General features: G+C 39.8%; 2 protein-coding genes across 3 annotated transcripts; both read right to left on the bottom strand.

Moving 5' to 3' along the window:
* Positions 1–11,005: 11,005 nt before the first annotated feature.
* Positions 11,006–24,340, bottom strand: haus7 (HAUS augmin-like complex, subunit 7). The gene is made up of 10 exons (XM_041265124.1): positions 24,261–24,340; positions 22,923–23,038; positions 22,764–22,831; positions 22,506–22,567; positions 22,339–22,418; positions 16,722–16,895; positions 16,206–16,305; positions 12,186–12,410; positions 11,911–12,022; positions 11,006–11,536 (listed from the first exon to the last, which is right to left on the bottom strand). The coding sequence occupies exons 1-10, from the start codon at positions 24,315–24,317 to the stop codon at positions 11,385–11,387; spliced, it is 1,146 nt and encodes a 381-aa protein (XP_041121058.1). The 5' UTR covers positions 24,318–24,340; the 3' UTR covers positions 11,006–11,384.
* A 24,916-nt stretch (positions 24,341–49,256) lies between these two features.
* On the bottom strand, positions 49,257–271,864 carry LOC121324257 (A disintegrin and metalloproteinase with thrombospondin motifs 2-like). 2 transcript variants are annotated; one of them, XM_041265944.1, is made up of 22 exons: positions 271,394–271,844; positions 264,510–264,874; positions 188,039–188,201; positions 103,661–103,860; positions 83,699–83,782; positions 78,091–78,247; positions 72,444–72,549; positions 70,814–70,957; positions 68,989–69,121; positions 67,022–67,135; positions 66,491–66,636; positions 65,191–65,366; positions 63,605–63,738; positions 62,336–62,459; positions 61,156–61,236; positions 60,598–60,761; positions 59,426–59,585; positions 59,007–59,139; positions 58,409–58,616; positions 57,472–57,601; positions 57,066–57,158; positions 49,257–51,972 (listed from the first exon to the last, which is right to left on the bottom strand). In XM_041265944.1, the coding sequence occupies exons 1-22, from the start codon at positions 271,476–271,478 to the stop codon at positions 51,530–51,532; spliced, it is 3,543 nt and encodes a 1,180-aa protein (XP_041121878.1). In that variant the 5' UTR covers positions 271,479–271,844; the 3' UTR covers positions 49,257–51,529. The 2 variants fall into 2 exon arrangements, with proteins under 2 accessions (XP_041121878.1, XP_041121879.1); XM_041265945.1 differs by lacking the exons at positions 49,257–51,972; positions 57,066–57,158 and having other exon boundaries at positions 59,007–59,156; positions 271,394–271,864.
* Between the last annotated feature and the right edge of the window lie 16,494 nt (positions 271,865–288,358).

Here is a 288,358-nt window from a genome sequence, read left to right as displayed (position 1 = left end):
TTCTGCCATCTTGGAATCCACAGTAACAACTGACCTGCTACCTTCCAATATTTATAGTTAAGGATAAGCACGCTCATTAACATTTACATGTCAAATGCGGGTTTACATGCGAAGCAGGAGTAAATGAGATTTACCCTGTCCCTCTCTTTGGCCGTTCTTTTTGGCCACAAACCTGATTTAGTAATTCTCCCAAACGTGCAAGCGCATCACCATTTCCCCATGTAAAGTGACCCACATGGAAAGCCCATGAATGATTACAAGCATAGACAATAATGTACTTAACACAGACATTTTGCACACTGGTAGTTCACCTCCGCCATTTTGACAAACCCACAGATCAACTCCTGAGAGTTTTAGTTAATGTTACAGAGCTATCGTTACGGAACATTCTGTAGCGCTCTGGCTATTGAACGCATCACAGATTTACCCCCTTAAGGTATTAGATTAAACACATTTCTTTTGTTTTGCAGAATATCATTCACCAGTTTTTTTGCCCGTTCAGCTTTTGCAAATCCACATCAACTGCGACATATCTACAAATAAGGCCTTCCATGTTTGCCTGTATGGAATACTTTGCATGTCGTTTCTAGCTCTATATTCATCGATTTGGAATGGTTTTCAATGCTTTCCAGTTTTGCACTGGCTATTATCTTTTCAATTGTCACGTGAGCCGATTAAAGTGTATGCTCATTCATTTTCTTTGTTAATGAGGCCTGTCGCTTTGATTTGTCAGATCTTTCATTTTGAAATCATAATCTAGCTTGGAATGTATTTTTGAAAATGTTTGAAAATGAAAAGTTTTAATTTTTTATTGACAAATCTACCAATGCGCCGAGTAGGTTGCCTGCTGGCAGACTCAACTCAACAGCAGGGCGCAGCAGAGCTGGGTCCCAGTGGAGGAATCACGCTTCTATTTTATCTATTTATAAAACTGCAAGACAGTATAAAAAATAAAACACACACACACACACACCATACATACACACATAACAGCAAAGCTGTGAGGGTAAAATTATCAGTCACCATGGCAACACAGGTAATTTTTTGTTTGTTTGTTTTACCAGCCCGCTGAGTAGGTAGGCTGAAGCAAGCCGGCGGATTCAACTCAAAAGCGGGGAGCGGCAGAGCATCATTTTTTATTTATTTTTTTTAGCTGCAATAGCAGAAGAAAAACACAAAACAGCGAGCGCTGTAAAGGTTAGAAAAGCAGACAGCACCATGTGCACTGAGACATCGAAGTACCAAAGGCTAAGTATAGGCTGAGGTACCAAAACACTGGGACAGTTAATACAGCGGTACCTACCCTGACTGCCTACCTGGTCAGCACGCAGCTCACCAGAGACACACAGGCAGAAGCTGCGGCGGGCAAGAGTAAAGGAGATGGGAGAACACACTTTTTTTTGAAGGCCCAAAGCACCAAAGTGGGTGAGCTGAGTCAGCCGACGAGGTCTACTCGACAGCGGGGCAGACGAAGCACGGCCCCGATGGAGACACAGCTGATTCCTTTTTTTTTTTTAATCAAGCTGCGCGAACGACGGAGGAGCAAGCCAAGCCCTGGTGGAGGAACGGTGTTCTCCCTGAGGTGTGGTTTGAAAGACAACACACGCACACACCAATACAACACAGACAGTCACACTCATACAACAGACAGCCAAGAAAAGCATAAGAAGGAAAAAGACACTCAAAATGGAGCCGCTGATTCCATGAGAGTGGCAAGCGGGCCCTCAGCACGACTGCAAGGGAATTGCAGTTGACTCAGAACTCTTAAAAAAACACTCTGGTTAGTGTCACGGAAACTCACCTTACCATCGGTGAGAGCCAAAAAAAAAAAAAAAAAAAAAAGGAAGAGCGTGCTGCAGAAAGACTGCGTTTGCCTTAGCAGACGGGACCAAGGACGTCACTCCACAGAAGGGCCTATCAGCAGCTCTGACATAAAATGCTCAAGCGAATACCTGCTGTCCTTACAAAGGTAACATGAAATTCTCCTGTCAGAACACTGCACTATGATTGGCTATCATTTTATTGTTACTAAAGCAATAAATAATTTTTTCCCTACACTGAAACACTAACCTTCAAGTCCTATACTGATACTTTAAAAAAGTGACCGGAGGTGCTGACTTCCTCAGTTGTCCTGACAGGAACATTTTGTGGTACCTTTATAAGCACTGCGTGAATACCTACCTAAGGCAGGCATATCCCAAAAGTATTGGTTGGTGGGTTGTCTTCAAATTGTGAAACGACATTGAAGCTTTCCCTGAGTTTTTCCAGGGAAATGGCAAGCCCCTTTTCCAGCAAACGAAAATTGTTGTTTTAACTTCCCCTTGAGTTCTGTCTCACAAAGTGTTGTCCGAACAGCAACGTTGACAACCTGTTTCCCCGCGCAGATCGGACCTGATGCACGTCAGTGTGTTGGAGTCACCGCTGACTGAGGTCACGCTGTGGGCGGTTTAAAAATTTTAGAAGTAACCAGCCAAAAAGTAGCCAAGTTGTGTTTTAATGGTCTGGTTGTTGGACAACCTGTAATTTAAATTTTACAACATTTATATATTATAATATATATATATATATATATATATACTATATATAATATATATAAAAGCATACATGCATGTATGTTATACGTATTTATTTAAAATAAAAAAAATAACACAGGTAAGTATGTTATAAATATATATATATATATATATATATATATATATATATATATATATATATATATATATATATATATATATAGGCTTTGCTTTTTTTTTTTTTTATATGTTTAGTACAAGCACTGTTGTTTCTTATAAGAACATAACAAAGTTTACAAAGGACAGGCCATTCAGCACACCATGTTCATTTGGTTGTTAGTAGCTTATTGATCCCAGAATTTCATCAAGCAGCTTCTTAAAGGATCCCATGTTGTCAGCTTCAACAACATTACTGGGGAGTTGGTTCCAGACCCTCACAATTCTCTGTGTAAAAAAGTGCCTCCTATTTTCTGATCTGAATGCCCCTTTGTCTAATCTCCATTTGTGACTCCTGGTCCTTGTTTCTTTTTTAAGGTCAAAAAAATCCCTAGTGTCAACATTGTCAATACCTTTTAGAATTTTGAAAGCTTGAATCAGGTCACCACGTACTCTTATTTGTTCAAGACTGAATAGATTCAATTATTTTAGCCTGTCTGCATATGATATGCCTTTTACACCCCGAATAATTCTGGTCGCTCTTCTTTGCACTTTCTACAGCAGCAATATCCTTTTTGTAGAGAGGTGACCAGAACTGAACACAATATTCTAGATGAGGTCTTACTAATGTATTGTACAGTTTTAACATTACTTCCCTTGATTTAAATTCAACACTTTTCAGAATATATCCGAGCATCTTGTTGGCCTTTTTTATAGCTTCCCCACGTTGTCTAGATGAAGATATAAACCCAACATAGTGGCTTGCGAAAGTATTGACCCCTTGGCATTTTTCCTATTTTGTTGCCTTACAACCTGGAATTAAAATGGATTTTTATTTGGATTTGGATTACATGTAATGGACATACACAAAATAGTCCAAATTGGTGAAGTGAAATGAAAAAAATAATTGTTTAAAAAAATTCTAAAAAATAAATAACGGAAAAGTGGTGCGTCCATATGTATTCACCCCCTTTGCTATTAAGCCTCTAAATAAGATCTGGTGCAACCAATTACCTTCAGAAGTCACATAATTAGTTAAATAAAGTCCACCTGTGTGCAATCTAAGTGTCACATGATCTCAGTAGCTATACACCTGTTCTGAAAGGCCCCAGAGTCACTACACCACTAAGTAAGAGGCACCACCAAGCAAGCGGCACCATGAAGACCAAGGAGCTCTCCAAACAGGTCAGGGATAAAGTTGTGGAGAAGTACAGATCAGGGTTGGGTTATAAAAATATCCAAAACTTTGAACATCCCACGGAGCATCATTAAAGCCATTATTAAAAAATGGAAAGAATATGGCACCACGACAAACCTGGCAAGAGAGGGCTACCCACCAAAACTCACGGACCAGGCAAGGAGGGCATTTATCAGAGAGGCAACAAAGAGACCAAAGATAACCCCAAAGGAGCTGCAAAGCTCCACAGTGGAGATTGGAGTATCTTTCCATAGGACCACTTTAAGCAGTACACTCCACAGAGCTGGGCTTTATGGTAGAGTGGCCAGAAAAATGCCATTGCTTAAAGAAAAAAATAAGCAAACGTTTGGTGTTCGCCAAAAGGCATGTGGGAGACTCCCCAAACATATGGAAAAAGGTACTCTGGTCAGATGAGACTAAAATTGAGCTTTTTGGCCATCAAGGAAAACGCTATGTCTGGCACAAACCCAACACCTCTCATCACCCCGAGAACACCATCCCCACAGTGAGGCATGGTGGTGGCAGCATCATGTTAACCAGTCCTTAATCCGTGTACATGCATTTCCTTGAATACGCTCTGCATTCAGTTTGAGAATTAATCTTTTATGCAGGACTTTGTCAAAAGCTTTCTGGAAATCTAAATAAACCATGTCATATGCTTTGCAATTATCCATTGTCGATGTTGCATCCTCAAAATGTTCTCTTACCTTTTAGTATTGGAAAAACATTTTGGAATTGGTTTTAGTACCCTTAGCAATGTTCATTTTTATCTCTCTCTTGGCCTTTCTAACTTCCTTTTTGACTTGCGTTTGCAGTTCCAAGTACTCTTTCTGTGTACGTTGTTTTTGGTCCCTTTTAAACACTCTGTAAAGAGCCTTTTTTCACTGAATATTTTTTAATTGATCTTTTAAACCATTTTGGCAATTTAGTTTTAGATTTAGATTTGTCTACTTCCAGGATGTAATTGTTTTGTGCCTCTACTATGACATTTTTAAAAAACAATCCTTTTTCTGTGGATGTTTTCTCTATTTTACTCCAATCTATTTCTGTTAGTCTCTGTTTCATACCTTTGTAGTTTGCGTTTCTAAAATTGTAAACCTTAGCTTTAGTCATTACTTTTTGGGTTTTAAAAAGCACTTCAATTGAGACCATGTTGTGGTCTGAGTTTGCAAGTGGTACTCTGACCTGTTTGAGTTATTCTGTCTTCGTTATTTGAAAAGACTAAATTAAGGCATCCCTCCCCTCTAGTCGGTGCCTTAACAAATTGAGTTAAGAAGCAGTCATTTGTCATTGCCACCATTTCAATTTCGTCCGTCATGCTCCCCACCGGGTTTTCCCATTGTATATGGGGAAGCTGAAATCCACCATTAGTATGACTTCTCCTTTGCTACACGCATTTCTAATGTCATTGTACAACAGATTATTTTGCTCGCTGTCTGAATCTGGCGGTCTATAGCATGCTCCTATTATTATGCCCTTTGAATTTTTGTCCGTTATTCTGTCCCATGTTGATTCGCCGTTGTTTTCTTTAGCCAGATTTAACACCTGGGCTTTAAGACTGTTTCTTATGTATAGCGCTACCCCTCCACCTCTTCTGTTGTGCTTGTCTTTCCTATACAGTGTATACCCACAAATAACATATTCGTCTCCATCACTCTGACAACCAAGTTTCTATAACACCTGTCACATCATAGTTACTAGTTAGTGCAGTAGTTGTGATGAGATCAAATACGATCCATGATTTTTATTTTATTCAGAGTAAAATTAAATTGTTGACATATAGTCTATAAAACAATAAATAAAATAAGTTCTAATTATATTTGTACTGATATAGTTCTTAATTTGTTTACAATTTAAATTATATATATATATATATATATATATATATATATATATAATATATATATTATTACAGAGGAATAATTATTTTACAATTAAATAAGATCCCCAGTCAAATGCATACGAGTGTCAATCATCTGTAAAAATCCCCATATTAACCAGTCCTGAGGAAGTAGGTGGGTTCACCATTTTCTTCAGCCGGATTTGCTGAATGCAAGTGTGGGCATTTGTGTGATCTGTCATTTTATTAGATACTTAGTTTTAGAATAAAGTCATGCCCCAGAGGGAGGGTGTGGTAGAGTATGCAGGGCTGTGGTGATTGAAGTCCTGCACTGATGACAACCTCATAATCAAAAGGAATAGGGAAAAAAAACACACGCTAAAAATAGCCAAACCGCCAAAGACAATATTTAGATGTTTACGCTACATGTTCTACAAACAAGCCAAATCTGGCAGCCCTGCCGTCTACATGCAGAGGGCATCGAGGCACCGTGTGCACCGAACACCGAGGGTGCTATGCCCACCAAGGAACTAGACACCGTGCATACAGAGTATCATACACACTGAATTACCAAGGGCTGAGCGTGCACGGAGGTACTGGGGAGCAGCTAATGCAATGGTGCCTACCCTAGCCATGTGTAGACACACACCTGGTCAGCATGCAGCACACACCGGGGGGGGGGGGGGGGGCGACACAGGCTGAACAAGAAGAAAAAGTGGAGAGCACACTTTGTTTTGAGACCTGACACACCGCGGTGGGTGGGCCAAGGCAGCCGGTGAGGTATTCTCAACAGCAGGGCAGGTAGAAACAGCCCTGTTGGAGGAAGTACACGGCTGACTGGCTGTTGGCTTTTTTTCATACTGCAACTCAGCAAATTTCACAGTACAAACACAGGGAAAGCGAGGTTGTGCGACAGGGTTGACACACAACAACACACAAATAATACCTATTTTTATTTCGCCCAAGTGCGCAAGCAGCAGCTGGCAGAGTCAGTCAACGACGGGTATATGGCAAAGCCGAGCCCCAGGGGAGGAAAGGTGATCTCCCTGAGAGTGTACACTGAAAAAACAAACAACACACACAAACTTTAATCAAATACTGCACACTCGCCACTCGAATAGCCTGTGACGCAAGCGAAGCAGGCTGTAAAAGAAAAAAGCAGAAACAGACTCAGATAGAGCCATTGATTCCACAAAAGCAGCAAGCCAGCTCTCAGCACAAAGGAACTGCAGTTGACCCAGAGGAGCTCTTTCAAAACTACTCAGTTCAGTAACACAGGAGCTTACCTTACTGTAGGTGAGAGGCAAAAAAGGAAATGGCCTCCGCGGGCTGACGGTTTAATCCGTCGGTAGGCGGGACCGAGGACGTCACCCCAAGGCGGGGTCTATCGGCAGCTCTGACAAAAAATGCTCAGCGAGTACCTGACCTGGTAATTTTATTCCAGAGGCGTGGAGAATGGAGACAGGAGAGATGATGAGAAAAAACATGGGTTAACTGCATTGTACCAAAGTTAGTCCAATTGATAGGTGAATTGGAATGTTCTATTTAAACCAGTTTAATTGAGATTTAAATCTGAAAACAAGTCTTCAAAAAGGGTTTTTCAATTTCAACGTGCCAGCAGTGGTTTATGTTGCAGTCTATTGTAGTCCACCAGCAGGTTTAACTGCAGTTTTTCCAAACACAGGTAAAATGTTCATTCATCCATTATCAATCACCACTTAATCCTTTACAGGGTTGTGGTGAGCCAGAGCCTAACCTGTCACAGGATGCAAGGCAGAACTACAGCCTGGATGGGATGCTAGTCCATTGGAGGGCACCACATATGCACACTGAGGGCAATTTAGAGTGACCAATCAACCTAACCAGCATGTCTTTGGACTGTGGGAGGAAACTGGAGTACCTGGAGAAAACCCACATTAACACAGCAAGAACATGCAAACTCCACACAGACAGAACCCTAGGCTGGAACTGAACTCAGGACCCTGGTGCTGTGAGGCAGCAGTGCTAACCACTACGCCACCATGCTGCCCATATAAAAGAAAACGTGGCGATATAAATAACTTTTGCAAACAATAGATACTGCAGCTCATGCTGTGCCTTATATCATGCACACATTTTTACTTTCATGAATATGATTTATATTTATTTTCTGTTGAATTTGATATTTTAACATGTTTCCTGGAACTTGTATCAATTGTTCAATGATTTACAGTATTTTTTTTAATAAAATACATGGAGTAAAATAGTTTGCATATGCAGAACACCTCCAAAAATGTAAAATGTTTTTACTTTAACAATTCCATGATGCATTCTATATATATATATATATATATATATATATATATATATATATATATATATATATATATATATACTGCAACTCCTTAGAAAAGGTGTTTTAATAGCTATAATAGACTATTGTAATGCAACATTGTTCAAATAGTAGTCGAGTTGTGGTTTGCTGCAGCAGAGGGTGCCCGAAGGATACTATCTATACATGCAACGTTGCATAAATCAAAATAACATTGTTTTTGTTAAATCTAAACGTCATCTGTCCAATGCATATTGTTCTGTCTTCATTTTACCTATTTCAATACTGCAAAATTATCAGTTTTACTATTTATAGGTATGTGTTTGGGTAAAATGAACATTTTTGTTTTATTATATAAACTACTGACAACATTTCTCCCAAATTCGTAATAGTTATTTTTTGATTCCAATTACTTTTGAGGTACTACTAGCACTGTTTTGCCATCCAGCTGGTCCTATTGCAAGAGGATAGTGATGACCACAGGAGTGGTTTTTATACTTTTCCTCGTTAAATAAGATTTGATTCAGGCGATCCCCTAATCAGTACCTCATTCAGTAGAATGAGGTGTGCCTGTGTTGGAATTCAACAGACACTGGAATGGAATGGCTGCCATACATGTAGAGATGCCAATTTAAGAAAAATTTGCAGTGGTCTCAATTTTTTCCAGAGCTGTATATCTATCTATCTATATATGCATACAATGAAACTGATACAAAGGACTGACTGTTAAAACTGTATGTTATAACTGAGGTTATGTAATAACCAGATACATGCACATACCCGCCAAATCAGTGCAAAAATCAAAAACTAGTACAGTACTAATTGTTTAGTGTACATATACAATGTATGTAGAATAAAGCGTTATTACAGAAGAAACAATATAAAACAATGTAACTATTACTGTACATTACTATACAGTATGCAACACTAATACAGTAATTATATGTTGCCTTGGATAAAGATGGTCAGCTAAATGAATTATAAAAACAAAAAAATGTAATTAATGTACTGAATACTGTACTGTAATTAGTAAAACTAATACAGTAACAATTATTAATAATAATATACAAGTCAATAAATATTACCATACAAAAACTGTCAGTTCAGGTACAGTAATCATTGCATTTATTTTAAGTAGTCTTTAGGCCCTGGCCACATTAGCGTTTTGGAACAGAGTTAAGGGTTCAAAGCCTGTTTAAAAGTGCTTAAATTGATTTGCATCCAAACTAAACACGGTTCATAACCGAGTTCAGCAACCGAGTTTGATACCTACTCAGGAGGTAGTCTCGAACTTGGTTGTCGGCATAACTTGGTTAGATAAACTGGTTTAACTGTAATCTGGAAGCGAATCGTGTTCCAGGCTGGTTACACAGTATCCTCCGATATCCCCTAGTGCTTTGCAGTAGTAAGTTGCCATAATCCCCCTGGTTACATGAGACGAGAATAAAGAAAAGACAAGCCTGAATTAAAATACAGGATTTATTTTTGTCATATTCCATCGTTACAGTCAGATATGCCAATGTACTGTAGTACACAGAACTTCAAATGTGTCCAATTATCTTAGCTCACATCACACATTAGCAAGTTAAAGGTCTTTATTTAAACATTTATTAAAGAACGTCTTATCCGCTCCAGATTTGTGCAAATGTCCATCTCATTGACTTATTATGGCGTGGGCATTTTTTCCCCTTTTGATTACTTAGGCCCTTTCTCAAAGCTCCTCCGTTCTGCTCCCGTGTTCAATGAAAATAAACAACATTTACAAGGGGTTAAAAAAAGAAATAACGTGTATACATTACAGTGGTTCCTGGGATACAGTCATCCAGCAAAGTGTTTTTCTCTCAGTAGCTTGTTCCCCTCAGCAGCCACCTTCGTATCCCCGTGTCCAGGTGCACCAGCCACCAATCTCAAGCATGCACGGTTTCCTGCTCTCGATCCCTTGATTGTTGCAACATCTTGTCTCCTGACAACAATGCAACAACTGGGTCCTGCTGGAGCGGCAAACCGAGCTTCCAATTGGTGGCGATTCTCCCGTCTCTGATGTCCCTGAACACCCGCTGTCATTCAACCTTTGACCCCTCAAAGGTTACTTTTATTTTTGTATGTGCAAAAACATTTTAGTATTCCACGATAAAAATAAAAAAAAAATACCCCCCTCCCAATTTTTGGGGCATTTCTACAAACCATAGGAATGGGAGGGGCCATTTTGACAAAACTTTTCCGCACACTTCCAAATCAGGAAACAAATTGGAACAGCTCACAAACTAGATGCTGATAAAACCCCAGGTGATTAAAACAAAATAAGTTTAAAAAAAAAAAAAACTAAAATAACGTGAAGATATAAAGACAAACGCACGATTAAAGAGCGCTAAAAAATGCACCTCCAAAGAAATGAACGCTTTAATCACAGAAGTTAACTGATATACATACAATTTAAAAGTTAAGCATTTATACATCTCAAAACAATAAGGTACGTAACAAACATTTCCAACATACAGGTACAGCAGCATCTTTAATTCAGCTTACATTGTACTCAACTTAGGCCACTGCAGTTCAAAAGACTGAACGAACTTCTGTCAAACATTTAACCAACAATCAAATAAGGGCTATAGGTGGACATTTTGCCAAAATTTGATAACCAAAAATTAAATATTTACTATGGAAGTCGTTTCACCTTTACAGAAATAACCATGTGTATTTGCAGAAAAGAACCTGACTGCACCCACATTGTTATTTTCTCCGTGTGGACAAGTTCTACGTTTACCCAATCGTTCTCATTTTAAGGTAATTAAATCTTTTTGTAAGATTAATCTTAACAAAATCATCTTTTAATATGTATTACATCTCACAATGCTGGAAACTGAATTTTGGCAAGAGAATTAAAAAAGGAAACAATACCTTAAAATAAAGCAAATGTGCTTTAAATGCACGTTGGGTCTACACAACACTGATTTCCATAGTAAATACTTCACTTGTAGACACCCCCCCCAATCCTATACAGAGCCCTGTCCTTTCAGATTGAAGAGTGAAATAAATACAAAGTTAAACAGACTCCTCAGTATTTAAATATCTGGGTTTTTGTTTTGTCCTGGAAAAACTCGATAACACATGATTTCAGATGTACCTCATTTTATTTTATTTTACAATAATTTGTTTGTTTTTAAAAGAAGCAATGATATGTTATCTAAAGGAGATTTAAATTGTGGGTTATCAAGTTTTTCAAAATGTAAGCGTGATTTCTCTTTGATGATGTACCTGAACATCAACCTGTGACCGAGGTGACAAACTGCATCCTCTCCTCTTCCACACTTGGAATCCTCAAGCACCCCCCTAGACTCTCTCTCCTCTCCCGCACTTGGAATCCTGTCATGGACTCCCCCCTGCACACTCTCCTCTTCCCATTACTCCCTCCTGTAGCATCTTCTCCCCGGCACTCTCCTCTCTCACATGCTCTCTGCTTCGCTGATATATGCACAGGAAATCCTTGTATCTCCTCTTCAGCTCATCAATTTTAGCAGCTGAAAGAGAAAGGGAGATATGACTGCATACTTCATTGCACGCATGTGTTTCTGTAATGTTAGTCTTTAGAAATACTAAAAGTATTTTTCATTGTCTTCATCCTAGAATAATTTAATCAAACTTCCAAAGGTAGATGAAAGCACTTGAGTTCAGTAGTCTGAAGTTAACACAGATCTTGCCACTCAATAATTCGTCTCTCTTATAATGAAAATGTAGCTCAGATGAAATACAGATTTACAAAATTATGATTGGTGACTGGGGTGTGGATCACTGAAACCCATTGTACCAGGATTAAGTACGGTATTGGGGATCACTACCCTGTCTGAAGGACCCAAGGAAGAGGGAGAAAAAAAGGTGCATGCGAGCAACTCACGCAGAGAGTGCATGTGTCCTCTACTCCAGAACTGTTTGCACTGCTGCTGTCCTTCTACTGTGCTCGTCAGTGCCAGGGAGGTGAGAGAGAGCTGATTCAGGGCCTGGAGCTCCTAGAGACACAAACACAGACACAGAGCTTGTCACAACTATAAAACCAATAGCCAGTATTTGTAACTCCTTGATGCAGGCTGTGTCCAGTATTGAAGGCCTGTGCACTCTCCTTCAGTCTCTCTCTCTCTGTGTGTACCCTTCAGTCTCTCTTCCCCTCAGTACCTTGGTGCAGGCAGCAAGCAGGCTGTGTGCAGTACTGAAGGCCTGTGCACTCTCATTCAGTTGAGGAGCAGCTCTTTTACAGTACTCTCTAAAGTCACTGTCATAGAGCTGGCTAAAGGCAGTCATGAGCTGGGAGAGGTCGACAATGGCCAGACGGAGAGCAGGGGAAGAGAGGGGGGTACTGCTGCTGCCGCTGCTCTGGGGGTCCGAGTGCAGGAACACACACTGAAATGAGAGGAATACACTGGCGGTCACACACGGTTTCATTTAAACTTTAATGGTTGCAACAACTCAGATAACATTCCAATAGATTTTATGATAAAAAAAACCTCCAGTATTAATGTATATGAGACTTCATGTGTACAACACTGATGTTTAAGTGGAATATGAATAATTACTAAATATTAAAGTAAATGTTGATAAGTATGAAATGTACTTTGTTTTGTGCACGTTTTCACTTTTCACAGATGTATTGTTTAGTTTCCTTTAGTTTGAACATTAAAATAATGATATAACATCAGGTTATTATCATAACCATTACAGCATGGGTATTTACCTCATAAAAAGACCAGGAAACCTGAATCATTTAATCAAAGCTGCTCAACGAGCCTGTGACTCAGTCCTGGTCCGCCCCCAGGACATAAATTTACTGCGCTCACAGACCGGAATGTCATTATTCCTTCAAGCCTGCTGCAATCATGGACACAACAACCTTGAAGGTTATTTCGGGGAACCAGGGTTATAACAACATTCCCTTTCAAATATCCTGGAATAAAGCCCACAAAGTTGCCATGCCCTGGTGGAATGGGCAGTGAGCTTCTCTGGACGGGGCAAGTTGGCCAGCTCATAGGCAATCCTGACTGTGTGTGCTATCTGTTTGGATAGTCTCTGCTTAGACAGGGCTTGATTGTACTTCGCCCCATAGCAGACATAAAAATGTTTGGACTACCTCCAATCTTTCGCCCTGTCAACGTAGTAAACCAGGGTCTGCACTGGGAAAAGTATATGGAGCCATCTCGCCGTCAGACTGGAAAGGAGGTGGCCCGCCACCACGGGCAGATGTACTGCCCACAGTGAGAGGAGCCCTGGTGGTTGATGTAAGCCACCACTATTGTGTTGTCTGTACGGATAAGCACATGTCTCCCTCGAAAATCCTGCAAGGTCAGGTAAACTGCCTGCAACTCCAAAACATCGATATGGAGACCCTGCCATAGGGGTTCCAGACACCTTGTGCCCCTCTGCCATTCCACACAGTGACCCAGCCCAGGCTGGACGCGTCTGTGCCGACGACCTCTCTTCTGGTGCCACTACCCAGCTCTACGCCGATGTGTAGATGGGTCGGCTGTTTCCACAAAGAGAGTGCCTTTAGACAGTGACAAGACACTGTCAATAGGTGGTCGCGGTTCAACGCAGGCTTAAAAAATCCTGCTGTTGAACCAGCTGGATTTTTGCATGACTCACCATAAGGCCCAATCGCTGAATGTGGCTGGTGACAAGTTCTGTGTGCTGGAGTCTGGGCACAAATGAGCGATAATTGAGTACCCCTGATGACTTTGAGTCTCAACAAGGCCAGGAAAGCTTCCAAGCACTTCGAGAAGGCATCTTTAAAAGGTCCGTCGCGGTGAACCAGTCACCTGGCCTGACTGACTGCAACAACTGTTGCGTCGTCAACCTTTTGAACCTCCTTAGACTCAGATATAGGTTTACCTGTCTGAGGTCGAGGATTGGTCTGACGCCACCATCCCGCTTGGGCAGTAGCAGTAAAACCCTTCCTCCAACTGGAGGGGGTCTATCATGCGAACAGCCTGTTTTTGCAGCAGAGCTGCTTCCTCCTGAGACACCACCGCAGCCTCCTGTGTGTCTGTGGCAAATGTTACAGTCACGCCTCGAAAGGGAGGGGGTCCGAGCTTGGACTGCAGTGAGTAGCTTGTCTGAACGGTAGTAAGGACCCAGATGAGCAGCCATGGGCCAGTTCTGAATACCACCTCTGGCAGCAGGCACAGTCTGCTGTAAGGTTGCTGAAGCATGGTGTGCCAGTTTGCACAATGGGGGTGGCTGCTTGTTTAGAAGCAGACGCACCAGCTCCTTCGTGGAATCCCGCGCACTGTGAGAGCGCTGCAGTATCTCGTCCACCGCAGGACCAAAGGTATGTCCTCATGTAATAGGGGCATCCAACAGCGGTGCTTTATCCCCGTCGGGCACGTGTGCCTGGGAATGCCAAAGATGCCTGTGTGCAGCTATCGGCTCTGCCAGGTTCCTGCCTACAAAGCATGTTCTTATTAACCAGACGCAGCTCATTCAGCTGTTGTGGTGAGGACCTGTGACCGTCAGGTGGGTAACGGTTTGGTGACTTTAGCACAGAGTCGGTACGGTACACTGGTGCTTTAACCTCGGGCCCGGTTCAGTACCAGGTCGGGAACAGAGCAGGTTGTGACCTCAGTACAATACAGTATGGCTCCACCGGTTCGCAGTTACCATGGGTAGCAATGTTCTGCCCTTGTAATGGTGATGCAAAAGCTGTCACCAAAACAGCATCAAGATACTGTGGAAGAGATAACATGCAACACAACCAAAGCAAGGATCTTGGTCCCGCGCAGCGCTACTGTTGTTGCTACACGTGTGCTGTAGCACCACATTGCTGACAGGCCTGCGCCTAGACTCCGTGAAAACAAAAACAGAATGAAAAAAAAAGAATTCTCTCAACAAAATATAGTAACAACAATTACTTAAAATACACAAACCATCTTGTAATTTTTCAGGTCAGGCTAGAAAGGAAAAATGTACAGCGAGTGCAGTAAATGTATGTCCCAGGCTCGTCGAGTAGCTTTGATATAAATGATTCAGGTTTCTGGGTCTTTAGGGCTAAATACCCATACAGTAACGGTTACATTTTGTACTTAAAAGGTTGTTTAATTTTAAAAACTGTGTTAACCTGTGACGCAATTTCCAGGTGTACCAAAAGGGTCCCCTGAAGAAAGTGTTTTTGTAAAAGAAAAGTGCGTTCTGCACCACACAAAGAAATTCAAGCACTGGTTAATCACAATGTAAAATCATTTGTTAAGTTTTATTTTAAATAGCACTTCAATGTAGTTATTTTTCCCTTGCAGAGTTTAATTTTAAGGTTATTAACATAGCAATTATTAGCTATGCATGCAGGTCTATTTTATTTGTAGATTCCTTGCACACCAGCTAAAAGTGGTGCAATTTGTTTATAAACTTACCATAGAGTGTGTTCTATAATTTTATGTAGCCTACACAAATGGCTTATTGTTTTGTGTGAATGTTTTCTTTTATAAGAAATTAGCAGGTTACAAAACCATAAGAATGTTATACCTTTTGTTGTTTGTTTATTGGCTACCTGTAGTAGGCTATTGATATTTTACTGTATATTGGTTACTTTAAGGAGGTTCAAAAGGTTGACGATGCTTCAGGCATCATTGTCAACTAACTGCACAGCAAATGGTACTCTTGTGGCATCAGTGATGTTGATTAAGTTATCCTGTAAGTTAACATGTCCAGCTCCTGTCCTCAACGAATAAAGCTATTTGCGGCCACCGCTACTTGTAACCTTTCAAATACTTGTCTGGCCTGCCCAGTAATTTATATAGCAGGGATGGGATGATATTTTTATTAACACATAATGAGTCATAAATCATCTGGAAAAATATACTTCTCGAAATTGTAAGCTGTGAGACATCATCTCAGTTCAGTCTGGGCTTGTGCTCTAGACCTAGTTTTCATCAGGATAACCTCAGCTTGTGTGACTATTGCTTTATTTTGTCAATAAGAGTGTCTTAACTGCGCCTGTCGCTAGCGTTTACCAATTCCATTACTGACCGTCCAGCTACCCTTCCACAAATGCTTCAAACGTATTTAGATCACATACGATGTGCAGGAAATCACTTCACGTCTGCCAAGTTGCTACATTGTTGTAAAACATGTATATTAAAAAAAAAAAAAAAAGGCATCCAGCCTCTTCTCTGCTCTCCTCTCTCCCCCTCTGTACCCCAGTGGTCTCACCTCTTTGTGGATTTCCTCTAGCGCAGTGTTGGTTTTCTGCAGGCTCTCAGTCACCTCCTTCAGGGAATCTTCCCTCTGTTTGCTGGGGAGGTTGCGGCTTCTGAAAAGAAACAAATATATAACAATTATTTAAAAGTAAACAATGACAAGGACGACTGACTAAGTTTCAAGAGACTCCATCAGGATTCAGAGACGCACTAGCTACTACAGGTTACTGATTACAACAGATTTGTTTAAACATTTATACAGCACTCCCAATATAACTATGAATATGTAATTCAGGGTGACCCACGTTCAGTTCAGTAAAAATGCTCAAACTGGTCAAATTAGTATAGACCAGACAATTGTTCCAGCTAAATGTGTTAGCATAGTTATAATAACACATTCCCCTTTCCCTCTCTTACTTCTGCAGGATGCAGTGTTGCAGCTCTGCCCTGCAGCCTCCCTCTTGCTCAGCAGCTCTGATCTTCCAACCCCCTCCCCTTCCTCTCTCATTTCCCATTCCCTCTCTCTTACTTCTTGGATGCAGTGTTGCTGCCATGCCCTGCAGCCCCTCTCCTGCTCAACAGCTCTCTGATCTCCACTGGCCAGGGGTGGCATGTGGGCTGAAGCATCGTTTGGAGATGAGGGCTGGAGAAGAGCTCCTTTAGAAGCGCTTCATTCCTGCACACCTGCTCAATGAGAGGCTCCCTGAAACACACAACACAATATATGCCATACATCACACAACACAGCACAGGGTTCAGCTGGGGCTGTGACAAATTATTTTTGTGATCAAATATTCTATTAATATATTGAATAATTGATTACGTGGATAAAGTGCAGGACTTCTCTACCACCCCCCCCCAAGATAACAAGATACCGTTCTGTGTTTTAATCAAATAGCGGTTTCCCAATCGAGATTCCACTCACAGATCATCCTGGTAAAACATGTTTAGAGAGATCAATGTGTTTCATCAATAATGCTTGAGTGATTTCCGTGGTGACGTACACATTGCGTGCGACCAAATCCCGCGAGGATTGCCCCGTGTAACACCCCTGACAACTCAAGCATCACATCTAGTCAGCGCGCTGGTATGTCACGTAACCGTCTCTGCTCACTGAAACAAAGCGTAAAACTGACACTACGACAGCCAAAGTATATACTTTTATATTGAAGGCTATTACTTTTCAAACCAAGTTACAGACTGGAATTACAATCTACTGTACTCTGCTCACCATGATTAACATTGTTATGTTGTTGTTACCTTTATTAAATCGTTAACGTTATTTCCCAACCCAGGGGAAAATAAATAAATAAATCGAAATACCGCAGTTATTATCACCAACTCAGATTTAGCACGTAGCATGTTAACATCGTTTTTTTTTTTCATTTCTTTAAAGTAATTAATAAAATGTACCGGCAATTCTATTTTAAATGTATGGTGCGTGCTTGTAACTTATTGTACCGAGTGAATCAACAGTCTCACGTCCAAACCGTCAGCCAAGTGTACATATATACTTACATCCTTGATATATGGCCTAAATTATACGACTAAATAGTGATAAAAATAAATAAGTAAATAAATAAATAAATAAATAAACAACTGCTGCTGGTATTGGAACCAAGATTTCAATTTGCAACTGAAACTTTACTGATGCGCTTTTTATTTTTTTTTATAGTTTAGTTTAGCTAACGCCTTTATCCAAGATGACTTCCTTAACTTACGCCAGCAGCTTATATTGTTCGTTTTGGGTTGTCCTTTTACTATTGCAAACAAAAGGCTCTGGACCAAATAGGGTTGTTATAGCAAGGGTGTACTGTATTAAGTATTTGACTTATGTGCTTAATAGATAACACTTACACACTAATATATAATGTGTGCACATTTGTTATTTCATTTTTGTTATTTTCCACCACCCAGAGTTCAACATTTAACAGCGTGTGTAAAGAAGTTTGGATCAGATTCCAATATCATCCTTTACAAAAAAAAGTAACATACTGCAAGTATACTTGTGCCATAATTGTTTGGTTTTAGTATACTATTGGTACCATTATACTGTAGTATAATTATATTGCAGTATACAACTTTGTATATTCTTTTTGTAAATAGTGCAACGTAGTTCTCAAAAATTGTACATTTCTTAGATTGTATCTTATTTCTCCTTTGCATACCTGCATTGTCTCTTGCTAGATATTCACCTCCAGATTCTGACAAATACTTTTAGAAAACCAGGAGCAACTTCTGCTCTGGATCAAAAAGTTATAATGCTCTGCGGCCGACAGCCTGGTAAAAACAAATGGAAATCTGGAAAAAGTATGGAATTTTGATGTTGAAAAAGTATATAAGAACATAAGAAAGTTTACAAACGAGAGGAGGCCAACCGTCCTATCTTAGTAGTTTGGTTGTTAGTAACTTATTGATCCCAGAATCTCAAGCAGCTTCTTGAAGGATCCCAGGGTGTCAGCTTCAACAACATTACTGGGGAGTTGGTTCCAGAACCTCACAATTCTGTTTAAAAAAGTGCCTCCTATTTTCTGTTCTGAATGCCCCTTTGTCTAATCTCCACTTGTGACCCCTGGTCCTTGTTTCTTTTTTCAGGTCGAAAAAGTCCCTTGGGTCGACACTGTCAGTACCTTTTAGAATTTTGAATGCTTGAAATCAGGTCGCCACGTAGTCTTCTTTGTTCAAGACTGAACAGATTCAATTCTTTTAGCCTGTCTGCATATGACATGCCTTTTAAACCCGGAACAATAATTATTTCTAGAGCAGCAATATTCTTTTTGTAGCGAGGTGACCAGAACTCAATACAATTTTCAAGATGACGTTTTACTAATGCATTGTACAGTTTTAACATTACTTCTCTTGATTTAAATTCAACATTTTTCACTGTATATCCGAACATCTTGTTGGCCTTTTTTTTTTTTTTATAACTTCCCCACATTGTCTAGATAAAGACAATTCTGAGTCAACAAAAACTCCCAGGCCTTTTTCATAGATTCCTTCAATTTCAGGATCTCCCATGATATTTATAATGCACATTTGTATTGCCTGCATGCATTATTTTACACACTTCTCTATTAAATGTCATTTGCCATGTATCTGCCCAGTTCTAAATCTTGTCTAGATCATTTTGAATGACCTTTGCTGCTGCAACAGTGTTTGCCACTCCTCCTATTTTTGTGTCGCCTGCAAATTTAACAAGTTTGCTTACTATACCACAATCTGAATCATTAATGTAGATTAGGAATAGCAGAGGACCTAATACTGTGGTACTCCACTGGTTATCTAACTCCATTTTGAGGTTTCTCCACTAATCAGCACTTTCTGTTTTCTACATGTTAATCACTCCCTAATCCATGTACATGCATTTCCTTGGCATGAGATACCCTGAGATACTGTACCTATATTGAGTAGTGTACTTTGTACAAATCACTGTCCATAGGTCAATTATGGGCAACTTGTCGACATTTGGTTGTCCAAAAAAATGTCAATGGACTGCCCGAAGTACCATTACCAACATTTTGAGAGCCCTGCTAACAATAGATTCAAAAGTAAACCAACAATGTATGCTGATTATATAAACATCAACACAGATGTTTGCTCTTGGAACTTGTAAGTGCTACAGCAATGAAAAGTGCATAAATATAAATGCATACAAAAATGCATACATTCTTTAAAAATGTGTTCTAGGTAGAAGCTTTGGCAAAGATGTCTAATATCAAATTTACATTTTTACTACAGAACTAAAAAGTTGTTCAAAATAAGCGCCACAGGTGGTGTACATTTTTGGGGGGTAAGGCTACAGTAGCTCATTATCGATTACATGCAGCAAGTGCAGCTATGGCTCCACCAGTACCCTGCCTAAATCAGACCGTCCTGTCAAACTGGATGACCGAGCACTGAGGAGACTGATCAGGGGCTACAAACAGGCCAATGGCAACTTTGCAAGAGCTACAGACTTTTATGGCCAAGACTGGTCAAAGCATGTGATAACAATATCCCAAGCACTCCACAAATCTGGCCTGTTTGGTAGGGAGGAAAGAAAAAGAATTACTCAAGAAACCCAGCTTGAATCCCGTTTGAAGTATGCAAAAAAACACTAAGGAGATTCTGTAGCCACGTGGCAAAAAGTTTTGTGGTCTGACAAAACCAAAATGGGACTTTTTGGCCTAAATGCAAAGCGTTATGTTTGGTGCAAACCCAACACAGCAGGGGTGGCAGCATCATGTTATGGGAATGTTTCTCATCGGCAGGGACTGGGGCACTTGTCAGAATGGAACGGAAAATGAATGGAGCAAAGTACAGAGAAGTCCTTGAAGAAAACCTGCTGCTCTCTGCAAGAAAGCTGAAACTGTGACGGAAGTTCACCTTTTGTCATAATGACCCAAAGCTACACTGGAGTGGCAAAGGAACAAAAAGGTAAATGTCCTTGAGTAGCCCAGTCAGAGACATGACCTAAATCCAACTGAAAATTTGTGGCATGGAACTTGACAGAGCTTGAACAGTTTTGTAAAGAATGGTCAAATATTGGCAAATCTAGGTGTACAAAGTTGGTAGAGACTTATTCCAACAGACTCACAGCTGTAATTGCTGCCAAAGGTGCTTCCACCAAGTAAGGGGGTGGAGACTAATCCAGTTATGATCTTTCAATATTATATTTTTAATAAATGTTTTTATTGAGAAAAAAAAAATTTTCTCCCCTTAACACTGTGGAGTATGGTGTGTAGATAAGTGAAAAAAAAAAAAAAAAAAAAAAACCTCCTAAATCCATGAAACTTTGAGGCACTGGCACAACAAAATGTGAAAAGTTCAAGAGGGTGTAGACTTTCTATAGGCACTGTACTGGTATGCTGACAGACTTTTTCAGCTTTTACTTTACTCTCAATAGGATCATAATCTGAACCTAATTCAGCTTATGGATTTCCAAAGCGGTAAAGACAGCATTATTTGTCTGTGTGTAAAACAACCCCCCCCCCCCCTCCTCCTATAATGATCACTGTCAGTGTGCACAAAGCAGGTAGCTCTTAGCTTTACATATTTTTCATAGCATTACACCTACTATTGCAGCTCAAAATACATTCTATTTTATTACAAGTCCCCTAACACATACATATATTTACTATTTATATTGAAAAATACTTTTTTCTGACAAACAGAATTGTATTCTTCTAGAGCCCCTTTCACACCTACATGCTCTACACGGGTCATGACCCGATGTCATGCAGGTCGGCTATGCAATTTCACACTGCTTTCTGAAGAAGCAGGGTCGACCTGGGTGACAGAAGCAAGAATACAGTGTGCATGCCCAAATGTTGATTAGAGGAAATGTTTCTTCATCCCTGCTGCAATCTGGCTCATGGTGTTTTAAATCAACAGAAATATGGCTAAACAGAATAAACAGAAACGTTCCTTGTGGAAGTGAGACCTTCATGCAGACGTGGTTGCTTGTTACTTCATCCGTTTATGAACACCGTTCATGCATTTTATCTTGCTCGACCTGGGTCAGTGTGTTGACCCGCATACTGAGGTTAGTCGATGCCGACACGGGTACCTGGATTCACACTATGCGGGACTGTGACCCGGGTAGGCAAAACCCGGGTTGGGATCCGGGTAGGAGCGCCACTGCGAAAGGGGTTTAATACAAAGTACAAACAATTTGCAACAAATGTGCGTTGGAAAGGAAATGTGCGCTAACATTAGAAGATTCTTTCTCAACCAAAAGTAAAATATCATGAACTGTGACAAATTTAATTTTTGGTGGTTAGTTAATTCTTCTGGAAGGCCCCTTATTGAATTACTATCTTGTACTATAATGAAATGAAATAGAAATAAAAAAACAGCGTTTTACATGTTCATGCTTTTCATTTTCTATTGCATTCATAAACCGTACCACTCAGCCACGCTTTAAGAAAACAAATATAATTCTTACCACAATCACATTCAAACCCAATGGCACCCCACCAAATCTCCTATTAAATGGACTTCTTGAAAGTGTTATATTTCTATGATTATCTATAGTTAATACAAGATACTACCATTAATATATATAGATATATGATATATATATATATATATATATATATATATATTATATATATATATATATATTATATATATTGAAGACTGACATACTACCTCGTCTCTCTTACCCTGCCTCCCTCTCATCTCTCGGTATCACATCCACCAGCTGTTCCAGTAAGGCGAGCTGCCGCTGAGGACTGGAAATTCCCTGAAACCAGTAAATAAGACCAGTCACATCAGTATCAAGCCAACACACAAGAACAGTCAGGTTTGTTGGGCCCCCTTTGTGGCTCACCTTGATGAGGTCGAAATCATCCTGGCGACACAAAAGCATCTCATGGCAAAACTGCACTAGCTCTGTCAAATGGGATGGGGGAAGAGAAAGCAGCAAATAGATTAAAACAACTATTTAACTAGGCAATCAAGAATCTGTATTCTTTGCGTTTACAGTGCAATATTTCCTGCTCTGCACTAGAAAACTAGAAGCTTTCATTTCAAGATCTTCTGCTGTATTGGCAGTCCCTTCAGAAGCTGGGTTATTTTATTATTTCACCTTTTATCTGAGTGTCTGGTTGGGGTCCCTTCAACCCAGAGAAGTGCTTCGTCATGGGGGGGCAGATACTATAAGATAGAGAAGGGAAGCAAGCAAGTTTAAAATATGGCTTCATAGCACGCTTGATTTTTGTGCTTCTCAGTGTGCGTTTTACCTTACCTTGTGCAGATCCACTGCAGAATGTCAAGTCTGTGTATTGAGGGGGTGCACAGCAGCTCCTTCATGTCGTCAGCCTCCCTGAGAAACAGCCCTTCAACTGAAGGGCAACCCAGAGCCTAACGAGAGAAGGCAAGAATGAGTATATATATTTCCTTTCTTGTGTCATCTTAATAAAAGCTCAATTTCCACTTGTCTACCATTCAAGCACAGTACAGATTTGGGTTTTCTTACTAGTGCCAGGACCGTTAATAAAATGTTTTTTTTTTTTTTTTTTTTTTTTTTTTTGGGGGGGGGGCCCTTATACTAAACACCCTTTTTAACGGCAGCTGTGTCTACTCATTCCCCTTTAAATCTAAGCCCTGATGTGTAACAATAAAAACATTGGTTTCCCTAATGTTATCCTCATTACATTTATTATTTGGAATATAAATCTCGATCTAGTCTGTTTTTCACATGTACCAGAAAAATAACGTTACATCTGTACAGTTGCGCCGCTTTATCGGGAAGTAAAAAAAAAACAAATATATATTTTATATAATTTTTTTTTTTTTTTGACTACATCTTTCAGGGGTAGGATGAGCGAGATCCCCTCGGTGAGTGCAGATTTATCCTGTCGCACTGTGCTACACAGTCCTGGATCGGTTCAGGTGCCCGCAACAACCACAACACTGGTACATCTCGGCGAAAGCACAAGTTAGCTCCCTTTCAACTGGTGGTACGACAGGAATAGACAGATATTTTACAGTAAAGTAGACAGTTAATATGTTACAATGTTAAAATATACCCAGATCACTAGAAAAACCTACCACGTTGTATAACATATTAAACTCAACCTGTGTGTGAGTCAGCCGGCGCAGGCAAACGTGTGCGGGTCGGATCTAGAGTAAGACAGTGCTGTAGCGGGTTGGGGTCTGAAGCGGGTCGTAAAAAATATGACCGCAGAGGACTCTACACTATGCTACGCGTTCTTCGCTTGAAAATATTGTATGCCAATTAAACGACTTAAATAACATTGGGAAGAACCGTCTCCCATTTAAGCAGCAATCCCGATTAGGCTGCGCCGACTGTACAAAAAATACAAATATAACCAAACGATCCTTGCAGATGGTTAATGTGTGGTGTTTTTGTCAGTGATGATGGGCGGTAAAACCTTTTTTTTTTTTAAAAAAACTACAATATTTGCCAGTGTTTCTAAATTTGAGACCACACAGCCATAAATAATACCGACAGTACCGCGTCCAGTTGTGTACCGTTATCAATAATCTCGAAACGGACTGCTGTTCTGTTTCTCTCGTTTTAAAGAAATAAATATCCGCTAAATCAGTCTGTCTTGTTTACCTGTAACTTTTTGTAAATCTTGACAGAAAGTTCGCGTTCTTTCAAACTACCCGCCATCTTCCTTCTTAACTGAAACTGAAGAGAAATAACGTCACACTGCTATCGGGTCTATATCTCTCTTTCCCAGGCTAGTATTGGACAAGACCAGCTAGTTGCCTTTTTTATTGGTCACAGGGTGATCGATCAAACTGCAGTCCCGCCTGTCCACAACAGAGTACCGTATAACCGGGCAAATAGGAGTATGTACTTGGATACAAACTTTTTTATTGATATAATTCTGTTAATCCTTTGGTTTTCATTTTGAAACGTTTCATATATGACCACATTACACATACCGCTGCAAATTTGCGCACCACAAGGTGTCGGTTATCATATTAATTATTTTAATTCTCTTCCACTTTTTTGGGGTACTGGGAGACAGTCAACATGGTTTTAGGAAAGGGAGATCGTGCCTAACTAACTTGCTTGATTTTTTTGAGGATGCAACATCGATAATGGATAATTGCAAAGCATATGACATGGTTTATTTAGATTTCCAGAAAGCTTTTGACAAAGTCCCGCACAAAAGATTAATTCTCAAACTGAACGCAGTTGGGATTCAAGGAAACACATGTACATGGATTAGGGAGTGGTTAACATGTAGAAAACAGAAAGTATTGATTAGAGGAAAAACCTCAGAATGGAGTGTGGTAACCAGTGGTGTACCACAGGGATCAGTATTAGGTCCTCTGCTATTCCTAATCTACATTAATGATTTAGATTCTGGTATAGTAAGCAAACTTGTTAAATTTGCAGACGACACAAAAGTAGGAGGAGTGGCAAACACTGTTGCAGCAGCAAAGGTCATTCAAAATGATCTAGACAAGATTCAGAACTGGGCAGACACATGGCAAATGACATTTAATAGAGAAAAGTGTAAGGTACTGCACGCAGGAAATAAAAATGTACATTATAAATATCATATGGGAGATATTGAAATTGGAGAAGGAATCTATGAAAAAGACCTAGGAGTTTTTGTTGACTCAGAAATGTCTTCATCTAGGCAATGTGGGGAAGCTATAAAAAAGGCTAACAAGATGCTCGGATACATTGTGAAAAGTGTTGAATTTAAATCAAGGGAAGTAATGTTAAAACTGTACAATGCACTTGTAAGACCTCATCTTGAATATTGTGTGCAGTTCTGGTCACCTCGCTATAAAAAAGATATTGCTGCTCTAGAAAGAGTGCAAAGAAGAGCGACCAGAATTATTCCGGGCTTAAAAGGCATGTCATATGCAGACAGGCTAAAAGAATTGAATCTGTTCAGTCTTGAACAAAGAAGACTACGTGGCGACCTAATTCAAGCATTCAAAATTCTAAAAGGTATTGACAGTGTCGACCCAAGGGACTTTTTCAGCCTGAAAAAAGAAACAAGGACCAGGGGTCACAAATGGAGTTTAGAAAAAGGGGCATTCAGAACAGAAAATAGGAGACACTTTTTTACACAGAGAATTGTGAGGGTCTGGAATCAACTCCCCAGTAATGTTGTTGAAGCTGACACCCTGGGATCCTTCAAGAAGCTGCTTGATGAGATTTTGGGATCAATAAGCTACTAACAACCAAACGAGCAAGATGGGCCGAATGGCCTCCTCTCGTTTGTAAACTTTCTTATGTTCTTATGTTCTTATAATACTGTAGTCTCCCCTACAATTAATGCGCATATTTGTGTGATTATACGGTAAAAAGGCACACTGGCGTTTCTGTTGTGGCGAAGCGTAGCAACGAATCAGTAAAATAGGACAATCGATCCTATTGTTCAATCGTGCAGTCCCATGATTCAGTGTAATCGCTACATGCGCCATTATTGGAGCCCACTAGGAGGTGGAGAGTAATAGAAAGCATTAGACGCACAGCAGAAGAAACAGATCTTTATACGATTTCTAATTTTGTAAGATCATTTAAGAACCAGTCTATGTGACAGTTGAAATTGATTTTGTAATTCTATGCTAAAGTCACAGTTGTCTGATTCCTAAACAGATTATTTATCCACTTTGTGACCATAAGGATCTATGAAGAATTACAAATTGATTTTTATGCAATTTCGTATGCTTTTGTATAAATCTGTCTACCTGGGTCCATTTATAGCAGTTGTTATGTATTTGTTATGCAGTTGTATATATGTATCTGTATATTATATATATGTATATATATATATAATATATATAAATATATATATATATATATATATATATATGTGATTCTTGCTTATACTTTGGCACCCCGATGAAGGGGTGAATGCACTGAAACGTGTGTTTTGCCTTTTTTAAAATATGTAGAATAAAATAAAAATATAACAACTGAACTTAGTTTCATCCATATGGAGTTGCCAGTGTTTCTGTATATGTGAAATATTTGAGTGTGGATCATACATTTTACTTGACCACATGTTATGTTCTTTGTTTTGAAACATTTAAAAAGCTTTAAAAAATAAACTGGTTGTCATGTGTTTATTTGTTCTCCTCCAAAGGGAATATTAATTAATCAGTGTAACTCCAGCTTTTCTCTAGCTTGCCTGGACTCTAGTAGTCATTGCCACTATATTCCCAAATGCAATTTGAACTAAAGATGTGTGAACCAGTGTCGTGTTATTTTCAGGTACATGTTAAAAAGTGGTACTCTAGTTATACCTCAGCCGGTCAGCTTTTTTGACCCCACCTTTATATAACTCAACCTATATGTAACAGTAATTTATTTTGTACACATACAGCACAAACACAATCATAAAATCCATGTACAATGTTTCAAGCATAAAAGTATTTGAAAAAGCACTTTTACTTTGTAGAAAATGTTTAACACATTAACAAAAAAGTGTATCGCCCGGCCCTGAGCCAATATGCCTAACCTAAAAAGTTTCTGTTTATCAGGGAATTCATTTTACCAACTTTATAATATATATATGTTTTACAACCCAGAACATGTAAACTTTACGAGCACGTCGAGAACGTAGTCTTTCTAAAATGTATCCCTACACGGGTAGTTTAAAAACACAACATGGTTTAAACCAATTGTAGAAAATTTTAAAAACAACTTCTGCTAAGAAAGCAGGGATGTGCCCATTCAAATCTGTTATGTTATACACTATTTTTTAACATCTTTTAAAATTGAATTTATCACATTTTCCCACCATTAAGAAAATAGTATGCAAATATTTATCATATACAAAATATTGGGTCTTGTACATTTTTTTTTTTTACATCTGCAGCTTTGCATCAGACAGATTATTTTGTCTTGTTGTTAATTATTTCTTCTTTTTAGAGAAATTGATTGTTTTCAGTTTAAGTTTGCAAAAAAATGTATAATAATGGTAAATGTATCTCTGTTTTACAGTAGGAAAACACATCACATCGCAATTAATTGCACCTGTACCAAAATCTCACAGCATACCACTTTCTAACATTATACAGGTCCCGTTTTGGTATGTGTACCACATTGTGATGAAGTACCACTTTATAACACTGCACTGGTTCCTTTGAAACCAGGTACCTAGTTCTTGCTTTGGAACAGACAAACCGCATACAAATATCGAGGATCCGGTGTAGACCCAGAAAGTGGTGCATTATCAAAATGTGGTGCATGTGCCAAAACATAACCCGTGTAAGGTCAGAAAACAGTATGCTGTCAAAAAGTGGTATGAAGACTAATTTGAGATAAAAGTTTCCCTGAATTTTTGGGAGAAGACTCACCCGGATTTATCAAAGAAGCTAAGTCAATCTAATAAAGTGAAAGTAACAGCGTCCTATGGTAGTGAGATAAAACCTAGACAATCCGTTGAGCTACACATGAAAACAACAGTGTTCCTATCCTGTTAGCTTTGTAAGATTCATAGCGGTTTCTCTCAGGGATTCATCCGCTCAGGGATTGTTAAGGATCTCCAAGTTCAACAGGATCAGACTTTTGTTACTTCATTTTTCTTGTCCAAGTTGGGTCCAATATGATCAAGGCAAAGGTCAGTAATATAAGCAAGAATAATGCATATGAATTAAGTTAATGGTAGTTAGTAATAAAATATTTACTGTAAGAATAACAGGTAAGCTTACACATAATGCATCCAAATTACAGGAATCCCGATACTTTAAACCAGCTCTCTAAGCATCGGTATTATACTTTCAATCTTCAGTCGCAATCCCCTGTGCTTGCTTTATTCATGCATTTTGTTGCAATGATGCCATTCTTAAAGACCTATGATTTTTTTAGCATTGAAAAGATAGTTATTTCAGAACAGGAAAATACATGACGTTTAAACTATATATTTAAACTACATTTTCTTCAATATAATAAAGCTTGATATTTTACGTTACCCATGTGTTGACTCTCTTTGTTACCTTGAAAAAAACAAAACTTAAAAAAAAAATCAAACAAACATGACAATTATGTTGATTTTCTATTAATAGCCCTCTTGTGGGTCCTGAAATACTGTGATTTACATTGTGAGTTTGCATATGCTTGTGAAGTCTGAAAGGAGCACACTGATTGGCTGTACTAACAGTCACTTCGAACTCACATTTTAGGGCCCTCCTACTTTTTGTCCCATAATTCAAGTACTGAAGACAAAGGTCTCACTTTTTAAACACCAAGATATTCAGAGGTGATCTCGGGGGAAGATTGTGTGTTATGAGACGTTGCAAGAATTGTGTAGCTCTCCACCTTCTCTGATGCAACATCAAATCAAACAATTCCGCAAAATGAGAGAGCTGAAAACATAAACACAAGGGCAGCTTCCTAACATGTGGTCTAGTTGAGGAAACCCATCTTTTCTCGCAGTGAGAGAGACTGAGATGGAGTTTGTTTAAAGGAGTTAGGGAGAGAGTGTGTTGCCTGGAAGACAAGGAGGCACAGTTTCTTCAGGTGAACTGCCTTATACAGAGCCGCAGATATTACAGAATAGCTCCATCTACAGACCAATACTGGTACTAACCTTTAATTAAACAAAACTTGAACAATCTCTCATTTAAGAATTAAAATGAAAAACACATTAAATAGTTCCTTTACATTAAATTTAAATTCCATTTTTTTACATCTCTTAAATATTTGCAGATTGAATTCAATCAAAAAATAAAACAAACCCAACCAACTAAAACTCGTTATTACTGCTATATTTGAAAAATGATTCATTTTAATTTGTGTGTATCGATATTGCATTGCACTCTTTATAACTTCTCCTGGTATAGCACAGTTCTGCACACCCCATGATGTTACAGCACGTTAAAGTCTTATCAAGTGCAGGTGTAGTCATCTCGCACCAAGAGGAGTGCTTTCCAAAAGCTGATCTGCACAGAGGAGTGCTTTCCAAAAGCTGATCTGCACAGAGGAGTGCTTTCCAAAAGCTGATCTGCACCCACACTTGTTTCCCAAACCCAGTTTTTTCTTTTTTTCTAAAACAGACTCTGGAGTCTCTCCCATTGCTAATTGACTAATGTGGGATCAGCTAGCAATATAAATCGGATCCTTAGACCTTGTTTAGGTTTTTTTTTTTTTTTTTGTATCCCTGCTACAACCTATTATGCTTATGTCACAAAAAAGACTTTAAGATGTGATTTAGTGAGTTTGATTTCAAAGGTTTTTAGAGGAAGATGCACCATTTCTAAATAAATCCATCATTTCTGATAAAACTGGGATGTGCATAACAAACAGTAGTTTATATTCTAGTGATTACTCATGAAGTTAGTGGTGTTGTATAGTGGGTGTATTTTAAGCAGCTGCAGGGGGCTAGCGACATTTCTGTACACCTGTTTACTATCCTCTAAAATAATGCAACAGAGATAGAAACAGTTCAATTAGTTTTTTTCTTTTCCAAACTGAGTTTTTTTTAAAATATGATATACCCAGTTTCACCCTGCAATTGTGTTTAATGTGTTACAAATTAATGTTGGACTTTTTGGTCCCAAACGTGTTATTGCGTACTGATTTGTAATATTTCTGGATGTGTTTTAAATCAATTACTACATGGTCCAATTTGATGAACTAATGAACGAAACGTGGACCACTATTTTGGTGTATAAGCACTATGCTATTACAGAAATCCGAACCTTCCCATATAAAGTTTAACACAGTATTGTTGCATGTCATTTTTGCAGTTGTGCCATTATTTTCCTATAGTTATACTGTGCATATACCATAGCTTGTCTTGGTTTTCCAGTTGTATTAATATGCTTTTACCATACCTTGCTATTATTTACAATGCTTACTTTTGCATGCCATGCTTTCACTGTGCTTTATTAAACTTTGTTTTGTATTAAAAAAAAAAAAAAAAAAAAACTGCATATATTTTGTTATCTATAGCTGTATTGTTTACTGACCAATAATGGACAGAAGTACAGAGTATTAAAATATGTACATTTTTATCTCAATCACAATTTGCAGTTTTTTCTAACTTGCATTAACCTCTGACAAAAGGTCAGAATGTTTATAGGGTGACATTCTGATCCAAATAAGTGCATTCAATGATACAATATTGGAATTTAGGTTCTGCACAACAAGGTAAGAGACACATCTACTGTAGTGGAGCTCCGCCTAGCGGCTAGTCAGTATATAACACTCCCATCAGCATATAACATGTACTTACCTCTCAACTACAGAGCTTTGAACAGTATGGTTTGGGGTTCACGTCCAAGCCTTGCCTTTCCATTCATTCACTTCAATTGTCTGAGATGCCAATTCATTACACTAACCTGTAAATTATGGAATTCTGGGCCGGCCAGAAATTCCTCCAGGCTTAAAGTTGCATATATGAGAAATTTCAGTCTGGGTTTCTGCCTTATTATAGCACTGATACTAATTAGAGTGGTTAATGATGTGTTGTTGTCTTCTGACATGGGCACACCTTTGCTTCTTATTAGAGTGGTTAATGATGTGTGGTTATCCTCTTACATGGGCACACCTTCGCTTCTTATTAGAGTGGTTAATGATGTGTGGTTATCCTCTTACATGGGCACACCTTCGCTTCTTATTAGAGTGGTTAATGATGTGTGGTTATCCTCTTACATGGGCACACCTTCACTTCTTATTAGAGTGGTTAATGATGTGTTGTTATCCTCTGATATGGGCACACCTTCGCTTCTTATTAGAGTGGTTAATGATGTGTTGTTATCCTCTGATATGGGCACACCTTCGCTTCTTATTAGAGTGGTTAATGATGTGTGGTTATCCTCTTACATGGGCACACCTTCGCTTCTTATTAGAGTGGTTAATGACGTGTTGTTATCCTCTTATACTATTAGAAGGCATGGAACTTGATCGGCTGACTTGGTGCATCCCAGAAACCTCCTTCATGTAGCCGCCCAGGAGTGACGGCAAACCAGGTGGCCACCCACCTGATAGAGGTTGGCAAAGCACCTCTCGAGAAACAATGAAAGAGGCATGTAAGAGACGAGTGGCGCCAACTCCGCCGAAGGAATAGTGGTCAGGTCACAGTTAATCCAGTCACACCTGCTGAATTGGCAGAAGCTCTGAACAGAATGAAATCTGGAACCGCCATGGGCTATGACAACATCCCCACAGAATTCCTGAAGCACTTAGGAACACGGGTAAGGTCATGGCTGGCTGGGTTTCTAACACGTGTCCTGTCAGAGCACCATATGCCACGAGTTTGGCAATGCTCAAAAGTCATCGCTATCCTGAAACCGAGTAAGGACCCTGACGTCGCAGCAAGTTACAGACCTATATCATTACTTTCAGGTCCTGGAGCAGGTGATCCTTAAACGCATCACCCCAGACGTTGAGCAGATCCTCCCAATTGAACAAGCAGGTTTCAGAGCAGGAAGAAGTACATGTGATCAAGTCCTGGCTTTAGCTACCTTCATCGAGAACGGCTTCCAGCGGAAGTTTAAAACTGGCACCGTTTTTCTGGATTTAACACTAGCGTACGACACCATCTGGAGCACAGGCCTCTTGTTAAAGCTGGTGAAATCCTTGCCAGCTTGGGTTCCAGATGTCGTGGAGTTCCTGCTGTGAGACCAGAGGATATGAGTACACATGGGTGAAGAAGTGAGCAGGTGGCGGATTCAGCAGAACGGTCTCCCACAAGGATCATGTTCTCGCACCCACTCTCTTCAATGTGTATGTCTCGGACCTTCCTCGTACAAGATCCAACAAGTTCTTGTATGCAGACGACATCTGCTGTGCCACTCAAGCCCAAGCTTTCGAAGAACTCGAAGAACGTCTCAACATCGATATGGCAATCTTATCCAACTACTGCAAAAAGTAGCGACTCCAACCAAGTGGGTCCCACATAGCTCAATTCTTGGCCCAATTCTGTTTTCTTTGTATATGCTGCTGTAACAGGGCGAGCAGCCCTGTACAGTTATTTTTGGAACTGGGTCTCTCCCTCCACCCATGTGAGGGAGGCCGTATGTTTTGTTTTTGTTTTTGTTTTTGCAACATGGATGGGAAGCCCATCCACGTTAATAATTAAACCTTGTGCAGAAGGTGGCTATCTCCCGAATTAATAAGTGATAATTTGTTGTTAATCGGGAGATGGTCACCTATATAAATATCTGCAGCTCTCTGCACACAGGGGTGGGTATACGGATGAGAGTATGAGAGCGAGAGGAGAGACAAAAGTTAATTTAAAAGGATCAGTGAAGGCAACTGCCCAGCCTGATCTTAGGTTTATTTTGTATTTTGTGTTTGTTATTATTTTTGTTTAAACTTTTTATTTTTATGCTCTGTGAGCAGTGTCTTTTTGTTTAAATATTTAATTATTTTTTTTTGTTTTTGAAAATAAACGACACACCACACGTCTTTGAACTGCAGTTACCTGTGTTTTCAGTTCCTCATTCTGGCCTGGCGGGATCACCAGCGCCTCCTGGACTCAGGCTGGAAGAGGTACTGCAGAAGGGTATTGCAGTTTTTTGTTTTTTTATTTTATTATAATTTTTTTTTGGAGTGGGAAAGATGGGAGGAAGAAGAGGAAAGGCGGGAGGAAGAAGAGGAAAGGGGAAGGAGAAGCAGCAGAAGCAGCAGCTGCAGTAACTGCAGCAGCAGAAGAGGTGGTGGACCCGGGCTCCAACACGGTTTGGATCACTAGACTGGGCAGCCAAACAGGAAGAATGGAGGCTGAAGGGGCCCCCATGTGCGGCGCATGTGGTGAGTTTGGGCACATTTGGTAGGACTGCCCCTATGGCAACCCCCAATATGAGGAGGCCTGGAACCAGGCCCTGGTTGGGGAGGCGGCAGAGTGGTTCTGGGCGAGAGACCAGACCCAGCCAACACCCAAGAGGGAGAATCCCGAATAGGCACAGCCCAAGCCTGCCCCAGCAGAGGAACAGCCTCACCACAGCCATTGGAGGAGAGTAGCTGGGGAGCCTTCCTCCACACCATTGGGGTGACACAGGAGTACTACCTCTGTGGGGAGTGGGGGCACTTTTCACTCAACTGTCCCCTCCCACTAGAAGAACACCTGCTGGTTCTTCCACCTCCACCAAGAGGGGAGAAGCCCAAATGACCTGCGCCAGAGTGGGAGGAGCCTGAACGTCCTGCGCCTGAGTGGGAAGAGCCCGAACATCCTGTGCCTGAGTGGGAGGAGCCCGAATTCCCTGTGCCTGAGTGGGAGGAGCCCGAACGTCCACAGCCTGAAGGGGGAAGAGCCCGAATGCCCTGCACCGAGTGGGAGGAGCCCAAACGTCCACAACCTGAAGGGGGAGGAGCCTGAATGCCCTGCGCCTGAGTGGGAGGAGCCCGAATGTCCACAGCCTCAAGGGGAGGAGTTGGTGCATCCACAGCCCAAGACGGGGGAGTCGGTGCATCCACAGCCCAAGAGGGGGGAGGAGTCGGTGCATCCACAGCCCAAGAGGGGGGAGTCGGTGCATCCACAGTCCAAGAAGGGAGAGTCGTGCGTCCACAGCCCAGGTACCGACCAGCAGAGGGAGAATGCCTGCTGGTCCCACCTCCACCGCAGTGGGATGATTACCTGTCCCTCCCACCTCCACCAGCAGAGGGAGAATACCTGCTGGTTCCACCTCCACCACTATGGGAGGACTGCTTGTCACTCTCACCTCCACCAGCAGAGGGAGAATACCTGCTGATTCCACCTCCACCTCCGTGGGAGAACTGCGTGCCGCTCTCACCTCCATACAGCAGAGGGAGAGTACCAGTTGGTTCCTCCTCCACCACCGTGGGAGGACTACGTGCCATTCCCACCTCCACCAGCAGAGACAGCATGCCTGCTGGTTTCCCCATTGACGCCCAACAGGGAGGAGCCCCTGCCCCCTTCGCTGCCCGAAGGGGAGGAGCCCCTGCCCTCTTCGCCACCCGAAGGGGAGGAGCCCCTGGCCCCTTCGCCAGAAGCAGAAGCTGCCTCTGTCTCCACCACCACCACCCAAGGGAGAGAAGCAGGAGCTGTCTCTCCCGTCACGACAGGTCGTACCAGGACAAGAGGCTGCTGGGTGAGCTTGGAGCCAGCTCACCTCCTCAGTTACAAAGCACTGCGCGAGCTTGCTACACATTCCAGGGAACAGCTGATTGGGAGTGTCTTGGGTAGGTGACTTTCTGAACTGTGTAGTTGCCCATTTTTTGTAGCTCAGCTAGATTTACATTTCCGCGATGGCAGGGAGCATACAAGCTGTGACCCAGGCCTCTTTCCATGCACTTCTGCCGTCCGTTATCCAGTTATAAATCATGCCGTGCTTCTCCGGAAAGTCAGATTGCAAGTTGCACCGATTTTCCTCACTCACTACAACAGTGCTGCTTTTGGTTTTGAGCTCTTCTGGAATCTTGACAAGGCTGTGGTGTCTCCTGGAGTTGGTTTTACAGTTTCTATCTTTGAGATTGTTTTCTTTAGGAGGACAAGGCCAGACTTGACCTGGAAGATTAGCGCAGATGGTTTCTTTATTGCTTGGAGTTCCAGGAGCACATTGGGAATCCAGTTTAGTTTGTGCTTCTAGGTTAAGTTCAGGGCAGCTGCGTTTCCGGGGCATGGTTAGGACAGGTTCCCTTGGCATTTTGTTGAATGTGGATGGACCCTTTGAGTCTTTGAGATGAAACGTGTCTCTGTGTCCGTACAGCTGTTCCAGCAGGTCAGCTCTAAAAAGAGGGAAGACTTTCTTATTGAGAATGAGGCTGACCCCCTCTAGGAAGATGATATCAGAGAACAGGGTCCCCTGAAGGCAGCTCAAATAAGGATGCACGGGAGTCAGAGGTGGAGCTAGGAGGGGCAGTCTCAGGCAGGTGGGGAGCTTGTTTCTGGGAGTTGAGTCTGTTGGAGCTCTGGACTTCACAGTTGTTGTTCTCCAATATTGGGAAGTTGGGCTGAGCCAGCTGGCAGATGTATTGCAGGTAGTCTTCTGAGGACAAGGAATCAGAATGAATGTAAAACCCACTGGAGAACTTGTTACTGCCATTCATGTCCTGCAGGATCTCCTCATTGGCTTCACAAATTGTGGGGAGCTTCTTAGTAAGCAGTCAAGAACGGGGATGCATGTCTGTCAAAAAATATATATAATTTACTATAGTAGAAGCCAGATATCGAGTAAAGAGTAGTACAGAGGGTGCAATGAATGGAATATTAAAACATGTAAAGTGCAATTTTAATAAACATTTAAACTGTTGTATTTTAGTATCTTTTGAAAAGTAAGTTTTACTTTGACTGACATTTAATTTTTTATTTTTTTTGTATGACCCAAGCTGATTTTTTTCTGTCTACTCTAGTCTAAAGAAGCTTTATATTTAATGCAAATGTATGCAGAACTACCCCTCTTAATATGCTAAGTATAAATAATAAGAGAATGTACTTAAACATCAAGTACAGTGACACATTTAACCTCATTATTGCTGTCAATATGAAAATCAGTGTTGATTTCATCTGATTAAGTCTGTAAATAATTCCTGTCTAGAAAAATACCACAACACTTCAATACTTTAACATCAATTAATGACCTCTGAATTAGAAACTGGTGGCAAAGCCATGTGGGCAGCCACTTAAAACCAGTGCTATGCCTTTACTGGGCTATGCTTTGACATAACAATTATGTGTTTATGTTTTTTTTATTCTGGTATACTGCAGAACCCAATTCCATTTTGCTGGCATTGTCAAAATAATTACTTTATCAATTAAAAAACATAAAAAAGTTTAACACATAAAGAATGTCTTGAAAATAGACCAATATAGCTCAGCAGTCACTTCAAACAGAACTGTGTTTGCAAGTAATGATGCAAAAGTCAGTTTACAAGGTGATTTTAGCCCACATTTCAATTACAGACTTTGATTTAAAAGAGTGGTTTCTGCCCTTTTAAAATTGAGTTGCTTTGATTATTTTATTGAAATAAATATCACTGGGGTTGGCAGGAGATGAAAAGCTTTTGAAATGACACAATGACAGATTTCCCTTGTAAATGCTTGACACATGAGGAGCCAGCATGCTGTGCCGCTGCAGTTTCTAGTTGCTAAGTGCCACAGGATACTTGTTTAAGTATCTTACAGATGGTTTTTAAAAAACAATGGCAGTTTCATGCACTGTGGTGCATACACATTGTCTAACTCATTATAAAAGCATGTTTGACATGTTTCTGTCTGAGGGGACGCTGTGTTGATTGAAGAATTCAGTCATGAACCTGTCTGATATGTGAGGGTTCTGATTGAAAAATATTGGGTTAAAAACTGGTTTAATCTAAAAACGACATTTTTGTCACCAATTTAGTGTGAAACAGGTTTAACACTAATTAATACTCCATTGGTGTAGTCTCATATCTTGAAAATAATCTTCAACCTGTTCACTGCATTTCATCCAGTATAATGGACCATCAATACAGTCACAATCGGTCTGAAGTGTTGATAGCACTTGAATGCTTTTCATGCTGATAATATTTTAAACACAATTTATTTATTCTCAACCTGGATACGACTTTTGAGGGTATTGACCCATTTTGATCAGGTTTTCTGTTTTAGTTTTGAAATATTCAACAGGTTTAAGATATTTCACTGGTTCAGGTGCTGAGGTGGGTCTTCTCCTGCAGTACTACATATAATATATTCAATGCAACTGCACCACACAGGCAGTGCATAACGACAAAGGGTATAGTAACTCTGCCACACAGGCAGCGCATAACGACACAGGGAATAGTAAATGCACCACACAGGCAGTGCATAACGACAAAGGGTATAGACGTTCCACAGCAAGAAAACAAGCTGCAAACAAAATGATACATATTAAGTAAATGTACAGGAAAGTCCAAGCTTAAGAGCAAGCAGCTCCAGGATCCCCAAACCACTAAAAATAACAACACACAATGTATAGAACAATCAATTGAAAATAACAGCACGCAATGCACAGAACAATCAATTGAAAATATTTTTCATTTATTGCAGCTGCAGTAATTACTTTTGTATTACCTTGTTTATCAAACAACCTTGCTATAGTCTTTTTGTATGTGTTGCCGGCAAATGGCAAAATCTCAAAGGTTGTAAAATGGCATCATTACAAACATTAAAACCCAAGTAAACATTAGGAAGATGGCTTTAAACCTCATATAACTTTGTATGCTTATATCTTGTTAGATCAAATAAGCTTGCCAGGGTTGCTTCCCGTAAGATTTCAGCTGTTTAGAAAGAATTGCTTGGTGTGGCCGTTGTAGTGCTAAAAAGGGTTATCACATGATATTTTCACAGTCTCATAAGCATACAGCTTTCAAACTTAGTTTAGGCAATTTTTACTACTTTTAAGCCTGAAAGTTTCATGTTAACCAAGCTACTGAAGCAGTCAATGTCAAATATAAAATGTCTTGTCATAGTAAGAATAATTACAAATGCATTGGCAGTATTGAAACAATGCATACACTTTTTTTAACTGATAAAAACTAGAGCCAGTGGTGAAAATACTAGAGCAGTAGGTATTTATGGGAATGTGAAATATTACATTGCCATGATCCCTCTATCATTTCAAACACTCTGTGATAAACTCTGATCAAACATTTTGCTCCTGAAAGACTTCTAATTCACTTTTATAACAAAATCATCCAATTGAAAAATGTGTTTGTTTTGCTTCCGGAGCTCTAGCCATACTTATGTAATCAGAGTAGCAGTTGAACGGCTAGACTGCTAGAATAACACATTGGTAAACAGCTACATCTACCCTGAGCCCTGCAAGTGCAGGAGTGCAGGTACAGCTCTGTTCAAGAGGATTTCCTCCAACACTCTCTTTAATTAGGCTGTTTGGTAAAGGGGGGAGGATTGTAGGCATTGATCCATTGACTTTGGGTTTCCTTGTGCATAAGAACAGGACCAGGAGAATTATATGCTAAATATTATAATTTAAAATCACATTATCTACTGTATCTCTTTCCTTTGGTTTAAGAAAGTGACATTGAGAAAAACATGATTGATTAAAATGGAAAAGTACAGCTTGCTGTTAGGATGGTGTGACAGAGCAGAGACTCTATACATGTGTGTGTGTGGGTGTGCACGTCCATGTCTGTGTGTGTGTGTGTGTGTGTGTGTGTGTGTGTGCACGTTCATGTGTGTGCGTGGGTGTGCACGAGTTTGGTGGCTGGTGGCCCTCTTGGTGAAGGAGGCTGAAACCAAGATGGCCACCCTTGCACAGCCACATGTTATTGTTTGATTGTTTAATTGTTTGAATGGAAAGGTGTGGAATGTGGCAGGAGGTGATTGGATGCTTGATTGAATCAATCATGCCCCTGACCACATGGTATAAAAGGAGAAAAAAGGATGTTTCTTTGGAGAGTGTGGAGGAGAAAAAAGAGAAAGTGTGGAGGAGAGAAAAGAAAGGGGAGGAGGGAAAAGAAAACATGGAGGAAAGAAAAGTGTGGAGGAGCGAAGAGAAAAGAGCATGGAGAAAAGAGCATGGAGGAGAGAACAGAAAAAAGCATGGAGAAAAGAGAAAATAACGTGGAGGACAAAAGAAAGCGTGGAGGGGAGAAAAGAGAAAAGAGCGTGGAGAGAAAAGAACATGGAGAAGAGAAAAGAGAAGAGAGCATGGAGGACAGAACAAAGAAAAGAGCGTGGTAAAGAGAAAAGAGAAAAGAGAGAGTGGAGGAGAGAAAATGTTGTGCATAAATACATTCTATGTCTAGTGTTATACACGGCCCAGTATCCTCACAAGTTATTATTTAAGCATGCATTAGCATAGATCAATACTAATTAACCTCTGTAAACTTCCTATACCAATAATAACTTGAAGTTCTGACTAAATTTTTGAACAAAGCTTTGAATTTTATACTTGCAAAAGCATCCCCATAGGATGATATTGCCACCACTATGCTTCATGGTAGGGTTAGTGTTCTCAGCATGATGTGCGGTGTTAGGCTTGCAGAAACATAGCGCTTAGCGTTGAGGCCAAAAAGCTCTATTTTGGTCTCATCAGACCATAGGATCTTCTTCCACTTGGTCTCAGAGTCTCTCACATGCTTTCTGGCAAACTCTAGCCGTGTTTTTTTCAACAATGGCTTTCTTTTTGCCACTCTCCCATAAAGACCAGTTTTGTGAAGCACCCAGGCTATTGTTGCTGTATGCACAGTGTCTCCCAGTTAAGCCATGGAAGACTATAACTCCTTCAGAGTTGCCATAGGCCTCTTGTTGGCCTCCCTGACTAGTTCCCTTCTCGTCCGGATACTCAGTTTCTGAAAATGGCTTGTTCTAGACAGATTCCCAGTTGTGCCATATTCTCTCCATTTCTTAATAATGGACTTTACTGTGCTCTGGGGGATATTCAATGCCTTGGAAATGTTCTTATATCCTACCCCTGATTGGTGCTTTTGAATAACCTTATTCTGGATTTGCTTTGAATGTTCCTTCGTGTTCATGATGTATTTTTTTTAAAAAGGTGCCTGTAATATTTAACAAACTGTTTTATAACTTGTTAATGGATTTCCTTATTATATGTATATGTATGGTTTATATTGAAGTTTTAACATGTTCACAGAGTTTAAGAATGTAAGGTTAAAATATAACATAATTAATTTGCAGTCAGTGTGATACCTCTAGAAAAATGTGTAGAACACACACGTGGTTGTACAGTACGTAGTTCAAAGTAACACTGCAGTTGAAATGGAAGGCTCTTTATTTAATGCCTACTCCACTACCATTAAAGATTGTACAGTATTTAGTCATGACTTCAAGGTAATGTTGCATTTTGCCCCCATGAAAATACACTTCACAACCTCAGTGATAAAATTAGAGGGTAAGTTACTCCTAGACCCAAAATCTTATCTGGAGCGTTGGGTGGATACCTTCGAGTTTAGTTTATATGTGCATGTTTCCGTGTGAAAGCTTTCCTTTTGCATGGTTAACTGTGTTACCACACACTTACAAGGGGTACAATGGAGCAGGACAGTGCTTCTCAAACCCAGTCCTGGGAACCCCCTGTGGCTGCTGGTTTTCTTTCCAACCGAGCTCTCAATTACTTAACTAGACCCTTCATTAGACATTTTTACTTGTTTTCAGCTCTTGAACAGAGAAGAAATATATATATTTATACTTACATAATGCTGCCATTGGAAATAACAATGGTGTTATGTTGTGCTCTATATTATAATGCTACAATTGTAAATACATTGTTGTTATTTTGTTATTTAAGTTCTATTGAAATACTGTATTTCTGTTGATCAAGCACAATAAAAACATGTGTATTTAAAAAATATAGCAAAATATTTTTCACAATATAAAAAGTGTTGTTTATTTGACGGGCTAAGATGAATCTGCTTACTAGAAGAAAATAGCATTTTTAACATGGAAGTTGACAAAATAAATGGACAGTTATGGGTTATACATTGTTGGTGTTACGAATACGATATATATATATATATATATATATATATATATATATATATATATATACACACACAAAATCTAATATTAGATAAAAGAGACCCTGAGTGAACAAATAACACAACATTTTGATACGTATTACCGGTTACGCCACCTTTAGCAGCAATAACTGCAACCAAACGCTTCCGGTAGTTATTGATCAATCTGTCACCGCACCGTGGAGGAATTTTTGCCCACTCCTTCACGTAGAACTGCTTCAACTCAGTGACAATTGTGGGTTTTCAAGCATAAACTGCTCGTTTCAGGTCCTGCCACAACATCTCAATGGGGTTTAGGTCTGGACTTTGACTAGGCCATTCCAAAACTTAAATTTCTTATTCTTCAGCCATTCAGATGTAGACTTGCTTGTGTGTTTCGGATCATTGTCTTGCTGCATGACTCAGCTGCGCTTCAGCTTGAGCTCACGGATGGATGGCCTGATGTTCTCCTGTAGAATTCTCTGATACTGAGCATTATTCATGGTTCCTTCAATGATGGCAAGTTGTCCAGGTCCTAATGCAGCAAAGCATCCCCAAATCATGACACTACCACCACCATGCATGACCGTTGGTATGAGCTTCTTACAGTGGAATGCAGTGTTTGGTTTTCACCAGACATAACGGGCCCCATGTTGGCCAAAAAGTTCCAATTTTGACTCACCTGTCCATAGAACATTGTTCCAGAACTCGAGGTCATCCAGGTGCTTTCTGGCAAACTTGAGACGAGCATTCATGTTCTTCTTAGCAGCTGTTGTTTCCACCTTGCTACTCTGCCATGAAACCCATTTTTGCCCAGTGTCTTTCTGATGGTGGAGTCATGAACACTTATGGCACTTAGCCGAGATGAGAGAGGCCTGCAGATCCCTGAATGTTGTTCTAAGGTTCTTTGTGACTTCCTGGACGATTTTACACCTTGCTCTTGGAGAGATTTTGGCAGGACGGCCACTCCTGAGAAGATTTACTGTTCCAAACTTCGTCCATTTGGACAATATGGCTCTGGATGTGGTTTGGTGGAGCCCCAAAGCCTTAGAAATGGCTTTGTAACACTTTTCAGACTGATAGGCATCAACAACTTTTTTCCAGAGGTCTTCAGGAATTTCTTTTGATCATGGCACAATGTGCCTCTAGAACCTGTGTGCTGACACTCTGATAGTAAGGGCCAAAGTTAATCAGATTTATATTGGGCTGGGCTGGGCTGGGCTGGCCCAAATCAGGCCTAATTGTTAACCAAAGTATTCAAACAGCTGACCCTAATTATCCCTTTAATTGGGTTGAGTTAACTAGGAGGGGCAATAACTTTTTCACACCTGCAGATTGCATTTTTGACTACCTTGCACACCAAACAACATAATAATAATAATAATAATAATAATAATAATAATAATAATAATAATAATAATAATAAATAATAATAATAATAATAACAATTAAACTACCCACATCTAAAATACCTCTTTTAAAAATACATGTTTGTTTACGGATTATTTTTCTTTTAAGAAAAAATAAAAAAATATTACAGGCTGCTATAAGTCTTGCCATGGATGAGAGAGATGTAGCATAATTTCCTTTTTACAAAATATTACAAATATTGGTGTGATCAGATATTGGTTACATTTTGTTAATTTGCTGTAACACAAAACACTAAAAACTGACTGAAGGGGGGGGGGATGTAGAAAAGTATATTTAGTATAATAATAATAATAATAATAATAATAGTGGACCACCATCACAAAGCATTTACAGAGGTAGGCTGTGAACTGTCCATTATATGCAGAGTCACTTACAATAACACATTGATTTAACATCTCATCCTCAAGATGGTGCACTAGGAGGTTAAGCGACTTGCTCAGGGTCAAACAGTGAGTCAGTCAGTGGGAGAGGTTGGATTTAAACCGGTGACCTTCTGGTTACAAGCCCCGGACTTTAACCACTGGACCACACTGCCTCCCAAACCTCACAAGACATCTGGATAAACTCTCATCATACCAGAGAAATATTGTTTAGAGAGGACCCCTGCTGTGTCGATCGGCTAGGTGTAACCTTTTTAAATAAATGCAGATCTTTATCAGAACTGAGTTAATTGTTATAAAAGCAACTCGTAAATTTACTAACATTGAAAATGTAGAATATTAAAAGCCTTAAATCACTAAAAGTGAAGTCATTTATTATACAGGAAATCGATTAAAATGTAATTAATTAGAATGATAAATATTGGACTTTTATGATTTTAATTTAGTACTGCATTGTGTGAAATCACATCAGGAAAATAGAAATGTGATTATCAACAAAAAATTCATAACTTGGTAAAAGTTATTTTGCAGAAAAATATTTTCAACTCAATGCATTTTGTTAAGATTTGTGATGCTTATGATGTAATCTTGCTTCCATTCAAAACAACCAATCATTGAAATGATGATGAGAAATATGCTAATAAGAAGTATTCTGTGATTGGATAATTTTACTATGTCCTACCCATTTTCTGAGTTCATTTAAACTTCTGCAGTGCATGGAAAAGTAGTCTCTAAAAATAAACAACACTGAAATATCTCAGTGTGTAAACAATTTTACTGAAAACTGCTGAGCAGCTGATAGATATTGAATGTAGGTAAATGAACACTTTTTACCCAGAAAACCCAATTAACCAGAAACCACCACTCAACATGCCTGACTACATCACCCCTTGATTGAATATAGAGCAGAAGAAACTATATTTGATTTTTTAACACAGTAGATACTTAACCAAGTTTCCGCAAATGCAAGCACTTTTCAATTGAACGAATACTAGTGAGACATGAACAACAAAAGTACAAAAATATTTTGCATAAACAGTTTTTTTCAAAAGAATACACAAAGTAGTAAACAAAATAATACTGAAGTTACTTAAAACCAAAGTGTTTTTTTTTTTTTTTTTTTTTTTTAATCTGCTTGAGTTGGTGCTACACTGCTGGGACTAACACCATTTGCAAGCACACAGAAAGAGGAAACCATTTGATGTGTGGCTTCATTGCACTGTGGGACATGGAGTCCCGAAAAAAGGTCATCGTGTTTTTCCCTCAAATCCTTTGAAGAACCAGCATGGAAAGGATTACAAACTGAAGATATCCATGTTCTAAACAGAAATGCTTTTAAACATGTGGAGAAAGCTGTATAATTCTTCAATGTGAGACTGTTTCAACTTTCTTCACTTTTAAGGACGGACAACTAAACAACTTATGAAATTACATGGTGCATAAATCGATTGTATGATCCATTCTGTTTAAATAAAGTAATGATAATAAACTATGTTGAATTATTTCATGATACATCATATTTAGAATCCTAATTACAGCTGCATATATGGGTCATTTTTCTTAATCATACCTAGTACAATATTTTATTATACATTGAAAACAAATTATTACAATCTACTTTTTATTTTTGTAACTTTTATAATAAAAATGTAGTACTTTCAACAAGGTTTGAATAGTTGAACATTGTCTAAACATGAAATAATATGCTGAATGAATCATATGTATAGCCAGAATTTGAGGATTACTGTAAAATACATATTCATATGTTCAGTGTAACTTTTGATTACATTTGGTTATGAATGTAAGTTTTGATGGTGAGGTAGAAGGATATAGAGGTAACACCCTAGATCATTTATTAGTAAAATATTGTTTATACATAATTAAAGTCATGAGATAGTATCCAATTACATGATTATATGTCTCCAGACAGCTGAACGATTTATGTCACAGTTACTTTATCATACAAAATTACACCACAGGTGGAAGGGGGTTGATAATTTAGCACCAGTAGGCTCCTGGTGCTAAACTTTAAAAACAGTTTAGCACCAATTTTCTAAATGATTTGCACCCCTGATGCTGTAGCTGCAGCTCATCATGTCGGCACATCACAAGTATGAGTCCTATGAAATGCTGCAGCACATGCATGGAAACTGGTGAGCCGACAGATCATTCCAGTGATAGTTGCTTCTGGTGAGCGCAGCTTTTTCAGGCTGAATTTGATCAAGGCGTGTTTGCCCTCCACGATGACTCAAAAAAAAATGTCAAATTTAGTCGAACTGTCAAGCGAAGTTGCCAAGAAATTAAAGTACTCAGATTTGATACTGAACTTTGCTGCCGCTAAAGCTAGAAAAAAATGCCTTTGTAATTTATGTTCTTAGAGCATAAAATGAAAAAAAAGGATCTGCTAATGTTAATTTGAAAAAATATTTTTTTTGTAAAAAGTGGCATTGTACACAGTGTCAAATGTCAAAGAGGGGATTTTTTTTTTTTTTGTTATTATTTATTATGTATTTATTTCAACCTGTCAGAAATGACTTACAGTTGGGCATTATAGTATTTTTCAATAGGCCTACTGCGGCATGGTAATTTTAGAAAAAATGTATGTGATTTTTAAATTTTTTTTAAGTAGACTGGAATTCTGAGTGCTTTGAAGTTGTGAATTATATAAAATGACAAACAAACAACGTCTAACAAACAAAGTGAAGCAAGTATTCATTAACATTATAATATCATGACTATTATTTACCGTATCTTAACGTTAATATATGTAGGTGCATAGGGTTACATGATGCAGTTATATACTCTTTAACATACAATTGCTAGTGTGGCATTCATTTTTTTTGCAGGTGCTATCGTCCTAGAAGCATGCAGTGACTGCCCCGGCTGTCTCAAGGTCATTGAACAGTTTGTACAGGGTACAGATAAGCTGGGCCATGTTGAAGCGTCCATCATCTCTCTGCATTGCTTTACAGTGTCTATTCTGTAATCACAAGGGGGCTACTTGTTATCTCCTTGTACAGTACATTGTAAAGGTGAGAATGTGTGACTCTTTGCTGCCCTCTAGTGTGAATTTAAAGTAAATTAACATTTGTGTTTCCTGCTGTAATTCCTGTTATAGTAACATTTGTGTCAGGTTTATTTTCTATATTTAAATGAAGTGATATTTACTGTATACCTATGATATGCTGTAACTGTACATGAATGGTTAATGTTTATTTAAATGTTTATAACTACAAATAGTTATAAGCAACTCGTTTAAATAGCAGCGACTTAAGGAAGAAAAAATTGTTTTCCAACTAATGCAGCGTATACCGAGTAAAGGGGGTTTCTCTGTGACGTTTAATGTCGTTATAGCCTACTTTGCATGTGTCGTAAAGTTTTACTCGCATTAAATATATTCGCTAGACGATTTTCCATTACATTTATTTACTCGCTTGCTAGTCTATAGTAAACACGCTAAGACTTGTCAGTCCCTATTCCTATTTTAAAGTCGCTGTGCGATTTGTACAAATACCTTTGTTTCTTGCTGCGATGGATCCCCGTATGGTAAATCCCCTTCAAGAATGCTTCTGTTTGGAAGACTCATTTTGCCTTTGCTCGGCGGGCTGTTACCACTGTTAGAATGATTAAACAGAGACGGTGGCGTCACAGACCAAAAAAAGTCAATTCTTTTACATCGTCATAAAAAAAATAACCACTAAAAACAACCTTCTTCCACTTACGTTCCTAGCTTGTTAAAAAAAACTATATATTTTAACATTTTCATTAATAAAATAGCAGTACAAAAACATTACTTTCTTTTTGTAAAATGAATGGATAGGAAAGCTGAACTAAAATATGTGGGGCTGTTGAAATCCCTCCTTTTGTCACTTTCTTGATGAGCTTGACTTCCTCCTCTTTTCCCACCACTCCTGTTGTTCTATTAGGTGACTTCAACATCCACCTCTCCAACCCCAACCACTCTGTTGGATTTCTCCCCCTTCTTCACTCCTTCGCCTTCTGCCACTCCTTGTCTCCCCCAGCTCACATAGAGGGGCTGTCAACTGGACCTCATCTTCATCAGGGACTGCTTGCCCCTGCCCTCTGTCATTCCTCTCTGAAATGTGTTACTTTTATAACAGTGGTGGAGGCAGGATTTCATTCCTGGCTGGGCCCCAAATTTTCACGGACGGGCTGTTTATAACTTAATGATGTAAACGTAATGACATAATTACTGATATGTGTACTGAGGACACTCTTTACCAGGGGTGCCCAATCCTGGTCCTCCTGGCTTTTGTTCCAATTGTCCCCTAAATTACTTAATTGGACCAATCAAGCCCAATTAAACAATTTAGTGTACAGTTAGAACAAAAACCAGGAGGGACCTCGGCCTTCCAGGATCAGGATTGGGCACCCCTGCTCTATACTGTCAGAAATAGCACCATATTCTCCTAGAATGCACACTCTACCAATACATTTTGACGTTAACAAGCTACAAGTCACTACCACACATAAAGAAAATGACAAAAGGTCTTAAATGTGTATTCGACTTCCCAAAGTGAGCTTAAATTTAAAAAGCTCTCATACAGTGACTAAAAGTGAATGTTAATATTTCCCTTTGAGCTTTAGAAAAGTGTCAGTTGTATGGGAACAAAAACAAAACAGGAATAGGGGCATGATTTGAGCATAACATACATTTCAGCTGCATCAGTCAACTGAATTCAAATTGATAAAATTAAATGTAGGTACTCACATTACTGGTGCACTTGTTGATTCATCGGTTCATTTTCTTTTTACAAAATGTGTCGGGACATAGCTAATGTGTGAGACAAATATAGCTACGGTTTAGTACAAAGTTCGCTAAACGTTCTGTATTATTATATTTCTTAGCAGACGCCTTTATCCAGGGCGACCTACAATTGTTACAAGACATCACATTATTTTTTACATACAGTTACCCATTTATACAGTTGGGTTTTTTTCTGGAGAAATCTAGGTAAAGTACCTTTCTCAAGGGTACAACAGCAGTGTCTCCCCCCTGGGATTGAACCCACGACCCTCCAGTTAGGGGTCCAGAAGAGCCCTAACCACTATTCCACACTGTGTAGGTAATTAGATAGCTAATTGCAAATGTAAAAATTAACTAAACAGCAGCTGCACCAGCTGGTTGCTTGCGAGCCTTGCAATGAAAAAAAAGTTCCTGTATGTATGCTGCCGACCTGCTGTAATTTCGATACTATAGTATTGAAGACGTAAGATCTCATACCTCAGCCGTCCAATCACCAATCTTTTTTTTTTTTCATAACCATGACAACGGTACTGGGGTGGGTGGGATGGATATATATTTTTGAACCACAAGGATGACCTAGACTTGCCGCAGCTGATTACATTCGGAAACAGTTTGGTATTAAATGTTTTTAATTGTCAATTGCTCCATAACTAGTTGGGCCCATGAGCAAAATGGGTGGGCCCAGGCCCCTCAGGCCCAAATGTGGCACCGCCTCTGCTTTACAATGTGATATTTTGTAATGTGATCATTATACTGTGATATTTTGTAACAACTGTAAGTCATCCTGAGTAAGGACATAAGCTGAGAAAGAAACCGATACAGACGCGGATTGCGGGGTAACACTTTAAAATAAGTGTCAGTAATTCCAGTGTAACTAACATACTGATTTCAAACGCAATTCCTATTGAATTGAAAAGTCACAAGCATGTCTGCATAACATTTTCCTTAATACACATGAAATAATCATGGACAGACACTTATTTTCAAGTGTTACCGATTGCAGTAACCACAGACCGTACTTAACACGTTATCAATGATTTTATAACCTGAATTGTTTACTGACTTAAATTGTTTAACAGTAGAGTTTTGCACAAAATATGGGAGAAAATCTGTCATGGGAGCTGTCTGGGAAAAATGTCCAATTCATTGCACGTTCGACACCTCTGTGAGTATCCCTGTTTAATGAAAACACATGTTAATGAGAACACCGAGTTTGGTGTTTCATTTTGGTTTTCTTTTTAGGGAAAAATATACATTTGTAATTGCATTATATTTATGCAGTGTTGCATCTCAAAGAACACTCGGCTGGTTTGTGTTAATGCTGTAAAATATTTCAAACAAAAAACAACACCAGACTTAACTCAGGTTAACAACACAATGGGCAGCAGGACGGCTCACACAGGTGTTGAGCACGAGACTGGTGACGAAAGCTGCGATGATGTGATGAACAGCAGAAACAAAGGCTGGAAAACAAGCACCATGGGAGGGGAAGAGCACATTCTAGTAACCCTTTCTATTCAATCTTTCATGGTTTCAATCTTACCTGCGTGGCTTTAGTGTTTCACACTTGCATCTTCTTTGTACCTACAATGTGCTTGTTTGTTTTATCACAGAATATGATATAAAGAAAAACTCAGACACCACCTGTTTTGCAAAATACCACAGACACTTGAACTTTAATAAATATTTAAAATAAAGTTCTAATTCATATGTACAAGTAATGTACAGATACATCCTATTCATTGCCACTACCCTAAGGTGCTTGTTAAAGTGTATAATGCAGTGTCCTAGCCATAATTAGGCCAACTAAGCTAATAGGTGTTGCATTTGATTAAAAATAAGCCAGTACACAAGTCAATTAAAAGGGCTTGGTGCCCGTTTGGAGTTTCAGGTGTGGAAAGTGGTCCCTAATTACTTTGAATTACAGTATAACAAAACACCTTCTGCAAATCCTTTTGGCTTGCCTCCTCTCTGAGCTGCAGCAGAGCTTGAAGATTCTTAGCAGCATATCAGTGGGAGCATCCCAGCTACTTCAGAAACCTGCTGCTGACACTGCCCTTGAGTGCACACAAGGGTAAACTATGAAAGCATGCAGCTTGCAGTTTACCAGGAATCCCTGAATAGTGATACTTAACAAACTGTGAGCATTTCAAAATTGATAATATCAAATAAAAGGTCTATCTAAAGATGGCAGTGACAACAATGTGATGGTACAAATCATTTGTATAGTGTGGCACTCCAGATTCACGGTGACCAGTTCATTTCTACAACTCAAAGTCATTCTAATATACACGTGCAATGAACAGCCATCTTCTGTTCTTCTTGCTGAAATCTATTGTGTGCTAAGGTCAAGATTCTCTTTCATGTAAGGGGAGAGCTGGTTGAGAAGGTTTTTTTTTTTTATCACAGTGGAACATCACTCATCCAAACCTCAATTAATTTGGGAGCATTTCCAGTGTCAATGGCTCCATGAGCTTTTACCCACTCACTCTAATGCAAGATAGCACAGTCCTAGTCAATGCACCCCCCAGCCTGCCATTCAGCCCTGGGCCTCCATCAATCAAAGGCTGGTAAAGCCATGCTCCATCTAGCCACTTGCTGCTTCATATACTCCAGCCTGCAAGCCACTTTTTACAGGGTGTGAAAAGCCCAGTGGAAGCTTCAAGCTATCCAGCTTTTATTAAACTGGCACCAGCTCGGCCCCACAGGACAGCAGATCTGAAAGACGGTATGACAAATAATGCTTAGGTGGATTTTAAAGTAATTCCATAGCAAAATAATTTCATAAATCTTACCTGTTTTATACCTCCATTAGCTAAATAGGTCTGAAATGTGCAATTTTGAAAGAAACACATGTTATAGCATACAAGTTTTTTTTTTTTAAACAGGATATCCCTCCAGGTGAATTGGACAAGCAAGAACAGCACTAAATGAATGCATGACTTGCAAATGGATTTCTGTAAACAAGTGTAGTACCAGATTAAAAAGAAACAAAAAAAAAAAAAAAAAAAAAAAAAAAAAACAGATATACATTGTGGAGGACATTGGGCCAAATGGCTCTCTGTTTTGTGGCAATTTGTCTAATTATTTTTTTACTTTTTATAAGAACCTGATTTGAAGACACATCCTCAATCTATAAGCTGTAACTTTTCAGCTGTTGGAGGGTTATGCACAAGACATTGTACACACTAGAAACGTAAAACAGGCGCTTGGATAATTTAATTTGTCCTGTAAATCAGGAATGCTGCTGAAACAAATACTGTATTTTTATATTATTGCAAAAAATAACCACATTCATGTGCCCAATAAGTTTCTGTTTTCTTTGGTCATTTAGTGGGTTACCCACTTCATTTGAGTCTGGAGGTGTTTCACTATTATAATACAGTGTTGCACTGTACATTATTGGGTTCTGTTCATTAAAGCTGAAAACATGTTCTAATATTCATTTGAATTGTTTAAGAATATTCAAATGCAAAAAAAATCCAAGCACAACAAATTCCAGAGACTAAAATTAAACGTTTGCATTCCATTGCAAGAATCTCAGTTTGTTGGTTTGGCTCAATAAGATGCAGTTTAGATGAAGAAGATTCCACATGTAGTGTACCGCAAGTATAAAATAAAACAATACATTGTGTATTAAAATGCAAAATAACTTTTTATAAAATCTTGGCCAATAGCTATCATTTAAAGTGACTTAGTCATTTAAACAAATTGTGCAAATATTGTCAGTTTAGTTTAGTTTTTTTTTTAGCATTTCTTCAAATTGAAGTGATAGAAACATCTGTATGATTCTTTTGTTTCAGTATCTGACATAGCACCAATACAGATTTCTTAGGTATTAATTACAATGTTTGGGATTATGGTTATATCTCTATGAGAGAAATGGAAACTGTCCTTCAACGCCTGGTTTGTCTTTAGATTTAAATCTTTAACACTCCTTCCTTTTGTTTTTCAGCTATAAGTTGCTGGATTCTTTGGTTCTTAGTTTTTTCCACAAACAGCCTTTTTCTGGGTATAACATTGTGCTGTGGGACCTCATTGTCCACCCTGTGAATTTTATTGGGCACATCGATGGCATTGGTTTCCCTACTGTCCTCAGTTCCATTTTGGCTGCTAGGTGTAGTGGTTGTATACATAGCACTGGTTGGCTCAGTGGTAGGCCACATTGTGATCGTGTCTGGGGAGGTCACAGTAGTGGGTTGGTGCTCTTCTATGTCGTTGCTTTTGTTTGAGAAGGAATGCGAGGTGTTGTTGATCTCGTTGCAGGACTTGCAACACAGCTGCTGGTAGCCTGGAATTGAGCAGTACCGCGCCAGGGCTTCCATGCGGCAGAACACAGACTTGTCACCTTGGCAACGGTGCCCTGAAAAATATGGAATGATGTTAGCTTCAGAGTGGCATAGAAAATGGTAAGGAATCAGTGGGTTTGCTTACATGCGGTCTTAAAATACAGCATGTACCATGAAAGTATGGTGTATCGCCGCCCACTTGTGGTATGACAATGGAATGCACGACACAAATTATGTGCTGAAAGTCCAGGCCAAAAGTGCTACAAAATATCGACGTAAGACAAATGTGCGCTGTGTGCATGCAAACACAACATTTTGCAGCGTTATTAATGTCACCCGACTTCAATAGAAATCCTGCTCATTGAGAAATCAACACACATCTTGAATGATTTCAGTTTATAATAAAGCAGACCTCAAGCATTAGAAAGAGAAAGCGAGAAAGCAGAGCACAAAGGTACTATAGAATGCTTTGTGTACAAAAAAAGCAGATGAATGTATTGAGTTGAATGTGGCTAAAGGATCTTAACTACGGAGATTTGTGAATTAAAAAAAACAAAAAACTCTTGTTTAATATAAAAACCCTGTGCTACTGAAACAGCAAATTTGTGCAAGTTGAAACACAGCGCCCCTTCTGGTCAGCTGATTGACTGCTTTAAGCTTCTAGGCTACGTACACACACTGCGGTTGGCTAGACAACCGTATTTACAAAAGGACACTCGCTGCAGTTGTTTGTTGTACACACACATCTTTCATTACTGAAGTGAGTGCACTCCCTGCTTAAACAAACACCTGAACTCGGCCATCATTGCATGCCGATCGTGAGGTTTAGTGTGAGAACATGGAGGCTGTGTTTTTGTTTATGCTTTTGGAAGAAAGTACAGTACGCAATCGATCGAGAGCTCGTCAAGCACAGCCATGCTCTTTTCTGCAAAACCAGCGGAGACGCCATTTTGCTTTTTCTGCACTGTTAAATACAGTGATGATGATCTGCAGTACCATGACAGTAGATCGAAACATTTGGGCAATCTTCTGACCAGCAGGCTGGTGGGAGTGAGTTGAGTGGTTTCCAAGTGACTGGATTGAAAATATACATGTCTAAAGAGTCGTATATGTGTCTTTGTCAGTTAATGAGACATTTCCTGGAGTGCTAAAAGACACGCGAGATGTTCGGTATCGGTGGAAAAACGAGTTGCGGTCACACTGTGACATGTGGGGATACGAATTGTACCAAATAGTTTTTATTTAAGTTGCAAAACCAAAAATACATTTTTTTTTCTTACAACAAAATATCAAACAACTATACTTTGATTAAATAAAAAAAGTATATTATATGTATGCACTATTTACTATTGTTATGAATTTACTATTCATCAATATTACAAAATCAACTTGGCTTATCAGGCACCTATATCGCACCAACTGCGGTTGTGTTACTGCGGTTGTAATGCACAGACACACACACACACACACACACAGTTAGAGCGCATTAACTAACCAAACTAAATAACTGCACTCCATACTTGCTCTGAAAAAGTTGTGTGCGGTTGTCACTGCCCTTTGTAACTGAACTGTGTGTGTATACAAACTGTATTAAGAGCAAAATGTGAACTCACAACCGCATTTAGCCTGTGTGTGTACGTAGCCTGTGCATCATATCATGACACTTTTATTGCAGGTTTTACAAAGTGACCAACTGACAGTTTAAGGACATTTACAAAAATACAACAAAATAAAACCTAGCTCCCTTTCAGAGCCCTAACCCAAACACTGAGAGATGTCTGTCCTCTCACAGGACAGACAAGAAGCTAAGCTTTCTGCCACTTAATTACCAGCTAGATGTTTAAAGTACCCTCACAAAACACAACTATTAAGCTGCCAGTTGTGATCTAAGTCCCTTGCAGACCATCAGACTATTGCCCAACCAGTTGCTTTTGTGTCTCCCCAAGTTATCCACACCTGAGATAGTAATTCAGGGCAGGTGTGGGAGTCCAGGGACCTGGCTCTCTCTGGTTTGGCTCACTACTGAGTTTGTGTTTCCATTCCATGATTCCTGTGTTCAGATGTTCCACAATTAAATACAGGCTTGCTAATGATAGTAGGTGTGTACAATGCACATTACATAGTAAATCATAGTACTGTTGCTTTAGATCTTGACCCTTTGAGTCATTTACTTCATTTCTAATAAAGAAAACATTTTCGATTCTACCACTGCCTCTGATAGGAGTACGCAGTTATTAGGATCAGTGTCAGGCTGGAGGTAGGCTTATGTATTGTCATTTGACACTCTCAATTGAATATTGCTTACCTTTTTCCTGTAACGTATCCTGTTTCAGGAAAAATAAATAATTCTTTTAAAATACTGATGACTGCACAATGAAACACTAACAACCCTTAGAAAAGTTTACTACAGCATTCTTACAGTTTTGTAAATGCTTTCCCCATGCTTATACTGTACATTTACCATAGTTAATACTGGTTTGCCATGTCTTTTGTAATATTCTGTAATACCTTTGCTTCATTACACTTTGCTATGCTTTTACTGTGGTAAATTGTTAAGGGAACTTTTTTACATTCCATGCATGAGCAGAGTACTGTATTCATTTGGCAGGAAGTTTGTAGTGAGGTGCATTGTGGGAGTTGTAGTTTTGGTTGACAGGTGCTTGTACACCTAGATATACTACTGCTGGCATGGAAAGTAAAAAACATGTACAGCCTTCTGCATTATTAAAGGGCTGTTTAACAATGGACCTGAATGTCACAGAGTCATTATGGAATTGCAAACATTTATTAGCAGTAAACTAAGCAGAAACAGCAAAATGCTATTGAATACTTCATCCATTTCTTTATTCGAAAGACAGAGAAAATAATTGAACAACTATCTACATTTCCTCTTGCACCTTGCACACCAAGTCCGTAATTACTTTGTGATGTGATCAATTGGGAATCTAATTCATTTTGCTTTGATATGATTGTATGTGTATTTAAAATTACAGTGACCAATGATATTCACGGTAGGCGAAACATCATGTAATATAACCGCAAGGCACACCATCAAATTGGAAAAAAATCATATTGGCTGCAGCCAAACATAAATAATATAACAATCAATTATGAACCAATGTGAACATGATTTTGGACAGGATAGGTGATAGTAACAAGAAGTATTCTGTATGCTGTTCAATGCTGATCTGCAGATGGGGACTAGCTTATAAAGATGTCAGGACAACGTGTTTTGAAAAAGCACTTCAACTGAATCACTGATGTCTTGAAATGAACGCGGAAGCTTTCAGCATCCAATCTGAGTAGAAAATGATTTAAGTATAAAAAGGTAATTGCTTGCTCAGGGAAATACCCCAGAAGTGACTTTAAAGGAAAGTTGCCTATCCCACTCATCACACTGTTAAAATGCAGTTTTGTAATACATTGGACATCAGAGACATGTCTTTAAAAGCAGAACTCAGGGAAAGCATTTGAATTTCTACAACATTTTAAATAGATTTTATTTGCAGTATGTTAAAGACAAAACCTTAATAATGAGATGCACGCTTCCCAAATTTCTTTTGTATGAAAAAAATAATAATAATCGAAAGTTACAAGTTCACAGTCACTTTGGTAAAACACTTCATTGGTTTGAAATCTATAAATAAATAAATGTGTCATAATATTTACAAAACATTAATAAAAGTATCCCTGATAACCTAAAGTGCATATAATGTAATGCACACTGCACACTGACCCTCATAATGCCTTTCATTGCAGCTGTTATGGCATTGGGATCTTTAATGCCACTAAACAGGGAAGTTCTTGTTTAAAAAGAAAGGAGATAACAGTCATAAGAATAGTTAGTACAGTCAACACCAACGCTATTTACAGCATTTCAGTGCAAGTCCTTCTTGCCAGTTTCAATATTGAACTTGGAAAACCTTCTACATATTCACAAAAATAATATGTGATCACATTATAATGACATGCTTGAAGTGCTTAGAGAGGTTTGTCTTTTCAACCCTGTAAACTGACAGATATATTCAAGTGTTTTCAAAGCTGCCATAACTAAGTAGCAGCTTTTGGTATTGGTAAATACTGATTTGTGTTTAATTATATATGTGTGTGTGCGTGTGTGTGTGTGAGTGTACAGTATACGCTTTCAGTTCTGGTAGTAAATGCCTGTACATTCAGTCTTGGATAAGGCATTTTTGTAATGCAAATAAATAAGCTTGAAGGTATAAGAAACTGCACGAGGTATTCAATTGTAACCATGATTTAACTGGTATGTTTGGTATATACAAAACAAACACACACACACACCCATAACACTACACATGCGTATGACAGGATGAAAGATCCTTCAATGGAGAACACAATGCAACCATTGGCTTTAATGCCATAAGTGCCTTCAGATATTTACTGCACTAATGAATAGCCCCCCCACCCCCCATTAGTCCATATTCATGTAAAATTAATCACACAGACACACACACACACACACACACACACACACACACACACACACACACACTGAAAACATTAATATTATATGTTCAACAACAGCCAAAACGGTTATATTCACTACAGCTTATTGTATGAAGGTTGCAAGCAAAAATAAGCTGCATCAATTAAGGTTAGTATTAACAGTCAAGAAAGAGTGGAAATGAAAGGAAATGAGGGAGACCCCCCCCCCCCCCCCCCCCCATACTGCAAACTACCCTACTTTAGAAATTATTTTTGAACTAGTCTTTCTTTTCTGTTTTTTTTTTTTGTACCAAATAAATGAGAAAATTAGCACTTAGAAGATGTCATTATTGTGATGCGATCACATTCACAATAACATTGCCTCTGGCTTCAGCACTGAGGAATATCGACCAGTTAAGAGCTGGTTTCCATGGTAACCAAGCAACAGGCAGGCAGAAGACAACACCCAATCAGAGGCCTGCAATGGCATGGAGCTCCCGCTTGAAACAGCCAATTGAAACTCTTTGGCCTTCGTAATGACCAGTGCAACAACACAGCTCCAGAGAGAGAGAGCCTTGGCACCTTGAGCCAGGGAACAACAAATCAGCCCTCAGTGCAGCTCAGCTCATTAGAGAGAAGGACAGAGAGAAATAGAGGGTCCATGTCAGAAATGGCATGCATTTAAGGCCAAGGTCAGAGTTATAAAGTGGTCGTTTACTTGAAGAAATCTTCTGGATGGGGAATTCAGAATCTGGTCTGGAGAGCCACTGGATCAGGAAGTTTCCATTTTTACTTTGGTCTGAAATGTTTTCTGAAAAACAACAAACAACAATTAGTAAATAGTATATAGCTTGTGCTTGTTACCTTGGATGCTGTAATTAATTTCTCTTAATGAGATATCTTGCCCTTTCCTTTGTTTTAGGGAATCAATGCTGCCTAGTAAGATCTGGCGTTCTAAAAGGGGTACAGCAGTTTAGAAATTGCACAAACAAAAGGAGTCTTAGATTTCTGTCACCATCCAACATGTATAATAAGAAGAACCGGGTAACTATAAGCTACAAGCCAGTGCTCGTTCACATTGTGGTTGAACTGGGTTGATCAGATGCTCAGACAGAGTGACTCACTGGGGCAGGGAGGCAGCCTGCAGACTCTGCCACTCTCTGGCTTGGCTTCCGCACACAGTCCAATGATGTTGTCCCTGGTACGACACAGCACCTGTCTCTCCTGAGTGCCATTGCCACAGGTCACCGAGCACTAGGGACACCAAGAACAAAGAAACAGGCATTTCCAATGAACCAGTGCCAGAGCAAGTCATCTCAAGTCATTTAAGTGGGTTTGATGGGGTCTGTAGAAATGACGATCCATGTAGCAAGGCAGCAAACCCCACTCACACCAACAGTTTTAGTACCACCTACTAAAAGAAACTGAATTCAATAACAAATGTTTTGACTCAGTCTTTCTAAATGTCTTCAAAATGCTTGTCATTGAATTTATTACTTTTATTTTACTATTTCTAAATTCAGCACTTACTGAGTGTTTTTAAGGATATGGAAGATCACCTCAGAGCAGGACATGCTAACTTTAATTGTAGCTGCAGCCCGGTGGAACTTGCATTTATCAAGAAAAAAGACATCATAATGTGCCTATATGTACAGTATATCTATGCACATTACTGCATGTTACCTAGCATATTATCCTACAAATATTGTCAGAATGACTAACAGTATGTCATCTTAAAGTTGTACGCAGGTGATTGACCCAAAATGGGTGTACTTTTCAAAACATTTTCATGACCTCACCTTATCCTCTTAAAGTGATTGTAGCTAGCTAAATAATTTCATTCATCCTGCCTATTGCCTATAAAAACTTTCTTTAACCTTAAGTAGTACCAGACATCATGTTTAAAAATGAAAATACATATTTGCATGACGTGCTTCTTTCAAAAATACACATTGAGACTTGTTGGTAATGGAAGTACAAGCAGGTAACATTTCTGGATTTTTTTGTCAGCTACAAGCATTGTAAAACAGCCATGCAAGTCCAGTGCTTGCAGCCCCTCACCTGTGACCATGGTCCTGTCCTCCACTGTGCCGGGCACAGCTCGCGGTTGCAGGGCTGTCTGGACTCAGGGCGATCGTCGTTGCAGTATTTACTGTGGATGGATCGGTTGGTGCCATCGTGGAGAGGCTGGAAGCAGCGGACAGATCGCACCTGCTGTCCCGTCTTCCCACAAGTCTTGCTGCAAGTCTCCCACTCACCAGTGACCCAGCTGGTAAGAAAGAAACTCAGAACTATGTAACTCCTGGGTGGAAGAAAAGCTCTTCAACTGCTGCGTACTGTTGGAACATTTCAACCTAGGCAAGCTTGGTGAAGCGCAAAGACATGTGGTTTATCATTATTGACTGGTGAGAATAGCCTTTCTAAACAAAGGCGGAGGTAATGGGTTTGACCAAGAAAATGTTCTAAAGCAATGATTGCTACTGATATAATGCAGATATTATAGTTTTTATAGAACCTTCCTGCAGAATATAAACTGCAGGCACCTGCCTCCTAGGAAATGAACTTGAGGGTAAATCAAGAACCTTTTTATAAACAATATAGAAAACAGAAGCATGACACGCAAGCATGTAAAGCAAGGTATAAAGCTGTGCTTTCTTACATGGGTTGAGAGCACTCCTGTAAGTTGCACATCCTGCGAATAGCCTTGGGCTTCTTGATAGTTTCACAGTAGCTACGATGAACCATTTTGCCATCGGTCTTCCTGCGACACCCATACCTTGTAAACTGATAACCTGGATATTGAAATAACCTGTTAGTAGGAAGTAAGATCGACTGACAGATTTCTCTCCATTATTTTAAAGTAATTTTAATACATTAGCGGCAGTTTCCTAAACTTTTTTTTTTCTTTTTTATACATTTAAAGACATTTGTTACTTCGTAATATCACCTTTTCAAATTTGTTTAACAGTGCTGGTAAAATGAAAAGCAGGTATGGAGGGAAGGCTCTTGTGTATACATGTATGATATGTTCTAGGCAGGTTGATCAATGATAAACATCTCTCACTACAGTGTAGTTACCTCCTCCACAGGGCTTGGAGCAATGGGACCATTTCTTCAAAGCCCACTCATACGAAGCCACATCTTCTAGAACATTGTTATTGTCAAGAGTGGACAGAGAGTCTTCGTTGATCATGTATTTGTACAAAAGAGAGATTCTGGAGTCCCCATTTGGGACAATCTGTGAAGTAGAACACAATTTCAATGCTATCAAAAAACATTGCATTTCTTTTACAGGCACTGGCAGGTGGTTTAGGGCTCCATAAGATGGGATGGGTAACCAGGGGCATCCCAAAGACAGCAGGGCAAGCTTGAAATATGCGCAACGTTGCGTTGTGACACTGGATGCTGCAGCAGTAAGTAGTGAGAATGTTTTAAAAGTCAGGGCTCCAGACACCCAAATTCAGGTCCATATACTTTAAGGCAGTGGTACTCAATTTTAGCGCTTAAGATCCAGTCAAGTTCAGGTTTTTGCTCCAACAGGTTCTAAAATACCTACTAAGAGGCAATTAACTAATTTAGGACCTGCAATGAAGACTAGGACTGAAATGAATTTAGAGGGCCACTGCTTTAAAGGGAAAGTTTGGCCATACCTCAGACTCGGTCAATATTGAGATATACTGGATGTTTCATCAGTCAACTAGCCTTTATTCCAGTATCAACCAGACATGGTGCACAAACAAAAACAGATAACCATCTATAATACTACAATATGACAACTCGTCCATGGTATTGTGAATGCGAGTCAGGTACAAGGATACACACAGTGCACCAGTGTTGAGGTATGCTCTACAGCTGGCTGGTATAATATCAAACCCAAAGAACACCATGTACATCCTGAGGAACTGCAGGCACATAAGAGGTCTGTAAATATCAGAGCGTCTGGAGTGTTGCTGGGGTCTCATTAATAATCTTCACTCAACTTTTATCATACATTCCTACACTACTATTGATGTTGGGGTTGCATTTGGCTATGATACGCCAATGTGAGGACCCTCTGCATGTGTGTACACTGGTTATGTTTGTGAACCACATCTCATCTGGTCAGAACTTACTGGAAACATGTCCAGTTGGTAAAGGAAAGATTTCTGAATATGGACTAGTACTAAAGAAGGGGCAAAACTGCAGCTTTTTGACATCCACTCTTAACATTCACATTAATTTTTTTTCCGCCTACACTACTAGCAATTTACCATAACCATAATCCCGTAGTTCAGCGGGCCGGTGGTCTGTATGGTCTCTTTGTCATCGTCATTGTGATACTCCCACTCCACTCCAGAATCAATGAATGCTCTGGATTCAGGAAATTCACCCTCTCCGTTCAGGACAAACTTCCCTGTAGCCTGGTTCTTAACAGCTAAAAGTTAAATGATAATCTTAATGTTTATAAAATCCAGTGTTACCCAGTAACAAACAATGCAACCATATTAAAAGCATTTAAGGATATGTCAAAACAGGGCAAGCATTGTGTAAGGGCTTCAAAAGAAACGCTCAGGTACTTTTTAAAACATGCACCCCTGAGAGCTCATTTTAATAATGCAACAACTTTGAGAACAGTCTTGGTTTAAAATAATTCTCAGGGATGCAATATGCAGCACAGGATTTCATGGCTATTAAGGTCTTGTCAAATGGGTTTTTACATTTTAGATTGATCCACACTGTGTTAACTCGCTTGCCTTTCACCTATGAAGACAGGAGTTTAAATCTGATTCACAAGTTTGTTTGTTTGTTTCCCCCCCCCCAAGTCTTACCTATAATATGCTGAGTGGTGTCTGTTTCCTGAATGAACAGATGTCTTGCTCCAGGTGGAACTTCAAACATCTTAAGAAAACCTTGAGTGACACAATATAAGGGACATATTATTTTTCTGAAATAACATACCTGAATACATTTTCACTGATATAGTAACTGTGATAGGCCTCATGTTCAAAAACTCCACATTGAGCGTCGTACTGCAGACACATTTATAGTGCCTATGATTTTGGCAGTACATGGGAAACATATCTGTATGGTAGAATAGCTTTTTATCTTATAGTAACTGTTCTTTAAGTGTTCTTTGTGAATTTAGTTTTCTGTTGCCTGTATACTACAAGTGTAATGTGAAGACAAAGGGCAGCGAGGCCCCTTCACCTGGAATGGTTATAACACTGACACCAGTAAGATCTGTCAGTTCATCCATAAGTTATCAAGCTCCACCAATAACTTCAAACAGCACTCAATCATAGATTCTAAGAGTTTTCTTTAAAAGCTAAAATATCAAGATGTAACATTTTCAGTAAACCCAATATCTATTGGATAAAACTCCTACCTTTATAAAATTATCATTGTCGTGTACTTACAATATCAGTTTTTTGTGTCTACAGTATATATTGCTTGCCTGTGACATTGTTTGTACTATAAAATTGTGCATATACAGGATAAACGACGAAGCCACACTGAATATAGAAAATATACAAAAAAGTGGATGGCTCCATAACTCACGGAAGCGAATTATAACACTAATTTCCTTGTTAAACTAATCTGATGTGAAATGTTATTCGATACAGTAGGTACACTGTTTCTTGTGTATTTTACCATTATGAGGTGGAACTTTTTAAACTTATCGTGTATAAAGATATTACTCACATCAAAAGGTACGTAAAATAATTATACATAAACTCAAACATTGGTGGGGCTGGGCCCGCTGTCCGGAATATTGGTGGAGCACGGGCTCCACAGGCCCACATAACCCGTCGTCTATGCACTATATATATTGCTAAATTATACATTACTGTACAAACCCTGTAATGCAAAGACCAACAAACACAATAATCAAGTCTTGCTTACAGAGTCGCACCTCTGAAATGTAATGGTCATTGAGTAGGGTAATCTTCTTGGAGGCTTATCAGAGCTCACGTTGTACTGTATCTACTGTATATTTGACATCCTTACCGTGTTTCTTGGGCACCCTGGAGAAGGTTCCCTTCACGACTTTGCAGTGGGAGTTATCACCTCCACAGACGCCACACTTATCCTCCTGCTTCGGAGAGCCGATCACCTTGTCACAGCCCACTTTCTGCAGAGGCCGGAACAGTGTGAGGGAAATTAAGATTCCACTGGTGTTTTTAAACCAGCCACCTGCTTATTTACAACAAATTGTGTGATAACTCTTCAGACATTACATAACAAGCATGTTGTCGGCGTGGCATCCGAGGATTAGTGGAGCGGATGCGCTCGTTAACCTAGGGGTATAAATGGGGTGGGGTGGGGGGGTGGGGGGTAGTGTAAGTGACCTGTTCCTTGGTAAATTGTTAGTGTTTTAAACCTACAAGGAGTCTGTGTTGTCACATTGTGAACCGTGAGTTTTTGTCTTCTGTCTGTTAGTATTTGTTAATTGTTGTCTGTTTTTTAATAGACTACCAGTAGCACGATCCGGAGCTGTAGTGACAGCCAGCATAAACCCGGACATAACTTTCACCCCTGCATTTTCACGGAGAACTGTAATACACCCCAAGCACTTATTCACTATCACTAAGAACTGTGTTTGTGTTTTGTGTTGGTTGCGGGTCAAACCTGTGGGATTTTTATCGAAGTGATACACGCCGATGTACTGAATTCCATCATTTATTATTTACAGGTGTTTTCCATAAGGCTCTGGACATTAACGTCATTTCAATAAATACCCTTGCACCTGTTAATTATTGTCTGTGATTAATCCTCTCTGCACTGCACTCACCTGTATTCACGCATCACTTTGCCACAAACCACAATGCAGACAAACCTGACTCTTCTGCATAGTGATAAAGATACTTGCATGCAGTGTCCGGGGTTGCTGGTTCAGTTCCAGTTTCCGCCCTGTTACATTAGCCAGGTGGTTGCTGTGTACTTTGCTATAATAATGGTTCTGACACATGATAAACATAACAGTATCTTTACGTGACAAATAACACTGAATCATAAATACATATAATACATGGTTGGTATATATAACCCATCAGGAAAATAGTGATGCATATTGTAATGTTACCTTAGAACCTTATTAAAGTGGGGGATCACTAGAACGTTGATAAAATTACCTGACATGTTGTTCTGTGTATAATAGTCTCTATAGGAAACTAAAAAGCATTCCACCTGCATTGTTTTGTTATCTAAACTTGAAGGGCTGACAATGCTTTGCTTTGAGGTTCTTCATCTTTCTAACTTGAGTAGAGTGCCACTCACCACACATTCACCTCGAACACAGATGCTGTAGGGGTCTTTATAGGAGCAGCGCGTCCCGTCGTGTGTCATCCTCTTCATGTACACAATGTCGCGCGTCTCCTTCGACTGGCAGTACAGCTGACATCTCTCCTTGGCTGGGGTCAGAGAGGGCATAGATGGAATGTTAAAGTATAGTAAACAAAATAAATAAACACTTTCTTACCCAGAAAAACAATGAAATACTGCTCTTTGCATGAGTCAGTGGATTCATGTACTTGAGCAGCAACACATTCGGTGCTTTAATACACAACTTGCTTTGGGAGTTTTTGTAAACAAAAACAAAGTAACCCAATGCTGCACTGCGACAGAGCCAAGGCCCTGTACATGTGAACATGTGTAAAATGGGGTGTGTTTCGTGTATTTGCAAATAAAGTTGTATATATTTGAATTAAGATCCCATCCTTACAAAAAGCATGTGCGGAATGTGGTCAAGCTCAAATTAGATAACTGATTGCCAATTTGAGTCTGACCACTTGCAGAAAAGAAGCCACTTGCTTTGTTTCGGGGCTCAGTTAGGAAAGAATGCCGGAGCAGCAGGCTGTGCTCGGGTTGTGAGTAGCACCGAGATAGCAAAGCTTATATTTTGCTTTGATTTGTATATTTTGCTGTTTAACTGTATGGAAAGCACTTAAACTGCAATTTCCTGCCTCCTGTGTCTGGTCATCCCGCCGCAAGTCAGTCTTGACAGTCCAGCTACCCAATCACATGCAGTATTGAGAGAATCACAGAATAAAGTTGATCAGCTGTAAAGACACTATCTCAAGAGTGATGTGGTCCGTATCTTGAAAAGCCACAGTGTAGGATGGAAATAAATACCATATGAGAGGAAAATGTATTGTAAATATCATATGAGAGGAAAATGTATCGGTTAAAATGACTGGAGAGATAAAACATGTCTAAAAACGTATGGAATAAAATATGGAAAATAATTAACCAGGGTAACCTTGTAAAAGAGATTGGTTAGTGGTCGGTTGCACTTGAATGGAGTAACAGCTAGAGCTAAATTCTATTGATAATTAGTAAGATAACAAAGATGGCATGGAGGTGACACAGACAGAGAAGCCTCTAATACCGCCAGGATCATCGTGGATCATCGGTGAATCAGTCTCTCTCCTGGAATTTAGGTAATCTGATCAATTGCCTAGCTCTGTTAATACTAGTGGCATGTATTGTATCTAAATAATAGTGGGCAACGTAGAATGTAATGTGGGTATTTGGAATTAATAAATCGTAAACATTGTTAACATTTTAAACATGGTCTGGTCTCATCCTTTTAGCGTAACAAAGTGGTTCGTTCAATTTTTACTTTAATCCATAAACTTTACACTGGCAACTCTGTGGCACCTTACAATCGGTTAAAACAATGTAAAAAGGTAATACAGCATACAGATATAAAGCCAATAGGTTGTTATCATCTGGAAATTAGTAAATCACAGGATCGCAATATGACTTTTGACCTATGCTGCCTAAATCACGCATACTTACCACCACTATAGTGTTTTTCTGCAGCCTGTCACCAGCTACCGGCGCCTGCTTTCTGTACTTACGGTCAGAGTGCTCGTAAGGCAGCCAGTGGTGCTTGGAGTTCTGGTACTCAAAGAAAGGATCCCATTGCTTGCACTGGTCCTCTCGGAAGTCTTCAAACAGTTTGAGGCATTCCTGCGTGTTACACAGCTGGAACTCGTAACTCGGGCCATAGCAGGTGCGGCCACCATTGGCAGGGCTGCCAGGAAATCAAAGGTGCATTATTAGCACTGCCATTGCTCACAGCAGCATTACATTTTACAGAAGGCTGTAAAAGCACAATTAAATGGTAAACCAATAGAAACGTATTGTTTAATAAAGATAAAGTCACACACTGAAAAAAGCGCTGTCATTTAATAGTGAATGTGGACAATAACGTAGAATTTGAAATAAATACAAACTTAAAATATAAAACGTCTTTGACCACTAAATCAGGTGTACTTGTTTTATTGACAAAGAATATATGATGGTGTGGCAGGGTGATTGCCCTGCACAATGGTAAATTAGTGTTGGTGTAATTTGTATGTGGCAATGGGTTTATTGTGTGTCGTTTTGGAGTTGATTTGTTTGATTGATTGGCTGTGCTGTTCCTCAATCAGCAGGTGGGCGGGTCTTGACCAAGTGTCCGTCAGTTTAAAAACATCCGCGTGCGATGGCTCTGAGCTGCTGCAAGACCTGCTGTTTTCATGGCACCTTTGACTTATAGTTTGTTGTATTATGTTTTATTTTGCATTTTTGTACAGCTTGCTGTATTAGTCCTCTGTGCGTTACCATCGCTGGTAATGTCAAATGACTACCTTTATTTAGTTTCTGTTTGTTAATAAATCCTGCGCGCCTGTGTCTGCGTTTTCAACTCCACGTCCATGGTGTCTCTCTGCATGCTTAATCAGCGGCTACCCACACAAGTGACACGAGCAAGACCCTGTCACAAATGGTTTAATACAATCACCCTATTAAACGAGGATCTTGGATCAGCCACAGCTAAAGCTGGCTTTCTTAGAAACAAGACAGTGAAGATGTAAAACAACAATAAATAAATCACATGTAATGTATTCTCACTGCACTCACTGCATCTGGTACATTATTCAAGAAGAATGTGCTTCTGACAGACACTAGACAGGCAAGATAACAAGCACATGGGAAGCTTTTGAAAGTATTGATCTGCAATATATCACTGAGCTGGTTGTGGTTTCCAACATCTATGAAATCAGTTTTAAAGAGCAGATATGGAATGAAATTTTAATAGCAGATACTGAACTTTGATTGGCTGAGGGACTTGGAGATCTCCAACAGCAATCAGACACAGGAAGCCTGCTTACTCACAGAGGGTTATCACACTGGCGAGTTCTGAAGCGCACCCCGCTCCCACAAGTTCTGGAACAGGAGCCAAACTTGCTCCAGGGTCCCCAGTTCCCATCCTGCTTCAGGATGTCGGGGGTCAGCCAGATGCAGTGCCCTTTAAAACAGTGCTGAAAGACAAGAGCCTCATGTTACTGCAGGGTGAGAGAAGTGCACCCCGGTCAATACAGTGCCCTTTAAAGTAGCAATGAAAGAGAGGAGCCTCATGTTACTACAGGATGAGAGAGGTGCACCCCGGTCAATACAGTCTACCCATGGAGTACAAAAAAGGAAAATGGCACAAACAACATCCAGAAGGATCTTAAACATCACAAAAAAAGGAGAGGTCTGTAATAAAAAGTTTCAAAATGTAATGAGTAAATGTAGCTAATAAAAAAAAAAGCATAAATCTCACTATTAACTATACTCTAAACCAGAAACCTACACTTTTATGGTATACGGCTGTAAACTTTTTAAAAAGCTTAATACATTCCAGGCCACTAACTTTAAACTCACCTTCCCTGAGGCACACACTGTCCCATCTAGAGGAGGGCCCTTCTTGGTTTTACAGAAGTACGGATTGTCTGGATGACTACACCAGAGCTGCTTACAAGGATCAAATGTGCGGAACTGAAACAATAAAGAATACATCACCATCATCATCACTATTACTATTATTGGTAAATACATGGTAATTAAATTTATTGTCTTCTCATTTTTGTTTTTGGCTTTTTTTGATATTTTATTGTATAATATACATTAATATTGTATAGTGTGTATTTGTAATGTGAAGTGCTTTGGGATGCCTTGGCATGAATGGTGCTATACAAAATAAATCTGATTTGATTATAAAAGTTGGTATTTTAAATTAGGAATGATGTACACCCAACTGTGCATAATAAGGGTCCAGTGTTTCTGGTGGCATAACTGACAAGAGCGCTAGCACCTGAGATAGAATGACAGCCTGATGGGTCCACGTGGCAATGTTGCCCCGCCACTGGGTGTATTTCGGTGTTTTATGTTGCGTGTTGTGTGTTAATGTCGGTGTATAGTCATTGGTACATGGGATATACTATGGGTTATGCGCACAAGTGTTTAAAATGTATATTTGTATTTAGGCACGAGGATTGCACAGCACTTCATGTGCAGGTAAAATGTAATAATATGTGAGCACAGGGAATTCACTTTTATTAATTCACGTGCAGTTGTACCGAGACTCCAATTGAATGACTGATTAGCAATCAAGTCTCGGTACAGCTGCATAAAAGCAGCATATTTTCACTCACTCTGGGTTGTGTGTTCGGTGAAAGGAGAATGGGATTGGAGACAAAGGTAACAGTTAGAATAATAGTAAATTAATTTAACTCACCGTGTTTGTCTATGTAGTCCGTTTTGTTTCTATATTTATTTTGGCTAAAGTGCCATGTCTTTTGTGTTGTTTGTCTTATAACCTTTAATTTTTCTGTTTGTTGAATCATTAAATGCTGAGCGTAAGCAAGCGCTCAGCTTCATCAAATCAAAACTCCACTCTGTCTCTCTATTTATTTTGTGTTGGTTCCTGTTTCTGGTTTGACGTCACCCACTGCAGCGGTCTTTGTGACAGTCCAGTTTGGTGCACATTATTTGTTATAATACAGTACATAATGACATAACAGTCAGATATTGTAGAACTAGCAGTGTTTATTTTTACAAAAAATGTTGAGATTAACATCAGAAATTTAATCTAATTTTAAACCTCAGATTTTTTTGGGGAGCAGGACAGCAAAACTACATGTATTATTACTAAGGATCAGAGGAGAAAATTCATTTTGGTCAGCAACATGCTCTCTGTGGGATGTTAGGCCATGTAGCCTGATGGCCCTCAGAAAGCAAAGGAATTCATCCAACTCCACCCTCCAGAAAAGCCAAGCAAATGTTGTACTTGTTACAATTTTTTAAAATTCTGTTTTACAAATGTTATTCTCAACACTTGTTAAAAAAAATCCCTGCTAGTTCTACAACATCTGTCTGTTATGTCATTATGTTGTGTATTAAAACACATAATGTGCACCAAACTGGACCTATCAGGCTATGAGTCTATCTCAGGTGCTAGCGCCCTTGTTGTTATGCCACCAGCAGCCCTTGATGCACTTTACTCCTTTTATTATTAGGGTTATTATTATTATTCAAACACCTCTACTATCCAAAGAGCCCCTTGCTAATCTATAATTTTCTACCTAGCTGTCACAGAAAATGCACTATTCAGACCCTAATCTCGGGTATTTACAGAACAATTCAGTACTGTATCTTATCTACTTACAGGCAAAGGGGTTGTATTATATCGTTTTAGGAGGTTTCTTGATTGGTAAAGTCATATAAACGACTTTACTGTTTTCACTGTTTTGGAAGATTCCTTCCCCTGTAGTTGTGTATAACCCAATGAAATCCAGTAGAGTTTGATTGGGTACAATTCCAGCCCATGTCCCAGCGGCCCCCTCACTCACTGCTGTGCACATCATGTATCCGATGCCGAAGTCGAAGCGGCACTGTTCGTTCATGGAGTAATGGATGCCCGGCAGCTGGGGGAGGGATGGCCAGTCATGGTGAAAGGGGTCGTCACGGAGACAATCATAGGCACTGAAAGCACATAAGTTATCTATTAAAGCAAAAGACATGTTTTTTAAATGTTTAATTATAGATTATGTTCAAGGCCAGCAATAACAGGGAATGCAACTATAAAAGGGAGGCTACTACAGTTACATACTTTTATGACACATACTGTATCTTACATCAGTATATATACCATGTCAGGCAGTGACAGAAGTCTCAAATGTGCAGTTTAAAAAGAAACACATATCGCAAACATGTGTACTGCAAACAATTCCTGTCCTAGTTAATAAGTGAGTAATGGTGTTAAACTGCAAACCATTCCTGTCCCAGTTAACATGCTAGAGGGACAATTCTAGTGAATTCTGGTGGCTATTTAAAATGCCAGAATTTCACACTGTAATATGACACAATAATTGGGGTCCTCCTCTCTAATAAACTATTTGTACCTATTGATGAATGGATGTTGTAACAGGTGAATCCTGCTCATGAAGTTTTGTCAGGGGAGTAGCCTGATTACCAGTGTTTCACTCACCCGGTTACCACTGTACTTTTCAACAGTAATTTTGCAATTTTACCATGCTTTTCCCATGTATTTGGTTTGACATTTGTACTAATATGCTTTACCATATCTTGCTATTTTTTACTATGCTTACCTATGCTTTACCATGTGTTCACAATGCTTTATTACATTAAGCGTGCTTTTACTTTGGGAAACTTGTACAAGGGCCATTTGTCAGATACTGATTGTTCATCACCACAACAACTACACCTTCAACTTTTATATTTCCTTTGCCTTTATAGGGGTGTAGAAACAGCTGAACACTACTACTACTATTACTACTACTACTACTACTACTACTACTACTAATAATAATAATAATAATAATAATAATAATAATAACAATAATAATAATAATAATAATAATAATAATAAAGGAACTGCCGCACTCAATCCTCCTTCACTTTGCTTCCAGTTCCCTGGCTGTCAGCCCAGTTCACTGGGTTTATATTGTTATATGTATTGCTGTGTTTCCAGTTCCCTGGGTTTATATTGTTATATGTATTGCTGTGCTTCCAGTTCCCTAATTGTCAGCCCAGTTCACTGGGTTTATAGTTATAATGTTCAGCTCCGTGCTGTCAGTCCTACTGCCACTCCAAAAAAAAACACGATGGGCTAAATTCTCAAAGCTATTTACTCCTAATCATCATTAGCACTTTTTTTTTCAGAAAGGAGAAATTCATCCAATAAAGTTACCAAACCAGATTTAAAAAACAACTAAGACTTTGAACTAGATAGTCTTAAGTTGGTTGTTATTTGTTTACAAATTGGAATGGTGTTTTTTCCCTTTCACATAATAAGCTGATAACAATTTTGGAGTAAACAGCTTTGAGAATCAAACCCAATGGCTTCCAACAAAGAACCCAAACAAGCCACATGCTGCTTGATTCAGTGGATAATTACCAATTCATTCCAAATGACCCAAATTCAGACTTCTAGAACTGAAACTTGAAACTCATCAGTAAGAAACAAATAGCGCTTATACTGAGCAACACAATCCAAATGCATCTAAACAATATTCTACAATGAATCAGCTAAGAAGGGTGGATGCTGCACAGTAGAAGTGCTTAATGAAGGGTGGATGCTGCACAGTAGAAGTGCTTAATGGCACCGGCAGGGTTTTGATTGAATACAGGTCCAGGACAAAGACAGTGACTCACTGCAGGTATCGGATGAGTTCCTGTTGGCTGCAGCGAGACCAGTGGAAGCGATGGAAAGCTGCCTGGACCAGGGGGGCCATGATGCTGCCCATGCGCACCTCGTCCCCGCAGCGGTTCCCCTGCCCGTCGTGCTCCATGCCCAGCCTGACAACAAGACACTGTGTTAAAGGTGTTACAGACTGACTTCTTTGGCGGTCCTACACCGGGCAAGTCATGAAACAATTCCAAACCTGGGTACTGCTGTACAGTCAATCGACCAGGAGAGGACAGATAGTCCAATATGCTTTGGATTAACATCTGTTGTGAAAAAAGGTGATTGGCTTAACATTGGGAATGTAAGTGGTATCTTCAGCCCACTTTTTGACTGGAAGGTGAGCGTCAGTAAGTGGGGCCATTCAAATTGGGTAGGAAAACAGGTCAAATAGATGTAGCTGGGCTTTTTGTTAAATGCATTGGTTATTACAACTTATGATTTGTATGTAATGTACTGGAATCACAGTACAGTAATCCCTCGCTATACGAGCTACCTATATGCGAGATTTCAATTATACGAGACTGGAGAAGGTGAAAACAAAAATAGAAGTAAAACTAAATAATTAATTTAACTCACAGTGTTTGTCTGTTCGTTCACTGTTTTGTTTACTGTTTTGTTTGTCTATTTTATTTGGCGTCAAGTGCCTGTTATGTTTAAACCTTTTTGTTTCATTAAAACTCCGAGTGCAGTCATTGCGTCTCAGTTTCAACCCCAGTACTGCCTGCTTGTGTTATTCTTTCTGTCCTGACGTTAACCCTGCAGCCAGCGTGTTCACAGAGATACAGAAATTAATATCTGTTTTTCCATTAAACAAGCATATTTTCGCTCTTAGGAGAAGAGAGCTCGCAAACTGGCCGATCGTAGTGCGTCTGCGCAAGGCGTACGTCACAGCATTCACCACCACTGCCATTCCAGCATGCTTTGTGAGCCTTCTTTGTCTTTGTACTGTTCTCGTGTTGTCTCGTGTGTGTAGCGGTTGTCAGTTGCTGTTGCTATATCTTCTTTACTTATTAAGTGTTTTTTTTTTTTTATTTCTGTTTTTCTTAAAGTGTTTTTTTTTTTTATTTCTGTTTTATGTTTAATATTCTCTTTTAATTATTTTTCATAACTGTGCATTATTTATTGTTAGCGTTTTTACAACTTCATTAATATTTACTATAATGTATGTTTTCTAACACTATGATAAGCGCATGAAAGAAAACTGTGTCAGCCCCGGTCTTTATTTGCGAGGGACTCATGTATACCGCAAGAGATTGTTTATTTGTTATTTACTTAACAACTTTAGGCTAATTTCTTTAATAATTGATACAGAATTTAAATTATTTCATATTTAGATACTGTTCTGTCCTTTATAAAGGGGAATTTTTGGGTGTTGAAGAGAACATTTTTGGGGCTCTGGAACCAATCTAAGTTTATAACATGGGAACCAATGGGGAATTCATATCTATTATATGGATTTCACCTAACGAGCAGTTTTCAAGGAACGAATTACGCTCGTATAACGAGGGATTACTGTATTTTTGAAGTGTTGTTGTGGGCTTTATCAATCACAGTGCTTGATGCAACTTCTATTAAAAAGTACTGGAGGGTACTTACACATGGCCAGTTTCGTGAGCCACGACGAATGCAGAAGAGAAGCCATCCTCGTGGTTCAGAGTGCAGCTCCGGACAGGGTGGCACATGCCAGTCACGGGGGCGTAGCCTGGGCACACACAGGGAGGGGATGCAGAGCAACAGCACATACATGCAACACAGAGAGCAAACTGAGATGGCTTACTGAGTCTCTATTAGTTTGATGTGGTCTCAACTGTCAGTTCCCCCTGACAAGTCATTTTATTGTATAGTATATGTATCCCTTCATGTCTTTTACAGTAACAGTGTTGCTTTTTTAAATGGTTGGAGAAATAATGCCTACATTAAAATATTACAGCAGAAATGTGTTTGCTTAGAAATTATAGTTAATGACATATTCAGGTGAATTATATGGTGTATTTACAAAGTAATTAACACAGTTTGGAGTACAGAGAAAAACTGCACCCATCACACTCTTTAATATTAATATTTCAAAATATGACTCCTTGGTATTGAAACGTAAATGCCTCAAAAGTTCAGAACATTGTTGTTGTTCTTATCTAAACAGCATTTAATATGTGCAATATCAGTTTTAAATTGTTAAAATAAGCCAAGAAAAATGTTAAGTTATTATCTTAACCCTGGTTCTCTGAAATAGAAATGTAACCATTACCCCATTGGTATTTGCCTTCTAGAGACCTGAAACCTGAACAAGATATAACAGTGATGCAGTCATGGTCTGAGGGCGTAAAAATACTGTGCTCACAGATCTCAGTGTTATTTTTCCTTTAAGCCTGCTGTAATCACGGATGCAGTGACCTTGAAGGTTAATGGTTAAATTTCCATTTCAGGGAACCAGGGTTATGATAATAACCTAACATTCCCTTTCAAGTACGAAATTTAACCATTATTGTATGGGTGAGTGTACCAACGCCGTCGCAAGGGCAATACTGCAGAACAACTGGAATGCTACAAGGCTAAGCTGAGAGACTGCCTTGTATGTTTTCGTAAGGAAGCCTAGAAACAAGTAGCTAGGGTGAAAAAATTGAGGGAGAAAATAATCTATATGCCTGTGTTGTAAAGGTCAACTGGAAGTCACCCTTAACACTCTAGTTCCATAATCAGGGTTTTGAGGATCCACGACATTATCTGTAGAACCTAGTGAAGGTATGGGGAGTATCCCACAATGCTACATTGCAAATGTCCTTGACAGATGCACCCTGGAATAAAGACCACGAAGATGCCATGCCCCTGGTGGACTGGGCAGTGAGCTTTTCTGGAGGGGGCAAGTTGGCCAACTCATAGGCAGTCCTGACCGTGTCCACTGCTTAGACAGGGCTGGACAAAAAATAGGATGGACTGCCATCAACTTTTTGTCCTGTCAGAGTAGTACGTGGGGGCCCGCACTGGGCAGAGCATATGGAGCTGCTGCTCTGTCAGACTGGAAGGGAGGTGGATAGAAAGCCTCAAATTCCATAGACTGGTTGACATGGAATGCTGAGATTGTTGATAAAAACATGTTTTTTTTTTTTTTTTTAAACAATGAAAACAAAAACACTGCTAATAACAATAATAATCAGTAAACAGTAATTATCAAATAAAAATCACACAACATCAAAACATGTGCCATTATCGACTTGCTCTGTGCCATTTATTGAAATGTTCAATACAACAGAACCCAGGGTTGCCCACGCAACCACTGCACATTTTTCTTGTGTCTTTTCTTTTGTTTTCATTTTCGTTGCAGACCCTGCACTTTTGTTGCAGTCTCTGCTTCCCTTGTGTTGGCGGGATAGTCAGAAATGCCGGCACACAATTTGCGCAAGCATTGTGATGGATTTGGCTGCCGCAGAAGCCTGCTTCATTACCTTGTACCCAGTGTTGTGTTTTGATAGCATTTCGTCACAGCACTGCCATTTCAAACCAAACAGTTTCCCATTTGCAGCTGGCTGACCTATAAAGTAGCTGCATGCTCTTTTGCTTGTACAGTTTGTACTGTTCTTGGCTCCACATCCTCTTCATCATCATCGCTGAGTGATAAGTCAGCATCACTGTCGATGGTATCTAAACCCTCCGAACCAACTTCACTCCCGTTGCTCATTACAAAAAGACCACATATGCTGCCATGTTTAGCTTTCACTAAAAACTATATAAACTGTAACTAAACAAGTGAAACTAACAATAAAACAAAAAATATATATTTAAAACACTAATATATTTATAATTATTCGTTTCTCTGGTTTTACTAGGTATGTGTTTGGGTAAAATGAACATTTTTGTTTTATTCTATAAAACTACTGACAACATTTCTTCCAAATTCCAAATAAAAATATTGTCATTTAGAGCATTTATTTGCAGAAAATGACAACTGATCAAAAGAACAAAAAAGATGCAGTGTTGTCAGACCTCGAATAATGCAAAGAAAACAAGTTCATATTCATTTTTAAACAACACAATACTAATGTTTTAACTTAGGAAGAGTTCAGAAATCAATATTTGGTGGAATAACCTTGATTTTCAATCACAGCTTTCATGCGTCTTGGCATGCTCTCCACTAGTCTTTCACATTGATGTTGGGTGACTTTATGCCACTCCTAGTGCAAAAATTCAAGCAGCTTGGCTTTGTTTGATGGCTTGTGACCATCCATCTTCCTCTTGATCACATTTCAGAGTTTTTCAACGGGGTTCAGGTCTGGAGAGTGGGCTGGCCATGACAGGGTCTTGATCTGGTGGTTCTCCATCCACACCTTGATTGATCTGGCTGTGTGGCATGGAGCATTGTCCTGCTGGAAAAACCAATCCTCAGAGTTGGGGAACATTGTCAGAGCAGAAGGAAGCAAGTTTTCTTCCAGGACAACCTTGTACTTGGCTTGATTCATGCCAAAGCTGCCCGATTCCAGCCTTGCTGAAGCACCCACAGATCATCACCAATCCTCCACCACATTTCACAATGGGTGCAAGACAATGTGGCTTGTAGGCCTGTCCAGATCTCCGTCTAACCATTAGATGACCAGATGTTGGGCAAAGCTGAAAATTTGACTCATTTGGGGGTGCTTCAGCAAGGCTGGAATCGGGCAGATTTGTCTTTGTGAAGGGCGCATGAATCAAGCCAAGTACAAGGTTGTCCTGGAAGAAAACTTGCTTCCTTCTGCTCTGCTCATCAGGAGACCAAGTCAATTTTGACATGGCAAGCTGAAACAGCTGCCAAATAAACCTTTAACATGGAGGCACAGGGGACTCTTCTTGACAGGAGGCCAACCGCCCAGTTTGTCACCCTGGACAAATGTACTCTCTGTAGTCAGAAGAAGTTCTCATGTGCCCAGCACAAAAGCTTGCGGGCCACAAGACGGAAACTAGGCAACCTGAGGCCACCCTGGTGGTTGATGTAAGCCACCACTGTTGTGTTGTCTGTACAGACAAGCACATGTCTCCCTCGAACCTCCCGCAAAAAAATTTGCAAGGCCAGGTAAACTGCCTGCAGCTCTAAAACACCGATGTGGAGACCCTGCCAAGGGGGGTTCCACACACTTTTCGCACACCTGCCATTCCACACAGTCCGTGGTGACGACTTCCCTTCTGGTGACTGCCGAGCGCTATGGGGAGGTGTAAATGGACAGGCTGTTTCCACAAAGAGAGTGCCTTTAGACATTGATGAGACACTGTCAATAGGTGGTCATAGTTCAGTGCGGACTGAGAAACCTGAGACCAGGAAATACAGGAGACCCAATGGAAGGGTCTGGGAAGCTGCTGCCATCAAGCCCAGAAATCTCTGGAACGTCAATACAGTGAGCACTTTGTTGAACTGAAAGAGCTCCAAACAGGCAGCTATTCTCTGACAGAGTGGACAGCATGGACCTGCAGTCCATACACACTCCTAGATAACAGGCTGTCTGAGAAGGCGTGAGCTGGTTCTTCGCATGATTCACCGTAAAGCCAACCGTTGAAGGTGGCTGGTGACAAGTTCCGTGTGGGCCTCTGCCTGTGCTGGAGACTGAGCACTCTGATGTCTTTGAGACTCAATGGAACCAGGATAGCTTCCATGCACTTCGAGAAGAACTTGTATGCTGTTCCCTGAAAGATGAACTGCAAGTACTTCCTGTGCGCTGGTGTTAAGGAGATGTGGAAATAGACGTCTTTGAGGTCCACCGTGGTGAACCAGTCGCCTGGCCTGACTGACTGCAACAGCTGTTGTATCATCAACACGATGAACTTCCTTAGACTCAAATACAGGATGACCTGTCTAAGGTCTGAGGCCACCATCCCGCTTGAGCAATAGGAAGAATATGCAGTAGAACCCTTCCTCCAACTGGAGGGGGTCTATCATGCGAATGGCCTATTTTTGCAGCAGAGCTGCTACCTCCTGAGACACCACAGTGGCGTCTTGCAGGGGAACATGCTTTAACTGCAGAGAATAGCTGGTCCAAATGGTAGTAAGCACCCAGATGACTGTAGTGCACTGACGCCAATATTCCAGATGGCTCCCTGAGAAGGGGCCCTGGGCCTGTGGCAGCAAACTCCTAGGGCTGCTGCTCAGCATGTTGCTTGGCCTGAGGCTTCTGTCTCTGCGCCGGGTGGTGGAACCTACTAAAGCTTCCACAGAGGTTGATATGGTAACAGATCGGAACCGTGGCGGTACCAGTGTGGGAACCTCGATCTTGGTTCGGTACTGGTACAATACTGGGTCAGGAACGGAGGGGGTTGTTGACCTTGGTACCAATGGTTTGCTGTCACCACAAGTAGAAATGTACAAGGATGCCCACCTGTACAAGCCACTGGCAAAACCACTCAGTCAGTACACACACAAGTGAGGGAAACCTCGTAATGGTGATGCTAAAAGCAGTGACTAAAAAATGTCAGCAAAATACTGTGGATGGAGTTGCAAGCAATAAACACCCAAAGCACGTATCTCGGTCCTGCGCAGTGCTGCTGAGCCCAGCAGCTGCTCTCAATGTACATGTGCAAGTCTCCGTAAAAAAAAAAAATTGAAAAGTACAAAAGATAAATACTTCTCTAAAAAAATTCAAAATAACAGTAACTTAATATAAAATGTCTTGTAATAAAAACAAGAAATAAACAACTCCAGCCAGAGCTATGCAGCCTGGAGGGAGAGCACAAAGTCAGTCGACTTATGTTGCTGGATCCCTGGGAAAGAGCGACTCAATCCGCTGGCTTCAAGAGGGGCACAAGGCTGCAGCGGGATATAACAGGCTCTGCGAGCAGCTTTGGTATATCTTATTCAGGTTGTCGGGATTTTAGGAGGTAAATACACTTACGGTAATGGTTACATTTCGTACTGGAATGGGAACTAAATGTCTGAGCTGCTGTTTGGAAAGTGGTGCAGATAAAGCGCTTTCGTTTCTCTTAGCTAGTGCCATCATTGGGAACCACTGTTCTGTAGTAATATATTATCCCCTCTTGTTGTTATGGTGTCCTCCTTATACAATTCCTTGTCAGATCCTATATCCCCCATGGGGACAATATGTTCCCACTACACCCCTCAATTCCCGTCAATATTTGTATAATATATCACTACAGAACAGGGGTTCCCAACTAATTTAGGACTTGATAGGTCTAGAAGTCCTGGACTAGAACAGAAGCTCTACTATAGAAAATATGTTGCTACTGAAAAGACTTCTTTGCTGTGTTGAATCCAGAGCTCTGTATACAATACCTTGCATGCCGGAGGGCCCGAACTCCTGCCTGGTGAGGAATATGGCGTGATCGTGGTACTCTGGGTGCCCGGCATCCGGCTTCTGCTGTAAGTAGGCCCAGCGGCACACATTCTCCAGGCTCTGGGAAGGGTTCCCAACTTCAATTAAACTCATCGACTGAAACAAAAGACAGGGACACTTCTTAGTGACGAGTTTCGGTTAGTTGATTTAAAGATGGTGTTCCTCACTATTAGACCATGTAAAATAAATCCAGACAAAAGTGGCGGGTCAAAAATGGGTCCTTTCAACACATTTCCATTTCTACATTTAGATCTCTGACACCACACAAAGCTCAGCCTGTCAAACAGCTTGGTAAGCCCTGAAGCAGCTTAATGCTGGTAGTTGAGGCTTTAGTGGGTAGCAGACAGTCATAAAATGTGCTAGGTTGATTAAATCCCAGGTCTTTGGGAGATATGGAAGATAACTCCTGCTAAAAAGAAACAGTATTACTGAACATCCTATAGTTAAGTGTTTAACGTTATGGATACAATATAAAAGAAGGACTATAGCTCAGAAAACACTAACACAATCCGAAGCATACAGCACCAAGAAGTGTTGAGAGATCTAGGAAAATCATTCAGTGCTGTGCTGTGTGAATATATGTTAACCAAACTCATTTTAGAGCTGAATCTAATTAAAGTAATTCTCTGAGTGAGCATTTCAAATGAGCACAGCCATAAACAACTCATTCCACCCCTTCGGTGGCTCATTTGTTATTGTGATTCCCTCAGTTTCCTATAGTACGCAATGAATATTCATGTTATGATTTTGGCACGATCATTTTTGTACATTTCATGGGTGAGGTGCGGCAAAAAAAATGCAAGAATTCATGGAAAGGTCACCAAATAATGTAGTTTTAGCTACATCAGCATACACAAGAGCTTTTCAATAGTACACCAAAACCAATAATATAAAGACTTTGCTTTTGACTACTGACACGTTTAAATGTTGCTTTAGAGTACACAACTTACAATACATACTTCAGACTGACATCATTTCTGGTCAGAGATGAGGATCTCCAACATTGTGTGACAAGTCAGAATTACTTCACCTTGTACAATCTTGCGACTTGCGTCTTTTTTTGGGAAGGCGTACAGCGTTAACAGAACAGCAAACCTTTCATCTGTCTTTCTAAAATACCTAAAATATCTCCCACTGTCACATACCAGCATCTCAGTAATGAATGTTTGAAATTCTCCCTTTCGGGTTCTCTGTTGGTTGAGGATGGATGTACCAATGACGTCGCTTCAGATTTTTTTTTTAAACCTCTTGTATAAGAGATACAAACATCTACCCAAATGCCATTTTATCCAATTTCACAAATGCAGTCTGTATTTAAAGTATGAACAACAGCTGCAACCTCTTTGCGTGGTCAAAAAAGGACTGCAACACGATATGTCCTTTGTATAGCAAATAGTGAAGCTCCACAGTTTTTACAGCTGCCTGGTCCTCACGTATCGCATTTATCTGCAACAGAAGTATGAACCAGGCTTTAGAGTATTCCACGATTCTGAAACAGCATGTTTTAAAGAAGCCTCTGTATGTTGGTAAACTTCTGTACTGCATTGCATTTTTTCTTCTGTCTTTGCAGAAAACAGTTCACTCACAATTGTTTTGTATTTTAGTTATCACCATTTATATGCTTGCTCGCTCAGCTATCTCATTCGATGACCTACATAGCTACATGTAAATTCACAACCAATTTATAGATACATACTGCAATTTATGACATACTGCATTTTTTAAAGGAAATAAAGAAATTGCCTAATCAAATGTGTTTACATCCGTTTCCAAGATTTCAAGGACTATTCAAATTCACAATTTCCATGACCTCTGTGACAAAATCGTTGCCTTATTCATGATGCATCTTCTATTATATGGTCGAAATTCAAGATGTACAGCTGTGATCAAAAACGACAGTTACAACTGACTGACAGCATTGGAATGTGCCAATGAACACCCCCTTCTCACACTGGCACATCAACTCAGAATTCCCGAGTGTAGTGTTTATATAAGTGTAGATACACTGGCATTCTGTCACTGTCCATCATCACTTTAGTTTTTTTGTTTTTAAATTCATGGTAAACAATGATACTGTGTTCACACTAATAGCTCGGAGTTCAACTGGCTCAGAGACGATCAGATTAGAAGATTTGGATCATTGAAGTCACCCATTTACACCTGTTAAAGGTCTGAGCCGGCTCAGGGCCCCTAAAAGTAGTGCGTACCCGATGACGTCATATCGACCACCCCTTGCGTGAAGACACTCCCGCCTTGGTGTTTTGGGAAGGGGATTGTTGAAATCAATAAGCCTGCCGTCGGTGTCACGTGTGTTTCTACTTCAAGATGGTCATTCCGTGCTAATTAAGATTTAATTTTGCCATCAGAAATGGAACAAAGCTTGAAAACTTGCATATGGGACTTTTAAAGAAAAAGGTGTTATTGTATATATTGACACATCAGTCTGACAGCTCTTCTTATACATAAATGTAAACAATAACTCCTGTTCACCTTCTTACCCATGAAAAATACTAATTTTTGCAATTCAACAAAAGTGAAACTCATATAGCAAAAGCAACATCTGTAACTTTCAATTGTGTCTGTTCTCTTCCCAGAACTCCGGTTTATTCACCATATACTAACAATGCATCACAATGCTATCGAGGATATCATTGAAAATAGAAAGCCTTTCATAAATCTAAAGATTTTCTTCTAGGGGTGAACACAGTCCTTTATTTAAAAGTCAAGTGCTTTTGGACCTGAAGCTAGTGCTTATGCACTAGGTATTATTAAGTGTTACCAGAGTGAAGAATAACACAATCATAATCTAAAAATTAACATTGGCTGTATTTATTACAGATCTTAAAGGATACAAAAGGACCTTTTTATTATACAATTTTTGTAAACTTTTAAATTGCATTCCCTGCCTCAAGAGGGCTTCACATGTACCTGCATGGACCTCTCAGAACTACATTTCCCATCATCCCCTCCTGCTCACTGGTAAATCCAGCTCAGTTACATTTGTGAGCAGGAGTGTGATGGGAAATGTACTTCTGAGAGATCCATGCAGGAACATGTGAAGCCACCTTGAGGCAGGGAATGCAATTTATAATTTTAAAAGAGTGGTTACAATGTAAAAAAAACAATACACACACCTTATGTAAACAGCTGTAGCAACACATGGGAACATTAACACAATACAATAAATTATATCAGCCTAAGCCTAAGCCTTCGCCTTCGCCTTCGCCTTCGCCTTCGCCTCGCCTCGCCTCTCCCAAAGTGAGAACACAGGCCTGCTTTTATGCTATGTGGCTGAGGCTTAATTGATAGGCAATTATCTAATTATGCCTCTGCTACATTCCAGGGAAGGACTTGTTAAGGCAGGATACCTCTTTTCCTGCCAACCAATGCTCACACCCTTGCATATACACACAGTTTCTCTCCTCATTCCCCCACCTTGTCAGAATACAGAATGGACAATAAAAAGATAAGTTAAATAAAGTAACATAAATAAAAGAAAATGAAACACATTAAAAGTAAACAATCTTCAATTTCCCTTGTCTCAGGAAAGTTTGTTATATGTTTATAACTCATAGCACTGCTATACTGTACACCCAGAAAATGTAATGCGTTCACTTATACTCTCCACCAGAATCAACCAATTTGTGAACCTTAATGCAGATTCCCTCAGAGCCCCTGTCAAAATATTCAACACTTTCAAAATCAAACCACTAGGTGGTGCTCCAGCCTTGCAGGACACAGTGTATGCCAGTACAGGCAATGTGCTGTGAAACTCAGACAACAGGTCTGTTGTCATTATATGCAGTGCTTGCAATGAGTAGCAGATGAAATTAATGCAGCTATCATAATTAAGACTCTTGGATCCAAGGCGTGTAATGGAAAAGATGTGCGAGGAGTCAACTGCCACTGTAGAAACAATGTAAAGGTGCAACAGGTCTTCCACAGCTAATTAGGAACCAGTTAGCTGACAATGTCATTGTCAATTTAATTTCCACTGATCGACAGAGAGGTGACTGTTTCAGGCAATATTCTTCACAGTGCTTAGAAACATTCTAGTCTGTTCAACTGAGCCGTGTGTGGTGGTTGGGGATGGATCAGTAATTAAAGTCTCAGATGTGGCATGATCCTCATTTCTCTTAATTTAATTCAGAAAGGGTATTTGTTTTCAGTGCATTGGCTCTCCAGGGTTGCTAGGTGTCACAATAAGGAATCCCAGGTTCTCCTGCACCGTGTGCTCTGTGCACTCTGCTTTACCACAGAGCAGATCTGCTACACATCTGCAGTTGATTTACATGCTCCATTGGTAGGGTTAGCTGGGACACAGCCTGACACTGCACTGCTACTCTGTGAGCTGATTGAACGCCCTTTCCTAATTGTATTGTATTGTGAAGATTTCCAGCAAATATCTACAGTATAAAGCTTAGAAGAATTTAGTTCTAACTCTTTCTTAATTCCTGATATGAACAACTAACAGTTGAGAAATTCTGAATTATTCTGCAGTGTGTGTGTGTGTGTGTGTGTGTGTGTGTGTGTGTGTGGGGGGGGGGGGGGGGGTTAATATGTGTTGCAGCTTTTATGAAACACTGAGGTGTCTGCCCTTCTAAAAGTTTCACTATGGTTTATTATACTTTTGCTGTGCTTTTACTATGGGAAACGTTTATCGTGCCAACACTGTCGAAAGACACACATGACTAATAATGAAAAAGCCAATGCAATTAAGGAGCATATTGGGGTGCTAGGATTGAAAATGTGTTTGAATCCCTCCTTGATATCTTGATATCAGTATGTCACAAAGACGGCTGCAGTGGGTGACATCAGACCAGAACCAGGAACCAATACAAAATAAATAGAGAGGTGAAGTTTGGTGAAGCTGAGCGATTGTTTTCGCTCAGCATTTAAGAACTGAACAGACAGAAAATAAAAGGTTGTAAGACAAAGAAAATACAGGGCATGCCACTTTAGCCAAAATAAAGAGACAAACAAAACAGACTACACAGACAAACACGTTGAGCTAATATTATTATTTACTATCACTATTTTTACCTCTGTCCCCAGTCCCATTCTCCACTCACCGAACATACAACCCTGAGTGACTGAAAACATGTTGCTTTTATGCAGGTGTACTGAGACTCGATTGCTAATCAATCATTCAATTGGAGTAGCGGTACAACTGCACATGAATTAATAAAGTGCAATTCCCCGTGCTCACATATTATTACATTTTACCTGCACGTGAAATCCTGTGCAATCCTGGCGCCTAAATACAAATATACATTTTAAACACTTGTGCTCATAACCCATATTACATCCCGTGTACCAATGACTATACACCAACATTAACACACAACACAGAAATACACAGGGGGGGGGTGGGGGGGGGGGTTGGGGGGCAACATTGCCACACAGTATTAAACAAATGGGACACCACACCTATAAGATTCTTGTTGTTCGTTTTTAGCAGCCATGTGTATGATATGTAGTCATATATTACTGTACTCACCGTGGCAGCTCAATGAAATGAAGGTAATAAAGCATTCTCAAACTTGCCTTCCCATATCCCAGCATGATGATGCGCACCAGAACAACATTCACATGGGCACCCAAGGATTCATCATGGTAAATCTCATTTACCTGAAAAAACAGGAAATAAAATGAACTTCTTGTTATCAGAGTAAACAGAGTGGCATCAGATGAAGAACTTCAATCTTCCATATTAAAGTTAAGCTAATTTACTCTAGGTTCAACTGTAGATAGAAACATTAGTGCTTTTTTAAATGTAAGAAAATAGTCAAGACAAGATTACAGCAACAACTCACTCCAGTAAAAATATCCTTTTCTGCTACAATTCCTGAGTGCTGGCTACTGTCTTTGCCCAAATAAACCTTCAGCAATTGTGCATTACCTGCCCTGACTAAAACCATGCAGTCTTACATAGCCAATAATTGCCAAATACCACATTTTAGTTCATACCCAATTCATTTGAATTCCTGACACTTTTTATAACGTGATCTCCAATTAGGATTCTGTCAGCAGTTCTCAAACATTAACATTACTCCATCACTTCCTGTTTGAGTTGATCTGCATCACTTCCTGTTTGGGTTGGAGCTGCATTTCCTGCTTTACTCCATCACTTCCTGTTTGTGTTGGATCTGCATCAACTGCTTTAATCCATCACTTCCTGTTTGGGTTGAATCTGCCTCTCCTTGCATTAGATTAGAGGTGCAGAGCATTTTAATTATTTTTCTCTTTCCCAGACTAGCAAATCCTTCAGAATGAAGAGACCTGATACAACCTGAAATACGGTACGGTTCAAACTCGTCACATGAGACAGGGCACAGGTGCCTCCCGCAAAGTGCTGTTCAAATGCCAAGCCAGCTTCTAAACTGTAGAAAAGACTTGTGACTATAATGTGTGATTCATCTGAGGGGCCACTCCATTTACATACAGTAATATTCCACCAGGTTATTCAGAGGTAGGTTTGCCACATGGTCCCATAATTCTGGAACACTGCGAGACAGAACCTGATTTTGAAGTTGCCTTTAAACTGATGGAAATCAACATGTGAATTGAGCCCTAAACCTTTGCTAAATTGATTCTGGTAATTAATTTTCTCGAGGCAGCATGACAATAAAATAATAGCTTTTAACAAATGAACTAAATCAAAAATAAAACATCATCAATATTTATTTATTTTATTAATAGTTTTAAAATATATATATTTTAAAGTTACTTTATAGTTTATAATAGTATATCACCTTCTCCCGCTCAAATCATTAATACTGACCAGCTGTTCACTATTCCTGACACCAGACAGCGTGAACACTGGATCAGTGTTATTATTTAATTGGGAGAGTCAGTGTAAATTGGGACTATATATTACTAATTAACAGGATATAAATAGCAACTTTTAAATATTGAGAACTGAAATACAAATTTTCCAAAATAAAAAATATTGAATAAACCTACATACATGTTTATTCAAGATGCTTTTTTATTTTGTAAGATTTGTATTATCACAATGATTCTGATAATTAAGAAGCAGTATAAATGAAGTAAATGTTTAGTGCTCAATTCACATGTTTATTGATTTCAGTTTAAGGGCAATCAAGCCATTTTACAATTAGTAAGATTTAGTGGCGTTCAAATTTAATTAAAATAAAACATGTAACACACACATTTTTATTCTAGCCTTTTATTCTAGTTTTACAGAATGATTGAGGCAAACATTAAAAAGCTACAAATAAAGAAAACAATTTCTTAGAACACACAGATATGAAAATATTTCCGCTGAGAGAAAAGCACCCCCTGTTTATGTTTGCCTGTGGTTCATAAAGAACTATCAGGTTACCAAACAGCCCTAATTGCCACTTAGTGGAACTTCGAACACTTCAGGGGAGATGGAACAGAAGGGTTTGACAAAGACACAGCCAGCATGTGAGAGAATAATGTGTCTCAGGCAGATATGAATGCTGGGGTTTTTGAAAACAAAAAGAAATAATCTTTCAACTATGTTACTGAAGAACATCTGATCATGTAATGCTGTAACTAAGATACCTGCTGCCAGTCATCACAGACCTCAAATCTATCATAAAAATGCAGCAATCCCCCAATATGACGACGAGAGCCGTATTTTGTGTATAGCCATGTGTTTGTTTATTGTTTAGCAGCATGGATGAGTAGCCCCATCCACATTAGAAACCTCATGCAGAAGATGGCCATCTCTTGATTTAATTGATTCATTTGGTGCAAATCAAGAGATAGTCACCTTACCGTTTCCTTTGTTCAGGGTGGGTGTTCGGAGGAGGGAGAGAAAGAAGAGGGTAACAATCAAAGATCCAAAGAAGTAGATCAGTGAAGGCTATTGCCCAGCCTGATCATATTATTTTGTGTTCGTGTTTTTGTTTAAATCTTTTATTTTTGTTATTTATTTAAATAAACTGTGCAGGCGCCATTTGCACTGTATCTGCAGTACCTTGTTTGTTTTTGTTCCTGCATCTCGCCTGACGTCACCACACACGTCATCCTGTCACGGGGTGGACAACTCAATCGTGACCTGGACACCCCCACGTCCTGGGAATTTCTCAAGACTGACAATTGTTCTGAATTGTTTGGGTGTTTTTGGAGGAGTATTCCTACAGGGGCAAAGTTAAGACCACCTAACTCACACTTCAGCTGAATTTACCCTGGCCTCCAGAGAAAAAGGCAAGAGAAACTAAAAGGTGTGTAACATTATCACCACCCTCCATTCTGCTTTGTTTAAATGGGGAAACTAGAATTAGACACAGCTACACATGATTCTATAGTTCATTAAATATTGGATTTGTTTGATGGTAAAATGAGGGACTGGTTTAGAATAAAGGTAAAATAAGGTACACTGAAAGATCAGCACAGAGCACAAGTCAGACTGAAATTGAAGATCCAACTTTTCATTTAAAGCCTATTGCATTTCATGTACATTGCCACCAGTTGCTAAGCAACCAACAACTTCAGTAGAAAGCCCCAGATGAAACAGCCACAGTTCTGAGACACATCCATCTGTGCAGAACCACCAGCAAGGCTCCAGTGGAGAAGTTCAGCAATGTGCAAATTAAGTTCTGTAATGTGACTGGCGCGATGTCAGAAATACTCTATAGGGTTAGGGAAGCTTGAGAAGATTATGTAACACTTTACTAAGACCCCACTTAGAACACTGTGTTCAGCTTTAGTCACCTCACTAAAAAATAGTGATCATTTGAACTACGCCTTTATAAAAACACCTCTGTTATCCTGTGATGCTCTGCTCTCCTGCCCCTGTTGCACAAATCTCTAGTATTAACAGTGCAGTGCAGTGTTGTATGATATATATATATATATATATATATATATATATATATATATATATATATATATATATATATATATATATATATTAGTGCCTATGTAGTAATTCTTTTTTGAGGTGTCTTGACTGGGAATGTCATATAAACAGCTTTGCAGTACCTTGGTTATCCAAATAAATATTTATTCTCAACTAGTTTGGATAATATAGGTTTCACTGTATTGCATTTCAGAAAGTACTGCATTGGGGGACCAAAGGGTAACTTTCTTATATAGACTTGCAGAGTTGGAGACAGTTTAGAAACCATCCTCGGAATGAAAACTAAACAATAAGGGTTCAAATGAAAAGAGCATCGGAGCCAATTAAGAGAAGGGAAACTGATTTACAACCTAACTCTAGAGCACAAGACCACTTAGACTCAATATAATGAGAATACATTATGCAGCTCTTGCCCTGCAGTGCATTGGGTCTTGAGCAACTACAGCTCTCTCCACACCGTAATGAGCTTATAAATTAATTACAAAAAATGGAACGAGCCTCTCCCTGCTACACAGCATGGAACACCAGTAGTTTCCCCACTGCCCCATCCTCCATCTAGCAGCTCCCTATCCTAAAGTCAGCGGGCTCCCAAGGGTGTGCAGGATTTCCTCTATGTTCCTCACAAAGCAATATCCTCTGAAGCGTGTTGATCGCTTCTTTTCACTCTACAGGCCCACCATGCAGCCAACCCAGAGCTACAGCGTCGGAGGAAAACACAACTCTGGGCAGCTTACAGTCAAGCCTTCAGGTGCCCGGCCAGTCTACAGGGGTCGCTGGTGCGCAGTCAGCCAAAAAGTTCTATTTAGTCTCATCAGACCATAGAATTTTCTTCCACTTGGTCTCAGAGTCTCCCACATGCCTTTGGGCAAACTCTAGCCGAGATCTGAAGTGAGTTTTTTTCAACAATGGCTTTCTTTTTGCCACTCTCCCATAAAGGCCAGTTTTGCCTTAACACCCAGGCTATTGTTACCATGTGCACAGTGTCTCCCAGCTCAGCCGTGGAAGACTGTAACTCCTTTAGAGTTGTCCACTGACTCATTGTTTACCAGTTTTTAGTGTCCTTCTGTAGAGTAACATTGTACATGCAGGTCATTTTAAAATTTGAAAGGCATTTTAAACTGTGGGTTAAATTTCCAAAAGCAACCAAGGGGTTTAGATGTTCTTATGAGGATCTAAATGCTATGCTTGATTCAGCACAGATCGATCACAGGAAACTTCACATGAATCAAATTATCTGGCAAATCAGTTTGTTTTTGTACTTCTAGGCTCGGTTCTGCTTTAAGAGGAGTGTTGCATTGTTTTGGGGATACAAAAATAAACCAGCAGCCACTTCAATCTGAAATGTACAAGGCACCCACTGGCTTTGAGAGCATGCAAGGATTATTATTATTAGAAGACATTTCATCAGGACAGATCTACAGCATTTCAATAGCAACAATGCCCTGTCCTGTTTGTATATTGTTTGTATTGTTGCAAACAACAAAGAAAGTGCCTTTGACAATGTTGCTGATACTAATAAGAAAAGGAATTTTAAAGGTTTGGTTAGAACTATTTTAATTGTAATAAGGACAATGAAGGCCCCTGCAATATTCATACAGAATCCCTCTAATGCTCGTAATTTGCTCTGAACCGTTTGAGACAAATTCGGAAACTTCGCAAACTTAGTAGCCCTCTTGCTTTCTCATGTGACAGCTCTGAGTGCTGAGCATGCAAATCAACAGAGGATGTTAATGCATGCACACCAGCAGTTATCTTAAGTCTTCTATTTCAAAAGGTGTGTTCGTATTGCATGCCTCAGACAGCATCCAATATTTATAAGCCAGGCAAGCAGCCGGAACCACTTCCCTCACCGGAGAAAACACTTGACATGCCCTCAACCTCAAAGGAGCTTCAAAAAGTGCACAAACTTACACAGAAGTGAATATGAAAAATGAGGTGTATTGAAGTGCTACACAAGGGTTTAAAATTCATTCAGACAATGTTACCTACAGTACAGGGAATGTGTTAAGGAATGTTAACTGAGACAAATTACTCCAGAAAAGAAAACTGCAGATTTGATTAAACTCAATCCCATGGCTGCTTCTTGTCTGCTTTTTGAAGTCTTCCAGAAGAAAAATGTTATTGCTCACTCTTTCACTTCACTTTGTGAGGTGCCTAGCTCAGAATCACTGCTTACAGTACCTTCTATAAACAGCTCACGCTGTGAGTCTCTGGATATCCATCAGGGCAACTCAATTATATCAACCTTTTGTTCTGATTCACTGTCTTAAATGAATTGTATGCTCATATTAAAATAGACATCTGGTAGTACAGTCAAAGGTCATTTCACAGCAGCAGTGTCTTCTGGTTCAAAAAATATTACTGAGCATGTCAGTGACTAGGAGAAACAGCTGACTGGTTAGTGACAGGAAGGCAGCCAGTGAACAGGTGGGGCGGAGTTTAAATGAAAATACATGTTGGCTAAAACATGTGTTTCTTTGACAAGGTCACTGCTGACAGCGCTCTTGAATCAATGTGTCCAATTCTAGTTACCACAGCACCAAAAGGACACTGTGGCCCTGGAGAGAGACTGTGAAGGGGTACATCTCACCCGGTATATAACTTTGTATTATTACTTAAATGTATTGTTTGGTGTTTAAAAACACAATGTTTTTGTATTCTTATTGCCTTACCGCATGGATGGGGTTAAAATCCTCCATCCAGCTAAAACTTGTGCAGTGTGGCCATCTCCCAATTAATCCAGTAATTACCAACTGGGAGATGGTCACATAGAAATAAAAGCGAAGCAGCTGCTCTGGGAGGGTGATGAGAGTTGGAGTTTGGAGAAAGGAGATGGAGTGACAGTAAGAACTGAAATAATACAAATATAATCACTTGCTTCTAACTTTTGTTTTGTGTGTCTGTTAATTTTGGCCATCGTGCCGTTTCGTTTGTGAGAGGATATTCCTCCATAATGTAATGGCATTATGGAGCAAATGGGAGCCACGACCCCATCGTGTTTTATCTGATTCCGCACTATAACGAGGTGCATTATAATGGGTGAGCACTGTATCACGCCTTGATGTACAGTCCACAAAATTTAATGTTTTAATTTAATGTTACATGTTTCTAAACAATGAGGTGCATCTCATTTACTGCCTTGTGTGAGGCACGTGTTAATTATGATGCTGGTATGGGTCAATTAACGGCACAATACAGATTTAAGAATCAGACGAATAATATGTTAATGAGAACATTGGTCTCTAAGGGCACGTTATTGTAATGTCATGATGAGTGAGGTTTTTTGATGGTAAATGGTTTATGCATCACCCAATGATATACTGTCATGTTAAACATGGCATGATAAAGGAGATAGTACGTTTTATGAATATGGGCCTGTAACAGGGCGAGATCTGTGCTGACTCTGCTGGCGTGTTCACGGGCTGCAGGAAGAGGGCAGCAGTCGTCCAACAACCGGCTGTGAGTCATGGCAGTGACATGGGGAGGTGGGAAAGTGGGTGTGTGGACTTTCCCCCTCTCTGAAGGGCTGAGAGGCGCGTCTTGGGAGATTGTTAGCCCTATAAATTAACGCTCCATTGTTTCCTCAGGTCTGCCCACTTAGACGCAACGAGAGTGCGGAAGCTCTGATCCAGGACCGGGAATAGGGGGAAACAAAGAGTTGCATAGCGAGACAGAGAGAGCGGGGAACCCTTGGGCAGACCCCGACGTATTGTGACAGAACAGGCTAGTTAGCCTACAGAGTAGGACGGTGATCTGGGTCGTGTGGGTAGCGACGACCGGGATAACGCTGCCGAGTGCAGCACCTTTTATTTGTAGTTTTATTACTGTTTTATTTTCCATTGTTCTTTTCGCCTTCTGTTTTCATTATTATTTCTTTGAGCACCTGCAAGTGCACTTGCTGTTCACGTACCAGCTGTGGAATTTCCGTGGTGCTGTCTATCATTGTTGATAGGCAGCCCACGGTCAACAGTGCCCTCTGCCGGAAAAAGCAAGAACTGTTTGCAAATAAAACTGGGCACCTATGTGGTGTTTTCAAGTACACCTGTCTGTCTCCTAGTCAGTGAATTACCCACACCCCTTCCACAGGGCCCTAGCCTCCTATGCACATTGTGGATTGCATCTGTCTATAATCCGATAACTCTTGATTTTATAAAAACATGTTAACCTGTATATTCACACTTCCATGCACGTAATATTGCAGTTACATTAAAACTGCTCCACACAAACTATGCTTCACTGAACAATATTAACAACATTACACTTGTAATAAATCAGATATTAGAACAAAAATTAACTGTTAAAACCTTTCAGGTACTGTGCGATTATGAGGACTCTGAATGTGCCTGCCCTGGTTTTTGTATTCATTAGTAGTATGACTTATGTTTATGTGCTCTAAATGACTTGGAGTAACACGCTTTGAGCATCCCCCAGATCTCTGACAGTGCCTAAAAGTCTCAGTGCATTTGGAGCCTCTTTGTCTTTAAATGTTAGCCAGGGTTGGTCCTCTTGTTAATATTTAATAGCAGAAGTAGAAGATAAATGTTTTATCATACAGTGGATTTCTATTCAATGCCTCAGATATTGGAAACAACACTGTTAACTCAGTTATTTAATTACATTGCTATATACTTCTGGCATGCAGTTGCCAATTACTTTCTCTTTCTCTCTGAGATATTTTGCTATGCTTAAACCTTGTTAAGAGACCAACAGAAATGCTTTCACACAGCAAGGAGAGGAAGGGTCACATGCTGACTATTCCTTTCTGAAGAAGCTTCATTATTTGTACATTTCTCAGTAACACCTTTCTGCAATAAGAGCTGGTTTAACAGATGTGATAAGATGACTCTTAGCAGCAGGAATACTTGTAATTTAATGATGTATACTTGTTATGGATATACAAGAAAGAGAGGTGTGCAAACAATGAATCTCGAGAACTGCTTCTACTATTGAAAATGATTTGTCCCTTCCAGTCCTAGGATTGAAACAAGAGTGTTGGTTATTTTATTATTTCAGTTTTAACTATGACATATAGTACATATTTTTCATTTTAAAAGGCACAATGATAATTATGTGAAATGGCAGTTAAGGAGTTTAACATGAATGAGGAGGTTTTGAGACTGAACCGATTGATCTAAATCATGGTAAAAACAAGTACAATTGTTGTTCCATCTCTGACCAAGGTTTCACAAAATCAAAAAAGAATGAAAACATATCCAAAAAGTACTTTAGTTTATAATGAACAATATTCTACAAATGGAGTGGAGGCATGACCGAGACTACAAAGAGATTTGGCGATGCCACTGTCTGAACATCTGTTTTCTCTGTTTGAAATGCCCGATGAATGTCAGCTCACTGATGTAAGCTGAAGATCTCCGTTACCGCTGTCAAGACAACCACCTCCTAATCACTAGGGGTCGCTAAAGAACCAGTCATGAACTGGCACACATGTACTACACCTTGACGTGAGCAGGATTCTAACCCCACTGGCATGACTCACCCTGCATCCCAAACAGCTGTGCTGGTACCAGATCAATGACTGGGGATTCCAACAGGCTTTTACTTTCGCCTGACTGTTGCACAATGCATGAGTTCATTGTGATGGAACAATTTCATTGGTAATTTTCCTATATGATAAATACACATGATTTCCATTACGTGAGAGTAGATGTTAAAACTTCATGCTGATTTGAACTCGGCTCTCGCCAAGATAAGCACCAACTAAGACGTAGCTTTACAGTAAACTAATGTGATCCATCTGCATCTCCATCCATTTGCATTGCTTTCCATCTGATAATGTAGATATCCTTCTGTCTGGTGTTGATGGTTGAAGTGATCAGCTTAATTTGCCTCAAAATATGGTGAATTTGGTTTTTTACTGGTAATTTATTTGAAGCTGTTGGAGAAAAATATATTATTGAATGTTCATTGTAGATACCTCAATGCTGCACTTTTGGTCAACTTCGTGAAGTCGCATGAAGCAATTCAATTGCAGTTGAAAACAGTCACAGGAAGAGCTCTGATTGGTACTCACATGCGAGCCAATGCATCCAGCTTCTGGGAGCTCTTTTAAAGAAAATGGCAAATATTTGAAATGTTTAATTTAAAATATTCACTCAGGAAGAATTATTGTCTAAAAAAAAACCGATAAGTACAAAATAGTTTTTCCTACAAGGACTCAAATTACCAGAAACATCTCATGTGTGTCACCTGTGTTCAATCATTGGAAAGTACAGCATGGAAAAGAGTGCAAGATATATTCACCAATTTTATTGTTTATAAATGCTATGAAAAAAATACAGTGTACCATTAAAAATCCAATAACATTTAAAATAATGTGTGCCTCTTTCATTAGAACAATTTGAGATCTACAAAGTGCTGATAATACACATCTGATAAGATTTACTGGAATTGTTTTGTTAGCTATATGTACTTTAAGGCCAACCCTGTATTCAGGATTAAGGTCATAAACATTGTTAACTTACCTCTCTAATACCAACATGTTTTAAACTACAGTAATCCATCGTGTATCCGCCCATCACATATCCGCCCTAACCATTTATCCATTATGATCAAGCTCTTTAGTTTATTATTGAACAGAGAAAATTAGTTCAGAGATTGTAGATCCTACCAAAGTTTTCGTATGCTGTGTTGTATGTGCTCCATGCGCTACCATTGCTGGTAGTATCACGTGACCTGTTCACTGTTTGTCTGCAGGGCATATCATCTTCAACCTCTGTCTCGATCTCTTGCCTGTCACTCAACAGCGAATGGACACACCCACATGGAAGACGGCTACCCTGTCACAAGCATTAATACCCTGTATCTTTCTAAACAAGGGATTTAGGGGAGTTCCTTAATAAAAGCTGAATCTTAAAACAATAATTGTGTGAATATAGTAATTGTTACAGCTGTGTATAATGGTATTTAAAACAAGATTCGTTCACCCGACTCTTTACATATCCGCCCCTACTCTGGTCCCATCGCAGTCGGATATGCAACAGATTACTGTACATACAATTAATATATATATATATATATATATATTATTCTATATATATATATATATATATATATATATATATATTATATATCAGGCCTAGACAGCCAGTATAAAACCTATACTAGGCTGCTATACACCAGACAGGATGCGAAAACCTATACTTATCTGTCACACCACAGCCGACACCACAGCTGACACCACAGGCGACACTGCCGCGGCACCAGGGCGATGCAAAATTAATAAAATGTAATCCTATTTGCGATTTGTCGTGTGACACTGTAACAAAGTGCCCGCCCCTGTGTATATTATCTGTTATGTGTTGCGTGTGGTGTGTTTAAATGTTGGTGTATAGACATTGGTACACGGGATATAAACGGGTCTGTGTAACACGAGTGTTTAAAAATGTATATGTGTATTTAGGCACGAGGATTGCACAGCACTTCACGTGCAAGTAAAATGTAGTAATATGTGAGCACGGGGAATTGCACTTTATTAATTCACGTGCTGGGATTCAAGTGAATAATTAATTGGTAATTGAATCCCAGCACAATAGTATATATAGATGCACGTTGTCACATACTGGGGGTTGGGTGTTCGGTGAGCGGAGAACGGGATTGGAGACGGAGGAAATAAGAAGAAGCAGCAGCAGCAGCAGTAGTAGTAGTAATAATAAGAGGAGAAAGTATCCGCTCACCGTGTTTGTCAGTGTCTGTCCGTGCACCGTTTTGTTAAGTTTAGTCTGTTTTTGTTTGTCTATTTATTTTGGCGTAGAGTGCCGTGTCCTGTGTTTTTCGTGTTTGTTAAACCTTTTATTTTGTATTAAACCGGCGCCAACAGGCGTCTTCATCATTTCATTTCATCCGTCCTGTGTTTTGTGTATTTCATTACTTTTCCTGGCTCTGACGCCGCCCACTTCGGCCGTCTCTGTGACACGTGGTGTCAGAAGAGGGATTTAACAGCGCCTCCAAGCGTCAGACCAGGAGAGGTTTTTTTTTTGTGTGGGAGAAAAAAAAAAAAAAAAAAAAAAAAGGGGGCGTCTTTGGATTACAAAAAAAAAAAAAAAGAAAGAAATGGGGAGAAGCAGGAAAGAGGATAAAGAGGTGAGGGACAGGGAGGAGGAGTGCCGCCTAAGGGCCAGACATCCCCGGCGATGTAACCAGTCCTTGCCGGGGTGCCTCCTCTGCAACCAGGACCATCTCTTTGCCAATTGTCCCTTCCGCTGCCCCTACCAGGAGGGAGAGGAGGAACTGCCGCAGGAGAGGAAGGTGAGGAGGTGGCAGAGAAGGGGAAAGGGGAAGAGGAAGGCAGAGGTCCCACCGCTGTCTCCACAGCCGCACCAGTCTCCTGCAAGGGAGGAAGAGCCGCACCAGTCCCCTGCAAGTGAGGGAGAGCCGCACCAGTCCCCTGTATCAAGGGGAGACTACACACCGCTCCCACCTCCACCACCAGGAGACTACACGCCGCTCCTACCTCCATGGGCAGGAGCAGAGCAGCAGGAGCTGCCTCTGCCTCCGCCACCTCCACCGGCAGGCGCAGAGCAGCAGGAGCTGCCTCTGCCTCCGCCACCTCCACCGGCAGGGGGAGAGCAGCAGGAGCTGCCTCTGCCTCCGCCACCTCCACCGGCAGGGGGAGAGCAGCAGGAGCTGCCTCTGCCTCCGCCACCTCCACCGGCAGGGGGAGAGCAGCAGGAGCTGCCTCTGCCTCCGCCACCTCCACCGGCAGGAGCAGAGCAGCAGGAGCTGCCTCTGCCTCCGCCACCTCCACCGGCAGGAGCAGAGCAGCAGGAGCTGCCTCTGCCTCCGCCACCTCCACCGGCAGGCGCAGAGCAGCAGGAGCTGCCTCTGCCTCCGCCACCTCCACCGGCAGGGGGAGAGCAGCAGGAGCTGCCTCTGCCTCCGCCACCTCCACCGGCAGGGGGAGAGCAGCAGGAGCTGCCTCTGCCTCCGCCACCTCCACCGGCAGGGGGAGAGCAGCAGGAGCTGCCTCTGCCTCCGCCACCTCCACTGGCAGGGGGAGAGCAGCAGGAGCTGCCTCTGCCTCCGCCACCTCCACCGGCAGGGGGAGAGCAGCAGGAGCTGCCTCTGCCTCCGCCACCAGCAGAGGGTGAATGCCTGCTGGGTCCCTGTCCACCAGCAGAGGGTGAATGCCTGCTGGGTCCCTGTCCACCAGCAGAGGGTGAATGCCTGCTGGTATCACTTCCCCCACCAGCAGAGGGTGAATGCCTGCTGGGTCCCTGTCCACCAGCAGAGGGTGAATGCCTGCTGGTATCACTTCCCCCACCAGCAGAGGGTGAATGCCTGCTGGTATCACTTCCCCCACCAGCAGAGGGTGAATGCCTGCTGGTATCACTTCCCCCACCATCACGAGGAGAGGAGCTGGAGCTTCCTCTGCCTCCACCTCCATCAGGGGGAGAGGAGCAGGAGCTGCCTCTCCCTGCACCAGAAGGGCCAGGACTAGATGCTGGCGGTCCTCAGCAGCCCTTGCATAGGCTGCTGAGGGAAGCACGGGGAAGAACCTCCCGGCTGCAGTGGCCGAAAAGAGGGCCAACACCCGCACCCCAGCTTGTCCTGACTGCCAGCCTCGCTTCGCCCAAGGATGCCAGCCTCGCTTCGCCCAAGGATGCCAGCCTCGCTTCGCCCAAGGATGCCAGCCTCGCTTCGCCCAAGGATGCCAGCCTCGCTTCGCCCAAGGATGCCTCTGCATCGCCTGGGGTTGCCCGCCGCTCTGCATCGCCTGGGGTTGCCCGCCGCTCTGCATCGCCTGGGGTTGCCCGCCGCTCTGCATCGCCTGGGGTTGCCCGCCGCTCCGCATCGCCTGGGGTTGCCCGCCGCTCTGCATCGCCTGGGAGCTGCCCGCCGCTCCGAATCAGGGGGAGGAGGTACTGTGGCCGGAACCCCACGAAGGGGAGCTGCCGGCCACGAAGAAGGGGGAGGAGGTCTGGAGACCGCCAACCCCAGCAGCAGTTTCGCTGCCGGAGGAGGGGGAGGAGGTCTGGAGACCGCCAACCCCAGCAGCAGTTTCGCTGCCGGAGGAGGGGGAGGAGGTCTGGAGACCGCCAACCCCAGCAGCAGTTTCTCCGCCGGAGATCGTGGGGGAGGTCCGGAGACCTGCTCCCTCTGCAGTTTCTTCCCTGCAGGAAGAACGGTGGTTGAAGCCCCACCAAGGGGAGCTGCCGGCGCCGAAGGAGGGGGAAGGTCAGGAGACCACACCCCAAGCAGCCTTTCCGCTGCTAGGACTACCCTGGCAGGAGAATGCTACCCTGCTGACAGCATTACGACCTGTGGGCCCCTGGAAGCCTCTGGTCCTGGCCAAGGACTTTGGGCGGGACTTTTGGGCTTTTAAGGGGGGAGGTGGCCATTGAGGCCATGTGTGCTTTGCACAGGAGGGGGTATATGTAACAAAGTGCCCGCCCCTGTGTATATTATCTGTTATGTGTTGCGTGTGGTGTGTTTAAATGTTGGTGTATAGACATTGGTACACGGGATATAAACGGGTCTGTGTAACACGAGTGTTTAAAAATGTATATGTGTATTTAGGCACGAGGATTGCACAGCACTTCACGTGCAAGTAAAATGTAGTAATATGTGAGCACGGGGAATTGCACTTTATTAATTCACGTGCTGGGATTCAAGTGAATAATTAATTGGTAATTGAATCCCAGCACAATAGTATATATAGATGCACGTTGTCACATACTGGGGGTTGGGTGTTCGGTGAGCGGAGAACGGGATTGGAGACGGAGGAAATAAGAAGAAGAAGCAGCAGCAGCAGTAGTAGTAGTAATAATAAGAGGAGAAAGTATCCGCTCACCGTGTTTGTCAGTGTCTGTCCGTGCACCGTTTTGTTAAGTTTAGTCTGTTTTTGTTTGTCTATTTATTTTGGCGTAGAGTGCCGTGTCCTGTGTTTTTCGTGTTTGTTAAACCTTTTATTTTGTATTAAACTGGCGCCAACAGGCGTCTTCATCATTTCATTTCATCCGTCCTGTGTTTTGTGTATTTCATTACTTTTCCTGGCTCTGACGCCGCCCACTTCGGCCGTCTCTGTGACAGACACCTAGAGAATTGACCAATCAGAGAACAGCTTCAATGCACGTGGTCCAGCAAGTTGAAGCAGTATTCAGAATGACAGAGGGAACAATAATACTTGCTGTTGAAAAAATACCCAGAGCTTTATGACAAAGGTCATCACAATTATAAAGATACAGATTTGAAATACTATCACAAAACGCATTCACAATTACCACATCATGTTGACAAATATGTATCAATCTTGATCATAGTTTTGTCAATAGCGATTTTGAATAGCTGTATAGATCTGGTAGTTTTCAAACCCGTCACTTGCCTATTTGTTGCTACTGGTGTATAAGGTCATGTTGCTGCAAAAGTATCTTGTTGCCCATTGTCAACCAGCGAAGAGCACAATATCACATTCTCGATAATTATTTCAATTTTTATATTGTTTTCCTCACATTTCTACTTTCTTTTTTCTATTTAACAACTTTGCTGTCAAAATGTTTGGACACTGAATTGTTCTTTCATGCAGATCATCTTTGCCGTTTGCTGGTATGTTAGAATATTATTATTTTAACACTTATTCACATGTATAGTTGTATAGTTTTTATAGATGCATTAGTGGGTAGGGTCTTCCCAGCTAGCTAATGTTTCACTCTTGCAATTATCATTGGAATAGTTTTTTGTTTTTATTAATATCTTGTCACAAATTCTTACAGTCGTCCATTTCACTCCATGCTGGATTTAGATTGAAGGATGTTTGGTTGAAGTCTAAAATCTAACACAATGGAGTTTGTAAACCGCATTCTGCCTACTTAGCCTTCTGTGCCTGTAGCAGTACTTAACCTTGCTCACAGTCCACTTTATTTACATTACCATATGGTAGTTGTAACTGTAGAAGGTTTGTTCTCCCATGAAACCTGCTTGACATGACATCACTGACTTTTTGCTTCTTGCAGCAGTATCAAGTCATATATCTACAAGCTCAGGAAACTAAACAGAAAATATTGTTTTGCTGCTAACCACCAGGCTGACAGGCAGGGCTGAAGGAGAACACTCTGCAGGGTTCAGCAGCTGTTGCTTGATCAGCAATGAAAAAAGTGGATTCTAGCCAAAGAAACGGTCATTACTCACACTGAAAAGCCCTGCTGAGGAGCATCATGTAAATTAATGCCATCTGGATGATTTCCCCAAGGATAACTCTACAAGTTACAAGTTCGGTTAGCAGTCAGAAACCATATATACATATACAGTGGGACTAAAATTAATCAGACAGTTCCCTAATTTTTAATAAAGTTACAGTTCGGTTCAATCTTGAAGAATAAGAAGACTACATTCTGTAGGGTGAACACAATGAAACCCCCTCACCTGCGTGAGTATAATTTGTTTTTGTGTTCCTTAAATCCTTGAAATTTTATTTTGAAATTTGAACTTAGCATGGTTCATAGCAATATGTTCTCTACAAGCATGTTTGCATTTCACCCTTGGTTTGATCTAGCATATATTCTATAACGTATAGAAACAAACAAACCAGAAATCATGTAAGTCCACCAAGCAGAATCTAAAAAATCTGTTCACACTAGAAGCTAATTCCAGATTTGACGCAGTTTTGTTTTTCTTCAGTGTAGAAACACTAAAGCTGGAGTCGACTGTGCAGTGCAGTTATTTGATCTGTGCTTGAGTAAAGCACATCTTTACATGCAGGACATGCGTATGGCTTAGTTTCATTACACGTCCCAACTAGTTTCTTCCAAGGTATTTCGTACTTTCCATGGCTTCTTGAAGTAAAAAAAAAATCCTTTCCTGTGGTTATGTTGTTCATGGAATCCATAGCACTTTCATATTTTCTTCTCATTTTTCAGTATAAAAACTTTAGTTGAGACTCCATTGCTTCTTTCATTTCCAGTAAACTCAGAATACGTTGCTTTGTGCAGCGTGTCATAAGTACGTTGTATGTTTATAATCTTTCATGACTGCAACCGCTGCAATGCAAATCAAACATATTGCCTTGCTGTCAAAATTATTCATTAAACAAATAATCATCTGGCCAATGATTTTGGAATCTTCTGTGTTCTGCCTCCACCTTTTGCTTCTGTGACATCTCCAAATACTTTTTTGCCACTGATTTTAAACAAGCCTTCACGTCGCTATCCTAGAATTATTTGTGCTGTGTGAGCGAGGAAACAGATCCTGTGTGCCATCTGATTGGCTATTTTACTACCTCTGTGAGCTATGATTGGTTTAACGGGAATGACACTCATACAAAACAGACTGCACCTGTTGAATACGTGTGTTATATTAAAGTTCATCAATGCAATTAAAGAAACTAATGGGCAGGCTGTATGCATTAAAGGAGAAAGGAAAAAGGCTTTTTAAAATATCTTTTTACATTAGACAAGGAATACATGTTAACATTAAAAGGAGAGCAGTGCAGTTTCACTTTACGTTGCCTCTGCCTGTCCACTGCTGAGTGCTGTGTCTGCTGAGCACTCATTTTTGATCAATGTAAGCCACCTCCACCTTCACAATAAGCTACTGACCAAAAGATACGCCTGGACTGCTGGGGCTTTTGCTATCACAGTGGTCATGGATAAGTCTCTGACATTATCACGCACATTAAATTACGCTCACAATACATGTAGCGTGCATGGTATGGTATGTAAATAAGCCAAATACTGTGCAGGTAAATGAATGCGTTAGTGAACGGGGCAGTACATTTAGGGTTATTAAATGAGGCCTGAAGTGTGGTGGAGAGCAGTTGTGTTACAAGTGGTATTAACAGAGTGATATTACCAGCAGCCTATCCCAATTATATTCTGTCCCAGACATTTTAATATGATGAGAATAAGTGAAGGCTGGCATTAACACAAGTGATATTATCAACAAGTACAATACAGCATATTGTGCCCTAGTATATTTCAATACATATTCCTGTCATGGTAATCAAATCCTTGCTGTTTGAAATGCTTACAAAGCTTTAAGGACATCAACACCTGCATCTAATCCAGGTCACAATTACTAGGGAACAAATAACAGATTGTTTAATTATACTTATAGAGGAAAAGCACATTAAACTCATTGTTTTGGATTGCTTTACACCACTGTTGCTAGTTAGTTTGATGTTTTCTTTCATTTCACCTCATTTTGGCATCTTCAGTAACATATGTTACAGGAAGTATGAAAGTGTTTTATTGGTCTACTGGATATAAAAAACATGCATGGATGCTTGAAACGAATTTCTTTGGACAATGTCACACCAAGAAGGTACAGCGTACTCGCCCTGCTGAAACAGAGACATACACATGCTGTTACTGTGCAGCTTCAATTACAGCTTAGAAGGGATAAGAGAACACTGGGCATGCCTCCATGATCAAAATCACAATACTGCATGGTACGGTAGAGTCATATTACCCTTCGCAATAAAACAGACCAATATACAGAGGCTCTCAAAAGTATTCACCCCCCTTGGACTTTTCCACATTTTATTGTGTTACAACATTTAATCAAAATGGATTTAATTAGGAGTTTTTGCAACTGATCAACACAAAAAAGTCCATAATGTCAAAGTGAAAAATAAAATCTACAAATTGTTCTAAATTAACTTCAAATATAAAGCAGAAAATAATTGATTGCATAAGTATTCACCCCCTTGAGTCAATATTTGGTAGAGGCACCTTTGGCAGCAATTACAGCCATGAGTCTACTTGGATATGTCTCTACCAGCTTTGCACATCTGGACACTGCAATTTTTGTCCATTATTCTTTGCAAAATTGCTCAAGCTCTGTCAGGTTGGATGGGGACCTTTGGTGAACAGCAATTTTCAACTCTTTCCACAAATTCTCAATTGGACTGAGGTCCGAGCTTTGACTGGGCTACTCCAGGACATTGATCTTTTTGTTTTTAAGCCACTCCAGTGTGGCTTTGGCTGTATGTTTGGAGTCATCGTAATGCTGGAAGATGAATCTTGTCCCAAGTCCCAGGTCTTAGCAGACTTCAGCAGGTTTTCCTCCAGGATTTCTCTGTACTTTGCTGCATCCATTTTGCCCTCTATCTTCCAGGCCCTGACGCAGAGAAGCATCTCCATAGCATGATGCTGGCATCACCATGCTTCACAGTAGGGATGGTGTTCTCACGATGATGTGTGGTGTTAGGCTTGCGCCAAACATAACGCTTAGCGTTGAGGACAAAAAGCTCTATTTTGGTCTTATGAGACCACATAATCTTCTTCCACTTGGTCTCAGAGTCTCCCACATGTCTTCTGGCAAACTCTAGCTGAGATTTGATGAGTTTTTTTCAACAAGGGCTTTCTTTTTGCCACTCTCCCATAAAGGCCAGTTTTGTGAAGCACCCGGGCTATTGTTGCCATATGCAGTGTCTCCCAGCTCAGCTGTGGAAGACTGTAACTCCTTTAAAGTTGCCATAGGCCTCTTAATGTCCTACCTGACTAGTGTCCTTCTCGTCCGGAAACTCAGTTTTTGAGGACAGCCTGTTCTAGACAGATTCACAGCCATATTCTCTCCATTTCTTAATAATGGACTTTACTGTGCTCTGGGGGATATTCAATGTCTTGGAAATGCTCTTATATCCTACCCCTGTTTGGTGCTTTTGAAGAACCTTATTCCGGATTTTCTTTGAATGTTCCTTCGTCTTCATGATGTAGTTTTTGTTAGGAAATGTACTAATCAACTGTGGGACCTCCCAGAGACAGATGTATTTAACCTGAAATCATGTGAAACACCTTAATTGCTAATTATGTGACTTCTTAAGACAATTGGTTGCACCAGAGCTTATTTAGGTGTGTCATAGCAAAGGGGGTGAATACTTATGCAATCAATTATTTTCTCTTTTATATTTGTAATTCATTTAGAACAATTTGTAGATTTTATTTTTCACTTCGAAATTATGGACTTTTTTTGTGTTGATCGGTGGCAAAAACTCCTAATTAAATCAATTTTGATTCCATGTTGTAACATAATAAAATGTGGAAAAGTCCAAGGGGAATGAATACTTTTCAGAGCCAGCCACTGTAGATAGAAGTATAAACTGCATCTAGAATGCACCTGGTGAACAGTGAGTACCCTGGGTTACAACTAGCACTGGAAAGGGTTCATTCATAACCTAAACGCACACTATTTACTAAACGTTTCACTACCTTCCGGTTTTCAAACAGTTTCATCATTTATAGTGCATTGATGCACTGCAAACAGCTGTTATTGAATACAAAAATATAAAGATGACTGTAAATCAAGTGTACTTTTTAATTTAAAATGTGTTTGATAGTGTAAACAGTTTAGATTTAAACAAATAGTCTACTAAATGTAGAATTACCATACAGTCTTAGTATATTATATAACACAAACCTCACCCCATACTGTATAATGAATACCACTATAGAATATCGAATAGCACTGCATGCCTTTTATAAAACAGTATTAACAGAGAGCTCATTCGATCATAGGAACTGACAGAGAAAGGATCGTAGCTATCTTTATAGAGAGCTGGTCACAATTACACACACTATATCAGAATATCACCCTACAGTATGCTGAGTATGTTTGGTTGCTATCTTGCTGCTGGACTTCACGGCAGTGCACAGTGATAGACACCTGTTCTTTGTGCTGTGCTAGGAAGAAGTACTCACAATATTCATCAGTGTCAGCAGGTAATTCTGCACGTCCTCCTTCCCGTGGAACTGCACGACAGAGTCGTCGACCCCCAGCAGCACCTCAATGTTGTAATTGTCGTCAGCGATGTGCCGGCGGGAGCGCTGGGTCTGGTTCAGGTGCTGCTCCACTCCGCGGTACATGGTCTCCAGATCAAGAAGACCACCCAGGTAATTTCCTAAAACAACAGCAAAAACAAAATGCTAGGTTACTATCATAACCCTGCTTCCCTGAAATAGAAATGGAACCTGTGATGCAATCATGCCCAACCTCCAAGGACATAAAAACACTGCTGTCACAGACCTCACAGTCATTTTTCCTTCAAGCCTGCTGCAATCATGGACGCAGCAAACTTGAAGTTTAATGATTGCCAATGTCCTTGACAGATGCACCACAAAGTTGAATAAAGCCCACAAAGTTGCTATGCCCCTGGAGGAACAGGCAGTGAGTTTTCTAAAGGGGGCAAGTTGGTCAGCTCATAGGCAGTCCTGACTGTGTCTGCTATACATTTGCACAGCCTCTGCTTAGACAGGGCTTGACCATGTGACTTCTTCCCAGAGCAGACAAAAAGATTGTTCTGACTGCCTCCAACTTTTTGTCCTGTCAATAGTATGCCACAGCCTGCACTGGGCAGAGAGTATGGAGATGCAGCTCCCTGTCAGACTGGAAAGGAGGTGGATGGAAAGCCTCCAATTCCACAGACTGGTTGACTTGGAATGCTGAGATTGTCTTCGGCAAAAGGCAGGATTGACACGGAGCGTAACCTTTGTCCTGGCCTCTATAAAAATTAGGAGGCTTTTGCAATGGAGAATGCCTGTATCTTGCTCACTCTCTTTGCGGAGGTCTCAGCAAGCAATATTTCAACTCAGCTGAATGCATGGCTGCCAGATAGACCTTTAATATAGAGGGGGATTTCCGCTCATCAAACAGGTCCTGCAAAAAATTGCAGCATTACTGCCATGGGAAACCACGTCTGAAAGATGCTCCACTTGTACCCATACTGGGAGCATGTGGATGGCTGGCATTTTGTAGAGTGTCAATAACTCTATTGGACAGACCCAGATGACTCAAATGCAGCCATTCAGGGACCAGACCCAGAGCTACAGGCTTGATGGGTCCGTTGCCATAATGAGCCGGTCGCTTAAGCGTCTCCTGGACCAGTAAGGGGCTGCTAAGAGCACCTTGGCCCCGTCCCGCCTGATTTTCTCCAGATACAGTGGGAGTAAGATGAGCAGTAGGAAGGCATATGACAGTTACCTTGCCTTGTGCATCATAGCTGGCTTATTTCTTCAATAAGAAAGCAGCTCCCACAGTTAGCAGCATTGCGGTGCCGCTGAGAATTTGCAATCTGATAATCTGACTGGTTTGCTCCAAGCGTTTTATGGTAAGCATGTTGTAAACACTGTGGCTTAAGATTTTTTTTACTTAAATAGATGAGCAGGTGTTAATGCTGCTTCGTTTTATCAACATGTTTAGCAACCGAATGCATAGCTTCCACATTATACAGGGGTTATAGTTTTGTTCAATGGCTTGTACCCACACTGTAAAAATTGCTCCAGCACTACTGAGTCGATCTGAAGTGCTGTCACTCTTTTTATACTGGCGGATAGTCGTATTGACCATTCTGAAGCAGACGGAAAGCGAACTGGTGGAAGTTTCAATTATCCAACACTTTGGATTCTTAGATTATTATATATTCTGCCAAAAAGAAAGTGTCAGAATAACTAATGGGACCAAGCTAGCAGATAGATTCCTTCCATATTTTCACCAGCTTTAGAAATTACTCAAATCGGTGGGAAAAACAGGTGCAAAAAAAAACCGGTCGAAATAATGGCGTATTGCACTACACCACCAGCGGATCTCCTTTGAAAATAACCCCCAGTGCCTACAAACAGTTTGCTCCTGGAATGGTAAACTAGGTTTAGTTAACTTTATATAGGTAAATTAGGAGTGACTTTTATATTTATACATATTATAAATTGCTTTATTTTCCCAAACAATACTGACAATTTTGTATTAGAAATGAAAAGATCAAACGCACAATGATGAGGGGAGCAATAAAATTGGATTGTCCCATTCTGTCCCCACAATAGAGGGTCACACACTTTTCACAGACACAAACCAAACAGTAGTTCTGGGGGGTCAGAAAAATTAACATGCTTTACCTCTCCAGTTGATTGCTGAGACGTTAAGAAAAAAAAAATCAATATGTTTGTCAAGCAACCTCAAGGACAACTTTATAGTTCATTCTGATTGCTTGTCTGACCTGCAGAAATACCCTCCTATTGACAACTTGTATGTCTCTGAAGTATTAAGGAATTAATTTATTACAATCGTGGCTGACTACCTCTCAACAAAGCTTTTGCATGAGAGAGAGAGAGAGAGAGAGAGAGAGAGAGAGAGAGAGAGAGAGAGAGAGAGAGAGAGATCAAGAGAGAATGAGAGCTAGAGAGTGAGAGCAAGCGAGAAAGAGCGAGAGAGAAACAGTGATCAGAGTGAGAGAGAAAGAGAAACAGAGAGCAACAAAGAGACACAGAAAGAGAGAGAGACAGTGAGAACAACTCAATCCTGACTTAAACACCATAAGACCTATGCATGATTCTCAATATGTGCAGCCATTAACTTGGCAAACTAAAGTGACCACTAAGGGTTATGTGTTGTTTGTTACTGGGGCTGTCCTGATAGTTTCTATTGGCATCTGAAAAACATCGAACTGATTTCAACTGGTCCTCAGTTAGGTTTGCAGACTGGCAGAAATATGTCTTTTCAAATAGTTTTGAAGGTCTAAGTGACCCAGTTAGACTCCTACAGAGGCTGGTGTTCAACTCTGAACTGCAAGGGGAAGAAAACACTAAACAAGCATGAAGAAAACACTTATTAGAAATGATCAAGCAAGGTTTACATTGATATCAGGACTAAGTAGTAGTGTCTGGACAGTTTGGATGGTGGACTGCAGATAGACCTGGCTGAGGGGGATGCAGCATGTGTGTCTGCAGCTATATAGATTGTTCACTCTGCTCACTGGGAACATCAGTGAAGAGATCATATGTGTCATTTCTACAAGATTATCTCTTTCCTTTATCATTCACAGACAAGCTAAACAGATTACAGTTGTCTGCTGGACTAAAATATTCATGTCCTACGTTATTAAACTTACCAATTTAAAAACAAAACAGCTTAGCTTCTGGGTACTAAAAGTAGCAATGTGATATGAATCACAAGAAATGTGATGGTCTAGGTGGGTTGCTTTGTACATGTTATTGACTAGTTTAAATGAGACAGAAGAGGGGATCACATTTATACATAATCACAATGCACAACCCTCTGTATCACGACTGATGTCATGATAGGAAGCCTCAAGATACTGTTCATAAATCATTCCACACCAAGTCCAGCTGCAGTTTATAAGACAGACACTAATCAAACACCAACTACTAACTTCCATTTCACATATTTTCATTCTGCTGTTTCAATACCAGCTTACAGCAAGTGTGCAATAGTTTGAAGGGCAGTAATTTCATGCAATACATTCATGAAGAGACTATGTTATAAACAAATAAAGGACACATAACATACATGAGAGTAGGTCAGAGGGACTGAACGAGAAGTTCACTGAACTCACTGCCAGGCTTAAAGAGAAAAGAAGTCAAGTCATCCTCTCCTGAGTGCTTCCAGTTCAGAAAGCAGGGAAGGAGAGGCTCAGCAGAATACTAGGTTTAAATATATGGTTATATATAATAATTGAATAGAAAATTTAAAAAAAAGAAACTTAAGTTACATAAAGGCTTTGTATAAGAGAATAACTGACATAATGTATATAAAGCAATGTGTTAAATAAATTACTTGACGTAATAGATACACATGTATTTTGTAGATACATACTTATGCATTAATTATTTTTCATATACATGCAATTTGAATTCTTCAAAGTGTACATTCAGTCAAACTATTGTAAACGTTCTGTTTATAAATCTAAATAGTCCTTGTATCTCATCAAAAGTTGCTCAGGTTAGTGAAGGTGTTATGTATCTGTCTGGACCTCTGTTATGACTTTATTAAGCTCTGTACTCAAGCCAGTTAATCCGGACTGTGCGCACGCACTCAATGAAAGCTGTTGTGTTCAGGGTTTCCAAGTGTTCAAGGAAAGTAGCAGTCAGGTCTTTAGGGACTGGCATAAGCCAAGTTGTTTGTGTTTCGTGTTCGACGGCGTGTGATGCTGACTGTAAATACAATAAATGCAGTTCACATTTAGAACTGAAATGTAAAGTAAAGACCACAAATGTAGGTGTATAACAGAGTAACAGTAATGAGAAACGCTTGTTTCTTTTTTGTGGAAAGTAACTGTAATATTATTACTCCCACTGAAAATCTAACATGTTACATTACCTCGTTATTGACAAAAGCAATATTAGTACAGTAACGCATTACTCCAGCTCTGACAATTACATTAATCCCTTACATACTGCTTTATGATTCCGTTTTCTGACAGTGATTCCGTTTATATAATGCAGGTGTTCTTCTTCTTATTTATTTTTAAACTATATTTTCAGTTCTAAACCATGTGTTGTGTTTGTTTTTTTAACAAAAGGCTTGAAAGTCATTAACAAAGGTCTTGTATTTAGCCCTGCAGCAAGGCAGAAGAGCCCTGCATGTAAATATGGGGCATGGCAGAGCCCTGCTGATAAATGTATGGCTAAGGGTTGAAAGGGATTACTATGATTTACAAAAATTTATGATTATTGTGGTATTATGATTTGTTGTATTGTATTATAATAGTTGAATGCAGTTTGGCAGAGGTGAGGTTTGGAGCTCGTCCCTGCCAGACTACATCTCATGATAGAAACAAATCGTATCTGCTTGGTTGATTTATTACGCCTGAGCAGTATTGTAACGCATGCAATGTAAGAACCAGACAGTTGATGTAGAACTAGAATTAGATACAAGATGTAACAACTGCCTTTGAATTATTAAGTACAACTTCATTCTCTTTCATTACCATGTGGTCACTGAACTCATAACAACACGACATGGTCAGCCGCTAATGATTTATTGACAGATTCCAAGTCCAGAATTGGAAGACCTACGCTGTCTCTCAGGGATGCATGGGCTAAGAAAATCCATAATGTAAGAAGTACCCTGACCATGTAGGGCCTTGTCTGTCAGCAGCGAATCTTGAAAGTGACAGGGGAACAGACAGGTAGCCAACGCAAATGCGCAAAACAGGAGTAATGTGTTCAGTCCACCTAGTACCCATCAAGTTTCTAGCTGCTGCATTCTGTACCAACTGTAAATGATTGATAGAGTGAGCAGGAAGACCAGCACAAAAGGCAATGCAATAATCTAAGTGAGAAGTGACAAAGACATGAACAAGGGTCTTAGCATCCTTGGGATACAGGAAAGGACAGATTCTACAGATTTTCTTTATGTGGAAGAACCCTGCCTTCATCACTGCAGAGATGTGTGTGTCACAAAATAACCAACAGTCTAAATAAGCCCATTCCATTAAGTCAAACGATTGTATGAAGGACACACTGCCAACTGTCAAATGACCTCAATTTTCCTGTATGTCTTATAGACATACCCCCTTTACCATGTCAAACTTTTACAAGAGGTGTTCCACTGATGCAGTTATTACTTGGTAAATGATCTGCTCGCTTCCCTCAATAATCCTTTGATGCTTCTGCAAGTGAATCCTATGTGAAAACCATTACTTGTTTAATACATTGCTGTAAATGTACCTGTTCTGTTCTTCAGCTGCTTCACTGTGTGTGACCCTGAGTAAGTCGCTTAACCTCTTTGTGCTCCGTCCTTCGGATGAGACATAAAAACAAGGTCCTATTTTAGGTGACTGCAGCAGCAGTTGTTGATGCATAGTTTACCCCCTAGTTTCTGTAAGTTGTATTGGAGAAAAGCCTCTGCTAAGTAACTATTTAATAGTGATAACAATACAAATCGAGGTTTAAGTAAACCTTATCCTGCTTGAATTATCAGAAAAAGTGGGGGGAAAAAACCTAACGAATGATCTGTTGCAACCCTACAGTATAACATGTAACCCTGTTCTCTCCCCAGCCTCTTTCCACTGTATTTAATCATATTCAGCAGTAATAGAGTTATATAAACTGAGCTAAATAAAGGACTCACTGAAATTTGAGGTACCATGTGGTCACAAAGATATAGCTACTTCTCAATTACAGCCATACAAATGGAACCTAATGACATGTGCTGGTTGTTGGACTCAACAAGAAGAAAGAAAATGGAGACTAAAAGCACACTGTCTTCCGTGCAAAACAATAGCAACAGTTCCATGAATAATAACACTGTCAACAGGGTTCAGGGCCACCAGGGCCACTGCACTAATCACATATGATGGACCTGCAACGTGTTTAACCTGTTCTGGAGGGATATGTGAATAGTGCTCAATGAATACAAACTCCAGTTTTAGGGTGCAAACCTGTTTCATCCATTTTGAGGCTGCTCCTTGTACAGCATTAGTACAGGGTCGACCACCAACTGAACTCCTGTTACCAGCCTTCTATCTGCATCCAACAGGTCTGTCATCTTGCCCATTGTTACTAATTTGGAACAGGGAAATACAGCTTTTATATATTACATAACACATACCATGTGCTTGATGCCAAGTACGTGGGATGCACATCAGGTTTGTGGCATGCCACAATTATTGCTGCTTGTCAGAAATGACCTTTCTAACGCCAAAGAGTCTTTCCTAACTTGAGATAGATCTTCACATGCCATTCAACCCTGCTGTTTGATGCATCTTCATGGTGTACCCTGCAGCACTGTCATGAACACGCTGTGCTTCTTATATAAGAAGAGAGAAACCATCTTGATACTGGTAGAAAACACTCTGGTAAAAAAAAATCAACACTCAAAAATAATCTGATAATTTTACCAAATATACTACTCATTTCAAACACACTGCTCATTTCAAAAATACTACTCATTTCAAAAATACTACTCATTTCAAACATACTACTCATTTCAAACATACTGCTCATTTCAAACACACTGCTCATTTCAAAAATACTACTCATTTCAAAAATACTACTCATTTCAAACATACTACGCATTTCAAACATACTATGCATTTCAAATAAACTACTCTGATGAGACTTGTAACCACCTACTGCTGCAAGGAGCAAGAAACTGTAGCGTGGCGCGAAGGCTTAGGGAGAGAGAAAGATTGAGTTGCGGCAGAAGAAAGTTAATTTAGGGAATGCACGCAACTGGACTGGTGACATGGTCGTCTGCCTTTCTTTTTTCTTTCTTTCTTAAACAGACACCAGCTACTGTAAAGTGTATTATAAATAGAGCAGGATGGTGGGCTTGCAGTTTTAAGAGTTAACGGAGTTACCTGGAACCGGATGCTTTCTTGCGAGTGTTCCCGAAGAATAATTGTTCTATGGGGTTTTTTATCTGAGAACTGTCAGTCAGCATTGATAATGAAGTGACCATGGTGATCTCCATGCTCGGTGTAGGCTCATCAGAGAGCAGAACTGTTTTCTAAAGAGACACAATCCCTATTCTTCAGCTGCTGTACAGACACAAGTATTTCATCTTCCAGATTCCTCCGTCTCTCGCAACACAGATGCGGTCAGAAAGGGCAGAGACGGCTTCTTTTTTTTCAGGCCAGTTTTGCTCATTAGAAAGTTATAGCTGGGACTTCAATTGAAGCACTAACAAGATAACAAGCTGGAGTACCCTGTACGTGCTGTGAACTTAATGCAAGGATTTGACATAACAAACCCGAAATATCAAAATGTTTTAAAGACAAGCTTCACAACGTTTGCTCACAGATAAAAAATAAATAAATAAACAAAAATCTGTTGATGTTTTATTGTGCGCCTTTGATTTTCTCTTTAAAGTAATTGTATCTAATAATATATTTCTCCGGCATGCACATTTACTCATTTTATAGGTCTCAAATGTGCAGTTCTGAAAGAAACACGTGTTATAGCAAATGTGTATTTTCATTTCAAAACATGATATTTGGTACTAAACACTAGGTTAAAGAAAGCTCTGAGTGAAAGCCATGCTTGTACTTTGTGGGTTATTTAAGTGACATTGTCCCCACACCTTCACAGGCTTCTTTCCTGTCAATAACCAATCGTCTGCTTCCACTGCTTTGACATCAGGTTTTAAAATTAAAATACGTGTGTGATATAACATGCATTTCTTTTAAAACTGCACAGTTGAGACATATGGAGCTAATGGAAGTGCAAAATGGTTCTGATTTATGGAATTATTTTTTTAGCTACAATTATATTAGGGTAGCCTTACAACAGTGTACTGTAGTAAAATCATAGCAAAGTGTAATAAAACACAGTGAAAAGTATGATAAAGCACAGAAATTTACTAATCAAACACAAGATCTGAGCGGGGTACAAATGCCTCATCGTCAAATGTTCTGCATTCCAAACAAATTATCAATCATATGAACATAAGAGCATAAGAAATTCTAGAATGAGAAAAGGCCATTTGGCCCATCTATGCTCGCTTGCTTTGATGCAAGAGTGGTCCATTAGCACTCAGCCGAGGAAAAACTAAAAATCCCTGACCAAGTTAGTAGGGGAAGTGAAACCAATGAGAATCCATGGCTAAATGGACTGCCCTTCCTCCAGGCAGCTAGCTAAAGGTTTTTAATTTAAAAAAAAAAAAAAAAAAACAACAAAAAAAAAACAATAAAACTGTAAAACAATAAAACAACAAGACTGAGCAAGAAATAATGATATTTATGGTATTATTTAGAGTAAGAACATGGTTTCAGGGAAATAAAAGCTTCAGTCTTGTTTTAAAAGCAGCAACAGACAGTGCTTCCCTTACAGGACTAAGCAGGTCAACCCATAATGTAGGGGCTTTATAGCGGAATGCTCTACCACCTGCATTTTTTATTTTTTTTATAGTAATAATGAGTAACCTGGCATCCTGTAATCGGAGTGAGCGACTAGGGAGCCAGTGCAAAGATGTCAGCACAGGAACAATGTGTTCTTGTCTCTTAGTCCCTGTTAAAACTAGCAGCAGCATTTTGTTGCAGATGAGATATAACATGACTACGAGTACCAGAGAATAGGGAATCTCAAAATCATCACTTTTGTTATAACATTGTAAAGTTTTTAAACTTTCATTTTTTTATGTAAGCAAGCTGAGGTGTCACCCTGTTTGACGGAAAGATATAGCTGAGTATCGTCAGCGTAACAATGAAAATTAACCCCATGTCTATGAATATAATGTTACCCAAAGGTAGCATATACAGTACAGTGAAAAAGTATTTGAACCATGTCTGATTTTCTGCATTTTTGCATGTTTTTGACACAATGATATCTTCAACCGAAATCTAATATTAGATAAAAGCGACCGAGTGAACAAATAACACAAAATTTTGACACATTTCATTTATTTATTAAAGAAAGTTATGCAACCCCCAATGCCCCCGTGACTCAATAACTGGTTACACCACCTTTAGCAGCAATAACTGCAATCAAACGCTCCAAGTAGTTATTGATCAGTCTCTCACAGCACCGTGGAGGAATTTTGGCCCACGCCTTCATGCAGAACTGCTTCACCTCAGTGATATTTGTGGGTTTTCAAGCATAAATTGCTTGTTTCAGGTCCTGCCACAACATCTCAATGGGGTTTAGGTCTGAACTTTGACTAGGTCATTCCAAAACTTAAAATTTCTTGACTTCCTGGATGATTTTACGCCTTGCTCTTGGAGAGATTTTGGCAGGCACTCCTGGGAAGATTCACTACTGTCCCAAACTTTCTCCATTTGGACAATATGGCTCTGACTGTGGTTTGGTGGAGCCCCAGAGCCTTAGAGATAGCTTTGTAACCCTTTCCAGACTGATTGGCATCAACAACTTTTTTTTCCAGAGGTCTTCAGGAATTTCTTTTAATCATGGCATGATGTGCCTCTATAACCTGTGTGCTGACAACTTCACTCTGATGGTAAGGGCCAAAGTTAGTCAGATTTATATTGGGCAGGGCTGGCCCAAATCAGGCCTGATTGTTAACCAAAATATTCAAACAGCTGACCCTAATTATCCCTTTAATTGGGTTGAGTGGGGGGGGGGGGGGGCGGGGGTGGGGGGGGGGGGGGGCGGGGGAGGGGGGAGGGGGGGGGGGGGGGGGGGGGGGGGGGGGGGGGGGGGGGGGGGGGGGGGGGGGGGGGGTGGGGGGGGGGGGGGGGGGGGGGGTGGGGGGGGGGGGGGGGGGGGGGGGGGGGGGGGGGGGGGGGGGGGGGGGGGGGGGGGGGGGGATCAATAACTTGCACACCAAACAAATGAAAGAAGCACCAAACTTTGGTGTCATTTTTTCTCCCAGACCCTCTCTATATACTACTACAACCCACAAAAAGATCTGATCAAATTCAATGTGAAAAATTTGCAAAAATGCAGAAAATCAGACAGGAGGCAAATACTTTTTCATGGCACTGTAGAAACAAAACAGAATTGGACCAAAAATTGAGCCCTGTGGGACCCAATATGCAACTATGCAACAAAACAAATTGAAACCTATTTGAGGGATAAGATCGGAACCAAGACAGGACACAACCTGACAATCCCAACATATTCTCAAGGCGATCAATTAAAACAGAGTGATCGATGTTGTCAAATGCAGCACTTAAATCTAGTACTATAATAACCAAAGGTGAGCCCATGTCAGAGGATAACAACACATCATTTATCACTCAAATACTGTAAATCTATGAGAGGGCAGGAACCCACATTGAAATGTCTCATATATGTTATGAACTGCAAGAAATGTGTTAAGTTGCTCGGCAATTACTCTTTCTAGGACTTTAGATTGGAAATAGGCCTGTAGTTGTTAAGAACATTGGGATGTAAGGTTGGTTTCTTGAGCAGTGGTTTTACTACAGCAGTTTTGGAAGTTAGGAACAATATGATAAAAGGGAGCCATTAACAATATTTAAAACTGCGGTATTCATTTTGGGGAATACTTCTTTAAAAATTGGAGTAGGACCGGGATCTAACACATACGTAGTAGATTTCATCTTCTAAACCATATTAAAAAAAATATAAATGCAGCATGTAAAGTGTTGGCCCATTGTTTCATGAGCTGAAATAAAAGATCCCAGAAATTTTCCATACTCACAAAAAGCTTATTTCTCTAAAATTTTGTGCACAAATTTGTTTAAATCCCTGTTAGTGAGCATTTCTCCTTTGCCATCCACCTGACAGGTGTGGCATATCAAGAAGCTGATTAAACAGCATGATCATTACACAGGTGCACCTTGTGCTGGGAAAAATAAAAGGCCACTCTAAAATGTGCAGTTTTGTCACACAACACAATGTCACAAATGTCTCAAGTTTTGAGGGAGCGTGCATTTGGCATGATGACTGCAGGAATGTCCACCAGAACTGTTGCCAGAGAATTGAATGTTCATTTCTCTACCATAAGCCGCCTCCAATGTCGTTTTAGAGAATTTGGCAGTACGTCCAAACGGCCTCACAACCATAGACCACGTGTAACCATGCCAGCCCAGGACCTCCACATCCAGCTTCTTCACCTGCGGGATCGTCACTCGGACAGCTGATGAAATTGTGGGTTTGCACAACCGAAGAATTTCTGCACAAACTGTCAGAAACCGTCTCAGGGAAGCTCATCTCCGTGCTTGTCGTCCTCACAAGGTTCTTGACCTGACTGCAGTTTGGCATCGTAACCGACTTCAGTGGGTAAATGCTCACCTTTGATGGCCACTGGCATGCTGGAGAAGTGTGCTCTTCACAGATGAATCCCGGTTTTAACTGTACCGGGCAGATGGCAGACAGCGTGTATGGCGTTGTGTGGGCGAGCGGTTTGCTAATGTCACCGTTGTGAACAGAGTGCCCCATGGTGGCGGTGGGGTTATGGTGTGGGAAGGCATAAGCTACGGACAACAAACACAATTGCATTTTATCGATGGCAATTTGAATGCACAGAGATACCGTGATGAGATCCCGAGGCCCATTGTTGTGCCATTCATCCGCCGCCATCACCTCATGTTTCAGCATGATAATGCACGGCCCCATGTCGCAAGGATCTGTACACAATTCCTGGAAACTGAAAATGTCCCAGTTCTTCCATGGCCTGCATACTCATCAGACATGTCACCTATTCAGCATGTTTGGGATGCTCTGGATCGACGTGTGTCGTCAGCGTGTTGCAGTTCCCGCCAATATCCAGCAACTTCGTACAGCAATTGAAGAGGAGTGGGACAACATTCCACAGGCCACAATCAACAGCCTAATCAACTCTATGCGAAGGAGATGTGTCGCGCTACATGAGGCAAATGGTGGTCACACCAGATATTGACTGGTTTTCTGATACACGTCCCTACTTTTTTTGTAAGGTATCTGTGAACAACAGATGCATATCTGTATTCCCAGTCATGTGAAATCCATAGGATAGGGCCCAATTAATTTATTTCAATTGACTGATTTCCTTATATGAACTGTAACTCAGTAAAATCTTTGAAATTGTTGCATGTTGCGTTTATATTTTTGTTCAGTGTATGTTAACAAGATCCAGTTGTAGCAATTCACTTGCTCCATGAAGTGGGTGTAAGTTTCACCCACCTGTCCCTTTAATTAGGGTCAGTAGCCGGGCCAGGTTAAAACTTATTTTCCCATAGTTCCTTGCTATCACCCTCTGTTCATCCTCTCCCCCCATTGGCTCATTCAGGTATCCACTCCTCCAATCTCAGAGCTCCTTGGAAGCCAGTACTGGTATTAAAGCTGGCTGGCTAGGCAGGGAGGAATCCATTTACAAACAAATACCATATTACTTAATTAACAGTGTAACTTTAACTATTTTAGATAAATACTGGTGCATCCATTTTCTCTTTTCATAATCTTGTACTTTGTCTAAACCTTTCTTTTTTGTTTACACAGTTACTTGTTTAAGTTTAGTTGCTGTTCAAGGTCTGTCTAGGGTTTGTTTTGTTAGTGTGTTCAGTCTCCATTTTGTTCCTGATCCTCCTGATATTTTCCAAACGGCTGTTCACCACTCAACTCGGAACTACTCAACAGACTCACCATTTTCTACGATCTCTATTTTTTCATCAATCTTCATCCACCATCATCAGTACAGGACTCTGTTCGGGACTTCATTATTTGTTGGTGAGATTATTCCTTTATTCTGTTTGCTGGTTTTTTCTACTTTACTCTGATACTTTGGAGCGGTAGTTTTGGTTTGTTCTTTTGTTACTTTGGATTTCATCTGCATTACTTCACTGGACTTGTTAGGCCTAAATTTCATTTATCATCCATTGCCATCAAGACTGTCTTTGTAATTGTTTTCCCTGTATAATTAGTAAGTCAACTTCGTCTCTTTTGCCTGTCCATGTGTTAGTTGTATATTGGTGTTGTGTGTGTGTGTGTGTGTGTGTGTGTGTGTGTGTGTGGGTTTATTGGAGGCCCACCGGACACCGCATTCATTTCACTTTAGTGTTAGTTTGTTTGGATGTTTGTTTAATTCGCTTTACTTTCTTACTTACCTGTACCTTCCACTTAACTGTTCTCTGCAATAAGTTGTTGTCCTTATATTTCATTTATTACATTATAGTTTACAACAATAAACCACTTGTTCATGAAATTGACACCTCTGACGTCCCTGCTTTTGCTGTCTGTCACTCTTGCTGACTTAGTTATAGATATTGGGCCAGTAGTATCTCCTTAGGGAGGACAGTACAACTGCTTCTCAGTTGTGCAGAGTGATCGTTACACAGTTGTGAAATTGGAGAAAAGTAGTTTGTTTAGGTGCAGTGCAACCAGGGGTAGAAGTATCACTACTGTTAAATGACACATCTACATTCAGGAAACTGAAAATCTGATTTCTAATGTCAGTAACTCTATTTAAGGGATTCATGAGGTTATCATAATTTACCGATGATAGAGTATTTGATAGAAAAGACTCTGAAGATGAGTTTTTTTAATTTTGACAGATTATCTTTCCAAATGAGACAATGGACCTGAGGTTTAGTCACTCTTCATCTATGTTCTAGTTTGCGACACATAGGTTTGTGTATGTGTTGTATTATTAAACCATGGGGAAGATCTTTTTTGTAATCACATTATTTATTGTCTGAGGTACAATAGTATCTAAGGTATCAAGCTTCCAAGAACATATCAGTGGTTGATGAATTGAGAGATCGAGATTCAATACAATATGCCAGGGGTTTCATGGGGCTTGGTATTAACCCTTCAAAAAGAAAAGCAGAATGATCTGAAACTGTGAGATCAATGATAGACAGGCTCTGAATATCTAAACCACGAGTGATAAGACAAATGTATGGCCATGAGTATGAGTCAGGCCAGAAACATGTTGAGTAAAACCAATGGACTCAAGCAGTATCATAAAAGACCTGTGTTTGGAGACGCTGAGGGAAGTGTCCCTGTAAATGCAGATTGAGGGGCACCTGTGGTTTTATTGGTTATGTTCAATGTGCTTATTTAGCAGCAAATGGACCCTCAGATATATGAAACTGAAAGATGTTACCGGATTCTGCCGAGTCAACACCAAGGGTGGCGTAAAGTTGTCTTTAATGCAAAAGTGTGGGAGCGTGTTGACTCAGGCAGGGGTGAAATTACAGGCATTATTGCAGAGAGTACTTTTAACATTAGATACTGCAGAAAGATTAAGTTTACAATTAGCCATGCTTAAAATTCAAAAGATAGAGCAAAGCACACAGCCACGATAAAGAATCAAGAAGTGCAGTTAACATATTTAATGACTGGTAAAATATAATTCGAAGCTTCTGCAGTATGTCCACTGTTTTGTCATTTCAAATCTTTTCACAAAACAAACATTACAAACTTTAATAAATTAACATCCTAAGTAGCACTACAGCATTAAAATGTCCAATACAAAAAAAATGAGCCTAAGTTACAAGCTCTTGCAGTGTTTAAAAAAAAAAAAATAAAATCCAAAATATGGATTGTAGCGTCACATCAGGACAGTGTAATCAATGAGACTGCAGAGTCTGTATCATCCGACCCCAAACCACCAAACTGCACGTCTTCATTATCTGAAGCGAAGATAACCCTAACCTAACCCTGAATCATTCAATGAACAGAGCAACTACTTCTGGGCAGTTTTTTCTAAGCACATGAGCTGCGATATTTCCCTAAGGCATTATTTTTGCATGGTTATTAAAAACCGGAAATCCACAGTAAAAATTTGACCTTCAGCTAACAGCTGGGATAGGGCGATCGTTCAAACAGGAGCGTTGACTCGGCAGAATCCAGTATTATTTAAACTCAAACCAGACATGGGGACATGCATCATTACATGAATACAGCAGTAGTGATGTCATGTTTAAACCTTGACCCAAATGTTTAGATTTCTGCTTAACCGATAAAAACAGAACCACGGTAAAGTCTAGTGTTGTCTGAGTAAAATGGACCCCCCAAAATCCTAATAGTGGTTGCAACATTAATAGCAATAATTATTGACATTCCTCCTAAATTACAGTCTGACCTCTAGAATCACAGCGGTTGTAACTCAGTATGACATGGAATCAATGAGTTCCTAGGATGTGGAATATTGCTTTATTCCCCTAGCAATGCATCTCTGTGTTTTGAACAGTTTTGTGGGGCCCCATCGGAGACACCTCTCAAACTGACTGACAAGCCACAGAGCTGCATTGTCACAGAGCTAAGGATGTTCTCAATTGCACACTTTATTAGTACTACAGTGAATTTGAGAAAATACTAGCATTAAATACCCAGGACCCCCTACTTTAATAATCCATAAAATAATATACCAACTCCTCTAAGCTTTTCAATCTATTCTCTTATTACATTATCACAACTGTATCACTACACAATTTATCACATTTATTATCTTAAAAACATCTAACTTTTTTTGTGGTACATTTTCTAACAGGATCCAATCTTATTTATACGAGTTACTGAATTATGACTGAACATCTCCTTAAAGTTTAAACCTAAGAGGGAAAGCGCAGGTATTCTTTCATCTAAACTGTGTTGTAATACCAATGGGTTTAAACTAGTGGGACAAATAAAAGGCTGGTGATTGTATTGCTAAAGCTAACATGTATGCCAGCAACACTTAGCAATGACATGCTTAAGCACAACGTGATAAATGATTCTCCAGATTAATGACTACTATATGCTTATATTAATAGTGCTACTGCCAAATTTCATGACAATTGGATCAGTGGTTCTACTGACATATGCAAAATGCAAGTGTGACATATGCACGGATGTATGGACAGACAGAAACCCTTTATCTCCTGGATATAATATTCTCAATAACTTAAATATAATAATGTTTCATTGAATATGCAGTTCTCCAGAAATATGAAAAAATGTGTGAAGGTGTGACATACCTATGTACTGTACGTATGACCACATCCACTCCATATATAGGCCCTTCACAAGCCTGGGATGATAAGAGAAGATGTATCCTGATTTGTATGACGTAATGCTTCTTGTGTGGTTTGTTTTAGGATGCAGTTTTGTTTTGTTATTATTCAACATCCATAAAGTTTAACCTCAAACATCTTAAATTTTATGGATTTGAAGACTTCAATTATGCCCAGCAATTTCTGAGGTAACTGGTCTGATTTCTAGGATAGTGCAAGCCAAGAAGCTTATTCTTTTGAAGAATCGATCAAGGCTTCATTCCAATAGTTTAGACAGGACTCCAGAGTGAGGAAATAAAGCTGTCTACCAGACAGCAAGCCAATCACAAACCCAGACTGATTCTGCACTTCCCTCTCTACAGGAATCACTCACTGATCCAATCACAAACCCAGACTGACTCTGCACTTCCCTCTCTACAGGAATCACTCACTGATCCAATCACAAACACAGACTGACTCTGCACTTCCCTCTTTACATGAATCACTCACTTATCCAATCACAAAACCAGACTGACTCTGCACTTCTCTGTCTAAAGGAATCACACTGAACCAATCACAAACCCAGACTGACTGCACTTCCCTCTCTACAGGAATCACACTGAAACAATCACAAACCCAGACTGATTCTGCACATCCCTCTCTACATGAATCACTCACTGATACAATGACAAAACCAGAATGACTCTGCACTTCTCTCTCTACAGGAATCACACTGAACCAATCACAAACCCAGACTGACTGCATTTCCCTCTCTCTAAAAGAATCACTCACTGATAGAATCACAAACCCAGACTGACTCTGCCCTTCCCTTTCTACAGGAATCACTCACTGATCCAATCACAAACACAGACTGATTCTACACTTCCCTTTCTACAGGAATCACACTAATCCTCTCACAAGCCCAGACGGACTTTGCACTTCCCTCTCTACAGGAATCGCACTGAATCAATCACAAACCAAGACTGACTCTGGACTTCCCACTCTACAGGAATCACACTGATCCAATCACAAACCCAGACTGACACTGCACTTCCCTCTAAAGGAATCACACTGATCCAATCACAAACCCAGACTGACACTGATCCAATCACAGACCCAGACTGACTCTGGACTTCCCACTCTACAGGAATCACACTGATCCAATCACAAACCCAGACTGACACTGCACTTCCCTCTAAAGGAATCACACTGATCCAATCACAAACCCAGACTGACACTGATCCAATCACAGACCCAGACTGACTCTGCCCTTCCCTTTCTACAGGAATCACTCACTGATCCAATCACAAACACAGATTGATTCTACACTTCCCTTTCTACAGGAATCACACTAATCCGCTCACAAGCCCAGACAGACTTTGCACTTACCTCTCTACAGGAATCGCACTGAATCAATCACAAACACAGACTACTGCACTTTCCTCTCTACAGGAATCACTCACTGGTCCAATCACAAACCCAGACTGCCTCTGGACTTCCCTCTCTAAAGGAATCACACTGATCCAATCAGAAAACCAGACTGACTCTGCACTTCCCTCTCTACAGGAATCGCACTGATCCAATCACAAATCCCGACGCTCTTTGCACTTCCCTTTCTAAAGGAATCACACTGATCCAATCACAAACACAGACTCTGCACCCCTCTCTACAGGAACCACACTAATCCAAACAAAAATGGAGACTGACTCTGCACCCCTCTCTATAGGAATCACACTGATCCAGTCACAAACCCAGACTGACTCTGCATGTCCCTTACTATTGGAATCACACTGATCCAATCACAAACCCAGACTGACTCTGCATGTCCCTTACTATTGGAATCACACTGATCCAATCACAAACCCAGACTGACTCTGCACTTCCCTTTCTACAGGAATCACACTGGTCCAATCACAAAAGAAGAATGACTTGGCACTTCCCTCTCTACAGGAATCACACTGATACAATCACAAACCCACACAGACTCTGCACTTCCCTCTCTACAGGAATCACTCACTGATAGAACCACAAACCCAGACTGACTCTGCACTTCCCTCTCTTTAGAAATCACAATGATCCAATCACAAACCCTGACTACCCTGCACTTCTCTCTCTACAAGAATCACACCGATCCAATAACAAACCCAGACTGACGCTACACTTCCCTCTCTACAGTAATCAGACTGATCCAATCACAAACCCACACTTACTCGGCACTTCTCTCTCTACAAGAATCACACTGATACAATAACAAACCCAGACTGACTGCACTTCCCTCTCTACAGGAATCACTCACTGATAGAATGACAAACCGACACTGACTCTGCACTTATCTCTCTACAGGAATCACTCACTGATCCAATCACAAACCCAGACTGACTCTGCACTTCCCTCTCTACAGGAATCACACTGATCCAGACACAAGGACGGCATGCAGAATGTAAGGACAGGGATCAAGGTTCATCTCAACACGTGTAGCCTCTAGTCCCACACTGCAACTCGGGCTGCCCAAATTGATGTGTCTGTTCCGTGAAGGTAGTATATCTATCCTGAATAATCCTACAGATAGGCACATTACTGTATACCTGGATATACAGTGTTTCAAACCCATGCACCTGTCGTTGAATATGGAGTCAATGATGAAGCCAAAATGGATATAAAACAGTATTTATTCAGCTCCCTTCTCATCACGGTTGTTCATAAAAAGTATATTTATCAATATCAATAAAAAGTATATTTTATTACTTTATGAAAACCATAAAATGTCCAGTCCCGTCCATTTCTTTACATACAAAAATAAGCTCTCCTCTGCGAGTGTAATTCACAATCAAGTGGGAGAGTGGAAGCCTTTATCAACAGACAAAGGCACTCTGCTTACATCCTTTGCAAATGTCAAGAATGTCTACATTTGCATGAAAGATAAAGCTGATAATCCTAAATACAGTGCCATTATAGATTAAAGGTTCTGTACCCTGTGCAGTTATTCTACTGTAATTCAGAACGACTGAAAGTAAAAACAAAATAGCCATGTCAAATGTAGGCAATTTTTTAAATGTACATTTAATTTAGGTGATTTAAGTAAAGTAATATTTTAAAAGAATAATATTTAGGTAACACAGTTCAAGTATAGTAAATAATGATACATTCTAATAAAGCCATTTTTTATTGTAGCTCACAATCATTTCAAGTTGTGTTAAGTGTTTTACCCATTATATCTCCTTGCTTTATACAAATGGCTTTTGAAATGTAACTGATGAAAATTATACTGTAGATCTTCACTAGGGGTACAATTTCAAGAGACAGAGTAGGGATTTTCAAACATCAGTGTTACTGTATGAAGAAACTTGTGTTATAGTAACGGCAACTTCAGTAGCCAGTGATTTTCAAACATCAGTGTTATTGTATTGAACTTGCAATATAGTAACAACAGCTTTAGTAGCAAGTGATTTTCAAACAGAATTTGTTAATAAAATCAATCCGATAATGCTTTGAAATTGAGTTGATGAGGTCATTAATAAACTATTTTCTCATTATAAAGCTTAATTGTCGCAGGTCACTGTGACAGAAATACAATGATTCTAGGTTGTAAATCTCCCTCCCGACCTGTGAGGGCGCTAAGCAGCAAGAACAGAGTTCTTTGGATGGGCTAGTCTGACAGTTCTTTCCCAGGGTCGGGAAGTCGGCCAGTCTAGAAGGCGGCGAGACTCCGTTGCAAGAACATATCAACCTGGAAGGGAAATCACGTAGCAGCTGCAGATTGGAGAGGCGGTTGCATTTGTTTACCAAGGGGTCATGTGTGACAGTATAAAAGGGAACAGAATCATAATCTGTTCCTTCACACTGGTTTATATGGAGAACCGAAAGACTGAAATTGAACCAGTGAAAGAGCAAACAAAAACTAAGTATCGTGAGTTGTGTGTTTATTTGTCTGTGTATTACCTCTCCTATTAGGTTTTGGGTCTATTTGACCTGACTAGTTTCCAATTACCTTAAATGCTATTTCTTTTCATTTTCTGTATAATATTTTATGACTTTTCCTAAGTTGGGGTCATGAACTTATACACAGAAAACAGAACCTTTTGAGATGTTTATTTTTTTTTTAGAAAAGGTCATGTGTACAAATAAGATGTTTCGGGTTGCGACATTTATCTATGTAGATTTGTGTGCAGGAATAACTTATTTAATTTATTACTTTATTATTATTATTATATTTGTATTATTATTTCTGGAAACGGCTGCATCTGTCTGGAGATATTTATGAACAAAAAAAACCAAACAATACATATCTACAAGGCAGAGCCTAATTTTCTCTGTCAGTATTGCAACAGCATCTCACTGGTAAAGACATTCCAAAATGAGGAGCTCCCAGGTTGGCAGTCAAGTTTTATCACAGCTCCTAGACATAAAAGAGCATAAGAGTAACATCTTTGCAAATAAAAACACTTCGTCAATCTAAGGCTGTTTTAAATTAGTTTGAAATTGCATCAGGTCAGTACGACCCAAAACATAACAGATGTACCTAAAATCTGAACATAATAGGAGGGTAAAATTTGCCTTGTTAGTACACTAGACAGCTAACACGTTTCCAGAGCTGTCGCCAAGGGCCAACACTAAAGCCAGAACATCACTGCACCAGTGTCACTGTATCACCCACCAGGAGCACTACTGCACTCACCCAGGACTGCTGACCGTGTACGTATTATTGTGGGGTGGATATGTGTGTGGTTTTCATTATAGTTTGGCAATTTTTTTTGTTATAATTGCTTACTGGTCACCAGACCTGGGATTACAAAAATAAAGTACCCCTTTCCAAACCGGAACTGTCTGATTATTCCTGCACTGCATCACTGCATCACCTCTGCACAATCTGTATCCACTTGTACCACACAGTCACGTACATCACTTCCTGTCTCAATGACTAGATAAGAACTTGTTAATCAAAATGCATGTTAACGAGATCAAGAAAACTACTTGCATAAGAGAGACGGCTCTCTCTCTCCACCAGCAAGCAGCAGACAAATGGAAATAAAATATAATGGGAATATCTATTTTGTGTATAATTTGTAAATTTAAAATGTTGCATTCTGTCATCCAGAATGTACATTTATTTAGAACACTTCACATATAACATGAAGATTTATGATTATCTGGACTGTGGCTTTTTATAATAATTTAATAACCCACAATTCATTTACTGTCATTCGGGGGTATTTTTTGCCATAGTTAATATATACAAATCTTTTGATGTGAATTTTGCAATCTGTTTTGGTTAAAAAGAGAAAAAAAACTTTTTTATACTGACATCTACTGCTGACATCTACTGCTGCCACTCCCAGCAAATCCATACTGTTTCAAAGTGATTTAGTCGCAAGAAGCACTGCTTGTAAAGATATTAACATTATTTTTTAAATCACCATCATTTCGGAAATCTCAATAGCACAATTATTTAATAACGAAATATGCATTTACGACTGCTTGAAAATGCCAAGATCAAAGCTACATAGCGATTTGTGCACTAACACCAGGGTTACCCTTTACAAACCTTTGAAAATCTCCTCCTCCAACAATGTCGCTCCCCTCTTTTGCTCTTAATAACATTAGTTCAGTAGCAACACCATTATGATACTGCATTTTCAATTAGTTGGTCACAGAGGTGCGACTCGCATGTTATTTTAAGAGCAATAACCCATAACTCAAATCACATTACTGCTCCTATAGGCTCTGCAATGCCCTTCAAGCTAAGGGCTGGCTCTCACTGCTAAAAGGCACAAACAGACAAGTGATTAATATCTGCACTGAATAGCTTGTCAGTTTTAGCTGTCGCTAACCCGAAACAAGGAGATTTTCTTCTGGCTGTAGCTCAAATTACTGAGGGAGCAAGCCATTGGGGCTTTCCCTGTCACATTTGGCCGCCTGAAAACTGTTTACAATCAAGCAACCGGACAGAGCTCAAAACACACCGACACAGATTTACACGAATCCTGTTTATTGTGATTTCCCATTGGAATTAGATTATGGATGTATTTAACTATTAAAAGTGCAGCAGAACACACTTTACAGGAATTGTATTATGTTGCCTTTGCCATGTCCCCTGTTGTCCATATCGCAGCATGAAATATTTAAGCATATTGACAATTCTTTAGACATTATTAATCACACATCATGGTTCTATAGTAACCAGTTCTCAACATTTACTTTGGAATGTTAGTCAGGAAAAAGATAATTTTTTGTGAGGATTGCAGCGTATCTAGATCATGCTCCCTCCTGCAACAATGCTGGTTTTCTGTTCTACACCACTCATCTCAATCACAGCACCAGCATTATTGCAGAAGGGAGTGTCAATTGGATATGCTGCGATGTTTAGAAAAAAAAAATTCCTTCTCCTGGCGAATGCTCCACCAAAACTATCGAGAATATGTTGAAAGAAATGCTGTGATATGGACAACATGGGATACAGCACAGGTAAAATAATGTTTGCTGTGAACATTGCAGGGGGGGTGGATCTATAACATTTGAAAATGTAGTTTAGAGTTTAACTGATGGCTTCATAGACCTAATCTTGGATTAATTTACGCAAGGTAACATTAGATTTATAGACATTAGACATTAGTCTAAAAGTATTGAATGTTGCCTAAATGTTTACCATCGTCAAATATGCTAAATATAGGCGTAAAACATAAATATATATTAACACTAAACATATAACCATGCATAGTTTTGTTGGAATGGAGACGATGACCTTTAAATTCCTGGATGAGTTAAGTAAACACAGGTGTTTACCCAAATCAGCAGGATTCTACACATTACGTAGGGATTTGAGTTTCTTCTATTATGATATTCTCAGTTATGATGAATAGCTGTCGAGTTCAGTCTGTTCATACGCCCAACAACTGAAACCATTCTAATTCCACACATAGTCAAGGAAAAGCACCAGAAATGCATTTCCTTTTCTTTTTTTAAATGGAAAACTGGCCATGTGTAATAACTAAGGTAAGAGGAGAGAAACCGCTGCTCAGCTGTACTAGAAGTAAGGCAAGGTCACTGTAATAATAACAGCACAAAGGAAGAGCTGCATTGGATTAAATTGTGGAAAAAAAGTTTGATCCATTCCTGGTTTTACCATGTGTTTAGTAAGACACACCTGAGCTTGTTAGCTATAAACTGTGGCTAATCAACCACATATTAAAACCTGGAATGGGTGAAACTGCTGTGTAATAGCAGTCTTATTTTCATCCTAAACTCTTACCACCTATGTTTTCCGTGACTCAGGGCCCAATTGTGTATGTTTATAGAGAGGACTAAAATCATTTCAACTGTTTACAACAGGCAAAATCCACTAAGAACAATAAAGTTAATGACCATGACAAATTGACAATATGTGTAGAGCTGTATTGAATAAGAAATGGCAATGAAATGTTTAATCACAATTTGATAAGTGGTTCTCCAGATAAATGCAAACATGTAAGCTATACAGATGCACGAAGGTATTCTCAATAATTAATACAAATCATATTCATTTCAAGTGTCATGCCAATTGGATAAGTGGTTATCCAGATATATAATGAAAAGCATAAGTAAACTCTAACCCTAACTGAACCCCTTCTTTGTGAAACTAACCGTCATTAATACACTTGAATTATAGTCTTCTTATACTTATAGCTGCTTTGAAAAGGTACCAAATAGGAAAACAATCAACAATGATAAATATAACCGCTGCATTTTATGTTAAATAATTACACACAGTTATAAAAAGGAAGGCGCATGTGCGCTTCAGGGGTTTTGGGAGTTCTGTGTTCCGAGGTTTGTGTTCTGTGTGTAACTGCCTGAATAAACTACATTTGATTTTGTACAGTTCTCCTTGTCTGAGCTCACTTACTGTATTTCCAGACCCAAAATACATAACAAATTGGCAACGAGGACGGAATCTCGCTAAAAAGGATTCAGCACAGTTAAAAAAAAAATAAATAAATAAGAAAAGAGCAGAATGGCTGGTATCGGAAGAGCCAAGGATTTCCAGTTGGACGAAAATGAAGAAAGTTTCGAAGTGTACCTGGATAGGCTTGAGCAGTACTTCTGTGCTAAAGAAATCGCAGATGAGGGTAAAAAGAAGGGAATTTTTTATAACGCTGGTGGGCCGAAAGACACCAACCTTATGTTTCCAGACAAACCTAGCAAAAATTAGTTTGATGCACTAAAGACTGTGCTGAAGGGGTTTTATATGCCAAAGAAGAGCTTTATCGCAGTGTGATATTTTTATATATGGAACCAATTGAAAGGAGAAACAGTAGCTGAGTTTCTGGCTCAGTTAAAGAACCTATCGGTCAATTGCCATTTTGGGACAATACTGGAGGAAGCTCTACGAGACCAGCTGGTTTGTGGACTCCGAAGTGCCGAACTAAGAGACAGGTTGCTGAATGCTGCTTCTACGAGGGATCTAACGCTGGCTGCTGCTACGGAGATGGCCTCGGTGTGCGAAAGCATGAAGAAAAGTGCAAAGCAGTTTTCTCTGTGTCTACAATCGCTATCAAGGGAAAGACGGCACTGATGGTGAAGAGGAGCTCTTGTTTTCATTGTTCAGGAATGAGCCATGCTCCAGATTCCTGCTATTTCAAAGATTTAGTGTCAGTGTTGTGGAAAAATGGGACACGCACAGTGGGCTTGCCGTTCAACTGCACCGAGGAAGAAAGCGGAGACTGCTGGAGAACGTCGCAAGACACGGGCCACTGGTGGGGCTCGCTACCTCGCATATCGGCCAGTGGACACCCCGGAGTCCCCAGCATTAAGAACGGATTCTGAGAACAGTAACCGTGAGTCTGACTGCTATGCCAAATAGTACACTGTAAATTCTAGCAATGGTTTTGAAAAACCATATTATGTAAATGATGTAGTCATGAGAATGTTAATAGACTCAGGAGCTGCTGTAACTTTGATTTCAGAAAAAGTGTGCAAACAAAAGTTTCCTAAGGTTAAGCTCCAGCCGATTGATTATGTGTTAGACATATACAAATGAAACACTTGAAGTGTTGGGTAAACTAAATGTAAGGGTAACGTACCGAGAAGAAATCTTTGATTTGGCTTGTGTAGTTACTAAGGGAAATGGCCCTGCATTGCTGGGCAGAGATTGGTTCAGCAAGCTGAAACTAGACTGGAGAAAGACACTTTGAGTTACTAATGCAGTAGGGGCTCTGTGTAATAAGTACCAGTCTGTTTTCAGCCACGAAATTGGTTGTGTGAACAGAGTTAAGGCTAGTCTGAGGGTGACTAAAGACGCCACACCAAAATTGTGTAAAGCAAGACTGGTACCTTATGCTTTGAATACAGCTGTAGAAAGACAGTTAAAAGAGCTGAAAAATGCTGCCAGTAGTGCTGGTGTATGATGCATCTCCTGTAGGAATTGGAGCAGTTACTCACAAATTGAGAAAGAGGCATTAGGTATAATTTTCGGAATTATGCAATTTAAGAAAGTTTGCTCTTGTGACGGACCATAAGCCTTTAGTTACGATTCTGGGTCCTAAAACAGGAGTATCGTCATTGGTGGCTGCCCATATGCAAAGGTGGGCATTGATGATATCTGCTTATCAATATGGCATCAGGTACAAATGTTCTGAAGAGAATGCTAATGCGGACACATTATCCAGATTGCTGTTAGATGTAGAAAACACTCCACAGCCAAATCCAATATATCGAGTCTCGTTCACAGATGAGCTGCCAATTACAGCTAAAGAGATAGCAGCAGAGACGGATAAAGATCATGTGTTGAGTAAAGTGAGGTAGTATACACTCACAGGCTGGCCAAATACTAGAGGAGGATGGTCTTACGTCAATCGGAAAACAGAGAACAAGAAGAACAACACACAGGTACTGCAATTGCAACAAGAGATGCGTGGTGCGCTGTTTATTTTCAGGAACAGAGCGAAACAAAATATTTAAATCACGAACACAAAATAGATCTAAAGGTCCGGCTGGGCTGTAGCCTTCACAGATCCTTTAAGTTTTGGTTTCGTTTTTGTTTTTATTTTGTTACGCTCCTCTCCTGCTCTCGTTCACTCCTCCGAACACCCACCTTGAGGGGAGAGAGCTGCAGGTATTTATGCAGGTGACCATCTCCCAATTTAGCAACAAATTAATCAATTAATTAATTCGGGAGATGGCCACCTTCTGCACAAGGTTTAATCAATCCTGTCAGAGGACAATTTACTCCCTTGCCTCTACCAGAACACGTTTCAAAAATAAAAACAACAAAACATAAACACAACGCGGCTACGCAGTCATTTATATATATATATAAATAATAAATAAACCAACACAAAATAACACAGGGGCGGAGGGGGAGACCACGTTCTATAAATACCTGAACAGGGCTACTCGCCCTGTTACAGGCATTAACTGTGTTTTTGTTATTTTCATTAAAACAGTAGTTATAATAAGTTAATATGTTCTGTTGAACTATTCTCTTCTATCAGTTAACCTGTCCAGCTGACCCTCTCTTACGGTATAAAAGTGACTTATCATCTTGTCATAACTGCTTTCCACCAAACGTTCTCATGAGAAGACATATATACCAAAAGAGACAGGTCAACTGTCCACATTAACTCATAAAGGATTGCCATGACCCATTTATGCTATGTGACATAAGTATGGACAGACATTTTCTACTCTGATATCATGTCCAAACAAGTATCATCAAGTTTCAACTAGAAAAGCAGTCTCCTACATCTATGAAAAAACTAGATCCATGTAAAGTGTGACATATCTGATTGATGTGGATATACAGGTTGTCACTATATGGGAATGTGTGTTTTGTTAACTTGTAAATGATAAAAAAAAGACGAAAAATCAATGGTAACCTTGACTTTAGATCTGTAATAGTCAATATGATTGTGTGGAAACTGTCCTTTGTTATTAAAAAAAAAAAAAAATCAGAAAAGGCTGATTTTCTTTTAAATTTTATTGAGATGCTCTGATGGCCATCTTTAGCTTTTGTGTTTATTATGTTCTCAAGTAAAGAAGGATACATCTATCAGCAATTGACAAAATATTTTGGTTACAAATTCAACTAAACTCCATCTCTGACAGAGTTCATCAGACTGTAATTATTTATAGATCAAGAATTCTACAAACATAACTTTCTTATTTAATTAACTGCTCTTTTCAGCTGCTTGTTTACTGACTCTGGAATTACTAAAAAAAAAAAAAAAAAAAAAGAATTTATAATATATATGTACATTCCTCACAAGGACTGACTCATTGCACTTAATGTGGCAGTGCTTGAGATTCATAATATCCAGAACCGTGTTCAGCGTCTGTCTCTTTAGGCATTCTTTCATTGAGGTGCCCCCCTCAGCGCACTCCATCGGGGAACACTAAGATGTAATACAAGACTACATAAAATAGGGTGTAGCTTTCTTTGTAGGTCTTCACAAAATCAGCAACTCTATACAACAGGGATTCAAACAAGCAACTCCTGGTTAAATCGACATTAGTGTCTGTGTGGCCAAAAGTTTTGCATCACCCTAACATTATCTAATTTTGCTTCATAAAATTGATTGAAACCTGCATCCTAATTGTAAATGTAGGAATTGAAAGCAGCCATCTTCAAGCTTTGTTACATGTAGCTCAGAAAACACAGTTTTAGTTGCAATGATAATTTTTTACAAACCACATCTACATAGGCTTAGAAAGCAACAACCTTCTACTGCAGCACATGTTTGATGATAGACCTAGACAGTAGTGGATCTTAAAAGCAAGATCTAACCACCAAGACCTGCTCCATCGCAAACAGAGCCTATTGACTGTATTTAGAGACGAGTAATAAGAGGTAATACATCAACACAGGCAAACAGCTTCTGGAATTGAAGGATGCTGGGGTTTACATCCACCTATTCACATTTATAAAATACCCCCAATTGGCTTATAATTGGCTGCCTGTGGGATCAATTATATAGCCTTTATACAGCTGACAAGACTGTGCTGGTTCAATGTAACAAATCTGCAAAGTGCTTGTATTAATCTTGAGGAAGTCAAGGGTGAAAGTCTCAACAGATTGCACACTCTTGAGAAAACACCTATTATAGCAAAGTAGACCATGTGCCTTATCTTACTATTGTCTTGAACAATGACTTGCAACAGGAGGATGCAGCCATATATGCATACTATAGGTATGTGCTTTATGTAGCAAGTGTTACATATGGTTCAAGGGAGGGATATTACAATGCAGTTTCATTTATCAATTTTTCAACCTTGAAGCAAGCTATTTCACTCAATGTTTTTCCTTCTTTATGCAAGTCAAGGTTGTTATAATAGTAGAAAACACTAGTGGAGGCTTTGAGTAAATTGTTGATGCTCATAATGCACCAAAGTAGAAAAATGCAACATGTCTAAGACTTTTGCACAACAGTGTATATTCTACAGTAATCATAGAATTCTGGCTATAAATATGATTGATTCAATCTGCGTATGATTTAAAGTTTAGATAATATTCAACTTTGATTCAGTTCAATGTTATCATACATCAGTGCTTGTTTCAACATACAAAAACAAAATGACAAATCTTGTTGAAAAATACATTCTTTTATTTGAAAAGTTACAAAAATAAGGAGTAGATTGTATTAGATTGCAGTGATACATTTTTGTTTAATTAATGTTCCAAACAAATTAACCATTCTAATTAAGGTTCTAAATATATTTAACATTCAACAATGCATTCATATTAGATCATGTAATTCAACTTCATATTCACCGTAAATAAAATTAATCATACAATCAATTTATTTAACACCATGGAAATTCATAAGTAATTCGTAATTCAAATTCATTATTTTAGTTACCAGTACTTATATGTGAAGAAAGTTGAAGCATTTCCAGTTTAGAAACTTGATCTTTAGTTTGCAGTCCTCTTCACTCAAGGTTGTTAAGGAAAAAACAAGATGGCTTTTTCTTCAGGACATGTCCCACAATGCAACAGAATCACACACCAAGGGGTTTCCTTGTCCTGTTACAGGCTACAGCAGCTCCAATTTGAACTGGTTTAAACAGCACTTTGGTAATAAGTAACTTTAGTATTACGAAAGCATACTTTCAAATTTAGTAGCAACAAAGTATTTTTATTTATCGTTTGAATTAAGATATTTTCTTCAAGAAGTCATTTTCTTGTTGTCCAGCAGCTGTGTTTTAGTTTTTGTTCCTTTCAGTTAGAATGGTGAGAACTGCTGTTGAGTCTTCAGCGATTCAGTCCAATTGTACACAATTAGATGTTTCTGTGTAGCTTTTCCAAGAGTAGTATTATCATTTGAGAGAGAGTACTTGGAGAATTGTTTGAGAGAGAGAGAGGGGGGGGGGGGGGGGGGTTTCCATGCTGCAAACATTTTTGTCATTCAATTGGATGACTCTCCTGTTCATTCCATTGGTAAACCTTCCATCAGGTAATTTTATTGGCTGTTTTGAATGTAAGCAGATGACATCATAACTTCATCAAAAAGACACCTCCCCATCTTCCTTCAAACAAAAGGGTTGTAAATCACAGAAAATGCATTCACTGTTATTTCACTTTTATAAATTTTCCTAAGTTATTAATTTTTATTCAACCTTTTGCAGTCCATTTATTCAGCGCATGTCAGGTTCATCAGGTCCAATTTATTTTCACACAAGCTGTCTATTTTACACACGCTGTTTAATTTTCGTTTTTCACAGTAAAACAGGTTTAATACGCATTGCATGGCAAAACATCAGTACTGCATCTCCAGCCAAGCCCAACCCCTTGTTCACTGCATTTTTCACATACCTCTTTATAGACATGCATACTGATAAATCCTCTCCTGATCACTCCAAGTCAAGATCCAAGATCCAAGTCATTATGTTATTACTATACCATCTAAAAAAGCTCTGCAAATGACATTCTTTAAGCGCTAGATGCGGTAGCAGCTGTCGCCTTTGTTTATGTCCTTGTTATCTCTGTGGTGCAGGGGCTATTTTTTTCTGCTTCATTCGGCTCCTATCAGTCTCACTCAGTCATTGAATGGTTTTCTCAGCTTTTTCCAGAGAAAAAACGACTAGAGACCTGTGCTTTACAACATTTTGATGATGTCGGACAATGTCCAACATCGGACTGGAAAGAGAAAATCGTAATGTCGGACTTGGTCTGACACAGGACCGCACAGTGTTAATAGTCACATTTGTATTTTCCTGATGTGTTTTCACACAATTTAGTTCACTTAAGTCTGGCTAAGCAACACAGCAGAGATTCTTTCTAAACAAATTTCTCTAGTATGAGATGAGTTTGTCTTTAACTCTTGTTAAAGTTGTCTTAGGAATACAATTCAATAGACATATTTTCATTTAGCCCTTTGCCACCAGACCATTCTAATTTCGGTGCCTGAGAACCGAAAAAAACTTCCTGTCTTCCGTAATGTCTCACAGCAATAATAAGCCGTGTGGTAATCAAACTAGTCTTTCTGAAGCTTGCTATTGAGTATACCTAGGCCCTAGAAACAAAAAAAACATCTTTACCTCCATGTATTTTTAATGATACACTTCGAGAAAGTCAAGTACAGCAAATGCGATCGGGAGCGCTGACTTTTGAAGCTGAGTTACATAGGAAGTTCGAGAGATGCCATGTAAACACAGCACAAAGGCAACGCAGACTTCTCATCTATGGCTGTTTTTCAAGGTAATTATCTCCTGAAATAATTCAATACGTATTCAATATGTAATATTAAATGTTTTTGTGTTTTTTTTTGCAATTTACGTTTAATTGCTTTGTATTTACTTGTATTGCATGTATTTACATGCATTGCTTCATCATCATATAGTTATTGCTTTTAAATTCCCACACAAACAAAAGAAATTGTTGCAAGAAGCACTGCTTGTTAAGATATTTACAATATTTACTAAATCAACGTCATTTTGGAAATCACATTAGGACGATTATTTAATAACAAAATAGGCATAACGACTGTTTGAAAATGCCAAAATCAATGCTACATACAGATATCTTGATATTAACACTGGAGTTATCATTTAAGACCTTTGGAAAATCCTGCCCATATTTTCTTCAATATTTAATTAAGTCCTATATTTATGTTAAATTAAAGCATACAGAATAACTTCATTATAACTAACACTTCTTATAACCATTGTTTTTAACAATCCCAACAGCAGGAACCAATTTTTTCTATGGAAATCAGCCCTATTAGATTGATCACTTTTACAGGATCGACCCAGATACAATAATCTAAGTACTGACTGACACTAAACTTTCTCCAGTGTGAATGTACTATTCTCTAGGTGAAAACAAACACCATAGTTGGCTAACTCAAAGATAATGTACAGTAGTACAGTAGTGTGACTCTTGCCAACCCACCATTTTCACGCAAACTGCAACCAAGCAATGGTTGTTAGGAGGCAACTGAAGATGGTGAGTAAGAGATTGTCTTTGGGGGGTTCCCGAGTTGTGCATCCAGCAAAGGCGCTCCTAGTGGAGTGCAGGATGCGCCCTATAGTCTAGACGTCACTGGTTCGAATCCAGGCTATTCCTTTGTCGACCGCGGATGGGAGCTCCCAGGGGGCAGCGTTCAATTGGCCGAGCACCGCCTGGGTGGAGGGAGGGGTAGGTCGGCTAGGGTGTGCTCGGAACACCACGCACCAGCGACCCCTGTCATCTGGCCGGGCACCTGCGGGCTTGCCTGTAAGCTGCCCAGGGCTGTGTTGTCCTGTAGCTCTGGGTGGCTGCATGGTAAGTCTCCGGTGTGTAAAGAAGTGGGCGGCTGACGGCACACACTTCGGAGGACAGCTTGTGTTTGTCTTCGCCTCTCCCGAGTCTGCACAGGGGTAGTAGTGGTGGGCCAAGCATAAAAAGAATTGGCCATTACTAAATTGGTGAGAAAACAATAAAAATAATTGGTAACCACTACATTTTTCAAAGATATTGTCTTTGTCTCTGAAAACAAAACTTAAAATCACAGATGATCTGGATCATAAAAAGAATATCTGCAAAGAGCACTGTTGCAACCATATGGGCCAACATGATTTAAATTCCATTGCGATGCAGTGTTGATCTACTGACGTTTTAAAACCAAAACAAAGGAACGACACTGCTGTGTATTTGTAAGAGATACATAGCTAAAAAGCAGGCGCAGCTTTTAAAAAAGATCCTAAGACTCCACAGCCAACAGAAACAAAGTTCTACTTCTAAATTATTCAGCACAGTGTACTCTGGAGCATATTTTACGATGTGGTGGAAATGCTTCTTGGTTATTATATCTTGAAAAAAAAAAAGTCCCCCAGCAAGGGATTTGCACTGGCAGTGTGCCTGTCATTTCTCACTCCATGCAACACACAACATGCTCATTGCAGGACTTTCAACACTACAATCGCTGCTGACTAGAGACTTCACTTCCCAGTGTGCAAACAGTCATTCCAGGAAGACGTTTTACTAGAAAAGATTGAAACTCAGGCTTCAACTCTTAAAATCACAAAATGGAACTAATAATGATACAGGAGGGTTGCAGCAGGGTGAATAAGCAGCTGAAATGAAACCTTGGCAGTCAAACCTTGGACTTCAACTACATCAGCCTCAGGGGTGCAGGAGAAGCTTTCTGCTTAGTGCCTCAAGCACACAAGTCCTAATCACCAGCCCAGCAGAAATACCAGCAGGGTTTGCAGGCTTTTGCTCACAAGAAAGGGGTTAGATTGAGGATAGGGAATGAACAGCCTTCAGTCAGGGCGTGAACAATGACGTTTCCTTGGAGAATGAAAAGCATCCGCTGTAGCATCTTGTGAAGGGAGAGAAGGAATCTGAGCTGAAAATCTACCTCCTGACCAGTAAAGGCACTAAGTAAGGCTGCTGGTACGCCTTGACCAGGATGGGTCGACTCAGTGGTAGGACGGAACCGGAAATCGGTCATCTTTATCAAAGGGTGTAGCTGTAAGACTGCTGAACAGCTCTATTGTGATCAGCTGTGTGTTGCGCGCGGTGACTGCATAGTGTGTGGTGTCACGCTGATCATGGGGAGGAGTTTAGCAGTACAAAGGGGAAGCAGATACGTGAGTACGGCCCCTGACGCTGAAACGCTAACATACCGGAGCACTGCGCTTGTATTTTGTTTTTGTATTGTTGCAGAGGAGTAACAAACCGGGAGCTGAAGCAACGGAGCCAGCATCCTGGAACACCTACCCCTGCACATCACCACGCTACATCCTTTTACTTCCTGATCACCTCAGCCTGTTGTTGGTGTAGTTGGGACTGTGGAATGTTGTTTTGTTTTGTTTACACTTCTGTTTACACTGCAATTCCCACGTCCCCAATACCATTATTGATAGCGAGGACAACCCCCCCTTTTGTGAATAAGAAAAATAAATGGGACTCCCTTTGTAAATAACCCTCTGTTTGGATAGTACATCATTCCTGCCCCATGCACATCTTGACACATTTCTATTGGTGCTAAATTGCAAGTCAACACCAATAATGCAAGTTTCCATTTATGAAATTGTCATAGCAGAAAAATACAAGTGTTCAGAAACGTTCTGGAATTTAAATTCTAAATGTTGCATTTGCTTTTTCTTCTTTCCCTATTAAAGTTTGAAGGCACACCACCTTCCCCACTGGGGTCTGCTCTTAGGACCCTCAAAACAATAAACTTCAGCTGCTAAAATGATCCAAAGGCAAGTCACAGAGGCTGCATATTTGAAATTGAAATCATCTTATTAGCTAACATTTAATGTGTTGTATGATCTTTCCAACACCTAATGTCGAATTTTAATTAACATCCTCATAAATATTTCATTTATTTAAATCTGCTGCTCCGTTCTGTCACCACAGGGATTTCTTGTCATAGAACCGCACCTGCACAAGTATGAAGCTCCCTACAACTGTGCACATCAAACATATTCAAAATATTACAGTACAAAAAGGAAAATTTACAAAGCCATTTCAATGTTGATACAAATATCAGAAGAAACTTTTGGTTTACATGTATTTGAAGCCAAAGACATGTCTGTGTCCCCCAGAAATTACACAATTGATATATATATATATATATATATATATATATATATATATATATATATATATATATATATATATATATATATATATATATATATATATATATATGGCATCCTTTGTTTTATAGTTAACTAACTGAAGTGAGGCCATCACAACCTATTCTTATTTCTGCAATATTTTTCAGGTTTAATACAGCATTATATATAGTAGAGTCAATTATCCAATCACTGATCAACCGTACTCTCTAATTACATGTGGTGTATTATGCACACAGCTACTGCTGCTAAAATGGCTACGAGATTTAGCTGCCAAAAAAAGGACCAGCAGACTGAGGCCAGTGAAAGTTACAGAATTATTCAGACCACCAAAATCGTAGATGGAGCATTGAGTGCTTTCAATTGTTGCAGTTTAACAAATTAACACAGCCACCTCGTTCTTGATTTTTCTTCTATTTTGTCAGTAAGGGCTGGATCCTGTCTATGTTATTGAGTAGCTATTGAGAACTTTTTTTATTCATTTCAACTACACATTATTACAATGCCTTAAAAGCAAGTATCAAAGTATAGAAACATTTTACTGAGTTTTTGAAGTTTAATGATTCGTAAGGTTCTGTCATGTGTCAAAGTTGTACTGAATTGTATTCTTTGATAATTTTCAAAGTTTTGTATATGGTACGGTTAATTACAGTAGTTTCACTGAATTGCATTAATTTAATGATTTGTAAATCTTTGTAATTTTGTATGTTTAATGTGAGATAATAGGTTACTAGCTATATCATCAGTAGGTACTTGTGTACTAGGTATTGCGTATGTTAACTTTATTCTATACATTATTAAAGGTACAGTAATTGTTAGTAATACCTGTTCGATTATCCATACAAATCACTTATAGTGCTGTCTGCACCCTGACACCCAGTCCAGAGCTCTCTCACTCACAGTGCTGTCTGCACCCTGACACCCAGTCCAGAGCTCATTCACTCACACAGTGCTGTCTGCACCCTGCCAGTCCAGAGCTCTCTCACTCACAGTGCTGTCTGCACCCTGACACCCAGTCCAGAGCTCATTCACTCACACAGTGCTGTCTGCACCCTGACACCCAGTCCAGAGCTCACTCACTCACAGTGCTGTCTGCACCCTGACACCCAGTCCAGAGCTCTCTCACTCACAGTGCTGTCTGCACCCTGACACCCAATCCAGAGCTCACTCACTCACAGTGCTGTCTGCACCCTGACCCCCAGACCAGAGCTCACTCACTCACTAACAGTGCTGTCTGCACACTGACACCCAGTCCAGAGCTCACTCACTCACAGTGCTGTCTGCACCCTGACACCCAATCCAGAGCTCACTCACTCACTCACAGTGCTGTCTGCACCCTGACACCCAGTCCACAGCTCACTCACTCAATCACTCACTCACTCATTCACTCACAGTGCTGTCTGCACCCTGACACCCAGTCCACAGCTCACTCACTCACAGTGCTGTCTGCACACTGACACTCAGTCCAGAGCTCATTCACTCACACAGTGCTGTCTCCACCCTGACACCCAATCCAGAGCTCACTCACTCACAGTGCTGTCTGCACCCTGACCCCCAGACCAGAGCTCACTCACTCACTCACAGTGCTGTCTGCACCCTGACACCCAATCCAGAGCTCACTCACTCACTCACAGTGCTGTCTGCACCCTGACACCCAGTCCCAGCTCACTCAGCTCACTCACTCACTCACAGTGCTGTCTGCACCCTGACACCCAGTCCACAGCTCACTCACTCAATCACTCACTCACTCATTCACTCACAGTGCTGTCTGCACCCTGACACCCAGTCCACAGCTCACTCACTCAATCACTCACTCACTCACTCACTCACAGTGCTGTCTGCACCCTGACGCCCAATCCAGAGCTCTCTCACTCACAGTGCTGTCTGCACCCTGACACCCAATCCAGAGCTCACTCACTCACTCACAGTGCTGTCTGCACCCTGACACCCAGTCCACAGCTCACTCACTCAATCACTCACTCACTCATTCACTCACAGTGCTGTCTGCACCCTGACACCCAGTCCACAGCTCACTCACTCAATCACTCACTCACTCACTCACTCACTCACAGTGCTGTCTGCACCCTGACGCCCAATCCAGAGCTCTCTCACTCACAGTGCTGTCTGCACCCTGACACCCAGTCCAGAGCTCTCTCACTCACAGTGCTGTCTGCACCCTGACACCCAATCCAGAGCTCACTCACTCACAGTGCTGTCTGCACCCTGACCCCCAGTCCAGAGCTCATTCACTCACACAGTGCTGTCTGCACCCTGACACCCAGTCCAGAGCTCTCTCACTCACAGTGCTGTCTGCACCCTGACACCCAGTCCAGAGCTCATTCACTCACTCACTCTCTCACTCACAGTACTGTCTGCACCCTGACACCCAGTCCACAGCTCACTCACTCACTCACTCATTCACTCACAGTGCTGTCTGCACCCTGACGCCCAGTCCAGAGCTCACTCACTCACAGTGCTGTCTGCACCCTGACGCCCAGTCCAGAGCTCACTCACTCACAGTGCTGTCTGAGACAATATTCAAAGAGAGAATTTTAACGTTTAGTTCTTATGTAAAGGACTATGGCACAGAGTTTAACCTCAGCGAGAGAGTGCACGTTAGTCCTGTCCTGAACACCATTCCCTACCATTCAATCCTGGGCATCTCTCAAGGACTTGTGAATTAGCCTGCTCCGCCACCCATCCTGTACAATAGTCATTTCCAGAAACTCTCAATAAAAGGTTTCTTATGAATGTTTATAGATATAAACTATTGAATATATCTGCACTTTATCTCAAGAGAACATTTGTTTCCAACACAAAGAGTTGCAGGACTCAAAGGAATGCATCCATTATATATACATCCTGACCAAGAAGTATTTGCTTCAATTCACAATTTCAGAAATTTGTCATCTCTACACATGACATTATTTGCTCTTAGGAGTCGATAGATTGAACCTTTCCAGTCACCTTTGAGTCTACAATAAAGTCTTTCAATATTTGAAAAGGAAACATATTTCCTTGAAGGTTGGATCCAATTTATTGTTTTAACCAGCTCTATAATTGTTTTATTGAGCCTTGTGTTCAATGAAGTCATGAAAAAGGATTTGGGGAAAATGTTTTAGGTTTGAATATTCCTTATCTGATGCATATTTGGATATTATTTGATTTCAAACATGCATTTTTTTTTTTTATAATACAGGCCTCTACATCACCAAATTACCACCAAAATATATTTCCATAAAGTAGAATTAGTGTTACTTGTCAGGCTACAGTAAGTGTACTAACATATACTATAAATTATTATTAAATATGTTTGCATGACAAATATCATTTGCCAAAACTTATTATTGTAGTTTTTATTTTCAGTACTGATTCAACTAAAGAAACTCATTAACATTTTATACTAAGTGTTAAAAATGTATAAAATATTAAATTAAATAAATAATAATTAACACAACCCTGTAGTGTCAGAATGGGTCATAATATCATTCTGTGTATGAAATTAACAGAATTGAAATATACAAAGGGGAGTCTTAAACCATTCTCTGTGTCTTCTTGGTTTCCGCTCACAAACTCCCCCACTGACAATGAATGCTTTTAGAAAGAGTCGTAAACTAACTGCTAACAAGTGTTTTATCTTTACCTCTCATTGAATTAATCATTTAGGCGCCAGCAGTATCGTGCAGAAGGCAAGCCAGACAGTTTTAATTATGCTTTGACTTTTCGGACAGTGAACAGCACCCTTCATAAATAGAGCCGACAGGGGTCGAAACCATGGACCAACTGAGAACAATGGCAAGTCTCTGAATGAGAACAACCATGAGAAACACCCCAGTCAGGACAAGAAAACCGACTGTGTGACTTTCAGAAACACTTGAGTTCACCTATGAGAGAGCTGGATGCCCATGCTTGAGTTTGCCCCTGGGCTGGGGAGTTTCCCTTTAGCTGCTGGTCAGGGACTTTCCCGGCTGGTGAAGTGTCTGCTCTGGATTGGCTGAAGTGGGCACTGACTCCCTCTGGCTCCCCTATAAAAGGCGCTGGGAGCTGGACATTGGGGTTAGCCTGGAGAAAAGAAACTGAGACCTGCAAATTGTTTAAACTTGTTGTTTTGGTCAGTGTTTTGTGTGCTAAATAAAGCCAAGTGTTGTACTTCGAGAAGCTCTGTTTTGTCTCCTTCTTGACATCGTTACAATATTATTAGGTAAATTAGGTACTGGAATGTTGGATTCGTTCTGAATGGGAAGTTGAATAAATTCTTGTGCATATTGACATGATCGATTTCAACGAGAAACGTATATCGAAAATACTAATGCAAAGTAGACATTTTATGTGATCAGCCATATTCAATATTAGTATATTAACCATATATGCCAGTGTTATGGTCATTGTAATCGTTTGACTACGGAATCAATAAACTGTACACTATTGACGCATATCTCTAACCAATAGCCTTTCCTTTCTGTAATATTAGATTAGTTGTGCACCCGTTTATTCTTAAATAACCTATTGCTTAATATTTCTGACACGTTGTGTGAATGTCGGTTATTGTCTAAGGTAATCTGAGTTCTACATTATCCTGCCAAACTTATGGTATGTTTCACTTATTAACGTTTGGCCGTTCTTAAACAGGGCACCTAGAGACTAATTTATATTTAAATAAACTGTATACCTAATTCACTACAACCCAAACACTAAACATTATTTAATCATGAATAAGCACACCTTTTAAAACTACTAATTTTAGAAAGGATAGAATGGATTCTAAATATGTGCTTACTTCAAATGAATTCAATAAGAAAGGTATTACTTCACACATAACTAGAAAAAGGAATTGTTGTGAATAAAAACAAAGCTTTTGCATTGGAAATATCGTATCAGATCTAATGGTTTGTAAACATGAAATAAAACAGCAGCCATTTTAGCTCAAAGGTAAATGTTATGGTCAGCAACACACTGATAGGAAGTTCCGAGCTCAACGGCTTTGACACTGGCGGTGACAGCTCAATACAATTACTGGCACCAAAGGATTTGTTCTTCTATGACACCCATGTGTGGCAAAGTGCCTTCCCCTGTGTGTATTTTGTGTTCTCTGTTGTGTGTTAATGTTGGTGTATAGTCATTGGTACATGGGATATAAACGGGTCTGTGTAACACGAGTGTTGGTAATTCTGGGATCCTTCAAGAAGCTGCTTGATGAGATTCTGGGATCAATAAGCTACTAACAACCAAATGAGCAAGGTGGGCCGAATGGCCTCCTCTCGTTTGTAAACTTTCTTATGTTCTTATATTCTTATGAATGTCCACACAAATAGAAAGCGGAGCCACAGTAAAAATAGCACTTTTAAATTATACTGTACCTATTCAGATCTTTTTAAGCGTTTACAGACATAAAACATTAATGTTAATATAATCTGGTGGCGTGATAACATTCTGATGGGATAGGTGAAATCTTAAGCAACTGGGCATTTATGACTGTCTACTGTAAGATGTCAGTTTCATAAACATTAATTTTGAATCCTGATCACTTACACACACTGTATCTATATAATACCCAACACTTTAATAAAGATGCTTTTCTAATGTATGTTTCTACATTTAAATATATACTTACCTTTTAAAGTATTATTTTGAGTAGATCGCTGGAAAATTATGCTAAGAGCCATTGCAGCAGCTTTGCACATCTATAGTTTGAACATGTCTGCATTAAACTGGGTTGACTACGACACCTCACAAGATTTCAACTTCCCACAGTGGTAAAGAAGGGGCACCAGGTGACCAGACTGCACACTGTTACACGCTATACTTTGAACATGTAGACCTCTCTTGTCAATGGCACAGTAAAATGACGGGACCTCTCGGCATGCTCTTATAAGCTTCCCATAATAAAAGCTTAGCAAAGTGTAATAAAGAATAGTGTAAGCACGGTAAAGCATAGGTAAGCAATGAAAAGCCCAGAGAGCTATGGTAAAACATATTAAACACATGGCAAAATCAATAGAAATTTCTAAGTTACATGAGTAAACTTTTCTAAGTTGATACCGCTGTATGAGTTTGATCCATTGCCATGAATGTCATTCCCATCATCAGCGGGAAGCATGTGAGGCCAGCATTATACTGCAGCACTGACTGTGAAAAATGGTTCAATCTCATTAATAATGTAGCTAAGCTTCAAATCTGGCCCAGTGAGCCAGCATAAAAGAACAAAAATAACGGACAGACAAAAAGGCAGCCAAAACCTTTGTTTTTAAACTGTAATTCAATTGGAATCCATCATCTTATAAAATGAAAACAGATGTGAGCCATCATTACAACAGCCCAGTAATGTTTAGATAGCACATAACGCAACATCTAACTGCTTATTTGACAACATAAGCACAAGTTGCTAGAATGTTTCTGCAAACATGCTCTTTCTGGACCAGCTGAAGCATGCACTGTGCTGTAGCAGTGTTGTGTCCATGGCTGTGCTTTCAAACTGTGCGTTGCCAAATGACAAAGACAGTTTTTGTAATATTAGTCAGTCAGCTGACAGGGGATGGCATGTACAGTATTAGTTGAAAGCTTTCCATTTTTAAGTTTTTATTGCAATAAATGGAATGAAAGCAGCTCGTAGACAATAGAATGGCTCATCACTGAATTAAAAACATGCAAATATTTGTTTTACCAAATAAAATGATTACATGCAATTGACTAATAAATCCTTCTTTCTTTTTGTAACTTATTTGAAGTAGAAAAGTAACAACAAAAACAACAAATTGCTTGAATTTCCTAGAGAAAGCAACTCTTATTATTTACATGTAGAGTCTGGAAATGTTATTTAGCTATTTAACTAAGTGTGACAGGGTGCGTCGGCAAGGAGACTCGGAGACCAGAAACACTACAGTTAAGCACTCGTGTACATTTATTTACAATACACACACAAAACAACAAACTGCAAAATCAGCACAGTACTGTTCCTTCACCATCACTACCTGGCTATCACCCATGACCACCCTTTAAATACACCTGTGGCTGGAGCCTAATTCATCATTTCATTATTAATTCAATTGACGGCTCCAGCCACGTCCCATGTGTTTTTGCAGGGAGGAATTTAACCCCCTCCCTGCCATCAAATATTCCATACACACACCTGTGCACCGGCCATGCTGCCACAAAAAGTAATCATACAATTACTTATTTAAGTGTACAGTATGTAGAACTTCATCAGAAAAGACCAGTCCTAAACGAGTTAAGGGTGGTTTATACTCTAACTGCAACACATTCAGTGGTCTCTGACAGTCCAAATGACATCATCTGCACTGCCGCGAGCTGCGTCTTTGTTGAAAAGTCATACAACGTTTTCTTGTGTGTCTGCGACCGCAAAACGCACAGGGTCGGATGATGGTGAAAAAATTCAACATTTGTCACATGGTCGCAAGCCAGTGAAGCACGAAAGAACAAGTTTTTGAGGAACCCAATAAACGTGAACAGAACAGGATTTTAAACTTGCCTCTAACTGAATGAAATTAAAGTGGAAACCTTTGCTAAAATGAATATTGGTGCTTACATAGGCTACCATGTGCAGGAACCACTAGCTGAAGGTATGACCGACCTATGGAGCGCCATCTGTGCCAAAACTATCCGGCCGTTAGTTTGTCAATTTGTTTGTCAATTTGTGAATTGGTCAATTTGCCCAGCAATTCGTCTATAAATTTGTCAAGTCATACAGTAATTTGTAAACTTATTTGTTAATTCATCTAATAATTTATAAATTAATTTATCAATTCATTAATATGAAATGCTGTATCAACCAGACAAACTTCCCAACAACCAGACAAACTTCCAACTGTCTACTGACTTCTCGCACTGTGCCGAAAACACTGCAACCTTCCTAGCCAATGAGAGCACACATTAATATTTTAATCAATGAAAACCCAGCCTCACTTAAAGCTGCTTCAGCCAATAATATTTAGAAGGGCATTTCAAAAGATATTCTATATTCTATGGAGAGTCAATGCAGGTGTACGAAATGTTTCTGGTTTTAGTTAATGAATTATTAGATGAATCAACAAATATGTTTACGAATTACTGTATGAATTGACAAATTTATGGACAAATTGCTGAGCAAACTGACCAATTCACAAATTGACAAACTAACGGCTGGATAGTTTTGGCACAAATGGCGCTCCATACCGACCACTTTGCTGCGTCGAAAAGTCTGTGAACTCGGGGGTGCTTCAGTCCTTCTGGCGCTGATGTACGGCTTTTTGTCTGCGAGAGAAGTGTAAACCAGCCTTTAATGCAGAGTAAGTTGCTTTGTCAATGAGGTATTACCAGTCCTTCATTATGAGCTATCAGTATGAACATGACAAAAACTACATCCAAAATAGTAGAGAAAAGGAAATAAACAGTGTCATAAATCCAAAATTGATGCATGGTATTTAAGTCCAAAATGTCATCAGGTAATCTGCTGATATGTTAGTATTATGGGAAATACAGGGTGATTAGAAAGTAGGTTTAACACATCAAATCACCTAAATCACCATGTACATTAAAATGATTGATTTACAGCGTGTGGACTAACTGTAAATATAGACAGACAGAAATGCAGAGTGACACCATATATTCCCACAATCTGATAAGGTTAAAACGACTTTTCATCACAATTTAATAAATGTTTTTGTCCAGATGTATGCAAAAATGAACATGTGACATGGACAAATGCACGGACAGACAGACACCCCTCCACATCCCCAGAATATAACACTCTCATCACAACCGGATATGCGATTGTGCAGATACATGGAATACAGACAGACGTACAGAACCATTTCCACAGCATTCCTGTTGCCAGCGAGCGATAAAAAGACAACACATCAGAAATACTGGCAACATCTAGCACACCCTTTCAAGTAAATGGGTTTCAATTGGGTATTTTTTGGTTTGGTTTTGCAAATGGAATCCTGGACCTGTACACTGACATAAGCAATCATGGTGAAAGGATGGCTTCATCATGGCTGTGAAAGGATCTTTCCCTTTAAACAGACAAGCATGCAAGCCGTTCTTATTTTCTAAATGAAGGACTATGCCCCGTGTTCAGTTCGTTTGTACATAATCCCGGCATAAGCAGGAAAGGGGCATCATACCACCTCCTGTTCTGCACTTATTAATAATATTCCTATACTGTAGAAATATCATTGGAATCAAGCCAGCTGTTGGAGGTCTATTAAATAGATGTGTCCCGTATGTCTGCTGTTTAATCAGGCAGAATGTAATGAATTGCCTGTAAGATTTGAAAGTAGATGTGGCCGGGGTGGGTCTGTGCCACGGTACATTTATGTCATGGGGCCTGAATGGCAGTTCAAACCTATCTGAGGTGAATCAAATAAAAAGGCAAACAGTTTAAAACAAGGTATCTACATTAAAAATACAACCAGTGCATGCACATACAGAGCATTCTCACAGTGGCACACTAATTGCACAGTATACATACTTTAATATGTCAGCTTTTGCTGCATATTAAAAAAGGCATAATGATCAACATTCCGAGTTTGCAGAACAAAAGAATCATAGAATACAGGTGTGTAGCAAATTTGAAGGCACCACAATCTAGAAACCAGAAATTCATGTGACCACAAGATTTGTAAACTGGGCATCAATATTAGGAGTACTCAGTATGACTGACCCATTACACATCAACATTGTAGCAGAAAATGCTCTTCCAAAACTGAGCAGGCACGCAGCATGACTTCACCCACATCCCTCTCCCTATCACACCTGTAGGTTATCATGCTGCTCTCTTCTAATGTGTCATTACTTTTAGCGGTCAAGGCTATCTAGTCGAACAGTGTCATGGAATGAAATCGCATGCAACCTTTGATAGTCAATTTGGTCACAAAAACATCTATAAAATGAAGACATGTTTCACTATCAAGAGGGATTACTCAGTCAAGCACTGTACATTGGCATTTCCCTTAGCTTTCTGCTTGGATTTTCTGTACAATTTCTTGCTGTTTCTGTTGTTTCAGTGGTACAAACAGATTGATACATTACGATGGTGCGATTGAGGGAGTATTGTAGTTGAGGAATCATATCATCATAAAGAAAATGCCGGTGCGTACCAGTTGCAAACCTGTCACGTACCAGTACTGGTACACTACCACAGGTTGAAGACCACTGTTGTATCAGTAATATATACTGCTGGCCCCTGCTGGTGAAATAGGGTAATATGATATAAGCCCTGTAACTGCTTGTTCAAACTGACATTATCCTTTTGTACAGAGGTCACAAAATCTGGTCTAAAACATAACTCAGGCAATATTATTACTTGAGCAGTAGTCTAAGGAATAAAGGTATGGCTGTGTCGTGTTATGAGGTAATAATGGAACTCCCGAGTCAATTATATGAACAATGGAGTTCCATTATTACAGAAGGGCATGCCACAACAGCGACACGATAACTACTACAACTGCGTAAAGTTATGTATCTGTTTGACTGAAATAATCATTTTAGTCCACTGAAATACTTTTTGAGAACTGGGTTTGAGTGTCCCTGTGAACAATTTCATCAGTACTCAGTGGTTTTAGAACAGATGTCATTAATTAGGAGGGAACACAGCAGTGTAGGACGGAGACCCGGGCCGTGAGGCTAGCGACGGTCGGGGTAACGCTGCCGAGTGCAGCACCTTTATTTTGTAGTTTTGTTACTGTGTTTTATTTTGCCTTTTTCTTTCACCTTTGGTTCTCATTATGAGCACTTGCAAGTGCACTGGACTCTGTACCTGAATTGGTAAACCCGTGGTCCTGTTTACTGTTGGCAGTACCCAGGCCATGGACAGCAGCACCCTCTGTGGGTTAAAATAATTTGTTACAAACAGAAAATAAAACCAGACACCTGTGCGGTGTTTCCAAATACACCTTTCTGTCTCCCGTGTGTCAAGTGAATTACACACCACCCTTCCACACCTACAGGTACTGAGAAAATATCCCTATGCCTTGTAGAATACTGCTTGATGCGATACAACAAAGACTACTTGAACCTATGATTTGAAGAACTCAAATTGCATACACATAAAAATGAGGACGGATTCAAAAAGTTTTTTTTTTGTTCAAAGTTCATGTAGTTTAATACAGACAACATTGACCATAAGCCTTTGCCAAGATTTCTGCTTTTTTATTTTTTTGTTTCCTGATATTGGCGATTAGAGATAAGTGTCACTATTTTAATGTCTGCGTTCACATATATTGAAAGGCTATCTTAATTAAAGTAAATGATTAAGTGCTGTTAGTTTTGTGAACTGTTATAATGAAGCTAGCAAATTGCAATATTTAGTTTGATTTTACAGTGTTAATTTATTTTGTACATTAATAGCCTCCGAAGCTAATGAGAATGCTGTGTGGAGTGTGAATCCGTGCAGGAGATGTTGTGGAGTGCACAACGAGCCCTACTGTGATTCCATTTTATTTTTATTAACTGTTTTAATTGTAACACAGTTTAGAACATACTACTTGCAGATTACTTTGTTTTCTATTGTTGTTGAACCTTTGTAATGAAGCCGATGGTTAATTAAAACGTGAGTGGAAGCCAGATAATATCGCCCAGCCTGATTCATTCGCAGTGGTCTATGCTACTGACCCGAGAACTAAGGTAACCCATGGCCTTACCGTTTATTTGTTTGGCATACCTTTAAAAAACGCATTACCAGACTACGGAGATTAGTCACAATTGTTTCGGAGGGCAAAAGGAAAGAATGTAGTGGGTAATATAACAAGTAATATAGCGCACTATTTTTTAAATGAACTAATACGTAATGCTAATATTATTACTTTTTTTCTCAAGAAATGAATAACGACTAATACATAACTTTTTATCAGTAACGACCCCAACACTGCCAGTTGCTGCCTAACTTTGCTTTGCTTATTAACTACTATATTAAATCTGAATCTCACCCTAGTCTTGGATTCATTTAAGGCAGTGGTTCCTATCCTGTGGTCCGTGAGTAAACTGCAAGTGGTCCACAAACAATTCCCAAAATTTGGTTCTGCAGTTCTTGCAAAAACACAATCACACGTTGTGCTACTATCATCAAGCAACACAGCTAACAACTTTAAACACAGGATATATAATAATCTGTTTTCTTTTATTATGGGTGTGTTTATAAATTAATATATATTACAGCTCCCTTTTCCGTCATTAACTGAAATAGCTTTCTAATATGAAACAAATACTAACTAAATAACTTAAACATTATAGAGGCACATTTGTCTTGTCAAAATGACAGACATCTTTTTTTTTTTAGCCAGCATTATTATTGCCATTTTTCACTGTTCAGTGGGGAAAATGTAATCTGGCTGTCCCCAGCCTTTTCGCTCTGCATAAAAGTAGCGCACTGCATTGAATATTCCTAACTCAGTTGGAAGGACTAAATTCAAACAAACAAACAAGACAAAAAAAAAATCATTAAAACCAGTACTTTTCATTTTCAACAGTATAAAATACGTGCTACAGTGTTGCCAGGGATATAGGAGAGGTTTTGGAGAGATTAGCTACATATAGTAACAGAAGTTAATGTGAAACAAAAAGAGGCTACATTTGATACTTGACTTGTGAACTGTACCACAGTACATGTACATCGAGCAAAGTTGGCGACTCAGAAAATGCAATAAGTTGCGTTAGAAACGGATAGATTCATTTGCTACGAAGTAACGGTTGTGGGGACCAGCACTGGTATATATTTACAGTGCCTTGCAAAAGTATTCAGACCCCTGACCAATTCTCTCATATTACTGAATTATAAATTGTACATTGAAATTTCGTTCTGTTCGATATTTTTTTTTTAAAACACTTAAACTCAAAATCAATTTTTGAAAGGTGACATTGGTTTTATGTTGGGAAATATTTTTAAGAAAAATAAAAAAACTGAAATATCTTGCTTGCATAAGTATTCAACCCCCACACATTAATATTTGGTAGAGCCACCTTTTGCTGCAATAACAGCTTTAAGTTTTTTGGGGTAAGTAGGTACCAGCTTTGCACACAGTGGTGGAGTGATTTTGGCCCATTCTTCTTGGCAGATTTGCTCCAGGTTGTTCAGGTTGGTTGGACGACACTTGTGGACTGCAATTTTCAAATAGTGCCACAGATTCTCAATGGGATTGAGATCAGGACTTTGACTGGGCCACTGTAGGACATTCACCTTTTTGTTCTTGAGCCACTCCAATGTTGCTTTGGCCTTGTGCTTGGGATCATTGTCCTGCTGAAAGGTGAACTTCCTCCCAAGCTTCAGTTTTTTAGCGGACTGAAGCAGATTCTCTTGCAGTATTTTCCTGTATTTTGCTTCATCCATTCTTCCTTCAATTGTGACAAGATGCCCAGTCCCTGCTGATGAGAAGCATCCCCACAGCATGATGCTGCCACCACCACACTTCACTGTAGGGATGGTGTGACTTGAGGCATGGGCAGTGTTAGGTTTGCGCCACACATAGCGCTTTGAGTTTTGGCCAAAAAGCTCTATCTTGGTCTCATCTGACCACAAAACCTTTTCCCACATCGCAGCTGGGTCACTCTCATGCCTTCTGGCAAACTCCAGACCTGCTTTCAGATGCTACTTTTTGAGTAACAGCTTTTTTCTTGCCACCCTCCCATACAGGCCAGTGTTATGCAGAGCTCTTGCTATGGTTGACTGGTGCACCATTACTCCACTCCCAGCCACTGAACCCTGTAGGCTTCTCTCACAAGTCTCCTTCTTGTTTGAGCGCTGAGTTTTGAGGGACAGCCTTTTCTTGGCAGTGCCTGGGTGGTGTGATGCAGCTTCCACTTCCTGATTATTGACCCAACTGTGCTCACTGGGATATCCAAACACTTGGATATTATTTTGTACCCTTTCCCTAATCTATGCATTTGTATTACTTTATCTCTAACTTATGTAGAATGCTCTTTGGTCTTCATTTTCCTTCAGATTCACAGCCTTACCAATGATCCTTCAACAGTGGGGTTTTTATCTAGAAAATGTGACAGCAACTTTAATGGTTCACCGGTGGAGGCCAATGGTAAGGTAATTGTGTCCTCGTTAGGGCAATTTCTTTCATCGGTGCAAACTGGGAGCTTCCACAGCAAAGGGGTTGAATACTTATGCAAGCAACATATTTCAGTTTTTTATTTTTCTTAAAAATATTTCCCAACATAAAACCAATGTCACCTTACAATAATTGATTCTGAGTTTCAGTGTTTTAAAATAAAATATCGAACAGAACGAAATTTCAAAGTACCATTTGTAATTCAGTAATATGACATAATTGGTCAGGGGTCTAAATACTTTTGCAGGCACTGTATATTTACTGGATCCGAGGACGACCCAAGCCCCAGTGCATTATTTGTCAGGAAGTTTTGCCAAACAGAACTCTTAAGCCTGCAAAAGTGAGATGCCCTTTATCTGCAAATAATGTGAAAAAAAAATTAACAAAAGAAACAGGGCCTTTCCCATCAGCACCTTTCAATGCACAAATCTTTCAATGCGTTGACCTGGTAGTGAAAATTCAAGCTCATTAGGTTAGGTAAGTTATACATATACACATAAAAATTTGTTTGAAAATGCTGTAGTGAAAAAATTATTTGCAGTGGTATTTGCAGTGGTTGCTGTAGCAGAAAACACCATTCTTGGTTTTAAGCCTGGAGCAGAGTCTAGCCATGGTGCGGGTGAAAATCATTTGGCAATGATGGCTGTCGTAACGATTTGTTTTGAGTCAAAATGTGTCACAAATGGAGTTCATAAATAATATACCTCGAGGATACCAAACATGTGTTATTTGATAATGTCGGAGAAGGAGGGGCAGCCTGCCCAAGGGCCACAGAAAAAGGAAATATCTGCCCCAGAGCCAGAGGGAGGAGTTGCCGTCCTGTGTGACCGAGGGGGAGGAGCCACCGTCCCGAAAGCCAGAGCGACAGCTGCTATGTGCAGGAGCAGTGGAGCTACCGTGCCTCTCTCAGCAGCCCCTGCACATGATGCTGAGGGGAGCACGGTGGAAACCAGGCATACTACCACAAACGCCCCTATCAGCTATGCATCCCAAGAGCCCAGCACTGTTGTGGCCAGTACGTCCGGAGGGCCTGGCGTCACTGTCGCCGCTGCTGTCGTTGCTGGAGTGCCCAGAGTCGCCGTGGCGCTAGCGGAGTGCAGCTAACAGCAGGGACCCACAAATGGACAAAGGGGACACTGGGGTTAAATGGGCACCCCTGTATAGAAGCCAAGTAAGAAGCAGGGGGCTAATGTTAGGGTCATCTGGCATCAGATGGCAGAGTGTGCACTTGGTTAAGAGCAACCCTGGCCGTTGGGTATTTGATAGAGACTGGCTGAGCTCAATGTTCTCCCTCCCACCCACTCATGTGTATTTACTAAAAATGAAGGGCGTTTCGAACGGACCCCGAGGGGTTCATTCTAAGAAGGAGGGTATGTAGCAGGGGCAGAGCCCTGCTTTTAAATAAGTGTTGTGTTTGTGGTGGTGGTTGGATAGGGTTAATGCATATCCCTGCCAAATACATGTGAGAATATGACTGTTCCAATATTAGATAATTGGTGCTAATTGGGAACAGCCACATGATATAAAATGGGAGCTAGAAGCTCCATTGCGAGAGAGGTTTTGGTGACAAATGCTCCCCTGTTTATGTTTAATAATGATAATGCTTGGATGAGGGATTTTCTGTTCATTATTTGTGGTGCGCAATTGATTTGTTTAACTCTTTTATTTTGGCTCTGTGAGCTGTCCTTTTGTTTGTCATTTTTTATTGGAATATAAAAACATCTGCAGCTCTTCAGCTCTGAGTCTCCGTCCTACCTCCGGACCACCTTAGACACCTGGCTATCCATATATACATTAAAATCTAAAGGCAAGTGTACATTCACACTGCACAAAGAAATGCACAGCCACCTGAGCTGCAGCCCAGTGACAGACCCTTGTTTTTGTTTTTTAATACAGATATTCACAAGCGACCTGTAGATCTTGGCTGCTTCTCAGTTCAAGGTCAGCTTTGATTGAGAAAAAAGCAGTTGGTAATGTATTTATTTTATAAAGGACAGGCTTGAAAACAGTACATCCATCAATCTCATCTCAATTCCCAGTTTTCATTACCAACGGTCAGGTCTAAAATGAAACATCTACTGGCAGCAATATGAGAAATGTGAGTGAAAATTAAACACAAGTAAGGAAATGTTGACACTGCTCAGAATTTATATCTGCACGACTGTTGCTCCACTGTCACAAAAGCCAATACCACAACCTGAAAGGATGGAATACACTGGATAAACAGGACACTTTAGAGGCTCTCATGGGAACCATGCTAAAGGGGAGGGTCACTGAACAGAAAGGCACTGCATCCATTTGTTCAATTGATAGAAATACTAGAAACCACAGCCAGCTGTGCTACACAGAGGAGGGTCAGTCACAATTCAAAGTCTGGCCTGTGGTGGTTCAAAGAGGGAAGCCTAGCTTATTTACAATTAGCAATTAGCAATTGATAAGCAATTGATAAGATGAAATGACAGTTCTGATGCAGTCGGCCAGGTGATCATCACTCAAACGGGTCCAGTATTTTGATTTTAGTATTTTCGTTTGTGCAAAAGCTCTTTCACATAGATATGTTGAACCAAAGAACACTTTTATTCAGAGAGTAGCACTTCTTCAAAGGGTGCTTTTCACCCAAAGATCAAGCTTCTAGCTCTGGCTTTCAGCTTAATGTCGGTCTGCATCGTGCTGATTTCTAATTCTAGCTCAATGCTGTCCAACTGAAATAAGTTCTGAAATGTTTGCGCTGTGTCACTCATATATCAATGTGCTCAATACGAACAAGCTTGAAATATTCAGTCCAATTCATTCCTTAACCCTGTTAGATGCTCAGCAAAGTTTGAGGCGGTAAATAAGTCTTTGTCCTGGGTTTTTTCGAGAACTAATTTCACATTGGAAAAATGGTACAGTGAATGTTTCTTCATCTGCTAAATCCACAAACATACGTGGAGTTTGAAGGCATTCACTGCACTTATCATATTAAAAGGTATGTATCCTTTCCCTAATTGTGAAGCTATATTGGTAAGAAATGCCAGATCAAGCAGCCACTGACAATCTTCATATTTATGACTCAAGAAACTGCTTTATTTCTGGCAAGAGGTCAAAAAATCTTTGCAACACTTTACCCCTATTTAACCACCTTACGTCAGAGTACACGATCAATTCTTTATAAACTGAATCAAGTTCATCGAGCAAACTCTTGAACAAACGATGCTGAAGGGCTCTGACTCAAATTGAGTTAATGATCTGTACCACCACCTGTACAACATGGGTGAAACTTATAACTTTCCCACAGAGTGCTTGCTGATGAATGACCCAATGATAGTTAATGAATGGAGGAATTTCAGGTTCTGTTTAACAGAAACTAATAAACCCAGATTTAACTCCTACCATCGCTGGAGCCCCATCTGTTGTAATTGACTAGCTTTTGCAATGGATTTTTTTTTCATCAACAAACGTCTTGCATGTCCTGTAGACATCTTCCCCTCTAGCTCTTCTGTTTCAGGTTAGTTGTCAGAATATCTTCCTTAGTTGATCTGTCACTAAATAGCATTCTAACAAAAATTAGAAGCTGAGCCATGTCTGTTAAATCTGTGGATTTGTCCATTTGAAGAAAGAAGTACTCACAGCACTCAATATCATTCTGTAGCTGTTGACACACATTTAACAACAGGGATTCAACTCGTCTTGCTACTGTATTTGCTCCAAGAGACGTGCTTTGAATTGCCTTCAAAAGGTTGTCTTTCTTTTTAAACAAGGTTTCTGCAGTAATATGAATAGTGCCTTTAATTAGTGCACCACCAGTGAACGGCATCTTCTGTATTGCAGGTAAATGACTAACCTTGAAATAAGCTTCCACTGCGAATTTTCCTATTGTAGTTGCTTTCTTAAAAAAAACATTGCTGATATTGTAAGGCTGATTTCAGTTCAGCTACTTTTTTTGCACAGGCCTCACTATTTTGTGGAAACTCCTGTCTGAACTTCCCATGCACCATTTTATGATGTCTTTCCAAGTTACATATCACTGCATTTGAGTTGTAAAAAGCAAATCATTTTTCCATTCTGAATTAAAATGGTAGGTTTTCAATTTCTTTTTGGGACCATCCATGGTGCCAAACAATAAAACCTACAAAATTAACAAAAATAAATAAATAAATAAATCGTAACACTTTGTGATTGTTGCAATGTGATCTGCATCCCGCAGTACTTTTTTCAGTACTGTCTCTGCCAGGATTGCTTCTCGGTGCACCCTCACATGCGCATTCTGGATGTTACACACCAACGCACCAGTTCAATATAAAATAATATTAATAAGGCGATTCGATTGGCTCTTGTAATGCTAATTGGGAAATATGCAAATTTATGCATTACAAGAGCCAATCAAATTACACGAAAGCACACAGCGGACAGAGATCATTTGCATACAAACTCCAGATTTAGCTGGCCAGTTAAATATTTAGCTAAATGTTAAATCTTGTAACTAGATTTATAAATTATATCTGAATGTACACATTTAAAAGATATATTTACTTTCACAACATTTATAAATCTAGGGGAAAAATACAAGATTTGAGTTAAATCTGGGAAAAAAACAAGATTTAAGTTCAATCTGAAATAAAATACATATTAAAATATTGACGCTTTATTTTATTTTTTTTTACAAAGGCCCCACTGGTTGCTGCCGCAGCTCGGAGAGTTCTCAGTCTCTCAGCCTCTTGCCTGAACGCGCTGTTACAATAGTAAAAGATAATTTTTTAATTAAAACTAAGTGCCAGTTACAGAACTGAGGAGGGTGGGACTAAGAAATAGGATTAAAGCAGGAAAAGAGAAAAGAACAAGGAGAGGTCTAAAAAGTTTCACTGTACCTCACGCATACAGTTTAGTTTAGTGAAAAGTAAATGTTTCTAGACCTAAGGCTGCTGGAGTAGGATAGCTGGCACAGAAATAGTGCATTTACTCATATTTGCAATTTCACTGTGTCGGCCCCCCTCTGGCGGTTCCTGGGTTTGTCCGGGTGCTGACGCTGGCCCTGTTATCATTATTCAGCATAAGATATTGAGATTCTAGAGGTATAGGGGGGTGTCCATCTGTACATCCGTCCAAAAAAATCAACTGTACCCCCTTAACCATGAACACTGTAAATGTGTTCAATCCCAAGTCTCTTAGGGCTCTTATTGGGTATTAAATATACTCACCTTGGGGTTTCTGAATCAATTTAATGGTTTGTTTTGTTTAGTGAAAGTATGCTGTTTATGAAAATTTGCAAACATGCAATTTTTGTTTTTGCTTTATTATCAGAGATTGACTTAACATAATTTACTGAATTGTAAATTAGTATTTATGATTGATGACCTGCTTCCAAAATGATATTAGCATTTGCCAACATTTCCCTAATAAATGCCAACAGGCTCTATGTTTCATGTCAAATTGATAAATGTTTCAGCTAATCCCTTATTCAGTGTTACGAGTTGATTTAAAAAAACAAGGGCGACTTTTTAGCACCAGCTCATAAAAAGTTACTAAAACTCCTGACTTAACATTAGTACTTGCAGTTTCCATTGTCTTGTGTTCTTCTATTTATTCAGCTGACAAAACATTAGTCAGTTAAAAAGCAGAAGCACATTTTTTTCAGTAAATGAATAAAGAACCATTTTTAAAGTTTTAGTATAATTAGAGATAAGTTGAAATAATCACGTTTTGAAAAAAAAAAAAAAAAAAATATAAAAAAATGTTTATGTGTTTATCCTAATATGTAGGCTTCCATTGTGTGTAAAGTACACAATGCATATGTTTTAAAATGTTGAAATAATCCACGGAAATATACAAGGTATGAGTCAGAAATATTAATCCGTAACTTAATAAAATGACAAACATTTGGACTAGAAGGCTCTTTTGGAAGACATTGAATAAGACTTCTTGTTAATATGTCTCTTTTGTATTTCCAGTTACAGAAGGTATGATTTAGGAGAAATTAATAAAATCACACAGAATATTACACAGCGAGGCAGAGGCTTGTTTGATGTTCAGAGGTTTTCTGTTGATATTGTCAAATATATGGAAACCTCTGTGAATACATTCTGTCCTAAATTCAGCAAATTATAAAACAAACAAGAACCATTGCACTTGATTAGATCAAAAGGAAGCTTGTTAGAAAGACTTCCTCATATTGAGATATTACAGGCTAGATAAGCGGCTGATAATGATGTTTCTGAGGACACATCTGTCCAAAAGTATTATATCCAGAACCCTCATAAAGGAGCCTCAGTGATAACTACAGAATAGCAAAGATCACAAAGCAATACGCCTGCCTTCAGCTACAGGTTTACAGCAGGTGGCAATGAGATACCAGACCCACGCTTGAGTCAACATGAGAGACACAAAGCAGTAGGGCAAGCAAACACACTCTCATCAACTCTAAATGGCTTTTTTTATTTTTGAAATTTTGATAAAGCACATATAGGAGATATAGAGGACATTGACTTATTGTTGATGCCTAGAGTAATAGAATCAGCTGAATATGTATACAAATACATTTATTTTAAATGTTTTAATAAAAGACTCATTTTAATAAATAACAAGCTGTAGATTAGAGGACAATGAAACTCTTGAAATTAAAATGAATTTGCAGCCATTATTTTGAAGTGTTAGCTTTTTATTAAATATGCAGCACATTAATGTCACCAAGACCCCTACTTAGGAACAGGAGTTCACTTTATGTTTGAAAGTTCAAATCAGAATTTAGGTGATTTACTGTGCATCTGCTTTATTTCTTTATCAATAGAGGATTAGCTTGCTAATAATTTCCTTAACAGAGCATATACATGTTCATAGTTTTCAAAGATGTGTTTAAATGTGCTTAAATATAAATATCAATGTGGATCCACATTGTTAACTTTTTCAGTGCTCTTTCATAATTTCTACTCCAAGAACTGTAGAATAGGGGTAGTGAAAAGGAATACCTCCAGCGGTTATAATAGAAGATACACCTAATGTTAGACTGAATATGTGATATACTGCATACTGCACCATGCTGCAGTCCAGTGTGAAAGCATTTTTACTGCAAAGAAGACAACGCAAAGCACATTCATAATGCAGAAAGGAATCTCTGATTAGCACTACAGCAGCAGAAAGCTATTGCATGTGAAAGTCACGAATAATTTACACCTGTCAGCCATGTTACATAAAGGTTTAACCTGACACACATCAAACAAGTACCATAGCCATTAACAGAACAGGCTTACTAAAAACATAATGCTAACAAAACATTTATATATTTGTGAAACACATAAATTTGCAATGCAAGAAAGAGAGACTTGGAGCAATATGTTTTGATGCATGAACAGACCAAAAAAATGCATTGGCTAAAGGTTAGGCTGTTAGATATAGGTCATGTCTGAAATAATTTAAGATTCAGTTCGACATAAAAAAAAAAAAAAAAAAGAAAAATTCAGTAGCCAAAGTGTGTGTGTGTGTGTGTGTATATATATATATATATATATATATATATATATATATATATATATATATATATATATATATATATATAGTAATGGATGTAGCAGGACAGGGGGCCTGCAAACTGAAGAATGGTTTGTTTATGTTTGTTAAAGCCTCCCTGCCAAGGTAATTGCTTTTGTTTAATTTAATTGTTTTGTTTAATTATTAATTATCACCTGCACCTGGCAATTATACAAAATAAGAGCCATGTGTAGTATATAAAAGGGAAGCAGTCAGTCTGCTCAAGGCTGCTGATGCAAAATATCTTTAAACATTTTCACAATACAAAACACAATTTCCATTTCCTCGCATTGATAGGACGTACAATCAGTCACTGGACGTATACAAATCCATCACGAGGCTCCCTCGATCCCAAACAAACAAACAAAACCAGGAACACTTAAGTGCGCACGCGTGTGCTCAACGATTTTCTTGTTTCACATTCTTAAAGTGGGCTTTTCCCCGTGCTTGGGTGGGCCAATATATATATATATATATATATATATATATATATATATATATATATATTACACACACACAGAATACAGTAGTTTGCTGGTGTTACATAAACTGTGGTAGATGTTATTCAAAATACATGAGAAACACATGGGAATGTGGCTGGAGTTGTAATTAAATAAGTACTCATTAATTAGGTTCCAGTCACAGGTGTTAATGTTGGCGTGAGTGTCGGTGTTAGTGTTGCTGTGCTTTGGGGTTTAGGGGAGTTCGGTGCTGTGTTTTATTGAAAGCGGCAGCTCAGCCTGAAACCACAGGGGAGTTAAAGTGTACTGTGTGTTTGGGGTTTTTTGTGTGTAGACTTTTTTGTTTGGTATTTGTAAATAAATGTGTGCAACAGCTGCTTAACTTGCAGCTTCTTGCTTCTGAGTCTCTCTTCCTGCCAATAACAACTTGGGCCATGATGCTTCCCTGTCACAATGTCTAAAGCAGTTCTCAATTTGTCAATTGGGGGAATTTGTCATATGTGACACACCCTTTCTTAAGAAATCTTCTTTTGATCCTTCCTGTGTCCAGAACAGCCTCTCCTCCCATTCCTCTCTAAAACTCCATGAGCGAACTGGCATCCTTCCTCACTGAGCACTCTCTGCATGACCCTCTCCAGGTTCTGTCCTGCACACTCCACGGAAAACGCCCTCCTCTTTGTAACTGCCTCACCTCTCTGCTTGGGCTCTCTCTCCTGGAGAACTCCAGGGCTGCTCTGCCTTCTGCCGTCTCCAAGCCCCACCACTATAGTTTATTTATTTATTTATATATTGTTGCAATGTTACTACACATTATAATAAAACTATAGTTCAGTCAAATACTACACTGAAACTAGTTATGAATATTTTTACTTTCAAAACTATAGTAAATATTTACTTTCAAAACTTTAATTTACTGATATGAAATAAAGAAAATTGTATTAACTTTCTATACCAAAGCAAAGTTATCTAATTTATTTGCCAAACATTAAACAATCCCATTCCTGAGCAAAAAATGTGAAATTCTGTTAGGTCCTCACCTTAAGAAAATTACATGACAATTGAGTGTGTTCTGAAGAAGAAAAACAGACAACTGATAAAATAAATCATTGATTTATTTCTTACACTATAGTACTGTTTTCATACACACTAGTACACACTTACTCATCTAGAAATCAGACATGTATGCACATCAGATGATTTGGGTTGTTAGTAAGGGTTATGTACAGGGAAACACTCAAATAATGTAGACAGGAAGAAATATATGTTTGTGAAGACTCAAATAGGTCCACAAATGATCTTCAAAGCAGTATGATTAGTAGTTGTTACAATACAAATTATAACATAAAGACATGAATAAATAATCTTCACATCTGATTTGTACTGCAGTTCTTCCTGAGGTTCTGTGTACACAATTAAAAATATCTAAGAAGACCTATTAGCAGGGACCATTATTTTAAAAATATATATCTTTTGAGATATCCCGGAAAGCAATTTGAGATATCGCTAATTGACAATTTGGCTTGCCATATAACTTTCGTTATTGTTGTTGTTTAGTGTATAACAAACACTGATATTTTATATTTTAACTCAGTATCCATTTGCGATCAAAGGGCACCAAGCAATTTCTTGAGGGTTACACTTAACTTGCAAATAATAAATACTGTGGGTGTGATATTATTTTAGACAGACACATTTTGAGACAATTTGACAACAGTTTGATGAACAGAGTGTTGATATGCACCACTGTGGTTGTTGTAGCCTAATTACTGTTGGCTGTATATCGTTAAAGAATTTGGTTACTTGCAAGAATTCTGAACAATTTTAATTTACTAAATAAAGAAAAACAATTTTAAATTTATTAACTAAAAATGACATATTTAACACTGGTTGTTTTTCTCATTCATATAATTTTATTCACCTATTTTTACTGTATTGAATTTGTTTTGCTTAAATTCCACAGTATAATATCATCTGCAGAAAATATCACCATGTATATGTAATAATAGTATTCAGTTGTCAATGTTTTCATAGCATACCTGTTCCTCTCGATGTCCTCGGGATGTCTAAATAACCCACATGAATGTTTTCTGTGTTGATACTGAACGTAGATGTCCTCTCTGCGTTGCTTTGAAGAATCTCTGGCTGCACCACTTGCTCACTATAGTCTCCTTCATGTTCTAAGCTTCCACCAACATCAGGTGGATACACACGGTCTGTTGTTCCAAGGCTTTTGTCTGTAACTCTGTTGATTCTGGGATCTCATCGTTAATATTCCGAAGAAAGTTTTTATATGTGCCTTTCTGCATTGTTTAAAAATCATGAATAAACAATACACTTACTGACAAATCTTTCAACTTCAGACATTAACATGCCTTCCAAAGTCTCGGCATCCAAAAGAAAACAAAGGCATTTGCAGGGTTGCCAGATCTCTGTGAGATAAAAACCAACTGGACTTGAAAAAGAAGCCCAAAAGAAGCCCAACCACCTTGTGTGTCATTTCAGGTCACATGAACATTAAATTGTCTATATCACTATTCAACTTGTCTATAGTTTAAAAAAAAAAAAATGGGCTCCACATGGAGTGCAGGGTGCACCCTGTAGCCTGGAGATCTCAGGGTCGAACCCAGGCTCGCAGCCAACCGTGAAAATTTAAAAAATAAATTAAAAACAATGCTGGGCAATATGTGACAACCTTCATAAAATATTTGTATACTGAAAGTAAAATAGTATAGCAGTAATAGTAAAACCATAATATTTTGACAGGGCATACTTGCAGTATACTATTTTTTTAATAAGGGAGATAAATGAGAAAAAAAGAAAAATGTGCAGCATATTTAAATTATAGGCTACATTCTAGTCTACCTAGAAAATGTATAATTGCTTAACATTGTGTATCAGTGACACATGGTAATGATACAACGGACACAGTGCAATTGTCAATTTTATATAATAATTTAAAATATTATGTATCTGAATTTTGTTACATTTTAGTGATACCTTTCACATGAGACACTGGGTTATGAAGGTCTACAGTACCTTGCACTGAGCATGAAGTGCTTCATGAGACTCGGCATGGGCGAGCGAACTTTACTGAACAAAAGGCTTCACTTTTCATTTCAATAATTTTCAGATGTCATTTCAGAGAATAATTGAGCTGTCTTTGTTTTAAAATGTGCTGTACAAATGTAGGACGAGCAAGCTTACTAAGTTAGTTTTATACTTCATAATACTAAGTTAGTCCACCTGAACAGGATCATCTCATGTCCAATTTGGTATGCTGCAATCAGGATCTTGTTTAGTCCGATTTAGCGGATGATCCACTTGTGGTGTTTCTCGTCTGGTACACTGCAATTGGGATTAACAAGTGGACTAACTTTAGTCCAATCAAGTGGACTAAACTTGCTCAATCCACTAGTTAGACACATCAAGTGGACTACCTTTGGTACGCTGCAATCGACCCCCTATGTCTTACAAAGAAAACAAAAACCTGGTGTTTTGCTTTTGTATACCAGAATGATATTTAATTGAACAGACTTTTGCAGTGATAACCATTTTCAACATAAGCGACAAAGCATGAAAAGAAGCCCAAAATATAGTAAAAAGCAGCAAGGTAAAATTGTAAGCCACTCCGTGGAAACAGAAGCCCAATTCCGTGATTTTAAATTTTTATTTTTATTTAAATTATAAAAACATGATTACTGTTCTATATAACGTATTTAACCTACATGTGAATGTTTTACTCCATTTATATGGATTACCTGTAAAATAAGATTTTCAATCAAATATAAACAAGTAGCTATGGTGACGTCGCCAGTAAATGATGCAAATGAGTACCATCAAAGATTCAAACCTTCCTTCGGTAATGTGTTCCGAACCTTTGGAGGTCAAAATGTACCCTTTGTTGCAGCCTTAATTAATGGCTTGGCTGCACTGTATACAGCAGATACCAGTTTCATTTTTTTTTGGAATAGTTAACAGGAACAACGCTTCAACTGTCAGAATGGCCAAATATGGTTTGTTTGACTTTTTCAAAGAAAACGCTCTAGAAATTGGAGAAAGACATTGCACCAGAAGACTGCCACAGCCAAAGATGCGCATGCCGCCTCCTTGTGAGTTGCACTGCAATCACCGCAGACCACTGTTCACACTGAATGCGGCAGGGGAAAGTCAGTGGGCGATCTGTTGTTACGTCACTGCTGCATGTACAAGCAACAAACAGCAAATGCCAGCGGGAAGGGAAGACTGTAGACACAAAGCTTAGTTAAAAAAATGTACAGCTCCAGCCACATTACAGCTCTGGAAAAAATTAAGAGACCACAGCAAATTTTTCTTATCAGCATCTCTACATGTATGGCAGCCATTCCATTCCAGTGTCTGTTGAATTCCAGCACAGGCACACCTCATTCTACTGAATGAGGTACTGATTAGAGGATCACCTGAACCAAATCTTATTTAACGAGGAAAAGTATAAAAACCACTCCTGCGGTCATCACTATCCTCTTGCAATAGGACCAGCTGGATGGCAAAACAGTGCTAGTAGTACTTCAAAAGTAATTAGAATCAAAAAATAACTACTGACCATGCCCAAAGAGTTGAAAAGGAAAGTTTTGAGTGAAAAAGAAGGGTTCAATTCTGGCTTTACTGGCATAGGGATACAGTGAGCATTGGGTTGCTCCCATCCTTAAAATTTCAAAGATGGCGGTTCATAAGAACAAGGTCAAGCAGCACACATTGGGGACAACAAAGCTACAGACCGGCAGAGGGCGAAAACGACTCTCCACTGACCGGGATGACCGCCAACTCATTCGAATGTCACTCAGCAACCGTAGGATGACATCAAGTGACCAATAACAAGAATGGCAAACGGCAGCTGGGGTGACGTGCACGGCGAGGACGGTTCGAAACAGGCTCCTAGGGGCAGGGCTGAAGTCGTGCAAAGCTAGAAAAAAGCCCTTCATCAATGAGAAGCAAAGAAGAGCCAGGCTGAGGTTTGCAAAAGACCATAAGGATTGGACCGTAGAGGACTGGAGTAAGGTCATCTTCTCTGATGAGTCCAATTTTCAGCTTTGCCCAACACCTGGTCGATTAATGGTTAGACGGAGACCTGGAGAGGCCTACAAGCCACAGTGTCTCGCACCCACTGTGTAATGTGGTGGAGGATCGGTGATGATCTGGGGGTGCTTCAGCAAGGCTGGAATCGGGCAGATTTGTCTTTGTGAAGGACGCATGAATCAAGCAAAGTACAAGGTTGTCCTGGAAGAAAACTTGCTTCCTTCTGCTCTGATAATGTTCCCCAACTCTGAGGATTGGTTTTTCCAGCAGGACAATGCTCCATGCCACACAGCCAGGTCAATCAAGGTGTGGATGGAGGACCACCAGATCAAGACCCTGTCATGGCCAGCCCAATCTCCAGACCTGAACCCCATTGAAAACCTCTGGAATGTGATCAAAAGGAAGATGGATGGTCACAGGCCATCAAACAAAGCCGAGCTGCTTGAATTTTTGTGCCAGGAGTGGCATAAAGTCACCCAACATCAATGTGAAAGACTGGTGGAGAGCATGCCAAGATGCATGAAAGCTGTGATTGAAAATCAGGGTTATTCCACCAAATATTGATTTCTGAACTCTTCCTAAGTTAAAACATTAGTATTGTGTTGTTTAAAAATGAATATGAACTTATTTTCTTTGCATTATTCGAGGTCTGACAACACTGCATCTTTTTTGTTATTTTGACCAGTTGTCATTTTCTGCAAATAAATGCTCTAAATGACAATATTTTTATTTGGAATTTGGGAGAAATGTTGTCAGTAGTTTATAGAATAAAACAAAAATGTTCATTTTACCCAAACACATACCTATAAATAGTAAAACCAGAGAAACTGATAATTTTGCAGTGGTCTCTTAATTTTTTCCAGAGCTGTATATATATATATATATATATATATATATATATATATATATATATATATATATATATATATATATATTTCAAGTAATGAGCTAAACATTATACAGTGCTGAGAAAGTTTGTGAACCCCAATGATAATTATGGAAATTCCATAGTTTTACCATGATAGCCTTCTTGAATCAAAACTTTTCCTTTCTTAAATATCCAATATGGTTTATATTAACCAATTCCATGTCTTTTGAAACAAAATGATGTATGAATTAGACAAACAATGAATAATTAAGATTCCGGGCATGTGAAAATGTAAGTAAAACCCTGGTTATATCATCTCAAAAGGGGATAATTAAAATCAGGTGTTTAAATATTTAGGTAGATCTTCAGGGGTGAATTTGGGAGGCACTACCCTATATAAAGATCAGAAACTTTGTAAGTTTAGTCTTCACCATACAGGTGTGTGGAAACACCCAGTGCCACAATCAAAAGACATCTCTGAGGACCTCAGAAAAACAGTTGTTGATGTTCATCAGTCTAAAGGGGTTACAAAACCATTTCTAAGGATTTTGGGCTCCACCAATCCACTGTCGAACAGAACAGTCTACAAATGGAGAAAGTTCAAGACCACAGTCACTCTACCCAGGAGTGGTCGTCCTACCGAAATCTCTCCAAGAACAAACCGGAAAATCATCAAGGAAGTCACAAAGAACCCCAGAGTAACATTCAAGGATCTGCAGGCAACTTTCGCCTTGGCTAATGTGAGTATTCATGACTCCACTATCAAAAAAATCTGAACAAGAATGGTGTTCATGGAAGGATAGCCAGAAGTAAACCAGTGCTCTCTAAAAAGAACACGGCTGCCCATCTGAAGTTTGCCAAAGACACATAGATGATCCACAAGACTCTGGAACAATGTTCTCTGGACAGACGAGTCAAAGGTAGAAGTTTTTGACCTCAATGAGAAACATTATGTTTGGCAAAAACCAAACACTGCGTTCGAACAGAAGAACGTCATCCCAACCGTCAAGCATGGTGGTGGGAGTGTGATGGTTTGGGGCTGCTTTGCTGCCTCGGGACCTGGACGGCTTCCCATCATTGACACAACCATGAATTCTGCATTGTGTCAGAAGATTCTAGAGGAGAATGTCAGGCCATCCGTCCGTGAGCTGAAGCTGAACTAAAAGTGGGTCATGCAGCAAGACAATGATCCTAAACATACAAGCAGATCTACAAAAGAATGGCTGCAGAAGAAGAAATTCTGCGTTTTAGAATGGCCTAGTCAAAGTCCAGACCTAAACCCCATCGAAATGCTGTGGCGGGACTTGAAGCGAGCTGTCCATGCAAGGAAGCCCTCAAATGTCACCGAGTTGAAGCAGTTCTGTAAGGAGGAATGGGCCAAAATTCCTCAAAACCGATGTGAGAGACTGACCAACAGTTACAGGAAACACTTAGTTGAAGTCATTGCTGCTCAAGGGTGTGCCTCCAGTTACTGAATCTAAAGGTTCACATACTTTTTCACACATGGATATTGAATGTTGAATCATTTGTGGATAAATAAATGTTGAAAAAGTATCATGTTTTTGTGTCATTTGTTTAATCAGGTTATCTTTATATATTATTAAGACTTAGATTAAGCTCTAATAACATTTTAGGTTTGAAATATGTGAAAATCCTAAGGGGTTCACAAACTTTTTTCTCGGCACTGTGTGTGTGTGTGTGTGTGTGTGTGTGTGTGTGTATATATATATATATATATATATATATATATATATCATATAATATATATATCTATAAATATATATATATATATTTAATTAAAATTTAACCCCCCATACACACCATCATAATCAACCCACAATTACCCAAAATACCAGGCAATTGTGTTGTTTAAAATAAAATAAAAACATGTTGCTTTTAAAAATTGAGATATTTTATTTATTTTTATGAGTTTTACTGGGTATAGGCAAAGACAGTGTGAGTTAAAGGCAGAATTATGCATTGATATTATTGAGCATTATACACATGCATCTAGTTCTACCCCATCATATCAAACTTTTTTGGGGGGACGGAGGACTGTAAATGCAGCAACAATCAGTGGTAATGTACACCTGATACCTGGAACAATGAACAGCAAACAAAAAAAGATAATTGCTATCACCCTGCTCTACCGAAGAAAGAAAAAAAATGCAAGATCGTTGTGGGTCCATGGCATCACCAACAAAAGAAAAAGGTACATCGAATATCATCTGCTGATACAGGAGCTCCGGTTTGATAAAGGCAGATTTCAGACCTACTTAATGTTGTATTATACAGCTCTGGAAAACCGGAAATCAGAACCACAAACTTTTCCTCCATTGTACTTTTTTTTTCTTCTTGCAAAGGAGCCTCCTACTTTCCCCTGATTGCTTGCTGGTAGTTTACGTTGCGGTGCGGCGAAAGTTGAAATTATTTTTATCTCCTGAGCACCGCTATTTTTTCTCCTCCGCCATTGCATGTGACCGCATTCATTGAAAAAAAATGCTTTTGCCACGCGGCTGAGCTGCGCCGCGTCAGGTATGAACGGCCCTTTAGTGATCTCCCAGCAGTACTGCAATATTTACAGGCCAAGCACCTGGCTTTGTACGTGGGATCAGAGGCAAGAGGGGGTAGGGGCTTATTTTAAAATTTAACTTTGAAAACCTCTAAAAGACACCTTAAAACAGAGGCATAGGCACATACTTGGTCATAGTCTATATTTATTTGCCATTGTAGAAAGTATACAATATTTGTCTTTTTTTTTTCCTAAGTTTATCAGCAGAACTCTTTGGCAAGATGATCCAAGACAACACCACCAAAGCTGGTAAACAATCTCATGACTGGACTGTATTCTACTGTGTTCATGGCTACTCTGTGACTGGAGCAAAGTGAGCAAAAGATGCTGATGAAGCACACCTCAAACCTTCGATTAATGCAGCAGAGGTACAACAAATAATTAGTAAGTTGATTTTTATTTTTTCATAATTCATAAGGCTGGTTTCACAGCCCCTGATTTCTACTTGTCCTGGATTACCCAGTGCTAATTTAGGTAAGATAGTCCAAGATTACTGCTAACCAGGGTCTGTGAAACCTGCTGTTAGTGTCAGCGTCACCGATCTGCACTCACTTTGCATTGCATTCCCTCATTATTAACTTTGGAACATTTTGCCATTGCAACCTTGGAAAATATTGGCACGCAAAATGTTGTACTCTGCCACAGAACATGCCATTTTGAGTTCTGCATTTGTCCTAATGGAATGTAGTCCAACTAGGTTCTCTTTCATACACATTTGGTCCCCATCAATCATTAAGAATTAAGAAATTGCTAACACTGTCATTTTTACAACTGACTCATTTATGTGCTGTAATTAAGTAGCATGAATGGCACAACAGGGATTCATTGGATTCTTATAAAAGTAAAGGAATAAACTCTAAACTGAAAAGCCTATATAATACAATCCACTACACAATATGCACATTTTAAAATCACTGGGCATTAAAAAAAAACAAAAAAAAAAAACAAGAGTGTGATAGGGGTTTGTAACCCAGACGGGCAGAATTCCATGAGAACGATGCATGCAAACCAACTAAACTTTACTCAGGATTCCCATTAAGCAATCAAAAACACTCTGCAACCCCACCCGTTTCATAGCCTGAATGAACATAGTTACTGCTAGTAATTTTTTCCTACCATTTTTACATCCACTGTTGCATATCACTATCCGTCGAGCCATACACAATGTTAGGGAGAAAAAAACCAACAACATTCTGCTGAAAATGAATGTGAAATGCAAAGAGTTAAGGTCAGCTAGCTCTTGAAAAGTTAAGCCAGCTCTTGAAAAGTTAAACACATGCAAACACAAGTCTCTAAACTTCAAGATGAAGGAAAGGCAACTGAATATATCTTTCATTCCTCTGTACCTTATGGTTTTCTGATATGTAATTGATTAAATTGTAAATGTTGATGTGGTTTTAATAGACATTTATTGTCTTTTTCTTTTCCTTATTTTTTTAAGATGTGGTACAGAAGCATTTTCCAGAGCGCACACCTGCAGAAGTCAATGCCTGCATGAGGATGAAACTCTGCAATGCTGCAAAAACGTTCAAAAGACCGTATAAGCAAAATACAGATGCTAATATTGCATAATTGGTAACAAACAATCTGCAAATATAAAGACGTTACATTTCTTGATATGTGAAATTAACAGTTTTAGTTTACTTTTATATGTTTAAGTTATTACCACTGGTATTTCTAAGAGTGATAGTAGTGTATGACATTGGTTACATTGTACAACTTGTGAAAGGCTTGTATCAGTACACGTGTAAATTATTACATCATTACTAATTACTAATTTAATAGTCATTTTGTCCAATACAGAATTGGTAAACTATGAAAAAAACTATAACTATTCTGTATTAACACATTTATTACAGCAACTACAGTAGTACAAAATGCTGTAATTACTGCAGTAAATTATAATACCTGTAAGTACAGAATGTACAGTAATACTGTTAGTGATAGTTTAATACAGCAAGTATAGTAAACAAAGTGGTATTAAATATTGCAAATACATCAGGAAAATATAGTACATATAATTAAAGAAGCTATAGTAAAACTATAGTAAATCATTTATTAGCTGTAGTTTTCAATATAGTAAACACAGTGGTATTAACTATTGTTAATACTATAGTAAACTATACTGTAGTTGAAGGTGTAGTACAAACTGTAATATAATTAGTAAATACAGTATAGTAAACACCTTAATGGTAAAACTATAGTTTCCACAAAAATACTATGGTAAGTTATTCCAGAGATAAAACTATAGTAAATGTACTACAGTTTCCTCTCCTCTCACCACAACCATATTCAAACTAATGACTTGTCTCATTATTACAGTACCTTTTGTGTTTATCTGACATTTTTGTAGTTGTTATGTTTGATGAAATTCGGAAAAGAACAGCAATGATGTTTGATAGATCAGGAATGAGAAGGGGAGAGACAGCAGGTGTATAATGGGCACTGACCTTTCAGCCAGCAGGACAGCCCACCCCAAGGCATTAAAGGATGAGCGATGTGTCAGGGCAAATCATCCTCCACCTGCACATTCATCAAAAGTCCTGTCAGAGGACTGAGGCCAGCACCCCAGGGGAAACTGTCTGTCAGTTTCTGGAAGCTCTACCTACATTCTGATTCAACTTCCAACCTCCGTGTGAGGAAAGGGGATTTTATACATATTTACAGTATTGGAGTGTTCTATATCGGATAGACGGAGAGTCCCCATCCAGTTAGAATTCCACTTAACACACACACACTGTCTAATCCTGCTTTCTTTACTGAACCTCCTGGAAGGCTCTCCTCTGCCGGGGACCAGAATGGAAGAGAGGTCTACTTGATTACCTGATTTGCACTCCTATGAGCTAAATAGGTCTCAAACTACTTTAGGTTAAATAAAGTTCTCAGTTTATATGCTTTATTTTCAGGTAACCTGTTACACTTAGCTGTGGCAAAGTGGTTGATTGTATACAGGTGCAGGAGTGATGCAGTGCAGTGAGTAATCAGACAGCCTTGTAATCCAGTTCTGAAAGGTTTTCTCAGATTTTTCTAGAGAAAAAATGACCAGAGACCCATGCTTTACATCTTATTGATGATGTCGGACAGGGTCCAACATTGGACTAGAAAGGGAAAATTGTAATGTCGGAATGGTAAATGGTAAGGAAAGTGTTCCCAGGAGAAATGTTGCTGGTAAGCAGTGGTTGCTCTTACCAGGTGTTGCTACTAACAAGCGCCTACTGTGGAAAGGAAAAAATGAGAGGGAAAACACTTACATATAGCATCAGGGTAGAAGAAAAAAAGGATATACAATATCCGAAATTCAGAAGGTGCGCAATCAATTACAGAACCTTAGTACTAATTAGTAGGCAGTGTACTCTCCTTCCTGGCAGACAAAGAGGTTTTACAAATGAAAAAGCTTAAGGGAACACTTGGCCACTCTGCAGGCCAGTTATCTCTCTGGCTTCCTCCTCACAAATCCTTCCTGTCTTCCACTTCTTTCTCAATGTGTGTTAGGTGTTCTGTGGGAGGCGGATTGGGAATTGCCACGTGGAGCATTGGCTAGGCATTCTCTTTATTGAAATCAAAGGGAAAACGCACACCATTGTGATATTTTCAAACAGGGTCTGCATTGGCACAATGCAAGTAAGGCACAGTACAGTTGCAAATCTTGCAAATAATGAATAAAAGAGATTGTAAAAGTGGGTTCCCTTGAACGCTTTGCCCCTGAACTCTGCACAGTTTGATCAAAAGTAAACCGTTTCCAAGACGACACTTTGAAATTAATTGTCAATCATTTAGGTGATTCAGCCAATCAAAGAGTAGTGTATACAACATTCTAAGAACCTATACTTTTGTTAATACTGTTAATTCACATTTGACAAACATGAAACAAGTGACAAACTGTAAAAAAAAATGGACGCAGTGATTTTTGATCCTGGTATTGACTAGAACAGTGGTTCCCAACCCCGGTCCTGGGGATCCACCTGTCTCCTGGTTTTCACTCCAACTGAGCTCTCAATTACTTAATTAGACCCTTAATTGAACTGATCATTTGCTTAATTACACCTTGTTAGAACATGTGAAGTGTGAATACAAGCTGTACCTAAACCCTGCACATGGTGGCAATGTAACTCTGCTATAAACGCCACTGGAGCACGGGAGCACGGATTATCCTGCAACATAAGTAGGACTTCTGATTTTCGGTTTTAACCTATAAAACCCAATAAAACACCCCTGAAAAATAAATAAATAAAATACATTTTTAAAACAGATTTAAAACTGTATTACTGATAAGATATAGAGGATTTAAAACAGATTGTGGCAAAATGTAAAAAAAAAATGCCTACACACAAAAACCCCAGAAGAATTTGCCTGTGACCATAAGGATTCCCTTGTGGAACACAGCAAAGGAAAGAAGGTATAACTTAAGTGTGCAAGTCCTGTCGAGTTACTACAAGGAGTGCCCCCAGAAATCTTTCACAGCGAATAAACACAGTGTGCTGCCATCGAGACAGAACACCAACTACAGTGACAGCCAAATAGTCCACAACAACAATAAAAGCTACAAATAAACTTAATTGAAATACAGACTTAAACTAGGGGGAATACTAGTCCACAATTGTTTTATGCTGGTTCTATTTCTAATCATTTTACTCTCATAATCACTACAACTAATCACTACTCATCCCCTAAGCAGGGCGTATAAACTTTATTTTATCTTACACGAGACAAAAGTTAAAAAAAAAAAAAAAAAAAAACATCAATAACAATAATAATAATTTGAGGAATAAACTCTCTTAGCAAGATAAATGACAAGACTGAAGGTGGAGTATCCATGTCACCAGAAGCCAGAGATACAATTACAGGATGTTTATTACACACCTTGGTGTACTTTATTTGTTATAATTATTTCTAGCCGTTTACAAATACCTTGAAAAAGTAGCATATATGACCATTTCCCTTCCCTTTGTTTTTTTTAATGTTTTTGTTTTGCCACTAAACTTTCTTTTAAGTCTAAGTCTATTTGGTTACAGTAGTAAATTGAAATTAATTAATTTTTGTGTCGTGTCGTGTTGTCTTTGATTCCCACTATACTGCAATGTTGTTGAGTTATTGTACTGGTATTTGATTCATTTCCTGTTTTCTCCATTTTTTTCCAATTATGCTTTTAGTAAATTTATATCACAACATCTTTTTTCTTGTGGCAGTGCTGTCCTGATTTTTAACACTTTGATTGATTTCATTAAACTGCCAGTTTGTGTGCTGTGGTGAAGTCAGTTAAGATTTCCACACGACCTGTACATAATAAATCTTAGAATCTTAGAATCCGATTGTAATGTCACTGTTTTAAACTGCGGTTGAATGGAATTCCGAAAGGTGCCTCTGGTATCATTTTTGAAAGGTGACGTCAACCGTGCTGATAAGGAGAATACGGCACAGTAAAAACGGCATGAATAGGGTTTCTCCACGGTGTGTATTGGAATATAGAAGGCGAAACATGCACTTAGATCAGTCGATAGATCCTGAGCTGTCTATAATAGCATTTATTTCACCAGATCATACATAAAATCATTTGTATAATTTACAATGTGCACCTGATAAGATAGCAGAGTAATCTCACTGTCAAATACCACTGACCAGAGCTGTCATGTAGGACACCCAGCTCTGTGTATACATACCCAAAGAGGCTTTTCAAACAGCAGTAAGGAGGCCACTAACCAGAGAGCAACAATTACAGAAAGAGATGCACAGCTGAAAAAGATGTACAAACCAGTGATGCTTTCACTTCCTCAACATCTCAAACATGGGCAAGATCTCATGAAAAACACCGTATCACTCTGCTGCAGAACTTACAAAAGGGCTTCCCAATGAAGAAAGAGCACTGTCCCCCCCCCCAGCCCCTTTTGTTTTAGTTTTCTTAGTTTAGACATACTAGAAGGCAGTTTAATGACAAACATTTTGTCTTGAAGTCTTTCTAATTATCTTCCAGAGTGTTATGTTTTCTGAAATAATGGCATTGCCAAAAGAAAAAAGAAACCCACAGAACTGAAAGCAGCTATGAGGACTGCAGAACAGAAACCAACCCCATCAAAATAATGATGATCAGCATTATACTAAATGTGAGTGCTCAGAAACACGCACAACGTCATCACTACTGCACAGCTGCAGGATCATTGAATGCTAGTATTACAGGGAGACTTGACGATTGACCGGTGTGATTATAGACTAGTCTAATTCCCAGCTGGGGGCTTTGTGCGCATTTGAGACACACTTAAATCTGGGTATGGCCAAAGTACCGTATGCAGCTGCATACATAATTAGAACAAGATTCTCTTATTAGAACTAGTTAAGAGGTCTTGAATATAACAGTCTATCTCTGCGTCTTGTTTGCAAGGCTTTGGTATTTGAAACAACATAAACATGCTATTTCTGGCTCAACAATGCTCTGGCATAAATGCTGTGTTCTGCCAAAATGTTACTACTGTCTGTGTTCAGATAAATCTCCTGGCTTCCTTTCTGAAGCAGTCCAGCAGTATTCATGGATGTATTACACAATCATACCTGTTAAGCCCTTCCACTCACGATATACTGTAGGATTGAAATGTACAGTTTTGAAAGAAACACATGCAAACAAGTATTTTTATTTTAAAACATGACATGACACAACAAAATGTGCTGGCCTTGCCTTACAGAAAGTCTGTGACTGCTTCACTTCCTGTGTCATTTCACCTCAGCAGTGTCTTCAAGGTCAAAGCATCTTACTGGCTGAAAGCATGTATGTCAATAGGAGAAGAATCTGGTTGCTTAATACGAGCGAAGGCCCTGAAGTGGTGGGACAATTGCACTCTTCAGGTACGCTGGCCAAGGAACACCCAAAAAACAAGGCTTACAGACACTGCCTGGCACCAGATACCATGTTATAAAATGAAATGAAAATACTAAAACAATTCTTTAAAAACTGCACATTTCAGATCTTTATAGTGAATGGATGGCTGGAGAGGAACATTTATGGAATTATTTTGCTGTCTTTGAAGTCACTTTGAATGTGGAAACTTCATGAGCTGCCTAGCTGAACAACAAATATTGCATTAGAAAAACTATACAAGGAAATAGTCTGTAATTTTAGTCATTACATTTTGTTTCCACGTCTTGCTGCTAGGTGTCGGCACAGCCAATCCTATGCATTCTCTGTATGTAGTCAGTGCATCGGTATATCCAACAACTGCAATATCTATTACATTTGGATCCCCTGCATTTGAAAACCACCTACTTGAGAACATTTTTATACCTGACCCTACAACAGCATTTTTATACATGACCCTAAACATGCTCTGTTGTTATTTGCTTAACTAATGCATGAGCCGCACCTGTGTGGAAGCCTTTGCTTTTAATATACTTGGTGTCCCTCATTTACCCAGGTGTTTTCATTTTTTTGTCCATTACTTGTGTGTGTGTGTGTGTATGTGTTTTGTATATATATATATATATATATATATATATATATATATATATATATATATATATATATAGGCTTTGGTCTATTTATAGACCTGCATCTTGCAGGAACCATTTCAAAATCTGAAAGAGCAAAGATTTTCTCTACATGAATAATATCGTGGCCATCCCTCCCAATCAAAGTCAACTGGACAAAAACAAAATATTAATGTCAATGTTCGCCTTTAGTGAAGGTTTAAATTAAACTACATTTGTTAAGCAAAAATCTTTGCTTTTACAATTATAATTTCCAAATCTGTATTCCCTGTAAGGAGCAGAAAGATAGTTACATTGCTGCTAAAGGAGAAACTATGTCTGTTTTGGAATGTCGTCATTCGCTGGGGCTGTTATTTAACTAGACAGCATTTCATTTGATTTTTTTTCTTTTGCCCCCTTAACAGGAGAGAATGCAAAGCAAAACCTCAGCAAGAACAAGCAAAACTGTTTAATTTCTAAATGATCACAGAAGAATCAGACTGCTCCTCTTTCGCCCCTTGTTTCTTCATTTTATGCTATTTTTATGAAAAAAAAGCAAAAAATGTACCATTAATTGAATAACCATGTTATGGGACGTGTTGATATGTGTATATGTACTACACTAAGGAGAAATATATTTTACATACTATATTTTTCGAGATTTTAGAGATGCATTTAAAGTGTGGTACACCTGGTACCATTCTGGATCGATTAGCATTGTACCTTTGCATTAAAATGTGTCAATTTCCCAGGACAAGTTGAAGAACAGTCACCTTATTGAGTCAAAAACACATCCCCTGATCTTCAGTAATTGAGTTGTAAATCTTTTGTTAAGAAAGGCTTACAGCAGTGATAGTCTTTATTTAAAAAGAAGTGCATTGATTTGGAATCAAGATTTGTTTTTCCAAAGACTATGAAGCAATTACCCTGATGAGTCAGGTGGGTGAGATCAGACTAAACTTCATAAAACAAAACACATATACTGTAGTAAGTATAACATCTTTTTTTGATGTTGTGCTATGAGCACAGGAAGCATTTATTAAATAATGAAATGTACACTAACCATACTCAGAGAAATGAAAGCTAGGAAAAGTGGAAACCTTCAAATTGATCTGCTACAAACCTTGGTAGTCACCACGAAGTATGTAAAAACGGAAGGTGGAGAGTTCTGCAGAACGTCAGACAGAGGTTCCCCCAGGATTAGGTTCCTCTGGGCAGAGCTTTACAGAGATAGAAAATGTGTGAGCCTCCAGCACAGTGCTCAACACTCAAATGCTTTGTTGTAATGAGGGTGCAATGCAGCGAGCTTTGGGTCCTGTTTTCTTTAGGGATAGGAGGACATCACACCCAATCCCACCAAATAACAGCAAATGTATTTTTATCCCAAAGTCATCCTTCCAAGACCAGGATGATCTTGTCTATAATACATCCATCTCTCCCAGCAGACTGATACTAAACTACAACCCTTCCTCAGGTACAGCTGGCAAAAGGATACTACCCTACATAGCCTGCATTACTCTTTACATTCAAATTACATTCATAGCTTTAAACTGCCTTATAAATGACTGCATAGCTCTTTCACCATTCAACAGTAAAAGTCCTATATTTTCCTGTATAAGATCCCTTTATTAATTCACTATGTTAGTTTTTTTTAAGTCAGGGAAATAAAGGGGGAGCACTATATTGTACTTGTTTCTTAAAGTTTTGTTTACCTAACTTTTAAAATAACATATGGTAGTGGATCGCTTGTGTTTACCTCTTCAACACTCAAAATGAAATCTTCAGGCTTAGACTCAGGAGGCAAGGAAGCACCTGCGTGTGTAATGCCCACTACAGTATTTCCCTGTATCTCTTTCTGTTTCACACACACTGTTTCTGTTTCCTGAGCCAGCATTATCTGCATTAGTATCAGTCCTACACCACATTGCACTGTGTTTCTTAGTATTTCAGTTTCACCGACTGTGAGCGATTCAGGCTCCCCCTACTTATGCAGAGCAACCTCTCCTTTGATCCCCACATCTCCTCCGTGGTCAAATCTTCCTTCTACCATCTTAAAAACATCTCCAAAGTCCGTCCCTACCTTTCCCTTCCAGATGCGGAGATACTTTGTCATGCGTTTGTCGCCTCTTGACTCTACTACTGCAACTCTCTATATGGTGGTCTTCCGGCACGCGCCATAAACCAGCTAGTTCAGAATGCTGCTGCCAGGATCCTTATCGGATGTAAAAAATGTGATCACATCACCCCCCATCTTGCTAAGCTGCACTGGCTATCTGTAAAGTTCAGGATTATGTTCAAAACTCTCCTGCTCACCTACAATGCCCTCCATCACACAGGTCCCAAGTACCTCCTCAATCTGCTGACTCGCTATGTCCCTGCCCACAAGCTGAGGTCCTCCAACTCTGGCCTGCTTGTTATCCCCAAGCAAAAGTGCACCACACTTGGACAATGCTCATTTAGCTTCATGGCTTTGACTCTCTGGAACTCTCTCCCAGTTTTGGCTCGTGATGCTCCGACTGTAGCTCACTTTAAATCAACTCTCAAAACCCACCTGTTCTCTCTTGCTTTCCATGCTCCTTAAGCCTGATATCTGTTATTACTATGTCACATATTGTTACTATCATATATTCTGCACTTTCCACTGTATTGTACTATTTCATGTATTATACACTTTCCACTGTATTCAATGTACTATGTATTATGTACTTTCCACTGTACTGTATAGTACTGTCATGTATTATGCATTTCTCTATTTGAAGTATTATGGATTTTCTTGTATTTACTGCATCTTGTAAAGCGCTTTGTGATGGTGTTCCACTATGAAAGGCGCTATATAAAATAAAGTGTTTTATGGTAGTGAAACTATCTTCATGTCTGGGATTCAATGCTGAACAGAAGACTATGATGCCTTTTTCCTTTCTTTTAAGTCTTCCAGTAAAATAGTTCTGAAATTGTGGTTAATGCTGCTATAATGGTAGGAACACTCTCCACACAACAGCTGTATCCATTTCACAGTAGCCTGCTGAGGTAACACAAGACAGTTCATTCAGCAAACTAAAATAAAATACTCTATGTGGATAGTGCTTCTCTCCAAAGTGGAAGATATATAGATATATATAAAACTAAATATAAAAGTCCAAAACTTCAAAAAGCTTAATCAGAATTAAAAGGTAAAACTTCTAAGAAACTAAATCAAGTAAACAATGATTTTGGCTCGTGCCTTCTCAAGTGTGCTAAATTAAATTAGTACACTGAAGGCGCTTGCTTAATGTTTGTCTACTTGACTTAATTTGTTCTAACTTTAATATATAGACTTTTGAATTCTGTCTCTGATGGTAGAAGCGCTTCAGGCACAATATCTTTCTTTGTTTCTTTCACGATCGTGATCAGACACTAAATATTAAATAGATCATTCCATGTACACACACCATTGCCCATGATGAGACTGTACTGCAGAATGCTGTCTCTCAGTAAATGCTGGGTTTATGTATCTTCAGATGGGTAAACAGATGGCTGCATTCCAGATAATTATACATACTAATGATATGGCTTTCTTTGAATGACAGACAACATACTGTCAAGCTTTAAGAGGCAACAGGTGTTTAACCAGTTTACTGAACCTCCCACTTCTGAGCTGCAGCTGGCCTTGAAAAGCTTCCACCTTTGAAGGAGGTCTTTCCTCCCCTGTGAGTTGTTGAGAGGAAGTCTGTGCTGATGGCAGGTTTGCCCACAGACACTGCTGTTGTAAAAGAGGAAACTGTCTTGGTTGATAAGGAAAGTAATATACTGAATTCAGTTGTTTAATTTAGTTTTACACATTATTTCATTAGACAGTGCGCAGTGGTTAATTCAGTCAAAAGAACAGTCACACCTTTCTGGGGTTTGTCTGAGTTATTAGTCTAGCCTGATTGGTGGATTAACTACAGTACTCTATGAACATTCATGGCGGATCCTCACACATGTGTATTCACTGCTTTACTTGTTCAGCAGTGTACAAAGAGAGCTTACCTGGAATCACCTTGTAAACAAACAAGAAAAACACTGTCCGGCATAAATCGATTCTGGTTGAACTAAGCCAGTTCAGAATTGGAACTTAGTTAAATGATTCTGACTGTTAAAGGAGCATTCCTACAGATCACATCTCCGTAAACAACATCAGGAATTAGAGTTTGATTAACAGGTGGCTTCTTTTTATTTGTTCTATATGATCAACATAAAACTTAATGAAAACTTAGTGAACCCTGAACCCTGTGTCCCCATTTTAAGCACCTCATATTAGTTCCTTATGAAGCAAATAGTAAAAGAAATGTAATAAAATTAAATGACAAACGTTTTGATTTGACGTCTCTACTATCCTAAATGTTGTGGACTATCTTTCAGTACAGAATATTAAAGAATATACTTTCACTGAAATTAGTTATCTGGCATTGTTACTGGAAAGGCACTGCTAAGAAAGCATGGGGAGAGTCTGGAAGGTATGAACCCACACATGCATTAAAAATGAAAAACTCAGCTGCATACTGGGAAATGCAAACAGTACTGAATCTAATAAAGGGCAGAGAAATAGATTGTAAACCTTAAGGGGCTGCCCTGTTAACCTGCCCTTCAGGACCATCTCAGCTGGAGGGCTCCCCAGCTCAGAATGGTAGACAGAGCAGCAAAATCAATGAGGACTGATTGAGTAAAATTAATTTCACATGAGAACAAATCCAGCGCCGGGAAATGCCTTGATGTTTTTTTTTTTGTAAGTTTCGCAACACTCTACGTTTTGTGACCCCATAGCTGTGGAGCTGCATTGATTCATGGGTTAAACTATAGAAATCAATTGCCTGGATATCCTGCTGTTTTTTATATTCCACTGGGAGTATTGCGAAGGTCATTTTTAAAAGGTTTTACTTGTAAATGTTGCAGTTTGCTAGCTCTTTCCCCTTATGAATATTTTGCAATGTAAGCTTTTCGTATTGGAGGATAAATGAGTACAGTAATCCCTTGCCAACCGTGGAATTAATGTATACAGGGTTTTCCTTTTGTATACCAATTTGCCAACCGTGGCATATAAATTTGTGTATACAGTTTTGCACGGAAACATATGATGCATCTGCATTTGCTTTCGTGCCAGCGTGTGCATTCTTCTGTGCTCCCATCTCGCCAGCATCTCCCGCTACCAGTACCAGCATCATCTCTCGCTTTGTCTCGTGTACTAGTCATAGTACCATGAGCATGCAGTCTCGTTGCTCCGTTTTAACTTAGCGTAATTGTCACCAGTCAACAACACCATGGCCTTCAACTCTAAGGATTCAAGGTAAATAAAACAATACTTTTTATTATGTTATAATTTTATTACTTTTTACATGTTCCATTACCCAGTATGTTATAGTATTTGCATTGTTTTTATGTTACTGTGTTTTTCATTTGTGTTTAGTGATGGAAAATGCAACTTGGATAGACTTTAATAAGTGTAACCGCGGCCATGGAGAACCTAACCCCCTATTTCACATAAGCTCTAGTATTTACCAACCGTGGTTTTGCCAACCACGGGGGTTTTCAATAACATAACTCCCGCGGTTGGCGAGGGATTACTGAATTTTGTAATATATGTTATCATTGTTGGTGTGCCAAACCAGGTGCATATGAAATGGATTTTTATCAGATTAAATTCAGTGGGGTTTTCAAAGTAACACTGAAATATAAATAGCTCTTGAAAATTCTAACTGGTAAAGATCCTAAGTGTACTTTTAACCTTTTTAATTAGCATCTAATGTAATGGTAATGCCTTCATTCTAATCTGTTCACTTTCATATCTATATATTTGTATCTAAGCCACAACAGTTCCTTACCCCCTTTATCTTTATTAAATTAAACATCCTATCAAGCCAACATCTGGGGAGAGCCTCTACAGTAGTAAATAATACTGTCCCTGGCATTGGTAATTTCACAAGAGCTGAGTACTAAATAATCACTGGACCCCCCCCCCCCCCCCCCCCCCCCCCCCCATTGGGGTAGGGCCTGACCTCGTCATGAGCCAGACCCCACCCCCCCCCTCCCGGGTATTGATTTCATTCTGAAGCTGTGATTTCCTAATTGAGCCTTCCTGTTGCAAAGGAAACTACCCTGGTTGCTTTCAATTGCAAAGGCTACAAGTCAGGCTACAGCGAATGTACTTGTCGATTCAGACAGTCTGAAAAAAAATGAAAAATGTGCCTGAGGTTCTTTTAAAATGATTTATTTTTGATGGATTACAGGCCTGAAATATTGCTGGCTTACTGCTGGATAATGAGGAGATAACTAGAGAGTGTGTTATTTACATTTCCAGCTGGAAAACAGTCCAAGACAGAGTTAATGAAGCGGAGGGAGATACAGAAGTAGTGCTCAAACACACACATACACGCACACGCACACACACAACACACTTGAACACACAATACGAGATCAGTGAAAGAATTAGGTACTGGTTAGACATTTTCGCACAGGTTCCCTTTCCAGTATTATGAACATTGTCAATGCTGTGTGTCTAATACTGTGTCCACCCATTTGAATGAAGTGATCTTTTGCCACTCATAACACTTGTAGTAATGAAAAGCATACTAACTTGGGGTTGCACTGAATAGCCGACTAGTAAATCAGCAGTGAGAAGCTAGTGTTACAAAACAATATGGTCACAGATATTATCCAGTTGACTATTTTTACTTCAACTTTTCTGCTCTGTGAAATCAGCTATGGTTCTGCCCCTAACATTGACTATAAGAAATGGCCACAGACAAAATACCAAGAGAAAAAAAAACAGATTCAGTATGCACATTAAAAAGGAACTTCAAAACACTTCCCTTGGTAAGTACTGTACAAAACCATTTCAATTAATCTCAATGGTGGCAAATACCACCAGTGTTAATATGAGCTACAGAGACTCACAGGCAATGTAGATGTGTCTTTATTTTAAACCATTTGTATCAACACTGTACAGCACCCAAACTGAATATATCAACACTGTACAACACCCACACTGCTAATATACCAACACTGTACAACACCCACACTGCTAATATACCAACACTGTACAACACCCAAACTGAATATATCAACGCTGTACAAAACCCACACTGCTTAAATACCAACACTGTACAACACCCACACTGCTAATATAACAACAGTGTACAACATCCAAACTGAATATATCAACACTGTACAACACCCAAACTGCTAATATACAGTATCAACACTGCAATACCCAAACTGCTAATATACAGTATCAACACTGCAATACCCAAACTGCTAATATTTAAGCAATTGCATAACAGCCAGTGACCAGAACAGCCAGACAGGCAGTTTCCAGGGCATAAATATTTCTCAGCATTAATAATTAGTAGTAAAAGACTGCAGCACACTACATCCTTACTATAGACTGCCCTTTACAACATGTGTGTCGGTGTTACTGTATGTCCTGGCAGAGTGACACTGTACCTACAGTGCAGGGCACAGCAACAACATTGCCTCAATTTGAAATCAAGGACATATTCCTCAAATAAAATTTAGAAGAGGTAGCAAGCAACCTTTTGATCTCAGGCTGTCCTGATCTCGCAGTGCTGTTCTTCTGCTTGTTAATGGTTGCTGCCAAATCTAAAACATCAAACTACTTTCTGATGAAAGGAGCTGAGTACCCTGGGGTCAGGCCTGACAGTTTGAGGAGAGCCTGGTGAAGAGTGCTATTGACCAGTAAGCAGCTTAGTCAAGTTGCAGCACAACTGCATCTGTAGCGCTTTTGACTAGGAAAGTCTCGATTCGTCCCTTCTTTCAACGGGAGCTTTCATTTTCATTAGCTAGAGTTCTTGTTATCCCTAAAACACTTTGTGTCGGGGTACACCCCCCCCCCCCCCCCAAATCAGTGTTTTGTTATGTTTAAATTTTTTTTGTATAAAAAATCTGCTCACCAGTACTTCACCCGCAGTAGTGTTGTCATTCTCTTCCTGGTCTGACATCACCGCCAAGCCATATCCCTCACAGTTTTAAAGCTAGTGTCCCACAGTCCTGTTCAATGTTCTAATAGGATAAAATTACTGGATAACTATTTACCATACCCTTTGTTAGGAACCAGACCTCCTAGTTGGTTTAGGGTCCCGAAAGCTTCTTCCCTCCCTGAATCCTTTTACCACTCTGTTAAAGTTCAACTGACGCATGTGTTGTTTTTAGTTACAGAGGTCAGCACAATGTTAAAATTGCATTGTGTTCATTTGGTTATGTTGCTCCATTGCGAGTTATTTTTGCATATGAAACAAACTGGGTATTCAGTTATCTGTATAAAATATAAACAATTCGCTGAAATTGAAACTAGGACTACTGTAGGAGCTTTAACAAATAATACAACAGTAATACAGTGAGTGCGCTATAGTTGGTATCAATATGCTGTAAATCCCATGGCTTAAAGGGATAGACTCAGGACAGACGGTAGATGAGTGATGAGGGTATGGAATGGGTTGCTGGGACCAGCAAGATCAAACAGCTGTCAGGAACTGGACAAGTACTGCTGGGCCTCCTCTCATTCTTAAATTTCTTTCAGATTTTGTCTGGTTTATTGATTATGGGATATCATAAATGTCTTTTACAAAATAAGCATATTAATTTTTCTATGTTGATGGGTACAGTACATTTCCTAGTACAGATAAATGACCTTGAGATGACTCTTTTGATCATACAACTGAAAGCAGGTAGTCTAGAATCAAGTTCCTGCTTGTCAAACAGCTGCTTAAAAAACCACACACTGCTTTCAGTCGCTGAGTTGTATAACTACTGATATAACCGTTTATAGAAAATAAATGCAGTGCAAATAACATTTCAGCAAGGGTTCTTGAAGTATTATGCTCATGAAATATGCAAGCACTCTTTCTTAAACTAACCCTAAACTACAGCTTTAAAAAATGAAATATTTAAAAACAAAAATATTAATTTCACTAAATCTCAATTCCATAACAAAAATGCCCTTTGTTGCCATGGACACCGCCATCAAGCTGTTTTTCTGTCCTGTCTTCTGTTTCCTTCAGAGACTCTTTTTTTTTGTGCTTTTCCCTTTTATGAAATGTCAGCGCTACATTCTTACTGCCAACACAAAGACTGAGTGGTGCAGAAAGCAACAAGCAGACGAATCCACTTGCTCTTCATAAAGACAGCATTCATTTCACAGAAAAAAAAAAAAAAACACTGTTTAAGCCAACTGCAATTTGAACCACTTTTTGTGAAAGAAGTTGGTCATACTCCTTGCTTCTTAATACTTCTCAATTTCATTTTTACTCTTTGAGCTTGTGTCACATAGGGAAGATGAATGTAGTGGGCAAGCCAGGGCACAGACTATTGTATTGCCTCCACACTTGTACTGGGGACATCCAGGCTCAAGTGAGACAATATTGGTGCTGGAATGATTTTACATGAGATTTCATGTATATGAATGATCTTCATCAAAGATGTAAAAAAAAAAAAACAACAATCAGCTCTCTCCCTTTATAAAAGATTACAATAGTAAAAAGTATAGCAAAATGCATGGTAAAGCACAATGTCATGAAGCTAAGGTCCTTAGGCCTAGTCGGATGTGGAAGATATACACAACAGGCACAGGTGTTTGGGCAGCAACTTTGTCTAATTTAATGGTGGAAATATCAACTGGCTGTAACTATGATTCTGAAATGCGGCTCTGGAGTCATGGAAGTGAGCCAATATTCTGTCCAGAGCATTAAAATGGCTAATGGGGTACCTAGAACGAGACAGCTAAGTGAACAGGTGGAAATGTACAGGACCTTCCATAACTGTCCTGCAGGAGATTCAGATTTGGGCTAAGGATAATATATTCCAGAAAGCAGAGGGCCCTTCCAAGACAAAAAAGATTGCCACTGACAGAAAGGGAAACTCTAGGAGATTGTAAAGCCTGTTTTCCTAGAATGGAACATGCCTATGCTAGAATTAGCTCAGGAAAACTGATTCATATTCTTAATGGAAAATAAACAGTCAGGGTAACTTGTCCTAATCACGCAGAATGGACAGCAGTTGAAATCCCAGAATGTATAAAATGTGGGGAGCACACAGAGCAAGTTTCAATACATTACAGGGATCAGCTGGAATTGATTCAGCATTTTCTGGTGCAGACAAAGCAGCCATTTTACTGTCTATAGAATTTCAATGAACAAGAATAACAGGCCCCCCAACTCCTTCTCTAAAAAGAACATATTCAAGAAGCAATTTCCTTATAGAACTGGAGAACCCTTCCTAACGTCTCTTGCCTGCCAAAACAATAATAATAATATAATAATTTTTATTTTTATATCGCGCCTTTCATAGCGGACCACCATCACAAAGCGCTTTACAAGATACGAGACTAGGGTGTCTGAACTATGCATCAGTTGCAGAGTCACTTACAACAACGTCTCACCTGAAAGACGAAGCACAAGGAGGTTAAGTGACTTTCTCAGGATCATACAGTGAGTCAGTGGCTGAGCTGGGATTTAAATTGTTTCTTTAACCATTGGACCACACAGCCTCCTGTAACAATAATTTTAAATTCTGCAAAACGATTACAAGATTTTCCATTCACCAAATTCCACATCAAATGCAGCAACTCAAAAGCCCCTGCAATTACTTCAACAACACAGCAGTCACAAATTGTGCTATTTATGTGAGAAAAAAGGCCTGGAGATGGCTGGGAAAGCCTCACATGCTGTAGGTTCTTACCACAGTTATGGGTGGAAACGGCTGTACGGCCAGAGGCGCAACATTCCCTCATTCTATTAGTTTTATTGTATTATGTTTCTGCAGCCTGGGCCTCATTTGTTTCCATTAGTTTAACAGAATGCTTTGATACCCTTATAAAAGTTATTTCAGCGGCCCCACATTCCCATATGACAGGAAAGTGACAGACATAACGCAGAGCAGCTACTTTGTGCCAAAGTCAATCAGGGTCGTTAATAATACAACGTACACACAGGTATTAACAGCTTGCAGAGCAAAGGAAATATACTGTTGTATGTGCATCTCAGTTTCCCTTCACAAGCTGGATAGCGGAGGGAATCAGCAAAGTGCAGCCAAAATATGATATCAGTTATGAAAAATGCACAATGCAATTCTCTGGGGAACACAATTAAATGAATATATCTTTTTAATTTTTTTGTGAGAACATTATTTTCCAATTATTTTTTTTTGTCTTAAATGCATGTGTGTGTGTGTGTGTGTGTTTGTAGTGAATGTGTGTATTTTCTTTGCTCAATTTAGAGTGCCCAATTATTTTAACCTCAGGTTTTTTCCCCAATTTTGAATGTCCAATTATTTTCTCTTAGGAACTCGTGAGAAGGTATCAGCAAGTTATTGGCCTCTGGAGGACAAAGGATAGGCCTACAGGTGTCCACCTGAGGTCACCAGCTGCCTGGCCGTTAGGATCCACTGTAGCATGATGAACAGTCCCTGTCGGTTTTACCTTCCTAACCCGCAGGAACGCCAGAGCAAATGCAATGCCCCTTAATGTTTATCACAGTATTTTTACATGCTATTTTTGCAGTTTTACCATGCTTTTCCCATTGTTATACTATACATTTACCATCGCTTACCCTGGTTTGCCATGTTTAATAATATGCTTTACCATAGCTCGCTATTCTTTACAATGCTTACCCATGCTTCACTATGTTTTAAGACACTTTGCTGTGCTTTTACTATGGGAAACTTTTCTAAGGGTCATCAGTACCATAAGAAAATTGATCACTAGTGGAATAGCTTAAACCAATGTCCATATAGACACGTCAACAAATACTGGCAATTGATTCTAAACATATTGCGCTCATAAGCCTAGACAAGTCATGCGTACAAATGATATGCAATGGTGAGACCCTCAAGATCCAGTTTTATTTCAGATGAACCAATGCTTCTGAAGATGTAACTAGATGCCTTGTCTAGTTTGTGAGCCAGTGCTTCTGAAGATGTAGCTAGATGTCTTGACTAGTTTGTCTCGACTGACCTTTGCCATGGAAGTCGCTGGTTTGGTTGCTGGGACTGGTTTTGATGGAGGACTTGCGGTAGACGATGTGTGGCCGACCCCCCTGCTCCTCCTCTCCCAGCTCGCCACCCGACTCCACAGGCTCGATGAAGAACTCCTCCTTCTCTGTGCGGATCATCCCAGCCTGTCGAGTTAATACAGAAATAACAAGGACCTCTAGTACTAGTATTCCAATTCAAAACAAACAAGAACAAACTGAAGATTGCAGTGATACCTTGATTCTTACATATAAGAAAATACTGAAACAGTGAAATAGTGAAGGGTATGCACATGTACAATTATAGACTTGTGAAACATGTTCGGTGCATGTTTCACAACACTTTTGTGCGTGTGTTTTTCTTTCCTGAAAGAAATGTGCTAATACCGATCTCGGTAAAGGGATTTTAGAATGTAACCCATACAGTACTCTATGTTTGTTTAGTCAGTGCAGACAGGAGCAACGAGATTCTTCTCGAACTTTGATCAGCCCCTGCCATTCAGTCCTGAACCTGTTATGTGTCCAATTCTGTGGTGGTTTAGTGATGTGGAGTTACTGCAGATTGAAATCACTAAGGGTGGAGGGGGTCTTCTGCAAACAAACAACAATCATATTAAACTGGGTGCTTTGAAAGAAATATTGACTACTTGAGAGAGGCTTTACATGGAAAGTCAAAGGCAAAATATACCTAAGTTCAGGCTGAAACAATGTTGTTTTTTTAGTAGCTAATTTACACACCAGCAGTTAGTATAATGAGTAGCTATGGTAATTGATAACAATTGTCCACAAATTCATTTAAATGACTGTATTTACAGCATCCATGACTATAATAATCTAATTACATAAAATACTTCAATATTGGTATTTTAAACCTAAAGGAATCAACAAGCTTTGCATTAAAACACACAACACACGGTATAAAATACAGTATCTGAAAATGAACAGACAAAAACAGGAGACAAACTAGACTTCGGTGTTCTTGCAAACAAAAAAAAAAGCATTCCTGGAGACGTGTATTTAGATTTGAAGACACTACTGTTACATGTTTGATATGTAAGTTCCCTGGTTCACTGGAAAAGTATGCTGTAGGAAGGGCCTCAATCAGACACAAGATCCCTTTAGTGTGCACCTGCCTATGTACTCAAGAGCAAGATAAATGGAGACTGCGAAGTACATTACAGCAGAACGCAATACACAGAAAGTAACTTCGTAACCTTGGAAAACTAAAGAAATTGTGAGACATGAATTGTGTGCGTTATAATCGAGGACACGGTTAATGCGAGAGAGCTCTCCCGAGGGACTACTGTGCTCTCAATCAGTTATGCTAAATAATATTAACAACATGTTTTCATCAGACTGCCTCCACTATATCGCCACTGTCAGGAATTTCATCCCCTGCGGGGGATCAAAGCTGCATTTGAGAGGTTCGAACTCATAAGTAACGTTCATGTTTCAGCACATCCTTAATCTGAAACGTTTTGTTGTTAAACCGGTGTTTGCATTATTAAATTGAACGAGATTCAATGACATTCCTAAATAAGACAAAGTAGCATTTAAACTTTGTAAACAGCTCTTGGCATATTGAGCACAGGGCGTGGAGATGTGTAGCTTTTTATACAGATTACCTATAAAATAATAGAGCTTTGAGTTGAATGAACTACATAAAAAATGGACATAGTTAATCATAAAAGATACTGTCAAAGGTTTTGTGGCAGGGCAAGGCCCTGTCTGTAAATAATAATATTGTTGTGTGGTGATTTGGTGGTGGTTGGCAGGGATGGGGTTAATTTCCTATCCCTGCCAAAATACATGTGAGAATGTGGCTGAAGCTAACTGAATAATTAATAATTAGGCTCTAGCCACATGCTATAAAAAGGGGGAAATTGCTTTGTTTGGTGAAGGTGTTTTGGGGTGAGTGAACTGTGCTGCTACATTTGTTTCCTGTGACAAAGTTCAGTGAAGTCTCTGCCCAGCCTGAACAGTTTTGTTTAACTTTTGGTCCTTGTGCCAGTTATTTTGTAAGTGTTTATTGTGTGTGAGATTTGTTTTTGTTTGACCTTTTATTTTTGGCTCTGTGAGCAGTGTTTTGTTTATTAAACAGCGCAGCAGCACTTTCACTGCAGCTTCCTTGTCTCCGAGTCTCCTTGCCTGCCGATATGACCTGGGCCTGCAACGTTACCCCGTCACAGGCTTATTACCATGTTAATCAAGATGACAGATTTGAAGAGTCGATATTGTTTATTAGTGCTGGGACAAACATGGCATTTTCATGCTCGGGTATTCGTTCGAGATTTAGATATTTGTTCGGATATTCATTTTCAAAACATTATCAAAGCCATTACATGTAACGCTGTATTAAAGTTGAAAAATATCCCAGAAGTTAAAAGGCCTTACTTTACCCTTGTGAATTAACTACAAAACAAAGAAAGCAATATGGTAGTTAAATCTTGTGTGTACGTCAGGTAAAAACAAAGTAGACAGCATGTGTTTTTTTTAAAATAACACCTGCCATTGTTGTGTCTTCACAATAAATAAAGTGGTCATAGACATGTTTTCATAAAGTTCAAATAAAATAAATGTGAAAAAGGGGGGTGTTGTAGAATGAAAAAAAAAACTACATTTACTCACTGTTTTATTTCTCTTTATTTTGCATTCCACTTAACAAAAACTAGGATTGAATCAGGAAAGAAAATGAAAACACTGATTACTATTCAAGTCATTTCTTTTGCAAGTATGACCTGTATCATATTGCAGACAGAAACGAAAAATAGCAACAGCAGGGATACAAATTATGTTAAATTCAGTAACAAAGCACCAGTTATATAACATGGAGCAGGATTTAGTAACAAGAGCTTTAGTAGCAAATGATTTTCAAATTAAATGTGTTAATTAAATCAATCCGTTCATACTTTGAAATTGAGTCGATGAGGTATTTTTTTATTGAATACGACATAAACAATACAGTTACACAATACAACATGGCAGAGGTGCCGTCACGGATAAAAAAAAAGTGGTGGGGCCACTAGACTAATGTTGGACCAATAGACCTGTGCATAAAAACCTTTAATTTTGTATGCTGCAAACACAAGGGCAGCTCTTACTGCTAGTAACATTCTATAGAGGTCAATGTAAAGCACACGACTTTATCCTGAGCTTCTATTACTGCAGCTGAGGTATGACATGCAGGAGGGTAAAATCACAAATCTGCATATCCTTCCACTGTACTAACATGCCCATAAACATCAACCCTTTAGCTATCACTTATCAAAGTAGGCATCTGATTAAAAGCCACATTAAAGTGTCACATTATCAGTCACATTAAAAACCTGTGCAGCATGTGACTGAGGGATTATCAAATAATTGATAGCTAGTTAATCCATCAGTCACTAATATAAAAACCAGCCGTTCTCACTGGTCTGGGCAAGTGTTCAAAGGAGAGCAATAGCAGTTTAAAATCCAAACTAAATACAGGGTCAGAGAAAGCGATTGCCCATCTGACCTGTGAGCACTGGGTTTTTTTGTTAAAATATTTTATTTATTTTTATATTTTAAAATAAAAACGGCGTACGCCGCACCTTTTACATCGCAGTATATTTCCTTTGTTTTTTCTTCCCGCATCTGGCCTGACGTCACCACATGGCCACCCTGTCACGTGTTCCCTTCTGGTTTCCTTTACCATAGCAATAGAAAGTGAGTCTAATTTAAGTTAACCACCATTTAGGAAAACAAACACTTTAATACACAACGGCGCCACGTCGCTACACTGAGGACATTAAAAAAAAGTAAAAGGGGGCTAAACTATATACTCGCCCCCTTGTCGGAAAAGTGCAGGAGCCATGGCCCCCCTGGTGGTGGCACCCTTGCAACATGTGAAGGAAGCATGTATAGAGTGACAGATATCCACCATACAAAACAAAAACAAGCACACGCTCCTTCCTTAAGACAACTTACACAAATGAACAGTATTTAAAATATAAGTATGAGTTGCCTCACTTAAATACAATTAAAATGTTTTAATAAGGATAAAAGTCTGTATTACTTTTTTTTTTTATTTGTTATGCCCATTAACGTGGTTATACATTTTTTTGTATTTACAGATTAAATATAGAGTTAAGGATTTTTTTTTTTCCCTGAAAATTTCATTTCATGAATACGAAATTTACCTAAAATGATCAAAAGGTTCATATATATTGTAATTCCTCTTCGTTCACACTGGAATCATTATAATAAAAAAGTATATCACCACCTTCTATTTTAATTTTTTTCTCTATTTTATTTTTTACTCAAGAAGATTTGAATGTCAATAGATTCCTTTTCAGTTAAACAAAAAACACAACTATCCTCTATATCTGGATATATTTAGCTAAAAGACTAGTAATTTTGTATGATACTTCTTTAGTCTTGTTTGTTAATACACATTTATAAGGGATAGTCCACACCTTATTCCATTTAACATTATATTAAGAAGAACGGCGAGATATGGCTGCTGGTATTACCTTTCTGTTACAAAGGTCTCTTATAAAACAGTTATTACAATTCTTATCTAAAACAGAAATCCTATTCACTATTAAATGTTCATAGTTGGCCAGAGATACACCCTCTGTAGTAATAGTTATGTTGCCTTTTAATAAAGTCAAGATACCACTTGGAATTGTATGAAATGCAAAGCATATTCTTTTGGTGAAAATTGGATTAAATATTTATTTAAAAAACACCTGAATTAATTAATTGACTTACTAATAAAATCACAGCCGCGGTCTGTTAAATGTCTGTTTCAAGGTGAAATACACTCTTTCGTTAATTAAAACCCTTTTTTTCCAAGTGCAAATTAACTCCTAATAAATGATGACAATTAACATGGATTTGCTTTTAAATTCCTACACATGCAAAAGAAATAGTCGTTAGAAGCACTGCTCGTTAAGATATGAACATTACAGTGGCTCTCAAAAGTATTCACCCCCCTTGGACTTTTCCACATTTTATTATGTTACAACAGGGAATCAAAATGGATTTAATTAAAGTTTTTGCCACTGAACACAAAACAAGTTCATAATGTCAAAGTGAAAAATAAAATCTACAAATTGTTCTAAATTAATTACAAATATAAAACTGAAAATAATTGATTGCATTAGTATTCACCCCCTTTGCTATGACACACCTAAATAAGCTCTGGTGCAACCAATTGTCTTTAGAAGTCACATAATTAGTTGAATGGAGTCCACCTGTGTGCAATTAAGGTGTTTCACATGATTTCAGGTTAAATACACCTGTCTCTGGGAGGTCCCACAGTTGGTTAGTACATTTCCTAACAAAAACTACATCATGAAGACGAAGGAACATTCAAAGAAAATCCGGAATAAGGTTCTTCAAAAGCACCAATCAGAGGTAGGATATAAGAACATTTCCAAGGCATTGAATATCTACCGGAGCACTGTAATGTCCATTATTAAGAAAGGGAGAGAATATGGCACAACTGTGAATCTGTCTAGAACTAGTCAGGGAGTCTATGGCAACTCTAAAGGAGTTACAGTCTTCCATGGCTTAGCTGGGAGACACTGTGCATATGGCAACAATAGCCCAGGTGCTTCACAAAACTGGCCTTTATGGGAGAGTGGCAAAGATGATGAGTATGATTATATGGTCTGATGAGACCAAAATAGAGCTTTTTGCCTCAACACTAAGCACTATGTTTGGCGCAAGCCTAACACCACACATCATCCTGAGAACACCATCACTACTGTGAAGCATGGTGATGGCAGCATCATGCTATGGGGATGCTTCTCTGCGTCAGGGACTGGAAATGTCGAGTAAATAGAGGGCAAAATGGATGCAGCAAAGTACAGAGAAATCCTGGAGGAAAACCTGCTGAAGTCTGCAAGAGACCTGGGACTTGGGAGAAGATTCATCTTCCAGCAGGACAGTGACCCCTAACATACAGCCAAAGCCACACTAGAGTGGCTTAAAAACAAAAAAGGTCAGAGTCCTGAAGAAGAATGGGTGAAAACTGCAGTGTCCAGATGTGCAAAGCTGTTAGAGACTGATCCAAATAGACTCATGGCTGTAATTGCTGCCAAAGGTGCCTCTACCAGATATTGACTCAAGGGGGTGAATTCTTATGCATTCAATTATTTTCTGTTTTGTATTTGTAATTAATTTAGAACAATTTGTAGATTTTATTTTTCACTTTGACATTATGGACTTTTTTTGTGTTGATCAGTGGCAAAAACTCCTAATTAAATCCATTCTCATTCCATCTTGTAACACAATAAAATGTGGAAAAGTCTAAGGGGGGTGAATACTTTTGAGAGCCATGGTGCGTTAAGTAAGTGAGCGGCTCAGAGCGGCTCAGTAAAAGAATCAACTTTTAACGACTTGCTCAGTTCTGCTCCTGCGGAGCCACTCAGAGCGCTCCTGAGCATTTCTCATCAGTGATCAGAGTGAGCAAACAGAATGGCCACCTGTAGGAAACAAGTGGAGATGACAGGCAGGATTGACAAGTGCGTTTGTCAAGAACGATGAACTGGTTTCGACTTATGAAGTTATGCATTAATTGGCTAAATAAGATGGTAAAAATGGATGTTTTTGAATTTGTATAATTTAATTTCATTGTTAAAAAAATGTAGAGCTATTTTACGGTTATTAATGTATTATTATTAGGCTTGTAGTATTAATATTATTCATAATTTTCATTATTAATGTCGGTATTGTTGGTATTAAACTATAAGCGTCGAACTCAGTGAGGTACAGCAGGGGACAGTAACTTCACACAGGGCCATTTCACATACCATCACCTCGGAAACACAAACAAGCAAAAAATGATTATTCTCTGTTTTTAAATGATGCTCAGCGCTCTCGTAGAGCAGCGCGTTAAGTCATTTAAATGAGCTCAGTGTGTTTTCTGAGCGTTCTGAGGTTCACTTAATGCGCCCGCTGTATTTTGTAAATCAACATCATTTAGAAAATCACATTAGGGCGATTATTTAACAACAAAATCAGGAATGTTTTTTTCCATCATTCAAAATGGTCCCTTATTGTTACAACCCTACAATTTAATCTTTCAATCACTTACTCTGAGGTAAAACCAAATAACATTTTTAGTGGTTTAATCAGTGCTTTACCACTGTTCCAACTAGCTTTTCTTTTATACAAGCTTCCACTGGCACAGGAACTCAAAACACTGCAGATATCCCAAATGCTCTCATACTCCACACTGAAACACAACCTTTGGGAACAGGAATACAAGATCTGCATTTATAAGAAACTTCAGAGCTGCATCTCACTGGTTTTGTGACACTGACAGTTTTATTTTCCGTTTCATAAAAAAGATGCTCAAAATAAAGGTTTTGATAAACAGGGGAGTCATACAGAGAGTTCAGCTGAAATGCGGAATGCTTTTTCCACCCACTTGAAGGCCAAAGAGAAAGGTCTCTACACGCAAATATATTCCCATAAAATACAAACAGAGCATATAAAAACATCCTTCAGGTCCAATAAACACTTCTCAGCTTTAATGTGATAGGCTGCTAAGCAGAAAAGACAAAGACCATGAAAAAGCTCAATTACTGCACCCCAGGGACTGTCATCCCCTTCTAGGCTACTGTTATAGTAACACACACCAGCCTGCCCAAGAAACAGTTCTAACTAAGTGTGTTAATCGGTCTGCTTAACAGCGACATATTGTTCCAACTGGAATAATAGGGAACCATAGTTACAAGACCGTGCTATTTGTATTCCCTATTTCTGTATGTGAAGGCAGGTCGGAAACCCTGTTTGACTCACCTGTCAATCATGGTGATGACACAAAGAGGTTAAGCAAGGGTGACCAGAGCAGTGGAATAACGCAGGTTAGCGGAGGTAGCCAGACCCTGCGTATAGCAGCACCTTTCTTTGTAGTTTTATTTACACTGTTTTGCTTCCTCTTTTGATTATGGATTATTATTTCTTCACAAACAGAACCTCAGGGGGATACCATTCTTGGTAGCAACCCTGAGGGTATCCAAAATACAAATACTTGTGTGTTTAATAAATCCTGTGTGCCCGTATGGCATCTCAAAGACACTCTCTGACTCCTGTGTTATCAGTGAATCACGCACACACCCTCTTATAACATCAACGAAAGAGTGTAAGCTACTAGAATGTCATTTTGAGGCACACGGAAGCCACAGACATGGTGCCTTATAATTGGTTCCACTTATAAAGGGGACTGTAACAGGGGTGTTTTGTTACTGTTGTGGGTGATCACTGGATTAAGGACACAGGAGGGCAGGTTTTATTCAAACGCTCACACAGAACACGTGGCACTACCAACAATGGTAGGTCCCAGACAATAAAACACAAAACAAAACATAGCTAAGAAATAAAATTTGCCATGAAGACGGTGAAGCATTACCTTCATTAAAAGAAGAGTCCCGCTAAAGGTTACGCTGCACACCACCCTGCTATACTGTAGGGGATCTAATATCCCCAAACAAATTCCTGGTATACAAACCCTGGCCCTGGATACACACATGGTGATCAGTGGTTTCAGTCTTACAGGTTTCTTGTTGTCCAGGTAGCGTGGACAGTCTCCATTCCTTTGGTCCATGGCCCTGCAGAAGCAGTGGTCTGGCTCTTGGGAATTTTCAGCAGCAGCACTGAGGTGTTTTTTTTGTACCTTACACCCCGCTGGAACACATCCACCTGCTGATTAGGATCCCATAGCTGGCAAACTCACACAGCAGGTAGGATCTCACAGGAGTGTCAGGTTCTTCATGAACTATTCACATATATTTACACACACTATTTATAATAAATACCCACACAAAAAAACCCTCTTCATATGCAGGAACGTACTGTTCTGAAGTTCAAAATCTGTTCCATGAAAGTTTGATTATAATTGGATGTGTTTCTGAAGATATATATATATAATCTAAATGTGACATATGCACAGTCCCCTGTGTACTGAATATCTTCTTTAGTTTTAATTTTAGCAATAAATTGCACATTTGTTTTACAAAGTATTTTAAAAAATGCTAGTACCATTAATCCAATCTTCATTGGCCTTATTAGTTCATTTATGAAACAAAGCACTGTGCTATCTAAAACTTATTGGATGCACAAATAATTCTGACTTGTATTTATTTATTTACTTTTGTCTTTTACATGCATTTCTGACAGGCACATGTCAAAATAAATAATGGTTGGCTACTGTTTAAATTGGAGAATACAAAACTTTGTTTAATAAAACAACCAAAACAACGTTATGGGATACACTCCTGCCTATTGGTAGGTGTCACTGAGCTCTTCCTATCAAAGCTGCTGATAGGCCCTCTCCCCTCGGTGACCCCCTCGGTCCTGCCTCCCGAGGGTACTTAACCATCACGCAGGGGAGATTCGCTCTCTTTTGCGATGAAACCGTGATGTCCGCCGATGTGACCTCGTGGTTGGTGGCCATCTTCTCTTTCAGGGAACCAGGTTTACGGTAGGTAAACTAACTCTCCCTTTCAATTCGAAGATGGCCACCAAAACATTGTTATGAGAAACATGTACCAGAGCCATCGCGAGGGAGAAAAGAACGGCAGCATAAGAGGGATGCCAAGTCCTGCAACCTCGAGGACCCTAGTGCCCACAGAGGGCAATGAGGGATCTATCACATTCAGACGATAGAACCTGGAAAAAGTATGCAGGGTAGCCCAGCTAGCTGTATCACAAATCTCAGCCAAGGAAGCTCCTCGAAAGAGGGCCCATGACGTAGCCACACCTCTCATGGAATGTGCGGCTACCTACCCAAGTGGGGGTAAGCCAGCACCGTCACACGCAGTCGAGACTGTGTCCGCAATCCAATGAGACAGTCACTGCTTCGAAAGGGGCTGTCCCAGGGTCTGTGTTCCATGGCAGACGAAGAGCTGGTCAGATTGATGCAGCGCTCTTGTCCTATCCACATAACATCTCAGTCCGTACCAGGCAGAGAAGGTTCAACTTCTTATCCTCCTCCATATCAAACGGTGGAGGATGAAAGGACTCCAGTTCCACAGAGTGATTCATATGGAAGGCTGTAACCACCTTGGGGAGAAAAGCAGGGTTTGAACGCAGTGACACCCTGCTACCATCATCCCAAACAAGCATGCAAACTATGAACAGACAGCGCCTGCAGCTCAATAACCCGCTTTGCGAAGGTGATAGCCAAGAGGAAGGCTGTCTTCATGGACAGGTGATTCAACTTGATGGAGTATATAGGCTCAAACGGGGCCTGCGTGAGAGCCTCCAGTACAATCTCAAGGCTCCATTCGGGGACAGTAGCCCTCCTAGGAGGGTGCAATCACCGAGCGCCTCTGAGAAACCGGGTAGCCAGAAAATGCGCACCCGGGGACACTGAGTCAACGGGGGCATGGCAAGCAGAAATAGTCTCTAGGTAAACCTTCATTGTGGAAGGTGATCTACCAGCTTCAACAGATCTTGCAGAAACTGCAAGATGACAGGCATGGGACAGGAGATTGGATCATGACCGTTAGTACTGCACCAATCTTGAAAATTTCCCTTATAGGCGTACAGTGACCTAGTGGAATGTGCCCTAGCATTCTGCAGTGTCGGCCGAAGGGACAGTAGGTTCCGTTGAACCCAAATCAGAAGCCTGAAAGGCGATGCAACCCCGCCTGCAGATCTAGAATATTGATATGCAGAGACGTCCAACGGCCTGATCAGGGCCCACTGACTCCTCTGTCTTCACAGACCGTGCCCCAACCTGAGTTGGAGACATTTGGTTGGAAACTACTCGCATTTGGACTCCTTGGCGCAGGGGAGAGGTAGCCCTCCACCAGCGCAGGGCCGCCGAGCAAGCAAGACACACTGTCAGTGGACGGTGTCTGTTGTGCTTGGGATGCAGATGGAACGCACTGAGCCACGCTTGCAGCGGGTGCATGCACAGTAAACCCATCATGATGCTGATATTGCTGCGGCACAATGTTCCCCTGTCTGAGGGATATCTGGCATTAAATCCCGAGCTCCTGATCTGATTCTGTTTTACAAGCCGTGTCATGTAATATACCATTCTTCGGAATTGACTTACACTAACTAATTGCTTACTCACTTGTTCAATCTGTCTGGCAGGCAACTAGAATTAATACTCACTATTGCATATGGAACCTGTCTACTTGTGCTATTCAAAGGGGGATTGCTGTGACATTTCATCTGAAACCTGGAGTCTATAGAAATGTTATTGATTTTCAGCAGGGCTTGTATTACTATTCAGGTTACTTTACAGATGTCCACGGATTGGACAAAAATGTGAAACCTTAATCCTGCCAACGGTGTTGAAGAGGCCAGTGATTACACATCTTCCATGTGTTTCAATTGACCAAAATGAAGGTTGATTCAGGTTTGTAGAAATGACACCCAGATAAGCAGAAAGTTACTTTCAGTAATTTACTGAAAATAGTAGTTCCTGAACCAACTGCCATATTAGGCTTCTAGATCTACCTTTTTCTGCCCTCCCACAACACATCCCAACCTCATTCCTGATGCTATTTATATGCAGCTATGAATGTGAAGATGCTAGCATAGAGTGATCACTGCTCAAATCTAATCAACAACATGGTGCCAGTTATAATGACACTGCATTTACTATCAAAGGAAAAACATGTTGCACTGGTAAGTATTGAATTTAGAGAACTTGTTTTTAGCCACATGCCATTAGCGTTACAAGGGGGTGCTGTGAACCACTGTGTTGAGGAAGGAAGCAGATACTCGTACAGGACTGTATATAATCCACTGCGGCACTGAATATAACAATGTAGCATAAACTCCCATTACAGAACGCACACACCCTTCCACGGTCTCATTGGTGTTATCCTGATCTTAACCGGATTGGATACAACACTTTTCTGTTCTCCTGTCTGTCTGTAAGTGTTATTCATACCACATTGCTTTCAAGTGTGGAATTCACCACACAAGGACTTAGCAGAAATAAAATACTAAACATAAATGAACTGAAGAGGTCTAAAACCAAACAAATACATAAGTTAGTGTGGCAAAGTTCCCGCTCCTGTGTTTATTTTCTGTTATATGTTGTGTGTTCGGTGAGTGGAGAACGGGATTGGAGACAGAGGTAAAAAATAATAAGAAAAATAGTAATCGTTAAAAAATAGAAGCTCACCATGTTTGTTTGTTAGTCCATTGTTTAAGCGTTAGTCTGTTTTGTTTGTCTGTTTATTTTGGCAACCAGTGCCGTGTCCTGTGTTTTTGTTTGTTACAACCGTTTATTTTCTGTCTGTCTGTGCACTATTAAATGCTGAGCGAGACCATTCGCTCAGCTCCACCAAACTCCACCTCTCTCTTTGTTTATTTCCAGGTTTCTCTTTCTGGTCTGACATCCCCCACTCCGGCCGTCTTTGTGACAGTTAGTTATAATGAACAAAGAAGAACTCCAATGGTAACTGCATGTTAGTCCATATGGATACTTTTCTGTTCTTGATGGTGCGCTATAATGTTTGACTACCTGACAGATATGTAGAGTACCTAAGATATACATTGTGTTAGGCTCTCTACAACATTGCAAGTGGTTCATCCTTCAGCAGCTTGGTAAGGTAAGTTAACAGCATATCTTAATGACCTAGCTTGACATTTTCACATTACTGAATAATGACTGAACCACTGTGCAATACTGCCTTTTTCAATTCCAAAAATGTGTTATTTAAAAGAGATCAAAGCACACCCCACAACTTCAATGTATTGAATCACTATTGATGAGAATATAACTATCTAATTATACAGGTATTTTGTGTCCATAATCCCTAGACTATGATACTCCCAATAAGTTATGCTAAATAAAGTTAATACCAAGTTTCATCACAACTGGATAATTGTTTTTTTCAGACTTCAAAAATGTATCTGTGACATATGTGCATACAACCACCTCCACTATATTCCTGTCACAGAATAACACAAATAATACACTTTATTTTCCTAAAAAGAATTTAAGCACTGAAATCAGCATTAGATGATTATAAAGATCTGAAGTACATGTGTGTTTCTTATTCTTATTATCCTGAAAGCTGCTGTTCTCGCAGTGCTCAGCGGAATCCTTTGACTCATCTGGGTGGAAGAGGACTCCCTAACGGAATTCCAGGAACTTGCTTATAGATTTCAAACGGTGGGGATGGTTTGACTGCAGCTCTCCTCTGAGTCACCTTGGGGCTTCTCTACACAGCTCTATGTGTCAGATATGAAACTAAATGAGCTGCCTGAATCTGTATCAGTTGTTTTTGATGGTGCTACTACCTGTTCACAATAGGAGCTTGACCGGTATCCTCACAGTTCAAATATAAACGTCTTACTATACAGAACAACTGAAGAGCAAGCTCTCCTTATACAAGTTAATGCAAGGACAGTCATATCTATCAGCACAGGAGCCATAGTGACTCTGGTCCTAGAATCTTCTTACCCATCATTAGGGGGCTCTAACAATCCCGTTTCATCGCTCTGCAGTGAATGCTGTCTCACGACAGCAGGGCAAAGCAGCTTCCTGACCTCCCAGTGTGTTATGTAAAACAACATCGTGCAGAGAAGTCTATGTGGAGCAGATTTCTTAGTGACTGAAGTAGTGATCTACAGCACAGAAAGCTTTACCTTCTTAACTCTTTGGGATCCTATGTCGGTCCAGGTCAGCCCGACATTATCAAAAAGACATAAAGCACAAGTCTCTAGTCATTTTTTTTGGAAAAAGCAGAGAAAACCTTTCAATGGCTGAGTGAGACCAATAGGAAGCTGAAAAAAGGGTGTATCTTATAGCCCCATGCACCACAGAGATAACACAGACATAAACAAAGGAGATAGCTGCTCTGCATCCAGAGCTCAAAGAATATCACAGACATTTGCAGAGCTTTTTGAGATGTTATAGTAATAAAGTAATGACTTGGATCGCATTATTGAGGAGTTTGGTGATAAAACGAGTGATCAGGAGAGGATTTGTCAGTATGCACGTCTATAAAGAGCTACGTGAAAAATACAGTGAACAAGGGGTGGGGCTTGGCTGGAGATACAGTACTGAGTGTCCTTTTGTGTTTCAGTGCCTTTTAAACCTGCTTTACTCTGAAAAGAAATATTTTAAACAGCGCATGTAAAATAAACAGAGCATGTAAAATAAACATCGGGTGTGAAAATAAATTGGACCTGACGCACCTGACAAGTACTGAATAAATGGACTGCAAAGGGTTAATTTCAGTTGCATAAGTATTCAACCCTTTTGCGACTGCAGCCCTAAATCAGCTAAGGTACAAATGATTTGTTTGAAAGGTCACAAAATTAATGAAATGGTTTCAGCAAGTGTATACTCAAAGTGGTTTAACTTGAAGATAATTTCCCTCAGGTATATAAAGACTTTCAAGCTGCAACTCACATAGCGATCCAACAAAGCAACCAAGAAGACCAAGGAGCTTTCAAAACAAGTCAGGGATAAAGTCACTCTGAAGCCAACAATGACCTTGAGAGATCTGCAAAGTTCTGTGTCTGAGATGGGAGTCTGTGCTCACACATCAACAATAAGCCGGTCCCTACACAAAGCTGGCCTTTATGGATGTGTGGCAAGAAAGAAGCCATTACTCAAAAAGCCTCATCTTAAATCATGTATGGAGTTTGCAAAAAAAGCACATGATATTGCAGACATATGGAAAAAGGTTTTGTGGTCAGATGAAACAAAAATTTACCTTTTCGGTCTAAATTCCTAGCGTTACGTCTGGTGCAAGCCCAACACTGCACATCACCCAGTCAACACCATCCCAACTGTCAAGCATGGTGGTGGCAGCATCATGTTATGGGGATGCTTCTCTTCAGCAGGGACTGGGAAGCTTGTCAGGATAGAGGGGAGAATGGATGGTGCAAAGTATAGGCAAATCCTTGAGGAAAACCTATTTGAGTCAGCCAAGACTCTGAAACTGGGTAGGAAATTCACATTTCAGCAGGACAATGACTCGAAGCACAAAGCCAAAGTCACACTGGAGTGGTGAACAAGAAGATAACTAATGTTCTTTTGTGGCCCAGTCAAAGTCCTGACTTGAATCCAATCAAAAATTTATGGCGAGACTTGAAGATTGCAGTACGTCAACGATCCCCAACAAACTTATCAGAGCTGGAGCAATTTTTCCATGAAGAATGGGCAAAAGTTGCACCATTCTACTGTGCAAAGCTAGTAGAGACCTATCCAAAAAACTCATAGCAGTAATTGCTGCAAAAGATGCTTCTACCAAGTATTGATTTCATGGGCCGAATATTTATGCAACCAGTAATTTTTTTTTTTTTTAAATTTCACCCTTTAATGACTTGGAGGTGGCATGTTAATAATACAAATGGTATTTTTTTTGTAAAAATATGAATAAAAAGAAATGTAACAAAATAGCAGAATGCTTGTATTCCCACTGATGCTGTACTACCGTATTAATGCGGTCACGTGTTGTTTGTGAACACAAGGCATCCATGGTAAAAAATGACATCATGCTTTTTGTTCTCTTGTTTATGTAAATACACCTCAAAACAGAGCACAGCTTGAGAATTAAAGTGAAAAATGCACAATATGGGCCAGAAAACCACAGTTCGGGAGGGTGGAGTAATCTTCGGCTCCCGACCAAATCCTCCAGCACACATTGTGCTCGTGGGCACAGACATTCTGCAGCCCTGTTTTCCTCCCAGACATAGAACCACTTGCCTTCTCCAATAAACTTTCTTTAGTAGTTTTTTGAGTGTTTGAGTGTATGATTTTACCATAACAATTCCTAACCAGGCAGTATTGTGTAGGCTACATAACTCAATTTCCCATGCAGCACAAGATGAATATGTCTGAGCTTTACACACTGATTAAGGGTTCAGAGTCACCCACTCACCACAAAATCCATTCAAAACAAAATCTTCACATACAAGTATGTAGTTTGGCTGAGCTAGTACAATGACTGCGGTAGGCAGAGTGACAGCTACACCTTTAAATAGTTACCATAGCAAAACTGTGGCGAACTGGAGCACAGTGAAAGCATGATAAAGCAAACAGAAGAATTCTAGAGCTTAGACATAAACACGGCACCAGACGTGACAAGCGAAACTGCAGCGATACAACAAAATGAGTTGGACCTATACTTCTGATAAGTATATTTTACACCACAGGTGATGCGTGAGTGACACCAGGGTGACACTGGAGGGACTCAAAATAAATAAGATTGAATCCTATTTTTTGTGATTTGTCATGCGACAACTAGGGAATTAACCAATCAGAGAACAAATTCTGCATGTGGTCCAGCAGGGTGAAGCAGTATCCAGTATGGCGGAGTAAACAATAATACTTGCCAGGGAAAAAAAAATACCCAGAGCTTTATGACAAAGATCATCGCAATTATAAAGATACAGATTTGAAAGGTAAAACTGTATATGGAAGTCCATTTCGAGGGAACTGGATAAGCCTGGTATGATGTATTGCCATATACCATTAAAGACGACACTCATAATTTCCACATCATGTTGACATATATGTACCAGTCTTGATCATAGTTTTGACAATAGCAATTTTTAATAGTTGTATAGATCTGGCAGTTTTCAAAGCTGTTGCATTGCCTCTGGTCATGTCACTGCGAAAGGATCTTGTCATCCAATGAAAAATCGCATTGCGTCTGGTGTGTGGCAGCCTTTACTGTGTAAAATGTTAAAAGCACAACAAACCTTTCCAATTAATGAAATAAAATCAAGGTTATGGAACACCACATCACAATGTTATTTGAACAGGTAAAGTTCTTTTTCAATTTGAAATACTAAGGCAGTGATGATGGCATGTTTTAATAGCATTAAATATGCTGATAACACTGACATGCAGTTCCACTGTGTTAAAAGACACACAGAGGGCTTTGTTCTGAAGCAACATTTTCATTAATATTCTTTGTTTGTTTTGAGTTATGTTAAAATTGTTTTATTCTTTTTGTAAAACTGAGACAAACTGGGCAGTATTTTAATTTAATGTCTGTTTGCATCCATTAGATCAGGGGTGGCCAACCTTTCATAGACCAAGAGCCAAGGAAATTTGAAATGTACAGTGACAAAGAACCACAAACTTTAAAAAGTGCTTCATTTAGCATTTCACTGATATGTTTTACTACAATTACTATCACACACACTATTAAATGAAGGTGACCTTTAATTTTTTCTAGTACATAAGTAATATTGATATCCAAACAAATACATTTTCACTATATAAAAGCATAGTTTTGTTTTTGTTTATTTGGGTGAGTAGCTAACTATCGTTTATTTTCTTATACCACATACAGGCAGGATCTGTACTCAGTCTTTTTTTTTTTTTTTTTTATCAGCCATACTGTAGTTTTCCTTAACTGTCCAAATGTTGCCATGGAGACAGGATTTACAGAGTACAGTAAGCTACTCACCTATTGGTTGAAATCTTAAATACTCTATGCATACTTAAGTGTTTTCCCTTAGCTAAGGAGAGCGGTTAAGATGGCTTGTGCAACACCCTTAAGTTTTTCCCTTAGCTAAGTGAAAAATACACTTAAGTGTCACACTTAAGTGAAAAACTAATAATAAGATGTTTTATGCAACCGGGCAGTGGCAAATAACTCATAGGAGTTTTTTTTTTTTCTTTTTTTGCTATTTTTTTCTGCCATTATGAACAAAACAGAAGCCTGTCCTGTTCAAAGTAAAGTTAACGCTTTCCAAGCTTCTGTAACTCGAGTCCCGAGCGCACAGTAAAGTAAGGGTGGATATGATTTGCTAGTTAGTTGCTATGTAACAAAAAATTGTTGCTGCCACGCTGCTGATTGGCTAAGGTCAGAAATGGATAGGCTTGTGACGGGGGAGAAAAAAAAAAAAACAACACTCAGAGACTTATTGTAAAAATAATACACATTTAAATAAATAAATAAATAAATAAATAAATAAATAACTTATTCATTGTGTAATGAAGTGCCACATTTTGACCACAAAAGAGCCACATGTGGCTCAGGAAACGCCAATTGGCCACCCCAGTGGAAGCCAATTTCTGCTGGCAAAACCTTTGTAGTTAAAGAGTGCTCCGCTTCTAGAACTCTGTCCTGCCACAGCTCCAACCAACCTCTACAGTGACCATTAGATTCCACACTAGTTCACTGGGGTCAGAGATTTTAGAAACCGCTTTACGCTCCTGTGGACCAAACAAAAAACAAGAGGAGCCTGATCATGTCTGTCTACATGGTGAACGTGTATCATACACTCCAAGCCTACTGTACAATAGACTTTTCTGTAGATTCAATGTGGCTATTGTCTGTTATAGACAGCTGTAGAACTTTTAAGTTCTTGTAATTAAAGCTTCAATCTTTGGGGTACCTCAAGGTCATCCAGGTGCATTGACTTCAATTATACTATTTACTGCTATCACGTGATTAGCACAGCTTGCATTAGGGAGCTGATAAATAATGTAGTCCTGGTCATTTAGACTCATGCAGTTACAGATCACACACTGCCATACTAAATTAGCTGAAGTACCCTAATGGCTATGAATGTAATTTAAAAAAATCAACAACAAAAAATTAATATACAATACTGCACCCTGCATTGACCAGGTCATATGAACCACTGCCAGGAAGTTTAACCAGAGGTTAAAGGCTACTGCATTAACTGTGCCATATACTCTGGTGTTTCTTTCTGCAGTGCCAATTGAACTCCCTACTAAACTACCCCAAAGTATATTCCAAGTGTCATCCACTCCAGTTGGGGTGAAACTTGAAAGTTTCTAGGTCACCAGCCTACTTACACAACTCAGTTTAAGCATGTCTGCCCTGGAACATACAAATGGGAACAATATTACTGTATGGTAGACTCATTAAAGGAATACGGGATGATCTGAACAGAAAACATCCGCTTTTTAAAAACCAGACAGTAATAAAATTCCCCAGCCTCGCACAAACTTCAAACAGTGCCGGCTTTCACTGTAGAAACAAACAGGAACATAAAAGAACACCAACTGCTAGGAAATGAAAGACTTGAGGTGGAAACCTAAAGGGACTTGTTAAGTGTTTGTAGAATCATAAACCTGTTCAAGTAATATCGCCTTGTGTCTATCCACAAATACATGTTGATTTCATTTATAAAAGTGATGGAGGCAAACTTGTGATGGCTTTTGATTGGTCCAAATGTGTTACAGTTAAAACAAGCAGAAGTTTTTTGTCCTAAAGTTTGAAACTAACACCCTTAGTACAAGGGTGACCCAAGGGACCCAAGGGACCCAAGGGACTTTTTCAGCCTGAAAAAAGAAACAAGGACCAGGGGTCACAAATGGAGTTTAGAAAAAGGGGCATTCAGAACAGAAAATAGGAGACACTTTTTTACACAGAGAATTGTGAGGGTCTGGAATCAACTCCCCAGTAATGTTGTTGAAGCTGACACCCTGGGATCCTTCAAGAAGCTGCTTGATGAGATTTTGGGATCAATAAGCTACTAACAACCAAACGAGCAAGATGGGCCGAATGGCCTCCTCTCGTTTGTAAACTTTCTTATGTTCTTATGTTCTTATGTTCTTATGTTCTTATGTTCTTATTTTCTTAAGTGGTAGTAGTAGTATTTTGGAAAATGAAATACAAATGTCTAAGCTATCAGCAACTGCAAAGCTGGGTAGATGCACTGGCCCTGTTTTCACGACCACAGAGCAGGATCTAGCTGGCTTCCTCCTCCACTGAGCTCTTCCCGAGAGCTGGGAGGGTTCACAATGTGAGACCTCACAGAGCACAGGGAGACACTGAAAGAATGCTTGAGGCACTCATACGTGGCTAGTGCAGTCTCACACAATACTATACAGTAGAGTAAGTACAGAAGTACAGATATATATATAACAGCATATATAACAGATATGTTAATATATTAATGTGATATTCTTTGAGCGCTGGATGCCGAAGCAGCTATCTCCTTTGTTTGTGTCCGTTCTTTGTGGTGCAGGGGCTATGTGTATTGCTTAGATACACCATTTTTTTCGGCTTCATTCAGCTCCTATCTGTCTCACTCGGCCATTGAAAGGTTTTCTCATTTTTTCTGGAGAAAAAACAGGTAGAGACCTGTGCTTTACATCTTTTTGATGATGTCAGAAAGGGTCTGACTTTGGACTGGAAAGGGAAAATTGTAATGTCGTACCTGGTCCGACATAGCACTGCAAAAGGTTAATAATTAGTGTTTTGGCTTCTGCCTTCTTCAAAGAGCATTGACTCCAGTAATTCAGAAATATCTTACCTAATATGCATATGCATCATTTTGTAGATCTCACATTGATGTAAACATTATGGTAAAGCTGAATTAGATTTTTTTTTTTAATGGTACTTTTTTTTAACAAGCTGTTAGTGAAAAGAAATGCTCAAATTGCTCTGTGCAGATACTTCAATGCTGCACGTCACTGTATTCTACTTCAAGGGGTCACGTACAGAAATGCAGTCGACTTGAAAACACACCAGTCATTGGAAAAACAGCAACACCTTATGGGGAAGGTAAGCGTAAAGCTTTGGAGAGTTTACAGGGAAGGCAAGCATAAAGCTTCAAAGAGTTTAAAGGGAAACCAAACGTAAAGCTTCGGAGAGATTACAGGAAAGGTAATAGTTAAGCTACTGAGAGTTTACAGGGAAGGCAAACATAAAGCTCTGGAGAGTTTAAGGGGAAGGCAAGCGTAAAGCTTCAGAGATTTTACAGGGAAGGCAAACATAAAGCTTTGGAGAGTTTACAGGGAGGGCAAGCGTAAAGCTTCGGAGAGTTTACAGGGAAAGCAAGCGTTAATATTTGTAGAGTTTAAGGGGAAAGCAAGCATAAAGCTTCGGAGAGTTTATGGGGAGGCAAACATAAAGCTTCAGAGAGATTACATGAAAGGTAAGAGTTAAGCTTCGGAGAGTTTACAGGGAAGGCAAACTGTCACAAAGACGGCCAGAGTGGGTGGTGTCAGACCAGAGCCAGGAAATAAAAAAAGAGAGGTGGAGTTTGGTGAAGTTGAGGGAATAAATAAACAGAAAATAAAAAGGTTGTAACATACAAAAAACACAGGACACGGCACATTCGCCAAAACAAAGGAGACAAACAAAACAAACTGTCAGAGTGGGTGAAAACATGCAGCTTTTATGCAGCTGTACCAAGACTCGATTGCTAATCAATCATTCAGTTGGAGTCTCGGTACAACTGCACGTGAATTAATAAAGCGCAATTCCCCGTGCTCACATATTACTTTTTACTTGCACATGAAGTGCTGTACAATCCCGTACCTAAATACAATTATACATTTTTAAACACACATGAAACACAGACCTGTTTCTATCCCGTGTACCAATGCCTATACACCAACATTTAACAAACCACACGCAACATATACAGAAAATACACACAGGGGTAGGCACTTTGTCACACAAATGTAAAGCTTCACAGAGTTTACGGGGAAAGCAAACGTAAAGCTGCAGAGAGTTTACAGAGAAGGCAAACGTAAAGCTTCAGAGTTTACAGGGAAGGCAAACAAAGCTTTGGAGAGTTTACAGGGAAGGCAAACATAAAGCTTTGGAGAGTTTAAGGAGAAGACAAATGCAAAGCTTCAGAGAGTTTATAGAGAAGGCAAATGTAAAGCTTCAGAGTTTACAGGGAAGGCAAACACAGCTTTGGAGAGTTTAAGGGGAAGGCAAGCGTAAAGCTTCAGAGAGTTTACAGGTAAGGCAAACATAAAGCTTCAGAGAGTTTACAAGGAAGGCAAGTGTAAAGCTTCAGAGAGTTTACAGGGGAGGCAAACAAAGCTTTGGAGAGTTTAAGGGGAAGGCAAGGGTAAAGCTTCAGAGAGATTACAGGGAAGGCAAACATAAAGCTTTGGAGAGTTTACAGGGAAGGCAAACAAAGCTTTGGAGAGTTTACAAGAAGGCAAGCGTAAAGCTTCAGAGAGTTTACAGGGAAGGCAAGTGTAACGCTTCAGAGAGTTTCTGTAAAATAAATAAACAGCAGAATTTTTTTTATATTCTTGAGAAATATTTATTGCTCAAGAAGAGTCATAAAATAAAAAAGAAACATTTATAATGTTTCAATTGACAAGAACATCCAGAAACTCCAGCTCTCTGTTCTTTAGAGTGATGGATTCATTACAGTTTCATATGTGACAGTTCTCGTTGTAGTGCATACACACTTGTTAATACGCACCATACTCAAACATTCTTAAAATGAAAGCTTTGTGAATCAAGCCCATGGGGTCCTTTAATTTCACAGCTTTAATAGGGCAAGTATCAATGAAGCCTGCCTCTGCCATATTGAAAATGACCCCATGTACCATTCCTGTCCCCCACGTGTGCTTTTTGAATTGGATCTAAGAGAAGGAACAAATGTGTCAGCGATTTTAATTTGCCTCATAAGATCCTTAGAGAGAAATCCTGCCCTCTTTTTTGTTGTGATTTCATACTCATTAGGGTAAGTGTGTCCACTGGCCAACACATGCAATTCCCCTGAGTGATCTCGTAAATAAATCAGGCAGAGCTAGCGAGGAGGTCACCCACCCCTCAAGGTAGTGGAATTGAAATAAAAAACAGCATGCAAACGTGGACAGGAAATGAATACAATCTGTAGAAAGGCCCATTGAGTCTTCCCTCTTGAGATGGTTTCCTCATGTAACATCACTAGTATGTGCAGTCCTGGATAAGGAAGCCCCTGTCTTTATAATCTCAGTAATACTAAAAACAAGCATGTTAAAAAATAATTTTCAATTTTATCACAAGCACTGAAGTAAAGTAAAACACAATATAAACTTTGGACAGAATCGGTAATACACACAGAAGCGAAGAATTAGTAAGGATTAATAATCCGGCAATACATTCAAACTATATAAACAGATAGGAATCGTATTTCTACAATAATCATAGAGAAAATGCGATGCCCCATATGTGTTGAAAATGCCAAAGGAAACAACATTTGAAATACAAAAAAAAATATTTAAAAGTGGGAGATCCCCCAAAGAATTTCCCAGGAGGGTCTGTTGGTATAGATACTGTGAACAATCCATTTTGCTGGCAGCAGATATGGAAACATAACCAATCTACACACAGCCTCACTGGGAATGCTTACGAAGGCATTAGATACAATACCTATATACTGAACTCTCCATTTGATATCAGCTTTATATAACTCTTGCATTTTATAGACCTTCTGTTACATTTTAATCAAACTGGTATTGGATTTATAAACAGGCCAGCAAGAAGTGCTCAAACCTGACTGCCAAGTTAGCAAATCTAATTACTCAAAGAAGCATCTCTTTAAAGTGATGTACTGCTTATATTACTGTCTATGCTGTGCCAGCAGCTTAGCAACAGGGAGCAATACAGAAAAATACAGAGAAGTCCTTCTCCTGCCCTACAGTAAGTGTTGCTGGAACAGTTGACACCACACCCAGTTAACAACACAGACTATAAGGGGTCCCTGAGTGGCTCACCTGATAAAAGCACAGGTGTGTGGTGTGCAGGGTGAGTCATACACTCACGGGAGTGCAGGGGTCCCCGAGTGGCTCACCTGATAAAAGCACAAGGGTGTGGTGTGCAAAGTGAGTCATACACTCAGGGGAGTGCAGGGGTCCCCGAGTGGCTCACCTGATAAAAGCACAAGGGTGTGGTGTGCAGGGTGAGTCATACACTCAGGGGAGTGCAGGGGTCCCCGAGTGGCTCACCTGATAAAAGCACAAGGGTGTGGTGTGCAGGGTGAGTCATACACTCAGGGGAGAGCAGGTTTGTGTCCTGACTGTGCAAAGTCGAAGGTCCTTCCTGGGGATTTGGAGGGAGCGTCGCATTGTCTCTGGCACTCCTGCAGGTTTGGGAGGCAAAACCAGCAGGGACTGCTTCCCCTCATCGCACCACAGCAGACCCTACTGGCCAGGCGCTGAGAGTCCAGAAGCTCGCTGACATCCGCTCTCCAGTTCCTGGGTGTGAAAGAGGAAACTGGCTTGGTCATGAGATCGCAGGACGCCCACTGCACCTTCAGTTCTCCTGCGCTGTGGGGAATTACTGCGGTGAGGAAACATAACTGGAAATTCTAAATTGGGGAATAAATCGGGGGTAAAAATAATTGGGCCCTTTAAATTAAACAAAACAAAAAAAAAGCACAGACTGCAGGTTCCTGAAGTGGCTGAAGCGTTAGGTTGAGTCCGAACCCACACTCTTTTGTATTTGTTTGAATTTGGCCTTTTCACAGAAGAGTTGATACTTGAACACAAACATGAGCTCTGCATTACAGTCACTATATTGGCTTCCATTACGGTATGTAGAGTACAGGGTTCATACAGTTTTTCTTATAGAAATTTCAAGGACTTTTCAAGGACGTTTCAAGGACCATTTTAACAATTTTCAAAGACCTAATTTAAAGGAGTTTGAATGTTGATAACCAATATAATCAACTGTAAAAATAAAGCATTGGCACTATTTTATTTAACCAACAAAATCTAAATTATACTCACTCTGAATGTAGATAAGCTCTGGACCAATACATGTTCTTAATCAATAACACTGAGTCAGTTTTGGTACCTAGACCTATTTAATTCTAAAAGCAGTACAACAATTCAGTGTTTTAATCAAGCAGTTGTCCAAGAATTGTCTGTCTCAATCATAGGCGCCTAACTTTGTTAAAAAGTGGGCGGCAAACGATAGGACTGCTGAGAACAGTAGAGAGGCAAATGCATTGATTTTTTTTTAATTGCAAACCTACAAAGTTGGGCTGGTGTTTCAGAATAAAATGTTCAATGTGTACTTCCTAAACACATATTAATTACAAACACATGCACGTAGCATCAAATGGCACAACCAGTGCCAATGGCATCTCTGCACAGAGCTACAGCTAGAAATCCCACATGTACAGTAGTTTATTAAAGTAAAGTGTTAAACAAACAAAGACAAGCAAGTAGTTTTTTTGAAGGTAAGTATTCCCTAAGTAAGGCAGTTCAAAATACTTGCCATGTTAGAAGCACTGGTTTACTTTATATATGCCGAATAAAACCAATTTTTACATTTAACAGTATAAACTTCGTTGCAGGAAGGACCAGTCAAGAGTTGTTTCCTGATTTATACCATTACAATTGTCTTATTTCTCTTAAGAAATTGTGTCTGCCTTTTTGCTTGCTTTTAAATATGGTCCTTTAAGTTAGAGGACAAACTTTGCCTGTAATAAAATAACTTAAAACAATACAAACTGCCGCTAGTAATCTCTTGCTATTTTTAAAATATTTACATTTTTTACTTCAAATTTTGGGGCAAGTTTTGCATTTGTTTCAGATCGGGTACATTATTTTATATCTTTAACAAGGGCTGACAGTGCACAGAACAACGGAGAACGTAATATTAGGAAAAATATTTTAAATGCCTTATGATTTTATGTCCCTTTAAAGTAAGATGGCACTGTCTGTGAAAAAGGGCTGCGACTATTGTCATTTTTTTATGCACAAATAAGCTTACTTGACTTGAAAAACGTCTTAAACGGTGCAAGCAAACTCCTACTTGGTTTGATTGAATGAGCAGAAAAAGCTTAATATGTATTTGAATAAAGAACAATGAAACATTTTTAATAACAAAAAAATAAAAATTTTAAAAAACATTCTAGCGTACTTCACTAAGTGAAATCATGATTTTGTTATTTTGAAAAACCGCTGCTTCAGACCATTACGAGTGCTTAATAACAGGAACAACATTTTATTTAGAGTTGGTGTTGAACTTAAACTCGATCATGGCCCCACAGCAACATGAACCTACTACTTTTTTATTGTTAAAAAAAAAAAAAAAACCTGCCTGGCTCTCTCTTACCTTTTTTAAATGAATATAATTTAATTCATACAGAAGAACTGAAACTAACAACTACCTAGCCTAAGTATTTAATTAATCATTTTTATTAGTCTCCAAACAGCCAAGCATCTTCTGTTGCAGATACGCTGCTGCTAACTTCAGCTACAGTAAACAGTGCAGTTCGGACACAAACCAGTGTTCGTGTAGGTGGGGTTTACTTTGTTTTTTTGAAAAAATTTTTTATCAAATGTTCTGGCGTCTTCTAAATGACTGTCCGTGTTTTATTATATTTTAAACTTTTTAAAGTCAAACCAATTACAGAATAACAGTGTGTATACACTAAATAAAAAAAGTACAGGGGCAAAATATATACCGGTGTAGTGTTATAAAGTGGTACATCGTCACAATGTGGTACATGTACCAAAACTTGACCCATGTAATATTAGAAAGTGGCACACTGTCACATTGAAGCTATGAAATTTTGGTACAGGTGCATTCAATTACAATGTGATGTGTTTTCCTATTGTCAAACAGAGGTACATTTACCATTATATATTTTTACAAGTCATAAATTATACATATTTTCTTCACAAACTTAAACTAGAAACAGACAATCAATTTGTCTAAAAAGAAAAAAAAATATTCACGACGAACAAGACAAAATGAGAAGTCCGCCGCAAAGCTGTAGAAGTAAAAAAATATACAAGACCCAATGCATTGCATATGATAAATATCTGCATAGTAGTTTCTTAATGGTGGAAAAAATATGATAAATTCAATTTAAAAAGATGAAAAAGACAGAAAACAGCATAACGTTCCAGATTTGAATGTAAACTTCATGCTTTCTAAACGTAAGTTGTTTTGAAGTTGTTTAGGCATGCCAATGAGTACCACTTTTTAACACTACACCGGTAGTTTGCTTCTGCTGTGCCATATGGGTTAGGTACCTACAGTCTCAATCAAGTTAGAGAGAAACAAGAGAAAAAATGACATACATGTGAAAATAGGCGGGGCTGCAGACTGAAAAGAAGAGGGCAGCTGACGGCACACGTTTCGGAGGATGTGTGTGTCCGTCTTCGCCTATCCTGAGTCAGTGCAGGGGTGGCAGCGGTAAGCCAGGTTAAAATAAAAAAAAAAAAATGGGGCTTTCCAAATTGGGGAGAAAACAAGAAAAAATAATTAACGACTCCAAATTTAAATAAATAAATAAATAAATACATTAAAAGAAAATCTACGGAAGCAGCCAAGGAAACAGACAGAGAAAACTACAGTAAATGGTAGTCCTTAACAACATATAGTGCAGTTCAAACATTTTCTCAGCAATGTTTTCATGACTTTTCCAAGACTTTTTAAATGTATTCTTCCAGGGTATTTCCAGGCCTGGAAATCACCATTTTCAAATTCCATGAATTCCAGGATTTCGCACGAACCCTGTATGTAACAATACATAAATGTCACAATACAATACCAATCACAATATGCAGGTCGCTATACGATATGCATCACAACACATGCAATGGACCTCATGAGCTACTTGTGTGATGCTTAATAAGAGCAAATAATCATTTAATGATCAACTACTTTGTTAAAAGATAAGAAATAAATGATGGGGAGTGTATGCATTCATACCAACTCTTCATTCAAGAACCACTCGGTAAACTACAATGAGCTCTGTTGTGGTTTTAGCCTTGTATTACAATACAAACTATACACACCTCTTCGATGAATCACTGCACTCCTAACTCTAACTGGACAAAGAGTTATTGAGGATGTACATGGTGTTAGAATCATATGCATATGATCTTTAGTGAGCAAGTTGGGCAATGGGTGGACAATAAATGCTCCTCCCTCAGGGGTCTTGCAATTTTAATCGGTCATAATAGTTGCTGGAGCTGTGTGCATGAGATCCTGTTGTAACACAGTAAAGAAACCAATTAAGGAGGCAAGTCCCAGATAAAGCAGCAAAGACCATGCCTGCCCATAGAAACCCCTATATGTGTTACTCTAACAAATCATTCTTGTGAACCACTTAATGGAGACAAGACGTTTATTGCATTTGCTAATGAACGACTGTGGGGTGAATTGTGTGAATAACTACTGATTCACAGTTTAGGGAATTTTGTCTAGCTATAAAAACGCAGTTAAACTGCTGTGTCTCCGTTTCAATGCAAATGTATGTGTAACACACAGAACTGAAAATACTGTGTTTCTTATGTTCGTAGTGGAATACCCAGCTCTCACAAACTACCCAAAAATGTTAAAAACGCATGTGTGAAGATTTTATTTCAAAAGGATAAAGGTTACAATCGCATATATAAAATCTGAGTGGTTTTAGTTGATTACGACATGTTGATATTAAATTGATATTAATTATTGTGTAAACAAAGACACCAGCGAGAACACTCTGTTTTGTTTTGTAACAAGCTGTATTCCAATTATTTAACAATCCTAAAAGGAAATGACTTGGAAAATCTGAGTATGGGCACATCCTGACCGAAGATATCACCTTCATTAGCCCGAACAGTAAAAGGACAAAATGCAAAAATAAGATTAGTGGTAAGGAATACCAATAGATACAGCTTGCTGTTGATCTATAAAAAGAAATGTGAAGGTGACCAGATTAGTTTTCAAACTAGACACTCATGTTGTTATACAACTTGCAGTAAAGCTAAATGCCCCCCTCCCCCATTGCTTGCATTATTTCAGACCTGCATGCCCAGCTGTTTAAAACATGAAGCTTCTCTCATTGCTTCTGACACAAGCATCTGCTTATGATTACTGCCAGCGTTCAGCCACCTCTTTTTGATAGATTTTGTTTCAATCTCTTCTGCTCGTTCCTCCAGATCTACTGATCTTGCAGTTTTGTGTGCTGAGTAAGGCAGCATTAACCTATGTAGGCTTTTTTGCTCTTACAGTACAAATTACTTTTCTGCTCCTCTGAGCCCCTTCTGGTAAGCATACCCTTCACTTCCTGCACAGCAACCCCCATCTTTACACATTAAAGTAGCCTCCTGTGTGGAGTCCCAGAAATGCTTAAGCAAGTTTCAGATGGATGCTCTAGAGGCGTGCCGAACTCAATTGAAATTAAGTATGCATTAGATCCGCTGATCCGGACTGTTTTTACCCTTAAGAAGACTGATCTATCCGCTGCACTACAATCTAGTCACCAGGACTCCATTTCAGGAAGCCGTAGCACTGAGGACAGATTCCCCAGGTAGAAGCACGATTTTTGGTCAGTTAAAAAATAGAGCTCCGTGCTGCTGGTGGTAGTTGGGCTAATGTAATTTTTTTCCAGCTGAATTTCTATTAAGTCGAGCTACAAGAACACGAATCACAGCATCCCCATTTAGTTAAAAAGCCTGTCACTAACAACTATTGAAATAGTCATTGTATTGTTGTTTTATTTCTGTTTAGATTTGCCTAAATGTATAAGAGGAACAATATAAATTGCTCAGATGAAACTAAACAGAAATCTGTGTTAATGTTAATATTTATGCAAACGAGGATTGATTTGAGTGGTTTACTTATTTATTAATGTCATCAAAATGTAACATGTGTTTAGCTAAATCATAATACATGTATTTTAAATTCAGTTTGCCATAGGCCTATATTACTCAGGATTTTTTAAGACAATATTTAAGAAGTTCTTAAGAAGATATTTAGGACAAAATTGAAGAAGTGTCTTAAGAAGAATTTCAAGAATACGACCCCGGGCTCGCTGCTCCTCCGTTGGCTCTGCCATGATTGATTAGCATTGTGGGATACACAATACTGTTTAGTGTAAATTAGCATTAAGTGCAGCTTAGTTCAGTTTATCTCTGCAGCTCCTTATAAACCCAATAGGTAGGCGTGCTAGCATCAAAAGAGCATCGAGGCAAACTTAATTGTTTCAGGCGGCACTCTACTCATGTACTTAATTGGGACTTGTCAAAATTTTGTGCTTGAATTGAATTCGGCATGCCTCTAGAGCATCCGTCTGAAACTGGCCTTAGTCTTCTGCCTTGTGAACTGGTCTAGCACAGTGTGGCTTTCCAAATGTGACACTAATGTTCAGTAGCATTTCACAAAGAGTTCAGTGCTGGGAATTGCCAGTGGAGTCAATATTTTACATTTTTGGCCTCACAGTTGCAGAATGGGTTTCAGAATTGAATGCTGCAAATTCTCTGTCCCCCACATGATGTATTTTGTAAAAGCTGCATCTCCCTGTCGCACGACAGTTTCACTCCGGATAAGACAGCAAGGGCCTGATGGCAGAACTCAGACAGGTTGAGGGAGGACATGACTTAGAGGCCAGTGCTTCTTTAGCTAGGAATGCACAAAGTACTTTCACAAGGTATAGTGTCTATGGTCTGTTCTGCAAAACAGATTGCTGCAAATTTCCCTAAAGGAAATACCCACAGCACAGGTTTTTCTGTTAGCCACTGTTAAAGTTTCTGTGTTCGTTTGCAATTCCCAATCCAGATCACTTTTATCTGATCTGTTTAGCAATCCAGCAATCTGATCTAATTATGTTTATTTAATGCCACATCTGGCCCAAGAGATAGAGAGAGAGAGAGAGAGAGAGAGAGAGAGAGAGAGAGAGAGAGACACTGAAGTACTATGGTGCACTATGCTGATATTCTACATATCTGGTCTCAAATGAATTCCCTCCTAAATATTTATCCAGTGCACCTTTCCTCTGGTGCGATGTTTGAAACCAAGTAGATTAAGCTATATGTAGTTACTACTGTATTGGTGGCATCTTGAGTCATAACACAAACTATGCATTCTGTTTAATGTGATAGAAAGATACAGGCAAAGAACAGTAAAAATAAATGATCTAGCATAAGATTATCAGCAGTGGTGCTACAGAAGAGCTACACATGGTACATAAGCTGTTATCAAGGAACTGTTCCAAGTGCCAAGCAGTGCCAGGAGAGCTTTAGTCTGCACTGACTGCAGTAAAAAGTCATGATTTTTAAGATACAGGCAAAAAACACAAGAGCGGACATCTCATAAGAGCGGACATCTTTAGGTGACAAAAACAATCTCAGCAGTTTCAAGCATTGCACTGGAGAGTTGTTTGTTTTGATCACTGTGGCAGTGTGCCCTGCCCAGGTGTCGATTCTGTGTTATATGCTGCATGTGGTGTGTCAATGTTGGTATATAGATATTGCTGTATGGGATATAAATGAGTCTGTGTAGCACAAGTGATTTAAAATATAATATATTTAGGCACGAGGATTGCACTCCACATGCATTTAAAGTATGTAATGGTATGTGAGCACAGGGTTGCACAAATTAATTCACATGCTGGGATTTAAGTGAATAATTAATTAGTAGTAATTGTATCCTGGCAAAACAGTATATATAGATGCACATTTTACTCACTCTGGGTTGTGTGTTCAGGGCAAAAGAACTGGAAAGAGTGAGGAGAGTAAATTAAATAAAGTTAAAGTAAATAAGCTCTATTGCTCTGTCGTGTTGTAAGACCAGCACGGTACTTCTTTGTTTAGTGTTCGTTCCTGTGTGTTAGTGTCTGTTCGTTTTGTTTGTCTGTTTTTGCCAAAGTGTTGTTTTCTTTTACAAAGTGTGTTTTGTCTGTTTAAACTTTATATTTGCAATAAACGCACTGAGCGTCACAGGGTCTCAGTTTCACCTGCCAGTACTGCCTGTCTGCATGTGTATTCCTTTCTGGCCTGACTTCACCCCTACAGCCAGCCTGTTCACAATCACGTAGCTGTAATGTGTTCATTTTCTGCATTAAAGTATGACCTCCATATCGATGATGGGATGACACTGGCCATGTCATGTATAACCTCTTACTGCTGCTAGCTTATTTTGTCTCACAGAGTGCCATAGTAGCAAGCAAGTTCTGAGAGGGAAGGAAGCTTGTGCCCCGAGAGCTAAAACTACCTTTGGGGAAAGTAAACAAACAGGGTTGTCAACAAGGTCAGCTCTTTGATAAAAGTGTAAAGACAGATATGGAACACAATGTTGTCACTAAACACCAAATTCAATTTGCATGTTAATTCCAAAAGAACTGGTCTGATTATGAGTAGTGTAGTGGGTATGTGATTATTTCATTAGGGATGTCTATGGTCTATAATTACACCATGTAACAATTTTTTATTTTTTGGTTCCTGGGTAGTAAGTGTTATTTCCTAATTGCTTATGCCTCAAAAGTATAGAAAATGGCTATTATTCCCCACAAACTTTGCTTTTGTGACCAGGACAGTGATATTTTGAAATTGACCTATTTTCCAGAACATTCTAGATAGATTCAGTGCTGAGTAAACTTGGAGTAACTTCTAGAACTTTCCAGTAATATAAATAGTAGTATAAATACAGGGGCCTTAAGCCCACCAGTTCAGTTTAGTTCCAGCTGCCTAAGTGGATACATATCTGCATTTTTCTGAGATGGTATCAAGAAGCTGCAAGCATCCGGCAGACGCATTTTGCTATGCCTGCGGCCAATTTATCAAGACAAGAGCAAAAAAGTACTACATGGAAGCATCTGCTAAGATGTATGAGGCCTACAAGGCATATTTCGGCATGCCTGTTGGGGATCATGACAAACCCTGGGCACCTAATTTCACCTGCGAGCACTGCAAAAAAACTCTGGAAGGTAAGATGGACAATTGTTGCTTGGAATTTTATGTTATAAAATTTGTTAAAATTTTTTAAATTGTAAAAGTTTTTAATTTTAAAATGTTTTACAATTTTCAATGTTATTGAAAAAATATATAATATATGAAAAATGTTGCAAGAATCTCTTACACATTAGTCATGGGTGAAATAAATGTATTTTTGTAGGATGGTACAGAGGGAAAAAGAGAGCCATGAAGTTCGCTATCCCAAGAATTTGGTGGGAACCCACTGACCACTCAAGCAACTGCTACTTCTGCACGGTGGACCCTTCCAAACGTCGGACTGGCAAGAATGCACCTGCTATCACGTATCCGGACCTTCCTTCATCCATCGCCCCGGTGCCACACTGCCATGAGCTCCCCGTACCCACTCCTCCGGAGAGAGAGCCGCCGTCTTTAGAAGAGAGCAGCAAGTCTGAGAGCGAGGAAGACGTTGTAGATCCAGATGACAATTTCAGAGGTGGAGCTGAGGAGAGAAACCCATACTACCCCAACCAAAAAGACCTCAACGACTTGATTAGAGATCTTGGTCTCACCAAGACCAATGCCGAGCTTTTGACGTCTAGGATCAAGCAGTGGAACTTGTTGATGAAAGTGTGCAAGTCGCAGATCAGAGGAAGCGTCACCAACCTTTTTCCAGCTTCTTCACCCGTCAAGATGGGCTCTGCTTCTGCCACAATGTGACCAGTCTGTTCGAGGCAATCGGAATCGCCTGTAACCAGAATGAGTGGCGCCTCTTCATTGACAGCTCATCCAGGAGCCTCAAAGCCGTGCTGCTCCATAATGGTAACAAGTACCCGTCTCTTCCCCTGGCTCACTCGGTGCACCTCAAAGAGGATTACAACAGCATCAAGACCTTGCTGGACGCCTTGAAGTATGATGAGTACGGCTGGGAGGTCATAGGAGACTTCAAAATGGTGGCATTCCTGATGCCTCTCCAAGGCGGTTTTACCAAGTTTCCCTGCTATCTTTGCCTTTGGGACAACAGGGACACCAAGGCGCACTACCACAGGCGGGACTGGCCACAGCGGACCGAGTTCTCTGTGGGGAGGAAAAACGTCAAGTGGGAGCCACTGGTGGACCCCCGGAAGGTGCTGATGCCACCACTGCACATCAGATTGGGCCTTATGAAACAATTTGTCAGAGCTCTAGATAAGGAGTCGGCAGCCTTCAAGTACCTTCAAGACTTCTTCCCTAAGCTGTCTGAGGCAAAGGTCAAAGCCGGTGTCTTCGTCAGACCACAGATAAAGAAGATCCTGGAGTGAAATGAATTCCCCAAGAAGCTCACTAGTAAGGAGAAAGCGGCTTGGAACAGCTTTGTCACAGTGGTTCGGGGCTTCCTGGGCAATCACAAGGCCGAAAACTATGTGGAACTGGTTGAGACTCTGGTGAAGAACTACGGCACAATGGGCTGTAGGATGTCCCTCAAAGTTCATATCCTTGATGCTCATCTTGATAAATTCAAGGAGAACATGGGAGAGTACTCGGAGGAGCAAGGCGAGCGCTTCCACCAGGATATACTGGACTTTGAACGCCGCTACCAAGGACAGTATAACGAGAACATGATGGGAGACTACATTTGGGGGCTGATTCGTGAAAGTGATTTACAGTATAATCATAAATCCTGAACAACTACTCACTTCTAAATCTTTTGTAGTCATTTTTGTATTACTTTAGTATAAATACATGTTAATTTGGATTCATATGTTGTTTTTTTCTGACTTTATGTGAACGAAAAGACACAAATTCACCCGTTTTCTCATTGGAAATAGGTAAATTTCAAAACATCACTGTCCTGGTCACAAAAGCAAAGTTTGTGGGGAATAATAGCCATTTTCTGTACTTTTGAGGCATAAGCAATTAGGAAATAACACTTACTACCCAGGAACAAAAATTGTCTTACATAGTTATCAGTTTTACTAATAGTGCACTTTTATTTCAGTATCAAATACAGTGCTAGAAACTAATGTGTCATAAATCAATCATTTTAGAAGCGATACACCATGTCTGCATCTCCCCCAGCTCTCCTGGAACTCTCAACAACCGATTCTGCCAGTAAGCAGGAGCTGTGATTGTGGTATGTGAAAAATGTATAGTTTCTGTGACCTTCAGAAGGGGGATCACTCCTGTTTTCCAAATTGGACAAGGACATGCATGGTATCAAGGTATACAATCAAAGTTTAATCACATGTAACGATAGCCCTGATCTTTCTGTAAAGAGCCATGAGATGTGTTCATTTTAAACACTCTGGGGTGCATTTGTCTCTTTCTGCCTGAGTCTCTTTAGTGTAAAATGCCAGGGAGGGCTCTGTTTTAATCAGTATTTAGATTCTTCAGTTTTACATGAATTCAGTAGTGTAATAGCAAACTTGGGCTGTATGCAACTATGCTAACGTTTATAAACATTGGTGAACATTTGCTTTTGCTGCTAGTGAATCATAAGCTAACACACTGGAGTGGTGGTGAGTCGCCCTCCATTCCAGGTGCTTCCATATCCGAGAATACTGACGTCTAAAAAGAGATCGGACCAGTGCTTCATCTCAGTGCGACTGCCTCTGTGCTGTTTGAGGATCATTTGATAAATGTTTAAACAGTTAACATTTGAAGCTGTTTGTCTTCTTTTCAGGGCAGTGGTTTATAAGGAATGTGCATGCCAAGCCTTGTCGTTTTGAGTTGTGTTTTTTGTGTTAAGGCAGGCAGACAGGCCCTGCGCACTGTTCACATCAGAGTAACCATGCCTCATAAATGCACTGGACTCTCTTCAAGAGTCCTGCAGACATTTGTTCATCATAAAGCAGCGTGCAATTGTGAAAACTGCCTCTGACTTCTTAAGTAATTAAGCTGGTGGCTGACTTCAAAAGAAGACTGGGACTACAGCAGTAACACTACTGGAGCAGCAGTGCTCTGTCTACAGTACTGATAATGCTAAGCTGTACTACGGTCTTCAGTTCAATGACCATCACAACACAACCCCTACCAAACATAATAAAGCATTATAAAGTAAAGAGAGGTACAGATTTTCATTACATGAGAGTAGATGTTAACTTCATGCTGATTTGAACTCGGCTCTCGCCAAGATAAGCACCAACTAAGACGTAGCTTTGCAATAAACTACATCTGCATCTCCATCCATTTGCGTTGTTTGCCATCTGATGATGTAGATATCCTTCTGTCTGGTTTTGATTGCTGAAGTGTAATGCTGGCTCAAGGGATCATTTTGCCTACCCAGCGCATCAGCACACACAACGGCTGTGATGCTGGCTCCGGGGATCAACCGAGTGCGGTTGGGGGGTTCAAGTCAGGATTGATTGTATGTGCCATGTGATGGTCCCTTTCCTTTCATAGCAGTTCACCATGTAAAGTGTTGACAGATAGACTGACTGAGAACAACATTTCACATATATAGCAAACATTCACGACCAAGGCGGTCCCAAATCGCTTTACAATGCGTGTGGTGCATAATGATCACTATTTTTATTTTTTAATGAGGACCCTAAACAAGAAAAGAAAAAAGAAATTGAATGTAGGTTGTAGTGATCCTTTTTATAATAAAGGCTATGTGCTATTAAACAACATTCAATACTCCAGACAGACACACTCTTTCAGGTGTTGAAGCTCAGGTTTGCACTGGACAATTAAAAAGTGAGTGCACTAAGTCATATGTTTCCTAAATTACAATATCTAAAGACCAAGCCAGTATTCGAATGCACAGGGAATGTTTAACTGGCTTTAGTATGTAAGCAAAGGAGGACAGCACTCAAGCACATGGTTCACTAAAACTGTGACCAAACTAAAAAAAACAACTAAATAAAATGTCAATGCATTGCATATTTCTAAACAACTTCTTATTCCTGTTGACAGTTCTTTAAACATTCACTGTATTTTGACCATGCTGGGTCTCTTGAGTTTAGCATTAAACCTTTTCGTTGTCAACTAGATATTAGAATGCTTAACTACTACGATAATTATAGATTTTAACTAAGATAAAACAAGGGCGCAGTATTACAATATAAATATCGGTTGAGAAATCAAAACCTGCAGTAGCTGGAGACGTTGTTAATGTACAGTTTCACAAACAGACTTGTCATTTGATGTTTTCAGACGCATATCTCTGAAAAATCATCCTCTGATGACGCATTGCAGTTCTCTTTTAGAATCTGTATTTTAAACCCACCTTTTTTGAGAAAACAAGTGCTTGAGCCAATGAGAAAAATCTGTCAGATGAGAAAAAAAATTCTGAACCAGCCTAACGTATTAAAAACTGAAACATTGTTCTTATTTAAGAGAATAGGACCTTTTGGTTTTTACAAATTGTAAAAAGAAGCCCAGTTTTTTTAGTTTGAGGACTGCCACCATTTCCAAACACTTATGTGAGCTTCAATAAAATCTGATAGCCCTTGTATAGCATAGAAAGGTGTAATACAACACAGTGCAAGTGTAGTAAATCACAGATAAGCATTACAAAGCACAGAGGTATGGTAAAGCATATAAAAAGAAGCATGCTAATCTATGCGTTGCAAAAACATGGGAAAGCAGCAAAAATACCATGTAAATGTAGTTTGGTAAACTTCAATAGGGCTATGCACAGAATGTGTAGCATTAATACCGGCCTGTTCATTTCTCAGTGGACAGAATAAGGTAACAGATAGGGAGATAGTAGGAGCCCCCGTCCCAATACACCAGAGTTGAGGGATTTTATGAATGTAACCTGAGATTCCTGAGCTGCACTGAGGGAAGCAGCCAGGCATATTCCAGGGAATGCAGGTTTGAGTCAGACAGTTCAACAAGAGTGTGTGCATCAAGGCTAGCACTGCATTTAATGGTAAGTATGCTTGCACCTTTCCCTTATAAACGTGTCCTGTAGTAAAGGTGTAGTAAAGGTGTAGAAAAGCAGTGATGCATGGTGAAGCCTAGGTAAGCATTGTAAAGACCAGAGAGATATAATAAAGAGGGTATTTAAGGTATGATAAATTATTTTAAAAAATGGCAAACCATGGTAAATGCATGTATAAACATGGAAATAGCATGGGAAATGAGAGCTTCAAGGGGAATTTTTTGTAAACATTACTGCACTGCTTTAATTTACCAATGAATCTTACAAACCAGTTTGATAGAAAGATCTGCTCCTGTACAATCTCATCAGATCACAGAAGCTCAGATCACAAATGGGTTATTCCCCTTTAAGAACCCAAGAACTGAAGCATGTTTTACAACAAACTTACATTAATTTGTAAAACACAAAACCAAACTAACGGGAAACAGCTAAGAACGATCCTTTTTTAGTTTTCTTAATGTTGCACCGGGGTAAATGCTATGACCCCAGGCCTTGTATTTGTTCAAAATAGTTTACTGAAAAGGTAAAAGGAAGTGTAATAGAAGTTATTTATTTAGTGTGTGCTACACATAAACAAGTCGTCGACAAAATAGTTGCAGCCGCAGCCATTTTTGATTTTTCTTTCTTTCTTTTTGCTTTTTGTTGTGCTTTTAATACTCGTGCATAAGGGGTAGTGGCTACATTCAGGAGGGATCAGTTAATTACCTAAAGTGCTGATAGATGACACTCTGCTTGCTTTGGAACCCTTGACAGTGGTGTTACATAAAGTAGGTCAAACAAAGGTGGATTTCTGTCAGGTGATGGAGGTAGAACAATGAGTAGTGTCCCGCAGTCCTGCACGGACAGTGCTTTCAGGACTCACAGACTTGAAATCTGGAACTCTAGCTTGATTGAAGCTGGTGTTTATCAAAGAGATGTGTTATTTAGCAAATGACATCCATTATCTGGTGTGTATCAAACTGTATTGTATCCTTATGAATGGCAGTATGCTGTAACCATATGCTGCATGTTGTTGACAAGCTGACATAATTATGTTTAAAACTAGACTTTGGGAGCATTTAAATATTACAAAAGCGTTTTTGATTGTATTCATTTGAATTGCAATTTCCAGCAATTTAGGGTCAACTGTTTAGGGTCCTATTCATGTCTGTCTATCTGTCCTTCTCTACATGGTGAACATGATAACTGCCTTGATTCAATAGAGAAACAAGAAGCTTATTTAAAAGGTAATGCAGGCAATATACTGAGACCACCAGAGCTTCAGCCTTGATTTCATCACCTAGAGACAGCTAAGGAAAGCAAGTCTGACACCTTTTTGGGTACAGCAGGTAAAATTGTGCTAGTGCTCTTGACAGAGAAATATTATATTACAAACAAAAAAAAAAAAATTAAAGGGTATATTGAACTTGTGGTTAACCAATTAACATTTTAAATCAATTAAATACAAGTATACTTTATTTGATTACAATTTTATTAAGGTAGAACACATCTAATAATACAGTATGAAATACAAAACCGCTCAGCACTGTAATTACACCAAAAGAGGGCATGCAAAGGAAGTCCACAGTTTAGATGAGCAGTCAATAAGAAGTTGAGTTAATTGGAATTGTCTCTCCACACAATTGGATATACGTATTTCAAGTTTTAAAGAAGTACAGTACCAGTGAGCTCCTAAGATATAGCTGAATTAATTAAACACGCATTATTAATATAACTTACATTATTCAGAAGTAATAATGAAACAAATCTTTATAATAAACAGAATCTGTCCTGTAGCACTGCTCCTCCAGCCTGCATGCCAGGGCAGGGCAGGGCTCTCTCTCTCTGAGTTAATCACTCTCTGGGTTTTCTCCAGTCATAGCAAAATAAAATGGCCTTTAGTCTAAACAATAAAATAAAAAAAAGAACACAGAATTAAATAACTATTCCATATTCTTTATTTCATTTAATGATTTTTTTTGAAAGTGTACAGTTTGCCTTAAAGTTTTTTTTTTTATTTGGTTGTTACAAATTGTTTTTACTCCAGTTTCCTCCCCAATTTGGGATGCCCATTTCTTGTTTTTGTCCTGGTTCACTGCTGCAACCCCCTGGGGGCTCTGGAAATGGAGGCTGAAACACCTGTCCTCCGAAATGTGTTCCTGCCAATCTGTCATTGTTTGCACTTTGGATCCACAGTGAAGCCACCAGACCTATAGTGCTGGAGGACAACACAGATCTCAATGGCTCCACTGCACAGGGGTCACTGGTGCATGGTGAACTGTGGATTCTCCTGCTGACCTAATCCCTCCCTGCCCCCAAGGAACCCCTGGTTGGCAGTGACACAGACTGGATTTGAACCTGTGATCTCCAGGCTATAGGGTGCATCCTGCACTCCATGTGGAGTGCCTTTATTGGATGCACCACTCAGGAGACCCCTCTCACCATTGGTTTTAATGCTGGTTAGCAATCTAACTTGTCTCTGTTTTATTAGCTGGAATAAAGCTGCAGTGTTCCACAGTGATATACAGTATAACTTAGTATAAAAGGTTATACATCTTCAAACTCTGTTGTGTAAACAAAAAACATGACAACTGAGCTATTGAATGGTAGCGTTTGTTTTGAAAAAAGATATTCCATGGTATACAAATACGTTTTGTGACCAAAACAATAGTTTAAACATGAAGTTTATAAATATATAGGCTGCCACAAGGGGTACTCTGTTTTTGTTCAGAAATGTCTAGTTTGGTTTTTTTAAGATAATTCGTAATTGTCTTTGTAATGTTTTAAAATATATAATTGTTCTCTTTGGGCACATTTATCCTATAATAAATCTTTTGCAACTTCAAATAGCTTGCTGTAGGTAATTAATAAAAAAAAAAGTCCAAACATTCACAGCTGGTTTCACAGCCCCCTGTTAGCACTGCTCTCAGCCTGCTTTACCTAACGTAACATTGGAAAGAAAAGATTAGTGCTAATCAGGATCTGTGAAACCAGCTGTATGTCATAAACTATATATAAAAACAAAACTGACACAAACCTTTGTCCGTGCTATGGACTAATGTCATTGTCTTTGCTGTGTGAGACCTGCTGTAAGCTAGTTAAGCAGTTTTTACAATGCCACGCTGTAGAAATGTATTAATAATATGCAATCATAAATTCTGACTCAATCTATAAAAAAGTCAAGAAGACTTCAGCTTAAGCCTGTGTCTGCTTGTCACAAAGACTGCTGCAGTGGGTGACGTCAGACCAGAAACAGGAACCAACAAAAAATAAACAGAGAGGTGGAGTTTGGTGAAGCTGAGCGATTGTTTTCGCTCAACATTTAATAATTAAACAGAGCAGAAAATTAAAGGTTGTAAGACAAAACACAGGACATTGCACTTTAGCCAAAATAAAGAGACAAACAAAATGGACTACACAGACAAACACGGTGAGATGGTATTTCTATAACTATTATTATTATTAATTCTCTCCTCTCCACACCCGTTCTCCACTCACCGATGGAGCTGTACCGAGACTCGATTGCTAATCAATTATTCAACTGGAGTCTTGGTACAACTGCACGTGAATTAATAAAAGTGCAATTCCCTGTGGTCACATATTACTACATTTTACTTGCACGTGAAGTGCTGTGCAATCCTTGTGCCTAAATAAAAATATACATTTTAAACACTTGTGCGCATAACCCATATTATATCCCATGTATCGATGACTATACACCAACATAACACACCACACGCAACATACAACACAGAAATACACAGGGGCGGAACAACATTGCCCCCCCCCCCCCCTTGTGCATAGTACACATGGCCTCAATGGCCACCTCCTCCCTTAAAATCCCCAAAGTCTTGCTCAAAGTCCTGGGCCAAGAAAAGAGACTTTAAGGGGTTCATGGGCGGCAGTGTTGCCAGTAACCAGGCTGCTACTGGCCATGCTGTCAACAGATGTGCTGGCAGTGGGGCGAGTCTCTCCTCCCGCTGTATCACTGGCAGCGGAAATTCTGCCAATGGTGCGGCTGTCAGCAGACATTGACACTCCTTCAGCTGGGGCAATTCCAGCAGTGGAAAAGCTGCTGGGGTTTGTGGTCTCCAAACCTCCCCCAAGATCTCCAGCAGCGAAACTGCGGGGTAAGGTGGTCTCCTGACCTCTCCCCCCTTCATAGCCGGCAGCTCCCTCTGGTGAGGCTCCTGCCACACTGACCCCTGCGGCCAAGCAGAGCTGACAGCGACCCCTGGCAAAGCAGTTCCGGCGACCCCAGGCGAAACAGAGCCGGCAGCCCCAGGCAAAGCGGAGCAGCGGGCAACCCCAGGCGATGCGCAGCAGCAGGCATCCTTGGGCGAAGTGAGGCAGGCATCCTTGGGCGAAGCGAGGCAGGTATCCTTGAGCGAAGCAAGACAGGCATCCTTGGGCGAAGCAAGGCAGGCATCCTTGGACGGTGTCGTGCAGGCATCCTGAGCGATGATGTGCGGGGAGTCAGGACAAGCTGAGGTGTGGGTTTTGGCCCTCTTCTCGGCCATTGCGGCCGGGTGGTTCTTCCCTATGCAAGGGCTGCTGAGGATCACCAGCATCTAGTCCTGGTCCTTCTAGTGAAGGGAGAGGAAGCTCTTGCTCCTCTTCCCCTGATGGTGATGGTGGCAGAGGCAGCACCAGCTCCTCTCCTCATGATGGTGGGGGAAGTGATACTAGCAGTCATTCATCCTCTGGTGGTGGAAAGGGACCCAGCAGACATTCACCCTCTATTGCTGGAAAGGGACCCAGCAGGCATTCACCCCCTGCTGGTGGAAAGGGACCCAGCAGGTGGAGGAGACAGAGGAAGTTCCTGCTTCCTTGCTCCTAGCAGTGGAGGTGGTGGAGGCAGAGGCAGCTCCTGCTGCCCTGCTCCTGGCGGTGGAGGTGGTGGAGGCAGAGGCAGCTCCTGCTGCCCTGCTCCTGGCGGTTGTGGTGGTGGAAGCGTGTAGTCTCCTGGCGACGGAGATGGGAGCAGCGTGTAGTCTACCCTTGTTACAGGGGACTGGTGCGACTCTCCCTCACTTGCAGGGGACTGGTGCGGCTCTCCCTCACTTGCAGGGGACTGGTGCGGCTCTCCCTCACTTGCAGGAGACTGGTGCGGCTCTCCCTCACTTGCAGGGGACTGGTGCGGCTCTCCCTCACTTGCAGGAAACTGGTGCGGCTCTCCCTCACTTGCAGGGGGCGAAACCAGCAGGCAATCTTCCTCTGCTGGTGGAGATGGGGACAGCAGGCATTCTTACTCTGCTCCAACTCTCATCCTCAACCTCCTCCTGCTGTTGCTGCGGTTGCTGCTGCAGCTTTCTTCTTCCACTCCTTCTCCTCACCTTCCTCCTCTGGGCTGGTTCCTCCTCCTCCTCTTGGAAGGGGCAGGCAGCCACCACGTGCCCGTACACCCCACAGGCAAGGCACCAGCCTTGGTCCTCCAGATCACTAAGGAGCTCCTCCAGCTCAGTGCAGCCATCTCTCCATTCCAATTTTTTATTTATTTTTTTTTTCAAAAAAAAAAAAAAAAAAAAAAAAACTGAGGTTCCTGCTCTGGAACATACAACACAGAAATACACAGGAGCGGGGCAACATTGCCACAGCTTGACTAGTTTCTGGTAGTCTTGCCTCACTATGGAGGCTGTTCAGGCTAATGGTACTTTGGTTTCAATTTCCAACCTGCTTATAGTGTTGTAATGTTCATCATTAGTACTGCAGTGCCTTAGATATGGAAATTGGTCCAAACTAAAATATCCTTCTCCCTCATTATAGGATTCCCTGGCCTATCCATGATCCAAGGTCATTTTACTCTGCTTAACTGCAAGTAATTTCATTGCTTTGACCTTCATTATAATGTAGACATTGTTACAGCTCCGAGAATGCCTTGGTGTCTGGGCTAGTTCTAATGAAGGTGACTGCAGACTGCCCTCAATTTCATTCTGGAAGAAACCTGTTGTTTTACCCTGAAGGATTAAGACAGAACTAGAGGTACCAGCCATAGCCTTGCCACCGTGGGTAGGCAGAGGTTCAATGTGACATCCTGCAAGGGGTCTGAATTGTTCTGGACAGGTACGTGACCAATCCTCAATGATGGCATCTCTAAACCCTTTACGGAAGTTGGATGTGTAAATCTGGACTCTAAAAATTATGTTTTAGGGTTCATGATCTTTACTCTGCTCTGGCACGCTCCTGTCACCACTTCTTCAGCAACATAGGCAGAATTCACCCCTTCCTTACTAACTATGCCATGCAGCTGCTAGTTCAGGCCAAAGTACTGTCCCAACTTAACTACAGCGACTCCCTTCCTGCCTTACATGTATAATAACATAATGCCATCTTTGAAGCTTTGTGACCACAGCAAGGTCTCTCTGAGCAGTTACTAAATCATCTTGAGCTCCAAGTCTGGTTTGATTGGGGAGTCTCAGTGGTTGTTTCTGTGTTTCACCCAGGCAATGATGCAACAAGGTTTTCTCCACAGTTGAAGGTTGTCTTCTGTGAAACTTCATTTTAGAGCAGTTTGTTTGTTATGTAACGTTTACCCCTGAATACAGCTCATATGTTTCTTTTGGCAGAGGAGCGGTTTTGTGTTGGCGGAGAGCTTCACATGGAAATGAAGTATCTGGTTTGTTTTAACAAGACAGATGTTTGAATTCAGTAGAAAATTCAGTTAAGCTGAGTAAAAGAATTTCATAATGCAAATAATGAATTGATGCATGCATGCATGTTTTAATTGCTCCTCCTCTGTCTCACACGCCAGGGGCAGCAATCTTCCATGAGGGTCGAGGTTTGGGTTAGATAACACTATGTAACACAATTTTTGTTCCTGGGTAGTAAGTGTTATTTCCTAATTGCTTATGCCTCAAAAGTATAGAAAATGGCTATTATTCCCCACAGACTTTGCTTTTGTGACCAGGACAGTGAGATTTTGAAATTTACCTATTTCCAATGAGAAAACGGGCGAATTTGTGTCTTTTCATTCACATAAAGTCAGAAAAAATGAATCCAAATTAACATGTATTTATACTAAAGTAATACAAAAATGACTACAAAAGATTTAGAAGTGAGTAGTTTTTCGAGATTTACGATTAAACTGTAATTCACTTTCACAAATCAGCCCCCAAATGTAGTCTCCCATCATGTTCTCGTTATACTGTCCTTGGTAGCGGCGTTCAAAGTCCAGTATATCCTGGTGGAAGCGCTCGCCTTGCTCCTCCGAGTACGCTCCCATGTTCTCCTTGAATTTATCAAGATGAGCATCAAGGATATGGCCTTTGAGGGACATCCTATAGCCCATTGTGCCATAGTTCTTCACCAGAGTTTCAACCAGTTCCACATAGTTTTCGGCCTTGTGATTGCCCAGGAAGCCCCGAACCACTGCAACAAAGCTTTTCCAAGCCGCTTTCTCCTTACTAGTGAGCTTTTTGGGGAATTCATTGCACTCCAGGATCTTCTTTATCTGTGGTCTGACGAAGACACCGGCTTTGACCTTTGCCTCAGACAGCTTAGGGAAGAAGTCTTGAAGGTACTTGAAGGCTGCCGACTCCTTATCTAGAGCTCTGACAAATTGTTTCATAAGGCCCAATCTGATGTGCAGTGGTGGCATCAGCACCTTCCGGGGGTCCACCAGTGGCTCCCACTTGACGTTGTTCCTTCCCACAGAGAATTCGGTCCGCTGTGGCCAGTCCCGCCTGTGGTAGTGCGCCTTGGTGTCCCTGCTGTCCCAAAGGCAAAGATAGCAGGGAAACTTGGTAAAACCGCCTCGGAGACCCATCAGGAATGCCACCATTGCAGCCTCTTGATGCCATCTCAGAAAAATGCAGATATGTATCCACTTAGGCAGCTGGAACTAAACTGAACTGGTGGGCTTAAGGCCCCTGTATTTATAATACTATTTATATTACTGGAAAGTTCTAGAAAGTTCTAGAAGTTACTCCAAGTTTACTCAGCACTGAATCTATCTAGAATGTTCTGGAACAATGAAACAATTTGTCAGAGCTCTAGATAAGGAGTCGGCAGCCTTCAAGTACCTTCAAGACTTCTTCCCTAAGCTGTCTGAGGCAAAGGTCAAAGCCGGTGTCTTCGTCAGACCACAGATAAAGAAGATCCTGGAGTGCAATGAATTCTCCAAGAAGCTCACTAGTAAGGAGAAAGCGGCTTGGAACAGCTTTGTGGCAGTGGTTCGGGGCTTCCTGGGCAATCACAAGGCCGAAAACTATGTGGAGCTGGTTGAGACTCTGGTGAAGAACTGCGGCACAATGGGCTGTAGGATGTCCCTCAAAGTCCATATCCTTGATGCTCATCTTGATAAATTCAAGGAGAACATGGGAGCGTACTCGGAGGAGCAAGGCGAGCGCTTCCACCAGGATATACTGGACTTTGAACGCCGCTACCAAGGACAGTATAACGAGAACATGATGGGAGACTACATTTGGGGGCTGATTCGTGAAAGTGATTTACAGTATAATCGTAAATCCTGAACAACTACTCACTTCTAAATCTTTTGTAGTCATTTGTGTATTACTTTAGTATAAATACATGTTAATTTGGATTCATATGTTGTTTTTTTCTGACTTTATGTGAATGAAAAGACACAAATTCACCCGTTTTCTCATTTGAAATAGGTACATTTCAAAACATCACTGTCCTGGTCACAAAAGCAAAGTTTGTGGGGAATATAGATAGCCATTTTCTATACTTTTGAGGCATAAGCAATTAGGAAATAACACTTACTACACAGGAATCAAAAAAAGAAAAAAATGTGTTACACGGTGTAATGATATTGAAAAAACTGAAAAGTGAAGAAAACTACAACTGAAATAACTGCAAGCAAGCACTATTGCTGTATTCCATACCCCGAGTACACAAGGGACCTATTTTAATGATCTTAGCTCTGTTACAGTTTAAATCAATGAAACAGTGCCCACAGCATATTCCAGTGTGTTTCGACCAAAGTGTATTCAGTGTGACTGTATGAAAAGAAGTTAAGTTTGTGAACAAGCTTATACAGAATAGCAATCACTTACAGCACTCTTTGTAATTATTGGATTATCCAGTTTTGGTGAGGCAGTTTTTTTTTTTTTTTACCAGTAAAAAGTTTTAGAACGCCTCCACTTTTCCAGTTTTTATTTAAATTTACGCAATTTAATGTCTCAATGTACTCTGAAATTAAAGCATAGAACAAATAAACAATTGGAGATAAAAAAGTAATCATGGAATCGTTTTGTTTAACAAAATTTAATCTAAATTTTTGACTCATCAAAGTAGCCACCTTTTGCAGATATACCAGCCGAACACATTTGTGGCATTCTTTCTACAATGGTAATCAAATATTGTTCGGAAAGTTCTTCCCAACACTGTTGCAGAAGTTCCCACAAATGTGTTGCACTTGTAGGTTGCTTTGCTTTCACCCTTCTGTCCAGTTCATCCCAAACCAGCTCGATGGGGTTTAAGTCTAGAGACTGTGCTGGCCATTCCATGATTTGAAGCCTACCGTCTTGTTCTTTTCTTCTAAGGTAGTTCTGACATAGCCTGGATGTATGTTTTGGGTCATTATCTTGCTGTAGGATGAACCCTTGACCAACTAGGCGTATACCAGAGGGTATTGCATGGCGCTGCAAAATGCTGTGGTAGCCGTTTTGGTTCAAGGTGCCACTCACTCTGTGCAAGTCACCGACTCTGGATCTAGCAAAAGAGCCCCAGACCATCACGCTTCCTCTTCCATGTTTGACAGTTGGTGTCACACACCGAGGAACCATCCTTTCGCCTACTCGACGGCGTAAAAAAACCTGCATGATGAAACGAAGATTTCAAATTTTGATTTATCGGTCCATAAGACCTTCTTCCAGTCTTCAGTAGTCCACTGGTGGTGCTTCATGGCCCAGGCAAGCCTCTTTTTCTTATTTTGCCATCTTAGCAATGGCTTTCTTACTGCCACTCGACCTGTCAAACATGCAGCTCGAAGTCTTCTCTTCACAGTTGAAACTGAGACTTGCTTACTTCGACCAGTGTTAAGCTGTGCTTGAAGCTGTTGTCCTGTGAGCCGCTTATCACGCAAGCTGTTGACTCTCAGAAACTTGTCTTCTGATTCTGTTGTGGCTTTGGGTCTGCCAGACCTCTTCCTGTCAGAGTTTCCTCCAGTTTCCAAATGCCTTTTGATGGTGTAGGAAAGTGTACTAACTGACACCTTGGCTTTCTTTACAATTTCTCTAAAGGAAAGACCTACACTTTTAAGGGTTATAATGGTCTGTCTGTCTTCCTTTGTTAATTGCCTTTTTCTCGCCATTATGATACCAATATACTACTTCCTGCAGTACAATACTGTCCAAAAAGGGTAAGAGGGTGTAGTAACACAGTCTGTTCCAACACTGCTTTTATACAGACAGAGGGTTTGTAAGTAATCAACAAAAGTTTGGACACCTGTAGGAACTGTTAGCATCAACTTTCAAGGCTTAATTTACTTCCATTGCTGCAGCTGTACGTTGTTAACCCATTACTTGTTCCCTGAAAAAGGCCTTTTTGTATAACTCTGAAATGTACATTATTTTTCAGTTTTTGGTAACTTAAACTTATTTTTTTTAACCGCTGGCAGTTTACAGCTTACCTTTGTACCATTTCAGGTTATTCACTGGACTTGAACTGCTTAAATTTCAATAAAAACTGGAAAAATGGGGGTGTTCTAAAACTTTTGACCGGTAGTGTATATCTCACCGCTTCTCCTTGTGGCTGATTGAAAACACTATGTAACACAATTTTTGTTCCTGGGTAGTAAGCGTTATTTCCTAATTGCTTATGCCTCAAAAGTATAGAAAATGGCTATTATTCCCCACAAACTTTGCTTTTGTGACCAGGACAGTGATATTTAAAAATATCACTATTTCCAATGGGAAAATGGGAAAATGTGTGTCTTTTCGTTCACATAAAGTCAGAAAAAAACAACATATGAATCCAAATTAACATGTATTTATACTAAAGTAATACAATTTATACTGTATTTACAGTATAATTGTAAATCTCGAAAAACTACTCACTTCTAAATTTTTTGCAGTCATCTTTGATATGGATATGCTTTTGTACCTTACTGTGCATACAGCTATAACCAAACGTTCACCCTATAGAATTAACAAATGTTGCTTCATAGTCAAATGAAGTCTACTGAATAACGTTAGGTTAACATACTGAATTACTTACTGCTTTGTAGTTTTCCACATGCTTAACAAAAAACTGACAAAATTGAAAAATGTGACATTTAGAATTTCTAACATGAAATATTGTACCACTAGTATGTCTTCTGGTAGACTTTTGTGATATAATCTATATGCGGTTTAGATCATATCTAGCAGGTCATCAACAATTTATCTCCCTGGGTGGGTTTAGTTCTGAGGTTAGGCCAGTAATTTCTGGTGTCCCGCAAGGCTCTACCCTCGCCCCCCTCTGTTATTTAGTATTTATATGTTTCCCCTCGGCCACATTTTAAGGTCTCATGGCATACATATCATTTTTACGACTTTTTTTTTTTAAAGATGTCTCAATCCTACAATCTAGGTGATGCAAAACCTTTGGACACAGTTGTAGGTGCCAACAGACATTCTATGGTACCATAAAACAGAATTCAGGATCAAAAGGGATAACTGGTAAACAACAGTTTACACAAAATATTTCAATATTGAATCTATTTACTAATGAAGAATTAACAAAAATGAATGTGACAGTTCAACTGTCTAGGATACACCTTTACCTTTAGGGTTAAAACTGTATTACCGTTTACACTTTCAACATGTTGGGAATGTTTGTAACCAATCAGAAAAGCCATTGATCACTTTTTACAGTATACATTAGGGCAGCATGCATTTATGTATGTGTTGTATATATATATAGAAAAAGACTGAAGAAATTACAATGGTGAAATAAACTGTACAGCACTGTGCACTCACTGCATTGTAAAATAAGCTAACACTAGTATCTGGCCTGCGAGTTTTTGACAACAGTTAAACGAATAAACGTTTAAACTCGGTAACTTAGCAGCAGTTACTTGGCAACCTTGATGTCCTTAATGTAGTGATACTTTATCGACAAGATCTTGCTGCACCACTGGCCCAGAGCTGCATGTTAGATAACTTATATGGATGATCTGCACCTCTCATCAACCCCATAGCAGTACAGGAGAGCTGCAGTGCTTCACGAATTCAGCTGCTGTCTGCTCTGTGGGCTTACAAGATCACTATTCAAAGAAGGGCAGAGGGTGCACGGGGTAGGTGGGGGCAGCTTATTGTTATTGATAGTTATCAAATCTACTAGTGGCAAGTTTATCTTGGCAGCTCAATAATGATTTAGAAGTTTAGCAGGGTGCTTTTACAAATGCGAATGTGTGCCGTCAAATGTAATGTAAAAATGTGTTTGGTATGAAAAGTATAGTACATGTCATATTTATTAAAGGGTGAATACAATTTGTAGGATTTCACTAACAATTTAATGCAGAGCATTCCTGTTGTCTCAATAAAAAACAACACAAGAAATAGGTCATCTTTGTGGGGCTTGAAGATGAGTTCGTCTCTTTATGTCCCTGGCTTCATCATGCTGCAGCATTTCACACTTACACTACTAAAAACTGAAACTAATCAAGTTCTTGTACAGATGGCTTTTTAACTTCATAAAGTACTGTAGAAGTAATCCTCCACATGCCATCTGAGTTAATCCATTATGTAAAGCAGACAAACATCACCACATGGTTATCTTAAAGTTCTGGGGTAGGCAGCTGTTTGCAGGTTGGCTGTATACAGAATTTAAACAGTTTATTGTGGTTTGCAAGTGTTTAACTTGACCTGTAGTGGAAGGTGACGGCTGCAGAGTTAAAGGCCTTGATTTATACGCACAGTAAGCTACATTTTCAATGCAGGTAGTAAGCTGTATCGACCTGTACAGTGGCCAGGGAGTTCCTTAGGATGGGGGGGCGGTACTTTGGTATTAGAACCAACCCTCCCCCACAACTTCAGGGAGTAAAAAGCAGGTATAAACTAAAGAGCTGACTAGCACATTCCAGAGCCTGTGGCTAGTGAGGAATCAGTACTGCCTATTGATGTACAGTGCACTCCTAACTGGCATCAGCACCCTAAAACCTAGTCAAATGTGCACTCACTTATCACACACAACATGTTTGACGCTGATGTTCCCTTTACATGTCATGATAAGAATTTCAAAAAGCTGACTGGCAATCCTCTACAGCACTTTGCATCCTATTCAACTGATCTAACTAATGACCCTTTGATATATTTTAAATGCTTGAAATGTTACACTGGTGCGCATCACGATATAGATCACAATACAGTAAATATCACAGTACATGCAGTGGTCCACATCGGCTGCTTTGTGTATTGCAGAATAAGATCAAATTATCATTAATGATGGGCCCCAATGATGAATTACAGAGAATAAATAACAACGAAACACACTTATTCTTCCTTCAAGAACCATTTGGTGAACACAATGAGCTGTACTGTGGTTTTACAACAAACGATGCATACCTCTATTACTACATGACATAGCATGTAAAGAAAGTATCATGATTAATGCACTGTGTACTTAGGATTATGGTTATGGGTTTGTGGTAGAGTAAATTCATTTAAATATACGTTTATTTGTTTATTTCTTTTAGCTACTACACAGAATTTCTTAAAGTGAGTGAAAATCATTTCCTTCTCAAATAAGATCATTATTTACATTTTCATTCCTGCTTAAGGCATTTACTTCCAAGCCACACATAGCTGGTAAACAAATCTGGTTTTCTGTGTTTTATAAGGGGAACAGAACAAGTCAAAGATGAGTTTTACCTTAGCAATGCCTTAGTTATTACACCAGTGTTCTTCATTACAAGGCCCGCGGGCCACTGGTGGCCCCTGACGTGCGGCCCCCGACAATACACAAATGTGAAAAAGGCGGTGTTGTCTTTTCGGCAAAAGTGGCACCCTCTGAAAATTAGTGAAGAACACTGTATTACACCATCTAAGGAAGTAAAGCAGTCACAGACTTCCAGGAAGTGAAGGAAACTGAGAACTTAAGGCCTCATTTACAAAAGAGCACTAAGCAATATGGAGCATCATAATTGCAATTCGTGTGCAGCACGTTCACGATTTCCGTATTTACTATCGTAATTATATTCATTTTCACGCAAAATAGTGGGCATGTTATGGCGCACACTGATTTTATTGTGCCACACTATGAATCAGCTCTGAATAATGAAATAAGCTTTATTCATATTGTATTTGTTAAAGGGCGATAATAGTAGTGTGCGTTATAAAATGAGCGATAATTAGCAGTTTGAAAACCAGGCTTTAACCACTGATAGTTACACTTTAAAACTATTTTTTTTGGACTGAAACCTATCTGGCATCATGGAGGAATTACTTGCATTAAAGTTTTCATATAGAGCAGTGAAAATGACCTGTAAACCTGTAAATTTAAGAAGGTTATATTAAGCATGACAGAACTGAATGAATGTTATAATTTCTTAGATTTTATTTTATAGTTCATTACCTTGTTACAAATAATGGAGTGGTTAAATGAAACACTGGACTAAGGAGGGTATTATAATATAAAACAACCTCCTCCACTGGAATCTCTAACTCCTCTGCATGCAGTTTTAGTTTGTGTCGCTTCTGCCTGTCCCCTACAGAGGGCTGCATCTGTTGATCACTTATTTTCAGTCAATGTAAGCCACCTCCACCAATGGAAATTCAAAAACACCTTTAAAGTAATTGTACAGTCGCAAGCAAAATAGTTCCATAAAATGTCTCTGCCATTTATTTAGGTCTCAAATGTGCAGTTTTGAAGAAACACATTTACAGCAGAAATATACAGCTATGACCAAACATTTAGCATCGCGCATTAGAATTAACAAATTTTCCTTTATAAAGTTGAATGAAACCTGTTGAATAATGTTACATTAACATATTTAATTACATACACTGTGATGAAGACACTAATGATGGTACATGTGTGTCTGCTTGATTACTTCATATCAAGAACAGCCATTTGCACAAAAGAGTGTGCTACACCTTGCAGGCATTTCCAATTAGTGGTCCAATCTCTGCATGTCTTATACTTGGTATAAACGCATCATGGGTTGCAATTGGAGATCACGTTCTCTCACACTCCAGGATGATATCTGAGACCAGGATGGCTTTTCAAGGGTAACGTCAGACCAGAAAGACACTCCACAACAAGGGCTAACTAGCTATTAATTAACTACCTTATTGCCCCTCAGCCATACTCTGCATGAGATTAACAAGGATATGTGACTCAGCTAGTTATATTATCAGTAGCTGATCAGTCACGCATCCTCACAAGGTTTTTAAAATTAAAACAATATAAAAAACACGGCTTTTCACCATCACATTTATACATATAAATTATAATACAAAACAATAATAAAGGCCAGTAGGGTTATTACTGTACATGCTAAACAAAGTTAATTACACAGACTGGCAATTCTCAATGAACTAAAATGCCTTACCTTACTGTTGGTGTTCAAACAAAGTGTAGAAATCCCTTCGCTTCCCCTGCCAGGCAGTGCTGCACAGGGACAGCAAGCGGGGTGAGAGAAGCAGATGGTACAAACAGTCAGCACTTTCACATTGTGAAGAATGTGCCAACTTCAGACACTGTATGTAAAGATACATACAGAAGGAAACATTCGAGAAAACTCGTAGGGCACACTGCTATATTTTACTGGTGTTGTAAAATGCTCATTTAATAGCCATATGTAATAAGTACAATAGGTGCTTGTTTGCAGCAACACCTGGTAAGAGCAATGTCACTTACGAGCAGCATATTACCTGGAAACACTTTCCTTACCATTAAAAATCCACTTGGTAACAGCAACATCTCCCCTGGGAACTTTCCCTACTGTGAATTATGCACTGGGTAACAGCAACACAGCCGCTGCACAAGAGAAACATTTGTAATGCTGTGAGGTCACATCCTCCGCTTACTTGTATGTTTTCTTTTTTTTCACGGCAAAAACAGACAAAATGCCAAGAAGTCTCTCAGTGAAAGAAAAAGTATAGATTATCCAGGAGGGAAAGCTTCAAAGAACAGGGTAACTGTGCTTGTCTGTGCCAACATGGATGGGAGTGACAAACGATGCTGTTCATGATCGGGAAGTCAAAATGAACCAAGTGCTTTCCGAAGGATTTCAGTAAACTTCCCGTCAATTATGTTAGTTCAGCAAATGCCTGGATGACTGGTGAGATTTTCATCAACTGGCTAAAAAAGTGGGATCGTCAGCTTCGCTTGCAGGTAAGACATGCCTGTTACTGGATAACTGCTCCGCACACCCCAAGAAGTGGTCCTCACTAACATTCAGCTTGAATTATTGCCCCCAACACTACATCTTTAAAGTAACCTATGGAACAAGGTGTGATTAAGAACATGAAGGGACATTACTGAAAAAATTGCAAACCGGATTATTGTTGCTCTTGATGCGGACCCCAACGCAGGTGTTCAGACAGCTCTGAAAAATGCTATTTGTTAGGATTGCATTCATCTTGTTGCTGAGGCATGGCAAGATGTAAAGCCGACTACAATTTCCAACTGTTTCAAGAAAGGCAAATTGTTGTGCCAGTGGAAGGTGTGGAAGGATATGGAAGAGTCTGACGACCCCTTGAACGATGTTCCACTTCCAGTCAACATGGATAAAGAGGACTTAGTAGCTGCTGTGGCTGTGGATGAAGATTCGCTCACATTCAGAGAGCTAACCGATGAGGGATTACTGTGCGCTGCAGCTGCTGCAAGGCCAGAGAAACGGGCTTGTGTTGATGAAACATATTATAATCAAGAGGATGCTCAAGACAAAGAGGATGATTTTGATAAATTTCCACCTCCAACAAACTCTGAGACGTTGAAGGCTTGGATCACACTTCAACACTTTTCACAGCTAGAGGAACTTGGTGACAGGGTCTACCGGTCTCTTTGGGACACTGAATCCCAAATTGTGACAGAGAAGAAGCAGTGCAAATTAACAGAGTTTTTTTAACCCAAAATGAGTGAGTTTATCCATTCTTAATTAATTTACAAGTTGATACTCACTGTATAAATAGAATACACTTTGATGTGGAATAATACTTTAGATTATTATTATTATTATTATTATTATTATTATTATTATTATTATTATTATTATTATTTAACTTAGCAGACACCCTTATCCAGGGCAACGTACAGTGTGTACAAAGTATCACAGTTAAGTGCGAGTACAAAACATGTTTACAAGTAACAGCAAGAGATTGTGGTTTTTGTCATGGTTGATGTTAGATTGTTCTTAAAACATGCTTTTATAACTTTAACTCAATTAATACCGCTTTCTTGATACAATATGTTAATAGGCTACAAAAGCAGAACAGAGCACATGTTTCAAATGTACAGTACCTATACCAATGAAATAATGTAGCAATAATAATAAACATACATCACATTTTTACAATTATAGATTGTCTCAGTCTGAATATTATTTTACAAATATACTTGTAAAGAATGTCGCATGTCTGTAGCTGTTTTAAGTATCAGAAAAAGCAGGCTGTCTTTGTTCAGACGTAACTCCCCATAACAGCAACCATCGCTTAAGACCAAAGGGCATCGTTATGTTGCTACTATTGAGCATCTACTATATAAAACCTTCTGTACATTACTCACCCTGACAAAAGTTTACCATAGTAAAAGCATAGCAAGATATAATCAACATTGTAAAAACCAGTGAGGTATGATAAAGCATGTTAATACACATGGCAGATCCTGGTGAACAATGGTACATGTGCAAATGCACACTTAATTGTTTTGTTAATTAATTATCCTCTGTACCTGGTGAGCATTGTAAATTACAGCCATGTTCACGGTATTTAAGAAAGGCAGCCAGTCTGTTCAGGACTGCTGTGGAGAAGGAAGCAGGAAAGTGTGTGCCCTGTTTTTGAGCAGTCACAACTGTGAGTACTGTGTGAGTTAACTGTGTGTTTGTGTAACGGTAAACAGCTTAGCTGTCCGATGTGTTAGTTACGGCGATCCTGACTGTTTAGTTAGTGCTTCGAGGGAGCTAGGTGTTTACTTTTGTTGATTTTGGTTTTTGTTTCGTGTATATTATTAAAAATAGCACGACAGCGCTGGAAAAATCCATCTCTGTGTCCTTGGTCTGTGTTTTAAAGGGGCAACGAATGTAGAGATTTGCAAGCCCGGTTACAATATACAGCTCTGGAAAAAATTAAGAGATCACTGCAAAATTATTAGTTTCTCTGGTTTTACTATTTATAGGTATCTGTTTGGGTATAATGATCATTTTGTTTTATTCTATAAACTACTGACAACATTTCTCCCAAATTCCAAATAAAAATATTGTCATTTAGAGCATTTATTTGCAGAAAATGACAACTGGTCAAAATAACAAAAAAGATGCAGTGTTGTCAGGCCTCGAATAATGCAAAGCAAATAAGTTCATATTCACTTTTAAACAACACAATACTAATGTTTTAACTTAGGAAGAGTTCAGAAATCAATATTTGGTGGAATAACCCCGATTTTCAATCACAGCTTTCATGCGTCTTGGTATGCTCTCCACCAGTCTATCGCATTGATGTTGGGTGACTTTATGCCACTCCTGGCACAAAAATTCAAGCAGCTCGGCTTTGTTTGATGGCTTGTGACCATCCATCTTCCTCTTGATCACATTCCAGAGGTTTTCAATGGGGTTCAGGTCTGGAGATTGGGCTAGCCATGACAGGGTCTTGATCTGGTGGTCCTCCATCCACACCTTGATTGACCTGGCTGTGTGGCAAGGAGCATTGTCCTGCTGGAAAAACCAATCCTCAGAGTTGGGGAACATTGTCAGAGCAGAAGGAAGCAAGTTTTCTTCCAGGACAACCTTGTACTTGGCTTGATTCATGCGTCCTTCACAAAGACAAATCTGCCCGATTCCAGCCTTGCTGAAGCACCCCCAGATCATCACCGATCCTCCACCACATTTCACAGTGGGTTCGAGACACTGTGGCTTGTAGGCCTCTCCAGGTGTCCGTCTAACCATTAGACGACCAGGTGTTGGGCAAAGCTGAAAAATGGACTCATCAGAGAAGATGACCTTACTCCAGTCCTCTACGGTCCAATCCTTATGGTCTTTTGCAAACCTCAGCCTGGCTCTTCTTTGCTTCTCATTGATGAAGGGCTTTTTTCTAGCTTTGCATGACTTCAGCCCTGCCCCTAGGAGCCTGTTTCGAACCGTCCTCGCCGTGCACTTCACCCCAGCTGCCGTTTGCCATTCTTTTTGTAGGTCACTTGATGTCATCCTACGGTTGCTGAGTGACATTTGAATGAGTTGGCGGTCATCCTGGTCAGTGGAGAGTCGTTTTCGCCCTCTGCCGGTCTATAGCTTTGTTGTCCCCAATGTGTGCTGCTTGACCTTGTTCTTATGAACTGCCGTCTTTGAAATTTTAAGGATGGAAGCAACCTGACGCTCACTGTATCCCTCTGCCAGTAAAGCCAGAATTGAACCCTTCTTTTCCTCACTCAAAACTTTCCTTTTCAACTCTTTGTGCATGGTCAATAGTTATTTTTTTATTCCAATTACTTTTGAGGTACTACTAGCACTGTTTTGCCATCCAGCTGGTCCTATTGCAAGAGGATAGTGATGACCACAGGAGTGGTTTTTATACTTTTCCTCGTTAAATAAGATTTGGTTCGGGTGATCCCCTAATCAGCAGAACGAGGTGTGCCTGTGTTGGAATTCAACAGACACTGGAATGGAATGGCTGCCATACATGTAGAGATGCTGATTTAAGAAAAATTTGCAGTGGTCGCTTAATTTTTTCCAGAGCTGTATATATATATATATATATATATATATATATATATAAATATATAATATATATATATAGATATACAGAGTACCTGCATTGAGAGTACCTGCATTGCTTCACCTGTTCAAATAAAAAGGGAAGCTGCTCTCTTTCTCACTGCCATGCACAGGTGCAGATTTAGAAAAGTGATGTGAATTATGTCCCTATTTGAATGCAAGGAGATGGAAAGCTTCTTTAGCATGACACCTCTGGCAGCTCCAAAGTGCACTGGAGCATTCAGTCCACTAAAGCAGCCAAGAGAAGTAAAAACAAACAAACATAAAACTCCAGCAATCTCCACGATCACGGCTCACACATGACAGCTTGGACACATCACTTCCCTTGAGCGACTCCGCGCTGCACATCTCAGAGCTACTGAAGCGCTACAGCAATCCTGTCTCCACAGCTAGAAGGCCGCCCTGAATCTCTGCAGCCCCAAAGCAGAGTTAGATAGAAGGGGTGAAAAGAGAAGGGTTTAACTTAGCAGGGTGGAAAGGGGGTCAGTGGAGACCATAACAGGTATCAGACTAACAGAAAGTAGAATAGTGCTGGTAAATGTCTTTTACTGGGCTAGGCAGCACTGTAGCCTACAAACTCCTTTCAAATCTGACTCAAGTCATAGGTGAAACCTTTGGTGGTCTCACCTTAGCCCCTAGTGGATTAATCCACATCACAAACTCAAAATACAATGTGACAGCTTGAGAAAGGCACAGGACTGAACTGTCATACAAGAGTAAACAGGAATTAGAAATAAATAAACAGAGGTCACACTGACATTGAATAGTATGGTTCCTGTCACATTGTGCACATTGAGTGTAGTCTGATGCCATTTACACTTTGGGCGATGTTCACTGTAAATCACTTTGAGTCTAAATACTGAGGATTTATTTGGAATAAAATGGGGCTGAGGAAAGGAGCTGTGTCAGCTGTTGTAATGATCGGCTTCTTTTTAGCTTTTGTCATATTATTACTGGTGCTCAGAATATTTGATTCTTCAAGTTACTTTGAACTAATTCAGGAAATGCAAATCTTTCAGATACAACGATATAGATGAACTACTGCATCCTGGTACTTTTGCTGTTGGTCACATGGTCTGATTGCAACTACATCATGAAACAAATCCAGCAATGTTTCTTCAATAGCAGGGAGTTAACTTAAAGAACTCCAGAACAAGGGAAATTCACTGAGAACAAGCCCACCAATTAAATCAAAAAACAGGGACGCACAAAGTAACCATAGGTAACAAAATAATTTCATAAATGTTACCTGTTTTGCGCAAGCTTAAAATGTCTCAAATGTGCGGTTTTGAAAGAAACACTTTTATTTCATTTTAAAACACTCTATCTGGAACAACTTTATGTTGTAGGAAGGTCTGCGTTTCTATGCCTTATCCTCTGGTTATTTGTTTGCACTTTGTCAGCCTCGTTCAAAGCAGGCCATTTGAAGTGATCAGCATCAAATCAAACCTGCCATCAAACGAACTTGTCTGTGAGCCAATTTGGCACACTATGCCTACCTCTTTCAGCAGAAGGATGTTATAGATACTGTCTAGCGCACTAAGAAAACAAGGCAGCCCTTTTTAAACTGTAGTTTCTGTTATAGCAGGTACTGAAAGTTCATTTAAACAGTTTATGGAGTATCTAAATGGTCTGACCCCTCTCTTAAACTTATAGCTTCATGGTCCGAAGCAAACAATATATAATGCTGGTAAAAAATTGTGCACCATTTTGTATCGTAGGGAAACATATCGGAATTGTTTGCTTTAGGCAAAGAGTCATCATCCAGAATACCTAAAGAAAAATACACCAACTGGACAATTCCTTAGGCAACATAGGATATGCTAAACCGATAACTTTATGACTACACTATTTTTGGAAAGGGGATACCATGAAGCTTTAAGAATGAATAGGGATGACCTTTTACAAACAATTAAGGTATCAACCAATTTGGAGCAACAATTAGTATGTTACTTCCTATTCTTCTTGTTCTACAAAACTAAGAGAAATTATTTTAAAACACTGGCATATCCTAATCTAGTGACCTGAGTTTGGGTTCAGCGTTCTCTAAACCGCCTTGTTTTGTGTTTAAGAGAGGCAAACATGTACGAGATATGTTAGTTCACTCGCAGGTGCACAATTAAGGCAGCTATCGTACCACATAGACTGACAGAATCAGCAACCAGAAAAACTTCAACAGCACTACAGAAACACATTTCACACATGACACCTCTCACAAACTGCAGCTGTAATGGAAGCTGCGTTAAAGAAAGGGGACTCCTAAATGTCCAAATAAGTGTGACTGCCACCAGCAAGGCAATTTAGAGGGACACTTGAAGCGTAACGTTAAGAAACCAGACATAAAACAGTAATATACAGCAGCCACGAGATTGGTAGATAGATTTTATTTTCTTGTAATCGTTTGCAGTTTAAATAGGAAGTTATCAACATGCAATCATTTCTACCCTGAGCTAGCTCATTCACCACACACAAGCTACATTACTGTGTATAAATTAGGGATTGTCCAGTATAAAATGTGTACGGTATGATAACCGTCAAATAAAATACAGTGGTAACCTTAATATTACATTATGCAAGTTAGAAAATGAAGGCTTACAAAAAATGAAGGAGTCTGTCTTTCACAAAGATGACACAAGAAAATCACTTATTTTCACGAAATGCTTTAAACTTTGGCTATTTTATATTTAACTACAACAAAAAGCGAAAAAAGGAATAGCAATTGTATTTTTTTTTTTTAAACAATCAGAATTAAAAACTATTCTGAAAATGTACATCTCTGCTTTAATATTAGCATCAAAATTACTTGGCAAATCAACAAAGATCTGATTTCTTCTACTCGTTACGTAACACAGGAATACTTAAAAGCAGACCTGTCCACTCTGCAGAGCCTTGGATGCAAAATAACACTGCTGGTTCATACTGTGCTGGGCACAAACAGAAAGGCAACAGCATCTGGGATGTACTAAGCATGTGCTAACTTACTCCAAATGGAGTACAGTAGTGATTACTATGTTGCATTTGTGATTTCAGGGAAAATATAAAGTGTATTTCTTTTTATTTCTAAATCAAATGGGCATAGATGATAACCCATAGCAGGTCTGCTTTTCGGAATAAAAAGTGAAGACTTAACAAAGTCGTCCCCCAACAACAGTATCTTATTTCACTGAAGCTGAAATAGCTAGATCTGCATTGCTTGTGCTTCCTGTGGCTAGAGACAGCAAGACTTTGTGTTGATCATACAGGGGCATATCCAAGACCAGGACTAGTAAAGTGTGGTGTGGAGTTGAATGTAAACGTATGGTTTCCATTTTTCCAGAAAAACAAGGTCAAAGTCTACTTCTCATCAGAAATTAAATCAACTGAATTTATAAATAATGAAATCAGATTAATAATAAAGAAATACTCAGTATTAACTTCTTCCGGACCACTATGACATGATACAACCATCCTTTTAAATCATGCAAGATTACCTCAGCAGCAAGTGATCTTGCTACCAGTTCCTCTGCAAATAGTTTGAATGTTTTTCAATGGAAAAGGTACCTGCTAGTTGCTGCACCTCCACCTGGAAGATAAGAGGGCACCTGAGTAGTCTTGCTGCCTGTAACAAACACACAGCTAGGATCTTTAATCTTTTTGCTGTTGAAAGCACATCATTAAAACTCTGATATTGTGGTTTCTGACTCAGCGGACCTTAAAGTACCTGGGGAAAACATTTGAAATAAAAACCTGTTTCATGGTCCTCTTATTCTTTGCCTTCTGCATCTTGGTATATTTATCAATGTTAACTACTATATAATCTGTTAAACAGAAGTGTAGACCAATATATTGTGATTATTAATCAATCAAAATATCTTTCTATGTGTGATTTCAGCCTAAGAAACCAACAAGTCAAGTACTCACACTTTTTGGCTAACGTCATCCTTAGACGGTCGACCTCGTGCTAGTAGTGGTCATTAGGAAGATTCACTTTGGTGATCCTGACTGTAAAATGCTGGGGCCCTTTACTAACCCTTTCTATTACCAGAAGAGGAGGAATACTGATGCATAGGCACGCAGGCAGCCATCCTCATATTGTGAAGGGTCTGATGGACAGGCTGTTGCATTTGGTGTGATGTTGAAGCTTATTATACAAGTGTTAGTCAGGTGTCAGGTGTTTCACAATCTGCCTTAGCTCTAGGCCACACATCAAATTGATGGGAATTTCCTTTTCTGTCTTCACTGTGTCCAAGCACACATTTCATGGGGGGAGGCAGCATATTTCCAATTGGCAGCTGCAGCCGTCCTCAGAGATCCATTCAGTGAGATTTGTGTAGCACTGCCAAAGTACCAGGTAGCAGAGATACACGAAGCAAAGACCTTTCAAGAAGTTCCCAGTGGAGATGGTACTCCCCTCCTATTACCAGAACCAGATGCTTCACAGGGTCTTCCACAGCCTGTATCCGGCTATACAGTACAGATCACAAGATCATCTGACCTGTCATTCAGTACATATTGATTGCTCTAAAAAGTGGTGTCTAGATACGCTCCATGACCTAGTGTTAGGATATAAATGCAACCCAGAAAGGTAAATGCACCAAAAATGTCTTGGCTGGGAACCTAGATGTGCCGGAAAGCCAAATATATGATTGCGAGACCTGCCTTGTACTCTTCTCTCCTGACTCCGGCGATCAACATCACAGTCAAAACTTAAAAGCTCATCAACCTGTTTTTATACTGACAGCCAGTGTAATATACACACATGTGCAGACAGTCTGAGTCACTCAACGTGTGGTCTTTCTGACTTCACTGTCAGCAAAACGGTGTTCAACAAACAGCAGAACAACACATGTTATGCATAGGGTTACCAGACATCCCGGGAAAACTAGGATTGTCCCAATCGTCAGCCTTAATTTGTTGTCCTGATCAGAAACAGTAAAATTGTGAAATCATCCCGGTTAAACAAAACTGTAGCAGTGTGCTCAGCAAGTTGACAGGACAGTAATTTATTATAAAAAAAATTAAATAAAGAAACGCATGGATTACTTGTTTAATAATTCAGATTAACTTCCTTAATTAAACAATACTGCTTTGCTTAGATGCCATGTTTAAAAACAACATACATATATATATATATATATATATATATATATATATATATATATATATATATATATATATATATATATATATATATGCACCTCCAAAATTATTGGCACCCTTGACAAAGATAAGCAAAAAAGTCTGTATAAAATAAAAACACGGGTAATGAGCTATATTTTATGCTCAAAAGTTTGGGAAAGCTATATTCTTTTACACTAATACAACTGCTCAGAGGAAAAGTGTATTTTTAACAAGTAATCTTTTTTTTCAATAAGATAGGTGTCAAAATTATTGGCACCCGTAAAGATTTTTATAAATAAAATCAAAGAAAATCAAACACTTTTTTAAGTACATCTCAGTCTTAAGGAACTCTATTGTGGCCTTCCATGGCTTACTGTTTCACTGGGGTATAAAAACAAGGTAACATGCATGTAAAATCCATTCGTCACCCATCACCATGGGGAAAGGCAAAGAACTCACGAATGAAAAGAGAGAAATGGTTGCTGACCTTCATAAATCAGGGAATGTGTACAAAAAAATAGCTAAAGATCTAAATATACCACTTACCGCAATTAGGGCAATAATTAAGAAGTTCAAAACCAGTCTTTCAGAATCTGCCTGGTAGAGGACGCAAGTGCATCTTGACCCCACGCACAGTGAGGAAAATGGTTTGGGAGGCAAAGAAGAATCAAGGGCCACAGTTGGAGAATTACAGAACTTGGCTGTATCTTGGGGTCTCCAAGTCTCCAAATCTACAATTAGACACCACCTCCATGCCAACAGCCTATTTGGAAGGGTTGTCAGAAAAAAAGCCTTTATTGAGAGCAACCAACAAATGTAAGCGCCTGGAGTTTGCTAAAAAGCATTGGCATTTGAAATGGAACTTCATACCTACTGTAAAATATGGTGGTGGATCTTTCATGTTATGGGGCTGTTTTGCTTCCACTGGTCCTGGGGCCCTTGTTAAGGTCAACGGCATCATGAACTCTACCAAGTACCAGGACATTTTAGCCAAAAACCTGGTTGCCTCTGCCAGGAGGCTGAAACTTGGCTGCAAGTGGATCTTCCAGCAAGACAATGACCCCAAGCACACATCAAAATCCAAAAAGAAATGGCTAATTGACCACAAAATCAACATTTTGCAATGATCATCTCAATCTCCAGACTTGAATCCCATTGAAAACCTGTGGTTGGAATTGAATAGGGCAGTCCATAAGTGCAGACCGAAGGATATCAAGGATCTGGAAAGATTCTGCATGGAGGAATGGTTTAAGATTCCTTCCAATGTGTTGATCCCTTCCAATGTGGTTGATTCCCTTGAATCATTAATAAAGTACAATATATTCCACATGTTGGAAAATTACAATATAGCTCATTACCTGTGTTGTTTATTTTATACAGCCTTTTTTGCTCATCTTTATCAAGGGTGCCAATAATTTTGGGGGTGACTGTACAGAATAAGAATATAGAATAAACCAGATTCTTTCAGCACAGACAAAGCCTCCAAATGAAGTTAAGAGTTTATTTCTTGTGCATGCTTTTTGTCAAGCCTGAAAGTTTGTCTGTCATCAGAGTGCAGGAGAAAGTGCTCTCAACTTGATTAGAGGTTGCCACCAAACACTTACAAACATACTATATCATTAAATCTAAATAAAAAAACAGATGAAAACATGATATTAACACACTTTATGTAGAACATGTTGTGGTTTAAACATCTAGAATATTTTGTCATTGACATTCTGAGTGCAAAACCACAGTCTCAGTGAAATTATAAGTGAGGTGACTGCTAATAGATTCCAAAGAGGAAGTGATTTATAATTCAGTTTCTACGGAATTTCACATGTTTCCATCAGCCAGGAAGGTGCTTACCAAGGTTTATCTTGGGCTGTCCAGAACTTCAGGAAATGTTCCAAATGTTCAAATTGTAAACTGCACTCATTTAATAGTGTCACTGAATATGACAAACTTGACTAGAAAGAGTGTACCTGCTTCTTTACTTAATATTTGATCATGGTTAAACCTCGCTTGTCTTAAAACGCTTATGTTAAAGAGTAACTTGCTTTAAATTCTACATAATAAGTTTTTTTTAAAGAAAAAAAATACTGATTGTCTAAGGCCAGAGAAAGGGACTGAATGAATCGCGTAGTTAAGAATGTCAGTTTGAGAACCAGAACCAGAATTTATTGTTGCTAAGGCGATTAATCGATTTATCGATGCATCGTATCATTTGACAACTATCGATAGTCAAGCCTGTGCATCGTTTTTGTGTAAAGGGTTTGGAACTGGCAATTATTTTTTGTATTAAGCACCAAGCTTCTCTGCTGCCCTCAGGTGTGACTCTCTCATGTGATTGAGCTCACATTCTCCCCCCTGCCCCACCCCTGCGAGTGCTTACTGATGGGACTGTGTAGGAGTCTTCAAAGTAAGCAAGTTAATTACAAACTGAAAATATCGTTACCGTATCAACCGAGCTACAATGCCTTTCAATGTTTGGCAGTTATTTTCTAAAGCAAGACGGCAAGAAAGAAAAGTAAAAAAAGCAATGTTTAGGATATTCCGGTAACACAAATAATTTGCATGACCATTTAATGAGATGCAGAGGTCGTGCTATCCTTTCAAGATGTGCATTTGTAAAAAGCATACCATCTCAACCATAACATCTGCGTTTTTTACATATTGCATAAACATAGTTATATTATTTCACAATGTAACTATTTCAGATTAATGAAGTTAACATGCAAAATGGTACATAGTATAAAGAATATTAGCAGAAATAGACATAAAGACAAGCTTAACATGAAACATTTTCTTTTGAAAATGCCCCAATCCCAACGTAAAAATCAGTGTTGTAGAACATGTACCAATGTCTCTGCGGGTAGCTGTCAACATCATAACCACTTACAGTTTTGCTGTTTAAAAATTCTTTACATTTTCCTTTTAGCGCCCAAGTCCAAAACGACTCGTGCTCTTCCAAATCAAAGTCTTAGTAATTCTCAGGAGCTTCCGTTGAAATTGTCATGTTGGAGATGATCCTCACGTAAACAAGAGCACTTGCTGGTCTGCACCCTGTTCTGACACTCAGTTAAAACCCTGTTCTATTGGTACACAAGATACATGTATCATAATTGCAATTGCGAAAGCAGGAAAGATGTCGGAATAGTTCTCAATGAAAACCCTGCAGGCCTCATCCATGGTATTAAAAGCATGATTTTTGAGCATGTGTTTTGTGTCCAAATTCTTGGGTGAGAGTCAACAGATAAGATGCTCTGATACAGACTACTGAGTCTCTCGAATACCAGGACGTGTGCAGTGCTACATGGGATACTGAGACCTCTGCGGCTTTTTCTTTTTCTTTTTTTTTTTTTAAGAGGATGCAGGGAGCAGTGGAACCATTTTTACACATTGCATTGCATAAAAGTACTTTGTAATATAAATTAAATTATCGGATAGGGATGAAAAGGGGTAATGTTGCCTTTTACTTCTGCATTTTAGAAATGCACTGCTGTTAATGTTTTGCGTTTTATTACAATGTCCTGCGTATATAACGCAAAACTCTGTGTAAATGCAACCTCTGGAGATGACACCCTATAAAACTTCAAACAAAATTTGAACTACCCCTGAGTAAAAATTAAGAAAAACAACCAAGATTGTTCCAAAAGTTGTATCTTTGGTCAGTGAGAGTCATTGCTTAAATTAAAACACAATGTGGACACTATCATGTTCCTTAACACAGTTAAAATATAAGCAATGGACAACAATCTTGTTACTAAACTGCTGTGGAAAGTGATACTTTTTTTTTTTAATTATTTTTTTTTTTCTCTTGATTGGTTGTTGCTCTGATTTGTTATTGAATTTCTGGGGGGGATTTTGCTTTAACCCCCAGCTGGCACAAATCAACACGAATAAGGTAAAAAATATAAATAATCAATTTAATATGCATAATAGTTTTTAAAGTGTTACTAGCAATGTTACAGAGTAATCCACAGCTCCACATGTATTACTGTGTTTTTTTTTTATTTTATTTTATCCTTTTATAACGTCAATGAATCGATGCATCAGCTTTTATGGAGAACGATATATCGATAGTGAAAAATTAGGCACTGCCCTTACAGTTCAACAGTATTTGAAAGAGGAATGGTATTGTACTTGTCACCCCTCACCACTAGAGCAACTGCCCATTCCTTGTGTTTCAGGCTAGCACTAACCTCAACAGGCCTGGTTATTTTGACATGAAGATGTTTAACCCTCAGCAAAGCTTCCAATACAGTGCAATTGGATTGGACTAAAATGCAGAAACGTAAGCTTGTTTATGTTTGGTTACTCGTTTTTTTATTATTATTCTGAGACTGGAATGAACATAAATTACCCACACTGCGAGCAAGGATTAGAGAGAGGAATCTGCTGAAGCACTTTAGTGCAAATCGTCTGAAGAACACATATTTTTGGGGTGCAAGTCTAGGCAGAACAGGATAGCTTCAATAAAACACCAGGTGGATTGCCTTTTTAGTATTTCACAGATAAAGTTTCTGAGCAGATTCCCTAGCTATTGACGTCTCAGCTTGGTCCTGATAAACAATGTATAACCTAAAGCTATTGCTGACAGTCCATTAACAATTCAAGTTCTGATGGTTTAGCTATTAACTAGGTGTCACGTTGGGTTTGTCTTTACAAGTCTAACCTGTTGCAATCCTAGTTTTCCAAAGTAAAGACTACTTTGAAGGACAAGTACTAAACAGGGCTTCCTTGACTCTTGTTAAGAGGTTCACTGTGTGCATCTTAACAGGGAGTGAAATGCAACAGCCATGTAGAAACATAATTAATGAAGTCTGTCAAAAATGGCATTTTAAAATTAAACAAAATTAACTATTAACAACAAGACATTAAGGTGCAATACTTATGATGGTCTTGCTGGGCAATGTGGTCTGATGTGTATTAACTTTAATTAATTCTAGCTCTCTGCACACCAGATGTGTGGTCAGCGAAGCAAGCACAACAATAATGCACTCCTCCAATCCTCCAATGTTGGTTCCACACGAGAGATGCACACTCCAGGCTCCTGACTGGTCAAAAAGACAAGGCAAGCAAAACATGAAACCAATCCATTTCCAGATGAGCTCTCTCACCTCGCTTCCTTCGCACTGCAGCTGATAGGGCTCTTCATATCAATAATTAAATCATTTCTCTCGCTTGCTTTCTTGCCATGTGTCCGATGTGAGAAGGGCTTAATGATGGGCAAGTTTATTAAAGGCATAACCATACAGTAAACCAAATGCATTCAACCAACGCCTAGTAATCACACAACAGACTTAAAGTTCTGCACATTCCTTGGTTCAATTTGATGCATGAACAAGGTTTTTCAGCATACAGCTCTGGCCAAAAGTTTTGCATCACTCTATAGAATTAACTAATTTTGCTTCATAAAGTCAAATAAAACCTGCTGAATAATGTTAACATATTGAACTACATACTGCTTTGTAGTTTTCCATATACTTAACAAAAAACTGACACAAATTGAAAAATGTGACATCTAACATGAAATACTGCACAGTAATCCGCCAAGTATCCACCCGTCACATATCCACCCTAACCATTTATCCTCCCTGATCAACCTCTGTCTCGATCTGCCTGTCACTCAGCAGCGAATGCACACACCCACATGGCAGACAGCTACTCTGTCACAAACATTAACACCCTGTAGGGGTTTAGGGGAGCTCCCTAATAAAAACTGAATCTCAAAACAATAACTGAGAAACAGGATTCATTAATCCGACTTTTTACATATCTGCTCTTACTCTGGTCCCACCGCTATCAGATATGCGACAGATTATTGTACTGCTAGTCTGGCTTCTGGTAGATTTCTGCAAATCATTTTGTAGTGTTTTTGATTACATGATATTAAATAAAAGATCTAAATTAAAGGCTCACTACTCGTGAATTTTCATTGCCTTCCATGTCCACCAAGTATTGACAGACTATAATGCACAAGACAACAGTGTAAGCATAGTAAAACCTGTTTTTCTGCTTTGTAGGAATGTTAATGAGACTACAATTACTGCAAGAAGATCCAGATCACGCTTTGCTGTGGGATCTACGGTATTTCACTATACTCTTACCTGAGCTGCATTAACTGTTTTGCCAGACTCAGCCTTTTGGAAAAGCACAGCTTGTGATAGCAGCAGATTTGTTACTGTTGGCATCCCACTGAAGATATCTGTGGACGGGACTTGTTCTGCTGTTCTTCTGTAAACAGCTAGGCTTGCTGGACTGAACCTTCACTTCACACGCAGTGCGGAACGAGGCAGGTTAAACACAGGAGCACGCAAAATACAGTGATTGCACTGGCTGTGCACAATGCTTGTGGAAATTATTACAACTCGGAATTCCAAAAACGCAACAAGACATGAAGTAATGTTGGCAGTGCATATCTAAATGCTTCTGCCAAACCAAGCATGCATCTTTTGGCTCTGAAACAATAGTTGTTGTTTTTTTTTCATGTCGTTATCTGCGCTCATATGAGGTTGAAGGAATGATCTAGACAATTTGCCACCTAGGCACTAAACTGAATTACAGAGGGGAGTGGGTGGTGTCAGACCAGAGCCAGGAAATAAAACGACAGAGAGGTGGAGTTTGGTGGAGCTGAGCGAATGGTTTCGCTGAGCATTTAATAAATAAACAGAACGGACAGAAAATAAACGGTTGTAAAAATACAAAAACAGGACACGGCACATTCGCCAAAATAAACAGACAAACCAAACGGACTAAACAAAACACAGTGAACAGATATTTTACAATTATTATTATTATTATTATTATTATTATTATTATTATTATTATTATTATTATTATTACCTCCGTCTCCAATCCCGTTCTCCACTCACCGAACACACAACCCCGAGTGGGTGAAAACATGCTGCTTTTATGCAGCTGTACTAAGACTCGATTGCTAATCAATCATTCATTTGGAGTCTCGGTACAACTGCACGTGAATTAATAAAGTGCAATTCCCTGTGCTCACATATTATTACTTTTTACTTGCACGTGAAGTGCTGTGCAATCCTCGTGCCTAAATACAAATATACATTTTAAACACTTGTGTTACACAGACCTGTTTATATCCCGTGTACCAATGACTACACACCAACATTTAACACACCACACGCAACATATACAGAAAATACACACAGGGGCGGGCACTTTGTCACAGCAACACATATTATTTTCATCATCCTTGAGAGTGTAATGTACTACCAACCCAATCACTGTCACTTAGAGGGCTGTTAATACAGTAGTTTAGAGTTTAAACATGTTTTTCAAGTGTTAACTGTTTAGAAATGTACCAAAACATTTAGCCATTGTCAAAAAAATGCATGTCAAATACAGAGTAGTCTTTTCTGTGTTCATATTAATGTTGCAGAGCATCATGAAAAAGTATCTGCAGTCTAATGGAGGGCTTCTCAGTATATTGCAGTTTAAACGTTTTGGAAATTAAACGGAATCCAGCATCCCTATGTATAACCCCTCACTGGTGCAGGTATGAACAGGGAGAGGGGTGCAGGCTTGTGTCTTTAAAACTGAAACTACCTTTGGGGAATGCAAACACTTATCAACACGTTCCGCTTCTTTCTGAAGATGCAGGGTGAACAAAGAGCTAAACTGTAGGTGCAGGAATTATATTTCTGTGCAAAAATCATAGATTCACAGCCTTAAATGTGGGATATTGCAGCTTGAAATAAAGCTTATTAAATATATAAATACATAAATTCCATTGTAACCACTGGTGGGGGTAGAGTGAAGCAGTCCTAATCCAATCAGGTGTACAGTAACACAAATGTTCATCATTCCTTTACCAAGCATACCCCAGTGTAAAAATTAAAAGCGAGAAAAGAAACACTGAAAATGGGAAAAATGTGTATATTACTACATTTTTCTTTCTTTTTTTTTTTTTTTTTTTTTTTTAGTAAATGTCATCATACATGGATTTCAGTTTTCACATTTCACTGACCTGTTGAAAAATGTCATAGTTCAGAGGTCAATCAGAACCAGCAACTGAGAAATTCAATGATTTCAGTACACTTCTAATACATTTAACATGGTATTTGACACATGGGTCACATGGGTGGTCTGTACTAAAGTACAAAATGTCAGTTTTGAAGGCCTTACTTTACCCCAGTGAATTAATTACAAAGAAACAATGCCATACTAGTGCTCGTAGTGAATACAGTTCTTTAGTGGCAACAAAAGTACAGTGCTGTTGATCTGGGTTTAGTGCTGGCCTTTGGCAACAGCTCCGGATCGTGTTAGCCATCCAAATAATTACAAACAGTATTATTAATGACAAACCAAAACAAACAAAGCACTCATGTTTCATAGCACAGGTTCTCCTTCTGGTCATTTAACATAACCATTCAAAAAGAAACAGTTCACATCACTACGTCCCCTTTTTATAACGTCACCCATGACCCCTTGGGTCAACGAGCGCATCCGCTCCTCCAATCCGCGGATGCCACTCGGTTTCCTGTCTGGGCCATTGATTTTGTATACCGTAGCTTTGCCCCCTTTCCAGATGGCCGACTTCCACCTAATCCTGGGAATAAACTGTCATGCCATTTAGTGCAGGGTATTCTGTTCCCTTTATGAAGCTGCCTCGCAGGTCGGAAGTGAGATTTAACACCAAGAATCATTCTACCTTGTCACAAGTGCACATCAATTTTTTTTTTGTATTAAACCCTGCCATTGTCATTTTTTTCTAACAAGCAAAATGGCAAAAGACACAATTTCAAAAAGTAATAGTATTACTGAGGTTTACATCTAGCTTTTTGGGGCTGAACAAGCAAGTGAAAACTGTCAAATTAACACTTCAATACAACAAATGTGTTGAAAGACAGTGCACCAATTTGGTTCTTGTTTATTAATTCCAGACAACACAAAACAGAAATAGATTTTTGCCTTTGAATACCCGTGGTGCAATGTTTATTTGAATATTTGTCCCACCACAATTTGTTATGTTAAAAGAGGTGAATTGAAGCATTTCTACAGGAATTATTCTCAAGTTTATGGTTTGCTCTCCCACTGCATCCCAAGAAGGTAGTCAGCGGGGTCGAATTTGTAATAGTGTTTAAATGAAATACTTTTGTATATGCTGTGAACAGTAATCTGCCTGTATTGAAGCAACGGGCCCTGACTTTGTTTAACTTCCGGGTTAGAAATGACAAACATGTATTGTGTCTATTCTTAGTATACATTACAGCCCTATATTTAATGCAAGTGAAAAAGTACTGCAGTATAAAAATTATGAAAATATTTGTTGGTGTATTAAACATCTTTGGTTCATTACATCCTTGACATGTACTGTTAAAACATTCGAGCTTGGCATTGTTCACAGCTGGATTTTTTTTCTGCTAAACACTATTAAAACATGCTTCCATTTAGTTCCCGACAAGGGCTTTTGCATCATCTATGTGATTACTAGACTCATCTTCAGCACTTGTGCTAGCTTCCCTGTAATGAAAAGGAGTAGTTCATTTCTTTTGAGCCCACTGGGATTCTTCTTTATTAAAAGTGTTATTATTGCACAAGGGGCGTCAACGCTTGCACCACATAATGTGATCCGTTTTATTTTGTTAGGTATAATAAATAGTTAAGTTTATTAGCTGTCTTTTCTTTGCACTACAGTGAATCAAGGGAAACCAGGCATATTCACTGCACAGTTAACCTGTTTTCTTTTCACACTTCAGTGTCCGATGTGTCTTCTAGTGTTTCTAGTTTCTAGTGGATGTAATGAATGAGTGTGACAGCGACATCTGTGCAACCTTACGAGGGAACTGGCTCATTGCTGCATTCCCAAACACACACAGAGCAGGCTCAATGCTGCCAGAGAAACTATTAGTGTCAAGTTTATGAAAATTTAAAGAAAGAGTTAAGTTAATAGGATAATCCATTAAAGAAAAGGTAATAGGTATGTGTGTTTTTTAGTTTAGTTTTAATTTTTGAATATTGGAATTCGCCATGGTGTTCTGTGCACGGGGTGACATCTGTACACAAGAATTTTGGCACATATTTCACTGTGATTGGTTGATTTGTGACAGGTGATATACAATTATTGTAACCTTTTGGGTAGTTCAGGGAGCAGGACCTAGGGCTCTTCCCCCCTGTTCCGCTTTATCTTTTTAGAGCCATTTTAGGGGTGCATGGTCTGTTACTAAAATCGATTTTCTACCCCATAAGTAATAGCGCATAGCCTCTATTGCCCACTTGATGGCCATACACTCCTTCTCTACAGTGGCATATTTGACTTCCCTGCTTAAGAACAAGACTGGGTGTTCCTCTCCATTCCTTTCTTGTGATAATACAGCCCCTAAACCTACAGCGGAAGCATCAGTCTGCAAAATGAAGGGTTTATTAAAATCTGGGCTGATCAACACTGGTTCCTTACAAATGGCTGCTTTTAAATCTTTAAACACCCTTTCCGATTCCGAGTTCCAGTCAACTTTGTTCCTTTTGTCAATTCTGTCAGTGGAATGGCTCGAGTAGCAAAATCTTTTATGAACCACCTGTAATAACCTACTAACCCCAGAAAAGCCCTCAGCTGTTTTTTATTTGCTGGTTGCTTACAAGCTTGAATTGCATGTATCTTCCTATCTTGGGGTTTTATTTCCCCACTCCCCAGTATAAACCCCAGATACTTAGTTTCCTGCAAGGCAAACGCACACTTCTTTTTATTTGCGGTCAGTTTACTGTCGCGCAACGACTGTAATACTGTGCTCACCTGGTGTAAATGGGATTCCCAATCCTTACTAAAAATTATCAAATCATCTAGATATGCTGATGTGGGTGAAGAACTTTGTTCATCAGCTGCTGAAAAGTGGCTGGTGCTCCATGAAGCCCAAATGGAAGCACTGTAAATTTAAAAAAACCTTCCGGAGTAGCGAAAGTTGTTTTTTCCTTTGAACTTTTTTCTAAAAGAACCTGCCAGTATCCCTTAGTCAAATCAAGCGTGGTTATATATTTAGTCCTGCCTAGTTTCTCAATCATTTCATCTATTCTGGGCATGGGATATGCATCAAACTTTGATATCTCATTAACCTTTCTAAAGTCAATGCAGAACCTTAATGTACCATCGGGTTTCGGAACCATCACCACTGGACTTGACCAGTCACTGTCTGACTCTTCGATTATTCCCATTTTTAACATGCTCTGTATTTCTGCTTTCATAGCTTCTCGCTTAGCTTGTGGAATTCTCTATGACCTTTTCCTGATCACTACCCCTGGTGGTGTAATAATCCTGTGTTCCTGTGACAAAGACGGCTGTAGTGGGTGACGTCACACCAGAAACCAGGAACCAGGAAATAAACAACAGAGAGGTGGAGTTTTGGGGAAGCTGAGCGCTTGCTTGCACTCAGCATTTAATGAATGAACAGAACAGTAAATAAAAAGGTTGTAACAAACAAAAACACAGGACACAGCATTTTCCCCAAATTAAAGAGACAAACAAAACGGACTACACAGATAAACACGGTGAGCTGATATTTTAACTATTATTATTATTATTATTATTATTATTATTATTATTATTATTATTATTACTATTACTATTATTATTATTACCTCCACTCACCGAACACACAACCAAGAGTGAGTGAAAACATGCAGCTTTTATGCAGCTGTACCGAGAATGATTGCTAATCAATCATTCAGTTGGAGTCGCAGTACAACTGCACGTGAATTAATAAAGTGCAATTCCCCGTGCTCACATATTATTACATTTTACTTGCATGTGAATTGCTGTGCAATCCTTGAGCCTAAATACAAATATACATTTTAAACACTCATGTTACACAGACCCGTTTATATCACGTGTACCAGTGACTATACACCAACATTAACACACAGCATACAACACAAAATACACACAGGTGCGGGGCACTTTGCCAGAGTTCAACAAGATTAGTTCTTCCTGGCACCTCTGAAAAAAACATCTATATTCGTTTTTATTAAAATGCTTTATTTTCTTTTACTGGAACTCTGACAACTGTTCCCCAATCTGTGCACCTTCTATCTTCACATTCAAAACTTCTGTTTGTACGTTATTCCCTGTCAGATCCCCCTCCTTGGTTTCAGCAGATTAACGTGAAACAGCTGGTATGGTTGTCTCTTGCCTGGTCTAAACAATCGACAATTGACATCAGAGATTTTTTGTACTACCTGATATGGCCCTTGCCATTTAGCTAAAAACTTGTGTACATGTGAGGGTAATAAATCTAAAACTTTATCCCCTACTGCAAACTCCCTTAGTCTAGCACCTGCATTGTAATGTCCTTGTTGTTTCTCTTGTGTACTTTCCATGTATATATACACACACTCAGTATATATAACCACAGTTTCATACTCTGGGGTTCAGATGTCTCGGTTTGTTGATGAAATGCTGCTGCTAGTAATAGCAGGCATACGCAAACACTCAGCCTGCGTACCCTAACTGAAAACTTTGTCTAAGGAAATGCATCCTAAGAAGTGAAAAGCTGAAATGGGGAGTTTCTGAGTTTAAAAAAAAAATGTCATTGAGTTTGTTGTGTTTTTAAAGTATTGAAAGAAAAATAAATTTTAGTTGAGGTCCTGAACCAGTGACAAGCAGTAAACTGGGCGAAGCTGCAAAACAAATGAAAGGGATGGTTGATACAGTAGTAATTTGAGAAAGGCAGTGCTTCATTTACTGTGCATGTATTGAAATGAGTTTCATTTGTCTGATTACTTTGTTGCTGCATTCTATCAACATATAATTGAATTCAAGTGTAAAGGGCTTTATCCATAGTCATATGTATTATAGCAATAGGTATGGGAAAGTAGGGGGAGGAAGATGTAATCCAGGGGTTTGCTGCACGACTACAGACAAAAAGGCCCGTGGCAAAAGAAGTACCCCTGGACTGCATCTTTCCTCCCCCTACACAGGCTATAATGAACAAACATACTAAACGAGAACTTCCATTTTGAAAACCATCATGAGCTGCAGTTGTACTCAGACATGATTTGCACATGCCACCTGGAACCGACCAAGGCAACAATGGGGTGCCATGAAAATAATACATGAAGTGCAATCGGCCAGGGTGTCCTCGGCTCACAGCCATCAACGACCCCTGTAGACTGGCCGGTTACCTGCGGGCTTGCCTGTAAGCTGCCCGACCCTGTAACTCAGGGTTGGCTTTATGGCGGGCCTGTAGAGTGAACAGTCTGCTGACGGCACAGCGGAGGACAGCGTGTGTTCGTCCTCGCCGCCACTGAGTCAGCACAGGGGTGGTAGCGGTGAGCTGAGCCTAAAAGTACAATTGGACATTTCAAATTGGAAAAAAAAGAGGGTCACAATTGGCGACTACTAAATAAAAAAAAAATTTAAAATGCATAATCTAACTGTATTTGTTAAATTTCCCTTTCAGTATAATCCCCCCTTAAACAAGCAGTAAGCCAGGAGCTACACAAGAATGCAATTTACTCAGGGCGTCATTCATTTCTACAACACTTACTATGGGAAGCAGCCAAAGGGAGTAATCTGCTTATAGATAAAGATTTGGCAAGCTTCCCATCTTTGATCTGGTGGGTGTATTTTTCCAAGACATCTGAAAAGTTACAGTTGTTTCATATAAATAATAAATAGCTTTGTAACATATGTGCTCTTGTGTCAACCTTTACCAACATTAACATTTCTTAACTTAACTAAGATCCCTCCTATAATACTTTACTGTGATCTCAGATCCAACAGAAACAACTTGAAGCAAAAACACTTTTAAAAATAGAAGAATTACAACCTTATTATGTACAGAAGGGTCTACATTATATTTTATATTACTGCAAGGATTCAGAAAGCAAAATCTGTTTTAAAACACCAAAGTTCAAAATGGTTCACACTACAAGATGTCAATAACAGCCATCTAAGCCCACTGCAACCAGTTACGCTCGATCACAAAGGTCCTGCAAAACACACCACAGCTTGCTTATAAATAGTCAACACATAATGTACCATGGCACAAATGTGAAAACAGTTAAGAGTGTTTAAAGAATGTTTCGGACAATGTTACTCTGTGTGCACTGTAGAAAATTTTAAAACGCTCTATTAGCCCTAAAAAAAAAAAAAAAAAAAAAAGCACAAAAACCAATACAAAACAGAAAGCAGAACTCACTATCTTCAGCGAACTCTATTTTATAGATGTGGATAAACCAATGAGACGCCCCCTGTTGTTATGCAGGGATTCACCGGTACCTTGCTGAAGGTAACACTCACTGAGAAACAAAAACACTTGAGGCAGATTCAGATCTCAATAGGTGACTTACCAGGCCATCGCAGTTGCTAATAGCAACCGAAGCTCCTTGCACATCTGTGATATCTCCAACATAGAAGCAATCCCCACGTAACAGTTCCGTGCGAGTGGCATTCGTATCCTCCTGCCATTCTATCTTGGCTCCAGGTGCCACAAGCCTGGAGTTCAGCCTCAGTCTCAAGTGAAACTCCTTCCCAAACACAGTGACGTTAAAAAACAGCCTGTCACTGCGCAGCTCGTGGGAGGAGCCCTCGGTGTCCCTGCGCAAGCGTCTCCGTCCGTGTGCTGCAGACACCGCGTGCGACAGGAACCTTCCTTCCGAATCCGTGCTGATTGGAGTCACCAGCCCAAATTCCCCAAGTGTGTCCTGTAGTGACTCTGCAATGAAGGGAAACTGTTTATAAAAACAAACAAACATATTCCTACAATTACAGGTCCTCAAAGCCTAAAGACCCTCTCAGCTTACCATGAAACTGAAGTAAACAGCTAGGTTCAGCAGGGTCTCAAGTGAGAATTATGGGTGCTCGGTTTCTCAATGTGACCAGGTAAAAACCTGGTGGTAGCAACACAATAACACCTGAAGCGTGATAACACGTACAGGGATATTGTACAAGCCAACATGGCTTTTAATTTAAAAAGCAAACGCATGCCTAGTATAACCTTACGTAAAGCATGGGAAAAAAGCAAAATAACTGTGGTAAACTTGTATGAGCGGACTATTGAAATCCACTGCGAGTCTGGGTTGAGCTAATTGTGGCAGTTGCCTTACCTTGAGACTTTCAATGCTTTGCCCTGTAATTTATGCAGTTCACCATGCTTTTCCACAGAGTTTTTAACATACTGCTGCTTGCTTCACCACACTTTCCATATGATTTAATGCACTGTGCAATACTTTTAGCTTTGAGAGCCACCTCAGCTTTCTGTGATGGACACACCTGAGTTTAATCAGGCACATGATGAATATTCAGTGCAGCTAACTTTTAATTAAAGCCCAGTATACACAAAGAAACATGTTCCATAGATATTTAGGATCAATTTCATGAAACATTTTAACACTTGAACACAAATGAAAATAAATTAACAGCCATATGGTCCTATTCATAAAGCCATAACATGCCTGTAAACACATAGAATCAGCACAGCATGGGTTATGAATAATGCCCATTGCCTTGAGCAGAATTCATATTTAAAAACTACAAATATATAACATCAAGCTTATGTGTGTTTCAAATTGTTGCCACTAGTTGTGTATCATTAACAGTGTTTTCCTTTTATAAACAAGTGTCAGCACCAGCACTGGAACAGAGCTGATTAAAATCAGGCCTTCTCTGTATTGTGACAAGTGATACGATATCTGGACTGTACTATCTTAATGGACTGCCAAAACTTCTATACAATAATTCCCAATTAGACAGATGTGCAAGACAGGAAGTATGGCAACGCTGGAATATGTTTTGTTCATATACAATATTCATAGAGCATCCCAAGGGCCAAACCACCACACTTACATATAGTGTGCATCTCTAAGTGACCAAAACATGTAATTTTACAAAAACAGACAAGTTAGAACAACAATGTACTGCATATAGATGTGATAAAAAAAAAAAAAAATAGTCAAGAAACCGCAAAGTGTTCGCCTAATAAAGCTGTGATACAAAACAAGCATGTCAGTAACATACATCCCCGCCAGGGCTGTGAATAGGACGAAGAAGTTGATTACCATGACGCATATCAACAATGTAAGTGGGACATGAAGATGGAAAACGTACGTTCGACTGCCTCCACAATTTCCACTGCTGAGGAAAAAATGGCCAAGTAAAAGGATCTGCTATTCAAAGATGTGACATCTGCAAAAAAGGGACAGGATACTTTGGACTAACTAGCCTCCATACTCTCCTTTTGTTCATAAACCCAAACTTAGCAGTTCAGTTAAAACAAGTGAAATGAGACTGGTGATTTCAGCCTAGCAGACACATCACAAAGGACTGTGGTCAGGGAATTCTTATGGTGTCTCCCGTTTCTAGGGCCAATGTCCCTCAGCTTTCTTGAAAATTCAAGGGACACATCTCTATAGCACTCACACATTAATTTCTAATTTATGTGCGTGCGTGCATGTGCGTGTGTGTGCATGGAGTGAAATCATACTGGTGGAGGATCCTTAGAGCAGGCCAGGGAGGCAGTGCCTCCTCAAAATTTCAAAGTGAAAAAAATTATATATACAGTATATATATATAAAAACTGAAATATCTTGCTTGCATAAGTATTCAACCCCCACACATTAATATTTGGTAGAGCCATCTTTCGCTGCAATAACAGCTTTAAGTCTTTTGGGGTAAGTAAAAGTACCAGCTTTGTACACAGCGTCGGAGTGATTTTGGCCCATTCTTCTTGGCAGATTTGCTCCAGGTTGTTCAGGTTGGTTGGACGACGCTTGTGGACCGCAATATTCAAATAGTGCCACAGATTTTCAATGGGATTGAGATCAGGACTTTGACTGGGCCACTGAAGGACATTCACCTTTTTGTTCTTGAGCCACTCCAATGTTGCTTTGGCCTTGTGCTTAGGATCATTGTCCTGCTGAAAGGTGAATTTTCTCCCAAGCTTCAGCTTTTTAGTGGACTGAAGCAGATTCTCTTGCAGTATTTTCCTGTATTTTGCTCCATCCATCCTTCCTTCAATTGTAACAAGATGTCCAGTCCCTGCTGATGAGAAGCATCCCCACAGCATGATGCTGCCACCACCACACTTCACTGTAGGGATGGTGTGACTTGAGGCATGGGCAGTGTTAGGTTTGCGCCACACATAGCGCTTTGAGTTTTGGCCAAAAAGCTCTACCTTGGTCTCATCTGACCACAAAACCTTTTCCCACATCGCAGCTGGGTCACTCTCATGCTTTCTGGCAAACTCCAGACATGCTTTCAGATGGTACTTTTTGAGTAACGGCTTCTTTCTTGCCACCCTCCCATACAGGCCAGTGTTATGCAGAGCTCTTGATATGGTTGACTGGTGCACCATTACTCCACTCCCAGCCACTGAACTCTGTAGCTCCTTCAAAGTGATTGTTGGCCTCTCTGTGGCTTCTCTCACAAGTCTCCTTCTTGTTTGAGTGCTGAGTTTTGAGGGACGGCCTTTTCTTGGCAGTGCCTGGGTGGTGTGATGCAGCTTCCACTTCCTGATTATTGATCTACTTGATACTTGACAACTGTGCTCACTGGGATATCCAAACACTTGGACATTATTTTGTACCCTCTCCCTAATCTATGCATTTGTATTACTTTATCTCTAACTTCTGTAGAATGCTAACTTCTGTAGAATGCTCTTTGGTCTTCATTTTCCTTCAGATTCACAGCCTTACCAATGATCCTTCAACAGTGGGGTTTTTATCTAGAAAATGTGACAGCAACTTTAATGGTTCACAGATGGAGGCCAATGGTAAGGTAATTGTGTCCTCATTAGGGCAATTTCTTTCATCAGTGCAAACAGGGAGCTTTCACAGCAAAGGGATTGAATACTTATGCAAGCAAGATATTTCAGTTTTTTATTTTTCTTAAAAATATTTCCCAACATAAAACCAGTGTCACCTTACAATAATTGATTCAGAGTTTCAGTGTTTAAAAATAAAATATCAAACAGAACAAAATTTCAATGTACCATTTGTAATTCAGTAATATGACAGAATTGGTCAGGGGTCAGAATACTTTTGCAAGGCACAGTATATATATATATATATATATATATATATATATATATATATATATATATATATATATATATATATATGGACCAATTAATCAACTGAAGAGTTGATCACAGATCATTTATTTTTACAATTTAATCATGCAGATTTTTTTATATATATAAAATAAAATCAACCAATAGAAGAGCTGCATTCTCTCCACGGCAGACCAATCATTAGTGAGCAGAGAAGGGACTTAATTATGCTAGGGTAAGTGGACCTTGAGAACTTCAAGGTCATATTTCAAGTTACTTTTTACAATTTAAAAAAAAAAAGTCATCAGACAACGGCGACATCGTAGTCTATTGGGTTACGAATCCATTTTTAATAAGAACTTTCTCAGGGAACATGGTTACCTTGGTTGCAGCAACATTAGTGCCGATCTAGTTTCTCTTGATCTAGTTAGCATGCATTTTGATTAATGAGTTCCCCTTATCTAGTCATTGAGACAAGAAGTGATGTATGTGACCTGCGACGATTAAGCTTTTTAACGAGAAATTTGTTCATTAACGACCTCATCGACTCCATTTCAAAGCCTTGTCGGATGAATTTTATTGACAAATTCTGTTTGAAAATCATTGGCTACTAAAGCGGTCGTTACTATACTACGAGTTCCATACAATAACACTGACCAGATACTATCCTGCGCTCCAGATACTATCTCCTGCAGTATCTGGAGCGCAGAAGATAGTATCTGCAGTGCAGGAGATAGTATCTGGTGAGTACATGAGATAGTATCTGGAGGGCAGGAGATAGTATGTGGAGCACAGGGATAGTATCTGGTGAGTACAGGAGATAGTATCTGGAGGGCAGGAGATAGTATCTGGAGCACAGGGATAGTATCTGGTGAGTACAGGGATAGTATCTGGTGAGTACATGAGATAGTATCTGGAGGGCAGGAGATAGTATCTGGAGCACAGGGATAGTATCTGGTGAGTACAGGTGATAGTATCTGGAGCGCAGGAGATAGTACCTGGAGCGCAGGAGATAGTATCTGGAGCACAGGGATAGTATCTGGTGAGTACAGGAGATAGTACCTGGAGCGCAGGAGATAGTATCTGGAGCACAGGGATAGTATCTGGTGAGTACAGGAGATAGTATCTGGAGTGCAGGAGAGTACCTGGAGTGCAGGAGATCGTATTTTTTTTTTTTTCTCACAATGTCCTTAGAGGTTGGGTAGAATCTCAGGCAGATATGAAACTGTACAACTGTATTGTGTAGTTATTAATTTGTTTAAATGTTTTATTTTGGCCCTTGTGCCCTGGTTGTTTTGTGTATTTTTGTTAATTAACGTGAGCATGAGTGCTTAAACTGCAGCTTTTCCTAACCGAGTCATTTCTGACGCTATCCTGCAACAGGAAGCAATGAAGAAAATGTGCATCATATTAATGCCTGCTCAAGTTAATTCCTCAGCTTGCATTGACAGTTTCTTCTCATCATTACCAAAAATCTGAAACTCCAGGTTGTAGTAACCTTTGACCATTAATGACTAATGATGTTTTTATTAAAATAGCTGGTGGACATCATCCCAATGAACTGTGGACTGAGAGATTCCTTGTTAAATGTCCATACGGGTGTGCCTAACTAAAAAAAAAAAAAAAAAAAAAAAAAAAGATTTCACTATTAAAGGACAAGTCGGAAGATTAGTAAGGTCCTGTGAGTGGACTTAAAGTCAAAAGGGTTACAACAGGAATTACTGCACATGGGGAACGGAAATAAAGTTTCTGGACCGAACTGTCTTACTAGAATCAACCAAACACATAGAGTTATACTAATACTTCACCATGCTCTGCAATTGTTTTACAGCAAATCTAACTTCTTGAGCTGGCATTACATCTGTAAGCAGTCTGGTGCCAGGGATGCTTGAATTGAGTTAATATTAATGACAGCACATTGGTACAACATTCTACCCATCTCCAAGCAAGCTTACACACAACACTGACACTGCAGGCTCAGCTCTATCAGAAAAGCACTACAGACTAAATAGACTGACAGAATCATCCAGTAAATTCAATGTTTAGAGACTTATACATAAAATGTACATATTTAAAAGGCCTTCACATTATAGTGACATGCAATATTATGTACTATACCAACAAACAAACAAAAGGGTTTTGGGGGGAAAAAAAGTCGCATACCCTCATTATGTCATAACATTATACCCATGCAATTAGACTGAATAGTTTAGTGGTTTTCTAGATGGGAAAACTGAACTACAATTGCTGAAACAAAAACAAAAAAAAACAATATATTTTTAAATCAACACTCACAGAGCTGGCGCTGTGAAACCTTTTATACAAAAATACTAAACCAGTTTGTGGTCATTACACTACCTTTGGGAATGTAGACAAACTGGACTGTCTCAGTGTGCTGATAAAGAAAAGTGCAAAAAGTCTGATCAATGGAATATTCTGAAAAACGGACACCAGAAGCCCACAAAAATCCAGTAGCATCTTTTCAAAAATGTATAACCACAAAAATGCTACCACAAACAACTCAATTTAAGATATCCACAAACTTTTTTTGTGTGTGTTTTTAAACAGCTATTTAAAAAAAAAAAAAAAAAAATTAGTAAACATGCATTTGTTTCCTGCTAATTTTGATAACATTCAATATTTCAAAACCAGTATCCCCATGGTATTCAAGTGTATCCTTGAAATAAGTTTAACCCTAATTTCTTATCAATGTTGGGACTATGTAGCCTGCCGTGAATTGTCAATAATTTGTCAATGTTAGCTGAACATAACATTAACACTAGCAGGGCATCCATCCATTGCACATGCTCACTGACAGATTTATACATTTATCTTACGAAATACCATCTCACAAAACAGAATGTCTAGTCTCTTAAACAATAATCAGGTAGTAGTGGAATAGTCTTTCTGGAAGAATCAGAAACATGCACTTACGAACATTATAACGCTGCTGACTTGGCACTACTCAGTGTGACAGCTAAAAAAGTGCTCATAACAAAAAATAAAGAAAAATAAAGAAACTACAACTACAATGGTACATATGAAAAAAAAGTTAAATGTACGAAAACGATGGGGAAATTATGACAGGGTAAAAATACATTTAAATACAATAGAAGTATAATATACTTTGTATACAATTAAATACAAGTATAATACACTTTGTGAAACTGTGAATGACAAACATACCTATATTATTTGCAATATAAAGGCCGTCCGTGTGCAGAAAGAATGGTAAAAACATTAAGAAGGCAAGCCCGTGTCCGAGATCCATCGCAGCTCCGGACTGCACACCGATGTGAGAAGAGTTTGGGATCCAGTGCTAAAGTTCCAACGCGTCCAACGAGCCGCCACACCAACAAAGCAAGCTGCAACTTAAGTGCACCGGGAGGGCTGCTCCCTAGTCTATTCCTCCGCTTACAGCACAGACAGTACACTCACTCACACAGCAAATCCGAGCAGCGAAGAGGATGGGAGAATACTATTACTGAAAACACAGGGCGTACTGAGAGTGAAGTCACGCTGATTGACAGCGCCGCTGTCTCGCAGGCAGTCAGGCAGACAAGCAGGCATGGGGATGTGCAGGCAATGTGGTCTCTTGGCTTGTATGTTGTGTCGGAGACTGTCTAGTTCTGACAGTAAAGTTTTCTCATTACATCAGCCCTTTCTGTGCGTTTGAAAGAATTCCAGGCGACTGCAAGAACTGCGTGGACTGAGAGGTTTTGTGCTGCGCTGAAATTACCGTAAAAACGGACGAGCTTCGAGCAAGCAATAGCTCCCTCTAGCCCTTGCTTGTTCCCTATATTTCGTCGTCCCTGTCACTCAGCTAGGATCACCACTAAGCGCTTACTTCAGAACTCATAAAATTGGAATAATATGTGTTGTATGGTTTAATTCTCTTTTGGTATATATTTGTCTTTCTAACTCGTTAAACTGTAGTACAATGTTGGATACTTTACTGCACAGTAACGTTATTTTTTCATCAAAAAATTAATGGTTGAATTTCCACATATTGTATTAGTCTAAAGGTTTTTGTGTAAGTGAAACGTGCTAAGGTAGGTCTGAAAGCATTATCTGGTATTACCAGGCTTGGGTAAAATACTTAGGTAAATGTATTGTCAATACAAATATCAAAGTAAAAAATACTCTGAAAACACTATATTTTCAGTACAAGAAAAATGTGTATTTGGAACCTACATTTAAAATGACAAAATACCTTTAATAAAGCAAACCCAGATTTTCATAGGTAAGGTGCACAGACGTCCCGTTTTGGACGGGACAGTCCCACTTTTGGAACATCGGTCCAGTATCTCCAGAACATTTTTTGGAACGCTCGTTTGGTCCCGTTTTTCCCCAGACCATCGTCGCGCCGGCAACAGAATATTGTATTTTCATCCAGGTTGCTGTGTTAGGCCTACTTACTACCATGTCTAACTTATTACAATACAATGAAACTTCAAGTACTAAAGGGAAGGTTGAACGACCAGTGACATTAAAAAGCGGCTGCACAGCGCCGTCCAAATCTGGAGAATTACTGAACAGTCAACGTTCATATCTGCAACCAATCACAGATAATTACGGGTGGGTTTGTCCCAGTGCTTAATTTGTAAAGAAAGAGGTGCTGGAGCGCAAGCAATGACAATAATACCGTCCTTAAGAAACGCACATTCAATGCACGTGTATTTGAAAGAGTATTGTACGTACTAGTGTTAGTTGTTTACAGCCCTGCTTTCTACATATACAATGTAGTAGGGCCTATACGTACATACAAATTAATTAAAGTCAACCGCAGGACAAAAAAAATAAATATTGTTATGGTTTAGCATTTTAGTGGTTTAAAAAAACAAACATTACAAGGCATTCAAAACACTCCAGAAGGATGACATTGATTTAAAAAAAAAAACAACAGGAACAGTGTTTTGACCCACGGTCTGCACTATTATCGATGCAACAGAATCCATTGGTAGATTATAAATACTAGTTGTTATCTTAATCTTATAATCTTATTCTTTATTAAAAAATAGTCATTTAAAAAGGCAAGAGAGAACCAGATCGTTCTTATTTTGTTATTGTTTTGGTTTAATATAATATAGCGAGCTAATGTTCCTATTGAAGTAGACTACAATATTTTTTTGTTGTATTTTGTTGAAATTAATATTCAGCTTTCATATTTTGTTGTGTACTACTCATTTAATCAAACCAAGTAGTGTAAGAAATTGCTTGTGTCGTGCATGAAGTTTTTCTTATATCAAGTAAGCTTATTTGTGTATAAAAAAAACGACAATGGAGTTACAGCCAGTGTCATCTTACATAAAGGCACTCAAGCTGAAATTGTAAATTAATTTCAAGTAGGCTACAAAAGTGGCAGCAGACTGCTTCTCTTTAGTGCGCATGCAAGAACTTGCAAACTTGGTACAACTGTGTTGAGAATTTAAAAAGTTAGCATTTTATGAGGTTTTTAACTAGAGGTACCGGGTCTATGTCTCTGCACGCCCAGAGGTTCCGGGCCTGTGCCCCGGCAAAACCAGGCATAAATTAAGCACTGGTTTATCCATTGATTGTTGCTAAACAAACTGGCGGCTATCCTCGTTTCAATCACCACTTTCGCTGCCTGAAGTTGGAATTGCTTTCTTCGTCCATTATATTTGTATATCTGATTGCAAAAGACTTTGCTTTGTGTGTAGCTATAGGCAACAATTGTAGAAATTGACGCTGTCATGTCACATCAAGTTTACAAGCAGTGCATTGAATCTTGTGCATCAAAATGGCCCATCACAGCAATAGGAGGGGTTGTAAAATATGACACAATTATTTGAAAACTTTAGGTTACTTACCATAACCCTGGTTCCTTGAAAGAGGACTGTACTGGGCAGAGGAAATTCAATGGAGGTGGATGTAAAGACTCCAGTTCCACAGACTGGTTAATGTGGAAGGCTGTAATCACCTTGGGGAGGAAGGCGGGGGTTGGCGCCCCTGGAGGCCAGAGGGTCTCGCTCGGTTTGCAACATCAAGGCGGTAGAAACGTGCAAATGTCTGACTATCTGTCCACGAGGCAGCATTGCATAGCTCATCCAAGGAGCCGCCATGAAGGAAAGCCCACGAAGCCCTGGTAGAATGGGCCGTAATGTCCCCCGGTAAGGGGGAGTCCGTCTGTTCATATGCCAAGCGTATTGCATCTGCCACCCAGTGCGCTAGACGTTGCTTCGATAGGGCCTGACCTCTAGAGCAGGACCCATAGCAGACAAACAGCTGGTTGGACTGTCTCCAGGACGTCGTCGTATCCAGATAACAGCGCAGAGCCCAAACTGGGCATAGCGTGTGCTGTCTACAGTCCTCCTCTGACTCGTGTGGGGAAGATCTGTAAGTTTCCAAAACCACTGGTTGGTTAATATGGAATGAGGATACCACCTTTGGCAAAAAGGCTGAATTTGTTCTTAGTGTTACCCTCAAGTCATTTTCAGTGAAAGCCATACATGTGTCATCGATGGACAATACATGAAGCTCACTTACTCATCTGGCAGACGTAATGGCTATTAAAAAGGCCACCTTCAAGGAAACAGGGCGCAGTTCTTCTGACACCATGGGCTCGAATGGGGGACCCGTAAGGACCCACAGTGCCCCTTTAAGAAATTGCACTGCCGGGAAATGTGCCCTAGGGGACATAGAGTCAGTTTTGTCATGGCACACAGAGATTGCTGCCAGGTATACCTTCAGAGTGGACGCTGATTTTTCTGCATCAAACAGGTGTTGTAAGAAGGTTAATATTGTCTCAATAGGGCAGGTCACAGGATCGTGACCTTCGGCAATGCACCAGTCTTGGAAAACTTTCCATTTGTATGAGGACTTGGCTCTAGTGCCCGGCGCCCTAGCATCGGAATAGAACGCTCTGTTGAACAGCCAGACCCACAGATTAAGCTGGGTTGGGTTTGGGTGCCATAATAGCCCCTCTGCTTGGCTCAGGAGATCCTTGCGCAGTGGGATCTGCCACGGTTGACCTGACAACATGTCGGAGAGGAGAGAAAACCAGGGGCGCCTGGTTTTCTCTCCTCATCTGGATGCTCTCTCATCTGGATGCAACCAGCAGAACCTGCGCTCTCTCCACCCTGATCCTCTCTAGTGTCAGGGGTATTAATGGTAGCAGAGGGAACTCATACAAGAGCCCCTGTGGCCAGGGGTAAGCTAGCGCGTCTACACTCAGGGGGCCCCCGTCTCTCTCCATGGAGAACCATAGGGGGAAATGAGTAGACTCGGCTGTGGTAAAGAGATCGACTCGTGCAGTACGAAACATCTCCCAAATCTGTTTCACCACTTGAGGATGCAGTTTCCATTCCAAACTGTCCGGAGCTCTTCAGGACAGGAGGTCTGCCTTGTTGTCCACACCGGGGAGGTGAACCGCCTTGATGGAAAGCAAGTTACTGTGCGTCCAGAACAGGAGTTTGTGAGGTGCGTGGTGAAGGGAGAGTGTGACTTCCAACGACTGAATCCTGTCTTCCGACAGTGAGGCAGGTATGCTCACAGAGTTCAGTCTGATCCCCAGAAACACTGTGGACTGAGACGGTACGAAGTTGCTCTTCTGTTGATGTATCGAGAGCTTTAATTTCGTCACATGTTCTATGACCTGTTTTGTGTGCACCTCTGCGTGTGCTTTGGAATGCTTGGAAACTAGCCAATCATCCAGATAGTTCAGGATCCGAATACCCCGCAGCCTGAATGCAGTCAGTGCTGCATCCATGCACTTTGAAAATGTGCTGGGCGCCAGTGAGAGGCCAAATGGCAGTACGCAGAATTCATACGCGTTGCCTTGAAAGGCGAAGCGCAGATACTTTCTGTGCATGGGACAGATCGGGACATGGAAGTAGGTGTCTTGCAGGTCGATAGTTTTGACGGTGTGGAGGATGCACTGCGCTGTCAACATGTTAAACTTACTCTGTTTGAGGAACAAGTTGAGGACCCTGAGGTCCAGTCCGAAACCGCCGTCCCTCTTGGGCACCAGGAAGTACCTGGAGTAAATGCCGCTGAGGGCATCGTTTGGATTTACCAAGTGCACAGCGTTCTTCCGTTGAAGATTGGTGATCTCCTGTTGAAGGCGTATTGCGCTCGCTGGTTCAATGGTGATGAGGAGCACACCCTTGAAGAGTGGCGGACCTAAGCGGAATTGTAGAGTGCAACCATGTCTCATTGACGATAGCAACCAGGAGTCCTGGGTGCAGCCTTGCCATGGGTCGTTGCCTTGGGTCAGTCCGGTTGTGAGGGGGGTTGGTAACAGCTGGGGCATCCAGTAACTCCACCTTCTTGGTCTCCACGACCTTAGCTTGTGTCAGCCACAAATGCTAGCGAGCGGCCACCATCGCCATCAGCGACCTCCCTGATGCCTGGCCTAACTCCCCCATTAAGTCAGTCATTGCCCTTGTTACCTCCTGGAGCTCCCTTGTGTCTGCCTCCATAGATCTTTCCTGCAGCCTCTTTGCTAACTGGGTCTGGTAGAGCACCAGTATAGCCATGGCGTTCGCTGCTCTGACTGACAGCGCTGCCGATGTGTATGCCTTTTTAAGCATCGCATCCATTGTCCTGCAAGGCTTGGACAGACAGGTTGGGTCCTAATCCCCCTTGGTGAAGATGGAACCTTGCACCAATACCATGACCGTGTCCCTGATAGTGAGGAATGTGCCTAGGCCCGCTTCTTGGGCTCCTGCAGTGTGCAGCAGAGACTCTGCTATTTTGGAGGCTGCAGGTGCAGGCACTGGGTTGCTCAGGAGGAGCGCACCAATTCCAGGAAATCCTGGCACAAAGGGAGGACTTGCTGTGGGTGCCCTTTTTGCTGCAGAAACCGGTTCCTCTTTCTCTCCTGTCCTGCTGGCCAAGGAACATCCGTGACTGCAGCTGCACACTGCATGAGTATCCGGAACTTTTCCCTCTGCGACAGATGTGGCAGGGGCGGTAAGGAGCCCCCTGCTGTGGCTTGCCTTATAGAAGTTGCTGGGTAGAGACGCTGTGAAGGACAGCTTGTCTGAGCTAGGAGGTCTAGGTGCAGGGGATGGGGAACGAGACTGTGGAAGTTGGGGCTGCCCGGTGGGAGGGAGCAGTCTACCTTGTGATTTGAGTAAGGTCACCAGCATTGTCTGCTGAGCCTTCACAGTCTCCGCCAGCTCTTGAAAACCAAGCTTTACCGGTGGTGGAGAAGGGAGGGTGACCCATGTGTGCGGCGGGGGGGGCCTAGAGGACCTCTGCGGAGGACCCTGGACCACGGACTTCATTCTCCCATGGCTCGGGGAAAGAGACTACACTGGGGATAGGGCTGCTCTCCTGCGTCTAGTTTTTTGGTGAACTTTCTGCAAGGAGAGCAGTCCAACACCCCTGCCAGTGCTTTGGCTGCATGGTCTGGCCCTAAGCATCTGGCGCAGGACAAGTGCTCATCCTGTCTAGGCAGCTTCACCGCGCACTGGTTGCACTGGTGGAAAGTGGAGGACCCAGTTGAACACACTGACATGGAGGAGTGTGCATAGACGGGGGCTGCTGCGCTCGGTGCCGAGAGGAACTGCGACCGGTACCTAGCAGTCGGTACCGTGTCTATCGGAGCCGAGGTCGGTACCTTGTCAATCGGCGTCGAGGTTGGTGCTGATGGGTAGCGCGGTTGGTGACGGGCTGTAGATGGCACCGAAGATGGTCACACTAGTGCCGAGTCAATCAGGGCCACGTAGGCGCTGACTCAATCCTGAAGTTGGCAGGAAAACCGCAGTCGATGCTGGGCTATGACAGTCAGAGAGGGCTCTTCCCATTTGGTAATGGTTCCATTAAAAGGGAAGCATGTTTAATGCGTAGATTGTACTTATAAAGCTGGAATAAAACTCTGAACAGACAGACAGAGCCTTTGAACTCTGTTTCACTCAAAGTGCTTTCATGTTGCATAAGTTATGTTATATTTTTGTTTTATTCTATTTTTATAACTAGTTATTTATGTTTTATAATTTTATATGTGCATACAGCTTTCTACACCAGTTTACACAAAAGTTTATTGTGTAAAGTTTATTTTATTACAGTTTTTCATGTTTATGTATATTGCTCTTTTTGAAAAATTATAAGAAAAAAGAAAAAAATAGTTTTCAATGTAAATATGGAGTTTCTGCTCTGAAAATGTATAATAAAAATATGTAGTTGTATCTGATTGTTTTTCATTTTCATATCGAAGCCGTTTTAAAACGGAGCCGCACATTTTGCGGACGCGGCGGTTGTATGTAGTCTGAAATCTTGGCAGTTCTAGTGTTAATGGCATTAAGAAAATGGTGGAGCTGTGAAACAATAATAACAATAATGGCAATTCAAATAAACACCAGTCCTCTGTCACCAATAAATAGTCAGTCATATAAACATTTTTATAGATAGAGATCTGATCCATTCTTTATATACACCGGCATTTAAAATGTAAATGCTAATTATGATACAGGGGAGACCAGCTCCTCAGCAGTCCCTATGAACAACCCCAGGTGTCACTGTCCCTTACCCTGGAGGAGTAGCAGCAGATGATGTTAGCTGACCCTTTTGTTTAGATTCGATACATGATTTGTTTAGCACAGTTTAAATAAATACAAATTTGCAGCAGAGGATGCTGGGAGTAGGAAATATTTATTATTGTTGCTGTATTTCATTATGGATTATTAATAAATACATTTACTGTTATATGGTACAACCTGTAATTATTGAGCCCCTCCTGTGTTGTTTTGGATTGTTGTGTGAATGTCACCTTGAGAGGTGGGGTAGTGCTCTGGGGTGGGGAATTGTCTGTGTGTGTGTCTGTGAATGCGTATGAGTGAGTGAGTGTGTGAATGGTGCTAACTTTTAATTAGCTGCCTATTAAACCGCATTGTACCTGAAAGCCTTGGTGTGTGTGCTCACTACACTGGTGTCAGAGCAGAATGTACGGCACACACCTGCTGACCCCCTGCTGCGATGAGGAAGCAGAGATCCTGAGGCTGAAGACTGAACTCCAGATGCACATGCTAATGCATGTCTGAAGAGCTCCAGGGAATGTGACGGAAAAGCAGCGGAGGGGCGAGACTCATGCCTCTGAAAACATGCGATGCCGAGCTCTTGCTGCCACAGAAAGAAGACTGCAGCTGAGTGTGCCACCTCAGGAGAGGCAGTGAAGACTAGAGCACCAGCATTGAAGGGAATAGCATGAAGTGGCTCCAGGAGGACTGGATCTGCTGGAAATCCAACCCATTCCAGACACAGCGGAATGGCGGACTGGTGGACGTTGTCTTTGGCCTCGAGGACCAGGGTTGGTGTCTTACCTGTGGGGAGTTTGGGCACAAGGTGGTATGCTTCCCCTTCCAAGAAGAAGAGGAGGTACTGCATGCTCCAAAGCAAAATATGCGGAGGAGTGGCTATTCCCAAAGGCGAGCGATGTATCTGGTGGCAGCCCCAGAAACAAAAAGGGAGTGCCCCATGCCACCGCCAGCATCGCCATCGCTGGAATTCCCCGCACTGCGGCCATCGTTGCCACTGTTGGAGTGCTCTGCACTGCTGTCAATGTCACCACTGTCAGATTGCCCAGCACCACAGCCAGCGCCGGCGATGGCGAACTAGCCTACCTGGGCGATGATGATCTAGCCTCCCCAGGCGATGCAGGCTCGGCAGCCCAAGGCAGTGCATGTTCGACAGCCCTAGGCGGTGTGGGACAGGCAACCCCTCCGTAGTCGACGGCACCAGCAGACCCTTGTAAGGTGACGGCAGGCACAGACCCTTGGGAGGTGACGGTAGGAGGAGAGCCCCCGGCCAATAAGGCAGTAACAGGAGCTCCATTTCTCCTCCTGGTGATGGAGGTGGAAGCTGCAGGTAGTCTCCCTCTGGTGGTGGAGGCGGGAGTTGTAGGTAGTCTCCCTTTGGTGGCGGATGTGGGAACTGCAGGTAGTCTCCCTCTGTTGGTGAAGGTAGGAGCTGCAGATAGTCTCCCTGTGACGCTGGGAAGTGGTGCTCCCTCAGCTGCGAGAGTGCTGAGGTAGGCCTCCCACCTGCCCTCCAGTCGTGCCTCCACCTCTCCGAGCCGGGGGCAGCTAATGATGGAATGGTCTCTCTCCTCGCAAGAGGGGCACCAACTTGAGGCCTCCACCAGGCGGAAGTATTCGTTCCAGCGGCCCCTCTTGGGTTTCTTTTGGTGGTGCGCCACCCTCTTGGGCACTGGAGACAATGGAGGGAACATTGGGATGTCTCTCCCAGGTGACCACAATGGGCACAACAGGCTGTCTCCCCTTTGCGGTGGATACAACAACTGCCTGCACTGGGGCTGTGGATGCTCGTACTCCCCCCCTCTGGGTCTTTTCCAGCTTCTCCGGGGTGCCTGGTCCTGGCTTGTTAAGGCAGCCAACTCCTCTCCCTGGTACTGGGTGGGGCAGATGGCCACTGTGTGCCCGAACTCACCACAACCAGGGCACCACTCGTCTATAATGTACATTAGGCCGACTTCCCTCTGTCACTTCCCATTTAAAAAAAAAAGTAAAGTACAGTATAGTTATTATTAAATAATAAAACACACACTTTTACAAAACAAAGAAAAGGACATATTGACCAAAGCAAAACAAACACAAACAATATCAAACTTTACTAAAATAAGTACCTTTCAACCTTGTAGTCGTGGTAGCATTCACTTTTTCTCTATATTTTTGCCTTTCTCCTATAACTCTCTCCGTCAGTTAGCCCGGAATGGGTCATTTTATTCTCTGTGGCTGGAGCCTTTATTATCTATTAATCAAACCATTACCTTTTGTAAGGCTCCAGCCAGTTTCCTGCGAGATTTGTAGGAAGAGGTTTTAACCCCATCCACGCCAACTACACATTATAAGACCAGCTCAAATAATAAATAATAATGATGGATGGTTTTTTGTCCACAAGCATAAACAGTATATCATAATAACACAAATAATGATAATACAACTGAAAATAATATTTATACATAAAAGAGGATGGGCACCCCATCCACTGCATACACATCCGCTCCAGATACCCAATTGCACGCTGCCTGGTGCCCCTGTTGGTGCCCCTGTTGGTCTAAAACAGATAGGGGAGAAGGAAAGAAGATTGGTTAATTTAATGTCGGGGTAGCGGCATTACCCCTGCTGGGGGCCAACCTTAACCTCCAATGCAGAGGAGGCAGGGTTGCCCATTGGGGCCGGAGATCTAGGAGGTCTCGGTGCCTGTGTTATAGGTGGAGCAGAGAGAGGAGGTGGTGTGCAGCTGCTCCGGTGGACGGGAGCTGTGGCCAGGTTGGTGTGGGCTGATACCAGGGAGTCCTCGAAATCCAGGGGCCAGCACGAAACCGGACAACACTGCACCTTTGTCACAAATAAAACTGTATTTGCACCACTAGCACTAATTCATGCACTAACAGACTTTTGTATGTGTTTTGTGTTTTGTGTGGGTGTATAATAACAACAGGATTATTATTTGCGGAGCAACACAGGGATTATAAATTAAGTAATACATGCCGCTGTATTACTTACCTCCATTATTATTTACTGTTTGTTTTACCGTCAGGCACTGGACTTAAAAATAAATAAAACAAACCTTTTCACCTGGATTACAATTGTCTGTCTGTTCTTTAATCACCTGTACCTGCACACAATCAAGCACATAGCCACACGTTGTTTCAGAACATAGGATTATGGATCATGCAGCACTTTAAGCACTGCTGCAGGTGCTAGACAGCAGACAGGAGGCTGCGGAGAGATGAAGTCAGGAGCAGTAAACAGCGTTGGTTGAGAAGGTTGGTCTGGCGGTCTAGACCGCGGTAACAACGGCACCCGTGATGATGGTCCCAAGGGCATGGGCTATGAAAATGATGACGGAGATTGACCCCAAGGCTTACCTGGTCACTTTTAAGTGGCTGGCTATCACCGCATCATGGCCCTGAAAGTACTGGGCGAGCCAGCTGGGATCCTGTCTGATCGGGGAGGCTCAAAAGATCATGGTCCAAAAGATCAGGCTCAAAAGATGATGGTCCTTTGGGTTAGTGGCACATGTGTGTAGCAGAGTTTTAATCATCGTGTCAGTGACTCGACTCGAGTCACAATTTTCGGTGACTCAACTCGGCTCAAGTCATTGTCATTAAATGACTCGACTCAACCCAAAAGTTTCAACTTGACTCGAGTCACAGTCTTTATGATAAAATAAGTTACATGATCAGTTTCGTTTTCAATAAACGCAGCCCTTCTTGTGATGTGTACAAGCCCTACCTCTTTATGAGTGAGAGGAGAACACGTGACAACATACAGACAGAGAGAAGAGCATCAGCAGCATGGAAGGTAAATCTAGAGTACCTGTGCTCATCAAGTTTGCAAAAACTACGGAGTAAACAGGGAGAGAAATAAGCAGTCTGCATCCTGCCAGCACTGAGAAATGCCAAACTAAAATAAACTGTGTCTAAAATAACGTAAATCGTTTTTGGTCTTTTTGTCATTATTTCTTATTAAAACTTAAATGTGGTAGAAAACAGGTTTAGTGTATGTACAATGTTTTAAAAAAAATGATTGTTTTAGAAAAAAAAAACTGGCAAAAAATCCACATTTTGCTAAAATTGTAAGTTGTTTTTAAAATCCAAACTACCACTTGCGAGTCCAATCTCATGTACAGGCTTATGAACTTTAAAAAAAAAAAAAAAGTTTTCTACACAAAATTTAATATAATAATGCACTGTGCAAGAAATGAACACACAAACAACCCTCTGAAGCTTTAATATTTGTTTTACATTCCCATAGCTTACAGCCACTGGCACTATAGCACACGGTACAGATGATCAATGAAGCTGCTGCATGGTCATCTTTGTTTTCCAGAATCCCCAAATTGAGTTAATCAGCTGTAGAACTGTTTGATTAATTTAATGCATCAGGATTAGCATCCTGGATAGATGTTAGAGTTAGATTGGTTAAAAACATTTTGCTTTTTTAATGAATACATTCATAAAAACGAAAATGGGCAGCCCAGACCACAGCAGCATGATTTTGGGAACAGGCACAATCAACATGATGAAAGGAGGTTGAGGACAGAACTGTTGTTTTCAATTAAGTTTTAAGAAGTGGTCTGTGGATTTTGTCATAGTGGGTGAACAGATCAATTATTACACCAGTTAAAAAAAAAAAAAAAAGTTAGTTTGCTCTGCTGGGGTATTTTGCATGTTTTTATGAAACAGCAGCTACAGTCTACAGTCTTTTACATTAGTAGGGTTATTCAAAATACAGTTGACCTCTTAGTATTACTGTACGTTAGCACATTTTAACTACATTGATCATTTTATTTTGACAAATAACTGGGATTTGATTGTGCTAAATATAGGTAGTTAAAGGGTTTATGTTGCGATGTGTTCTTTGTTAACTATTTTCATTATTTTTTTTTAAGTGCATTAGTGAACAACCCTTGAATTCTTAGCCTTTCAAGACATTTCTTTCTGTAATATTAAGCAAATTAGGTTGAGTTTATTGATTTTGAACTGGATCATATATGTGCGAGTATGCAATGGTTTTAAAACTCTGATTTCGCCTCAGTTGCATTAGTTGGACTGTTTTCTTTTGTTGGTGCTAAGTTTTAAGCTTAGAAGCAAATATCAAATTAAATGCCACAAAATAATTTCCTTTCACATGGTTAAGGCAGCTGAAAAAAACTATCAGGGAGTTTCACTGTTGAGAAAAGGTGAAAAACACTCAGGCTGCCATCAGTTAAATTGTAAATAAATGGTTAAATGCGTTATTTTGTTTTGTGGTAGCCATTAGTATACATCCAGCACAATTGAGCATAGGTAAAAGGGTCATTGTATGGTCAATAACAAAACCTGCTTATAAATAAGCCAATGAATCATGAATTCACTGAAATGGAAACAAAACACAAGGCAGAAACCGTGGACCTTTAATGGTGAACATCAGCGGGGCAAGTATGACCAAATTATTGTGCATCTCAATTTTATATTTTTAATTGAAATGTTCTATTCATTTTACTTGTAGATTGCTAATCTGATTAAACCAGACTGTCTCGAACTGTCAGAACTAATGACTGGAATTGACTCGGTCAGATAGGTGAGCAAACTGTGTAACTCAACTCTACTCGAGTTTTACCCTTCAGTGACTCGACTTGACTCGAGTCCCAATTTTTGTGACTCGATTACAACACTTGTATGCAGTCTATTGCTCAACACATTGGGGAAACCAGAAATGTCGTAGAATTTTGTTTTCAAGATCTTGTAAGTACACCCTGACTTTAATGAAAATTAAGTACTTGGGTGTTCACCTCAAAAATGCATCGAGCACAAGAAAAAGCAGACTTGGAAATGCCAGCAACAATTGTGACAGTTTAAAAACATAAGTTCAAAAATTCTTAGTAAATTGATGCAACTGGTTTAAGACAGGTGCAACACTTTAGTAAATCTATCCCTCAGTCCATACGTTCTTCAGCGTTATATGTGTTCTCTTATGCCACGCCAGTCTACCAGTAAACCTGTAAACCTGAAACAAACCAAAAACACAAAAGGAATATTTTCGACAGAATGAATGTGTCTGGGGCATTTTTTCTTGATGCATGTTTTACCCTGCTCAGACTCCTCGGTTACTAAATATTGTATTAGCCCTGAATAAATCATTGTAAGATTTTAATGAGCAAGCCTTCTTGTCGATATTATATACAGTAGTTACTGCAGAACATCTGGTTGGAACATTTTTTTTGTATTTTCCCCTGTGGTTTTGGTTGAGTGGTCTTAGATGTTGTTATGCAGGAAAGAATGAGAATTTAGTTTCACAACCACAATAATTTATTAAACAGAATAGAGGAAACAGAACTATATAAAGGAACAAAACTTAAAACTATTTACATTTAAAATAAGAAAACAAAAAAATGCCTGAATGCAGGTATCAAAACTTCCTTTAAGTAGGCTCACACATAGCATCTGAGCTATCCCTAGCCTAATCTCAGACTCAGAACCCAAAAAGCCAATGAGCGAGCTGAATTGTCTCGATATATACCTGTCCAGCTGGTCCCACCTCCTGAGCAGCCCAGGTGTATGGGTGAACTTTTAAAATCCAAATATTTAATAGTTCTAATAAAGTTCAAGTAGTTCAGTATTCTTTTCTTTTTCAATATCATCATGACATATATAAATATAGAAAGCACCATTGGTCAGCTTATACAAGTCCCCCTGTTGCTCAGCCTATAATGGTACCTTCCTACAGGCATGAATCCTCTAGAGTAGGCATTATAAGGACTAGAGCCAAAATGGCGCCCCTTGCTTTCCGTGTTTGCTTTATAATGGAGACCTCCCAGGAACAAACAACCCATCACAGTTGCTCCGGTTTGTGTTATTTCAAAGTTATTTTAAAACTTCCATTGAAATTTACATTCTCTTTTATACTCTTTAAGGTTATTATTATTTTTGCTGCTATGTTAGGTTTTAGTCTCTTTGTTTGGGTTTCATTTGTGCAAAGCTGTAGTCATCTTTTTCTTTATTTCTTTTACAGGTTTTATGCTTAGATTCCTTGCACAGACACCTGGTAAGTTTATATGTTTATTTGTTACAACACAGTGTAAATGTGTTTACATTTAAAAAGCACAGTCAGTTCAAAAGTCCATGCGTAAACTAAGTTATTAATGTGAGGGATGCTGCTCCATCACATTTCCCTGAACTTTCTTGTATTCTTCAGGGATATAAGAAAGAAAAGCTGTTGTTTTATTCTGAGTTCCTTCTCTGTACATAACTGTAAACTTAAATGGCTGCATTCCCAGATACCAACATGTGATACGGGTGTTAGTCTCTCATTTTTTCTAGCCATTACAATACTTGATGATCTGTTTCTAGACTGAACTCATGGCCAAGAAGATAATACTTTAAAGAGTCTAGGCTAGTGATGGCCAAGCACTCTTTTTATATCATTGAGTATCTAGTCTCTCTCAGAAACAGTTTGCATAACAAAGGGTTTGCTGAACTCCGGACTTTGCAACACCAGCTCTATACACAAAGCTTCCTTCAGGTCTTTAAAAGGTTGTCACAGGCCTCAGTCCATTGCACTTTGTTTAATGCTGCTTTGCAGGTGAGATCTGTTAACTCAGCTGCTCTGGATGAGAACTCGAGGACAGGAATCTACGGTACCAACTAACTAAACCAAGGAACTATTGTACCTGTCTCTTGGTTGTTGGCGGTGCATAGTTCAGGATGGCTTCCATCTTCTTCATGTACAATCATAAGACTCCACTCCCAAGATGATATCCAAGATATTGGACTTCACTGTCGGCTAAGACAGTGGTGCACAAAGTGGGGGGCACAGAGAGTCTGAAGGGGGTGCGACTATGACGAAGGAGCAGTTTTGTAAACATTTTTACAGATTTTTTTTAAAAGGATAGAATATTTTAAATGAATACATAAATGGCAGCTAATTAGTCCAAGTTCTTACCTTTCAAATGAGCCATTGATGACCACTTTAGGACTTGTAGAACCGGAGAGATTATGTTTGAAGTGGCGAGGGTCAGTGAAACTGCAGTGAACAGAGCCAAAATGGCAGCATCCATGTATTTATATTTTAACAGTGTTTTTCTCATATTTAATGTAAATCATGTATTTTTTTCCTAGATTTAACCAAAAAAAGTTCTGATTTAACTTGTTGTTTAGCATTTTATTTAGCATGTTAACAAACACATTCTTAAAAGTTTTTAAATGTGTACTTTTTTTTTGTAGTATGCAGAGGAGGCGGGGAAGTGGAAACATTGGCTCTTGTAGTTTTAAGTGTCGGTTTGCAGCATGCAATGACAAATGAAATTCTTCAATGGGCTCATTTAGCTTCAGATTTAGCTGGCAAAAGGACATTAGCACACCACACTGGCTCTCTTTGAGGTTTGACTTCCATGCTTCCCTCTGAATGTCTAGTGGTCCCCACATTTGCCTGCCATACAAGAGTTCAAAAGGGGAAACCCCAGTGGAAGCCTGTGGGACTTCTCTGTATTCGAACATCAGTTAGGGAAACCACTGATTCCAATCATATCCTGTGTTTTCTACGTATTTGCCAAACAGACTTTAGGGTACGATTAAATCATTCAACCAGCCAGTCAGTCTGAGGGTGGTAAAGGGAGGTCTTAATACCTTTTATTACCATCAACTGATAAACCTGGCATAGTAGTTTAGAGCTGAAATTTGATCCTTGGTCTGTTATGACTTCTCTTGGAATTCCTACTTTTGAGAACAACTGTACTAAGACAGTAGGTATTTGTCATGCTTTTACATGCCTCAAAGGAAAAGCCTCTAGATAACGTGTAGCATAATCACACATCACCAAATTATACTTATTGCCAATTTACCACACTCCAAAGGACTAAATAAAGGGAACAGAATATCCTGGACTAAAAGACACGACACTTTATTCCCGTGGGTAGGTGTAAGTCGGCCTGGTAAGAAAAGGGACAGTGTTACGGTACCCGAACTCAATAACCCGAACGGGAAATGGCCTGGCATCTGCGGATTGGAGGAGTGGATGCGCTTGTTAACCAAGGCGTCATGAGCAAGGGTATAAAATAGGGGCTTAGCAAAGTAATCTTTTCCTTTGTAACTGGTTGGATTTGACCTTTGAAGGAATACCGTGGTGTACTAAAAACCGTGAGTGTTTGTTTTGTGTTGTTAAGTGTCGGACAGTAACTGTTGTTTGTCTCTGTAGACTACCAGTAACACGATCCGGAGCTGTAGCGCAAGCCAACATTAACCCTTTTCCACCTAATCAGAATTCCCATATTTGGACATGCACATGAACATGTTGTGTTTTATTGCTTGTTGTTTGGTAACCTTAAATCAGAATTTAAAACCTGATATATTAATAGAAAGGTCTGAAATAGCTGTTTCCAATGATATAATTTGTTAACTAGTGGAGTATAAAAAAATAAATATGTAAGACATTCCCCCCCATAAAAAAACTAAAAATTATTAATAAAAAATATATATTTTTAATAATTGTTAATATCAACCACTTTCCAAGTATCTGGATATTACAGTTGCAAATTTTTATGAGGATTTTAAATAAAAACACAGTTTTCAAATATTTTTTTTCTGTTGACAAGCTACAAGGGTTTCTCCAAACCATAGTCTGTATGTAAAGATGCCCCAAACAGCACCATCTTACAGAAGTTGGTCGGACTAAGCAAAATATC

The sequence above is a fragment of the Polyodon spathula genome, chromosome 12 (genome assembly GCF_017654505.1).
Source record: "Polyodon spathula isolate WHYD16114869_AA chromosome 12, ASM1765450v1, whole genome shotgun sequence".
In the NCBI taxonomy this organism is placed as follows: Eukaryota; Metazoa; Chordata; class Actinopteri; order Acipenseriformes; family Polyodontidae; genus Polyodon; species Polyodon spathula.
This window is presented reverse-complemented; position numbering and strand designations above follow the sequence as displayed.

Excerpts from the sequence above, each read along its gene's own strand:
- haus7 (XM_041265124.1), bottom strand. The coding sequence starts at position 24,317 with ATGGCGGGTAGTTTGAAAGAACGCGAACTTTCTGTCAAGATTTACAAA. Across the intron at positions 16,896-22,338 it reads AGAGATGAGAGGGAGGCAGG|GGAGCCTCTCATTGAGCAGG; the intron begins GTAAGAGAGACG and ends TGTGTGTTTCAG. Across the intron at positions 12,023-12,185 it reads TGCTTGCTGCCTGCACCAAG|GAGCTCCAGGCCCTGAATCA; the intron begins GTACTGAGGGGA and ends TTGTGTCTCTAG.
- LOC121324257 (XM_041265944.1), bottom strand. The coding sequence starts at position 271,478 with ATGGATCTCGGACACGGGCTTGCCTTCTTAATGTTTTTACCATTCTTT. Across the intron at positions 188,202-264,509 it reads TTAGCAACTGCGATGGCCTG|GCTGGGATGATCCGCACAGA; the intron begins GTAAGTCACCTA and ends TTAACTCGACAG. Across the intron at positions 70,958-72,443 it reads GCTCACGAAACTGGCCATGT|GCTGGGCATGGAGCACGACG; the intron begins GTAAGTACCCTC and ends TCTTGTTGTCAG.